General features: G+C 41.8%; 7 protein-coding genes and 2 pseudogenes across 12 annotated transcripts; 4 read left to right on the forward strand and 5 right to left on the reverse strand.

Moving 5' to 3' along the window:
• Positions 1–12,857: 12,857 nt before the first annotated feature.
• LOC311104235 (phospholipase A2-like) lies at positions 12,858–18,121 on the reverse strand. Its single transcript, XM_084145980.1, has 4 exons — positions 18,034–18,121; positions 16,538–16,706; positions 15,719–15,825; positions 12,858–15,008 (listed from the first exon to the last, which is right to left on the reverse strand). The coding sequence occupies exons 1-4, from the start codon at positions 18,068–18,070 to the stop codon at positions 14,860–14,862; spliced, it is 462 nt and encodes a 153-aa protein (XP_084002106.1). The 5' UTR covers positions 18,071–18,121; the 3' UTR covers positions 12,858–14,859.
• Positions 18,122–19,588: 1,467 nt separating this feature from the next.
• On the forward strand, positions 19,589–29,243 carry LOC311104234 (zinc finger CCCH domain-containing protein 7A-like). Of its 4 annotated transcripts, none has more exons than XM_084145976.1 (23): positions 19,589–19,742; positions 20,635–20,724; positions 21,089–21,128; positions 21,234–21,437; positions 21,548–21,706; positions 21,812–21,892; positions 21,975–22,028; positions 22,152–22,188; positions 23,723–24,126; positions 24,253–24,532; positions 24,898–24,923; positions 25,049–25,190; positions 25,528–25,686; positions 25,795–26,000; positions 26,791–26,891; positions 27,273–27,454; positions 27,630–27,703; positions 27,832–27,968; positions 28,060–28,165; positions 28,279–28,387; positions 28,515–28,648; positions 28,763–28,926; positions 29,039–29,243. In XM_084145976.1, exons 2-23 carry the CDS (start codon positions 20,657–20,659, stop codon positions 29,226–29,228), a joined length of 3,057 nt encoding a protein of 1,018 aa, XP_084002102.1. In that variant the 5' UTR covers positions 19,589–19,742; positions 20,635–20,656; the 3' UTR covers positions 29,229–29,243. The 4 variants fall into 4 exon arrangements, with proteins under 4 accessions (XP_084002102.1, XP_084002103.1, XP_084002104.1 ...); XM_084145977.1 differs by having other exon boundaries at positions 24,253–24,499; XM_084145978.1 differs by having other exon boundaries at positions 19,653–19,742; positions 23,723–24,099; positions 24,253–24,499.
• A 9,618-nt stretch (positions 29,244–38,861) lies between these two features.
• LOC311103530 (stannin-like) lies at positions 38,862–39,291 on the reverse strand. The gene has a single exon (XM_084145105.1). It carries the CDS (start codon positions 39,201–39,203, stop codon positions 38,940–38,942), a length of 264 nt encoding a protein of 87 aa, XP_084001231.1. The 5' UTR covers positions 39,204–39,291; the 3' UTR covers positions 38,862–38,939.
• Positions 39,292–40,280: 989 nt separating this feature from the next.
• On the forward strand, positions 40,281–43,023 carry LOC311103529 (lipopolysaccharide-induced tumor necrosis factor-alpha factor homolog). Its single transcript, XM_084145104.1, has 4 exons — positions 40,281–40,387; positions 41,156–41,372; positions 41,705–41,861; positions 41,970–43,023. The coding sequence occupies exons 2-4, from the start codon at positions 41,174–41,176 to the stop codon at positions 42,076–42,078; spliced, it is 465 nt and encodes a 154-aa protein (XP_084001230.1). The 5' UTR covers positions 40,281–40,387; positions 41,156–41,173; the 3' UTR covers positions 42,079–43,023.
• A 32,741-nt stretch (positions 43,024–75,764) lies between these two features.
• Positions 75,765–80,954, reverse strand: LOC311103451 (ubiquitin domain-containing protein UBFD1-like). The gene is made up of 7 exons (XM_084145020.1): positions 80,916–80,954; positions 79,854–80,141; positions 79,539–79,747; positions 79,341–79,406; positions 76,462–76,567; positions 76,291–76,373; positions 75,765–76,131 (listed from the first exon to the last, which is right to left on the reverse strand). The coding sequence occupies exons 1-7, from the start codon at positions 80,929–80,931 to the stop codon at positions 76,021–76,023; spliced, it is 879 nt and encodes a 292-aa protein (XP_084001146.1). The 5' UTR covers positions 80,932–80,954; the 3' UTR covers positions 75,765–76,020.
• A 102-nt stretch (positions 80,955–81,056) lies between these two features.
• On the forward strand, positions 81,057–88,131 carry LOC311103412 (UNC93-like protein MFSD11). Its single transcript, XM_084144981.1, has 13 exons — positions 81,057–81,568; positions 82,549–82,604; positions 82,763–82,870; positions 83,008–83,087; positions 85,003–85,099; positions 85,211–85,269; positions 85,455–85,602; positions 85,801–85,850; positions 86,014–86,079; positions 86,163–86,288; positions 86,390–86,564; positions 86,680–86,815; positions 87,218–88,131. The coding sequence occupies exons 1-13, from the start codon at positions 81,479–81,481 to the stop codon at positions 87,371–87,373; spliced, it is 1,347 nt and encodes a 448-aa protein (XP_084001107.1). The 5' UTR covers positions 81,057–81,478; the 3' UTR covers positions 87,374–88,131.
• A 2,196-nt stretch (positions 88,132–90,327) lies between these two features.
• On the reverse strand, positions 90,328–95,750 carry LOC311103411 (uncharacterized protein). The gene is made up of 10 exons (XM_084144980.1): positions 95,299–95,750; positions 94,989–95,086; positions 94,749–94,875; positions 94,490–94,656; positions 94,210–94,361; positions 93,960–94,104; positions 93,771–93,864; positions 91,968–92,046; positions 91,780–91,856; positions 90,328–91,638 (listed from the first exon to the last, which is right to left on the reverse strand). The coding sequence occupies exons 2-10, from the start codon at positions 95,041–95,043 to the stop codon at positions 90,537–90,539; spliced, it is 1,998 nt and encodes a 665-aa protein (XP_084001106.1). The 5' UTR covers positions 95,044–95,086; positions 95,299–95,750; the 3' UTR covers positions 90,328–90,536.
• A 53-nt stretch (positions 95,751–95,803) lies between these two features.
• Positions 95,804–109,622, forward strand: LOC311103413 (non-structural maintenance of chromosomes element 1 homolog; annotated as a pseudogene). Its single transcript, XR_014615795.1, has 8 exons — positions 95,804–95,930; positions 107,322–107,454; positions 107,680–107,798; positions 107,900–107,977; positions 108,078–108,218; positions 108,326–108,442; positions 108,828–108,954; positions 109,148–109,622. The product of XR_014615795.1 is annotated as a non-structural maintenance of chromosomes element 1 homolog (transcript).
• A 662-nt stretch (positions 109,623–110,284) lies between these two features.
• LOC311103889 (lysine-specific demethylase 8-like) lies at positions 110,285–206,766 on the reverse strand (annotated as a pseudogene). Its single transcript has 7 exons — positions 206,635–206,766; positions 112,474–112,642; positions 112,242–112,372; positions 112,108–112,155; positions 110,815–110,962; positions 110,601–110,699; positions 110,285–110,443 (listed from the first exon to the last, which is right to left on the reverse strand). The product of its transcript is annotated as a lysine-specific demethylase 8-like (transcript).
• Between the last annotated feature and the right edge of the window lie 81,592 nt (positions 206,767–288,358).

Raw genomic sequence — 288,358 nt, forward strand, 5'->3', positions numbered from 1 at the left:
TATATTTAGAGCTTCAGTAGAACATGGTGAACAGAGGACTTCATGATGCATTTGAAGCTAAATGGGAAAGAAGTTAGATGATTCTCTGGATGCTTATGCTCGAATCAGACACCAAACATGAATAACACAGTAATACTAATGAATGTAGGCCGTGCTCTCTTGGTATGACAATGTAATAATGACAATACAAATGTGTCCAGCCAAATATTACCAACTTGTCGCTCTCACTTAAACAATATTCATATATGTTATGATATTGGGGGGAAGGTAAATGTTAGGACATAGACAAACACACTATCCAGGTTACACTTCCACAATCCATTCCCCCAGGGGGCAGCAGCAACCTTGTCCAGATGCTGAACCTGGTTGATAAGCACATCAGGCTGTCCCAGCTGGCGAACTGTAAGGCTGCTGGGTTTGTTTGGTGTCTATGAGGCCTTTCGTTTGGTTTTGAGTCTTTAGTTTGTGCATGCCTTTGGTATTTTTCCTTTTTGTACATATTCATGTTTCGTCAACATCTGAACAAATAACAATCTGCTTGGAATGGCCGTCCAAGGGGTCAAGACGGAGCTGGCCCTGAACTCAGTAAGTTACTGTCACGACTTCCGCCGAGGCTGCCTCCCCTCCTTGTTCGGGCAGGTTTCGGCATTCGGCGTCACCGACTTACTAGCCACTGCCGATCCAGTTATCATCACTCCATTTGTCTTGTCTTCAATCACACACACCTGGTCCTTATTTCCTCATTAGTCATTGTATAAGTGTTCACTCTGCTTCCTTGTCTGTGTGGGTGATTGTTTATTGTGGAGGTTAGTGAAGCTCGGTGGAGCTCGTGTATTTTGTATTGACTGGAGTATTTTCCTGTGTGCCTTGTATTTTCCAGTGCGCCTGTTTTGTGCCCTGGAGTGTGTTTGACGCATTTCTGCGTAAACCTGTATTTTGCGGATTAAAGCCTGTTATTCTTTGAATTACCCTCCTGCGCCTGACTCCTTCAACACCACCTTATCACAGTTGCTGTCTCCTGGGCACATGTGCATCCAACACGGTCATCAAACGCTGATTTCTCACATAAATGCACACATTGATTCAGGTTACAGACCATGTAACTAGGCCTAGGACCCCTAGACAAAGTGAGTGAAACAATATTAGTAGGCTAGTTTTTGGGTTTATAACAATACACAGTTGTGTAACTACCGTGCAGAGGTCCCATTTGAATCATGATAAATTGTAATATGCCTTTGGGAGGTGGGGATCATATGACTAATCTCACATGTCTCGTTTTTTGAGACTGCTTTGTAAAGGCAAAATGTGTTTAGCATTGAGCATATTTGGACAATATTCATTGTAGTAATCACATCTATAGACCATACTTGAACACTCAGGAGGGTCATCAAAAGTGGACCAATTACTAGACATATGGGGATGTGGACTGCTTTATTTCACTGTCATGCTGCTAAGCACGGTTTTTAACCAGACTCAAGTGCATAGACAAACCACACAATTGGACAAGGTTATTGAAAATCTAAGTGCATGTACAATTCCCAAACGAAACTGGGGGAAAAAACTGTTTAAAAGTTCAAATTCACAGCATAGCACATTTTCTTCACTGAGCAATAAGTAGGATTTCCATTAACTGAATCTATTATTCTTGTTAAATCCAGAATTCTTGACAGGCATCCCTGGAGACCAGCTCTGTGCAGTAGAGCACAGCTCCCTCATATGACTGCCAGGCCTTGGAGAGAAGCCCCCAAATGAATCAGTATCAGGCCCTGCTGACTGCAGTCTGGCCCAGTGCTCTCTACCATGAAGACCCAGGAGTGACAGCCTAATTAACAACCACAATAGACATGTACTGTACCTAAAGAGATATCTACATTAGGCAAAGCTGACAGAAAATAAATGCAGGTAGTGTTGTTATTGTCTTCATATAGGCAGGTAAAAACACAAACACTAAATAAGATCCTCCTGTTGATTCAGCGGTTAAGAAATCACTCAGAGATACTTTGGCTGGTTGGGTTATGACTTTGGGATGCAGCCATGTTGTTGTGGGTCAATGACAAGCTGCACTGCCAGCTATTATGAGTCCACCATAGTCTGAACATTGTGGAAAAGAGGCAGGTAATATGTCTCTGTGCTTCGGCCCTCTGGCAGACTGTAAACAAACCCATTGACAGTGTTTCAAGGATGCTGTATTGACAGGGTTCTGAAAAATGAGGATCTTCACCAGCATCTGCACAATGGTGCTTATTTTACCCTTTTTTTTTTTCTTTTTTTTTTTACATGGTGAAAAATAGTATGAAAGACTCCCTTTGTTCAATCCATCATTGCAAATGATCATGTTTCTTACCTTTGTGAGGCCATTTGTTTAAGGGAAATGTTACTGTAAGTTGAATATAAAACCATATGGAGAGCATTCTATCCTCCCAGTTGAAAAGATCAAATAGGATTTAAAATGCTGACTGGCACAACTGACACAGAATATCGTGCAAGACCTACCCCACTGGGCGGGCACACACTGGTTGAATCAACGTTGTTTCCACGTCATTTCAATTAAATAACTTTGAATCAACGTGGAATAGACGTTGAATTGACATCTGTGTCCAGTGGGACATTTCATGAACCATGGCCAAGGTTTTTTTTCTCTCTCTCCCTCTCTTTCTCTTATGGGATAATTGCGTGGCGACCTAGTAGTCTGCATGTTTTGTTTTAGTATTGCCTGACTGGGAGAAGATCATTGGTAGTCCACACAGAACCATACTCCTCATTTTCATGAGTCATGGGGTCAAGGAAGAGGGAGGGGGGATATAGGTTGGGCTGAGCTGAACCACGCCTCCTCTGCTGATTAATGCAGTGCAGCACAGCCTCTAACCAGAAGCACATGCAGGCCTTTTGCAGCCAAACCAAATGAATTAATGTCTATTATGAGACGAGTAGAGGACGGAGAGAAAATGTTTTAGACAAACAACTTTGTTGCATGGCCTCTTGTTTAGCAGCATCTGTTTGGGCCATCTATGTTTGCCTCTATAGTGTCTCTTGTTAAAAGTGCAATAAAATAGAGCCAAAAGGCATTCTCATGGTGAACACATGAGAAAGAAACGATGCTATATCCACACAGAGGAATCATGCCCATAGGGGTCACAAGGGCACCTCATATTTGTCCTGTTTTTGTTCAATTAATTACTAAACATTTTATTATTATGCATTCATTATTTCTAAAAAAATATCTGTCAGCGGTATTTTGCAGAGCATGCACACTAACTGGACCAGGCAAAGAGTACCCCCACGTCCTCCCTAGTAAGTGGTTCCTTCCAAGGTCCACCATGAGCAAAGATATGCTAGGCAGGATGCTAGATACTCTAGTGTGTGCAGACTGTATCGCCAGTGAAGGAGGAGAGAGAGCGTTGATTGACACACAGCATTTGATTTGATTTTAGCTGCTGGTGATGGGCAATGTTTTGTTGTTTCTCTGTAATACTAGCTATAGCTCTGCTTTAGCTAGCCAGCTAGATAGGGTCCCAATCTCCCAACCTCATAACTAGCTACCAAGCCATTTCAGGCTATCAATCAAGTTAGAGTAGCTTATCTAACTATCTTAGCTGGCCTGCCTGCTGGCAAGGTTGCTATACTTTAGAAAATATTACAATTGCTTTAATTATTGGGTTATGATACTATATACCAGTGGGGCAGTTGTACTAAACCTTACATTTCTCTCCTATTTAGCTGAAGTCATATACCACAAGACAGGTTAAGACATGGTTCACTGCACATAGCAAAACCCTCAGTTGTTCCAAAGCGTTTTCACCTTCTTCTGCTGCAAGTCAGGACACTTTCCTTGTGCATCATCACACATTCCCTTTTCTGTTTTCTCACCAAAGAAGTGAAGATAAAAGTCCTTCATATCCCTCAATTGGTTTGACCCACTGCGAATCAGAAATACAGTTCACTGAATGATTTTCATAATCATTGTATAGGTATCTATACAGGGTGGCAAGTAGCTTAGTGGTTAAGAGCGTTGTGCCAGTAACCGAAAGGTCGCTGGTTCTAATCCCCGAGCCATCTAGGTGAAAAATCTGTTGATGTGCCCTTGAGCAAGAGGCTTAACCCTAATTGCTCCTGTAAGCCGCTCTGGATAAGAGTGTCTGCTAAATGACTAAAATGTATCTAAAGGAGAGCTACTTCATCCTCAAGGCATGAAAGAAAGGAGACAGATCCCTCTAACTTCATTATCAGATTACACACACTCCAGTCATTGGTTGATTGTAGGCCTGTAAATTGCCATGAATGATGGTCAACATTGTGACTCAGCAGGTTGTTGTAGTGACCCGAGTGGTAGGTTTGTTGGGTGATGGTATCATTAATGATCACAACTGCTCCTCATCATGTCTACATCAGTGGAGTCTCCTCAGGGGAGGACCATCCTCCTCAGTGAATTTCATAAAAATAGTGAAACTATACTAAATATATTCACGTCACCAAATAATTGATTAAAACACACTGTTTTGCAATGAAGGTCTACAGTAGCCTCTACAGCACTCTGTACGGTAGCACCATGGTGTAGCCGGAGGACATCGAGTTTCTGTCCTCCCATGCTAGCTAGCTGGCTATCCAACATTCGACTCTTCCAAGGTAAGCTTTTTAAAAAAAAAAAATTTAATTGCCTGGTCACAGACAGCTGCTTTGTTGTGCACTGAAGTCTACAAGTGAGGGGAAAAGGTGAGAGAAGGTGAGCGCATAGATGCAAGAAGGAATTTTTGTGATCATGCTGTTTGTATGTGGCTGCTATGAAAGTGAACTGTGTTTGCGTGTGATCATTATGTTGAAAAACATTTCTCAAACTGAAGCAAACGGGGATAAACATACCTGAATTTGACCAATAGAAACTCTTGATTGCAACTGTTGGACTAATGATTACACCCTAGATCACCTAGATGCAGGCAAGAGTGTGCAAGGCGGTATTGACTGCCACCTTGATTACTAACATTTTTCTCTCAACCTGTGCACATATATTGTAAACTTTCATTCATATAGTAGCCTAAACCTATCGATGTTACATTGAGCTTGGTGAATGGAATATGAATGACAGTCATCCAATATGCTGTAATAGAAATAAGGCCATGCTCATAAAATAAAATAAAATCCTCCTCCCTCATCTTAAACGGCAGCGACTGCCACTGGTCTACATAGTAGTATGTTACGTGTACAGTTCACAAAACAAAACAAAATTTGAGCCAAAAGCTTGACAATGTATGACAGGGAGCAATTCAGTCACTGAGGTAACTGAGACAGTTTGAAAATGTCAGATGTAAACAGCTTTTCAAGATGGTGAAACCTTGTTGTGTTCGCTTTTATGAGAAACAGCAGAGCCTGCCAAACAGCCACAGTAATATTCAAAACATGGAAGCATGTGACAACAGGTGTGGTGACGCAACACAAAGGGCTGCTCCACTCCAAGAAATGAACTCCTTGGCAGTCAGAGGCTCTTTTCTTGGCATGGCCTGTGAGGTGGGAAATGGTAGAACAGGAGGCCCACATGCCAGCAGTCCTCTCTCAGAAAATCTAGTAGATTTTAACTGTGGTTCCTCAGACTTGCTCCTGTCTTGTTAAAATGTTTTACGAACCAGTTTGACCTTGAATTACAGGTAAGAGAGATCTTATAGCTAATAATGTTATTTGACATATTGTATGTAATAGGAATATACATATTGTAAAATGTAATGGAGAAATTGTAGCAGTAGAGTATTGCGGTTGAGCTCAGCAACAATATTGAAAACTCAACATTTGGGTAGTTAAGCAAAAGGATAGAGGAGTTAAATTATGTAAATGCAACACCACATTGTGTACTCTTAGTCAAATAAAAGTGAGCAGCTTCTAAAAGGAAGTTAACAGGCCAACATGAAAATTAGGAATTAAAAGCGCCCTCTCGCCTCCTGCATGCCATGTGACGACCACAGCATATGACTTCCATAATTTAATCGCTCATTACCCAGTGAAGGGCTGGACACAATTGAGTGAGTGTTTTGTGGGCCATGCCCTAGATACTTGTTTCTCCCAGTCCTCAGCTCTATCTGGCCACTGTGCAGAAACATCCTCTCCCATTTCAGGCCAACTCACCACTGGCCACACTGTCTGCAGGCTGCAAGGGGCTTCACATGATGACCCATACGGGAAAAAAAACAATTTCAATATATTGAATGTCACGCAAAATGTACGTATTTCAAATACATATAGATACATTTGCATCTTCGCTAAAATGCATGTAATGACTTAAATTGTATTCCAGAGATGCATGTACATACATTTGCATTTTTGCTCAAATGCATGTAATTAATGCCTGACAATATTCCAGAAATGCATGGCTATGACATCTAGTGTACAGGGTGGCCAAAGTGGTTCCTAATTCGGCTTCTTAAATGACGCTTTACTTAATGGTCAATGGAGACATTTTTTTGGGCCACCAAGCCAAAACTTTGGCAGTGATATAATTTAAATTGGGATGGTGAGTAAAAATAAATGTTGGATTTCACCAAAAAAAAGGACTATATTAAGTGCCTTAATTAAATAATGAAAGAAATATAGTTGTTTTTGTATAGTTTTTGTTTGAATTTTTATTGATTTTAACAAAAAACATACATTGTACAACGCTCCACAATATGTCAAAATGTAGATCTATGTCTTGTGCCTTGTTTTGTGTCTTGTGAGCAGTCCTCCATAGGAATTAATGTAATTGTACAGTATTTCGATTAAATGTTTTAAGGACAAAATAGCATGTATTTAAGTATGTGTGTTGTTGTAGTGGGGACAGTAACATTAGTGATCTATAAAAATGATACTTTAAGGAAAATGTTTTTATATTTTTTATATTTTTATGTTTAGCTCACATAGTATACTTTAAAAGTATGCATCAAGCTGTCTGTCATATAATAAATGCGACAAAACCGAATGTAGACATTAATAAATGCATTTCTATAGCTTCCAAAATATTTTCTACAATGGTAGGGGTGGTAAGATTGAGACACAGTGGCTTCAACACAGCTCCCCCTGTCAGTCACCTAGTTTATACAGTGCCTTCAGAAAGTATTCACATCCCTTGACTTTTTCCACATTTTGTTGTGTAACAAAGTGGGATTAAAATTGATTTAATTGTAGTTTTTTGTCACTGATCTACACAAAATATTATTTAATGTCAAAGTGGAAGAAAAATTCTAACATTGAATTTTTTAAATGAAGAATAAAACACTAATATATCTTGATTAGATAAGTATTAGATAAGAGTCAACATGTTAGAATCACCTTTTGCAGCGAATACAGCAGTGAGTCTTTCTGGGTAACTCTAAGAGCTTTCCACACCAGGATTTTGCAACATTTGCCCATTAATCTTTTCAAAATTCTTCAAGCTCTGTCAAATTGGTTGTTGAGCATTGCTAGACAACCATTTACAGGTCTTGCTATAGATTTTCAAGCAGATTTATGTCAAAACTGTAACTCAGAACATTCACTGTCTTCTTGGTAAGCAACTCCAGTGTAGATTTGGTTATTGTCCTGCTGAAAGGTGAATTAATCTCCCAGTGTCTGGTGGAAAGCAGACTGAATCAGGTTGTCCTCTAGGATTTTGCCAGTGTTTAGCTCCATTCAGTTAATTATTTTTATCCTGAAAAACTCATCAGTCCTTAACGATTACAAGCATACCCATAACATGATGCAGTCACCATGCTTGAAAATCACTATGCTTGAAAATATGGAGAGTGGTACTCAGTAATGTGTTGTATTGGATTTGCCCCAACCATAACACTGTATTCAGGACAAAAAGTTAGTTTTTTTTGCAGTATTAGTTTAATGCTTTGTTGCAAACTGGATGCATGTTTTGGAATATTTTTTATTTTGTACAGGCTTCCTTCTTTTCACTCTATCAATTAGTTTAGTATTGTGGAGTAACTACAGTGTTGTTGATCCATCCTCAGTTTTCTCCTATCACAGCCATTAAACTCTGTAACTGTTTTAAAGTCACCATTGGCCTCATGGTGAAATCCCTGAGCGGTTTTCTTCCTCTCCGGCAACTGAGTTAGGAAGGACACCTGTACCTTTGTAGTGACTGGGTGTACTGATACACCCTCCACAGTGTAATTAATAACTTCAGCACGCTCAAAGGGATATTCAATGTCTGCTTTATTTTTTGTACCCATCTACCAATAGGTCCCTGGTCTTTGTGGTTGAATCTGTATTTGAAATTCACTGCTCGACTGAGAGACCTTAGAGATAATTGTATGTGTGGGGTACAGAGAGGAGGTAGTCATTAAAAAATCATATTAAACACTATTATTGTACACAGAGGGAGTCCATGCAAATTATTATGTGAGGTGTTAAGCACATTTTTACTCCTGAACTTATTTAGGCTTGGAGTTGAATACTTATTGACTGAAGACATTTCAGCTTTTCAGCTTTAATTAATTTGTAAAAATTTCGAAAAACATAATTCCACTTTGACATTATGGGGTATTGTGTGTAAGCCAATGACAAAACATCTCAATTTAATAGATTTAAAATTATGTCTGTAACACAACAAAATGTGGAATAAGTCAAGGGGTGCGAATACTTTCTGAAGGCTCTGAATATAAATGTTGGTAATTACTAGTTAAATCAGCCATGAATCCCCATTGTGACATGGGGAATGGAAGCTTGTTGTGTGCAACAGGGAGGTCCAATTGAATGCAAAAATTCACAAAAATGTTTTAATTGTTAAAACATTTCTAGCCTGTCTATCTATGGGTAGAGCAGGGTGGACGTGTTATGCTCGACCCGCTCAGTTTTTCATGATAAAACACCATAAAATGGCCAAAAAGAGTAGAACCAGCTCACCAGCTCACCTGCTTTTACATTATGACTTTACTTTTGATTTTGAAAGAAATATTTGAAAAATAAATAGTTTCACTGTATTAACAGTTCAGTTCAGTTCACATAACAGGGTTAACCTTAAAATGAGGGGACATGTAAATGAATCACTAATCCCATGAAATACATAATAATCTTCAGATATAACTTTGTCTTAGCAACAGAATAACTAGGGCTTTACAATGATGGTAAAAACTTTTGAGTATTTTCTGGAGTTAGTGGGTTAAAATCTTACTAGAAGTCACAGAGGGTGCACAGGGGAATATGTCAAAATGCTGAATATTGGCACTTTAGCAAGTCTTTATTCATACTGAAAATCAGATTTATTGAGTTCACCATGTGGTCTATATTAAAGGGCACTTCATAAAATGCAATATTGGGGCATCATTTCTACTTAACATATCAAATGCATTTAAAAGGTACTAATTTCGTGGAATGATCCAGTACACATTAAGTTCTGCCATTTGGAAGTTGATTGCAATGCACTTCTCAAAATGTTTTACAACGGCGCCAAGATGGAGACACGGTGGCTTCAACACAGCACCCCCTATTAGTCATTTAGTGCATATATAAATAATTGGTCATTACTATTTAAATCAGCCATGAATCCGCTTGTGACAGGGGGAAGGTAAGCTTGTTGTGTGCAACTGGGTGGTCCAATTGAATGCAAGAACGGCCCAGTACGCGTTAAGTTCTCCCCGTTGGACGTTGGTTGCAATGCTCTCGTTTAGTTTGTCGCACACTGAATGTATCATGTGTGTAGTCATTTAAATGCATCTTAGTGCTTTTGGTATGTGTCAAGTACAATTGTTTTTTTGTTGTATTTTACCCCCTTTTTCGTGGTATCCAATTGGTAGTTACAGTCTTGTCCCATCGCTGCAACTCCCATACGGACACAGGAGAGGCCAAGGTCGAGAGTCGTGCACTGTGCGCCCGGCCCGCCACAGGAGTCGCTAGTGCGCGATGGGACAAGAACATTCCTGCCGGCCAAACCCTCCCCTACCCAGGACGGCGCTGGGCCAATTGTGCGCCGCCCCATTGGTCTCCCAGAGCTCTCTAGTGGCACAGCTAGCACTGATGTGCAGTGCCTTAGACAACAGCGCCACTCGTGGTCTCCCATGAGACGGATTGTCATGCCAGTTAATGTGTTATGTTGTGTTCTGTAAAGGTTAAGCTGCTGGGGAGTCACAAGATGGTGGGTATGCCTGAATGGTTGTCGGACTTTGGGATGGAGTCAGGGGAACCCATTGAGGTGGATAGGGAAAAAAGGAAGAAAGTGGAACATATTAAAAAACATATTAGTAAATATAGAGTGCTGGAGAAGGAACTTGAACATGACAAGAGTGAGGATGAATTAACTGAGGTGGCAGGTGCGAGTTTGAGCCTCGTCGCGATGGTGATAAATATGTTTTTTGCCAAGTGGGAGTGAGATTTTTGGATAGAATGGATCCTTGCCTTCTGGTTGATCCATATGTGCTGTCAGGTTGGGTGGAGAAGAGGCTGGAGAATGTTGGGTCATGTTGATTTTTTGCGTTTCTGCCATCCAGAAGGACAAGAACTGTGACTTGCTTTCCTCTCCGGTGCAGGGCGCAGTTAAAATGAGTGATAACTGGAGTGGCGTTAAGTGTTGAGGAGGGCCAACTGAAGTTGAAGATATCCGGTGTCTGTGAAGCCCGCCGTTTGGTGCAACGCAGACCCGGTGGAGAGTGTGGTGAAACAAAGACAATGTCTGTACTACTGAGTTTTGATGCAGAGTTTTTACCAGATAAAGTCAAGTTATGGTCATGTAGCAGCAGTGTGTAGGAGGGAGATTCCTAGATGTGAGAAGTGTGCTGGAGGAATGTTTAGTGTCGTTGGAAAAAGTTGTGTGTGTAAACTGTAGGGGTACCCATGGTAGGGGTACTCATTGCTTTGTCTCAGAGGTGTCATTCAAGGGTTTTTATTCATTTTTACAATTTTCTACATTGTAGAATAATAGTGAAGATATCAAAACTATGAAATAACACATATGGAATCATGTAGTAACCAAAAACGTGTTAAACAAATCAAAATATATTTCATATTCTTCAAATAGATGACAGCTTTGCACACTCTTGGCATTCTCTCAACCACCTTCACCTGGAATGCTTTTCCAACAGTCTTGAAGGAGTTCCCACATATGCTGAGCACTTGTTGGCTGCTTTTCCTTCACTCTGCGGTCTGACTCATCCCAAACCATCTCAATTGGGTTGAGGTCGGGGGATTGTGGAGGCCAGGTCATCTGATGCATCACTTACACAGCCCTTACACAGCCTGGAGGTGTGTTGGGTCATTGTCCTGTTGAAAAACAAATGACAGTCCCACTAAGCCCAAACCAGATGGGATGGCGTATCGCTGCAGAATGTTGTGGTAACCATGCTGGTTAAGTGTGCCTTGAATTCTAAATAAATCACAGACAGTGTCACCAGTAATGCACCCCCACACCATAACACCTCCTCCTCCGTGCTTTATGGTGGGAAATACACATGCGGAGATCATCCGTTCACCCACACCGCGTCTCACAAAGACACGGCGGTTGGAACCAAAAATCTCAAATTTGGACTCCAGACCAAAGGACACATTTCCACCGGTCTAATGTCCATTGCTTGTTTTTCTTGGCCCAAGCAAGTCTCTTCTTCTTATTGGTGTCCTTTAGTAGTGGTTTCTTTGCAGCAATTCAACCATGAAGGCCTGATTCACACAGTCTCCTCTGAACAGTTGATGTTGAGATGTGTCTGTTACTTGAACTCTGTGAAGGATTTATTTGGGCCGCAATTTCTGAGGCTGGTAACTCTAATGAACTTATCCTCTGCAGTAGAGGTAACTCTGGGTATTCCATTCCTGTGGCGGTCCTCATCAAAGCCAGTTTCATGATAGCGCTTGATGGTTTTTGCGACTGCACTTGAAGAAACTTTCAAAGTTCTTGAAATGTTCTGTATTGACTGACCTTCATGTCTTAAAGTAATGATGGACTGTCGTTTCTCTTTGCTTATTTGAGCTGTTCTTGCCATATTATGGACTTGGTCTTTTACCAAATAGGGCTTTCTTCTGTATACCCCCCGTACCTTGTCACAACACAACTGATTGGCTCAAACGCATTAAGGAAATAAATTCCACAAATTAACTTTTAAGAAGGCACATCTGTTAATTGAAATGCATTCCAGGTGACTACCTCATGAAGCTGGTTGAGAGAATGCCAATAGTGTGCAAAGCTGTCATCAAGGCAAAGGGTGGCTATTTGAAGAATCTCAATTATAAAATATATTTTGATTTGTTTAACACTTTTTGGTTACTACATGATTCTATATGTGTTATTTCATAGTTTTGATGTCTTCACTATTATTCTACAATGTAGAAAATAGTAAAAATAAAGAAAAACCCTTGAATGAGTAGATGTTCTAAAACTTTTGACCGGTAGTATATATATTATTATTTTTAATACTTTCCGTAATACATGTTGGAATGTATTTAAAAGTAATAAAAAATAGTTTGGGGCCAATTTCAAATATTTCACATATATCCCCAAAAATGTATCTAAAAATATATTTTTAAATGTATATATTTTTTCGTGTGGGGGAGTGTCCCGTGTGAGCTAGAAAATGAGACACGCAGGCTTAGCTACCTCACTGTGCTCTGTGACAAGTGGATGCACTTACTGAAGTAATCAGGTTACACTAATATAGTTGTTGACATTGGTTCACATGATGAAGACTGTTGTACTTCTGAGTTTACTGGTCAGTAGTGTCGTACAGTATATAGCAAAAGGTCCCAACATTCTTTCTCAGAGGTCATCATCGGGTCATATAAGTGGGAAGGAATGTATGTGCAAAATAGGAGTCAGACATCATAATTATCTATTGACCCTACTGCTCACACTTACAGTCTCTATGGAAAACTATTTGAATTCATTTTTGGTCCTTATGCTTTACATGAGGTACAACAGTAGACACAATGTTCAGCCAAACTAAGCTATTTATTTCTTATCAATTCAACTGAAATATGATTCAGACACAATAAACATTTGTATTGTCTTGTTCCTTGTCTATCTAGTCTTAGGTCTAGTTAACTATGTGTATGACACCACCTACTGGTGGTGAGTACTTGCTTACACTACCTACAGCAGATTACGAAACCAGAAAACCATTCAGCTGGGGGAACATCCTCCACCACCACACCATTAGCACACAAACAGATGTACTTCCTAACCTTATGTCCTCAAGCGCAGGTCTGGAAACTGAGGCCATCTCTGCAGGGATTTCACTGCTGGGCCATGTGGGAGTGACGTGGGGAAAAGCATAATACCAATGACTGTATTGAAGGAGGAGGGCCTTCTTCAAGCAGCCTGTGTTTCCTGTGCCCAAAGGGGGAGCCAGATTCCTTTCATGAGCATCTGTGAGCTGCATCTGCACTGCCAAAGGAGAATGCCCAACATTCCCAGAATATGAACACAGACCACTGTAGATTAGATTAAAGCAGGACTTCTATACAGACTACTTATAGTCATAGCATCTGTATGATGTATTCAGATTATTACAGGAGTTTGGGGTTCTGATGAAATGTATCTCTTTAAGGCTATTGATGTCATTAATAATTTCAAAGAGCCATGACCAAAAACAGAAATAGCAAAACATTCCAAACATCTCAATCATTTGAAGTTAGGAATTCATTTGAGAGGCACTGTGGTGGGACAAAACATGGCCAAATAAAGTATAAGACAGACTTCAGTTGCCTCAAATTTGACATTCCCTATGCTGTTCATATGTCACCTGCCACAAAGGTAGACAAGAAATGGATCTACCTCAGAGCAGACCTGGGTTCAAATACATATTTCTGTGTATTTGAGTATTTTCAAATGATTTTTGCCAAATCAGCTACTTTAATTTTAAGTATTTGAAAGTGTTTTTGAATAATTATCTATAAATAGCCGAAACTATTTAAAATACTTATTTCCAAATACGTTATTTCAAATACCCCTAGGACCAAACAGACCTGGGGACAAATGCAAGGAGTATTTTAATATTTGTATTTGAAAATATACTGGTCTGTGTATTTAAGCCTTTTCAAAGACATGCCAATACTTTTCAAGTGTATTTCCAAATACATTCCAATATTCAACTACTTGTATTTTCAAATAAAAAATATCAAAATACTTACTTCAAGTGTTTTTGTAAGAAATTGAAATACCCTAAATAGTATTTGCACACAGGTCTGCCTTAGATAGAAATTCATTAGGCTAGATGTAAGTATACAGTATGCTACTAATAGTGTATGCATGTGTTTGCATCTTTGCTGTAAACTGTAACATGAACATGCATCTTAGCTTTGTAGTAAACATTCAACATTGCCATCTGTTGGTCACATGCTGTACATTATACTTTACGGCTACCTAGCTCCAGCAAAGTAAACATTAAGTTGAAAACATAAATCAGGTGAAAACCTCAGGATGCTTTAAGAATCCTTTTCAGAGGTGAAATATCATGCTGGGTTAGTTGGAGAGGATTGGAGCAGTGGAAAAGAGGCCTCGGCAGAACAGAACCTCAGGGAGTATAAGGTAAGGCACAACACACCCGGGTATAAGCACACTATTGTAAGGACTTAGGCGGCTACCTGATCTCTCCTTGGCTGCAACATTCCACCCCCTTTGAATAAGCCCTGGGATTTTATGTAGCCACTACTGAGCTCTCTGTTTTGTACACTAGTTTGTTACCTGTGCTTATAATTCCTGGTCATTATCCTCAATTTGGAGAGCCTCATCGTACAGTTTGTTTATCTAATGACATAGTCACACTGTTATAGTGGTTTAAGCATATTTGTCCTTTTCATGTAAATAGAAAAAAGGAGATACCCATACAAAATGTCATGAAGTATTACTGCTGTTACATGTCATTATAATGTTGTGAAGGGGATCCTTCTGATATTCTATTAACATAAATAGACACACAGCAAATTGAAATTGAATCAGTAGATATTACATGTTGGCAGTGTACACCCACAGAGAAAGTCTGGCCACATAGCATATTTCCGTATGAAAGGTGCCTTTCTCAAGCATTTGGCTGCCTCCCTGTCACATTTGCAGAGAATCTTCTCACATTTGTCCTTGAGATCATCTGGAATGAAAAGAGGGTTAAGTGGGTGAGTAGGTTCCTTCAATGACAGCTGATGTGAAAGGAGTGGTCTGTGGAGGATATGAAGGGGCGGCAGGTAGCTTAGTGGTTAAGAGCGTTGTGCCAGTAACCGAAAGGTCGCTGGTTCTAATCCCCGAGCCGACTAGGTGAAAAATCTGTCGATGTGCCCTTGAGCAAGGCACTTAACCCTAATTGCTCCTGTAAGTCGCTCTGGATAAGAGCGTCTGCTAAATGACATTAAAAAAAAAAAAAAAAAAAAAATGAAGGAAACACTCAGAGGTTTAGAAATGTTAGAAAATGTCTGATGCACAAATAAACACTGTAAAAATCCTGAATGGTGTTGCTTTTCCCATGTGCTTTTGCGATTAGCAATTATGGTGAGAGCTTAAAATAACCGAAAATGAGGGTGAGAAATGATTCCTTTCTGCCCATTCCCTCCTAACCCTCCCATCCCCTATAATGTCTGCAGTGTTTGTAAACTATACAGATGTTTGTTGATCACACATCTGTTAATTTCCATGCACTGAAAATCCCATTCATTTTTAACAGCAAAGCTATACAAAAATGACAGTCACGGCATGTAGTATTTTCTTTCTCTAAATGTCCACACCTGTGTAAGGGGAGGGATAGACTTATTCAGCTTGATTGAATCATTATGTCTCATTCATGTGCATAAAAAGGAGATGGTGTACCACATTCTGCAGTCTTGTCCTCACATGTCCATTGATACTTTCTTGTCTTGGTTTGGCAACCAGCAATTTCTGCATCTCCATAGCAGCAGTCATGTTTGTGACAACACCTTAAAGAAGGCAAAACACACTACTGTAACACTTAAAACAGGACATTATAAGAACTATTTGCTGTCTCAGTGATGCACTACATAAGTAATACAGGCCCTTTTTCTAGTTTGAAAAATACCCAATTAAAACTATAATTGGATTAATAATGTTTGAGAAACTATTAACTGAAAAGGCAGAGACTGGGCGTTTTTACATATTATTGTAGCTTGGACCAACAGCAGCTCTATTTAAAACAACAGGAAATGAAAGAGGATGGGCTCAACTATTGTTAGTGGGCAGGCCTGTGAGAGATAGGCTGGAGGTTCTGTAGTTTAATGGTTTTGTGGGAGTTCATGTCTGTGATTAGTGGACAGAAGGATGTTATGGTAAGGATTTTGGGCGCTCCGCTGGTTGTGCATATCTATTTTCAAATATCCAATTGGCAGGAGGGCAAAACCTAAAAAGAACACCCAAAATGATACACTTTGCAGTTTGAACTGCATCACATAACGCAGGTTGTTATTGTGGCCAACCAGACTGAACAGTTGATTGAGGGGTTTTTCATTCAGTGGTACACTAAATGATCTGAGTTTGTTATGAAATGGCACCCCCCAAAAAACAAAACAACATGTTTTTAACATGTTTATACATCATTACAACTATATAGCTCAGTAATACATAATCAGCTTCACAGAACATGCCAGACTTGTACATAATGTCCTACTGCCTCACCAGTCTGCTTTATCCCTGGGCCAGCCCTGACCCCCCAGTCCACAGTAGCAGCCATACATCATATAAGCCAGGGCTGATCTGCCCGTGCTGCACTTGATGACTCCTGCCAGCTCCAGTAGGCCTCTCTTAGTCCGTGGGGGCCTCTGCAGTGCCATAGAGGCCATTACCACTGCAAAAACAACAACAACAACAACAACAACAGAAGAACATGAAACTCAGCTCTTCACATGTACACCAATCACGTGTACACACATCTTGTTCAAAATGTGCACTTGCATATACTTGTCTGTATGTAGCAGCCTTGCTTAATATGTGCCATTTGCTTCATACTATCTCTTTAGTCATTTGTCCTGTCATCAAGTGAATATTGATAAGTGGAGATCTGTGATTAGTCTCTCATATAAAAATGATTTTGAATGTCTAAGTTTCCAAAGTGTCTGAATGGAAATGCTGTATTATTACAACGTGATGACCTAATATTGCAATTGCAAGCCTGGAGAAGTCCCTCACATTTTCCAAGAAAGATGCTCTTTGTATTTGGGAATATTACAGATGAATAAAGTTCATATTCAGTAAAGAGTGATAAACACAATGCTTAGCAAATGTCTATGTTTTCCCTTTCTGTCAGACACATGATTTCCAGTGTTCTATTTGTGACACTCATTTGTGTACGGGTTGATGGTCACTAGACTTGTTACTGAATGTTATGAATTGTTCTCATATCGTTTGATAGTGATTGACACCAGAGTTAATGAAGGTATAAGGACTGAGGACACAATGACATTATGAACACTTTGATTCTGTAGCAGCTGGCAAGGTCACTGTCTTGTTTTGACTTTACAAGCCTCTCGGGCTGATGTTCAGAGAACATTTGGTACTGTCTGATTAATATGTAAGTACCTTCTCAGAGAAGGCCCGTTCAACGTTTTCTATGCTTCTATGCTGGGGTGTCTCCTTGTTGCAACTTGTAATAAACCAAATGTATTAATGATTGACTATAATTTCTCTGACACTGATATTTTTAGACAACCATAGCTTATGAAATTAACCCCCTTTCCCACAATACAAAACAATTTCACACTTTGTATGGGACTTCTTTACTTTTTGTTCAGCTGGAAATTATTTTCACGCTCTTATACTCTGGTCTAGTTCTATAACCTATTTTCACAGATCTAATTAACATGAAATTGTCATGTGCATATTAGTTGTCATCATACAAGACATGACAATTGACATTGGTACAGATGAGCTCTATATAAAGATCACAAGATTATTGAAATGAAAATGAAAGATTAAACCATTTCAAGATCATACAGTTGTATTCTTGTGTGAAATTAAGGAGTTGAATCATCAGAATATAACAGATCTAATTTCCTTTCATGTTAGATCCCTGAAGGCACATTGTCCTTTAACATTACTTCACTCCCTCTCAATCCCTCTTAATTATTCCCTGCAAAATGTGTTAAAAAGTTAAAGAAATTCAAGCAGCAATTTACCAGAGAACAGCAGAAGTATCCGATAAAGCGCAGGCATGGTGTGCAAGAGGGAGTCTGCATGCACTGCTGCTTATTTACACTCTGGTGTGGAGAGTTTTTTTAGAGTCTGGCTTGAATAATCTCCTAAGGATCACTCCCTCCTCCTCTCATGACGCTCTGCTGTAGCCTAATCCTTGAACACTGATCTGAACTTGGTTTGAGTTCCCTCTCTGTTAGAATCACCCCAGAGTCCATATTTTAGTATTATTTAAAGCCAATTGCTCAATGACTTTTGTTCAGATTCTGGAAGACCAAGGACTTCAGTTCAGGACTAATGCCATGTAGAATACTAGAAGTAGGTCTACTTTATCAATAAATTAATGTCTGTGGTCATTGTTTTATCATGTCAACAGCCTTATAGCATGCAATTCCTCACAGAAACCATGTTCATAAAGGCCCAGCAAGTCAACTGTGTCAAAATGTTGTATATCAAATCAAATCAAATTTTCTTGGTCACATACACGTGTTTAGCAGATGTTATTGCGGGTGTAGCGAAATGCTTGTGCTTCTAGCTCCGACAGCGCAGTAATATCTAACAAGTAATATCTAACTTCCTTTCATGTTAGATCCCTGAAGGCACATTGTCCTTTAACATTACTTCACTCCCTCTCAATCCCTCTTAATTATTCACAACATATACCCAATACACACAAATCTAAGTAAGGAATGGAATTTAAGAATATATATATGGACAAGCAATGACAGAGCGGCATGGACTAGATACAGTAGAGTATTATAGAATACAGTATATACATATGAGATGAGTAATGCTAGATATGTAAAGATTATTAAAGTGACTAGTGTTCCATTTCTTAAAGTGGCCAGTGATTTCAATAGGCAGCAGCAGCTTCTAATGTGCTAGTGATGGCTATTTAACAGTCTGATGGCCTTGAGATAGAAGCTGTTTTTCATTCTCTCGGTCCCAGCTTTGATGCACCTGTACTGACCTCAAAAAAGGCAGTGGCTCGGGTGGTTGATGTCCTTGATGATCTTTTTAGCCTTCCTGTGACATCGGGTGCTGTAGGTGTCCTGGAGGGCGGGTAGTTTGTCCCCAGTAATGCGTTCGGCAGACTGCACCACCCTCTGGAGAGCCCTGCGATTGCGGGTGGTGCAGTTGCCATACATTTTAGTCATTTAGCAGACGCTTTTATCCACAGCGACTTACAGTTAGTGAGTGCATACATTTTTCATATTGGCCCCGCGTGGGAATCGAACCCACAACCCTGGCGTTGCAAGCGCCGTGCTCTACCAACTGAGCTACAGGAGGCGCCATACCAGGCGGTGATACAGCCCGACAGGATGCTCTCAATTGTTCATCTGTAAAAGTTTGTGAGGGTTTTAGGTGCTATATTTCCGTTCATAATTCATATGAATTATAATATTTATTTGTTGACATTTCAAGATCTCATCATGTACATTGTACTGTAATTTCATAGCTTACTAAAGTAAAAAGTCAGATCACACAGTTTGTGGTCAACAGGGGGCCCTGTTTCCTCGAATAAGAATGGAATTTAGCGAACATGAAAAACGTCAGGCCAGAGACCAGGCCACATCATGATTCGTGTCCCCAACACTCAAGAAAGCAGTGATGCTGGCCGGGGAACAAATCATACATCTTAAGCTGTACTAATTTAGGTGTGGACTTTTTGACATCTAAATATTTCTTAAGGGTGAGCATATTTTAAATGTCATTTTTTGTAAGATATCTAACTAGCTAGATAGCTAACATTAGCTACACCGCTAACAATGTAACGTTAGCCATGTAGCTAGCTCACTTGCATATCCTGCCCGACACACGTTACTGTAGAAAAATGTACAGGTACTAGTGAACGTCATCTTTAGCAAGCAAGTAACTGTACACTTTATAGCAATGGCTAGCTAGCAATCACATTGCATACTGTTGTGTTTAGAATATCAATATATTTATCATGCCCGACCGGTTAGTCTAATTTAGTTAATTTAGCATACCTTGGTTGAGGTATGTTTTCGACCTAGACGCTAGCTAACTAGCTAGGTAGTTACATATGTCCATGCGTATCGAACATTTCCTCTGACGTTATTGTGTTAACTTGTGATAATGTACACTTTATAACGTTCGTCCAGGACCAGCTCTTCCAACTACTGTACTGTATTGTTGATTTTTATAGCCAGACTAGTTGTCAATTGTAAGCAGACTCACTTTAGCTAGTTAGCTTTATATCTTCTCGAAATATTGACAGATTACGTTTAACTAACGTTAACTAGTGAAGTCGACAGACAGGAAGTTCAAGGCATGACGAAGTTTAAAGCCATGGGTTTTCGAGGCTCCCGTATGCTTTGTTGAATTAGGAGCACGTTAAGCCACAAAAGTAATTTCACCTGTCTAACGTTATACACATTCATGATGTGAATTGTAGTTAATGAGTGAGTAACTTAATGAAAATTAATGTTTGGATGTATTCGTACTGTATGCCAGGCCTAAGATAAAAAGGTTTTGACAATGATACACTTTAGCTCTGAGTAGGCCTAAAACATGTCAACTAGCAAGCTGACTAACTTTTAAATTACATATTGTGTTGACAGAGACTTAAAGAAACAGGTGAACATGTCAATCCTGTGTCAGGACCGAAGCAGTCGCTGGCAGGATATTCAGAATGGGCTGCAGTTCATCCAGTGAGTATGATCAGGGATCCCCAGTCCAAGTCAGTGTACCCAGGGAATGCTGATTGGTTGAGTGCATAGGGAAATCATGCTACAGAGCTGTTGTCAGCCACCAAAGGATGGTCTTGGGGGAAGAGAATTACAATTCATTTTCACAGGAGACAGCCTAAGTGTTTGCATAGTGGTAACTGCCTGGAACTACAACAAGTCAGATGTTGTTTAGCAATTTCTCGATCTTGTGCCTCAATGTGAGTAATATTGAAATTGTATTATTTGGGGAAAGATTACTCCATGATGTCCTTGAATGGTGTAATACTTGAAAATGCTCATGTTTTCAACGTCAAGGAGATCGAAGTTTAAACTTGTTTGTTTCTAGGTCAACTCTGCCCTATCCTGGAACTCAGGAACAATATGAGGTGATTATGCAATCAACCCAAAGGGCAGCACCTACATTAATGACATATGAAGCTCAGAATGCACCTCCATATTTTGGTATTTAGAAGTTCAATTTGTTTTTTCAGGTGTTCATTCAGGACCTTGTGAGGAATCTGTTTGGTGAAGGAAATGATGTATTCAATGAAGGGGAATGGATGCGATCTATAGAAATGTACACTGAGGCCTTGAGCATAGCAGAATATGCAGACTCGGAGGACATCAGTGTATCTACTGGAACGTTGGAAAAGCTGTATGCCAACCGAGCTGCTGCTTACTTGAACATTGTACCGGTAAGCCAGGTTTAAGAAAGTGGTGTGTTTTGTCTTACATTTATGAATTTACTATTATTTCTATTTATTTTCTGTTCAAATAGTGGTATAATTTGTGAAATTTTTTTCAGGGTCTGCATGATGAAGCACTAGTAGACTGTGAGAAAGCTCTTCAATTGAATGAGGGAAACCATAGAGCTCTTTATAGGAAAGCCCGAGCCTTGAAAGAGATGGGCAGGCATAAGGAGGCCTATGAGGCTGTAGCGAAGTGCTCCCTTGCAGTGCCTCAGGTGAGACGGCAGAGAAAATATACCATGTGAAAAGGCTCTGTAGATTGTTAGTTTTACTGTCTTAAGTTCATAATCCTTATTGTCAATATGTGATTGTTCTTTCAGGATCCTAATGTTATACGATTGACTCAGGACCTTGCCAAAATGTTGGGATTGAAAATCCGTAAAGCCTATGTCAGGAGTAAGGTGAGAGTGCACTGTGTTGAGTATGAATGGGCTACTTCAGTATGTGGCTTAGTATCTAACCTTGTGACATTTCTTTCAACAGCCTGCCTTAAATGTTTTGCCTGGATCAAGTTATTCAGGTGCATCCAATGACAAGGTAAAGGGAAGGGAATTCAATTTCTTTGTGGCAATCTGGACACAATACAGATTACTTGCATCAAGTGAACGTGGTATACCAGCAAGTAAAGATTTTAAGAGCTTTCTTTTTTATTTGTTTCAGTGTCATGGATCTACATCTGTGGAAGATATAGAAATGGGTAAGACATTCTGTGATTTAGTTTGAGTAATTTACTTAAAGGACCAGTGCAGTCAAATGTGATTTTCCTGTGTTTTGTATACACTGAGTATACAAAACATTAAGAACACCTTCGTTCCATGACAGACTGACCAGGTGAATCCAGGTGAAAGCTATGATCGCTTATTGATGTCACTTGTTAAATCCACTTCAATCAGTGTAGATGAAGGGGAGGAGAACGGTTAATGAAGGATTTTCAAACGCAGGAGGTTGGTGGCACCTTAATTGGGGAGGACGGGCTCGTGGTAATGGCTGGAGTGGAATGGTAGAAACCATGTGTTTGATGCCATTCCATTAGCGTCGTTCCAGCCATTATGAGCTGTCCTCCCCTCAGCAGCCTCCACTGTTTTTAAGCCTTGAGACGATTGAGTATGTGTGCCATTCAGAGGTTGAATAGGAAAGACAAAAGTTTTAAGTCCCTTTGAAAGGGGTATGGTAGTAGGTGCCAGGTGCACCGGTTTGTGTGAAGAACTGCAACGCTGCTGGGTCTTTCATGCTCAACAGTTTCCCGTGTGTATCAAGAATGGTCCACCACTCAAAGGACATCTAGCCAACTTGACACAACTGTGGGAAGCCTTGGAGTCAACATGAGCCAGCATCCCTGTGGAACGCTTTCGACACCTTGTAGAGTCCATGGGCTGACGAATTGAGGCTGTTCTAAGGGCAAAGAGGGGGGTTCCTACTGTTTGGTATACTCAGTGTATATTTCTACACTGAGGTTGGAATAATACTGTGAAATTATGAAAATTATAATGCCCTTTTTAGTGTAAGAGCTGTTTTGGTGGGATGGACTTTTGGCCTGCCTGGCTAAATTGGTTAATAGACCAATCGATAGGTTGGCTGACATCACGTAAATGATGCACGCACATCGACGTGGCTGGAAGGCGTGCGTTGTTATGATTCTGAATGGTCAGATGGCTAGTAACAATGGCAAGAAGCTGCCATGTGTGGAATTGTAGTAAGCTCGCTTATTATTGTTATTGATACCATGTCTTTTTTTGAGGTGTTTTGACTGTCATGTCTATGCTAATATGGCAAAAAAATTGCTAGCTAGCTAACCAACAAATGTAACAATGTATACTGAACAAAAATATAAACGCAATATGCAACAATTTCAAAGATTTTACGGAGTTACCGTTCATATAAGGAAATCAGTCAATTTAAATAAATAAATTAGGCCCTAATCTATGGATTTCACGACTGGGCAGGGGTGCAGCCATGGGTGGGCCTTGGAGGGCATAGGCCCACCCACTTGGCAGCTAGGCCCACCCACTGAGGAGCCAGGCCCAGCCAATGAGAATGAGTTTTCCCCCACAAAAGGGCTTTATTACAGACAGAAATATCCTCAGCAAACAATCACAGTAAGGTACTTAGTTGTTACCCAGAAATGATTTGATAATGAGATAAAAACGGCTGCATTGGACCTTTAAAGGGGGAAGGTCTTGTTGCAAAAAAATAATCTGTTTGCACTTTCCACATTCCCACCTGTGTTGTAGAAGTGAATCAGCCCCCTCAGGAAACTGGCGGTCCAGACGCGGCCCCCCCAAGCCTAGACCCAGTGGCAGCCATGAAGGTGCACCCCCCTCGGAATGAGAGAATGGAAGCTGAATCCCCCCCTGTCAGCATCATCCCTTCAGTCTCACCTGTTGAGGTTCACACCCCAGAGCCCATTCATGTTCCGGTGCCCCTGCCTATGCCCATTTCCAAGCCCATGCCCTTGCCTACGTTGGTCAATGGTGCCAGAGCCAGCCCTACCCAGTCCTACCATTTGCCAATGCAAAAGTCTCGTCCGGACTTCGATGCGGAAATCATTGGAGATGACCTGGATGATCTGCTGGACCAAGCTGGCCCCGGCTCCACAGAATCTCCCATGGTACGTTCATGGGAGATTGCTGCTAATGTAGGAAAACATTTTTTTATTTTTTTTTGCACATTAAATTATAGTTCTTTATCTGTTTTTGTTTTAATTCTGAATATCATGTTAAAACAATATCTTATGATGATTGTGTTGTTCTCTCTCCTCTAGGTCATTCCCACCATGAAGGGGCCTATCCCTTTTCCAACCAGTGCCCCCTCGAATTCCATGTCTAGTCCTTTCCTTATGCCATCTCATATGAACCCCTTTATGCATGTGGCATCACAGTGCACAGTGACTCTGCCTCCTCCCTACCACAAGCCACAAGCCAGCGGGTACTCTTTAGGTCTAGACACCTTCGGGGTCTCCTCTCCATTGGATTCACTGGATAGTCTCTCCATGTCAGAGCCTCAGACAGGTATGCAAGGAGTTGCATACAGCCAGTTTAACGGTAATACCTCTCGAATGTGTTGAACATTTGTTATTATCCTTATATCTTATATCTGGGGTGGCAGGTAGCCTAGCTCTTGAGAGCCAGTAACCAGTAAGCTGGTTCGAATCCCGAGACGACTAGGTGAAAAATCAGTCCATATGCCCTTGAGCAAGGTACTTAACCTTAATTGCTCCCGTAAGTTGCTTTGGATAAGAGCGTCTGCTAAATTACTAAAATGTAAATAACTTCTTATTGAATAGTGAAATCTCATTGGCTAACAAATGTGGATTTTGACAAAACAATCAACTGAAATTTGATTTTACTTTTCATAAACTTTTTGTCAATGTCTGATGTCTTTTTATTTTCCCCCCTCCAAAATCTAGGATATAGTCAGCATCCGTTCATGCAGGTGAGTCTAGCTAGTCTAGTCTTCATGTCCAACTGATATTTACACAACAGTACCTTTTGTTCATATGTCTTTTTAGTTTTTAATGTCTGTTTTAAATAAATCATGATCTTTTTTTCCCCCTCCAGTTGACCAACCATGATAAGCCGATGGGAATGGCCCTGGGGATGCCAGATGTAACCCCCCATCCTGTTGTGGATTTGGCCAAAAATCCCCTGGCTGATACTCATGAATTCAAACAGGCATGCTCAAACTGCTATGTCAAAACTGGTAAGAACATGCTTCATGTAAATAACTGCATTCAATATATACTGAACAAAAATATAAACGCAACAATTTCAAAGATTTTACTGAGTTACAGTTCATATAAGGAAATCAGTCAATTGAAATAAATAAATTAGGCCCTAATCTATGGATTTCACATGACTGGGCAGGGGTTTATTTCAGCTTGTGAAACATGGGACCAACACTTTACATGTTGCGTTTATATTTTTGTTCAGTGTAGTTGAATAAGGCTATTTTGCTTATTGTGAGATATCTAAGAGTATGAAACTGGGTTGATAAATGGGAATGGATGTGAAAGCTCATGTTGATATCCTATCACTAGGGCTTGGAGTGTTGGATTTCACATTCTATACCGAAGAGCACAAATGCAAGAAGGACATATTACTTGGAAGGATAAAAAATCACCTAGACAAATCATGGAAGCTGATCAGACCCAGACCGACAAAATCCCAGTATGTCGGGCCTTACTACATCTGCAAAGGTAAGCCTCTCAAATATTGCTACTAACTCCTCCAATGTGCTTCATGGTCCGTCTGTGCCAGTGTTCAGCTGCCTATGGAGATTATTAACCAAAACAATGACCTTGTAGATGTCGCCATTGGAGAGGGGTGCAGGTACCCTGGTCACTGCACGTTTGCCTACTGCCAAGAGGAGATTGATGTTTGGTCCCTGGAGCGCAAAGGCTTCATCTGCAGAGACTTTCTCTTTGATCCATTTGGGCCCACCAGTAAGATCAATCTGACTGTCCCGAAGATCCTACAGGAGCATCACGGGATATTCATGTTCCTCTGTGGGGTAAGTTGGGCTTTTTAATGTAAAACAATGTGATGTTCCTCCTGTAATGGGGTGTCTTCATTGATAAGTTGCTGAGTCTGACTTATTTGTATTGCCATTGTTGTGCTAGAGCAGCCGGGGTGCACAACTCTGGTTCTTGAGTGCTGCAGTGGATGCTTGGTTTTGCCTTTTAATTAGCCCAGAGTAATAGTGTGTGCTCTAGACAATCAATTATATTAAGTGTCAGGGAGAAATGAAAACCAGCAGGAGCACTCCTGTGTTATAGAGGGAAATTTTGACTTGGAGTTTCCCTGATCTAACCTCTAGCTGATAACATGACTGTAACCACATCCTTTACTGTAACCACATCCTGAATCCTCATTATTCTCATGAGCAATATAATTCCATGGTAACAATGATGCTGAGACTGATTTTTTTCTGTTTTAAAAGTATGCCAAACTAATGATTGCAAAGTTAAACAAACCATACACATCTATGCACTAGGACAACTTTTAACAATTTCCACTGATAATAAATCTAATTAAAAACATTTACTAGTGCAGATGCAAAGTTTGGTAACAGAATTACGGTTTGTTGTTTTTGCCGTCATTCTGTTACCATGGAATTGCCCTAATACAACACTAATGTTGACTGTCATATTACTGCATCTGGCATATAACCTTCAGTGTCAGCGTTATGAATGGGAGCTGTGCCCTTCAGTAAAACACTTGACCTTAGTAAAACCTCTACTCTGTGTACAGTGTCCTGTAAGAGTTGTCCATCTCTCTAATGTATCTGATCTGATCTCCAGGTGTGTTTTGATCACAAACCCAGAATAATCAGCAAAACCAATAAGGACAACCCATCTCTTTGCTCTCACCCCGTGACAGAGCATGCCTTTGAAGATCATAAGTAAGCCATTTCACTTGTTTAAACATGCTGAGAGAGATGCAGAAGTTTTAAAGTGAATTAAGCAGCGGTCTACCTTGTAAGTGATGGTTTGTGGCTGACTGCTCCGGTTCCTTTAGTAATTAAAAACATTCTTATACTGTAAGACTGTTCATTTGGACACACAAACTCAACTAAACATTGTGTATAGTTTGTAGCATAACTGCATGTGAATTCAAACAGGCTTTTTCTTTTAATCTTAATTTTGTGAAGAATGTAGGAGTGTTTTTTTAGTTTGGCCAACTACAGTTTTTTGTTGAGTAAGCCCACTAGTGTATATTGGAACATGATTCTATGCTCTGCACAGTGGGGTTGTGAACTTTATACGAGTTGTTGTGCTTTCAGGTGCCTGGTCCACATTCTGAGGGAGAACACTGTGCGCTACTCCAAAATCCGTCCGTACAGTCCGCAGAACCAGATGGACATCTGTCGGCATGAGGTGCGCTACGGCTGCGTGCGGGAAGATGAGTGCTTCTATGCCCACAGCCTGATCGAGCTGAAGGTGTGGATGATGCAGCACCAGCTAGGTAAGCTGTTACCACCTATTAAAGGTGCCTTCAAATAGCATCTAATCAAATAATGTTATTGGTAATTCAACAAGATTGCTTTTCTGAGTATTTAAGGAGCTTCTGGTAACTTTTGTGGGTTTTCTACGTGAACATCCCTCTTAAAACTCTTTGCAATCTGTTTATGATCATATAGGCATCACTCCTGAAAATATTGTCCAGGAGGCCAATAGGTTTTGGAACATGGAGGCGGGCTCCCAAGGATCCCTGGTAAACAGTCATTGTACACAACACTATATTCAGAAAATGCTTTGTTTCCTAAACATATTTCTAATGTTCATTTGACTGCAGATTTTCCACATTACCTAACACAAACCATTTATTTTGTGTCATTCCAGCAATTCACCATACCATTGAAGAGGTTTGGACCCCCAAATCTGAAGATGCAGTTTGTGTGTGGGCAGTGTTGGAGAAACGGCCAACTTAGTGAGGCAGACAAGAACAAGAAGTACTGCACTGCCAAAGCCAGGCATTCGTGAGTAGTTCTCTCCCCTGAAACCATTTGAGGATCAATTTGAATAATGAGCCTTGTCAGCATAGTAATTTGCATCTGACCTGTGTTGCAGTTGGTCAAAAGACAAACGAGTGGTGCTGGTGAGTTCCATCGAACGCAAGAAGTGGACAACGATCCGCCCTCTCCCAACAAAAAAGCCCATCCCATCTCAGTTTGAGGTAGGCCTAGCAGGGCTGCAGTATGTCTGACCACATACTTTGCTGACTTGAATGGGAATCTCCCAGAGAGGATCATGTTTTGTCCTCATGTTTTGTGTGTGTTTTACTTACAGATTTGCATGCACGTGTCTACTGGCAAAAAGTGCCAGTACATCGGGAACTGCACATTTGCACACAGCACAGAGGAAAGGGACCTGTGGACATACATGAAAGAGAACAACAGTGAGTTCATGTTACAGATGGACTGTAGTATTTGTACAGCAGTTCGTGCCTGTGTGATGTACAATACATGTAATTATGATGAGTAATACAAACTTAATCAGATACTATACTGTGTGTGTCCATTTAGTTCCAGACATGGAACAGCTGTATGAGCGCTGGCTGCAGTCTCAGAAGCCTGGCTGGAGCGAGGAGGCCTCCAACAGCGCCATCAAGGAGAATGGGAAGCAGATCCACATGCCCACAGACTATGCTGAGGAGGTGGTAAGCAAGCTCTGTTTTAATCACGTCCCGATGATTATATAACTTTCAACATGCTTTAAGTGACCACAAACCTTCAACATGCTAATATCATCTTGATGATTTATGTTATGCTAGGCTGGCAACCATTGTTGGCTTTGTGGTAAGAACTGCAACAGTGACAGGCAGTGGCAACAGCACATCACCTCAGAAAAACACAGAGAGAAAGTGTTCAACTCTGAAGACGATCAGAACTGCTGGCAGTATCGCTTCCCCACTGGCACCTTCAGAGTTTGCGAGAGGTAAGGTTTCTATGCTAATTCAATGTTTATTTAGGTCACTGGTGCCTAATTTGATTACTGGAAATTGTGTTATTGGTGACTGACATTTCTGATACTGCATCCATTTCCACAGATACCTTAAAGGCACTTGCACAGAGGAGGAGTTGTGTAAGCTGGCTCATGGAAACGAGGAACTAAAGGAATGGACGGAGCGCAGGGAGTTCCTTTTGATGAAACTGGCCAAAGCAAGAAAAGACCATCTTATAGCCCCAAATGACAATGACTTTGGCAAATATAGTTTTCTGCTTAAAGACATAAAGTAATGATTTGATGACAATGATTATGTTGGGATGCAATATCTTTTGCAGTAGTAAGTAAGAGGTACAGGGTCAGGTGACCTTGGAGAGGCTCTAGTCTACCATTAAGAGGAGAGATTCAGTGCACAGCCTGATTTTAATGGAAAGTACAAAGATTGCCATGTGCTCCAAATGATCATGGCTGTGTTCCTTTTATCACAGATAAAGAGATGCACCATTGCCTTTTACGCAACGTAGCGATCATTGACGCATCACAAAGATTGCTTGTCATAAAATGGAGTGATGACCTACTCAGAGAAGCCAAAGCAGGGGTAGACACTATATCAGAACAGCTCTTCTGTCGTGGGTGACTTAAAAGGCTTGTTATGTATTTGTGTTTTTAAGAAGGGTTCTTATGGGGTCTCCTTTCTGTTTTATACGATTCATAAGTTTGAAGATTGGAATGTTTGAAATGGAATTCTGCATCCTTTCACAAATTCTGTTCATGTAGGTCTTTTTCATTATTTCCATAATTCGTTGCATTTATGCCTGTTGGTTTCGGAAGATATGGACCAACCAAAATAAAATCTTGATTTCTTATTACAAGTATTGATTTGGTACTTGTTAATTGGTATAGCAGCCTAAAGAATTTAGGTTGACATTCTATGCAATGTGCTTAGTTGTCATGACCAATCTAAAATGGAAGAACTTTTGCAAAGCTTGATCAGTGGTTGAATGTGTTAGGAAGGATAACATGGTTTGTGGGATGACAATGGTCGAGTTCCTGCCTGACTACATTCCAGATGCATTCCAGATCTTACAACTCCTGAATAGGTGTCAGCTAAACACAAAATTAGCGCATTCCTCTGCCCAGGCGTTGCTGATGCCGGCCAGATCTTACAATGCCAGGATAGGTATTTTAAATATCAGCTAACCACAATGACTATACAGTTGAAGTCGGAAGTTTACATACACTTAGGTTGGAGTCATTAAAACTCCACAAATGTCTTGTTAACAAACTATACTTTGTACATGACACAAGTCATTTTTCCAACAATTGTTTACAGACAGATTATTTCACTTATAATTCACTGTATCACAATTCCAGTGGGTCAGAAGATTACATACACTAAATTAACTGTGCCTTTAAACAGCTTTGAAAATTCCAGAAAATGATGTCATGGCTTTAGAAGCTTCTGATAGGCTAATTGACATAATTTCAGTCAATTGGAGATGTACCTGTTGATGTATTTCAAGGCCTACCTTCAAACTCAGTGCCTCTTTGCTTGACATCATGGGAAAATCTAAAGAAATCAGCCAAGACCTCAGAAAAAAAATTGTTGACCTCCACAAGTCTGGTGCATCCTTGGGAGCAATTTCCAAACGCCTGAAGGTACCACGTTCATCTGTACAAACAATAGTACGCAAGTATAAACACCATGGGACCACGCAGCCGTCATACCGCTCAGGAAGGAGACGCGTTCTGTCTCCTAGAGATGAACGTACTTTGGTGCGAAAAGTGCAAATAAATCCCAGAGCAACAGCAAAGGACCTTGTAAAGATGCTGGAGGAAACAGGTACAAAAGTATCTATATCCACAGTAAAACGAGTCCTATATCAACATAACCTGAAAGGCCGCTCAGCAAGGAAGAAGCCACTGCTCCAAAACCGTCATAAAAAAGCCAGACTACGGTTTGCAACTGCACATGGGGACAAAGATCATACTTTTTGGAGAAATGTCCTCTGGTCTGATGAAACAAAAATAGAACTGTTTGGCCATAATTACCATTGTTATGTTTGGAGGAAAAAGGTGGTTGCTTGCAAGCCGAAGAACACCATCCCAACCGTGAAGCACGGGGGTGGCAGCATCATGCTGTGGGGGTGCTTTGCTGCAGGAGGGACTGGTGCACTTCACAAAATAGATGGCATCATGAGGAAGGAAATGTATGTGGATATATTGAAGCAACATCTCAAGACATCAGTCAGGAAGTTAAAGCTTGGTCACAAATGGGTCTTCCAAATGGACAATGACCCCAAGCATACTTCCAAAGTTGTGGCAAAATGGCTTAAGGACAACAAAGTCAAGGATTTGGAGTGGCCGTCACAAAGCCCTGACCTCAATCCTATAGAACATTTGTGGGCGGAACTGAAAAAGCGTGTGCGAGCAAGGAGGCCTACAAACCTGACTCAGTTACACCAGCTCTGTCAGGAGGAATGGGCCAAAATTCACCCAACCTATTGTGGGAAGCTTCTGGAAGGCTACCTGAAACGTTTGACCCAAGTTAAACAATTTAAAGGCAATGCTACCAAATACTAATTGAGTGTATGTAAACTTCTGACCCACTGGGAATGTGATGAAAGAAATAAAAGCTGAAATAAATCATTCTCTCTACTATTATTCTGACATTTCACATTCTTAAAATAAAGTGGTGATCCTAACTGACCTAAGACAGGGAATTTTTACTAGGATTAAATGTCAGGAATTGTGAAAAACTGAGTTTAAATGTATTTGGCTAAGGTGTATGTAAACTTCCGTATTCAACTGTATATACAGAAGTATGTGCAAACCCATTCAAATGAGCTATTTCAGCCACACCCATTGCTGACAGGTGTATAAAATCGAGCACACAGCCATGCAATCTCCATAGACAAACATTGGTAGTAGAATGGCCTTACTGAAGAGCTCAATGACTTTCAACGTGGCACCGTCATAGGATGCCACCTTTCCAACAAGTGAATTTGTCAACTTTCTGCCCTGCTAGAGCTGCCCCTCAACTGTAAGTGCTGTTATTGTGAAGTGGAAACATCTAGGAGCAACAACGGCTCAGCTGTGAAGTGGTAGGTCACACAAGCTCACAGAACGGGATGCAGACTGCTGAAGTGCATAAAAAATCGTCTGTCCTCGGTTGCAACACTCACTACCGAGTTCCAAACTGTCTCTGGAAGCAATGTCACCAGAATAACTGTTCGTCGGGAGCTTCATGAAATGGGTTTTCATGGCCGAGCAGCCGCAAACAAGCCTAAGATCACCATGCGCAAAGCCAAGCGTCGGCTGGGTTGGTGTAAAGCTCGCCGCCATTGGACTCTGAAGCAGTGGAAACGCGTTCTCTGGAGTGATGAATCATGCTTCACCATCTGGCAGTCCGACAGAAGAAATCTGGGTTTGACGGATGCCAGGAGAACGCTACCTGCCCAAATGCATAGTGCCAACTGTAGAGTTTGGTGGAGGAGGAACAATGGTCTGGGGCTGTTTTTAATGGTTTGGGTTAGGCCCCTTAGTTCCAGTGAAGGGAAATCTTAACACTACAGCATACAATGACATTCTAGATGATTCTGTGCTTCCAACTTCGTGGCAACAGTTTGGGGAAGGCCCCTTCCTGTTTCAGCATGACAATGCCCCCATGCACAAAGCAAGGTCCATGGTTTGTCGAGGTTGGTGTGGAAGGACTTGACTGGCCTGCACAGAGCCCTGACCTCAACCCCATCAAACACCTTTGGGATGAATTGGAATGCCGATTGCGAGCCATGCCTAATCACCCAACATCAGTGCCCGACCTCACTAATGCTCTTGTGGATGAATGGAAGCAAGTCCCCACAGCAATGTTCCAACATCTAGTGGAATGCCTTCCCAGAAGAGTGGAGGCTGTTATCGCAGCAAAAGGGGACCAACTCTATATTAATGGCCATGATTTTGGAATGAGATGTTTGACGAGCAGGTGTCAACATACTTTTGGTCATGTAGTGTATGTTATAGCAATCTGTCAGTCGACACCATTGGTTGATGCATGTCATGTCTAAGCAGGGGAACGTGACCCATATGATATACAGTGCCTATAGAAAGTCTACACCCTCCTTGGATTTCTTCACATTTTATTGTATTACAAAGTGGGATTCAAATGGATTGAATTCTTATTTTTTTGCGATCTCCATAAAATACTCAGTCAAAGTGGAAGAAAAATTCTACCATTTTTAAAGATGAATGAAAAATAAAAAACAAATCTACATTTTAGATAGGTATTCACCACCCTTAGTCTTTGGCAGCGATTACAGTTTTGAGTCTTGGTTAAGTCTCATAAGAGCTTTGCACACATGTATTGTGCAATATTTTCCCATTATATTTGCCCAAACTCTGTCAAGGTGTTGGGGATCATGGCTAGATTATCAAGCAGATTTTAAATCAACTGTAACTTGGCCACTCAGGAACATTCACCATCTTCTTGGTAAGCAACTCCAGTGTAAATCTGGCTTTGTGTTGTAGGTTATTGTCCTGCTGAACGGTGAATTCCTCTCCTAGTGTCTGGTGTAAAGCAGACTGAAGCAGCTTCCCCTCTAGGATTTTGCCTGTGCTTAGTTCCACCCCATTTATTTTCATCCTGAAAAACTATTTTGTATGATTTGTTACGAATTACAATTTGTATGATATTTGACGAATTGCAGTTCGTCACTATGTTACGAATTTGCTAAATGGATATGTTATGAATTGTTGTGGCTAATGTTAGCTAGGTGGCTAACAGCTAGGCTAGGGTTTAAGGTTAGGTTAAATGGTTAATGTTAGGGGAAGGTTTAGATAACATGCTAAGTAATTGCAAAGTAGCTCAAAAGTAGTTGCTAATTAGCTAAAATGGCCCGTGATGAGATTCAAATGTGCAAAGGTTGCTAGCCGTTCGCGTTACACAACCACCCTCCTTTCGTGTTCGCCGTAACCTATTTTATGTAACCTTACCAAACGTAACATATCGTACTAATTTGAGTGTCCCGGATTTACATTTACTATGTTAGTCTGAGACCAGTATGCTGTAGCTGTTTTAAAAATCACAAATGGCCTCATGGTGACATCCCTAAGCAGTTTCCTTCCTGTCCTGCAGCTCAATTCAGAAGGACAACTGCATCTTTGATGTGTCTGGGTGATTTAATACATAATCCACAGCATAATTATTAATTTGACCATGCTTAAAGATATATGAAATGTCTGATTTGTTATTGTTACCCATCTACAGTTTACTGCCCTTCTTTATGAGGCTTTCGAAAAGCTCCCTGGTCTTTTTCGTTGAATTTGTGCTTGAAATTCAATACTTGCCTGAATGACCTTACAGATGTACTGTCATGATTTAACTGGATATGAACCCAAATGCAGACAACTACACCGAGCCAGAGAAGGTTTAACAGGTTTATTTACAAGGTTCAATTGTCCAGGTTTCCAAAAATAGGGGAAGAGCAAGTCCAGGTTTACAGGGAGGGTAACAGATCCAGGTTCTGAGCAGGAGTGGTACCGTAACGTCCTAGTGTCCGTGGTGAGTCCAAAAGGGAGGTCCGGTAGTGGAAAGCAGGATGGTGGTGGCAGGAGTGAAGCGGAGGCAGGAGTCAGGTTCCAATAATCTGTGGCACAGGAGAAAAGTAAATAGAACAGGCCAAAAAACACAAAGCGCGAAAACAAGCAGGTTGAGTCAACAGCGAGACTAACATGGTCGTCTTGACTATGATCTGACGATGAGTGGCAAGTTTGACCGGGTCTTAAAGGCTGAGGTGATTATGGTGAATGAGCTGCAGCTGGAACCCTGACTCCCGCACACCAGACTTCACTCCTGCAATCAAGAACAGACAGAGGGGAGGGGGAGAGCAGAGAGAGAGCTACCTAGCAGCAGTAGGCCTAACATGTACAGTGGGGGAAAAAAGTATTTAGTCAGCCACCAATTGTGCAAGTTCTCCCACTTAAAAAGATGAGAGAGGCCTGTAATTTTCATCATAGGCACACGTCAACTATGACAGACAAATTAAGATTTTTTTTCCAGAAAATCACATTGTAGGATTTTTAATGAATTTATTTGCAAATTATGGTGGAAAATAAGTATTTGGTCACCTACAAACAAGCAAGATTTCTGGCTCTCACAGACCTGTAACTTCTTCTTTAAGAGGCTCCTCTGTCCTCCACTCGTTACCTGTATTAATGGCACCTGTTTGAACTTGTTATCAGTATAAAAGACACCTGTCCACAACCTCAAACAGTCACACTCCAAACTCCACTATGGCCAAGACCAAAGAGCTGTCAAAGGACACCAAAAACAAAATTGTAGACCTGCACCAGGCTGGGAAGACTGAATCTGCAATAGGTAAGCAGCTTGGTTTGAAGAAATCAACTGTGGGAGCAATTATTAGGAAATGGAAGACATACAAGACTACTGATAATCTCCCTCGATCTGGGGCTCCACGCAAGATCTCACCCCGTGGGGTCAAAATGATCACAAGCTGACCTGCAGAGAGCTGGGACCAAAGTAACAAAGCCTACCATCAGTAACACACTACGCCGCCAGGGACTCAAATCCTGCAGTGCCAGATGTGTCCCCCTGCTTAAGCCAGTACATGTCCAGGCCCGTCTGAAGTTTGCTAGAGTGCATTTGGATGATCCAGAAGAGGATTGGGAGAATGTCATATGGTCAGATGAAACCAAAATATAACTTTTTGGTAAAAACTCAACTCGTCGTGTTTGGAGGACAAAGAATGCTGAGTTGCATCCAAAGAACACCATACCTACTGTGAAGCATGGGGGTGGAAACATCATGCTTTGGGGCTGTTTTTCTGCAAAGGGACCAGGACGACTGATCCGTGTAAAGGAAAGAATGAATGGGGCCATGTATCGTGAGATATTGAGTGAAAACCTCCTTCCATCAGCAAGGGCATTGAAGATGAAACGTGGCTGGGTCTTTCAGCATGACAATGATCCCAAACATACCGCCCGGGCAACGGAGGAGTGGCTTCGTAAGAAGCATTTCAAGGTCCTGGAGTGGCCTAGCCAGTCTCCAGATCTCAACCCCATAGAAAATCTTTGGAGGGAGTTGAAAGTCTGTGTTGCCCAGCGACAGCCCCAAAACATCACTGCTCTAGAGATCTGCATGGAGGAATGGGCCAAAATACCAGCAACAGTGTGTGAAAACCTTGTGAAGACTTACAGAAAACGTTTGACCGGTGTCATTGCCAACAAAGGGTATATAACAAAGTATTGAGAAACTTTTGTTATTGACCAAATACTTATTTTCCACCATAATTTGCAAATAAATTCATTAAAAATCCTACAATGTGATTTTCTGGAGAGAAAAAATCTCATTTTGTCTGTCATAGTTGACGTGTACCTATGATGAAAATTACAGGCCTCTCATCTTTTTAAGTGGGAGAACTTGCACAATTGGTGGCTGACTAAATACTTTTTTCCCCACTGTATGTATGGGAGACAGAGGAAGGGGTAGTCATTCAAAAATAATGTCAACCCCTGTTATTTCACACAGAGTGTGGGTCCATATAGGTTTTGATTTTTTAAGCCACATTTTACTTTAAACTAATTTAGGCTTGCCTATACAAAGGGGGTGAATACTTATGCAAGTACTATATTTTAGTTATTTCATTTTGTAACAATTTGTAGAATTTTATTTTCACTGACATTATGGAGTATTTTGTGTAGTTAAATGACAAATAATTACAATTAAATAAATGTCAATCCCACTTTGGCATAAGCAGGTCGCGTTCCCCTGCTCAGACGTTGCATGCACCAACCAATGGTTTCGTGCCACATCATCGACTGTGTCATCGACTGACAGATTGCTATAACATATGATGTGGTTAGCTGATATGTAAAATACCTATTCAGGCGTTGTAAAATTTGGCATGTGTCAGCAATGCCTGGGCTGAGGAATGCGCTCTGTGTTTTGGGTTTGTCCTAACTCTAACTGCTGTCAGGCTTTGTGGGAGATGCTGAATCATCCCTCTGCACTGGTATGGCATTTGTTTATTTATTTATGTTCACAAATGTGATGGTCACAAATCTGACAAATGAGAGGAACAGGCTCATGATGTACATAGACTGAATTATTGCAAAAATATTAATTCTCACTTCCTGAATCAAGCTTCAAAAGCAAATCAACCCACTTCTTTTGCAAATCTGATTCTAAACTTCAGATATTTTTGAGCCTTCCAATGAAGTCTATGCAGACTGCAAATTACTTATACAGGTGGTCATAAACGTGTTATAGGTAGTACTTTTAAATGTATACTGTATCTCACAAGCTGCCAAACTCTCAAAACAGAAGTGGGGTAACAGTCATCTCAAGTTTGAAAGCAAAACTTATTTGAACCTATACTATTACTATTTGTATAATCATATAAAAATCTACAAATGTTCACATTATTTTGATCTTTCTCCATCTTGTAAACAGCAATAAGAATAACTATCAACAATACATACATGTTAGGAATTCATCTAAAAGTAATCATAAGGCATATGGACCGATATAACATTTAAAGTGGATTTGGAAATGATACAATGGTACATCAAATGACAAAGAGAACAATAGTCTTTGTGATGTTATTTACATTTCATAATACTTTATAACATTGTTTCATCAAATATCAACCTGCTCAGCTACCATAGAATCTGGCCATCAGGATTTCCAATGTTGCAACTGAATATAGAAAATATGTCATTGGCTCTTGGTAGCTTCTTGACAGGACTTCTCAACCCATGTCAGTTGTAGCAGCTACTAAGGGTTGTAGCAGCTACTAAGGGTTGTAGCTGCTACTAAGGGTTGTAGCTGCTACTAAGGGTTGTAGCTGCTACTAAGGGTTGTAGCTGCTACTAAGGGTTGTAGCTGCTACTAAGGGTTGTAGCTGCTAGTAAAGGTTGTAGCTGCTACTAAGGGTTGTAGCTGCTACTAAGGGTTGTAGCTGCTACTAAGGGTTGTAGCTACATATGAGGACACCGAGGTACAGACCTCGCCTACATTTTTTTAGGAACAGTCGGGGTCTCAAATTACTGTTGAGAGTTAGAATAGTAGAATACACAAGGTGCAATTTCGAACTTGGTTGTGCATCAGCAGTTTCCCTCTTGTTATATGTCACTCACTGACGGTAACTCAATTAGCCCATGTCAGTTACATTTTTTTTGAAGATTGGTAAATTAGTCTAGCCAGCTATCTAAACATGTAGTAATCATGGCCAAATTTTTGTTGTTCTCCAAATAGTATTATAGAGTGTGGACCTCACTAAAACTCAGACCCTGGACCCTGTTGTGCTTGTGAAACGTGATGTTTTATCAATGTCTGGTTTTAGTTGAGGCCCGTGCAACCACAGGAGAAAAGAAACAGTATTTTGTACAACAGATTATATAGTAAGTAGCAGCAACAACAGACACAAATTAGGAAGTGAATCACACTTTGTCTCTTTGGGCAAATTTGGCATTTAGCAAATTATTTAAATGGTTATTAACTCACATTTGAATACTGAAGTTAAACAAAACCAAGTTCAACTATGCAAAATAAACAAACAAATTAAGCTAATTTCTAATAATTTCTGAGTAACTTGACATAAAGTAAATTGTTTTATTCATCAATTTGTCATACATTATTCCAACAAGCTCTGAAGAAGGTTATGTCCACTCATTTGCTCAGAGCGCTGTCTAGTGTTTACCGTCACAATTCAGTAGTGGATTTCTGAGTTAACAAAAAGTACCAACATCAATCAGATTTACATTTTTGTGTACAAAATATGTACACCTAAGAAACATAACAATGAAGTTTTCACAACCTCACATCCTGACTGGGATCCACACAGTGGAATGACAAACAAAAATATCACATTTCCTCATGACACTGAGCCGTTTATCATCCTTGTTGATGATGATGATCAGCAGGAAATGTGAATGAGGGGCTCCTCTTGGTTAATATTAGGTGATGACACGGTTTCTTGATGGCTCAGTTAAGTGTGATTCTCAGTGCCATTGTGGGCGAGCTTGGTTTTGTGCTCAACGTGAGGGCCCCTGGTGGAGTACTGTAACATCAGGAAGGGCTCCTTGGTCTCACCCTCTCCCACAATGCTCTCCTCATCTTCAGACTGGCCAATCCGCTGCAGGAGCAGGTAGCACCAACATCCGCAGATGAGAACACTGAGGGCAGCAACAGCAATGAGGATCACTACGATTGTCACCACCCCAGTAGTGGGGCTGTGGTCTGTGATGTACATGTTGCGACAGGAAGGTGACTCAGAGCATTGTCACAGAACAGGAGACTTGACAAGGACAGCGTTGTATCATCCCTTGCTGACTCAGGTGTCTTACAGTTCTGCTTGGAATACCTGGGGGTCACAAAAAGCAAAGAATGTTGAATATTTAACATTTAAAAAAATAACGAAATAAACCCTGTTGTCAGTGCTTGTATCTGCACATCTGAATCTGTTTACTTTGTGTTTACAATTAATCTGCTGACTCAACCATAGACATATGTAATAGGACTGAACACAGAATCCTCTAACCTCCAAATCCATCAAAGAAGCAAAAGGCTTGAAATAATTTATTGATACAAAATTAAGTTGATAGCCTACCACCCTGTGGTAGGTAATCATATATTATCTATTGGCTATATTCTGCATAATAGCGTATGGAAATTGCCTGGAAATATACTGCAGGTAGCAATAATGAACTATGAACGGAACGCCTTTATGCCATCAATGCCAACGCATGTGATAACTGTGCACGCTGAATCATTGCACATTAATACGCATTTATGTATGTTCATACATGATACATCGGGTCCTAACGAGAATCAAGACGCACTAGCTGAGATTCCTTACCATTCCATTGAAACAGACGACGGGATCGCGTGTCTTCTTCATCAATGCGCTATGCAGCAACAGCCCTGCCTGTATCAATACATAAAATGCATGGCTCTTCCGAATGGAACCGATTTCATTCGTAAAAATGTCCAATACAGTGTAAGAACGCAATAACCGAATTTCAAGGCCCCTGTTTCAGTGCAGAAAATGAGATCATGTGACGCACAATATATCGAATCAAATTTTATTTGTGCTGTCAATCTCTATTTTAAAGCAAAAGTAGTAGCTAGATTATCTTCATTGACAACAAAAAGTAAATGTTTAAAATATATAAATATCACTTAATTTTTGTCTATGGACATCATTTTGAAAAGTTATAGTTATAGGAGCTCATAGATGTGCTACTGTGTTACCTTCTTGGTCTCATATCAGTCCTAGCTCAATGTCATGGAAATACCCGTAGACCCTCCAGACCCCAAAATATCACGTGATACATACAGGACGCTTGTTCCTGGAAGTTGCCTCGAGCTACTGTAAAGCAGCATTTTGTTTGGACTTCAAGAAGCAGGTTAATTAGCCAACTTTGCTATCGCTAGGTAAGGAAAAGCTAGTTAGCTTAAGTGTTTTTTTTCTTCTAAAAAGTATGTAGCTACAGTACACTGATGCCTTGAGCTCTTGTAAATATTAGTATTAGCTAGCAAGCCGTCATATTTTTGACAGCCATCGATGACGCCTCTCTCACTCAGTCTCGTCTTGACTAGTTAGCTAACCGAGTTGTAGCTATTTGCCTAGCTAGCAAGCCAGCTTGCTTGCTGATTAATTGTAGTAACCCGTGGGTCTATAGTCAGTAACCCGTGGGTCTATGGGCCCGTGGGTCTATAGTCAGCCTTTCACAGGTGCCACTGGCCACATATGTTTTGGCTAGCTTTCGAAGTTAGGGCTTGTTCTGACAAGTTTGTTTTGCTTTGTAGCTTAGCTAAATTAGTTTCCTAGCATAGTAGCTAGCTAGCTAAATTAGCTAGCAATAATCTAGCCAGACGCGAGTCTTGAGTTACATAACTAACTGTACCCTTTAATCCAACTACCTGACTAGCATAGTAATTATTAATAATGTTATCATGTTTCATGACTCTTGTATACCTGTTGTATAACGTTGGATTTAATAGAGCTATGTAATAGGATTAAGGTATTATTAGCAAACGTTACAGCCTGTAGTTACAGCTGTGACTGTAGCCATGTAGACCTGGCTATCTGATTGTAGTTTATTTACAAAATGTGCTAAGAAATTATGAATCTGTCGACTCCCAGTCATTGCAATATAAAGTTAAGTTATGATTTTCTCTTGGACCTTTTTTTTTTTTTAGCTGATTGATAACAAAGACATGGCAAGTGCACCTCCAGTGGAGACAGTTGGATTTGTGGGGCTCCCTCAGCCACCTTCCTATGAAGAATCAGTGGGTCCTCAGTACCAGGGGCCGGTGCTTCCTCCTGCCTACACCAAATCTGCACAGTATCCATACCCAACACAGCCGTATAGTCAAATATATCAACCAACGGCTCATGGTACTAGCAGTCCAATAGGTAAATAAAATCTTCATCACATTGCTTTCACTTTTCACTATGCTGTTCCCTCTTAGGTCGAACTCTCTAGACACACTTGGCTTGAGACAGCTCAAACTGGGCCATCCAAAATGTACTCTTTTGGTTTCAAATCATCTCAAGTAGCCTAATCCCTATTTTAAACTATTGGTTTGCTTTGCACTTTTAACACAATAGTCTTGGAATCTGATAGGTCTTGATGGATGTTAATAAACAGTGTCCTGTGCAAGGGACCAAGCTTATCTCTAGGAGGCTACGTAATTAACGTTAACTTTCAATTTCCTGTTTGGTGTTTAACATTCTTTGTTCCTCAGTGTCAGTTCAGACCATTTACGTCCAGCCGGGTGTGGTGTTTGGGGATCTTCCAGTGCAGACGCATTGCCCTGCATGTGCCCAAATGGTAATCACTCGGCTGGAGCACACCTCTGGAACAATGGCCTGGTTAACATGTGCTGGCCTGTTCATTTTCGGGTAAGATTCATTTATCAAGAGTCCCCCTGTATGGTTGTTCATAGTCCTGAAAAGTCCCATTTTGTATGGGCTGCATAATGCGTAATCTGATATTTTGTTTTTTTCTAGTTGCATCTATGGCTGTTGCCTGCTTCCTTTCTGTGTGGATGGTTTGAAGGATGTGACACATCGATGTCCCAACTGCAACAACGTCCTTGGAGAACACAAACGGCTTTGATTTTGCCGTTTGAAAAGAGTAGTCTCTCTATTGAGCATGCAACCTTGCAGCCTGTCTCTATCTTGAATTGTCTAATTACAAATACTGTCAGAGGCTAAATAATCATGTTAAACATGCATATTTTGATGATGGTCATCATGTAGTCTACATCAGAGGTACTCAATTCTTATGCTATGAGGTCCGGAGCTGCTGGTTCTGTTCTACCTGATAATTAATTGCACACCTGGTGTCCCAGGTCTAAATCAGTCCCTGATTAGAGGGGAACAATAAAAAAAATGCAGTGGAACTGGCTTTGAGGTCCAGAGTTGAGTTTGAGTGGTCTATATATTACCTTTATTAAGAGCTTTGTCCACTAGATAACTATCTAGATAATGTGTCAATATTGCACTTTCAAATGAAGGATTCTATTATATAATTGTATATATGCAGTCAGTTTGAATAGTAATGTGCACCCCATGTTGGTAGGGTAAGACTGGTTGATATTGTAACTACATTTTTATAGGATCTATATGTATCTTTTATAATCAAACTGCAACATGACTACCTGTTAAGACTACCTTTTTATAGTCTTATTGTGATGGTTACTGGTAAGTGGTAAGCAAGCTCATCGTACAAACTGCCCTAAGTAGATCCACTTGTTGTCTTAGGCCTAAATGCCTTTAGGTTGAACGAATGAATGGCTTTGTTGTAAGTTATGCAGTGGAAGAAGTATTATTTTAGGATGTTTTGATTGATTGAAATCCAGGCACCTTTGAGCAGTCCTTCAAAATAATATATTTTTTTAAGTCCATTGATTCACAAGGGTGTCATTGATTGTATAGGCCCTATTTGTTTATTTTCATTCATCACATACAATTGTGTGCTTCTGTAGAATTCACTTAATGGCATTTTTTCAAATGTGTATGTATGACATAAGCACAAATAAATGATCATTTTACCACACTGTTCATTCTTTATAATGTAAATTCTTTGTATTTTGTTTGAGTTTGTGCTTTTTTGCCCAGACTAGCACTTCTGACAGGTTTTTAGTGCATTATATGCATATATTATAGCCTAATAAACAGTGTTAGGCTATTATATATGCATATAAAGCACTTTCTATCATAAATGGTGTTGGGCACGTACTTCTATGCTGTGGTCCATTACCTTTGGCAATTAAATATCAGGCAGGCCAGAAATCACCCAGAACCAGCAGCAGTCTTTACATTTTGCAAAAGAAAAGAATGAATGAAAACACAAACAGGCATTGACAAGGATAACTACCACCCGAGCCACTGTCTGTTCACCCCGCTATCATCCAGAAGGCAAGGACAGTACAGGTGCATCAAAGCTGGGACCGAGAAACTGAAAAACAGCTTCTATCTCAAGGGCATCAGACTGTTAAACAGCCATCACTAGCACAGAGAGGCTGCTGCCTACATACAGACTTGAAAATCACTGGCCACTTTAATAAATGGAACACCAGTCACTTTAATAATGCCACTTTAATGTTTACATATCTTGCATTACCCATCTCATATGTATATACTGTATTCTATACTATCTATTGCATCTTAGACTATGCCACTCCCTTTAATGATAATGACATTGCTCATCCATATATTTATATATTCTTATTCCATTCCTTTACTTAGATTTGTGTGTTTTAGGTTTTTGTTGTAGAACTGTTAAGATATTACTTGCTAGATATTGATGTACTGTCGGAACTAGAAGCACAAGCATTTCACTACGCTCGCAATAACATCTGATAACCATGTGTATGTGACCAATACATTTGATTTGATTTTGATTTGATAGCAACATACTGCTGATGCTTCTACGTGAGCGTTTGCTGAAGGTCTTCCACCTCAAACTTCCACATTCTTCTGTGAATCGCAGCGCGTTCAGAGAGGTCTGCCATCTTCACCGCGCGCAGGACAGGTTCTGGAGAGAGGGCCTGGATCATCCCCATCACCATGACATAGTTACCTGGGTAAAATCAGGAAGTAACAAATCAAGTGTTTTGTGCAATTTTGTACATATTTTAGCTGCAGCTAAAAGGAAAATAAAGGTGCATCTCACCCTGAAGTAGGCATGGGTTGCCCTTAGGAATGTTGTTGACACCATTGACAACAAATGTCCCTGTCTCGTCCAAAAGAAGCACTGTGTTGTGATCCGACCGAACTTCCAGTATTGTCCCTTGCATCCAAACCACAGAGACTACAAGTGCAGTGTTTTTCCATTGTCCCAGTCTTTTTATATTACATTCGAGCTTGCCATTCAATCGATTCTCTTTTCCCTCTCGGAGTTGGCTGGAAATAACTTTGATAGGAGGACTTTTCTTATTTTCTCCTGAAATTAGCCCAGTGGAGTCCATGCCATCTGTGAGTGAAAACTTTCAAACGAGTTAGTTATAAAAAATATTTCGTGTTACCCTTAGACGTTATTGTGACCAATAACCCGGATGTTGATTTGAACGTTTTAAAATAAAATCCCCTCGGATTGGTTGCATACGTGGTGCTAACAATGGGTAGTATCGTGGTTTGTCAAGCTCCCGCCTATCCTTTCTTTGGATTGGTGGATACATTTAATTATTGTAATCCTGTTTTGAATATTCGATGAGGGTTGTTGACGTCAACCGCCTGTATTTATTGGAGAGAGACACTTTGCTAATAGCCTCATGCAATGAATATGCATAGCCATCTCGAGAAAACTCCCAATATAAAGTTTTTTTTCTCAAAGTTGCCGGGATGTCACGTGTCCTACTTATATCAGTACACTCGTAACAATTTAAGAAAGTCATATTCGATCAAATAAACCTCACGTAGCAAATAAACCATTATATTTTGTTGTTGAACAAATTCGACACTCATTGACCACCATGGGCGAAACAACGCCACCTGCTAGAGGGAGAATGAGTGTCCGCCGAGTTGAGCACCTCCTATTTTTTCCATGGTATTTTGACTTGTGTGACGGTGAACACAAGCTTTGTCGAACCCATTAGATTTCTTGATCCTGATTTACCCATGCAGTTTCTTAGGCCTATCACTATTTTGAACCATCAAATGAACAAAATAAAACCATGGTCCGTAAATAATAATGACATTGATGAGCAAATACTCATTAATAAATATTTACTCAGCAAATTGGATGTAGTCTATCACAGTGCCATCCGTTTTGTCACCAAAGCCCCATATACTACCCACCATTGTGACCTGTACGCTCTCGTTGGCTGGCCCTCACTACATATTCGTCGCCAAACCCACTGGCTCCAGGCCATCTATAAATCACTGCTAGGCAAAAACCCGCCTTATCTTAGCTCATTGGTCACCATAGCAACACCCACCCGTAGTATGCGCTCCAGCAGGTATACAGTGGGGAGAACAAGTATTTGATACACTGCCGATTTTGCAGGTTTTCCTACTTACAAAGCATGTAGAGGTCTGTAATTTTTATCAGAGGTACACTTCAACTGTGAGAGACGGAATCTAAAACAAAAATCCAGAAAATCACATTGTATGATTTTTAAGTAATTAATTAGCATTTTATTGCATGACATAAGTATTTGATCACCTACCAACCAGTAAGAATTCCGGCTCTCACAGACCTGTTAGTTTTTCTTTAAGAAGCCCTCCTGTTCTCCACTCATTACCTGTATTAACTGCACCTGTTTGAACTCGTTACCTGTATAAAAGACACCTGTCCACACACTCAATCAAACAGACTCCAACCTCTCCACAATGGCCAAGACCAGAGAGCTGTGTAAGGACATCAGGGATAAAATTGTAGACCTGCACAAGGCTGGGATGGGCTACAGGACAATAGGCAAGCAGCTTGGTGAGAAGGCAACAACTGTTGGCGCAATTATTAGAAAATGGAAGAAGTTCAAGATGACGGTCAATCACCCTCGGTCTGGGGCTCCATGCAAGATCTCACCTCGTGGGGCATCAATGATCATGAGGAAGGTGAAGGATCAGCCCAGAACTACACGGCAGGACCTGGTCAATGACCTGAAGAGAGCTGGGACCACAGTCTCAAAGAAAACCATTAGTAACACACTACGCTGTCATGGATTAAAATCCAGCAGTGCACGCAAGGTCCCCCTGCTCAAGCCAGCGCATGTCCAGGCCCGTCTGAAGTTTGCCAATGACCATCTGGATGATCCAGAGGAGGAATGGGAGAAGGTCATGTGGTCTGATGAGACAAAAATATAGATTTTTGGTCTAAACTCCACTCGCCGTGTTTGGAGGAAGAAGAAGGATGAGTACAACCCCAAGAACACCATCCCAACCGTGACGCATGGAGGTGGAAACATCATTCTTTGGGGATGCTTTTCTGCAAAGGGGACAGGACGACTGCACCGTGTTGAGGGGAGGATGGATGGGGCCTTGTATCGCGAGATCTTGGCCAACAACCTCCTTCCCTCAGTAAGAGCATTGAAGATGGGTCGTGGCTTGGTCTTCCAGCATGACAATGACCCGAAACACACAGCCAGGGCAACTAAGGAGTGGCTCCGTAAGAAGCATCTCAAGGTCCTGGAGTGGCCTAGCCAGTCTCCAGACCTGAACCCAATAGAACATCTTTGGAGGGAGCTGAAAGTCCGTATTGCCCAGCGACAGCCCCGAAACCTGAAGGATCTCGAGAAGGTCTGTATGGAGGAGTGGGCCAAAATCCCTGCTGCAGTGTGTGCAAATCTGGTCAAGACCTACAGGAAATGTATGATCTCTGTAATTGCAAACAAAGGTTTCTGTACCAAATATTAAGTTCTGCTTTTCTGATGTATCAAATACTTATGTCATGCAATAAAATGCAAATTAATTACTTAAAAATCATACAATGTGATTTTCTGGATTTTTTTTTTTTTTAGATTCCGTCTCTCACAGTTGAAGTGTACCTATGATAAAAATTACAGACCTCTACATGCTTTGTAAGTAGGAAAACCTGCAAAATCGGCAGTGTATCAAATACTTGTTCCCCCCACTGTATCTTACTGGTCATCCCCAAAGCCAACACCTCCTTTGGCTGCCATTCCTTCCAGTTCTCTGCTGCTAATGACTGGAACGAACTGCAAAAATCTCTGAAGCTGGAGACTCTTATCTCCCTCACTAACTTTAAGCGTCAGTTGTCAGAGCGCCTTACCGATCACTGCACCTGTACACAGCCCATCTGTAATTAGCCCACCCAACTACCTCATCCCCATATTGTTATTTATTTTGCTCATTTGCACCCCAGTATCTCTATTTGCATATCTTCTTCTGCACATCTATCACTCCAGTGTTAATACTAAAGTATAACCTATTTATTGCCTTACCTCCATAACTTACTACATTTGCACACACTGTATATATATTTTCTATTGTGTTATTGACTGTATGTTTTGTTTTATCCCATGTATAACTCTGTGTTGTTGTTGTTTTTATCGCACTGCTTTGCTTTATCTTGGCCAGGTCGCAGTTGTAAATGAGAACTTGTTCTCAACTGGCTTACCTGGTTAAATAAAGGTTAAATAAAAATAAAAATAAAAATAAACATAAAACTAGAAAATCAAATTGGACACTTTTTCATTTGATTTGAAGTCACACCTTTCTCCCTTTCTTTGAGAAAAGCATTTCTGCCAAGTTAAAGTGAAATGTGGCTGTTTTTCCAACCAGAGGCTCTTCTTAGTAAAACACACAACAGAACACCCTCATATTAATTTGTATTTCTTTCCCATCCCCAATATACAAAATGAAATAAACAAAAATCATTATAAACAAAAATGATTAAGTAGTTGATAAATAACCAAAAGTAGTGATATGAATATTAATGATTAACCAATAGAACATACAATTGGAGCAATGGAGTTGATAAAACATTGCATATTATATGGCATATTTATTGCATATTGCACTCATTTCAAATCAAATCAAATCAAATTTTATTGGTCACATGCGCCGAATACAACAGGTGCAGACATTACAGTGAAATGCTTACTTACAGCCCTTAACCATCAGTGCATTTATTTTTAACTAAAAAATAAAAAGTAAAACAACAACAAAAAAAGTGTTGAGAAAAAAAAGAGCAGAAGTAAAATAAAGTGACAGTAGGGAGGCTATATATACAGGGGGGTACCGTTGCAGAGTCAATGTGCGGGGGCACCGGCTAGTCAAAGATAATGGCTGTCAAAGATAATGTCAGCTTTAATGTCTTCTTTAAAAATAGATTACAAAAATAGATAGAATATTATGACGTGATATGTTAATTATGTAACCTGGTCTAAATTATAATGCTTCTATTGCAATGTTAGAATCTACATTTGCACTGCAATGAACAAGAGACCAAACAGGAAAAGCAGAGGAGCTGGATATGTGCCTCTGCTCTGGCCTAAAAGACATGGAGAGAGAGAACAGAAAAACAAGGTTAAGATTTGCATGTCTTCTGTCATTACTGTTACTATCTGTTCCCAAACACATTCCTATAAATTATAAGTAAAATTATGTTTACGGTACATTACAAAGCAGATAACTAATTTCCACTCTTTCCAACCAAATTACACTTTCTAAGCTAATCACATTTTTAAATGGATTTAGCACAGGCGAAGCATGCTAACCATTAATGCAACGTTTGACACCTTACCGGAAGTTGTTTTGATGATGGTGGTGGCAGTAGTTGTTGTCATCGTCACTGCTGGTGTGATGGTGGTGGTGTTTGAATCTGTTCCATTCGTTGGTACCACCCTTCCTCCGGTCACACCAATACCCAGCTTGTCAAGCTCAGACTGTAACTGCTTTGAGACCCAGTTCTTCACTACAGTGTTATTCTCAAAGGTTTTCAGGTCATTTCGGTTGGAGCCGAGGAGTCCAGACACTTCACTCACAGTAAGATTCTATTTAGAGGCAGAGAATTACAGAAAAAATGATAGATGACAATGAATATGAGTCACTGCCATCACAGGTCAATGATTAATGGTATGGTTACAGGAATGAGCACATACCTGGAAGACAGTTGAATCCAAACCAACAAAAGTGGAGATGTCCATGCTAACATTGAGCCCAGACAGACTCTGTATGTAGCTGGTACTGGCACCTCCTAAAGAAGGGCAACGAACATGGTGAGAATGGCACAAGGGTTCTTTAAGGTCACCACGCAAGCAAACTAAATATTTGAAATAACTTTTATTACAGGATATCCAAGAAAGCATCGCTTTTCTGTATGTATCCAGAAAAGGGAACCCTTACCCAGGTATGGCTGAATGAGCTGGTAGGATGTTAGCTGATCTGCAGTGGTGCGGGTTTGGACAAAGTTGATAGGGAAGGCGATCTCAGCTACTGCAAAGAATGCCTTCTTATGCGCTGAGGAACAGTTAGTGATTTCCAGAGCATCTGCATCTCTGTTGTGTTCAAAAGGCACAAGAAAAACACAAACTATGAACATGCAAACAAAAAAGCATATGAAAATGTTCCAACATCATTTAAGGGTGTTTAGGCCTGGATCCTCTGTTGAGGTCAAACTGCCAGAGCACAACAAAGATAAATGTGAAGTGGAGTGACTTGCATGACTCAACCACAGGGTGTCTCTCTCACACAGCAAGATCTGTAGATGATCTTACCTGAGACTGTCATTTCTGATGCCTTGCAACACACTGGGGTCCAGTGCACATAGGTTAGGCCCTCCAATTGAATTCAGTTTAGAGGCACCAAGAGAATTGCCAGCACTTAAGAACTTGGTGACAATAACTTTGGCCTGAAATTGAAAAGGAAGAAGAAAGATACCTTTAAATCAAAAAGCCACTCATACACATCTTTTAGAAGCAAAATGTTTATCATGTTTTTTTAAACACCATTTAAAGACATTGTTGGTGTAAAGTTAAATATCCCTACTTTGCCAGAGTCCCATTCTCCATTGTCATTGTCCATCAGTGCTGCCAGTGTGTCCACTGTAGTGATGTTCCACTTGTTGATCTGCTCTATGGAGGCCACACGAGACACCGACCCAAGCACCTGAACCTGCTGGTCTGAGAGACCTTCGGGGTACGCCTGGTGGACAAGACCACACCATAAAGAGCTGTTACCGAATGACCACCCCCTGGCAGACTGTGAGTTTGAAATCTGTTGTAATTTCCCATTTTGTGTCAGTCAAGTTTTATACCTGGTGTAGCTTCTCCAAAATGACCTGTTGCATGCCATCATCATCTATCTTCTCAGTCAGGCTGGCCAGATTGTCCATTACTACTTGGGTGCTCAGACAGTGGTTGAACGTGGTGGTCTCGTACCCAAAGGGGAACGCGTCATCGCTTATGGTCACTTGAGTAATGTTGCCAAGGGAGTCTGGACATGCATTTACTAAAAAGACAAGTATCGAAAATAAATGTGATCATTCATGTCATAGAGGAGCCTCCACTATTAAACCACAGAACAGCTATATTGACCTGATATTATTTAAACCTACCAGTGCTTCGTTTGGATCTCAAAGACACGGTGCATGCTTTGAACAGCTTCTTCAGTTTCCTCTTCTCTGTCTTGTTTGTACGCAGTCTTTTCATGAATTTCTTCAGGAACATGCTTTTATTTTGCTATTTCAGTCAAAACAGAACACATTAAGAAATAAGAAATGCATAAAAGGTAAATGAGAGCTTTTCAAATTGAGATGGGTAACAAACTCAAATTCACATTTACATTTTTACATTTTAGTCATTTAGCAGATGCTCGTATCCAGAGCGACTTACAGTTAGTGAGTGCATACATTTTTTATACAAATGATGTGAGGTCATTCAAAAGATAGGAGTGAATACAAAATAATAATGTTTACATACTGCTTTACTCATCTCATATGTATATACTGTATTCTATTCTACTGTATTTTAGTCAATGCCACTCCGACATTGCTTGTCCTAATATTTATATATTTCTTAATTCCATTATTTTACTTTTAGATTTGTGTGTATTGCTGTGAATTGTTAGATACTACTGCACTGTTAGAGCTAGAAACACAAGCATTTCGCTACACCCACAATAACATCTGCTAAATATGTGTATGTGACCAATACAATTTGATTTGATTTGAAAATAATGTCAAAGTGCTACGCAATTGTCATGTATAGTATACCGTGCTGATGTGTCTCCAGAAGTTTTCTCTTAAGTACAGTGGAAGAATGTCAAGCTGTTCTAGAGTGGTCACATTCCATGTACTTGGGTTTCTGAACAGATAAGAATAAAGACTGATTAAGACAAAATCAATCGACAAAAATGCATTCATTTTTCATTTCATGCGTATCTACAGTGGGGGAAAAAGTATTTAGTCAGCCACCAATTGTGCAAGTTCTCCCACTTAAAAAGATGAGAGAGGCCTGTCATTTTCATCATAGGTACACGTCAACTATGACAGACAAAATGAGAATTTTTTTCTCCAGAAAATCACATTGTAGGATTTTTAATGAATTTATTTGCAAATTATGGTGGAAAATAAGTATTTGGTCACCTACAAACAAGCAAGATTTCTGGCTCTCACAGACCTGTAACTTCTTCTTTAAGAGGCTCCTCTGTCCTCCACTCGTTACCTGTATTAATGGCACCTGTTTGAACTTGTTATCAGTATAAAAGACACCTGTCCACAACCTCAAACAGTCACACTCCAAACTCCACTATGGCCAAGACCAAAGAGCTGTCAAAGGACACCAAAAACAAAATTGTAGACCTGCACCAGGCTGGGAAGACTGCATCTGCAATAGGTAAGCAGCTTGGTTTGAAGAAATCAACTGTGGGAGCAATTATTAGGAAATGGAAGACATACAAGACCACTGATAATCTCCCTCGATCTGGGGCTCCACGCAAGATCTCACCCCGTGGGGTCAAAATGATCACAAGAACGGTGAGCAAAAATACCAGAACCACACGGGGGGATCTAGTGAATGACCTGCAGAGAGCTGGGACCAAAGTAACAAAGCCTACCATCAGTAACACACTATGCCGCCAGGGACTCAAATTCTGCAGTGCCAGACGTGTCCCCCTGCTTAAGCCAGTACATGTCCAGGCCCGTCTGAAGTTTGCTAGAGTGCATTTGGATGATCCAGAAGAGGATTGGGAGAATGTCATATGGTCAGATGAAACCAAAATATAACTTTTTGGTAAAAACTCAACTCGTCGTGTTTGGAGGACAAAGAATGCTGAGTTGCATCCAAAGAACACCATACCTACTGTGAAGCATGGGGGTGGAAACATCATGCTTTGGGGTTGTTTTTCTGCAAAGGGACCAGGACGACTGATCTGTGTAAAGGAAAGAATGAATGGGGCCATGTATCGTGAGATTTTGAGTGAAAACCTCCTTCCATCAGCAAGGGCATTGAAGATTAAATGTGGCTGGGTCTTTCAGCATGACAATGATCCCAAACACACCGCCCGGGCAACGAAGGAGTGGCTTCGTAAGAAGCATTTCAAGGTCCTGGAGTGGCCTAGCCAGTCTCCAGATCTCAACCCCATAGAAAATATTTGGAGGGAGTTGAAAGTCCGTGTTGCCCAGTGACAGCCCCAAAACATCACTGCTCTAGAGGAGATCTGCATGGAGGAATGGGCCAAAATACCAGCAACAGTGTGTGAAAACCTTGTGAAGACTTACAGAAAACGTTTGACCTGTGTCATTGCCAACAAAGGGTATATAACAAAGTATTGAGAAACTTTTGTTATTGACCAAATACTTATTTTCCACCATAAGTTGCAAATAAATTCATTAAAAATCCTACAATGTGATTTTCTGGAATTTTTTTCCTCATTTTGTCTGTCATAGTTGACGTGTACCTATGATGAAAATTACAGGCCTCTCTCATCTTTTTAAGTGGGAGAACTTGCACAATTGGTGGCTGACTAAATACTTTTTTTCCCCACTGTACATGAACACAAATCAGCACAGCTCCAATCGCAACAATGTGACATACCCATATGTGGTGTTGCCACTGCAGATAACATTCTCCATAGCTGTAATCTGCTCATCTGAGAAGTCATTGCATTTCTTTAGTTTCTCCAGGATGTAAAAGTCAGAATTCTGAATGTAGTTCTCATCCAGAGTACAGGCCATGTTGCCCAGGACCTCGACATGATCTCGACTGAGCTGTGTCCCTTGGATGTTCTGGAATAAATCAAATGTCATCATAATCACTGCTTTTAAACATTCAGTCATATACTTGTGTCTTTCATTTTGAATACATAACTCACCAGGCACTTTTTGGCATTGTTCAGTAGCTCAACCTTTCTTCCATCCAACGTGCTGGACAGGACGGAGAAGTCTGCTCTTCCTGTTTCAGTGAAGTAGGATCTGCAGTTGGTCTGTTGTATGTTGGTGTAGCTGGAGAAAGATACAAACAGTTTACATTGTCTTTATGCTTCATTTATATGGCATTTTCATTTGGTTATGTCAGCGTAATAAACTAACAGTAATTAGTTACCCTCATTTACAATGTATTTTATAATGTCAGTGACATGACCAACTTACCTGTAATACAGCAACATATCTGATGGATAGTTGATAAAATCTTGAGGACTTTCATCTTCAACGTTGTTCCACATGCAAGTTAGCTGTAAAACAAAATGTTACTTTCTCATATGTCTGTAAAATAAGCTCCTTGAAAACAGAGAAACATATTCAATCAATACTTGTTACTGGGTTTCCAGTAAGTATTGTCATTCTTGTGCTGAGAAAATACATGCTTGGATTCATGTAGCCATGAAAAATAAATTAAAAACATTTGCATTATAATTCATACAGGCACATTAACAATGTAATCTGGAGGCCTGGCTACCGGTTTTGATTGAGTAGGGCCCTTTAGTTGATGTAGAGAAAGTTTATTTTTAATATTCACCTGTGTCTCCTTGAGAACCACCTTTCTTCGACCGACCCTATGTCTGCAAGCTCTGATGAGACGTTTAATTTTTGTTTTGGCGAAAGTCTGGACACGAGAGCAAGTGAATCCTTGAAGCACATACTCAGAAAGGCTATAGAGAAATCAATGGAGTACATTCATTAGAGTTAATACATTAACTATAAATGTCATCATAACCACTTTCTGTTCAAGTACATAATAAAAATGTATCCCCATGGGAAAATATACATTTGTATGATTTCTGCTCAGCTATTGGTCAGGACCGACATTCTCTAAACACTGTTACACTTACTCATCAGGCTCATCCAATCCATTTGATACTGTATCAAAGAACAGCACTGCCTATAAATGAAACAGAGAGAAACAGACACATTTATAGATGTATAATACACATGTTCACCATTGTATAATCGTGTAAATGTTGAAGGTCTACACAGCTTTTGAATACTACAAACCCCTCAATACCTGCTGAGGTTTCCAGTTTTTCTTGTTGATGTTCAGAGCAATGAGTGTTTGATTTCCAGTTGTTGGGAAATTCAGTAGATTCCTGGGAATTTCGGTTGCCATTTCATCTGGGACATTGACTATCAGTTGCGTTGGTGCTGTGTCGACTGAGATGATCTGAATAAGTAATACAAAAACATGTCAACATTTCTAAATGAATACTGTTATTATGATTGATTACCCTTGATTTTTTCATAACACATTTAAATCAGGCATGTAGAACCAATAAAAAGCTATTACCATTACATTAGATACACTATTATACTCATACTGAAAAACATTGGGAGGGAAATTTATAACGCCTACTTCACATCAGTTAGTCTAGCTACTGTTAGCTAGCCAAGTACATACCTTATTAACATAGATCTGTTGCACAATTTTTGGAGCAGTCAGCATGTTGGTAACAAATGTTGGGTTGGCGGATGTTGTTAGAACCTGCTTTGCGGGTATTGCGGTGAGTGTTTGGGTAGGAATACCTCCCACTAAAGAGCCCAGGTTTATTAGACTGTTGGAATTGTTTATCTGAAGAAAGAGAACATAGAATTATTAAATATCCTCTACAGTGGAGGTAGAGAGGATGGAATGGTTTAAAGCAGGAATCATGGTTGTGAATGATGCTCACAACCAATACGCCACCAGCAATACACCTATTAAGAAATGAATCACCTGGAAGTTTTGGGTGATGAGTATCTGTATGATGGACAAGGACTGTCCCAAGTTCCATCCAGAAACACTGCTCAGAGTACTCAAGGATTGTAAAATCACCCTGGGGGGGGCTGTAGTGATCTGTCCAGTGGTCAGACTTGTGACCTGCGGGCCCAGGGCCGTGATTGATCCCAGACTGACAGTTTGGATAATCGATGCCAGTGCAGAATAAATCTGGAAGGAAATTACATCAGCGAAGATTAGGTAACAGTATCACTCAACCAATCAATGGATTGTGATAACATGAAAATAATGTCTCATACTGTAACATTTAATTTACTTGTGTTCAAAACACAGGTCTAAGGTTAAGATGTAACAAAAATGGAGACAGATCAAGATGGTGCTCACCTCTGAGTCCACGTTAGTACAGGATTGGTTCAGGTTGCCCAAGACAACCACACTCTCTGACTCATTGAGCTTAGAGTAAGCGGAGGCTGGGACATAACATTGTAAGTGTGGTGGAAGCCTAACGATATGGGAATAAAACAAAAATATGAAATACTGAGTAACACTTTCTTGGATTAGAATGCCAAGCCTAATTTCCCCATAGCGTCACTCTGATTCAATGTAGACTGTTGTCTGTTATCATACCCTTGACATAAACTCAATAAATAAAGTTATAACATAAAACCAATGATTTTAGTGGCTACTGTTCAAAACTCACTTCAGTGGGAGGAAGTTGGAGTTCTGCAGGAAGATAAGCTCAGTAAAGCGTTTAGTCAGATTTTGAGGAGCTCCAGCGAAATTGAACAACTCAATGTTGACAGGGTTCACGGCAAATAGTTGTAGCTGTAAAAAACAAACAAAAAGACAAACCTTTGGTTATGTATTTCTGGTAATGTATGATGTCCCTTCATCAAAACAGGCAGGTGCATAGGCTTACCGTTGACTCTGAGCCAAACATGTTGAAGTCTTCAATGGTCACAAAGGTGATGAACACACCAATGTAGTTAAGAAACCAGGCGGTGGAGTTGAGCTTTGGGTCAGTGGGACTATAACACTTGGGTGCTGCTGAACCTAGAAGTCACAAATCAATAAATATGTGTTTAATGTATTTGATGTGAGAAATCATTTTAGCACAAGTTACACCAAATCATTTTTATTAAAACGGCATACATCCTTGAGGAATATCTGTCATGAAGCAGAATTTATGCATATTCTTTGGTAACAGCCTTTATGTTGAAAAATATCCATTCATGCAATTTGTAAAGTACAATAATAAATACAGTGAGTGTTTTTTGGTTCTGTACTCTAGCACTTTGAGTTTGAAAGGATACAATGACAATGAGGGCGAAGTGCAGACTGTCAGCTTTAATTTGAGGGTATTTTCATACATATCGGATGAACCGTTTAGAAATTATAGAAGCTTTTGTACATGGTCCCCCCCATTTTCGGGCATTGGACAGTTTAACATAATGTAGAATAAAGTAATCATTGTTAATATTTGGTTGCATATCCTTTGCATGCAATGACTGCTTGAAGTCTGCGAAGCATCGACATCACCAGACGCTGGGTATCTTCCCTGGTGATGCTCTGCCAGGCCTGTACTGCAGCCATCTTCAGTTCCTGCTTGTTTCGGGGACTTATTGCCTTCAGTCATGTTCAATTCGATTCAGATCCGGTGATTGACACGGCCAGTCAAGGATTTTCCACTTTTTGGCCATCAAAAACCCCTTCGTTGCTCTAGCAGTATGTTTGGGGTTATTGTCTTGTTGCCTGATGAAGTGCCGTCCAATGAGTTTGGAGGCATTTGGTTTTATCTGAGCAGATAAAATATTCCTGTAGACTTCAGAATTCATTGTTCTACTTCACATCATTGATGAAGACAAGTGAGCCTGTTCCACTGGCAGCCATATAGGCCCAAGCCATAACACCCCCTCCACCATGTTTCACGGATGAGGTGGTATGCTTTGGATCATGGGCATTTCTTTTTTTTCTCCACACTTTTCCAGAACTCTTGGGGCTCTTTTAGGTGCTTTTTAGCAAACTGTAATCTCGCCTTTCTGTTCTTCAGGCTTATTAGTGGTTTGCATCTTGTAGTGTACCCTCTGTAGTCCTGCTGGTGTAGTCTCCTACGTATGGTATACTTTGACACATCTACACCTGCATCCAGGAGAGTGTTTTTGATCTGTTGGGCTGTTGTCAGGGGGGTTTTCTTCACCATAGAGAGTATTCTCCGGTCATCCACTACAGTGGTCTTCCTCAGTCTACCGGGTCTTTTGACATAATTGAGTTCACCGGTAGTTTTTTTCTTGTTAATGATGAACCAAACTGTTGACTTGGGCATGGCCAGGGTTTTCGCAATGTTCCTGATTAATTGATTTTCATTTCTGAGCCTTATGACGGCCAGCTTCATTTGCATCGACACTGCTGTCTTCCTCATGTTGTCACACCCCAACAACAACCTCCAAAGGCAATAGCAAAGTCTAGAATCAATACTATTCATCAACAGCTCTCCTGTATTCACTAACGACACAAATGAATACACCTGCCTAACGACACACATCTGTGAAGCCAATTTAACAAATACTTGTAGTACCTTAAAATGGGGGGACCATGTACAAAAGGTTCTGTCATTTCTAAACGGTTCATCCGATATGTATGAAAATACCCTCAAATTAAAGCTGACAGTCTGCACTTCACCCTCATTGTCATTGTATCCTTTCAAACTCAAAGTGCTAGAGTACAAAACCAAAATAACAAAAATATTGTCACTGTCCAATGAATTATGGTGCTCACTGTATATGTATAATGTAAACTGGAGTAATCAGTAGTCAGTACTAAAACACTCACTTCCTGTGTTGAGGTAGGTCTTTATGGTGTAGTATGCATCATCTTGAGTTATGGCTGAGCTGTTGAAAGTGTGGTTGCTTCCCAGTACAGATACACTGTCAAAACCACAGCAGACAGTCATCAAACTTTTCTTCCTTTTATTCACATTCAATTATGTAGATATTTCTGTGTAATAGCATCAGCAAATGTAATGTATTTCCAGTGTGGTTGCTTACAGTCTCCTGAAGGGTAAGCAGGAGGCGTTGAGTGTGTCAGAGGACTGGAGCAGGTCTCTGTTGAGGAACTTCAGGTAGTTCCTCAGCCTGTTGTCAAACCAGCGGTCAACCTCAGCCTTGTCATCAGTGGACAGAGCCAAAGGCCAGACGCAGGGCAGGACTGGACGCATCACATCATCCGGAAGAGTCTCCTACAGACAGATAATGTTCAAAGTCAAAGGATTGAGAGAACGCACCATTTAACAGAGGTTGTTCTTTCAGTAAATCCTAAGAAATAGATACTCAGGGAGAGGGAGTGAGTGCTTGAAAATGGTGGCCACAATCAGCAGTGTGTGTCCTTACGGTTTCCAAGAACTCAGGAGTTTTTTTGTATTTTCGGAAGATTGTGCATAGCTTAGTCTTGTTGTCCACCACCTGTGGCTTCCTGAGGAAGGTACCGAGCTCTGAGGGATGCATGGTGTTGAGCAGCTGGAAACACAGATAGCATAGGATACACAGTGACTTTCTAGGCCAGAACACACTTTCCAAAAGTTGAAGTGTAGCTGAAACACGTTAAATGTACTGTACCTCAGATTCCCGCTGTGGTGGAATAAGGGAGAGGAATTTGGTCAACTTTGGGAATGGAAAGTTGAGGAAGGATTGTCTCAGGAACACGAAGAAGCTGTTGTTCCTATAGCAACGTAGTGGAGTTGATTCTGCGAACAATGAGATACTGTAAATTAACCCATCCCTCATTTGGTCCAGCACTAAGTCCAAAACTGCGGTCCTCAGACCATGGTATATAAAACACATTATTGTATATTATCATGCATTTAGGGAGAATTATAGGATCATGAGAAGCTACTACTGCTACTGGTAACTAGTACTTTGTTGAGGGTAAATGTACTTGCTACGATTGTAATATGTTGTTGATTCACCTAGCTGTCTGGAAAGATTCACCCATTTTGAACGTTATATCATTTTTGTGCATCTCTGAGCGTTGTCTATTTATTCCTGGGGTTATTTCGTGTTTTCATGTGTATCTGAGCGATTGCCGTTCAAGCAGGCAGAAATACAGCCGATATGACGAGTTTTGCATGATATGATGACATAAAACATTTTAAATACTGTAGGTCAGTTAATGGTATGACAAGACAATTCTACAGGTTAACCTATGAGATGATGACTAGGTGAATACCTCTGAGAGACATGAGGATTTGATGCTGGACAGCAGCCTGTGTGCCATTGGACAGCGATGGTAGGATAGAGTTCAGCAACTTCACTCTGTAGATGGCAGAAACCAGAAAGAGCACCCTTTGATATGCATTATCAAGCACAACTAAGAGCAGTAATGTACTGTTCACGAAGGTCAGTTGCAAACATGCATCACATTATTCAAAATTATTAGTGTTTCTATAATACACTGTGCTGATCTTACGGTTCTTGGCTGGTGTTGCAGTCTCTGTGTCTGACGATGTTGAAGAGGGGGGCCACATGCTCCTCTGTCAAGTTGGGTAACAGGGGGCGGAGTCTCTGGCCCAACCACACCAGCACCTCAGGGTCTTTGATGGAGGGATCTGATAGGTTGGCATTGTTAAACACCTGCTGGAGCAGCACCTGGCGCACATTCACCGGAAGGTGAAGACCCTGAAGGACAGAAGCACATGAGAAGATTGTACTAAGCAATGGTATATAGGAAATAAGGCAGTGGTATAAGAATTGACCATAGACATCACTCATCCATACCTCAACAGCTGGAGAAACGATGTCAAAGAACTCGCCCAGATCTCTGGTAAGCACATGGATCAGTATGATGTCGACATCTCCAGGGTTTCTGAGCTGACCAGGGGTGGAGGCCACCTCCGCCAGCTGCCTGGGGCTCAGCATAGGCAGGACATCCACCTACACAGTGAAATAAGAACATGGATTCAGACTGGTAACAAATGGCTCTTGGATGAATCAGTAAGTTCAAAAGGTCAAAATCATGAACTAGTACCAACCACTGAGAAGTTTCCATGCAGTCGTTTGAGTTCTTCTAGGGGGGCAAAACCAGCAAACAGCCCAAAGTACGTTTTAAGCCAGTCAGTGCTGTTGGTTGAGTTGTTGACACAGTTGGGGTCTGAAATAATAAAACATATTTTCAAAGACTGGAGAAAAATAGCAGTCTTTCTATCCTAATTAATTACAATTCCTTTGTCTTCACCATGCTTAGTAAAATTACATTTACAGGTATCATTGACGTTACAGAATAATTTAAATGTACCTTCAGTGTCATTGCGCTTCAAGAAGGGCCCAATTAATTCAGTGTAGATCAAAAGCTTTCTTTGTCTGTCCATAGCTGAGTTAGCTGGGTTAGGGTTAGCTGGTTGATGACCTAGAGCTTCCACTCTGCGAAGGCAAAGACACCACATTGAAGTACTAGATCAAGTGAGGGCAAATAGTCAACCACACTGAAATAAAATGGATGTTTTCACATACAAAATCTGGTAGGTCCCACAGGTGAAGTTCTTGGTGCTGAGACGGGACAGGAACTCTCTGGAGGCTTGTGGGAGGAAGGGTCGGAGATTCCCCAGGAACCACTTGCGGGTGTGGTTTGGACTTCTCAGGTCATGCTGACTAAACTGGTCAACTACTACCTCCCCAAGTACATCTAGCACCAGAGAGATGGATGGGCCGCTGGGCTGGTAAGACTGAACACAAAGACAACACAAAGACAACTCAGAAGATGTTCTCTTGGATAAAGACTTTTACCCACAATCTTCTGACTTTCCATTTTTTTTAAAGAGTATAAATTCAAGAAACTCTTTAAGAATATGTTTCAAAAGAAGCTGTTCAAAAGAGGACATTGTATTATCATATCCTTGTACTCCCCGACCAAGGCCATACAGCCGAAATGCGTCAGAGTTTTAAAACTTTGTTTCCATTGAACATGGATACAAGTAAAGGCATTTTAATTAATTATATGAAGAGTGCCTTGGTCCTCCTTTCTTTTGGATGTTTTTTACCGTGTTTGAAAACCTGTGAAGAGCCTCGTCAAGAAATGCAGAAGTTTTGGTGAAGAACAACTTCCACATTTCTTTGGGATAGGTCATATTGCCTGACAGTTTGCATTGCAGGATCTCAGAGAGTTGCTCTGGTTTTAGCTGGGTACGCTGAGAGGGCACAAAGAAACACATACATTAGGACATTTATTTTTGGAAATCAATTCAATACTGTAAATGTAATCAATCAAATCAAACATGTTGCATGTAGAATGTGGGTTTCATAAATACACACAATGCAGAGTGTCAAACCTGAGGTAGGCAAGCATAATGTCGGATGGTAAAGTTGCAGAGCATATGGGTCATATTCATGCCAGCCATGCAGTGTTCCACATCAGTGCTGTGAGAAGGGAAATCATATCAGAAACAAGACATGCATGAATAAACATAATTTATTTAATGTACTATAGACTATTATAAAGATGTGCTGTGTCTTTACATTTGTTATGACTGTTGTATAGGGTAAGGGGTAGCACTCACGTATTCACTCCAGCACAGATGTGGCTCTCTGCAAGAGGAGATTAATATTAATTACTATCAAAGTTCTAAGTTCTAAGTTAATATAAATAAATCTGATATGGTGTTCAAAACACTGCCTCACCATTGACTGGGGGGGTTACAGAGAACTGGTGTAAAAAAAAGGCATAATGTAAATCTCATAGAATTCAATTCAGTATATTTAATTCGGACCATATTACATTTATTGTTGAAGAATACAAATTATTTTATTGAAACATAATGATAATATAATAATATCGTTGAGATTTTTCTCACCCCAAACTTAAAGGGAACGACGTTGCAATCTGATGTAAGACAAAACCAACAACAGATGTCAGGACATGGAACAATACTACATTGAGTCACAGCTCACAATCACATAATCATATCTAAATCCTGACTCACCCGGAGGAGCAGCATCCATTATGGAGTCCTGTATGTCTCTGATGACTGGTCCCAAATCAGATGGGCCAGATGTAGCAGCCCTGTCCAGCCTGTTGAATCTTTGATGAGAAATAAAAACTGATGTAATTAACTCTGCTAACATACAAAGTTGTACAGTGTGGGTGTTCTTTTTTTCAAAAACATTTCTGATACTTACATGCTTCTGAAAGACTCACACTCAAGGTTAGCCTGTGAGAGAGAAAAAAAATCAAAATGAGTTTAGCAAAACTTCAATATGCCCAACAAATATATCATTTTAAGTGTGCTTAAGGTAGAGACAGTACCCCTCTTATTAGCATCTGCAGGTCATGGAGGAAATCTCTGAGTCTGGTGTCATTGTGGAGGTGGTCAAAGACTCTGTTGATAATGTTATCTCTCTGTGGAGGTGGAGTGTGGGGCATCAGCACCAGTTCTGCTATCTGCTTTGGAGAGAGAGCTGGCAGGGCATCCAGCTGAACGAGAGATGAGACACACACATCACACTGATTAATATTGTGCTACAAAGACATAATCACGTAGCCTGATCCCTTAAAGACATCCAGTTATAGAAATATTCTGAGTTGGTAGAATGTAATGTAAATGCTTACTGCAGAAAAGTTTCTGTGCAAATCAAAGAAGTGCTGTAGAGGTGGGAAAATTGAAAATCTCCCAAAATATCTCTTAATTGAATCCAAATTCCCATTCGAAGGACATCCCATCATATCTGAAAGAAAAGTATGCAATGTATCGTATTAGCTTGTTCACTCAGTTCAATACATTATTTGAAAAAATACATACAAAATCAGTCCTAAATGAAACAAATCGCCATATCAAAATAAATACCTGAATGTCGGTGTTTTGAGAGGAATGGGTGAATGAAGCATGTGTAGACCAGTTTCTGTCTCATCTCATCCATTGATGAGATGTGATCACTCAGCCCCATGACACTGTAAGTAATGAGAAAATCAGGATTCAGAATACACACTTTTGGTATTATCAATAGGATATGTAACATTTCTATTGAAGGAGATCATGAAACAAATATGTTGATGAACTGAAAAATGTATTTGTAGTTGTCTTTGGGTTGTACATACAGGGCTTGGTAGGCTTGACAGCTGAAGTCTCTAGTGCTGAGGCAGGATAGGTACTCCTCTGACACTGAAGGTAGGAGGGGCCGCAGTCTGATCAGGAACCAGAAGTGGATGAAGTTCTCATCACCAAGGTTCTCAGCACTGAAGCTGTCTGTCGGAAGCTGGCCAAACAAGTCTGTGAGGTTGGGCCACAGACCCAAACTGCCATTCTAAAAGGGAAGGATTTCACAATATGAGTCATATTCCACAGTGGCATGACATTTGTCTTGACTTTAATTGAATCTCTGATGATTGAAAATAAAGTATTCTTACCATTTGGTGTGGTCCTGTCAATGGGTTATCCAGTGTCTTGGATAGCTCTGTGACCAATAGTTTCATATTTTCTCCAGCGAGGCTCAGGTTAGAATGGGGCACACATCTCAGGACCACAGCCAAGTTTTCTGCTGCATGGGATACCTGTGACAGGGGAAGACGTGTCATCATGAAGTCAATAAAGATTTAAAAGGATTTTGGAATTGGAAGCCACGAGCAGCACTGCAGATGATGAGCGAGATGCAAGACTTCGCTCCCACACAGTCACATACAGTATCTGTGCATGTACATGGGTTTGCTTCACGCTGTTAGAGCCCCGTAGGTACGGGACCAAAACAGTGGGGGAGTTGAGCTTTGCACTTCAACACTCTTAGTTGTTACAGAAATTGACCCACTACACTCTTAGAAAAAAGGGTTCCAAAAGGGTTCTTCGGCTGTCCCCATAGGATAGCTAGTTTTGGCTCCAGGTAGAAGTATTTTGGGTTCTGTGGAAAGGGTTCTACATTGAACCCAAAGGGGTTCTACCTGGAACCAAAAGCATTCTACCTGGAACCAAAAAGGGTTCCTCAAAGGGTTCTCCTATGGGGACAGCAGAATAACCCTTTTAGGTTCTAAGAGTTTGTGCTGTTTAATTTGTGCACCTACGTCATATCGCTGAGTCTACCTTTAAGATAATAATGAAGAATGAAAGAACAAACACCCATAATAGTAGCATTAGGAAAAATGATGCCTATCAACTAGGAGTGGCCTACTTGATGTCAATGTATTTGCTTGAAATGTTTTTGTTGGAACAGTCTAGATTGTTGAAATACTTTGGCTAAGAATCACAAAGCTTCCTCTATATAGTGATCCCATATTGAATGAGAGATAATGAGGGCTTAACCAAGGTGAACATAGTGACAGATAAAACTCACCGAGCACATATCATCATTGTTGCCAATGTGACAGACATCCATGGCACCAACCATTGAATACATTGAAGAATTAGAACCCATTGGAGGATTTAATGAGCTGAAAAATAATATAGAGGCATAATATTTAGTGCAAAATACTACTAATGATCATATTCAAATGATCAGAATCAACTAGACAAAGTCCACAAAGTCCATAAGGCTAATAACATAACATATGTATTTAACTCACAAGACATGGTCGAAGACAGCAGGAAGGTCGTGTGGGATCTGAGTCTGGATGTTGGGCTGGAAGCGTCTCAGGGCAGGGAGGACCACATGCTGGAACCAGTCCTCAAGGCTGGTGATGCTGAAGTTGCTGAGAGAGGGAGTCTGGCTGGGGGTGGTCTCATTCGTCAGTGTGAAGTTGGGGGAGAAGTGTCCAGCTAGCTCTGCCAGGATCCACTTCACTACAGCCTGGGCCAGAACATGCCGTCTCTCCGAGCTCACATTCCTCTGTGGGGACACAGTACATAGTGCATAGTACATCGTTTCAGATTGGACCTACATTCAACACTAGGGAAAGGAAATAATTTGTGAGATTGTAAAAGACAACACATACCGCTTGAATGCTGCCCACCAAGGTCTTGATGAAACTACCCAAGGGCCTCAGGAATGACAGGAAGTTGTTTAGAGTCTGCAACCATAGATTTATAATCATTAGTTGGCTCATACTGTACATGGAGTTGATGACAGCAAAATATACAGCCTTATTCGATGTTAACATTTTAGTCATTTAGCAGACGCTCTTATACAGAGCAATAAGGGTTAAGTGCCTTGCTCAAAGGCACATCGACAGATTTTTCAACATATTTTAGTTGTATTGCTTGTATATCCTTGTATTTGAAATTTGTTTGACTGTCCTTGTCTATCAGTGTTTTGTTACTTGTCATGTTTTGTGTTTTTTTGGACCCCAGGAAGAGTAGCTGATGCTTCTGCAAAAGCTAATGGGGATCCAAATAAATTAAAAAGAAAGAAATAAACACATAACCCACTCTATCAAGTTCATGTGGTCCTGTGACATTGCCTGCAGTCATGTTGGACATCATGGTTGAATTGTACATTGACTGATTCAGGTGATAATTGTTAATTAGAGGTCCAAGCAGACTCTGGAAGACCAGGCTGATGGTGCCATTGTCCAGGCCTCCATTTCCGGGGTGAAGAACCAACTCAGCCTTCTGTTCCGGGCTCAGCAGTGCCAGGACTGATAGCTGTGGGAGAGAGAACTTTGATCTCGATTGGTCATGAACTTCCTGTACCATCCTATAACATCTTAATGACATCCTGTATCTTCCTGACATTACAGTCCCTGCTTTATTAAGAGCCCCTATAAAGTTCTACACTTACACCACTGAAATTCATGTTCAGTGCAAAGAAGTCTTCAAAGTCAACCAAGGTAGAGAAGGATCCAAAGTTCCGCATCAGCCACTGCTCACTGCTGTTCCCATGGATGAGGCATCCTTTTTTAGAACACAAATAGAACTCTCAATCACATCCTACAGATTACCGCATTCACCAGCCAAGTACAAATATATTGAGTGACAATATCCATCAATAATGAAATAAATAGGCTACCTGCTGTATCATTTCTCTCCAGAAACCTGCGCATGAAGGACGTGTAGACCATCCTTTGGCGTTGAGGGTCCATACTCAGGATATTCACATCCAATTCATGTACACTAAAAATTATCAAAACAACAACAAATCAAGTATCGGAAACACACAAAAAATCACAGGGAAAATGGGAAACTCACAGAGCCTGGTAGGTCTCGCAGGTGAGGTCGCTTGTGCTGAGACAGGAGAGGAGGCTTTCTGAGACATAGGCAAGGCGTGGCCTGAGCTTGAGCTGGAACCACACTCTGGTGAAGTTGACGTCGTGGAACCTGGGCTTTGAGGTGTTGAAGCTGAGCCCATTGATCAGCTCTAGGATGGGCTGCAGATCCCTGCTGAACCTCTGTATGGGAAATAACAGTGATGTCAACATAAAGCACATTACGTCCACTTCATGCTGTTATAACATGTGATGGAAATGTTAATGTTGGTGCTTTCCTATTCTATACATTTCTATATTCTATTAATGTGCTGATCTAATAACCATTTTCTGTGTATATGCAAGTGACTGATCGGACAAATCCTCACTTATCAGTATCTGCAATTTGGCAGTATGCCCAGACCTTGTTTTGAGAACATGAGGAGAAAGATATCTCAGTTTCAAGGTATCTGCTTAGAGAGAAGAAGCCTCGTGAGGTATTGGTCTGTCACATGTTATTTACCAGTATTGGTCGGTCACATGGATGAAACAAAACGGTAATGATTAATTAATTATGCTAAATCATGCAAATATAACTTGTCTGTGTATAGCCGTATATAAGATAACTGCTGGGACGGCCCCGGGGCTTCTGACAGACGTGTACTATGGTGCATTGAGTTGGTTGGAACCTCTCCAGCGCACTGACAAATAAACTATGATTAATCTAAGATTGACTTCGAGTGTCCCTGTGTAAGAATTTCCACAACGGTATTTTGTCATTTTCCCTCTGAAACTGTTGATCAAATGTGTCTCTCTTGTTGTACTGTACCATGAAGGAGTCTGAGTAGAAGTGAAAGGCCTCTTCCATAACTCCTTTGAGTCTGTCGATGTGCTCCTGTGTGTCATTGATCCTCCTCAGCCCAGCACAGCTTAGGAAGCTGTCAAATGTGACATTTGAAAACTAAAAAATATAGTGATATAGAGATAAAAAGATGAATCTCTTGTTAAGGAATTTTCTGTGAGGTATTTGGGGATTTATATTGAAGTGTAACATGTAGGGGTGGAAACTCACAGGAGCACATGCACCCTCAGTCCTGTTACACATTCCACCGGTGGAGTTTCCATGGGTGCTAGTGATTACATAGATCGCAAGTTAAGTCAATCTCTTAGCCCCCTGTCTAATCAGTTTAACATGACCACAGTGGCAATGAAACAAGAAACATACCCAATTTTATTTAACTTACCTATTTCCTCCATCGCACAGTGTAATACACTTGAGTAAAAAGAAAGACATTGTGATATCAGCATAGCTTGAAACACATTGACATATGCTGCATTATCATATGGATTTAATCAAATTGTCACAATCAAACTGGTTTTCGATGACTAAACACACCACAATAGGTACATCCTATACAACTGATACCATCATTCATCAGTTGAAAGGCTCTTAGCAAACCTGTTTTTCTTTTTAGGAACAAGAGCTACTGTATTTTTCCGTTACCAAGTGTTTAGGATCTTGAAAACCCTGTTGTTGTGTATAGACAATAATGTATGTTACCTTGGCTGACCCAACGGTGAAAATACCTAAAATAAACAGAACATTAAAATGGAAGCATGAAACAGTAGGCAACTTGGCTCTGTTTTATGTGTAACATTGAGTGCCAGCCTTTTATTCTCATATGCATGTCTTTAGATCAATTAAGAACAAAGTTAACAATGGAGGAGAAGAACATTTACCCACCTGATCCCAGGACAGCTAAGGTGAGGGCAAGACAATACCCATGATGTCTCATTTTGGCACCACAAGTCATTGGCTCATCCAACAACTACATTTATGTAAAAAGACAGACTTGATAAAGTCACAACAGATTCACACCTAACCCACCTTGTTTCTTCCCCTACTATACCACCACCAATGATAGTGGGGCAGAGAGATTCTAAAAGCCGTAATAAAATGGACATCTTATAGATATCATATTCATGTTAAATTGTTGTACTGATGCTCAGTATTAACATAGATCTTACATGAAGATCTCTTGATTTGTGCAAGTCATTGAAAAGGTGGTTTGTTAGCTATTTCCATTTATTCTGTCTTTTTCCTTTTTTACTTTGTCACCCACATACCGATAGGTTGGTCACCAGTACAATGCCACCCATGCAGCCTCTAAAACAGTAAGCTGTTTTCAAGGGCATCTTGTGTGTGCTCGAAAACAAATAAGTACCCAAAACTTTGTCTAAAAGTTATGTTATAATTCAAATATATCTAGACAGTTTCCTGAGACCAATTTTTTTTTAAAGTATGCCTATACCAAGATGACAGTAATAAGATTTCACCGTAAAGACAGGGTAACTCCATCTATCCCCAGGCATGTATTCTCATTAATCATATACAAGGAAAAACTTTTGACTGTTTTGGTTTCAGCTAATATGAAACTCTATTATAGGTATGGAAAATCTGTACAAAAATAAATGACATACAATAATTTGGCAAAACTAGAAGAATAAATTATTATGTTCATCCATCTATTCATAATTTGCAAAGTGAAAATGGAATCCTTTATGTTTTTAATAAACATTTTATCATATTCATAATAGTTAAAGGACAATGAAGGGCTCACCTGACCTGACTGGCTGACGATGTGAGGTACCACTGAGCGAGAATGGATAAGTGAGTGACATATGAGACACCCATAGGAAACATTTCTCAAAAAGGGTGGGGAAGGGTGTGCACAACAAGCAACCCAACATAAAAGACAGATTAAGATGAGATTTCACTTGGATTTAAGGACAACCAAAGTTGAAAAACAAGCTACACCAATGTAAAGTTATACAAATCTGGATAAATAAACTGACAAAAGGATTCAAAAAGTAATTCCTCCAGTACATGTTTTTGCATACATGTACACTGAGTGCACAAAACATTAGGAACACCTGTTTTTTCCATGACAGACTGACCAGGTGAATCCAGGTGAAAGCTAGGATCTCTTATTGATGTCACTTGTTAAATCCACTTCAATCAGTGTAGATGAAGGGGAGGAGACACGTTAAATAAGTATTTTTAAGCCTTGAGACAATTGAGACATGGATTGTGTATGTGTGCCATTCAGAGGGTGAATGGGCAAGACAAAATATTTAAGTGCCTTAGAACAGGGTATGGTAGTAGGTATCAGATGTACCAGTTTGAGTGTGTCAAGAACTGCAACGCTGCTGGGTTTTTCATGCTCAACAGTTTCCGGTGTGTATTAAGAATGGTCCACCACCGAAAGGACATCCAGCTAACTTGACACAACTGTGGGAAGCATTGGAGTCAACATGGGCCAGCAACCCTGTGGAATGCTTTCAACACCTTGTAGAGTCCATGCCCCGACAAATTGAGGCTGTTCTGAGGGCAAAAGCAGTGCAACTCAATATTAGGAAGGTGTTCTTAATTATGTAAATATTTATCCAACAATACAGTATCTGTTTGCTCTCTAGGCTAGGGTATATTTATACGAAACAAACAAAAGGCCAAAAATAAAGAAATGTGCACACTCTATTATATTGTATGACTGAACCTTCGTAACACAGATGAAGGCACTCTGTGCCGAAACATTGGTTCAGTCATGTAATAGACAGAACATCAAGGAATATTATAGATTGTGTGACTGTTAATATGTACATCATTAACATTTGCTGAGGGTTTGTCTTCAGCTTCAACACTACATAATAAATAGAGAGCCAACATGACTTTGAATTGACACTGCTTTGCTGCTCTTCATTGACATGTAATTTCCCCCCATCTTCTTTGCCTTCTTTTGCCAAAGGCGGTTTAGTGGGTTAACTTTGGGGGTTTCAAGGGGCATTCTGTGACAAATATGCTTGTAAAAAGCTTTGTAAAAATGAAATGGGAACTTATATGTAAATAGAAAACTATGTCAATCTAAAGTAATGTGTAGGTAATGTATACAGTACACTAAGTTCCAGTAGGTTTTTGAAATGAAAACAATGTGATCGTGGATGACAATTCTAGGTATAAACTTCAACAAACTCGATCAAGAAACACAATCTAACTTTGCATTCTCCTTTTATGAGAGAAAACAATGCATTGCAAGACACTATTGTTTGAGGGTTGTGAAGTATGTGATTACAGGTTACCAAGTTCTTGTACTTTATAAAACACTATGAACAACACCATGCAAGTTGTGAACGTCACACAATAATGTGACACTAAATCTCAAGTTACAGTCCTAGAGAACATTATATAAAGGACCCAGCTTGAATAGGACATACACACTAAGACCATTATTGGGATGAAAGATTCCACTATTGTATAGTGATATGTTTATTGCAAAATGATTTAGGCTAGATAGTCATTAATGTCACCACTTTGGTTACACAATATTGTGCTTCAAACATCTTCCAATGCTCTAACTGCTGGAATTTCAAGTTATGTGCAACACTTCAGTCTAGGGATCTAGACATTAGTAAAGGTGTATTCTGTCAAGGTGGCAGTTCCAAAAGCTACAAGGATATTCATTAACATAGTTGACATAGATTTAAATGGTTGACAATATCCACAAAATACAATAGGCTACGTCTGTATGTTTGTGGGTTCAGAAGGATTACCTCCTTAGACAAAAGTGGCTTAGGTTAGGTAAGGTGTCTCTGATGAAGCTATCGCAAAATGTGCATCTAGGAGGAGAGGTCATGCCGGACCCCAGGAAGATTAGCTGCTGCGTTGGCAGAAACTATTATTAAACACAAAAAAACATTTACTAATTGTAATGAGGCTGGTGAACGTGATGATTAAGTAAGAATCTGAATTAACCACAACCATGCAAGTTTGTTAAAAAACAACACATTTTCAATAATTTCTAGGTTGAGTATGTGATGGGTGATTTGAAGGAGTCAGGCGCAGGAGCGTAAATCACAGAATACAGAGTTTATTCCGTAGTACAGCGTTACGCAGAACAGCGTCAACCAGTCCAGTGCGCAAAACAGGCGCACTGGAACAAAACAGGCACACAGGGAAAATATACCCCGGCAATACAAAATACACTGAGCTCAACCAAGCTACTCTCTCCTCACATTAAACAATCACAATGTGTAATAGACAAGACAAAACAAATGGAATGATGAGATGTGATGCGGCAGTGGCTAGAAGGCCGGTGACGACGATTGCCGAAACCTGCCCGAACAAGGAGAGGAGGCAGCTTCGGAGGAAGTCGTGACAGTACCCCTCCCTTGACGCGCACCTCCAGCAGCGCGCCGACACCGGCCTCAGGGAGGGCCAGGAGGACGCCGAGCAGGGCGTGCCGGATGGCGACAGTGGAAATCCCGCAACAGGGAGGGATCGAGGATATCCCTCACCGGGAACCAGCACCGTTCCTCCGGACCGTACCCCTCCCACTCCACGAGGTACTGAAGGCCCCCCACCCGACCCCTCGAATCCAGGATGGAACGGACGGAGTACGCCGGGGCCCCCTCGATGTCCAGAGGAGGCGGAGGGACCTCCCGCACCTCAGACTCCTGGAGCAGACCAGCCACCACCGGCCTGAGGAGAGACACATGAAATGAGGGGTTAATACGATAATCATGGGGGAGTAATAACCTATAGGTAACCTCGTTGATCCTCCTCAGGACTTTGAATGGCCCCACAAACCGCGGGCTCAGTTTCTGGCAGGGCAGGCGGAGAGGCAGATTCCGGGTCGAGAGCCAGACCTGATCACCCGGAACGAAGACCGGGGCCTCACTGAGGTGGCGGTCAGCGTTGGCCTTCTGACGACGCATGGCGCGTTGGAGGTGGACGTGAGCAGCGTTCCACGTCTCCTCTGTGCGCCAAAACCAGTCATCCACCGCTGGAGCCTTGGTCTGGCTCTGGTGCCACAGTGCTAGAACCGGTTGCTAACCTAAAACACATTGGAATGGCGTTAGGTTAGTGGAGGAGTGACGGAGAGAGTTCTGGGCATATTCGGCCCATGGCAAGAACACTGACCACTCCCCCGGCCGGTTCTGATTTACCCGTTCCACCTGCCCATTAGACTCGGGGTGGAAACCAGAGGTCAGGCTGACCGAGACCCCCAGACGTTCCATGAATGCCTTCCAGACCTTGGACGTGACCTGGGGACCCCGGTCAGACACTATGTCCTCTGGTACCCCGTAGTGCTGGAAGACGTGTGTAAACAGGGCCTACGCAGACTGCAGGGCCGTGGGGAGACCGGGCAGAGGAAGGAGGCGGCAGGTCTTGGAATAAAGGTCATTTTCCAACCGTCAGGCCAGCACTTTGCAAACCAGGGACACATGCTCGGCACGCGTAGCGGAATACACATAATTAAATCAATTTGTGTGGTATGATCAGTAAGACTCGGGTTCGTGCAGACTTAAAGAGCCTACGACTTTCTGAATGAGACTAATATGAGGTAAATGACTAATAAATGACTGTTAAACGACAAGAGATATCTAGATATCTTTAGAGTTAATTCGGGAAACGGTAACTCGTTAAACAACTTTTCCTGTGGTGCCCCAAATTCCTAATGAGTTAATTGTTACATGATTAATTTAATCTAGTGACAATTAAACATAGTAGGTAATTATTCGATAAATAATAGTCATCACAATAATGAGAGTCACGTCACGACACAATGCATTGCACAATCATTCTGGCTATGGATATGGAGAACATCAACACATTACCATCAACACGCCAGAGGATATACCCATTATACTTGGGGCTCTGCTGGGAGTTTACCTCATATTTTGATTTCTTTACTCTGCTTTGCCACTAAAATCATAATAAACTAAAATAGTGTGTTTTTGTTGTTATGCGTATTATTAATAATAATAATAATAATAATAGGCGAGGGGGGTGTAGTTAAAAAATGTACCCGACAAGGTTCTTCAAAAGGTTAATCAAGGATCCATTAAAAGGGGTTAATTGAAGAGCCCTAAAAGGTTTCTTCAAATAACTTATAGGGGTTCCCCCACAGTTTCAATTTGAAGAACCCCTAAAGGATACTCCAGGAACCTTTTATTTTTAGAGTGTAGTTAGGCAAACATTGATTGTCGAATAAGTGCTGCTAACACTGCTGCCTGTAGTGGTTTGGGGACATTTCTTAACTACACTGAAAAAATATATAAACACAACATGTGAAGTGTTGGTCCCATGTTTCATGAGCTGAAATAAAAGATCTCAGAAATTTCCATACACACAAGAAGCTTATTTCTCTCAAATTTTGTGCACAAATTTGTTTACATCCCTGTTAGTAAGCATTTCTCCTTTGCCAAGATAATCCATCCACCTGATAGGTGTGGCATATCAAGAAGCTGATTAAACAGTATGATCATTACACAGGTGCACCTTGTGCTGGGGACATTAAAAGGCCACTCTAAAATGTGCAGTTTTGTCACACAACACAATGCCACAGATGTCTAATGTTTTGAGGGAGCTGACTGCAGAAATGTCCACCAGAGCTGTTGCCAGAGAATGTTATGTTTATTTTTCTGCCATAAACCGCCTCCAACAGACCCATGGGGTGGCGCACAATTCGTCCAGTGTAGGGGAGGGAATGGCCGGCAGGGATGTAGCTCAGTTGGTATGGCATTTGCAACGCCAGGGTTGTGGGTTCGATTCCCACGGGGGGCCAGTATGAAAAATAAAAAATAAATAAAAAAGAATGTTTGCACTCACTAATTGTAAGTCGCTCTGGATAAGAGTGTCTGCTAAATGACTAAAAATTTGAATTTTTACATTAATAAGGTCTGAAGAGATACAACCAAGGATTAATAATAACCCATTGAGCGGCCAGCAAAATGTCACTAAAGTAACAGAGTATACCAAAGGGTGATGATCTTTACTGGACACTTGGAGCCATCTGGCTCAAAGGTCAGGTCTTTCTCTAGCCATGTCAATGTCAGTACAAATTACTTTATATTTATAGACTGGAAGCTGAGGTATTATTATAACAACTGTAATCATTGTAATATTATCATTATAACCATCATAATTGTAAGTATGTCAAGTACACTGTTTAAATTGATGGTTCTCTGACAATTCCAAGAAATGGTTCCAAAAGTATCTTTTTTTTTTAAAGCCAGACAACACTGACATGTTCTTATAAGCTGGTTGCTTAATTGACGTTTAGTTCAGTATCGACCTCAGTTGATGACCTTATTACTGGCAAAGCTATAACCATTCAATATCAGTACATCAGTCCCGAACAACTTATTTCAGTTCTTTGCTTTTAAAGTGTCTGTATTTCTTTTGCAGATTTGGAAAATAAATACATTGTTAGGCTATGGAAATGTGTTTGTATATTTATTAAATACTTTCAATTAAATAAAACAATGTATATGAATGTTGCAGTTACTGGTTCTTATCTGTATATAAATACATTAAGGCCTATTTCTTTGTGTTACTAAATACATTTCAGAAAATGCATTTCTGAAAAATTATACCCACGCCAGTTGATATTGCTATGAACAAGAAATGTAAAAGTGTGACATTGTGGCCCTCTGCTGTAGGAACAGCAGAGTGCATCTTAACCAGGGATGGGCCCTCGGATCAAATTTATTTTTAATTTTTAACTCAATGGGTGTCTCAACTTACTGTTGCAAGTTAGAATAGTAGAATACACAAGGTGCAATTTCAAAACGTGGTTGTGCATAAGCAGTTTTTCTCTTATGTCAGTCACTGATAGTCACTCAAATAGCCCATGTCAGCTTAAATTTTTTAGATTGGTAAATTAAGTATTGCGGCCAGCTACAGTATCTAAATTTAGTAATCATGGTCGAATTACCGTCCAGGGGGCCCCCATTGATTTTGTTAGTCAGTCTCACTCAGATATATTAAAAACTGCAAACTTTTCTCTCTGTCCACCTTATGGCAAAAAGTGTAGAATTACAGGATTTTCCTCTATACCCCATGGCAAAATGTGTAGAATTGCACGAAATTAAATCTATAGCAACAAAAAAACATTATATCCGCTGTCAAGAGGGAGGCTGCTAATGTGATTAATGTGATGGGGGGGGGGGGGTTCGCAAGCAACTGCGGCCCCTCATGATGAGTTCAGATTTGTTATGGCCCCCATCAGTTGCCCATCGCTAATCTAAACCATGTGATTATACTAACCAAATCCCTTTGCATGTGACAGAGGTCTCATGACACCATGACACTGGATTGCCGCAATGCTCAATGTCTGGCCTGATGCTGAATAGAAACATGCTCTGAATCATCTGTGAGACTATTCCACACAATACCACAGCGCCCATCCCCAAACACCCACCCTTCTTTTTAAATAATCAACAGAAATACTCTAAATAATGATTGTAAATAGCAAAACTTACACGAGTAAGTTGCTTACTACTACTGCTGAAGGAATCACCATAAATTCCATTAGATCTTTCAATTTTTTCTGTTACCATGAACATTTATCATGACTACAGGTAAACCAATATCTTGAGACCATTAGAAACCGGATTCAACTTTGGCAAGTTTGCTTGTGTTGATCCATAGAATAAATACAACATAGGCTACCACATTCAAATGTCCTAGTGCAGCTTTCTTTTCCTTAAATACATTTTATTACTTTAAGAATAACTGTGAGAAATGCATCCGCAATCTCTGTACATTTAGTTTTATTGTTTTCCCTTGGGTTTGCTCAAAAAAATGAATGATGAACTGGGCTGAGGAATATGATGCTGCCTCATAGTGCACTTGAAACCCAAAATAATATGATTAGTCCATAGGCATCCTTCAGTTTGCTTCTCTAATATGCTTCAATGTTAAGTTCCTTAGGACTCCTTGTCTCCAGATCCCCATTTTCATTTGTTCCTGTTCTAGATCGCAGTTCTTCAATGTCAATAATAGAGGCACATTAGAAATACTGCCACTTTCCAAGGACTGTGTCTTTGATTGCATCAACAAACTGAATTGGCACCCAGTAGACCCAATACTGAGAGGCTTCTGTTGGACCCAACTGAAATGCCTAGGAAAGTGAATGAGAAAAATTATTGCACCATAAATGATATTAAGATAGCTACTTTTGACAAAATACACAAAGTAATGTATGTGTTTATGGGAAAAAACATACATTACATCAACTGTCAATCTGGTTTGTGCAGTTTGTAGTAAGGAAACATGTTACCATCATGTGATAATCCTCATGGCCTTCAATGGGTTCAGTCACCACATGTTTGATGGAGCCCATAGGGATTTTCTCTGTCCTCTCTGTAGGAGAGAATATACACAGATAAGGGTGAGCGCCATAACGCTTGTTCCTTACACACGATCCAACCAAACCAGGGGGTCATCTCACCCTTAGTTCCAATCCACAGTTGATCTTGTTCCAGTTTGAAGGTGAGCCGAACTTTTCCACCAGATTTGTTGTACATTCCGGCTAAAGGCACTGTTGGTAAGCGTTCCTGTGTAACAAATGAGAGATCACTTGCTGGTCATTAGCGGAAGAACAAGAAAGTCATTCACAACAACCCATCTCCAAGCTCCTGACAGCGATACAGTGTTCCAGTTGAAATATCTGTGAGAAAAATGCTCTTTCAAAACATGCTCTTCCCATGACATAGATTGACCAGGTGAACGCTATGATCCCTTATTGATGTCACTTGTTAAATCCACTTCAAATCAGTGTAGATGAAGGGGAATAGACAGGTTAAAGAAGGATTTTGAAGCCTTGAGACAATTGAGAAATGGATAGTGTATGTGTGCCATTCAGAGGGTGAATGGGCAAGACAAAATATTTAAGTGCCTTTGAACAGGGTCTGGTAGTAGGTGCCAGGCGCACCGGTTTGTGTAAAGAACTGCAACACAGCTGGGGTTTTCACGCTCAGTTTCCTGTGTGTATCAAGAATGTTCCACTACCCAAAGGACATCCAGCCAACTTGACACAACTGTGGGAATCATTGGAGTCAACATGGGCCAGCATCCCTGTGAACACCTCAGAGTCCATGCCCCAAGGATTTTTTATTTTATTTTATTTCACCTTAATTTAACCAGGTAAGCCAGTTGAGAACAAGTTCTCATTTACAACTGCGATAAAAACAACACAGAGTTACATATGGGGTAAAACAAAACATAAAAGTAAAAAATACCACAGAAAATCTATATATAGTGTGTGCAAATGTAGCAAGTTATGGAGGTAAGGCAATAAATAGGCCATAGTGCAAAATAGTTACAATTTCGTATTAACACTGGAATGATAGATGTGCAAAAGATTATGTGCAAATAGAGATACTGGGGTGCAAATTAGCAAAATAAATAACAATATGGGGATGAGGTAGTTGGGTGGGCTAATTTCAGAATGGCTGTGTACAGGTGCAGTGATCGGTAAGCTGCACTGACAACTGACGCTTAAAGTTAGTGAGGGAGATAAGTCTCCAGCTTCAGAGATTTTTGCAGTTCGTTCCAGTCATTGGCAGCAGAGAACTGGAAGGAATGGCAGCCAAAGGTGTTGGCTTTGGGGATGACCAGTGAGATATACCTGCTGGAGCTAAGATAAGATGGGGATTTGCCTAGCAGTGATTTATAGATGACCTGGAGCCAGTGGGTTTGGCGACGAATATGTAGTGAGGGCCAGCCAACAAGACCGTACAGGTCACAATGGTGGGTAGTATATGGGCCTTTGGTGACAAAACGGATGGCACTGTGATAGACTACATCCAATTTGCTGAGTAGAGTGTTGGAGGCTATTTTGTAAATGACATCGCCGAAGTCAAGGATCGGTAGGATAGTCAGTTTTACGAGGGCATGTTTGGCAGCATGAGTGAAGGAGGCTTTGTTGCGAAATAGGAAGCCGATTCTAGATCTAACTTTTGATTGGAGATGCTTAATGTGAGTCTGGAAGGAGAGTTTACAGTGTAACCAGACACCTAGGTATTTGTAGTTGTTCACATACTCTAGGTCAGACCCGCCGAGAGTAGTGATTCTAGTCGGGTGGGCGGGTGCAAGCAGCGTTTGGTTGAAGAGCATGCATTTAGTTTTACTAGTGTTTAAGAGCAGTTGGAGGCTACGGAAGGAGTGTTGTATGGCGTTGAAGCTCGTTTGGAGGTTTGTTAACACAGTGTCCAATGAAGGGCCAGATGTATACAAAATGGTGTATTCCGCATAGAGGTGGATGCGAGCGTCACCAGCAGCAAGAGCGACATCATTGATATACACAGAGAATAGTCGGCCCGAGACTTGAACCCTGTGGCAGCCCCATAGAGACGGCCAGAGGTCCAGACAACAGGCCCTCCGATTTGACACATTGAACTCTATCTGAGAAGTAGTTGGTGAACCAGGCGAGGCAGTCATTTGAGAAACCAAGGCTATTTAGTCTGCCAATAAGAATGCAGTGGTTGACAGAGTCGAAAGCCTTGGCCAGGTCGATGAAGACGGCTGCGCAGTACTGTCTTTTATCGATCGCGGTTATAATATCATTTAGGACCTAGAGCGTGGCTGAGGTGCACCCATGACCAGCTCGGAAACCGGATTGCATAACGGAGAAGGTACGGTGGGATTCGAAATGGTCGGTGATCTGTTTGTTAACTTGGCTTTCAAATACTTTCGAAAGGCAGGGTAGGATGGATATAGGTCGGTAACAGTTTCGATCTAGAGTGTCACCCCTTTGATGAGGGGGATGACCGCGGCAGCTTTCCAATCTCTGGGGATCTCAGAAGTTACGAAGGCTAGTAATAGGGGTTGCGACAATTTCGTCGGCTAATTTTAGAAAGAAAGGGTCCAGATTGTCTAGCCCAGCTGATTTGTAGGGGTCCAGATTTTTCAGCTCTTTCAGAACATCAGCTATCTACATTTGGGTGAAGGAGAAGCGGTGGGGGCATGGGCAAGTTGCAGCGGAGGGTGCAGAGCTGGTGGCCGGGGTAGTGGTAGCCAGGTGGAAAGCATGGCCAGCCGTAGCAAAATGCTTGTTGAAATTCTCGATTATTGTAGATTTATCGGTGGTGACCGTGTTTCCTAGCCAACTGCAGTGGGCAGTTGGGAGGAGGTGCTCTTATTTTCCATGGACTTTACAGTGTCCCAAAACTTTTTGGAGTTAGTGCTACAGGATGCACATTTCTGTTTGAAAAAGCTAGCCTTTGCTTTCCTAACTGATTGTGTATATTGGTTCCTGACTTCCCTGAAGAATTGAGGCTGTTCTGAGGGCAAGGGGAGGGGGGGGGGAGGGGGGTTGAAAATACTCACCTTTGTTCCTTTAACAGATGGCATTATGTCCTCTGGTTTGCCTTTGTCCAACACCTTTCTGTGTTGCTGAAATTCAATATATTATTATTTTAAGTTCACAGTTGAATAAAAAATATAATAACCTGTGACCATACCTTGGGCAAAAAAGCTGTTGTTTATTTACAAATATGGAAATCAAAAGACGTTGAAAAGTCCTACTTTTTGCCGACACAAAGGTTCCTTTTTGTTTTCTTCAGCTTTAACTTCCTGCTGAATAACCTCTTTTGGAGTATTTACAGCTAGTACATCATTTATTGTAGATCCCACCACCATTATTTTTGCACCATTTGTAACTTTAATTTCACGTAGCGTCTTATCTTCTGGTAGCAGTCCCTTGTACATCACTTTCTGCATAGCAGGTGGAAGACCTATTAACATATGAGAGAGAAAAGGAGAGAGTGGGAGAGATTAATAAACATTGTGACTGTTATATGTATCCAAGTAGTTAGTAAGCAAGCCTAAACAACTACTTACCAGTGAGTGAATGGATCCGCTCTTTCAGTTTGGCTCCAGTGCCATCTAAAGGAATTTTGAGATCATACTTATTCTTGTTCCAAATAATCTTTAGATCCACCATCTCCTTTCCTTCATCACTGTCATCTCCATTGCTGACAGTAGGGTCCTGAGTTGAAGAGCTTTCTCCGGCATCATCTGTCCGAGACACAGTTTCCGATACTTCAGTATTCCCTTTGCCAACATTTTCACACAGTGGTTTTGGCTCTTTCAACGTGGCTTCAGTTTCCATTACGACTTCTTCACTTCCTACGAAAGGATTAAGAAAGGCACATTTTAGCTGAGAATTCTCAAATCCACAAGAATTCTCAGCCAGGCACAGCTATGTCAAAACTCAATGTCTGGGAAAAGTTTGTCACATTAGGTCTTCTCAGCCAAGTAACAGCTAGCAAGTATGGCTTCATGCAGTTCGTTGTTTGTTATGACAAAGCAGCTGCAAGCAACTGGCTGGTTGACCTATTTGGTATTCTGTGGGTCGTTTAGCCACGTTAGCCAAGTCTGACATCTCACGTGGCTGTTAGCGAGTTACTGTAGCTTATTTGCAAACAGCGCTAACTTGCTAGCTACATAGTCATGCTAGCTAAGTTAGCTGACACATCCAAGCTACATCTGCAGTCAGATAGAGTTGGCTAGCTAGTTAACATAACTTACTAGCTTATAAATACCTAATATAGCTAATGATAGCTACATGAGAACATAGAGATAGCTACACTTATTACATTTGTCATAGGTTTTTAGAATCAAATTATGTAACCATAGCTCTAGTTATTTTGGCTCTGTAACAAAATCGAAAGTGCTAACGTTAGCTAGCTAAATATGGTTGGCTAGCAGCTAGCCAGTGACCAGGATAACCGGGCGAACATTGGATTATGAAGAAAATATGATTTCAAATCCCATTGACATGTTCAATTTGCACTAACACCAGAAAGACGATTAAATGCCTAAGATAATTAATTGAAAATTGATCAATTGCACCGCATAGACATTTGGGAAAGCATAACATTATATTTTGTCAATACCCACCATCCTGGGTCGCCATGATGATTGTGTACAATATGAAGTGAGACTGCTGGGAAACGTACGCGCTGACGTGTATTGGCCCTACGGGGCTTCCATAGCCTGTAAAGCGTTTGATAAATCTCAACTGTTGGCTTGGTTTCTAATGAAAGTCATTTGGCATTTGTCGTCCCAACAACAACGACATACAGCTTGGTTGTATTGTGTGCAATCACGAGAAACTTCGCTAGCTAGCTAGCGATTAGATACATAGCCTACTACAACAATCTACCAAATGTGCTAATGGTAGGGTTATGCTAAATTGGCTCGTGCTTAGAATTTATTGACAGAGAGAGCGTGCGGAAGAAAAGTTACCATATGGACTTTTGAAGAAGAGTAGCCGAAAAGTGCATGTCCAGCAGAGGCGTGGGGTCTCCTAGATTCTATGCTTTTTGTATTTGCTTAGCCATCTCAGAAATGTCTGGTCGACGCAAGAAGTGTAACTGTTGGAAAAATCTTATCTCATTGCATTGAGTGCTGTGTAGCGACCTGGGACATCTACCAAGAGGTGGTGCACGAATAATATAATCATGGCAGACCTTAGGATTTACAACGTTGTCATTCTGGGACTAGGATTTCTGTTCATTTTCACTGCCTTCACCACGTGTGGAAACATTGAAGTAAGTCAAAGGACACACTTTCACTTGTGTAACCTCAGCTGAAGTCGTTACCTAGGCAAACTATATTGACTGGTAATATGTTTTGTTTGCTAGAGTCATTATCACTGGAGAAAATTCACACCTACCCATTAATATTTCAGATATTAGCAACTTCCTAGCTAGCTAATTTATCTGAAGTTGACAGCTGTTTGACCTCTCCCCTTCAAATTACATGTCATGTAGGCTACATACTCTAATTAATCAGAAATATAATATATGTTGTCATTTGACATGTTTGTAATCTATTGACTGATCAGTTGTTTTGTTTGCTAAATATTCAACTTCACTTGAGACAATGGACAGTTACCCATTGATAACTGCTATCTGAAGTTGGTAGCTGTTTGTCATCTTTAAAAATTGTTACGTTAGACATGTCATCATTGTTTATCATTCATGGTACATCAATATTTATATATTTCTTAATTCTATTCTTTTACTTTTAGATCTGTGTGTATTGTTGTGAATTGTTAGATATTACTGCATTGCTGGAACTATGAACACAAGCATTTTGCTACACCCGCAATAACATTAGCTAAATATGTGAATGCGACCAATAAAATGTGATTTTATTTGAATTGTTGTCATTTTGCAGTCATACTTTGCTTTTTTCAAGTCCATTGCCTTTGACTCTCAAGTTTAAGAACTTTTACTCCATGATAAATTGCATCAGTTTATTTTCCAGTGCATCTTCCAGCTCACATGATGTCCTCAGCTGCCTTGTCAGTGGTGCATTGTTGGAGGAGTCCTGGTTCAGGCACATCTTGTGTTTCCAATTTCTTCATTGGTCAATAGATTGTCATGTCAAAGGAATTACTCAAATTAATACATGTAAAGGTCAATATCCACAGAGCACATTGGTAGTGGTGGCAACAATATTTGAGAACATATTTTCTATGTTCTTATGCTTCACATTAATATCCCATTTCTCCTCTATTTTAAAGCAAACCATAGTTAAAAGCCTGGACAATGACACCTTCACTGGAAGTGGTTATCACAGGTGAGTTGGATGGTGTTACCATAGGCTAAATATTGGAAAACCACATTATCCCAGCCAAATAAGTGTGGGAGAAAATGTGCATCTTTCAGAATCATTGACCCTTATACCAGACACTAAACTTGTCTCTGTACTGTTTTCTTTCTGTCCTTGTACAACAGCCTTGGAATCATCTATGGAATGTTTTCCTTTTCAAATTTGTTAGCTCCAACTGTTGTTGCAATAATTGGACCACAGTTTACAATGTTTTTCAGTGGAATTCTTTACAGGTGAGTATCAAGAATTCTAAAGGAATTACCCCCCCCATTAATTTTCTATTTGTAGTTGATTGATATTTCTGAAGTAGTTGTCTAGTTAGAACAAGGTCATGTGCTGTTGTTTGTTATGGTTCCATTATTTTCCATAGTGGTTACGTAGCTGTATTCATCACCCCATCAACATGGTCCTTTTACTTCACCTCAGTACTAATCGGTATAGGAGCAGCCAGTAAGTCCGGTTTCTTGGGATCTCTCCTATGTTCCCTCTGCTATGTGGTTAACATTCCCCGACTACAGAATCACTCACATCATTACATATTGGTACAAATATGTTTTTACATTGAACTGTCATGATTTACATGACAATTTGGTATAAAGTTATATACACTATATATACAAAAGTATGTGGCCACCCCTTCAAATTAGTGGATTCAGCTATTTCATCCACACCTGTTGCTGACAGGTGTATAAAATCGAGCACACAGCCATGCAGTCTCCATAGACAAACATTGGCAGTAGAATGGCCTTACTGAAGAGCTCAGTGACTTTCAACGTGGCACCGTCATAGGATGCCACCTTTCCAACAAGTCAGTTCGTCAAATTTCTGCTCTGCTAGAGTTACCCATGTCAACTGTAAGTGCTGTTATTGTGAAGTGGAAACGTCTAGGAGCAACAACGGCTCAGCCGCGAAGTGGTAGGACACACAAGCTCACAGAATGGGACCGCCAAGTGCTGAAGCACGTAGCGCGTAAAAATAATCTGTCCTCGGTTGCAACTCTCACTATGAGTTCCAAACTCTGGTAGCAACGTCAGCACAATAACTGTTCGTCGGGAGCTTCATGAAAAGCTCACCGCCATTTGACTCTGGAGCAGTGGAAACGCGTTCTCTGGAGTGATTAATCACGCTTCACAATCTGGCAGTCTGACGGACAAATCTGGGTTTGGCGGATGCCGGGAGAACACTACCTGCCCGAATGCATCGTGCCAAATGTAAAGTTAGGTGGAGGAGGAATAATGGTCTGGGGCTGTTTTTCATGGTTCGGGCTAGACCCTTTAGTTGAAGGGAAATATTAATGCTACAGCATACAATGACATTCTAGACAAATCTGTGCTTCCAACTTTGTGGCAACAGTTTGGGGAAGGTCCTTTCCTGTTTCAGCATGACAATGCCCCTGGGCACAAAGTGAGGTCCATATAGAAATGGTTTGATGAGATCGGTGTGGAAGAACTTGACTGGCCTGCACAGAGCCCTGACCTCAACCCCAACGAACACCTTTGGGATGAATTGGCACACTGACTGCGAGCCAGGCCTAATCGCGCCCAACATCAGTGCCCGACCTCACTAATGCTCTTGTGGCTGAATGGAAGCAAGTCCCCGCAGCAATGTTCCAACATCTAGTGGAAAGCCTTCCCAGAAGAGTGGAGGCTGTTATAGCAGCAAAGGGGGGACCAACTCCATGATTTTGGAATGAGAGGTTCGACAAGCAGGTGTCCACATACTTTTGGTCATGTAGTGTATGTTTCACCTCTTTGTGCATATGCCTAATCCAATCCAAAATTCTCTACGTGGCTCTGGAGTCTACTATTCTCTTACGCATGCCATTCATTCCTAACACATTTGTAAACTGAATTGTACCCATTTTTTGCTGTCGGAATAATGATTTGTAAATTGTAAGTAGATCAAATGCCATAGTAATTACACAGTATTATAAAGAGTTATCAATATGGGTACGGCAGATCAAATCCAGAAGGAGCACATGACCTGCATGCATGGTAAAGCGTATTGAGTGTCTTGTCAGTTGCTGAGCATTGGACAAAGGTTATGATGTCTGAAATGGAGCTTGTTAATGACTTGCATCAAAGGGAAATGCTGGGGTTATGTTCATTGTCTCCGATCGCAAGCAAAGCAAACATTTTACAAATGGGAGACCAAAATGAGAATTCTTAGGGCACAAATTCAGATGAACCGAGTTGTTTGATAATGTTAGTTTGTGACAAATAAGAGACCCATATTTACCCTGAATAGTTCCCCGATACTGCATTTTGATAAATTCAAATGTCATTAAATAGCAACCATCTCTATTCATTACATCTGCAGTTCCTAACCAGCCTCTCTCACTCACTCTTTTTATCCCTTTCATCAGTGCTTTGGACAGCTCAAGGACACTTCCTTGTGGAGAACTCTGATGCTTCCACCATCAATAGGAACACAGGGATGTTTTGGGCCCTTTTACAGTGCAGGTATATTAATAGTATATATTAACGGTAGACTACATAATAATGGCAGTCATTTCCATTATTTGGTGGCCTAGAGCAGAAGGTGTAATCGTAACACGTTGTTTTCTTTTTCAGCATGTTATTTGGCAATCTTTACATTTATTTCGATTGGAATGGAAGTACAGAAATCTCAGGTATGTGCATGTGAAGATCATCCAATGGGAAAATATGGATAAAATAGAGCTAACATTAATGAAAACTTGCAATTGCATCTTTGTTTTCATTTAGGATATGACTCATGCGTCCTTCCAATATTGTTGCCCTACTTAGTGTGTTCTCTGTTTGATACTTTATTCTTTGTTATTGATGTCCCTCTCAGATAGGAGCAGAAAGACTATCTTTATAGGTCTGCTGGTCACCTCAGTGCTGGGAACACTCAGCTTCCTGGCTCTGAGAAAGACTCTTCCACCAGAGGAGGAGATGCTCAACGATGAGGAGGGCCAGCCTTTGCTCTCAACTCACATGATGTTAGTTAATTTCCTAATTTATTGACAGTACTCTCTCACTGTACCCTTATTCCAATGGGAAGCGATGGCACTGCGTTGGTGTCTCTGTTTTAAATGGTGTTTATTCATTCTGCTAAGAATTTGAGTATCACAATATCGAAAATAATGTGTCTAATTTGTCTTGCTAATTTGATCATTTTCCCTCTTAATGTTTTGCAGGTATAAGCAAAGAGCCAACTTTGCAGTACAAGATGCAAAGTCAGAATTCAGTAAGTTAATGTAGCTTCACAGGCTCATGTGTTATTATACAATCAATCATTGATCTATTCCTTAGGGTTAAAGGACACATCTGTTACCTCATTTATGTTGTTTCACTGTTTACTATCCTGTTAGTCATCCAAAGCAATTCCTTGTGTGTTTCCTTCTCTTCAGAGACAATCCTGCAACTGCTCAAAACCAAAACCATATTGCTCCTGAGCTGTTGCATGGCATACAGTGGTAAGTAGATTGTACTGCACAACCAAAAGTCCATCCATTTATGTCAGGGGAATAGTGTTTTTAGCAGTGTGTTGTCATCGTAGGTTTGGAGCTGTCTTTCTATAGTGGTGTGTATGGGACATGTATCGGGGCAACAACAGAGTTTGGAGCGGCAGCTAAAGGCTTGATTGGGATCTCTGGAATCGTGGTGGGGATTGGAGAGATAGTTGGTAGGTTTATGTTGCCCAGTGTAACTTTTACCCATCACTCTATGTTGGTGTTACTATCTAACAAGGAACTAGTTTGACAGTAATCTGATGTTATTTGTCAGGTGGAGGCATCTTTGGACTAGTATGTAAGAACAACCGCTTCAGACGGACATCTGTGGTCTTCCTGGGGATGGTCGTCCATTTTATCGCCTTCTACTTGATCTACCTCAACATCCCAGATGATGCCCCTGTGGTTTTAAAAACTAGCACACTGAACAAGCCATATCTGACACCAAGGTATTGTTTTAATAGAAAACAAAATAATAAAAACAGGGCTGTATATTGTTCATGTCAGTTGAAAACGACCTGTTGTAACCCCCTCACAGTTGAGCGTGTCCTATCTGTTTCCTAGTATCTCCATCGCACTGCTGTGTAGTTTCCTGCTTGGACTCGGTGACAGCTGTTTCAACACTCAACTGTACAGCATCTTGGGGCGTGTATATGCTGAGCAAAGCACGCCTGCTTTTGCCATCTTCAAATTCATCCAGGTAACCCTCGAGAGAGCTTGATACAGCTGATAATTTACTAAAACATATGTACCAGCAACTGATACTGTGGTGCGCTGGGTGTAGTTCATTGCAGTGTAGTTGATTAATAATGAATGGCTGTTGTTTAGGTATATGTAGGCCGATGTATCCCTTGTGTGGTTATACTGTAAGAATAACTAGAGGGAAGGACGATTGAAAGCCATATTGTGTCTGTCTATTTAGCCACACAAACATGCATTATTATTATATAGCTGTATGTACCAATTAGTTTATCACAGTAGTATTCTGTAAGAACTCACAATCTAAGATACAATTAATACATTACTATAACATAGTAGTAACACAAAGTCAACTCTTTGTATTACTTTCAACATGTTTCTGTTTCCTTCATTCCTTTGCCAGTCCATTTTTGCAGCAGTGGCCTTTTTCTACAGTGGCTACCTGCTGTTGACATGGCAACTGCTCCTTATGGCCATCCTGGGCTTCATTGGAACACTCTGCTTCTTCATGGTGGAAAGAATACAGAACTTCTCTGTAGACCTACAACAAGAATATTAGGACCCGTCATTTCAACACTGGCAGCCATGTGTGTCAGACTTACATTTCTAGGTTTTTTTAACAGGAAAGATACTTTGCACCTTCACTGTCTTAGCTTTAACTTATCTTGCACAACACACTAATAATATTATGAGTAAATGTAATTTTTTTACTACAGAGAGGTTCCTATAGGATTGTGTATGTGTAATATAAGTTGTAACCACTCACCTGATGTATTAGCTGTCTTTATGCATTGCTCTCAGGGTTGTTATTTAATTGTCATTGTTGCATATTCTGTTGTAGTGTGATTATACGTCATACATTTCGTATCTTGATGGAATTGTTTTTAGATGTTTATTAGAATGTAAGATCCATACGAAACACAAGACATGTAAATATTGAGGCTTATTGAATGATTTTACAGTTTGAGAAAATATGTAATTCTCAACATCCACCATGCCAAAGCTTGCAAGTGCTAGCCAGTGATGTTTAGGAAATAATTTAGCCCTGTAATAATACAATTACTGTACAACTTATTTTCAGTGAGCATAGCATGTAGTAGTAGTAGTAGTAGTAGAGTAGTTAACAAATACATCCATATGCATGAACATTTATGGCATCCTTTTACTTACATTTTACATATCAATGTGTTTTCAGTCATACATCTAACTGTAAGTCGCTCTGGATAAGAGCGTCTGCTAAATGACTAAAAAAAAAAAAAAAAATACTAAGTGCCTGTTAATGTATCTGTTATAAATAAAGCGAATGTCTACTATTGTAAACTTCTAAACTTTTTGGATTAGGTATAAGTAACCTAGTATTAAGGTGCAATATGAGTTCCTTTCCTCGGTGGCAACAAGAAAGCACAAACACAATCAGATTTTTTTATTTACACCAACTAGTGCGTTTGCTTGTACCTCTTCTTCGGTTTGTGTTGGTAGACATCACGGGGCACGCGCTACACTTTCTTTTCTTTTTTTTTACTGGGAATTGAAGTTCTAGACTGCACATTCAAAATCAGAGGTTATTGTGTGGGACAACGACATGCAATACAAATTATGCTCAGAAGATGGTGCTAAGATACCACTGTAGGCCTCAATTTAGATTAGAGTGGAGGAAACAGTAACGTTGATCATTCAATCAAAAGCACTCTAATTCAACTCCTATTGCAACTACTCCTTTTTAAAGACTGTCAGGTAGCACCTATACTGTTGCGGATCTCCTTTTTTTAGATACAGGAAACGGATATGTTAACTCAGTCCAAGTGTAGACACATTTACATCCTCATGATAATGCACTTCTCTTTTTTCCTCCCATGCAATAGGTTGTGTGTGCTGTTTTCTATTGCAAGTCCTTTCTGGTACTGTACGTCATTGTAAATGTGTGGTACATATTGCTAAAGGTGATGCAGACTTTCAGCCAAAAAATATTTTCCATTACAAATGCCCACCTTAAAATGCATCTATGTGAAACATTTTATTACACTTGCAACAATTTAGATAGAAAGCTAAAAAGAACTGGATAAAAGTGATTTAACTGTTAGTACTCCCTATAAGTGATGTATATTTTCTCCCTCTAACAAGGACATTTTAATGTTGATCACTGGCAGGAAGATGTGATATCACTTCAGTTCATTTGTTTTCCAAGCAAGGTTTAAGAGCAGGGCCCATAAATCATAGAGGTGGACGCTGAGCCTTAGAGAAGCACTGAAGCAGTAAGGGCACCAGAGGTCCCACAGTACTTCACAGGTAATTGAGTATTGATTGCATTATAATCAGAATCCTAAAGTGTTCTTCCTTCGTGCCATTTTCTAGTCAATTGCGCAACTTGATCCTTTGCATACAAACATAAAGAAGGACGTGTGGTATAAGACCTGAAATGTACATTACCCATTGGAATCTACAAGTGCTCACTTGGTATTTCTAACACTAACTGGACTGAAGTTTAACATACCTTTAACACAGAGAAGTACCTAGGTATTTGAGCTATTAAATGGCAATGACAGAAAGTGGTGCCCATGACAGAACAAGTCAATAAATTCACATTTTCAAGACCTTTGACCTTTATCCTCAACAAAATTCAATTTTGCAATGAAGGCTGTGAAAAGTAATTTCCATCACTTGCATTGCCTGTCCAAAGTATTCAAAGTATGACATAGCTGTGAATGCCACAATGCTTTCCTGCATGCTTGCTCAATACAAGCATGACAAGCATAGCAGACCTGTGGCTCTGTGAAAATGGCCTTTCACAATCCCCTCCGGTGTCACCACACTTCTATCTTGGACTTTGTTCAAAAACAGCCTGTCACAAAACCGCCACAAACTGTGAAAGAAATTATGCTGAATGCCTCAGTCATTACAACCGTATACTATTATTGATGGTTAAACTGTGGCAAATGCCTCACAATTTTCTGCATGATAAACCATCACTGTGTGTCACTAGTCAGGTAATCTTTATTCAAGCTTCACCAGTTAAGCGAAGAACACTACAATAAACACTATAAAACATGAACTTCATCCTCAGAAAATAACCCTAAACAAACCCTATTTTTGATTGCTCAACACATCTATGACATCATGGGGCTGGCTCTACTTTGTGGGTGTGTATTTCCATGGAAGCTGCAACGTACGTGTTTGAAGGAACAGCGCAATGAGGAAGTAGGCCTACCACTTTTTTCTTCAGAAATTCAACCTCCATGTTTGCATGAGGGTTGTACTGCTAACACTATTTAGCCTATCAAACATCAGATGCAATGAAACTGTCTGACTATTTTGAGAAGCCATTAGAAGATAAGTAACGTTTAGAGGCTGGAGACTAGTTTGACGACCTTGATGTGTAATCTAGATGTTATTCCTCAGTATTTCAACTGACGTACACATCCCTTTTTTTTTCATCCCAGATGATGAACAACATGTCTCAGACAGACGAGGCAAAGACAAGACATGTTATGTATCCACACAATGTCTCTTCAACAATTAACTGTTGCAGTTTCCCACACACAAATGTTTATTTAGAGTAGCTGTACATGCAACATGTGGACCATTTCTGGACTTGAGGCTACAGCATTTTCATGGCAGAATGGTATTCAAACCGTTTGTATGATATTGAAAAAACACATCTATGAGCTCAATTCCTCAAGATAAAAAAAATAGCAAAGTGAAATGCAAAAGCGTCTACCGTATCATCACACACAATGATAAGAGCTGTCATTGTCTAATTGCATGGCTTGGTCTGAACAGAAAGTAGTAAGAAAGGGACTTCCAAGTATCGGACATTGTCCTCCCTGTGAGTTGGGTATGAAATTTAGAGGCATGTTCCCCATGGAGTTTTGAGGGATCTCAGTCTCCAGACACTTGTTCAACAGTTTGTCTTGTTCAGCACTCTGCCCTGAAACCCACTGATCTGGGCTATTTTGTCCCAGGCTCTGTAAAGCCTGATAATCGCCGTCACTCGGGGGGAGGCTGCATCCAGGGTCTGGCAGGCTGTGGTAACATGGATTCACATCCTTGAAACCCTTAAGTGGCAGTGGCACGTCCATGAAGGCATCAGTCCCTCGCTCATTGTACTTACCGACCGCCTCACTGAAGCTCTGATATCCAGCAACGACACTGGTAACATTGCTGTCATTAGAGCCGTAGATCAGACTGGTGTCCTCTGCTGACGTGGTAGTCTCTGAATCATCACTGGCGCCATCACATGGGTGATATGAAAAGTCGGTTTGCAAGAGGGGTGCACAGTTAGTGGACAAGTTAAGGTCTTGTTGACCAGTACCAAGAAACAGCTGTGGATGGCAATTTTTCAACACTTCAGCCTCACCAGTATGGTAGAAGGAGTTACAAAAGAGCAGAGGCTGTGTAGGAAATGAGGATGTCTCGCTTGTTGTTAACTCTTGAAGGAAGTTGAGGGGCACTGAGTGGGAGTAGGTAATATTGTTGTAACAAGACGACCCACGAGAGCCTCCAAACTCACTCATTAAATGAAGACGATTGAAGTCAGATGAACACACACCACTGTCTCTATTTGACTCAGGGCAGTTCATTTGTGTACAAGCATCTGTCATAGGAGGGGCCAAGAGCAATAACTGAGGATTCCCGTCCAAAGGAACAAGGCTGGGAAAGACTTTGCTCAGGGCCTCTTGAAGATGGCTAATGATCTGCACATTACTAGTCTCCGGGCTCATGGAACATGTGTGGGCATAGCCCAGGGAAGATGATGAGTCAAGCTCTGAGCCATTGCCTTGCTGCTGGCCTCTTCCACTGCTCCCATCCCCTATCGAGAGGTTTGTCCTGTAGTGAAAAGACAAGCGGGCAATTTACAGTGAATTAAAGCTTATTTTCATTGCAAGGACTTGACTGCCCACGCGAATAGGACTGAACATGAAGACACCTTTACATTTTGCTATGTTTATATTGCATCAATATGCTCACCATGTTTTTCCTTCAATGTCCATTTTTGAAGAATCAACATAGATGGGGGACAAAAGTATTTTGGGAGGAGACAATATCTGTGGTGGAGAACAAACATAACTAAATGCAAATACACAAATGGAAGGAATTACAGTAGGAAAGTAATGAAGGTTTATTTAAACAAATAATATTTGGAGATAGAGCCTCACCTTATGTATTCCTGGAACCATATACAAAAGTTCTGAGTTTGAACATTTAGGAATATTATCCCACAACTTGGTTTTGAGTCTGCAGAGGGGGAAAACAGGAGGATTTGAAAGCCTATAGGGCCAATATGAAGCTGTATGATAACAAATGTTTGTGGAAACAGACATACAGTGGGGGAAAAAAGTATTTAGTCAGCCACCAATTGTGCATGTTCTCCCACTTAAAAAGATGAGAGAGGCCTGTAATTTTCATCATAGGTACACGTCAACTATGACAGACAAATTGAGAAAAACATTTCCAGAAAATCACATTGTAGGATTTTTAATGAATTTCTTTGCGAATTATGGTGGAAATAAGTATTTGGTCACCTACAAACAAGCAAGATTTCTGGCTCTCACAGACCTGTAACTTCTTCTTTAAGAGGCTCCTCTGTCCTCCACTCGTTACCTGTATTAATGGCACCTGTTTGAACTTGTTATCAGTATAAAAGACACCTGTCCACAACCTCAAACAGTCACACTCCAAACTCCACTATGGCCAAGACCAAAGAGCTGTCAAAGGACACCAGAAACAAAATTGTAGACCTGCACCAGGCTGGGAAGACTGCATCTGCAATAGGTAAGCAGCTTGGTTTGAAGAAATCAACTGTGGGAGCAATTATTAGGAAATGGAAGACATACAAGACCACTGATAATCTCCCTCGATCTGGGGCTCCACACAAGATCTCACCCCGTGGGGTCAAAATGATCACAAGAACGGTGAGCAAAAATCCCAGAACCACACGGGGGGACCTAGTGAATGACCTGCAGAGAGCTGGGACCAAAGTACCAAAGCCTACCATCAGTAACACACTACGCCGCCAGGGACTCAAGTCCTGCAGTGCCAGACGTGTCCCCCTGCTTAAGCCAGTACATGTCCAGGCCCATCTGAAGTTTGCTAGAGTGCATTTGGATGATCCAGAAGAGGATTGGGAGAATGTCATATGGTCAGATGAAACCAAAATATAACTTTTTGGGAAAAACTCAACTCGTCGTGTTTGGAGGACAAAGAATGCTGAGTTGCATCCAAAGAACACCATACCTACTGTGAAGCATGGGGGTGGAAACATCATGCTTTGGGGCTGTTTTTCTGCAAAGGGACCAGGACGACTGATCCGTGTAAAGGAAAGAATGAATGGGGCCATGTATCGTGAGATTTTGAGTGAAAACCTCCTTCCATCAGCAAGGGCATTGAATATGAAACGTGGCTGGGTCTTTCAGCATGACAATGATCCCAAACACACCGCCCGGGCAACGAAGGAGTGGCTTCGTAAGAAGCATTTCAAGGTCCTGGAGTGGCCTAGCCAGTCTCCAGATCTCAACCCCATAGAAAATCTTTGGAGGAAGTTGAAAGTCTGTGTTGCCCAGCGACAGCCCCAAAACATCACTGCTCTAGAGGAGATCTGCATGAAGGAATGGGCCAAAATACAAGCAACAGTGTGTGAAAACCTTGTGAAGACTTACAGAAAACGTTTGACCTGTGTCATTGCCAACAAAGGGTATATAACAAAGTATTGAGAAACTTTTGTTATTGACCAAATACTTATTTTCCACCATAATTTGCAAATAAATTCATTAAAAATCCTACAATGTGATTTTCTGGAGAAAAAAAATCTCATTTTGTCTGTCATAGTTGACGTGTACCTATGATGAAAATTACAGGCCTCTCTCATCTTTTTAAGTGGGAGAACTTGCACAATTGGTGGCTAACTAAATAATTTTTTTCCCCACTGTACTATCACCTAAAGACAAGTCAGGACAACTTACCTAACACTGCACCAAAACAAAGCACTTGTGATGATGATAATGGTAATGCAACTTAAAACAATGACAATCTGGAGCACTTTCTGAGATGATGCAGCTGTGGAGCAGAGAAGAGTATACAATGAGCTACAAGGTGAAAGTGAAATTAAGGTTTGAAAACCCATTGATGATAAATCTCCTTTAATCACTTACGGTTAGTGAATTCCAACTCTTCACTCCAGTCACTGAAACGGCCGCTAAAGTCAGTATAGGTTCTGACCTTCAGAGCATAAATGGTGTTTGGCTCCAAGTCTCTGCCAAGTATTTCATGGGAAGTTGTTGAGTCATTTTTGGACACCTGTAGGAACAAAGGAAAGGGGTAGAGGGAAAGTTGTCTTTGTGATGTGATAGCAAATGGGGGAATGCTGTAATATGAGGGCTTTATCATATCACCCTCCTTTACCTCATCTGTTTCTCCTTTCTTTCTGTAGCTCAATTCGGCAATCAAGTACTTAGGAAACAGTGCATCATCAGGGTAGTTTGTCTTCCATTTGACCAGGAAATTCCCATTTTCTGTTGGTTTCACCTCTTGGACAGTGGGGGTTTTGGGTTTTACTGTATAGGGCAACGATAGGGATCGTTTGACATATCAATCAATGAAAGCATGTTTTAATTTCATGCAATATTCTTTATAACAGTAATTAATTTGCAAATAGAAATCTGCATATGTAGATGCAACTCACTGCTGCTTTTGATACTGATTACTTTGGAATTTAGGCGCTTCCCAGAATTCCAAAGTGTTGCATTAAACTCCTCCCCAATAACAAGTACCATTGGATGAATATAACATCCACATTTGGAAACACCATTGGACCTCTCCTTTTCCTTGAAAGTACAATCATTCCAGACCCTGGGAAATAAGTATGCAATTTTGAAATGGAATATGACTTCCTGGTGAGATTAACATCAACAATAGAAAACCTTAAACAATCATAAACGTACTTTTTTTGTGGGTCCAATAATTTCAATGTCATGTTGTATTCAGCACACTTAGACTTGTCAGTTGTAAAATGACAAACCATACTTTTGTCTTTGTCGTTGAAGCATTGAAGATTTTCATCACTCATTACTACAAGTAATAAAAAATAAAATAAACTTGTCAAATGTTAATCATGATCAGGCAAAATACTGAGGTTAAATCTACTCACATGTTTATAGGCTATATAAAAAAAGACTGCTTACCATCATCAGCTATCAAAGTCCCAAGGTTTGTGAATATAATAAGCAATAGAAACATTGTTGCTGAGTACTCGAGAGTAAACCACACAGTATAATTCAATCTGAAATCAGAAAGCGAAAATGATTCCTGTTAGTGTTTAAATTCCTGTACATTACAATAGGCTACATGTTAGCCTAAATATGAAGAAGTAAGTGATTATCAATACAGTATGGTTTTTATGGGTCTACAGTTGTTGCTTTTGTTTACAGACCTAACTTTCCCACTAGATTCCCTTTTATTACATACAGATATAGCAAATAGAAAGTCACTCACCCTCACAATGATAGATCATCATTTTGAGGAAGTAGCCATTCGTTCTTTTAAAGAACAAACTAAATAAAAAGTGTTAACAATACTTTGTCACTTTACACAAATAGAAAAAGCTGTGGTGTTGACAACTCCGCATTGCTTACTGGAAATTACAGTTCCAACAGGACACACCTTTTATGGGAAGTTCGTCCCCGTTCCTTGTATGACCATATCACACGTACGCTTTTTAAACACATTTTATGGTTGATTACCAACTTCAAATTCCAACAACGACATCTTGATAATATTTCGAAAAGGCTATCTTTTCGCAACTTGATCTATTGTCGGGAAGTCCGTTTGCAGATAAAGACATGGAACCCTGAGCCACAGAGTTTCCAATCTAAACCATTGCTACTGTACTATCGTTCCCTGAGCGCTATTTTAGCTTGATTCGCTTTTGGTCTACCAGTCCGCTTGGTGGCGGTAGCACCTTGGCTTCAAGGTTTTTTTTCAGAACCACCGTTAACGTCACTACAGCGAAAGAGGGAGGCCCGCGCAAGTCTCAAGCACACCTGCGTAAACAAAGCTAGCTAGCTAACTTTTGACAGAAGTAGAAGAACCAGCATAACAAAACAGAGCAAGGACTGACTTGCCTGGTGAGTGGGGATGCTGTTGTTTAAATCTTTTTTGTTGTTGTTGCTATACCCTGGTGCTGGTCTATTTTTCCTGGAACATTTGTTGACATGTTGTTACTACTGCTGGTTAGCTGTCGTTGGCTAGTTGGCTAACGTTAACTGGCTAGCCAAATTAAAGTTTATTGGTCGCGTTGCCGTACACATTAGCAGCTAGTATAGTGGATGCAGCGAAATGCTTGTGTTACTAGTTCCTAACAGTGCACAAAAAATGTCAAACAACTACACAAATAATACAAATAACATCTCCAGACAGTTAGCTAACAACCCCAAATAACACTGACCACGTTTACATGGGCACAGTATTCTGGATAGTAGCTCATATCACGGTCTTATTCTGGATAAGCAGTTTTCATGCACCTTTGATATCCCGCTCAAGAGTATCCCTGTAACCATGAATAAACAGAATATTCCTCCTTTAAATTCATAAGGATTACATGGAATAGTAACTGATATATGGACACTGACTGTAGGCATATAACCTTTCACATGTAACTTAATATAATATGAACTCTTGCAGAATTATGCATTTCTTAAAATGGTACAACAAATGTTAATTTTGACTCGGGAACAGGAGTGGAGAAAATATTTCTTTAAGCATCTCTTGAGAAAATGTAATTTGTTTGACAATCAGATTAAAACATCACACAACACCCATGATATGTGAAACTGAGCCTACGCAGACTGCAAAAACAACAGTAAACGGGATAAGATGTTTACATGCCACAGTATCCCGTCTAAAATCAGCATACCCAGGCACCTTATCCGGGTTTGTCATAACTGCAATACAAGCTTTCTGAGGTAATTGTAAACAGGATATGATGTTTAAATGCGTCAACTCAAAAACAGAATACTTGAGTATCCCGTATAATAACGGGATATAGGTGTGTATGTAAACGTGGTCATCGTAATCAAAATGCAATCTATGCGTATTTAAACCAAAAATATATTTCCAAATAATGATATGTAACTTACAGCATTAGATATATTACAGTGCGCCATGACGAGAATCGAGTGTATAAACAGTGTAGCTAACAAAATGCAATGTACAGTAGTAGATGTACTCCTGAGTAGTAGTGTACTCCTGAGTGGCACAGTGGTCTAAGGCACTGCATCGCAGAGGTAACTGTGCCACTAGAGATCTGTTGCAGCCGGCCGCGACTGGGAGACTCATGGGCGGCGCACAATTGGCCCAGCGTCGTCCAGGGTAGGGGAGGGAATGGCCGGCAGGGATGTAGCTCAGTTGATAGAGCATGGCGTTTGCAACGCCAGGGTTGTGGGTTCGATTCCCACGGGGGGCCAGTATAAAAAAAATTATTCACTAACTGTAAGTCGCTCTGGATAAGAGCGTCTGCTAAATGACTAAAATGTAAATGTATATTAGAATGAGCTATGTGAAGAATACAGTATATGAATACACAGTGTGAAAAACAGTAAAGAAACAGTCCAGTGTTTAATGTCTTTATATACATGGGACAGCAGCGTTCAAGTATGGGACACACTCTTTTCAGCCCACTTTGATACAAAGTGATTTTCATAGCAGGTTAGGAGAGCATTTCCCCTAACTCTTTTCCTAACCTTAACCTCAGTCTCCTAACCTACTACGTTAATTCTCCTAACCTGCTACGAAAAAGTCACTTCGGTATTGAAGTGGCATGAAAAGAGTGTTTCCCGCTCAAGTATGGGTAGCTGCAGTCAAATATGGCAACTGGAGTATGGGCGAGTGGGTGTGTCGAAAGGAGTGAGTGTATGGAAAGCGAATCGGCTAATTGGGCAGATGTGTTGCCACTCAAGACCGTTTCGCGTGGCGTTGTATCGACGTGCCTGCCGAACACTGCTGCCGACCTGAGGTGCTTCCTACTGAGTATCACAGTCGTGTCGCAGGCGGTAGGTAACATGGCCATTTTTTATTTCAAGTAAAATAGCAGCACAGACAGAAGGGGGAATCCAGACACGTCACAGCAGCTTTAAAGCTGAAGCGTCAAAAAGCTGAAGCATTTTCTCACCACCACATATGGTAGTGAGAGGATGGAACTAGGTGAAACTGGGCCGACATTCTGCAAATTTCTCATCGATGAAACATCTTATCTCAATACATTTTTCTGTTCCCAAAACTAGAATCCGTTACGAACACAGTATATAAAGTTTCATAGACTTGACGCTTTGCCAAAGTAAAAAAAAGCGTTGTTTAGAAGGAGTGCACGGTCGAATTGAGTTTGTGCACAAGCGCACTTCAGAGGAGGCGTTCCCTAACGGAAATATGCAAATACATGCTATAACATGCCAATAGGATCTCACTAGCTTGTGCATGGCTTTGCCCACCTCCTTGCTTAACCTGCCCACTATCCTTAATTTGCTCCCACTGTAAAATACACAGATGAACTATCTTGGGTTAGTTATAAATATCTTTGATAGCAGCCTACACAATAAATAATAATATTAAGAACCATCTAGATGTCACCTTGATACATACAGTGCATTCGGAAAGTATTCAGACCCCTTGACGTTTTCCACGTTTTGTAACGTTACAGCCTTATTCTAAAATGGATTAAATTGTTTCCCCCCCTCATCAATCTACACACACTACCCCATAATGACAAGCAAAAACAGGTGTTTTAGAAATGTTTGCACATTTATAAAATACAAAAACATTTACATAAGTATTCAGACCCTTTACTCAGTACTTTGTTGAAGCACCTTTGGCAGCGATTACAGCCTCGATTCTTTTTGGGTATGACGCTACAAGCTTGGCACACCTGTATTTGTGGAGTTTCTCCCATTCTTCTCTGCAGATCCTCTCAAGCTCTGTCATTTTGTATGGGGAGCGTCGCTGCACAGCTATTTTCAGGTCTCTCCAGAGATGTTCGATCGGGTTCAAGTCCGGGCTCTGGCTGGGCCACTCAAGGACATTCAGAGACTTGTCCCGAAGCCACTCCTGCGTTGTCTTGGCTGTGTGCTTAGGGTCGTTGTCCTGTTGGAAGGTGCACCTTGGCCCCAGTCTGAGGTTCTGAGCGCTCTGGAGCAGGTTTTCATCAAGGATCTCTCTGTACTTTGCTCCGTTCATCTTTCCCTCGAGCCTGACTAGTCTCCCAGTCCCTGCCGCTGAAAAACATCCCCACAGCATGATCCTACCACCACCATGCTTCACCGTAGGGATGGTGGCAGGTTTCCTCCAGGCGTGACACTTGGCATTCAGGCCAAAGAGTTCAATCTTGGTTTCATCAGACCAGAGAATCTTGTTTCTCATGGTCTGTGAGTCCTTTAGGTGCCTTTTGGGAAACAAAAGCGGGCTGTCATGTGCCTTTTACTGAGGAGTAAACACAGCCACAACACCGGGACACAGTGCCCTTCGCTCCCACTTGACAAGTACTGCTGTCCGGCAACGGCTTTGGAAGTAGCTAGCTAGTAGCCAATATCAGGGTGACAGTCACAGTAAGCACACACATACAACGCATGAAGCAACAGTACACCCATCATCAATACTTTTAATAAAAAATAAACAATCTTCAGTTTTATAACTGAAAATGTAAAATTATTTGTTTAAAACAGTGAAATACGACTCAAGACTCTCACGTTTTATTTGTTTAAAACAGTTAAATAAGTCCAAACTCTCACGTTCGGTAGCTCAAATGTACAGTAGTGGCGTGATAATCAACGAAAGAAAAAAACACAGCTCAATCAAAACCATCTAACCTATAGCAGAGTGCTTTCGTCACACCCACTCCTTTCTTTTCGACACACCCACTCGCCCATACTCTGGTCGCCATATTGAGTTGCAGCTAACCCCTTCTCGCAACGTTGGCTGTGTTTGAGAGTCTGGTAGTGTCTGTATATGGCAAGAGTGTGCAAAACTGTCGTCAAGGAAAAGGGTGGCTATTTGAAGAATCTGAAATTTGTTTAACACTTTCTTTGGTTACTACATGATTCCATATGTGTTATTTCATAGTTTTGATGTCTTCACTATTATTCTACAATTTGGGGGGGGGGGGGCGCAACTCAATATTAGCAAGGTGTTCCTAATTTTATGTACAATCAGTGTGAGTACAGGAGTATGTGTGTGTATGAGATGTTTGTGTGTGAGTCACCTTGTCTATTACTACAGGAGAGCTACACGCCCACCCAGAGCGAGCTAGCTAACTAACATTACTGTTTGACAGCTAGAGATAACCAAAGATTGATAACTATACTGAACAAAAATATAAACGCAACATGCAACAATTTCAAAGATTTTACTGAGTTAAAGTTCATATAAGGAAATCAGTCAATTGAAATGAATTCATTAGGCCCTAATCTATGGATTTCACATGACTGGGAATACAGATATGCATCTGTTGGTCACAGATACCTTTAAAAAAAAAAGGTAGCGGCGTGGATCATTAAACCAGTCAGTATCTGGTGTGACCATCATTTTCCTCATGCAGCGTGACACATCTCCTTCGCATTTTTTATCCAAGATGGCGTAGCAGTGCAGTCGTGTATTCTGTAGTGTGCTCGTGTAAATAGCCTGTTTTTTTTGTTTGTTTTTTTCTTATATATTTCTCAATCTCACTTTTCATCCTTCAACTAAATATACTTTCCTGCAACCCGCCTCACCCAATGTGGAACGGATTCTATTATTTCTTATACCTTTTTATCTAGAACCGGCTGAAGCTGGCTAGTTAACTAGCTACTTGCTATTAGCCACTGTTAGCGGTTTTCACCATTGTCCGTGGCCTGCACTACCTACCAGCCAGCTCTAGCCTGGACAATTATCGGCCAGTCTGCACAGCGTGCTATCGACCCAGAACATATCGGATTTTCTGCCTGAATCACTGGACCTTTAACACCGGATCATCGCAACTAGCTAGCTGCAACCGAATGGATGTTGTTGTTGGCTAATGTTGGCTAATCACCACTGTCCCGAAGCTAGCACCAGTTAGCCTTGAGCTAGCCTCGAGCCAGGCCCAACTCCCGGCTATCTACCTCTCTGTCAACCGGACGGGACCTCCTAGTGTCGACACGGAGCCCCGCCAATCCATCACGACTGGTATGCTGACGTAATCGTCTGATGTGGTTTCAACAGGCTTCCCGTTGCGACGACCACGAAGATCCATCTGCTAGCCCCGGCCCGCTAGCACACGCAATCAAAAGCCGTGCCTCCTGCTCGCCTGTGCCGTAGCAGCCATCAAACTGCTCCCGGACTCACCTAATGCTGTTCACTGGACCTTATGATCACTCAGCTACACAGCTGATGCCTGCTAGACTGTTCCTTTACACGGTACCCGATCCTGTTTATCTGTCCTGTTTAGCCTCAGCCCAAACTTTCGTAGCCATCACCAGTTGTTGTCTTAGCTCTCTCGAATAACACCTGTGATTGCTTTAAGCCTCTCTGCCATGTCAATATGCCTCACTGTAGAGCCCCAGTCCCGCTCAACCTGCCTCAGATAGCTCCTTTGTCCCACCACCCACACACGCGGAGACCGGCTCAATCGGTGCCTCCAGTGATGCTATCTATTTCATTGTTACCCAACGCTTAGGTTTACCTCCACTGTACTCATATCCTTCCATATCCTTGTCTGTACATAATGCCCTGAATCTATTCTACAACGCCCGGAAATCTGCCCCTTTTATTCTCTGTACCCAACGCACTAGAAGACCAGTTCTTAAAGCCTTTAGCCGTATCCTTATTCTACTCCTCCTCTGTTCCTCTGGTGATGTAGAGATTAACCCAGACCCTGTAGCCCCCAGTATCACTCCTAGTCCCCAGGCGCTATCATTTATTGACTTCTGTAACCGTAAAAGCCTTGGTTTCTTGCATGTTAACATCAGAAGCCTCCTCCCTAAGTTTGAGTTATTCACTGCGTTAGCACACTCCGCCAACCCTTATGTTCTAGCAGTGTCTGAATCCTGGCGTAGGAAGGCCACCAAAAACTCTGAAATTTCCATCCCCAACTACAACATTTTCCGTCTAGATAGAACTGCCAAAGGGGGCGGAGTTGCAATCTACTGTAGAGATAGCCTGCAGAGCTCTATCATACTATCCAGGTCTGTGCCCAAACAGTTTGAGCTTCTACTTCTAAAAATCCTCCTTTCCAGAAATAAGTCTCTCACTGTTGCCGCTTGCTACAGACCCCCCTCAGCCCCCAGCTGTGCCCTGGACACCATATGTGAATTGATTATCCCCAATCTATCTCACACAAATTATCAAGGAGCCTACCAGGTACAACCCTAAATCCATAAACATGGGCACCCTCATAAATATAATCCTGACTAATTTACCCTCTAAATACACCTCCGCTGTCTTCAACCAGGATCTCAACGATCACTGCCTCATTGCCTGCGTCCGTAATGGGTCCGCGGTCAAATGACCACCCCTCATCACTGTCAAACGCTCCCTAAAACATTTCAGCGAGCATGCCTTTCTAATTGACCTGGCTCGGGTATCCTGGATGGATATTGACCTCATTCTGTCAGTAGAGGATGCCTGGTTGTTCTTTAAAAGTGCTTTTCTCTCCATCTTAAATAAGCATGCCCCGTTCAAAAAAATCAGAACTAAGAACAGATATAGCCCCTGGTTCACCCCAGACTTGACTGCCCTTGACCAGCACAAAACATCCTGTGGCGTACTGCATTAGCATCGAACAGCCCCCGTGATATGCAACTTTTCAGGGAAGTCAGGAACAAATATACACAATCAGTTAGGAAAGCAAAGGCTAGCTTTTTCAAACAGAAATTTGCATCCTGTAGCACTAACTCCAAAAAGTTTTGGGACACTGTAAAGTCCATGGAGAATAAGAGCACCTCCTCCCAGCTGCCCACTGCACTGAGGCTAGGAAACACTGTCACCACCGATACATCTACGATAATCGAGAATTTCAATAAGCATTTTGCTACGGCTGGCCATGCTTTCCACCTGGTCACCAGCTCTGCACCCTCCGCTGCAACTTGCCCATGCCCCCCCCCCGCTTCTCCTTCACCCAAATTCAGATAGCTGATGTTCTGAAAGAGCTGCAAAATCTGGACCCCTACAAATCAGCTGGGCTACACAATCTGGACCTTTTCTTTCCAAAATTAGCCGCCGAAATTGTAGCAACCCCTGTTACTAGCCTGTTCAACCTCTCTTTCGTATCATCTGAGATCCCCAGAGATTGGAAAGCTGCCGCAGTTATCCACCGCAGACACTCTAGATCCAAACTGTTACAGACCTATATCCATCCTGCCCTGCCTTTCGAAAGTATTTGAAAGCCAAGTTAACAAACAGATCACCGACCATTTCGAATCCCACCGTACCTTCTCCGCTATGCAATCTGGTGTCCGAGCTGGTCATGAGTGCACCTCAGCCAAGCTCAAGGTCCTAAACGTTATTATAACCGCGATCGATAAAAGACCGTACTGTGCAGCCGTCTTCATCGACCTGACCAAGGCTTTCGACTCTGTCAATCACCGCATTCTTATTGGCAGACTAAATAGCCTTGGTTTCTCAAATGACTGCCTCGCCTGGTTCACCAACTACTTCTCAGATAGAGTTCAATGTGTCAAATCGGAAGGCCTGTTGTCTGGACCTCAATTCTCGGGCCGATTCTCTGTGTATATCAATGTGGTCCTCTGTAGCTCAGCTGGTAGAGCACGGCGCCTGTAACGCCAAGGTAGTGGGTTCGATCCCCGGGACCACACGTACACAAAAAAAAATTATGCACGCATGACTGTAAGTCGCTTTGGATAAAAGCGTCTGCTAAATGGCATATTATATATTATATAATATTATTATTATATATTATATTATATATATATATATGTCGCTCTTGCTGCTGGTGACTCTCAGATCCACCTCTACACAGACGACACCATTTTGTATACATCTGGCCCTTCATTGGACACTGTGTTAACAAACCTCCAAATGACCTTCAATGCCATACAACACTCCTTACCGTAGCCTCCAACTGCTCTTAAACTAAATGCATGCTCTTCAATCGAACGCTGCTTGCACCCGCCCGCCCGACTAGAATCACTACTCTTGGCGGTTCTGACTTAGAATATGTGGACAACTACAAATACCTAGATGTCTGGTTAGACCGTAAACTCTCTTTCCAGACTCACATTAAGCATCTCCAATCCAAGGTTAAATCTAGAATCGGCTTCCTATTTTGCAACAAAGCCTCCTTCACTCATGCTGCCAAACATGCCCTCGTAAAACTGACTATCCTACCGATCCTTGACTTCGGCGATTTTACAAAATAGCCTCCAACACTCTACTCAGAAAATTGGATGTAGTCTATCACAGTGCCATCCGTTTTGTCACCAAAGCCCCATATACTACCCACCATTGTGACCTGTACGCTCTCGTTGGCTGGCTCTCACTACATATTCGTCGCCAATCCCACTGGCTCCAGGTCATCTATAAATCTCTGCTAGGCAAATCCCTGCCTTATCTTAGCTCATTGGTCACCATAGCACAGTGCTTCTCAATTATTTTCTGTTACGCCCCCCCTAGGAAGAAGTAAACATTTCGCGCCCCCCAACTCTCCGCCGCGACTGTAAATAGTATAATTTGTCTATAAAATTGTTACATGTACACCTCTGCATAACATTGTATCCTTATTAACATTAAAGAAAATAAAAAAGAAAGAAATATAGATCAACTTACAACAAAGAATAACTTTATTAACATTGTAACAGAAAATACTTAAAGTGCATCAATTTGCCTGAAATTTTAAAAAAAATGCAACCCTTATATAAACTGTAAACATTTTTTGACCATTTGATACTGAAAAATTAAATTAAATATAATCAATAAATAATAATACATTCAAATTGATCAGCAACATTAACTCAGGAGCACAATATATGAAACACTTTGACCTATAAAACAAAAATGAATAAAACAATTTGTGCAGATTTATTTTTATTTTTATAAAAATGAGGAAGTCAGGATTAATGGCTACAATGAGCACGTTTTGCAGTGCACAGCTTTTCGAAGCGGGGTTTGAAGCATGATACTGCAACTCTGTGTCATTGGCGACGGTGTCATTGGACAGAGGGATAGTTTTTATTTTTGCAGCACTTGCATCATCCAGCATGACAGAGACCATGTCTAATGCTGCAGGCAGTATCAGCTCCTCTGCTATGGAGTGGGGTTTTCTGCACTGAGCAATTTGGTACGCCACCTTATATGATGCTAACAGTGCTCGCTGGTTTACTGAAGTAGCATTCACAAAGCGGGACGATTGTTGGCAATATTCGGCACGTTTTCGCTGAAAAAACTCAAGCGGCTTATCAGCGTGATTGGGGTGTAATGTCTTTAAGTGACGCCTTAATTTATTTGGCTTCATGCTGTCCGCTGCCAACATTTTTAGACACAGTGAACATACCGGTCTTTCCTCGTCTCCCACCATAGTCACAGTGAAGCCAAGCGCTACATACGCTTCATCATATTTCCTCGTCTTCGCTTTCGGGAGACTTTGTCTCATTATCTCCGTCTCTCTCCGCCTTTCTTTTCATCCCTGTTAGATATGTTTCCATGGTGTCTCTTAAGGGTTTGTTATCTGCACTTCATATCTCCTGCTCTGTGCTCTTGTTCGGTGCAAAAAAAAAAACTACTCCCTGCGGCTAAAAAAAGCATGTTCCCCGGGGTCACACGCGCCCCCCCTGGCATCGCTCCGAGCCCCCCCAGGGGGGCGCGCCCCACTATTTGAGAAGGACTGCCATAGCAACACCCACCCATAGTATGCGTTCCAGCAGGTATATCTCACTTGTCATCCCCAAAGCCAACACCTCCTTTGGCCGCCATTCCTTCCAGTTCTCTGCTGCTAATGACTGGAACGAACTGCAAAAATCTCTGAAGCTGGAGACTCTCATCTCCCTCTCTAACTTTAAGCATCAGCTGTCAGAGCATCTTACCAATCACTGCACCTGTACACAGCCCATTCTGTAATTAGCCCACCCAACTACCTCATCCCCATATTGTTATTTATTTTGCTCATTTGCACCGCAGTATCTCTATTTGCACATCATCTTCTGCACATCTATCACTCAAGTGTTAATACTAAATTGTAATTATTTTGCACTATGGCCTATTTACTGCCTTACCTCCATAACTTACTACATTTGCACAGACTGTATATACATTTTCTATTGTGTTATTGACTGTATGTTTTGTTTTATCCCATGTGTAACTCTGTTGTTGTTGTTTTTATTGCACTGATTTGCTTTATCTGGGCCAGGTCGCAGTTGTAAATGAGAACTTGTTCTCAACTGGACTACCTGGTTAAATAAAGATGAAATAAAATAAATAAATAAATAGAGTTGATCAGGCTGTTGATTGTGGCCTGTGGAATTTTGTCCCACTCCTCTTTAATGGCTGTGCGAAGTTGGTGGATATTGGCGGGAACTGTAACACGCGGTTGTAGACGTCGATCCAGAGCATCCCAAACATGCTCAATGGGTGACATGTCTGGTGAATATGCAGGCCATGGAAGAACTGGGACATTTCCAGCTTCCAGGAATTGTGTACAGATCCTTGTGACATGGGACCGTGCATTATTACGCTGAAACATGAGGTGATGGATAAATGGCACGACAATGGGCCTCAGGATCCCGTCATGGTATCTCTGTGCATTCAAATTGCCATCGATAAAATGCAATTGTGTTTGTTGTCAGTAGCTTATGCCTGCCCATACCATAACCCACCATGGAGCACTCTGTTCACAACGTTGACCGCTCGCCCCCATACAACGCCATACAAGTGGTCTGCGATTGTGAGGCAGGTTGGACGTACTGCCAAAATTATCTAAAACAACGTTGGAGCCGGCTTATAGTACAGAAATGAACATTCAATTCTCTGGCAACAGCTCAGGTGGACATTCCGTCAGTCAGCATGCCAATTGCACGCTCCCTCAAAACATTAGACATCTGTGGCATTGTGTTGTGACAAAAATGTACATTTTAGTGTGGTCTTTTATTGTCCACAGCACAAGGTACACCTGTGTAATGATCATGCTGTTTAATCAGCTTCTTGATATGCCACACTTGTCAGTTGGATGGATTGTCTTTGCAAAGGAGAAATGCTCACTAACAGGGATGTAAACAAATTTCGGCACAAAATTTGAGAGAAATAAGCTTTGTGCGTATGGAACATTTCTGGGCTCTTATTTCAACTCATGAAACATGGGACCGACACTTTACATGTTGCGTTTATATTTTTGTTCAGTGTAGCTAACCACTTTAATCTGTCAGTTTATAGTGCAAAGAGGCAAATTGGCTTGTCGATGTGTGTGCCCAGGCACTAGCAATTCTTGGTCAACCACATCGTGTGGGGTCCAATGGAATCTCATCCCCTCAAATGCTGCTTATTCAAAATCGTTGTTGACTATTTTCTAGGGCTTTCCTTGCACTATGGCTCGACCACTGGGAGAAAGCCATAAAAGGTTCATGCAAACCATGATGGTCAATGGGATCATTGATGGTGCCAAGGCAAGGGCTCTCCATCAGCATTGCTGTGAGACACACGGTGGTAAGAACAGCATAGCTGCATACTTCAAACTACTGTTTAATCTTTGTCAGCAAAGTGTCTGTATGGTAAAACCTTAAACTCAAAGGTCTGGTTTTCCAGACACAATAGAGATTCTTTATTGAAAGTGCCTTTCAGTCCAGCACTAGGCTTACTCTACGTCTGAAAAACTGGCCCAAAATGTATTTGTTGAGGGCCACCCGCTCACATTTACTTCTTTTAATACAGCACACTATGCTCATGATAAACTGGATGAATTCGAGGTGATCAATGCCCAGCTGCAGCCTATGTTCATGCAGATCTGAAAAGGGATGTCTGAGGAGGATGGTCTTCAGTTCCATGCTTTGGTCAGTGACACTAATCAAGTTCATTCACAAAGCTCTTTTAGGACTACTGGAACCATCATGAACTGCTCTTATTTTTCCTGTTGACATCTACTCCTGTCCAGGTGAACATGGCTGAAACTGATGTGACCAGGATGTCAACTGATTATGCAGACAACGAGTTGGAATTATTCAGAAAAACTGTGAGTATGCTGTTTTCACTAAATGGTAAATGACTGACAATAAGACTTAAGAATTAAATAACATTTGAAAATCTCAGTAATAACTGGCATATTCTTTTAGATGGTTGTGGACTCTGACAATGGAACCGCCTCTTCCACGGACATTCTCAACTGTGCCGACAGCCTCCAGACGAAGAAGCTAAAGAAAAGAGAAACAGAAGATGTACTTAACAGGCTTGTTCAGGAGAAGTGGCTGAATGAGGTGCAGTCTCTGAAGACACATTCTATGCATGCAGTTATTACTACTTGTGCGCACTCACTTTCTTGTGTCACTGATCGACTTGCAATCTGTGTTCTTCTTTTCTTCAGAAAAATGGTGACTACTCGCTCTCCACTCGATGTATAATGGAGATGGAGCCATACATTCGGATGTTGTACCAAGATCAGGTCAAGGTCTGCCATATCTGTCACAATGTGGCCTTGCAGGTAAAGTGATACAACTTCAATTTAAATGACAGTAAATGAGTTGCATCTAATATATTCTTCCTGTTAGCTAAATCAGACCCGTGTCGAATCTAAATTGAAATTGGTGTAACATCTGCTTTTTGCTAGATTCCCAAACTCACTTTCCTCAATCCTCTGCTCTCTTTTCAAACTTGCTAGAAGGTAGACATAAATGTTTAATGTTGCATGTACAATGTTTTGTTGGATATGCTTCTCATGACATTTTCATGAATGGTGTAGTTGCTACTCAAAATATGTTGACTGAATTTAAAATGGGATTGACACCACTGATATAGCCTGGCTTTTATAGGCAACCATTTGGTTTCATGCTTCAGTTTTATAATAATCTGGTATATTTACCTCTCAGTGCCAGATGTGTGAAAATCCTACATGTGGCATCAAAATCCACACCCCTTGTGTCGCCAGATACTTCAAAGGAAGGACTAATCCACGATGCCCTGCCTGTGAGGACTTCTGGCCACATGAGATCCCAGGTAATAATGTTACACTGCTCAAAGAATTGCAACACAAGTGGTACCATGATAGTCTGTCTATACAATTTATCATAGTTTGTATAAAGGTCTGTGTATACATATCACGTTCATCTGTTTTGACTCAGACGAAACAAATATTTACCTACCTTATCTAGTCATTCATGTTTTAATTTTCCACTTCTCTTCCCTATAGAGCCTCCGTCCTCTCAGAGCGAGAGTCAGTCAGCAGCCAAAGAGAACACGGACCCCACCCCCACTCCTCGGTCTACAGCTCAGACCCGGAGGACCAGGAGGTCATAATCTCACGGATACATGTATAGTTGTCAGAACTTTCAGTACAATGTTTTGCCTTCATTAAAATGTACAGTTAACGCAATGTAATATTTTTCATAATTGTATATCAAATGTTAGTTAGATTATTTCTGGAGAACATCTTTCATTGAATCGGCAGTGGTCTCCCATGAGCTCCACTCTTAACTTGATTATCTTAATTTTATTAAGTTCCTTTCTAGGGGAGCAATTTTGGGAAATGTGGCAACTACTTCAATCATTCTTTCAGGCAGTTTAAATGGAAAGCTGTGTTTACATAATTTGTACCTGTGGTTCATTAGGTTGTTAAATTAGAATAGTACTGCCTTATTTGAATATATTATGGAAATTACCTCTCATCTGAGTATCTGCAGAAATAATTTGGGAACAATTAAATATGCTAATTTGAAAACGCATACCCTATTAAATTAAATGGGTAACAACTCCATATTTTATATGCAGGAGGAAATAAGTATACATCAACTGCGCCTTCATTTAATTTTGTAATGAGTGAAAGCCAGTGCAAATCATGCAGGTAGCTTGGCATTCAATGTGTGCCACAATCACGTTCAAGTGTTGACAGAATGAACACAACTGGCTTTCCTTTATCATGGACATGAGGAAGGGATACTTTTAATTATGTAAAACAGCCGTAGTATTAGGCCATTTTCCTCTACTCAAGTTAATTGAGTTGAGCAGATTTCCCATAATTCTTGAATGTGAATCGCCTTTGTGTAAGTTATGAACTATGTAAATTGAGACTTGTTTCCAACCTTATTCCTTTCTAAATTATTTTGATCTCTATTTGAATTACCATTGACACTTAAGCATTAATTTGTTTATAGAATGAAGTGTTTTTAAAGCCATTTGGTGGGGGAGGCTCAGAGGGCTGAAGCAATGAAAGGAGAGACATGTTAATGTTTGTTTTAAAAAAGAACAACATTCAGACCTAAGTCACAACATACGTGAGCACAGGACTTTTTACAAGACCACTGCAACAATCTGGATCCCTCATCATGAGTCATGACCACCAGAAGCTCACAGAAAAGCTGAGCTCCAAAGAACGCACGTAATGCCAGTGCTTGACTGGGATGAACAAGACCTCCCCAGGCTGCAACACACACTCTAGGTAGGGAGCCTTCACAAACTCTGGGAATTGCACCACGTCTGGACTCTCCACCTGCATTGAAGAAAGCTTTGTGTTTAAATGGAAAACACTTTACTCATTTCTCCCATTCAAAGTATGCAGCACTAACAGTTTAGGGATTATGTAGATCAGTTACATGCTAGATTGTTAAAATTATAGACCTGATGCATGTGGAGATTTAAAATGGAATCCTAACCTGACTTGTGTTGTGTAGGAGCTGCGATTGGTGAGGGTAGAGTTTCTCAGTGTCCTTGGGGGAGTACAGACGAATGTACTTTCTCCCAACCACCTGTTACACAATAGGGAAACCATGCAATCACCAAATTATGATTGGCAAAAATACAGTTTCACACATATCTCTGGACAGAGTCTGATCCTACTCACTGGATGTGTGTTGGACTCACCTGAGCCAGGAAGTTCTGTTGAGGATCCTGATGAAGGGGGGACACTACCTCCTGGCCCAAACCAAGCGTTGATCGTGATGTAATCTTCATCTCCCTCACCAAGACAACAGTAGTCAGGGATACGGATGTCGTCTTTCAGCTCGGGGACCTTGGAGAAGAGTACATTGAACAAAATACTGTTTTTGTAACTGAAAAACTTGTACAAATCACATTTAAAGCATACAATACACAAATGGAGGCAAGGATTATAGAAGCCAATATCCTACATTTCCAAAAATACATTGGACAGTAAAATATACATTTGGAACGTCAATCTGAAATGTATATGTTATATTTTAGTTTTATACTGAACAAAAATATAAAACACAACAATTTCAACGATTTTACTGAGTTACAGTTCATATAAGGAAATCAGTCAATTGAAATAAATTGATTAGGCCCTACTCTATGGATTTCACATGACTGGGCAAGGGCCCACCCACTCAGAATGAGTTTTTCCCCAGAAAAGGGCTTTATTACAGACAGAAATACTCCTCAGTTTCATCAGCTGTCCGAGTGGCTGGTCTCAGACGATCTCGCAGGTGAAGAAGCCGGATGTGGAGGTCCTGGGCTGGTGTGGTTACACGTGATCTGCGGTTGTGAGGCCAGTTGGACATACTGCCAAATTCTCTAAAACAACATTGGAGGTGGCTTCTTTTATTTTTAATCCCAGCCCCTGTCCCCGCAGGAGGCCTTTTAGTAGGCTGCCATTGTAAATAAGAATTTGTTCTTAACTGACTTGCATAGTTAAATAAAGGTTTATATATATATATATATATATATATATATATATATATTTAGTACATTAATGAAAATTCAATTAACTGTCAACAGCTCTGGTGGACATTCCTGCTGTCAGCATGCCAATTGCACGCTCCCTCAAAACTTGAGACACCTGTGGCATTGTGTTGTGTGACAAAACGGCACATTTTAGAGTGGCCCTTTATTGTCCCCAGCACAAGGTGCACCTGTGTAATGATCATGTTGTTTAATCAGCTTCTTGATATGCCACAGGTGGATGGATTATCTTGGCAAAGGAAAAATCCTCACTAACAGGGATGTAAACATATTTCTTCACAGAATTTGAGAGAAATAAGATTTCTGTGCATATGAAACATTTCTGGGATCTTTTACTTCAGCTCATGAATCATGGGACCTTTACATGTTGCTTTTATATTTTTGTTCAGTATATATCAACACTGACATCCTCACCCAAATTTGTTATGTAAAAAACAGGACAGGGCAATGACCAACCTGATCAAATAGCTGGTGCTGAGCAAGATATCCCAAACTTGATGTGTCCTAATGTGAGTGAGAGAGAGCGGGATTAGACATTGAGTGTAAGGCGTCTATCCTTGGGGCAATATTTTTCAAGAGGAAGTACTTACTTTCACAACAATATAGCGATCAATGAATTAATTGACCGTAAGGAGTGTCTGACCATTCCTCATCGGTATATCTAGAGCCCACTTCAACAGGTACAGTCCGACAACCAGCAACAGTTTGCAGGTATTCTATGCTTTGCAAAGGAAGAAAACAAAATCAACAGAGGTGTCTAAGGGATTATGAGAAGGTAAGGGCAAGGGACTAGAAAAGGACACAAAATAAAGAAAAAGGTACCTCCAAGGGTGGTTTTTGAAGGCTGGCCAGTGATCTATGATACCCTCTAATATGACTGGCTTTTGGGGATGTAATCTGTCTTGAAGCTCTCCAATGACAGACAGTGTATCCTTGGTACTGCCAGAGCCTGCTTGACCACAGCCACTGACACACAGTCAACCTTAATTTTCTGTTGAGAAGAAAGGAGAATTTAACCATTTTAGCACAAACTAACAACACAGTTTGACTTGAAGAATAAGCAATATGCAAAGGAAGATATCAACATATAAAAGTATCCTAGACCTTAACAAAATTATGAGAAAGAACAAAAGGGATATGACACAGGCTCACAGACTGGTTAGAAAGTAATAGGCCACAACATCATTTACATTTTAGCCATTTAGCAGATGCTGTTATCCAGAGTGACTTACAGTTAGTGAGTGCATACATTATTTTTTTCATACTGGCCCCCCGTGGGAATCGAACCCACAACCCTGGCGTTGCAAACGCCATGCTCTACCAACTGAGCTACATCCCTGCCGGCCATTCCCTCCCCTACCCTGGGCCAATTGTGCGCCGCCCCATGGGTCTCCCGGTCGCGGCCGGCTACGACAGAGCCTGGATTCAAACCAGGATCTCTAGTGGCACAGCTAGCACTGCGATGCAGTGCCTTAGACCACTGCGCCACTCGGGAGACTTGTGGAACATATTTTTACATTTACATTTTAGTCATTTAGATAAACAAATCCACAGACAGTCCATAAAAGCTTCTAGCCTGCCCCATCCTAATTGGCTTTGGCGCGGAGCTGTGCCCTCTTGCCCGTGACGGCCTGGAAACCGGCCTTGATGCTGGCGACGGAGCAGCGGGAGTGGCATGTCTCGCACTATATGTGTACTTATCTAGTGCAAGCATTAAAATTTGTTCCGGTTAAGAATTATTGGTTAAAGGGCTATGTAATTCGTAAAGTGACGCTTATAATGGAAGATTTGAAGTCTGTTGAAGTTTCCACAGTCACCAAAGGAGGTCAGGAGAAGTATATTATTACAGTAGCCACTCCAACAGTAAATAATACACATAGGATATCGGTAGCTTTCCCACTAGAAATAATTAAGGTTAATACATCAACTAAATCAACTACTTTAATGGTAACTTTGGAAAGGGATTAATGATACGATGGCAATAGCAAATGTAGGAAGTATGACACAGACACAAACAACAACTTAGTAAGGATAGGGTTAAAAAAGGAGAGCAGATAGTGGTAGAGACAATATAGATTCATCTGAAATAGTGAAGGATACTATCATGGAGGTACAGGATGAGGTCTTTGATTTTAATGACAGACAAGGAGAGGTATCTGATCAGTACCGCTCGTTAGGGAAGAGAGAAACTAAATGGATGGGTTTGATTCTTCTGTTGTGAAAATTAGAGATAGATGGGCAGGTAGGAATCTTTGGTTCCAGCAGCTCATTCTGTAAGATCAGTGAGGAATCTTGAGGGTCCATGTCTGTTGAGAATTCCAGCACCAGAGACGTGGGGTTCGACCTCTATCAAGTATGTGTCAATCTTATGCTTTGTCATGACTGTTGTATCAGCAACAACAATCAGTAACAGATAAAATAATGTCGTTGTCAAAACATTTGTTTAAGCCTAGGGTTAGGTGTTATTGGGTTAAGTGAATTAACTTGTGTGCATTTGTTAGATGGGAAGGAAACTCAGGTAACAGCAAACCCTGAAGCATTGGAGGTGAAAGCAGTGAGGGCTAAAAGTTGTTTTTGTTCTAATAAAACATATGATGGAAAGGGTATGTTTATGGGAATATCAGATTGTGATGATTATATGATAACTTTGGGTATGCATGACCTTAAGGGTAGTAATGAGAAATATGTTACTTTTTATGTTCCAGTTAGTAAGAAGAGCAGGACTTTGAGGGTTAAAAGATTAGCTTTTGCCTGACAATGTGACTATTGGGAATTTTAGAGATATTTTGAGGGTTTGTGGTGATAAAGCATATATATTCTTACCCTATGGATGGATAGGATGTTGTTACTTGTCAACGTTGAAGCTTCCATATGAGGTTTCTACCATTAAAAGAGGGGTACCACCGGACACAGATAAATCTAGGGTTGGAAATAGGATGAAAAAGACATGGAGACATGTCATAGTCTTCAAGCCTATCATTGAAGGATGAGTCCAAGAGAGAAGGGGGGACTTTTTCCATGGTATGGTGTAACATTTGGGAAGGTCATATTGATAATGTTAGTTATACTTTGAGTCCAGATAGTTCAGATATTATCACTAGGGTTATATATGCATTGAAGAATATAAGGGATGCATTTGGTAGATCTGAAGGAGCTGGATGGTCAGCGAAGTCTTGGTTGCAAGATCAGTTAGGCCCAATAGGAGCAGTGATGGTTCAGATTTTAGTTGCAGCGCTGATAGCGTTGTGTGTGATGTTTTGCTTTTGTACTTTGTTACTGACCTTTGCGAAAGCTATGATTTTAAGATGGGTTGGTGTTGTGATGCCTGGAGACAACACTCAGATGCCGTTGTTGACTGTTCCTGATCTGGATGAAGATGGACAAGGGGGTCTGGATGGAGTACTAATGGATAAATATCCTTTTTGATTATTTGATCATTTTTCAAATTTTTTTTTTTCAATATTAGTGTGATTTTTAGTATGATTTTATGAATCAAAGGGGGGAATAGGATAATGTGATTCATACATCATTTATATATCATTTTTATATTCTTAGTTGATATCATTTATATATCGATATCATTTATATATCATTTTTATATTCTTAGTTGATATTGATGTTCAATTTGAAAGTGTTGTTTTGCAAAAGATACTGTTTGGTCTTTTCTTTTCTTCCAGAAGCATTTGGGGGAATATGTGGAGATTGAAATACTCAAACAAGGACAATATGAAAGGACAATGACTGGAGGAGATGAAACAAGGAGGGTGTGGAAAGGTTCCCATTCCATCATCAACAATCCATTGGAAGTCGAGACTACGGGGAGATGAAGTGTAGTGGACTACATTCCAGTGTCTGCAATGAAATATAGACATATTTGCATGTGTAATACATAATTTGTGTCATATTCTTAGGTATTAATTTTTGTAGAATGATATTTGATGTTATTGGATACATGTGGGGATATGTGGGGAAATGTCGTGTATTGGGATTATGGAATGTTGTTTATCTTAGTTCAAATGTAGCAGTTGGAGGGTGATGCCACAGGGGGGATAGGTGATTGGACGAAAAAGGGAGCAACCCATTTATTGCCATTGTTTATAAGTAGGACCTAGACAAAGAGCGGGCAGAAGCATTCAGATTAATTTGGGACGGTGCTTCTCCAGACACCGCGGGTCTGTAACTTATGCTGTAAACTTGTGATATTAATAAAAGCTTCTAATCACGGTGCAGCCTAAGCGGACTCTTGATTGACAGCAATAGCCACCAACATCCGACGGGACACGATAGGAGCTTGGGCAGAAATAGTTAACGTTCAGCCACCGAGGCAAAAATGACAATATCGGAGTTTAATTCAATAAGTGAAAAGCTGCAAAATGGAGAGTTGAAAATAAAGAGACGGGCGGGCCAGAACAGTAGCCTAATGTTTGGCAAATGTTAAGTGTGATGATTGTGAGGCACTTTACAAATTCAACAGTCAAAAGCAACCTGGTCTCAGAGCATTTCGTATTATTATGTACGTAAATCCGACACACTCCATATAGTATGATATGTTACGTTTCGTATGGTATATATTAATTTGTGAATGTCCATCATCCATTTCGTCTGATATTTTATGAATTAAAATTCGTATTTTATGTTACAAATTTGCAATGTAGCTAAAAAGTAGTAATTAGGTGCAAAGTTTCTAAAATGCTAAAGTGTCATTGATGAGATTCGAACTCACAACCTTTTAGTTGCTAGACGTTCACATTAGGGGAAGGTTTAGCTAACATGCTAAGTAGTAAGTAGTTGCAATTTAGCTAAAGTTGTCCGTGTTGAGATTGGAACTTGAAACCTTTGGGTTGCTAGACGTTCGCATCGATGAGATTTGAACTCGAAACCTTTAGGTTGCTAGACGTTCACGTTGATGAGATTCGAACTTGAAACCTTTGGGTTGCTAGACTTTGGTGTTATATGCCCACCCGTTCATTCTTTCGATGTAGGCTAGGCTATTTAAGTGATAATGCCAGAGAAGCCGGTGTTTGGAGGATATATTGGCACGGGTATTGTTAGACCCGAGACGAAGTTGAGGGGTGGCAAACCGGCCCTCGACTTCATTATCACTTTTACACAACGGGTTACCAACATATTCAAATAATGATTGACATATTTTCATTAAAAAAGTTATTTAGATGAATTTATTCACTGTTTCATCCTTCCACAAGATATAGTCCCGAAACAAATCTAGGGTTGCTACCCAAGACGGCTGGTCGTTCGTTCTATTGGTTCGGTTGCCAGAGACGCGACCCAGTCGTTCAGTCTTTTTGTTCTGTATCTATGGACGCGACCCAGTCGTTCGTACTAAATGTTCCATTGCCATACTGGCTGGCAACGTTCTTATCCCTTGCTTGCTAGCTAGCCAACTACGGCTAATTTACGGTCACGTCAAACAGTGCAGACAGAATAACAACAGTAGCTGCATTTGTTTAAGCTGTTTTCTAGTGACATTTATTTGGATACATCCATAACAATGAGCTAATGAGGCACGATTTCGCCTGGCATAGAAAATGTGCTCTCTCGTTAGGACACTGTTGTTCAGAGGAGCTAACCAACAACATAGCTAACAATTTCACTTCAAACTGAAGCTGGAAAGACTGCAAACTAGCTGCATTTTGTTTGGCCTTTTTTAAATTAACATTTCTTTGTATATGCCCATAGAAATGATGCCAGCTGATTCATGATTTCGACTAACTGAGAAATGCTGCCTGACACTCTCTCTCGTCCTGACTCCCGACCCCTACACGTTCATTACAGTTGGAGATCGAATTTGAATATTGAAACAATGTTGCAAATGTCGTAGAGACAGACAGGAAGGTCTGTTGAAAACTACATGTTAGTCTAAAAGAAATGTGAGATCATGTCTAGATGCTTTTTATAGTGGAGATCAAGTTTATAACTTCCCTGCCTGAGCTGATGAGACAGTGGATTACGCAGTCAGATGGAACAGAGTAAATAGGCATTTTAATGTCATAGATTTAGCCGGTGGTAACTTGTGGAATAGACACCGTCTGGAATGCGCTTTTAACCAATCAGCATTCAGAATTAGACCCACCCGTTGTATAAAACATAGTATCTGATGATCAAAGGTTTATTTAGTCTTCTAGGGCAACATATAATGACAGAAGAGAAGCTGCATCTAATTATAGACAAGTTGACTAACAAATAGTCTACCAAAATGTCAGAAATTATAAGCAGAAACATAGGCCTATCTATACTGAACAAAAATATAAACGCAACATGCAACAATTTCAATGATTTTACTGAGTTGCAGTTCATATGAGGAAATCAGTCAATTGAAATAAATAAATGAGGCCCTAATCTATGGATTTCACATGACTGAGAATACAGATATGCATCTGTTGGTCACAGATACCTTAAAAAATAATGGGCCTCACAGTGGGCCTCAGGATCTCGTCACAGTATTTTTGTGCATTCAAATTGCCATCGATAAAATCCAATTGTGTTCGTTGTCCGTAGCTTATGCCTGCCTATTCCATAACCCCACCGCCACCATGGGGCACTCTATTCACAACGTTGACATCAGTAAACCACTCGCCCACACGACGCCATACACGTGGTCTACGGTCGTGAGGCCGGTTGGACGTACTGCCAAAACGACGTTGGAGCCGGATTATGGTAGAGAAATTAACATTAAATTCTCTGGCAACAGCTCTGGTGGACATTCCTGCAGTCAGCATGCCAATTGCACACTACCTCAAAACGTGAGAAATCTGTGGCATTGTGTTTTGTGACAAAACTGCACATTTTAGAGTGGCATTTTAATGTCCCCAGCACAAGGTGCACCTGTGTAATGATCATTCTGTTTAATCAGCTTCTTAATATGCCACACCTCAGGTGGATGGATTATCTTGGCAAAGGAGAAATGCTCACTAACAGGGATGTAAACACATTTGTGCACAAAATTTGAGAGAAATAAGCTTTTTGTGCGTATGTAAAATTTCTGGGATCTTTTATTTCAGCTCATGAAACATGCAACCAACACTTTACATGTTGCATTAATTTTTTTGTTCAGTATAAATGAGTAAAAAATATATATATATTTATCCCACGCCCCCCCCTTGTCAAAAAATCATTCTGAAATCTCTGACTACAGAGCATTTTTTATATTTGCGGGTTAGGGTCGGGTGCGGGCTTCAGATTTTCTCTTTATCACATATAGTCAGGCAGTTGCGGGTGACAAACAGCTGACCCGCGCATCTCTAATTCCTTAAACCCGGAAACGAGACTATTGCAGCTCTGTGAGTGTAACATTTATTGACAATAATTGTGTGTGTGTGGGGGGGGGGGGGGGGGGGGGGGTCGGGGGGGGTCAAGTGCAAGTGCTAGTTAAGTCTTATTTTATTATCATTATTTTATTTTAGGGCGGAGGGGTCGAGGTGAGGAGGAGGATTATTTAAGATACTGTTTGAAGAGGTAGGGTTTCAGGACAGAGAAGAGCTTGGCCTGGGCTGAGCGGGAGCTGCCCTCCAGTAGGGGTGGGAGGTGGCGGAACGCAGTCCTCGGGTTGTCACCCCATCCAACAGCATCAGCATCTCTGAATATTTAATGAGTATTAATACTCTGAATATTTAGGCAATTTCATTGATGACTATATGATATAGGTTGAAATCATTATTTTTAACTCTATTCTTATTCTGAAGCAAAGGATACCTGACAATGAACTGTGGAGAAGGAGATGAAGGACTGTGGTGTGTCATGGAAAACCATCCCCAAAAAGGCAGATAGGCTCTCATGGAAGCCTTATATTCTACATAGGAACGAAGATGATTACGTTTTAAAAAAGTAAGAATGGTCGTTCCACGAAAAGAGTGCCTTTTGTGTCACTTTGATATTTTAAGTAGACATTTCATTGATGGTTAAATTCATAAACCCTGTGTACGTTCTCACTATAATTTACTCAAATTCCATTAATAGTCCAGGTAGCCATGATTAGCTGTTCAGGAGTCTTATGGCTTGGGGGTAGGGTGGCTGGAGTCTTTGACAATGTTTAAGGCCTTCCTCTGACACCGCCTGGTATAGAGGTTCTGGATGGCAGGAAGCTTGGCCCTAGTGATGTACTGGGCCGTACGCACTACCCTCTGTAGTGCCTTGCGGTCGGAGGCCGAGCAGTTGGCATACCAGGCGGTGATGCAACTAGTCAGGATGCTCTCGATGGTGCAGCTGTATAACTTTTTGAGGATCTGGGGACCCATGCCAAATCTTTTCAGTCTGCTGAGGGGGAATAGGCTTTGTCGTGCCCTCTTCACGACTGTCTTGGTGTGTTTGGACCATGATGGTTTGTTGAATTCCATTCAATAGTCATATAATTGAATATTAATAATCCTAAATTTCAAGGTTCATAGTTTGCAAATAAAAGCATGGATGACAGTGAAAAATTGAAGGTTTTCCCTTTACAAAAACTGAACTTCATGAAAGAAATGTGCTGTTGGTGACATCTTGTCACAGTACACCCACACTGTGTAAACCCAGCCAACCCGTGGCTCTCTTACCCAGTCACATCTGCTCACGACCTCCCAGAGCTCTAGCCTCACAAGATCAATCTATCAATGTCGCATCGATTTCATTTGGACCGTTGCAGCCAGGCTTGATTTGGCTGGATAGCCTGCACAAACTGTAACATGCTCAGTGGACTGAAGCAAATTGAAAATAGTTTAACACAGTTAACACTTTTGTTAGATAATTGATTATACATTGTCTGGTTTTTCCAGACTGTTTAGGAAATGAAGAGCCCAACATTGCATGGGTGACTGGTTTAGGGGAAACGCCAGTCATGGCATTGCCCAAGTTCACAGCAGGCTGCTGAAGGGAGGACGGCTCATAATAATGGCTGGAACGGAGCGAATTAAATGGCATCAAACACATGGAAAACATGTATTTGATACCATTCCACTTCTTCTGCTCCAGCCAATGCCACGAGCCCGTCCTCCCCAATTAAGGTGCCACCAACCTCCTGTGCCCAGGTTATATGACCTGCTACTAAAATAGAACCATTGTCAGTGTTTAGTTAATACATTCTTTACTTTACTACACCCTGAAATTACTGTACAATTTCCAAAAATTAAATTAATAGAACCTTTGTGTGGTTCATGTCTTCATTGTTTGTGATGGCTAATGATCTGCAGATTAGATACATGTTGATGTCATACTCAGTTCACAAAGGAAGTTTGAGACAAATACAAAATATTGTTTTGATCTAATGATGTGCATAAATGTACAAAGTACATGATAAGACGGCACAGAACAATATGATGCATATTAGATAAATTCCCTTCTACCCCACTGATATTATTTTCCAATTAACATCAGAGACTGAGTCAACAGACCCATGCTTAAAGACGTCCTCCAGCGATTTTTGAACATTTCCTGTTGAAAAGTGATATCCCAAGTATACAGTAAAGTACACACATTAAATGTTTTTTAGACACAACTGCAAAGTTCAGGGAGTAGGGCATTCAAAGAGTTGGGTGAGGCTGATGTGATGTCATCTGCCTCACCCTTGCTTGAGGAACAATAGAGGAGCAATAGAGAACAAAAGAGTAAAGGCCCACCCCCCAGTAGTGTCAACTTGGACCACCTTTTGTTAAGTAAATCAGGTTTTAAATGAGGTGAAAAATAGAATGGAGGAGGACTTTAAGCACAGTGTATTTCCTCAGAATATGCTTTTTCATCATACTCCCTCGATCAATGCCCATAAAGTCACATTTAAGTGATATGGAGCAGCAAAATATTCAACAAATATTGACAATGCAACAGGGAGGATGGCTCCAGTTTGGCTCATCCATTTACAGCCTTCTATGAATTAGAACATTTGTTTAGTCCTTCATTTAGTGGTAATTCCTCCCTTGGCGATTAGTCTGACTATTAGATGGAAATGGGCCAGCTGCCTGAGACTGGCGATGTGAATGCAGTTAGATGATCTGTGAAGGATTGTGTGTGTGAGGAGGCCAGGAGGATAGTTTCATTAGCTCTATTGAATAAACATTCTAAATGAGAGTGGGGTCTCATTATGGTGGAAAGGGCACCAGATGACAAGAAAATCAAACAATCTAATATTAGTAGAGCAAAAGCTCTAATGTAGTGATGCACATTGTAGAGAAGAAGTGTACGAGAGAGCCTCCCCCCTCCCTCTGTATCCTCAAGCTGAACTTCAACACACCTGCTGAGACGACTTTGATCTATATATGTGCCAAAGTCATACAGCTCTATCCCGACAACTCTATAGGGCTTGTAGCTGTAGGTACAATCCCTGTGGAGTGTTAAAAGTCCTTCTCCGTGGCTTTGAAAGAGAAAGCTTGTGCTTCAGTGTGTGTGTTGCACAGCGTGATTTCATCCACAGAATCATCTCGTTGGTTTGACATGCTGGATACAAGTCTCAGCCATGGGAATTGATGGTGAAGTCATTAGCATGTGAAATGCTGAGCAATTTGTTTTCTCTTCCCTCTATCACTCTTTCATTACAATTGCTTACTAAACATAGGCTGAAGATAAAGACAACAATACCTATTTGGATGCAATAGCAATGCATGTTTTTGCATCAATTTCCTTCAGACATGATTTCTTTCATGCTCTGATTATTATAATATGTATAATATAATTCATAGTTGAGAACAACACAAGGTATTCTACCAAATGGTGGATCATCCCAGCAGGTGCTCCAACATTAAATACACACTATATATACAAAGGTATGTGGACACCCCTTAAAATTAGTGAATTTGGTGTATAAATTCAAGCACACAGCCATGCAATTTCTGTAGACAAACATTGCAGTAGAATGGCCTTGCTGAAGAGCTCAGTGACTTTCAACGTGGCACCGTCATAGGATGCCACCTTTCCAACAAGTCAGTTCGTAAAATATCTGCCCTGCTAGAGCTGCCACGGTCAACTGTAAGTGCTGTTATTGTGAAGTGGAAATGTCTAGGAGCAACAACAGCTCAGCCACAAAGAGGTAGGCCACACAAACTCACACAACATGACCGTTGAGTGCTGAAGGACGTAGCGAGTAAAAATCGTCTGTCCTCGGTTGCAACACTCACTACCAAGTTCCATGGATTTCTATGGCCGAGCAGCTGCCACACAAGCCTAAGATCACCATGCGCAATGCCAAGCTTCAGCTGGAGAGGTGTAAAGTTCACCACCATTGGAGGGATGAATCTGGATTTATCGGATGCCAGGAGAACGCTACCTGCCCGAATGCATAGTGCCAACTATAACGTTTGGTGGAGGAGGAATAATGGACTGGGGCTGTTTTTCATGGTTCGGGCTAGGTCCCTTAGTTCCAGTGAAGGGAAATCTTAACGCTACTGCATACATTGACATTCTAGACGATTCTGTGCTTCCAACTTTGTGGCAACAGTTTGGGGAAAGCCCGTTCCTGTTTCAGCATGATAATGCCCCCGTGCACAAAGCGAGTTCCATACAGAAATGGTTTGTCGAGATCGGAGTGGAAGAACTTGACTAGCCTGCAAAGAGCCCTGACCTCAACCCCATCGAACACCTTTGGGATGAATTGGAACACCAACTGCGAGCCAGGCCTAATTGCCCAACATCAGCGCCCGACCTCACTAATGCTAGTGGAAAGCCTTCCCAGAAGAGTGGATGCTGTTATAGCAGCAAAGGGGTGACTAACTCCAAATTAATAACCATGATTTTGGAATGAGATGTTCGACAAGCAGGTGTCCACATACATTTGGTCATGTAGTGTAGCTGAGTCAGATCGATATTTGATTGGTATCTCTGTATGTGTTTGGCTAATGAAAAAAGCTACAAAATAATTATAGGCTTGTGTCTTTGATCTAATCCGAGGAGATTTGTGTTCTCATATCCCATTATATTACGGTTTTGGGGAAACCTGAAGAAACACAAGAGGAAATCTCCTGTCACAGACCCCAAAATAATCTATAGACACAACACTGTTGTCAACTGTCAGAAACCCCATGAAATTCAAATAATCTCAGAGCAAACCGTGGAGATGTTCCTGTATGTAAAGTAGATGGAAAACAAGGCAGCCAGTTCTTCTAAGAATCACAAGGGACTGTAAAATGTTTCATGCATTTCTATTCACTAGCTCGCTACAGTTGAAGTCGGAAGTTTACATACACTTAGGTTGGAGTCATTAAAACTCATTTTTCAACCACTCCACAAATGTCTTGTTAACAAACTATAGTCTTGGCAAGTCGGTTAGGACATCTACGTTGTGCATGACACAAGTAATTTTTCCAACAATTGTTTACAGACAGATTATTTCACTTATAATTCACTGTATCACAATTCCAGTGGGTCAGAAGTTGAGATACACTAAGTTGACTGTGCCTTTAAACAGCTTGGAAAATACCAGAAAATGATGTCATGGCTTTAGAAGCTTCTGATAGGCTAATTGACATTATTTGAGTCAATTGGAGGTGTACATGTGGTTGTATTTCAAGGCCTACCTTCAAACTCAGTGCCTCTTTGCTTGACATCATGGGAAAATCAAAAGAAATCAGCCAAGTCTGGTTCATCCTTGGGAGCAATTTACAAACGCCTGAAGGTACCACGTTAATCTCTACAAACAATAGTACGCAAGTATAAACACCATGGGACCACGCAGCCGTCATACTGCTCAGGAAGGAGACGCATTCTTTCTCCTAGAGATGAACGTACTTTGGTGCGAAAAGTGCAAATCAATCCCAGAACAACAGCAAAGGACCTTGTGAAGATGCTGGAGGAAACAGGTACAAAAGTATCTATATCCACAGTAAAACAAGTCCTATATCGACATAACCTGAAAAGCCGCTCAGCAAGGAAGAAGCCACTGCTCCATAACCGCCATAAAAAAGCCAGACCACGGTTTGCAACTGCACATGGGGACAAAGATCTTACTTTTTGGAGAAATGTCCTCTGGTCTGATGAAACAGAAATAGAACTGTTTGGCCATAATGAACATCGTTATGTTTGGAGGAAAAAGGGGGTGCTTACAAGCCAAAGAACACCATCCCAGCTGTGAAGCACGAGGGTGGCAGCATCATGCTGTGGGGGTGCGTTGCTGCAGGAGGAACTGGTGCTCTTCACAAAATATATGGCATCATGAGGAAGGAAAATTATGTGGATATTTTGATGCAACATCTCAAGACATCAGTCAGGAAATTAAAGCTTGGTCGCAAATGGGTTTTCCAAATGGACAGTGACCCCAAGCATACTTCCAAAGTTGTGGCAAAATGGCTTAAAGACAACAAAGTCAAGGTATTGGAGTGGCCATCACAAATCCCTGACCTCAATCCTATAGATCATTTGTGGGCAGAACTGAAAAAGTATTTGCCTATAAACCTGACTCAGTTACACCAGCTCTGTCAGGAGGAATGGGCCAAAATTCACCCAACTTATTGTGGGAAGCTTGTGGAAGGCTACCTGAAACGTTTGACCCAAGTTAAACAATTTAAAGGCAATGCTACCAAATACTAATTGAGTGTATGTGAATTCTGACCCACTGGGAATGTGATGAAATAAATAAAAGCTGAAATAAATCATTCTCTCTACTATTATTCTGACATTTCACATTCTTAAAATAAAGTGGTGATCCTAACTGACCTAAGACAGGGAATTTGTACTAGGATTAAATGTCAGGAATTGTGAAAAACCGAGTTTAAATGTATTTGGCTAAGGTGTATGTAAACTTCCAACTTCAACTGTATGTAAACAGCCTGAATGCTTGGAGCTCACTCCATTGTTTACCTACTGGAGTGGAAGCAGGATTTTAGTACCCCATAAATGCTTTCTGCTCTCTGCGTTTCCTCACTTGTTTGGAAATGACTCCATGAAATAATGACTTCTTCTGAGTTATAGGCTACATTCTATTCTCAACAAATCAAGGATAGCATATTTCCCATACCCTATTCCACATTTCCCACCTTTTATTTCCAAAGATGTGAATGTCTGATCTCAGCTATCAGCTGCTATCAGCTTCTGGCTAGCCAACATGATATCATAGGAAAACATCCTCCTGGCACGGTTTTGCAAAAAGGTAATATGTTACAGTAGGTGACGTTTTTTCTCAGTACATTGCAGTCAATGGAAAATGATGAGTGTCACAGGGCTGATGCTGGGCTTGTTTATCTCGTCTCTCTCTCTCTCTCTCTCTCTCTCTCTCTCTCTCTCTCTCTCTCTCTCTCTCTCTCTCTCTCTCTACCACCTCTTTATCTCCCGTCATGCTCTTCTCTCTCCCTCCGCCCTCTCCCCCCTCTCTCACCCTCTCTGTCTCTCTCCCCTCTCTCTCTCTCCCTCACTCTCCCCCTTCTCTTTGTGTTTTCCTGGGGCAAAAGTTCAGGATATCACCAGGTTGCTTCCAGAGGCTGTGAGTCAGTCACCATGGCTGATACTGTCATGGTTCATGTGGGGTCAAATTACATTATGAAGGGCAGCTCAGAACAGCTGAAGATGGATTTTAAAGAACTGATTGGGTCTCTACTTGACACCAACAAACGCCCCATAATATCTGGCTGTCTGCCCTCCCTAAATCGTGGCATTGAATGGTTCAGCAGACTTTTAGCCCTCCATAACTGGCTACGAGACTATTGCAGCTATGTAGGTGTAACATTTATTGACAATTTTGATACCTTCTGGAAACAAAGCTCGTATTATAAGGAGGATAGGATCCACCCAAATAATTTGGGTTTCCTGGATCCTTTCACAGCATTATAAGGCTGCGTTGAGACAATGACTTATCAATGTCCCAAGTCCAGCTCATTTAATCCCTACCATTGTGTCGCTGAGTTGTCATAATGCTTCAGCAAATGTACATGATCCTAGAGACATTGGAAGACACAATGTAAGTAACTTAATTTATGTCCCGCTTACTGCCCAGAATGCCTCTGCTGATCCTACAGCTATTGTATGCAGTAATCATATGCCTATGAACCAGAGTAAAACTGTTAGCACTGAGGTGGTGTGCCCTACTAGTAAGTCCACTGTGTGTAGCTCACGCTACACTAATAAAAATAACTCGAGCACGTCTACCTCTGCTAAGCTTCCCAATAAAGCAAGAAAAAAACTATACGTTTTGTAGTGATTCCTATGTTGTTGATGTGGAGAATATTTGTGGGTCTGACAACTTAGATGGAAAATTACTGAGGATAATAGCGGACGATATTGCCACTCCTATTTGCCATATTAGAAAGTGTGTGCCCTCAGGCCTGGAGGGAAGCAAATGTTATTCCCCTACCTAAGAATAGTAAAGCCCCCTTAACTGGCTCAAATAGCCGAACAATCAGCCTGTTACTAACCCATAGTAAACTTTTGGAAATCATTGTGTTTGACCAGATACAATGCTATTTTACAGTAAACAAATTGACAACAAACTTATAGGGAAGGACATTCAATAAGCACAGCGCACTTACACAAATGACTGATGATTGGCTGAGAGAAATTGATTATTTTATTTATTTATTTTAGTCATTTAGCAGACGCTCTTATCCAGAGCGACTTACATTATTATTATTAATTTTTTTCATCGTTGATGATACAAAGATTGTGGGGGCTGTTTTGTTAGACTTCAGTGCGGCTTTCGTTCACAGTCTGTTGCTGGAATAATGTACAGTGAGGGAAAAAAAGTGTTTGATCCCCTGCTGATTTTGTACGTTTGCCCACTGTCAAAGACATAATCAGTCTATAATTTTAATGGTAGGTTTATTTGAACCGTGAGAGACAGAATAACAACAACAAAAAAACAGAAAAACGCATGTCAAAAATGTTATAAATTGATTTTCATTTTAATGAGGGAAATAAGTATTTGACCCCTCTGCAAAACATGACTTAGTACTTGGTGGCAAAACCCTTGTTGGCAATCACAGAGGTCAGACGTTTCTTGTAGTTGGCCACCAGGTTTGCACACATCTCAGGAGGGATTTTGTTCCACTCCTCTTTGCAGATCTTCTCCAAGTCATTAAGGTTTCGAGGCTGACGTTTGGCAACTCGAACCTTCAGCTCCCTCCACAGATTTTCTATGGGATTAAGGTCTGGAGACTGGCTAGGCCACTCCAGGACCTTAATGTGCTTCTTCTTGAGCCACTCCTTTGTTGCCTTGGCCGTGTGCTTTGGGTCATTGTCATGCTGGAATACCCATCCACGACCCATTTTCAATGCCCTGGCTGAGGAAAGGAGGTTCTCACCCAAGATTTGACGGTACATGGCCCCATCCATCGTACCTTTGATGCGGTGAAGTTGTCCTGTCCCCTTAGCAGAAAAACACCCCCAAAGCATAATGTTTCCACCTCCATGTTTGACGGTGGGGATGGTGTTCTTGGGGTCATAGGCAGCATTCCTACTCCTCCAAACACAGCGAGTTGAGTTGATGCCAAAGAGCTCGATTTTGGTCTCATCTGACCACAACACTTTCACCCAGTTCTCCTCTGAATCATTCAGATGTTCATTGGCAAACTTCAGACGGCCCTGTATATGGGCTTTCTTGAGCAGGGGGACCTTGCGGGCGCTGCAGGATTTCAGTCCTTCACGGCGTAGTGTCAATTGTTTTCTTGGTGACTATGGTCCCAGCTGCCTTGAGATCATTGACAAGATCCTCCCGTGTAGTTCTGGGCTGATTCCTCACCGTTCTCATGATCATTGCAACTCCACGAGGTGAGATCTTGCATGGAGCCCCAGGCCGAGGGAGATTGACAGTATTTTGTGTTTCTTCCATTTGCGAATAATCGCACCAACTGTTGTCACCTTCTCACCAAGCTGCTTGGCGATGGTCTTTTAGCCCATTCCAGCCTTGTGTAGGTCTACAATCTTGTCCCTGACATCCTTGGAGAGCTCTTTGGTCTTGGCCATGATGGGGAGTTTGGAATCTGATTGATTGATTGCTTCTGTGGACAGGTGTCTTTTATAAAGGTAACAAACTGAGATTAGGAGCACTCCCTTTAAGAGTGGGCTCCTAATCTCAGCTCGTTACCTGTATAAAAGACACCTGGGAGCCAGAAATCTTTCTGATTGAGAGGGGGTCAAATACTTATTTCCCTCATTAAAATGCAAATCAATTTATAACATTTTTGACATGCGTTTTTTTGGATTTTTTTGTTGTTATTCTGTCTCTCACTGTTCAAATAAACCTAGCATTAAAATTACAGACTGATCATTTCTTTGTCAGTGGGCAAACTTACAAAATCATCAGGGGATCAAATACTTTTTCCCCTCACTGTATGTGAAATGGCTTTACACTCCCTGCTATATTTTGGATAAAGAGTTACCTTTCTAACAGAACACAGAGGGTGTTCTTTAATAGAAACCTCTCCAACAAAATCCAGGTAGAATCAGGAATTCCCCAGAGCAGCTGTCTAGGCCCCTTACTTTTTTTCAATCTTTACTAATGACCTGCCACTGGCTTTGAGTAAAGCCAGTGTATCTATGTATGCGGATGACTCAATACTATACACGTCAGCTACCACAGCGACTGAAATGACAGCAACACTTAACAAAGAGCTGCAGTTAGTTTCAGAATGGGTGGCAAGGAATAAGTTAGTCCTAAATATTTCAAAAACTAAAAGCATTGTATTTGGGACAAATCATTTACTAAACCCTAAACCTCAACTAAATCTTGTAATGAATAATGTGGCATTTGAGCAAGTTGAGGAGACTAAACTGCTTGGAGTAACCCTGGATTGTAAACTGTCATGGTCCAAACATATTGATACAACAGTAGCTAGGATCGCACGGCAAGCGGTACCGGAGTGCCAAGTCTAGGTCCAAAAGACTTCTCAACAGCTTCTACCCCCAAGCCATAAGACTCCTGAACAGCTAATCATGGCTACCCGGACTATTTGCACTGCCCCCCCACCCCATCCTTTTTACGCTGCTGCTACTCTGTTAAGTATTTATGCATAGTCACTTTAACTCTACCCACATGTACATATTACCTCAACTAGCCGGTGCCCCCGCACATTGACTATGCAACGGTACCCCCCTGTATATATAGCCTCCCTACTGTCACTTTATTCTATTGTATATATAGCCTCCCTACTGTCACTTTATTTTTTACTTCTGCTCTTTTTTTTCTCAACACTTTTTTGTTGTTGTTTTATTCTTACTTTTTTGTTTAAAATAAATGCACTGTTGGTTAAGGGCTGTAAGTAAGCATTTCACTGTAATGTCTGCACCTGTTGTATTCGGCGCATGTGACCAATAAAATTTGATTTGATTTGAGGATGGGGAGAAGTCTGTCTATAATACTGCGCTGCTCTGCTTTCTTAACAGCACTATCAACAAGGCAGGTCCTACAGGCCCTAGTTTTGTCGCACCTGGACTACTGTTCAGTCGTGTGGTCAGGTGCCACAAAGAGGGACTTAAGAAAATTGCAATTTGTTCAGAGCAGGGCAGCATGGCTGGCCCTTGGATGTACACAGAGAGCTAACATTAATTATATGCATGTCAATCTCTCCTGGCTCAAAGTGGAGGAGAGATTGACTTCATCACTACTTGTATTTGTGAGAGGTATTGACATGTTGAATGCACCGAGCTGTCTGTTTGAACTACTGGCACACAGCTCGGACACCCATGCATACCCCACAAGACATGCCACCAGAGGTCTCTTCACAGTCCCCAAGTCCAGAACAGACTATGGGAGGCGCACAGTACTACATAGAGCCATGACTACATGGAACTCTATTCAACATCAAGTAACTCATGCCAGCAGCAAAATTGTATTTAAAAAACAGATACAAATATTCCTTATGGAACAGCGGGGACTGTGAAGCAACACAAACATAGACACATGCAACACATGGCAGCAGCTAATGGGGATCCATAATAAATACAAATACAAATTATCATCTCCCTCCTCTCTCCCACCTCTCTGTCTGTTGACTCTCTTCCCTTCCTCCTTCTTTCACTCCCTCCCCCTTCACCCTCTCCTTCTCTCTCTCTCTCCTTCCCCTCCCTTCTCTCACTCTCCCCTTTTCTTTCTCTCCTCCCCCCTCCATTCTCTGTCCCTCCTTTTTTCCCTGCCTCCCCCCCTTCTCATCTTTCTCTCTCTCCCTCTCCCTCCTCTCTCCTATAGACAGGCCGACAAGACAGACAGGCAGACACAGACAGACAAACAAACACAGACAGACAGACAGGCAGGCAGTCAGGCAGTTAGGCAAGCAGACAGGAAGACACACAGACAGGCAAGCAGACACAGACAGTTTCAACATTTGACGTAAATCAAAAAGAAAATGTGACCAATATTCTCTTTAGAATTCATTCAATAATTCATAACATGGCTCTTAGTTTATATAACTGAAATACCATTGTGTCCAATGGAGGTCAAAAATGCTTTTGGGTCGATTTACTTCAAAATTTATATGCCGGATCATGACAGTCCCCCGGTCACAAATATGTAAAATGTTGGAAGATTAAACCTTTTTTACACTTTGAAACCGCCCATATGACCCCCAATTAAGTCACTTCCTGTAAACAGACAGACAGACAGACAGACAGACAGACAGACAGACAGACAGAAAGGCAGGCAGACACAGACAGGCAGGCAGGCAGGCAGTTAGGCAGGCATACAGGCAGACAGACAGTTTCAAGTTTCAAGTCCAGACATTTTTTTGGGACCAATATCCTCTTCAGAATTAATTCAAGAATTCATAACAAGGCTCTTAGTTTCTGTGAAGGAGGGAGGGAGGTGAAGGAGGGAGGGGGAAAGAGAGAGCGAGAGGAGGGAGAAAGAGAAAGAGAGAGGAGGGTGTCATCTCTGTGATGCATTTCTTTATGGGTCCATATTGTGATACTAATCTTGCCCCATTGAATGCAATGTATTGACATAAGCATCAACCCTGTGACACTCATCTTTTCCCATTGAACCCAATGTATTGAAATAAACGTCAACCCTCTGACACTCATTTTTTTCCAGTTGACTGCAATTTATTGAGAAAAATGTCAGCTACGGTGACATTTAAAGTTTTTGTAAAAACGTGCCATGACGTTTTCAGGCTAATAATGGGCTGGGGTAGCACGGTCAAAGTCCCTGTGAGTCCCTGCATCATTGGAACATGATGAGGAAACATACATTTGGCCTCAGCTGGGCATGCAGTTAGAGTGTGTGTGTGTTGCATGAGGTGCAGAATGAAAATGTATGCACTCACTAACTGTATGTCGCTCTGGATAAGAGCGTCTGCTAAATGACTAAAATGTAAATGTAAAATGTGCTGTAGAAGAGACATGGCTCACACTGTGATGTAGATGCCATGTTTGTTTATCTCTGGGTCTGTCCGAGGTGGGGGTGTTCCTGCAGGAGAGAGCGATGTATTATTCAGATGTGTTTCACTCTGTGGGGGTGAGGGGTGTGTGTGTGTGGGAGGGAGGGTGTGAGTGCAGTGAAGGCCAGAGGCCCAACAACGCTGTTCCTCCCTGGGCTGTCAACACTGACATCACCTGCCGGCCGTTTTGCCAGGTCCTTTTCGGCAGGGGTTTCTGAGCTTTTCCTGGTTCGTGCAGTAGAGAGAGGGCTGAGAGATCTCAACGTGTCTGTTATGCCCAGGGACTCGTTAGCTGGTGTCACTCAACAACATACACTGCTTATCTATTCTGGATCAACACATTTTGATAAAGAACCTCCAATCGCTAATGCAATATTTGTTTGAACCCTGACCAATAGCACTGACACTGACAGTAAATTAAAGTGGCAATGCGTTTCAGGGTGTCCTTTTGTTGTGGTGATTTTTCTTTGAATCTATTGGTGGGATTTACTTTTTTGTCTTGAATATCAGAAAAAAAACATCAGGCATGGCTCTCTTTGACTGACTTGGGTTGGTACAGAATATTGCTCAAACTTTTAGCGGCAGTTAGGACACTCCGTAGTAGTGTAGAACCATAACTTATAGTTACCTCTAGTGTCTCTCTACCAGCTGTGGAAAACAACATGGGGTAGAAAAAGAACCCCCAGAAAAGCCAAACTGTAATTACATTTACATAATCTTGTCATAGATTATTATCATCATAATCCTCAAGATTACAGTCAACCGAGTAACCTTGCTACTAGCACTATAGCACCCCATTTCAAATCCCATACATTGACTTTGTAATGAACAGTCCCTTTAGCGTGTTATCTGCCACCATAGAGCCAGAAAGTATTACGGACGGTTGCTGGACTCACTGTGGGTTAATCCCTGCAACACTAGGCTTGTCTCTCCATTGCAGCAGCAGAAGCAGCATTAGCAGCATAAGCGCTGCTGGTGACATTATGAGGGATGCCAGGGCCCCAGCCAGCCAGGGCATCAGGGCAGCGTGGAGCGTGACTGTCAACAGAACATTCCCAGGGCCCTGCAACACTAAACCACCAAGGCCCCATCGCAGGGATGTAATCACTCCACTACGCTCCTGGTTCTCTGAAAAAAAAAGAAGGGAATGAAAAAAGCCTGCGGTGGTGTTGCCGTGGATCAGAATCCAATTAAACACTGTTTAGCTCTACACAAGCTGCCAGTCTTAGCCTGTTGACTCATGAAATGAATGTATTGTTTTGCTAAAAAGAAGCAGGTACAACAGAAAACACATTGTTACCTCAGGCAGCACCCAATCAAACTGACATGGGAGCATACCTGGATGATGTAAATGTCAAATTGTCAAAGAGACAGCACAATATAGCATTGATAAGTCTGTTCCTGGCCATATTGAAAACTGTGGGCTAGTTTGTAGTTTAAAATTATTTAGCCTCGTATAATGCACACGCAGTACAGAAATGTATTGGCTCAGTGAAGCAACTCCCCAGGGGGCTGTGTTCTACTTCCTAGCTGCCGTGTCAATATAACTACTGACCACTGCAGTATCTCTGAGCATCACAAAGACAATTTATGCATGCATGAAGCCGTTTGAGGTTAAGGGTTCCTCCTACGCTTCATGGATACTATTAAATGGACATTTGTAAATGCCCTGAAGATGTATCAAATGAGAGGTATAAAGTTAAATGTATTTCAGCCTCAGGGCGCTTTCCGAACACAAGGCAATTATCTTGGGTAGAGCCAGCCCTTATCTCAAAGCGACCACAGGTCCGCATCAAAAGCTTGTTCGTTTACAGATGTTGCCACTTCTCAGCTGAGGTGGCAGAAATGACTGAACCGTCCCTGGGGTCATTGAGAAGACACACTTCTGCCAGTTTGGCATGCCTCCACACTGTAGAGCAGAGCTGTAGTGATGTTGCTCAGCTCAATCCAAGCAGGTGCTCAGTTCCCGTGGCCTAATGTGAGACGCCACAGTGTAGGCAGTCCGTCTGAACCACTTTGGATCAAATTAATGCAACCAGGTGTGGTCCCACAGTAGGGGCTCAGGTGACACCTGCTACTTCCCTTTAATTACAGCTAAAACAGCTGTTTCAGGGTAGACAGAGGGGGCAATCGTCCCATGTCTCTCTACAGCCTGAATCACCGGTTTGAATCATAAAATATCTGTATGTTGCTGATGGTGTTAGAGAGGCAAAAAGCCAATGAGCCAATGACACGAAAGCCAATTGGGCAGTATTGCAGGTTAGTCCTTGTCAATAGGATTATTCAACAGAGTATTCAATCTTTTTGCCAAAGATATATTTACAGTTGAAGTCGGAAGTTTACATACACCTTAGTCAAATACATTTAAACTCAGTTTTTCACAATTCCTGACATTTAATCCTAGTACAAATTCCCTGTCTTAGGTCAGCTAGGATCACCACTTTATTTTAAGAATGTGAAATGTCAGAATAATAATAGAGAGACTTATTTATTTAAGCTTTTCTTTCTTTCATCACATTCCCAGTGGGTCAGAAGTTTACATACACTCAATTAGTATTTGGTAGCATTGCCTTTAAATTGCTTAACTTGGGTCAAACGTTTCAGGTAGCCTTCCACAAGCTTCCCACAATAAGTTGGGTGAATTTTGGCCCATTCCTCCTGACAGAGCTGAGTCAGGTTTGTAGGCCTCCTTGCTCGCACACGCTTTTTCAGTTCTGCCCACAAATGTTCTATAGGATTGAGGTCAGGGCTTTGTGATGGCCACTCCAATACCTTGACTTTGTTGTCCTTAAGCCATTTTGCCACAACTGGAATTATGCTTGGGGTCATTGTCCATTTGGAAGACCACATTTGCGACCAAGCTTTAACTTCCTGACTGATGTCTTGAGATGTTGCTTCAATATATCCACATAATTTTCCTTCCTCATGATGCAATCTATTTTGTGATGTGCACCAGTCCCTCCTGTAGCAAAGCACCCCCACAGCATGATGCTGCCACCCCTGTGCTTCACGGTTGGGATGGTGTTCTTTGGCTTGCAAGCGCCCCCTTTTTCCTCCAAACAAAACAATGGTTATTATGGCCAAACAGTTCTATTTTTGTTTCATCAGACCAGAGGACATTTCTCCAAAAAGTATGATCTTTGTCCCCATGTGCGGTTGCAAACCTTAGTCTGGCTTTTGTATGGTGTTTTTGGAGCAGTGGCTTCTTCCTTGCTGAGCGGCATTTCAGGTTATGTTGATATAGGACTCGTTTTACTGTGGATATAGATACTTTTGTAAAGTTAATTCAAGGAGAGGGGGTAGAAAAATTGTCAGATTAATACTGCCATTGAGAAAATTCAAAACAAATCGAGACTTGACCTCTTTCAGAGACAGTCGCAAAAATAAGCATTCTTGTGTTCTAACTACAAGCTATTCAAGGTGCTCTGAACAAATTAAGGGAATCGTTCACAAACATTGGCACATTCTAAAATCCGATGACAGTATTGGTCATGTGTTTTCGGACCCTCCCTTGGTTGTATTCTCGCGGGGCAGAAACCTCAGAGATCAATTGGTAAACTCGGATTTACCAACCATCAATATCCCTGCACAACGTCTATTTGCGCCTCTACCGGATGGAAACTACAAGTGTAACGGCTGCGCTCAATGCAATGGCACTTACAAATGTAGATCCTTTAAACACCCCCAAACAGGGAAACAGATCCCAATCAAAGGTGTTATTACGTGCTCCACTAAGGCAGTTATTTATCTTATAACTTGTCCTTGTGGTAAACATTATGTGGGTAAAACAAAGGCCGAATTAAAAGTACGAATCTCGGAACATCGTAGCACCATTAGGTGCAAAAACTCAACATACCCAGTCGCTGCCCACTTTTTGGAAGCGAACCACTCGATTTCGTCCCAACGTTACATCGGCATCGAACATCGACAACTTATTGTTAAAACGAGAGGCTGCCTGGATCTTTAATTTAAAGACCCTTGCTCCCTTCGGTCTCAACGTAGACTTTGATTTGAAGCCATTCTTGTGATTATTGTGATTTTGCTATTCATTGTAAATGTTTGTGGGCCTATGTAGCCAAGTTGTATCTATGATCGTATGCTATCCATGTTTTTTTGTATGTTCTGTTTATCTGTGAATTAACCAATGCTATTAGGCCACACCCGGCCATGATTACAGACACCTGCGTGTGTCCTTTGACACTATATAAACTAGTGACCCGCAGTGTTTGGTTATTAGGTTATTAAATTATTGTATCTGAGCTCCTAGAGTGTGCGGCTTTCCTTTTTTTCAAGTGTTCTACTCCGTTAGTTAGCACCTCGCCTAAATATGTGTGTGTTTCTTTCGCCTCTATGTAGATACTTTTGTACCCGTTTCCTCCAGCATCTTCACAAGGTCCTTTGCTGTTGTTCTGCGATTGATTTGCACTTTTAGCACCAAAGTATGTTCATCTCTAGGAGACAGAACATGTCTCCTTCCTGAGCGGTATGATGGCTGCGTGGTCCCATGGTGTTTATACTCGCGTACTATTGTTTGTACAGATGAACGTGGTACCTTCAGGCGTTTGGAAATTGCTCCCAAGGATGAACCAGACTTGTGGAGGTCTACAATTTTGGCTGATTTCTTTTGATTTTCCCATGATGTCAAGCAAAGAGGCACTGAGTTTGAAGGTAGGCCTTGAAATACATCCACAGGTACACCTCCAATTGACTCAAATTATGTCAATTAGCCTATCAGAAGCTTCTAAAGCCATGACATCATTTTCTGGATTTTCCCAAGCTGTTTAAAGGCACAGTCAACTTAGTGTATGTAAACTTCTGACCCACTGGAATTGTGATACAGTGAATTATAAGTGAAATAATCTGTCTGTAAACAATTGTTGGAAAAATGACTTGTGTCATGCACAAAGTAGATGTCCTAACCGACTTATAGTTTGTTAACAAGACATTTGTGGAGTGGTTGAAAAACAAGTTTTAATGACTCAAACCTAAGTGTATGTAAACTTCCGACTTCAACTGTATATATTTTTCTAACAAGGACATATAGAGAGATATAACATTATGTTTTTGTGGCTGCTTGTCTCACTGGATATGATGACTGTTTTTAGACAGCTGTCCGTGGGGGGAAAAGTGGGCATGGCCCTCCTGGCAATTGGCTAGCTTGGCCTGAAGGGAGGGAAATGGAAGTAGTGGCAGGATTCACCTACTCATTCTAACAACAGGACATATCCTCAAGGGACAGTGGTGAGTGGTAGGGGAAGTTTAAGCTGGCTTTGACATTACTCATATAATAGACATAGTATATATAAAGAGTGGGCTCCATTCTGATTTTCTTTGGTTTTTAGACAGAGAGAAAAAAGAGAATGTGACATCTGTGTGCAAACTAAAACATTTTGTAACGTGGACTCCACAGAATTTTTTTTCTTCTGTTTTTGCAAATACAAAGTGGGTCACCAGTGCACTCTTAAGCCATCGTTCCTCTGGAAAGAGACAACCAAAACCCTAAAATCGAAACAAAAGGACAATGAAACCGAGACCTAGATCCAGTCGACAGTAAAAATTCTAATAAAGTTGATGACATTGATGAGATGGTCTCTCTCTCATCATATATCAGAATAATGGACTGTGGATAGCAGTTACAATTAGATATTCTTTATTATATCTTAATTAATGAAGTAATGATTCGATTATGGAATGTGCACTCAACCAGGGATACAAATTCACTCCTGTTCGTGGAGAGACACTTTCATTGAAATGAGGAGCCTCTTCCTGTATTATAGACCTCAGAATGCTAGAGACCTCCTGTGTGAGGATTATGTCGACACATGTTCAGATTCCCTCCCTACCCTTGTGTTGGTGTGTTGGGATGATAAGGCATTTGAATAGCTGATTGTGGGGATATAGAATACCCCCTACACAAGATGGAATAAGGTAGACTGTGCATTACATCTTGTGTGTTATTCTTTCAGTATGTTTCAAAGGAACCTCAAGGTTTTATCTCAAAATTCACAGTACCAGCATTTTTTAAACAGATAATTTCAATTAATTTCCCACAATTTCCAAATGGTTTTTCATACTGTAACAGGCTTCTTCTCCAGTAGAGGGCAGTAGTGTGGCAGCAAACTGCTAGTCATCCCATGTGTGTCTACTGTATTATTAGTGCTAACGGATTAGTAAGCAAAAACCAAAGAAAGCTTTTAAAATCATGTTTAGATCGCTTTTTGTGTTTATTGACTATGTCTGGAGACAACATTGTTGTGACCATACTTGGTATCAAAAGGATACTGATCTTGGTTCCTTGAAGGACTCCGAGCAGCTGGAAACAGCTATTTTGAAAGCAACACAAAGTGAATGTTTACATTGATAAGAGGGTTTATTCCATTTTGAATACGAGGTCGGAAAGCTAATTGTCCTGGGGTCCATTCAGAATTGAACTGATTATTTAAGGTGATACGATATCAGCACAGACAAATAGAAGCTCCTTTTTAAATTCTGAGAGCTTCTTTTGACTGCAGTACATTCTTCTCAGCATGACTACCACAACAGAAACCCAAAGTAGTCGGTAGGTGTTGTTGTTATCTATTTAGAATGATCGTAGAGTGTATATAAAAACACACTTCCTTGTGTTCACCTGAGTATAAGAATGGCTTTGGGCAGCTTGTGAACAAACAAAACCGTCAGGATGTGTGGGAGGAAGTGTGACCTTGAGACTTGGGCCCAGTCTCAAACTAGGTCAGCAGTCACCTTTGCTTGTGAAGAGGAGTCTATTCTTCACTCCAGTACCAGTACAAGCGAATGTCCTCTCTACGCTCGTGGGAGGGTAAACGTTCACACTTGTTTTCTGTGGGAGCAGGAGATTGATAATTTCTCTGGCACCTGTGACCTGCCTCTGTTTCTGCCACCACCAACTGCCAGGTCATTTCACAGGGAAAGAGGAGGATACATAGTTGCAGAAGAGAGTCTAGCTTTCAGTTGGAACCATGTGTGGTACTGTAGGTGCTGCACTTCCATCGTTCAGGGCTGTGCAGAACCCTGCCAAGTGTATGCCATCGCTTGCTATTGATTTAAGAGATCTAAGGAGTAGCTTGATGATTTCTACTCTATCCTCGCTAGCAATGAGCCTCCCCCTCATTGCCACTCCGCTCACTTAAGCCTGTTTGACAGTGACGCTTCCCGACTTTAAGGACATAATTTGCATCCATTTTATTGCCATTAGAATAAATCATTACCATACACCTGTCATGCCACTAGATCATTATTGAAACCATTTGCATAAAGGCACCTTTTGTTATTTTTCTTTGGCAGAGAGAGGTGCTTTAACGTGCATTGGACAAAACAGAGTAGTCATTTATTTCAAATTTCTTGAATCTCTCTCCCCCACACTTCCTTGATCAGTGAGTGCTCATATTGGACTGAAATGGCATTGAACATAAAATATTTTGCTCAGGCCCTCTGACTTCATGAGACCTTTGATCTTCATATTACAGTCAGATGTTTGCGTAAGGATGCTTTGATTATCCTCTGTTTTCACTTGTTCTCTGAATATTGTGTTCTGGAAGCCTCCATCTCAACATGATACAAACAAATGACAATGCAAATAATGTTTTTAAAGTAAAGACCAAAATGTAAAAAGGCACAAATTCTCTTACACCATATGTGTGGATTTTCCTCTGTAAAACAAATGGTGTCCCCACAGGACTCTAAATAATAGAGCTGCCTCTGTGGTAACCTTGGAAACTGAAGGTGTTATGAAAATTGTTTTAAATCTAGTCTTCCATATTGTAGATTATGATCATTTCCTGTTATGAAAAATGGCATTTGGACTGTAATAATGAATCAGTCAGACTAAGAACTTCCTGCTTTTGCTTTCCTTCCCCCGTTTGATAAAAAATGACAAAACATTGGATGTTCCTCTCCCTCCTAGATCTATCTGCAAGACCATATGTTTTGCCAGTCCATATAAACAACCCGTCCATTATAAAAAAGCGGAGATGAAAGCACATGCTTTGTCATATTAGCCTACATGTCTAATTCGGCAACAAATCTTGTGCAAATCTTAGACAGTCTCTGGAAAAAGAGGCATAGTCATACATGATGGTGAAGACACGTAATTGAACTGGCTGAAGAACTGCAGTTGCCCATAAGCTTCTTACACTTCCTCTGAAATCAAAGCCCAAACCATTTAATTATTTTCTTCTGTCTACTTTAGTGGAGAGTAGCCTCGGGCAGTCACATGGTAAGGCTGTCTATCCATTGAAACATTTAGTTGAGATTGTATTTTGACATTGGTGATGTAACTGGTTCACCAATGGAGACAGCTTTATTCTCACACAAAGGGTTCTATAAAGCAGTAGGCGTTATTATGTAACACTATACTGATTTACAGAACAGTATTAATGTCATTCATTAAACATTACTTGTATCCTAAGTGTATCCATGCCACATGCCTAAGAATACTTGAAACACCTTTATTTGATTGACACTTAAGATAACAACCAATAATATGTTTTCATGGAAGAGGACCTGACATTCTAGGTTACTCTGTTGTGTATACTGGTAACCCAGAGGATTTTGTCTTCCAAAGGAGTTAAAATGCAGGTGGGAAAACCTTGTGACTCACTCTGTCTGGCCTTGAAAGACATCTCTAAAACCCATAATAATTTTCCATCCCTGAAACTTTAAGATGAATCCTTTATTGGGAAAAGGAGTTAAAGAGACAGCAGCAGTTCACTGATACTCCATGCTGAAGTTGGCCAGACTTCATAGTTTGTAATTCGGTTTAGAGAGTTGACTCTAATAGTTGACTATATTTTTATAGAGATGGTCCACGGATGTAGATGCTAATGTTATGGAAAACATAGACGCAGTGTAATTCATTCAAGATAATAAACTAGCAGAAAGCAGCGGCGACTGCTGATTGGCTGAATACCCAGGGCGCGAGGATGTTGGAACTACCAGTAGTTTCTTTGAGAAGAGATATAAAGCTATCTGTGCATTTTAACTAAAGCATAAATACACCTTTTTCACTTTTGCATGTCAAAAACCGAATTACCACTGCTGCACATGCTGCCACTGTTTTGAACAGATTAGATTATACTATTTAGAACGAGCAGCCAGGTCATGAACGAACGAGTGCACCAGGGAGAATGGTCGTCACTAGCTACCACAGCTACAAAGTCATAAAGCCCACCTATTTCTACAATTTATCTTCTTAAATATGATTTTAACCCTAACCTTAACCTTAACCACACTGCTAACCTTATGCCTAACCTTAAATTAAGATCAAAAAGCTATTTGCAGTTTTCATGAATTGTCACGATATAGCCAATTCTGACTGTGGCTGTGGTAACTAGTAGAAACCAGGGAGGTCACAACAAGCATGCAGATGCAGTAAGTGAAAACATTATCTAACTGGAGATAGCTAGCTACCATAATGTCACAAAGCATGATGCACTAGCCAGGTAACTTTCATTCTGAAATATTTCTGAGTTAGTCAGATATTAGTTTAGAAAGACTTGAAATTGGCATGGGAGCTAACTAGCTAGCAAGCTACCAGCTAGCTATCTGCTTATCAAAGGTAGATATCTAGTTAATATGACCCCCAAATCGACCAACCTTTTCCCAATGTTTCTCAAAATTACTGTAGCTGGCTAATTAATTTGATCATGCTTTGTGATACACCCAGTTTTATGCTGTTTTAGTCCACACAACATGTCTCCCTGTTACCAGTAGAACCTGATGAACAACATGGGGGCAAACAAAATTGGCCATGCTTTTTGTCCTACCAGATACGTGATGAGAAGGTTCTAGCTAGTGTATCCCTCTGTCCTTCAACTCTTGTTGGATGTAGCTGTCCAATTTATCAGGTGCCAGGCTTCCATGACTGTTATGATTATGTATTTACAAGTTAACTACAATTAGCTTTTTGCTTTAGCGCCATCTGTACCTGATAGAGCAGATCTAGTCTCACGTGGAAGTTAGCTGTCTGACGTGATCGAGAGACTCATTGGGGGAGGGAGACTAAAGCAGACCCAGAAATTTGGACCGGACACACATTTCAGTGCCCCAGGACTGTCCATTTACTTTGTGCTGTTATAATTTATGCTGCAGTTCCCCCTCATAGAAAATAGCTGGCAAAACAATCCAAGCATTGTTCGCATGGCCTATGCTTCCATGCCTGCTGGCAGTCACTGAGGAGAAAAGTAGTAAGTAACTGATCAGCATGTTTTGAACAATATATTTTTGAAACAGGAAAATGTACACATTTCCTGTACTTTTATGAGCATTTAAAACATAATCATATTTTTTTTTTTTACAATCACAAGTCAGGTGCCGCCCTTAATGCCCAATAGGGCGGACCGCCGCTGGTAGAAAGGAGCCCGTGTGAAATCACAAAAATTATTCAAGTCATACCCCTCAAGCTATTTTTCAATGCAGTCAATGTATTTTCTTCCAGACATAGGCAAGAAGGGGAAAAAAACAACAATTAGATTTACAGTGCATGACTTGAACAGTTTCCTATCTGAAGAATTTGCAGTGGCCATCTCAGTATGTGCCACAGACCACTGTCTTAAACCACTGTGACAGCACATCTCAACAAGAAACAAGACTCCATTCTGTCTCCAACATGCCATATAATCTTATCAAAGGCAACGTCACTCTTTGAAAGGCAGTGAAAATTACGGAGCAGGCATTGAGACTAGTAGAATTAAAATAATTAATGTTGGACAAAATTGAAAGATGAAAGACTCCATCGCCAAGCTTACCAGTAAAAGCTACTACTAATAATTACCATTACTACTGCTACTTACACAGTTAATGATACTTAATAGGGCTGTTCAACTGCTCAACCTTTATGTAACACAGTCTTAAGCATAACTCACAGTCTTCTTCACCTTATTCTAATACGACTAATAAAGAGATCCCTGGAGCCAAATGTTCCCGTTCAGTAGTCCCATTGTGACAGTGCTACTAGTTGAGTTGGTTGATGTAGCTCACAGCACCATGCAGCAGCAATAGCAGTCTCCCCCAGCCTCTCCTCCCTACCCTCCACAACCTCCTCAGGCCTCACAATGTTGTCACATTTTTCATTTGCTATCACATACACAGGGCATGATTACTGCGCTACCTGTGTGATAGAGACATTTCCTCCGTGGTGTAGGTTCCCTTCATGCCTTCATTAAAGCACAGCCATACATCTTCCCTGTGTTGTGGTGGTGTACAGGGAGTACAGCCAGCCTCCATCCAGGGGAGCACACAGACATACACACTGTATCATTTGTGGCAACCTATTAACACTGGGCTCACCTTTTTAATTCTGATTTAGAGGGAGAAATGAGGATTTGGGCGGAGGTGCTGATGATACAACCCTTCACACCAGGCCCGCTGAACAAAAGAGCCGACGGAGACAGGCTCTCCTCCAAGAGACACATGAATCGTCAATGACAAGGCTCCTCCCTTCTGGCGTTGCCGCCATGAATTATCTACCTCTGTAAAGGCCTTGGTCAATTAGTCAATCTTTCAACTGCGGTCCGCAAGTAACGCATGCGATTCCCAATGCTGCTAGTTCCTAATATTTTGTGCATTACTTGATGCTGCCGATTAAAGGATCAGGCAGCCACTAAGACTCGATCCGATATAGGGTTGCTTTGCCAAGGGATTAATCTGAAACGATGCAGCGGCTGTGAAGGTGGTGGTGGGGAAAGAATCTCTCTCAGATTGATGTGCTCAGGGATGCTGTTGAAGAATTGATTTTGTTATAAATTCAGAGAGTGGGTGCCAATAACCTGAATTGGTGGCTATAGACACCAGGTTTCTGAACAGAATTTGAAACGCAAGCGGAGGGGGCTAAAAGGAGATGTTTCCGGGTTCAAACTGAATACTGATTGGTATAGGGCTCAGTGTTGGCCCCCAGTGCTCCGCAGCAGCATGCAGCTTCCCAGAGCCCACTCCAAGCACACCGATACATGCGTCAAGGGGGACTCCAGTGCGTGAGGCTTGCTGTAATTGGAGCAATCTGTTCTCTCAGCCTGGAACTGCTGGGGCTCCCAGGGCTGTTTATGTGTTCAGAGTCCTAACCCCTGCAAGATGTCCTCTTCCCCCAGATCCATTAGTGGACCGTGTGGTGCCAGACCTGTTGTCCGAGGAGGCTCTAACCTCTGCTCCGGCACCACATGCTACCTGCTGTACCTGGTTGGTCGCACATTGACATCTTCACTTACCAACACTTCCAGAAGATTGTCTGCTTCTCTTATCGAGAGATCTTTGAGCTGACACTATCTCTGTGCTCTCTCACCTCCTAGTTTTAATGTGATTTACAGTGAGGACCTAGCATTTACATGTACCTGTGTATCAGTGTTATTGATGGCCTCACATTACTTTCAGATATGCTTTTGTAATGTGGACTTGATATTGGTCAATGATTTGGGATGTTGTTGACAGCCTTTTCTTTTAGACAACAAGTGCAGGGGAGAAGGTGTTAATCATTCCCCAAATAAGACTTACAGTATATGGCAATACCATCTATCATCTAGCAGGACTCAGGAGGACAGCGTGTGTGAAACATCTAACTTGACACAATTTCAAGTAAACTGTAGAATTGCATTTTTTCTCTGCTACAATTACATTAGTCTTTTTATAAAAAGCCCAGTAAGGTTAAATTACGTCCATATTGTGCTGACATGTTATACAATTAATATCCTGGTTTTACTGACCATAGAACTCACTGAACTCACTTTTGAATAGCTGTCACATTATTATGCTATGTTGAAAAATGTCCCAAAAATTCTATTGCACATTTAATCTAATGGGTAAGAGAAATAAAGTCCAAATTGTTGGTCTGGTCTTTATTATCTAGAGTAAAGTCTTAAGAGGGAGATGTCTTAAGAGTATAATGAGTCATAACCTACATCAGCCATTTCCAAGCCTGGGTGATTTACATTAGTCTTATATATTTGATTTTACTGTCACATGCTTGACAGGCACTCAGTCCAGCAGTAGAGTGACAACGTGTGAGAGAGAAAGAGGAGGGGGGGGAGTCTGAAACAGGTCTCAGGTGATCTCTACAGGAGTTTTAACCCATGTAATAGAGCAGGGCCATGCTCTCTCAATTGGAAAGCAGCATACATAAATAGCCAAATAAATCCTCACATTAATATCAAAGTCGATGGACTTCCATTAAAGCGGCAAGGGCAGATGCATGACATTTTCTGGCTAAATTAAACCCTTTTTTCTTCCTTTTTCTTCTCCAAATTAGACATGCTTTGTTGGAGGAGTCACGTCCTCAGAGGGAGGGATTAGTGTTGTGGGTCTCGTCTGAAGTGGACCGCTGAAAAGAGGTGAGCTCATGTTGCGTGAAAATCCATCCGTCTATTTAACGTCTCTGATTGTTACTTGTCTCTCTGAAGGGACTTCACTGCAATTTGTGGTAAATGCTATTTATCCAGACTTTACTACCTCAAAGACAAGGCCATCATAATATTCACCTAGAATTACCATGAGCAATGAATGAATAGAAATCTATGCCCTATATCCCGCCAACAATGACAGCTGGAGGACAGCGCCTCATCAAATCCATTTAATTGGATCAAATGACATAGTCAGTAATTATTTAGATATTTTTCATATCTTGTAATAGGACCTCCAGAGCTACTGAGCAGTTGTGATGCAGTGGTACAGTACGATAATATCGATTACAGACATGCGACATCTGAGCAAATGTAGAGAGTGCTATGAATGGCTATGTGCCACCAAGACAATGTGGCACTGTGTGCAAAAAAAACAACATCATTTGAAGTAGGGCACCAGCTCCCTGTGCCAGGCAGCACTAAGCAGCATTAAGGACAGTGGCAGGGGTGAAGGAGATGCACCAAGGAGATGTGCTTCATTGGTCATCACTCACACTTACCCCCATGACAAGAAGCTATGGCAAGGCTACTTATCTAGTGCACCCCATAGAGATACCTCCCCCTAATGTCCTGGAGAATTACCAAGCCAGAGAGTAGGATAAACACCTTTGTCTCCATAGAGGGCTTTGAGAGTTTGGGTTTTATGCCAAGCTATTGTTGTATTCTCGTTTGAATTCATTATGCGGTATTGCCTGTTTCTTAGACCAATTCTGGAGAGTAATACAGGAAATATAACCTTTTTATTAGAGCAGTACATTGTAAGGATGTGAGATGTCTGAGATGCCTCTAATTCTTTGTTGTCTACTTTTTGCAAAACTATTCAAACTTAAATGTGAGAATTGGAAGTTATAGTCTTCCTCGTCAGGTTACAGGAGTCAAGGATTCCTTATTTTGTGTCGTTCAATATTTGAATTTATCCTCAGATCAGTCAAAGAGCAATCACATTAATGTAATGTGCTGAAATATTCATCCCGCACATGTATGGTGAATGACAATGGCTGTAAAAAGAAAGGACAAAGAGACAGATTTGAATCTCAGCTGTCTATTGTAGTCTTAAACCATGACTACTGGCAGAGATATCTGGAGACAACAGTGGAGAAGTGGAGTAGGCAGATTGACTCCTTTGTGATATTAATGAAATTCCCTCATCCATAGAGGGCTGAGCTGTCATCAATTATGATACATGAAGGAGGAAGGAAGCGGCAGTGGTGAAGAGATGAGGATGAAGGATTTGTGTTTTATAATCCAGCTCATCTGAGAACATAAGTGCCAGATTTATCAGAATGTATGTAGTGTACACTACCAGTCAAACGTTTTAGAACACCTACTATTTCAAGCGTTTTTCTTTATTTTTTAAAACTATTTTCTACATTGTAGAATAATAGTGAAGACATCAAAACTATGAAATAACACATATGGAATCATGTAGTAACCAAAAAATATATTTTATATTTAAGATTCTTTAAATAGCCACCATTTGCCTTGATGACAGCTTTGCACACTCTTGACATTCTCTCAACCAACATCACCTGGAATGCTTTTCCAACAGTCTTGAAGGAGTTCCATCATATGCTGAGCACTTATTGGCTGCTTTTTCTTCACTCTGCAGTCCAACTCATCCAAACCATCTCAATTTGGTTGAGGTCGGGGGATTGTGGAGGCCAGGTCATGTGATGCAACACTCCATCACTCTCCTTCTTGGTAAAATAGCCCTTACACAGCTTGGAGGTGTGTTAAGTCATTGTCCTGTTGAAAAACAAATGATAGTCCCACTAAGCCCAAACCAGATGGGATGGCGTACCGCTGCAGAATGCTGTGGTATCCATGCTGGTTAAGTGTGCCTTGAATTCTAAACATATCACAGACAGTGTCACAAGCAAAGCACCCCCACACCATAACATCTCCTCCTCCATGCTTTACGGTGGGAAATACACATGCAGAGATCATCCGTTCACCCACACCGCGTCTCACAAAGACACAGCGGTTGGAACCAAAAATCTCCAATTTGGACTCCAGACCAAAGGACACATTTCCACTGGTCTAATGTTAATTGCTTGTGTTTCTTGGCCCAAGCAAGTCTCTTCTTTGTATTGGTGTCCTGTAGTAGTGGTTTCTTTGCAGCAATTCGACCATGAAGGCCTGATTCACACAGTCTCCTCTGAAAAGTTGATGTTGAGATGTGTCTGTTACATGAACTCTGTGAAGCATTTATTTGGGCTGCAATTTCTGAGGTTGGTAACGCTAATGAACTTATCCTCTGCAGCAGAGGTAACTCAGGGTCTTCCATTCCAGTGGTGGTCCTCATGAGAGCCAGTTTAATCATAGTGCTTGATGGTTTTTGCGACTGCACCTGAAGAAACTTTCAAAGTTCTTGACATTTTCCGAATTGACTGACCTTCATGTCTTAAAGTAATGATGGACTGTCGTTTCGCTTTGCTTATTTGAGCTGTTCTTGCCATAATATGGACTTGGTCTTTTACCAAATAGGGTTATCTTCTGTATACCCCCCCCCTACGTTGTCACAACACAACTGATTGGCTCAAACACATTAAGAAGGAAAGAAATTCCACAAATTAACTTTTAAGAAGGCACACCTGTTAATTGAAATGCATTCCAGGTGACTACCTCATGAAGCTGGTTAAGAGAATGCCAAGAGTGTGCAAAGCTGTTATCAAGGCAAAGGGTGGCTATTTAAAGAATCTTAAATATAAAATATATTTTTATTTGTTTAACACTTTTTTGGTTACTACATGATTCCAAATGTGTTATTTCATAGTTTTGATGTCTTCACTATCATTCTACAATGTAGAAAATAGTAAAAAATAAAGAAAAACCCTTGAATGAGTAGGTGTTCTAAAACTTTGGACTTTTCACTGTCAATCACTTTTCAAATCATAGAGCCTGTTTCACCCAGCTGTGTCAAACATAGTCCTGTCTCTAAAATACAATAATATCCCCATTCAACAAAAGGGTCATGAATACTGTGTTATAATGTATATGTTTCAAAACAATTTACTAATGCATCAGTATCACTCATTATCTGATAGCAGTAAAAGGCTAACAGTAGCTAGCCCATCATCAGAAATGTGCCGGAGTTCATTCAATGTTTTAGAGAACATGAATATCTCTTCCCTAAATTCTTTGTTCAACTGAAACCCTCATATTTTCTGCCCTTCACACAGTTTTATGTCAAGCTAAATTTCACTCAGCAAAATCACCTTCTGCCAGAATAACCAACTAAATGAAATTGGATATTTAACTTTTCCCGCGGATAACTTCTGAAAAGGGAAAAGGTATTACTCATCGGCTTTGGCCAAGGTATAACCATTTCCAGTTATCATAAGACAATGGTTGATGCAGCACAATAAGTTATGACATTCCCTTATAAAAGGTGACACATTGCAGCAGAGTGGAGGGAATTGGTTCACCCAATGTGACCCTCCAGATCACCGTTTCATTAGCGTTAACAAAATGTTCCCAGCACCCAGCCAGCACATTTGGTTCCTTGGAAGTTGCGGGAATGCATGTTTTTGGTTTCACATTGGTTGTCGGAAAGAAGCCATACGTTTCCTGCCCTGTAAAACAGAAGTACACATTTTGCCTGTTCTGGGAACGTATATTTTTAGGTTCCAAGCAGGTCTGAGAACGTTTTACTCTGGTTCCTTGAAAGCTTTCCCTGGAGGTTTTATTAACGCTTTGAGAACGGAAATTATAGCTTATTTTCTGGTTTTTGAATAACTTCCTTAAAACTTCCCCTGACTGTTTCAATAAGTCTTTTAATAACACTTCTAGATTATTTTTGGGTAAACTTTTTTTAAACTCCAAGCACAGATAATGTAGGACATTGAAATTAATTTCCTCAGGCATTAATCATGCAAACACTTATTTTTTTTTTTATTGTGACAGGGCATCCGTGAGATTCAAACCTATAATCTTTTCTCTATCCATGGAATTAGTCCACTGCCACCAGTTTGGAGGTAGCATGCCATGTTTTTTTATCGCATACAAAGCTGTTCATTTTAGTCCATAACAAATACCCCATTTCAAGCACTCATTAAGATCAGGTGTGGCCAACACATCTGAACAGACTTAACAAGATAGAAGATATAGAGAGACTTTTGTTGAAGATGAGAACAGAATGTATATGTTTTTAAATAACATTTTTAGAATGTTCTCTGAACGTTAATAACGTTTTCTTGTGTTTTTTATGTAATGTTTAACGTTCTCGGAACAATTTGAGAACATGGCTTTAAATAGAACCATGAGGAAACCTGTAATAAACGTTCTGCTGAAGTACTGACATTTCCACAGAAGAATGTTTTTTTTTTAATGTTCTATTAACTATTTGAGAACATTCCCAATGTCAAACCAGTTGTAGAACCTTCCTAGAACATTACCAAAATTAAAATGAAATGTAACCATGTTTGAACTTTTAGGAAATGTTCTGTTAAATTAATGAAATACCAAGAAAAAACTTTTACTAAAATGTGCTGAGAATGTTCCAAAGCCAAGCAACTATCCTGCACCATTCCCAGAAAGTTGTGGGAAGGTTGTATGCAAATAACCATAGGACAACCACACTCTCAGCAAGCTCTAAGAAACAAAAGGTTCTCAGAACGTTATGGGTTAGCTGGGCAGAGATTAAGGGATTGGCCCTCACTGTCACCTTCACTTTACTGTGTGTGTGTGGGTATGTGTGCGTGTATGAGTGTGTATTTGTGTGCTGTTTGGAGTTTCCACCAATGAGGGGTTGATTTTCCCTAGTCAATGTGTGTCAGTGAAAATGGAATTTATTCTGTGTCAGACCTCTATAAGCAGGGCTTGCCAGTGTCACAATTGCTAGGGGAAAGCTATTATGCCTCGGACTGGAGCTGAGAAACTATTCAAAACAATAGGAACAGCATGTGGACGGCAGATAAACCACAGTCAGAAGCAATAAGAAATGTCCCTTTAAATTGGAAGAATTTTCCAAGGGAGGCTGCAGCTGGATTTATGTCTTCAAGTATGGTCCTTGACCCAATGGTGTCTTCTTCTTACAGCTGCAGGGCCTACCCAGAGTGCATTAGGAGGGTTGGACTCAGGAGAGTCCCCAAAGTGCATCAGAGCACTTTCTAATTACTGCAGTATAAAACCCGTAACAGAACCACCATGACTTAAACCTCCCCGGAACAGTCTGTCGTTTATGCTACCGTAGTTTCACAAGGACAAAGGAACAATAATATCGATGTTTCACGTTTTAATATAAATGTATTCCAGGCAGATATTATCGGTATTGTTGTAAAGCAAAAGTATAACAACCCCAAATACAAACATATACCATGCTTGTACCTTTGGTGTCATGTTTATATTAAAGTGAGAGGCAGGGAAATTAAAGTTCATTATTTTGGGAGGGGGTGTCAGTCAGCTTTGTGTTCTGAAACTGTGAGACCCTTTGAAGTTTCAAAAGCAGTGATGCCCACATGTTCATCATTGTTGACATTCAGCCCAGCCCAGGTTGGAGCATTAGCTACAGGTCACGGAGCCCTAACAGTCAACATGAATAATGACACAGAACACCATCTGGGGGACTTCAAAGCTTCACATTAGTCTGTGCTTAACACAGTTATGACGAGGGTCACTAAGCAAATCCAAATTACAGTACACAACTGTACGTGCATTCATTAGATACACATGTATTCAAAATGTGCAATATAAAAAGCTGTCACTCACTCGGCCGTATGTAAATCATTTTAACACAACAGCATATACTCCCTGACTACACCTATAATGTACATCAATTACCATAAATATGTACTGTATATGCATATTACAGGTATTACCAATAATCCCATCGCATTAATGGGATTTTTACGAACATAATGAATGCATCGCGAAGCTCACGTATTACTGTCAAATGATATTGACATGCCACCTTTGTGTCTAATGGAGAGGCAGACATAGCAGAGCATTGCATTAGTATGTTCTGGGCACTGAGTCCCTCTACTCTTCAGCTGCACAGCTCTGCTCTGCTCTACCTGAGGCTGTCATCTCCCTGTGATTGGTAAGCCTCTCCAGCCTGAGTCCCTGTGTCTTCAGAATGTAAGAGCACAGAATACTCTCTCCAATCTCTGTAAACAGCTGCTTGGGGGGAGGAGGAGAGACCTTGGAGATGCCTGATGTAATGAAGCCCGCAGACTGGTGCTGCTTCTCAGAAATCCAATGTCCTTGAGAACATGATGCACTGCTTTCGTTTTAAGTGATTCGGGATGGGAGAGAACAGTCATAGCAACATTACCAGGAAAAACACACAGAGAATGGAACATGATGAAAAAAGCAAATTAAAGTTGATAATGCCATGTGTGTTTGTGATTGCAATGTTTTCCCCATGTTTTCATGCAATTTTATATACTTATTTGAAAACATGTGAAGCAAACTACCAAACTGCTGTAGTTTCACATATTCCAATATGCTGTATGTTATTTGTAGGTTGGGACGTTAACCATGCACATCAAAGCTCTTATTTCCCACATAGTACCAGGATGAACTATGTACACAATCATGTACACACATCACATGTCATTTGATTGATGAAACTAATTTGTTCACCACGCATCACTCTAGCCTGCCCTGCGTTGCAACATAGTTTGGCATGTCACAGGACTATGTGCAGGATGTGAACTTAAATTAACCTTTTCATATTCTTCACCACCTTAAACTTGAACATTTCTTAGAATTTTTCAGTTGAAGTTCGTTTTTTTTTCCTCATCATCGTTCTTCATTGCCTGCTTCTAAATCATAATCTCATTCAGACCCTCCTCTCTGACACATTGTTCCTCATCATATCCCAGGAAGAAAAGGGTCAGCTCCTGTGTATCTCTGGCAGCCAGAGTAGTTTACACCCTGTCTGCAATGACAGAGGACAGAGGAAGCCATATTGGTGTCGGGAGAGAATAATGCAAACGTAATTACCGTTAGCTAATAACTAAAGCCCAACTCAGCTCTGTCTCCTTCTAATTGTCATGACAGCTAAAACTCTTTTGTCTTCCGTTTAGTGTGAAGCATAGCAGGACCCCCAGCTCTGTAGCTGTAACTGGTGTGAATAGGGTGATGTGGGCGTCTTTGATGACTGTGGCATGGTGGCTTAAGTTTCTCCCCTGTCTGTTCAACGTGAGTAATTGTGGTGGAATTTGAGCATGCTGAAGATGAAATATGTAAGGCTAATCCAATCATTTCCAGTAAAGGGTGTAGAAATTGGGGATCTGAGAAAGACACTAAACCCGAAAAGGACTTCACATGTTGTGGAAAAATAGCTAAAGGAAAATGTTTGATGTCTTTAATTTAATCATATGTCACCCTTGTATGAAATTGTTAAAAGTTTGTCATAATTTGCTCAAAAACATTTGCATACATTTCTAACTTCTTTCATTGGAATTACATATTATATTTGCCCTCTCAGTCAATGTGACAACATTAATTTGATAAATGAGGATGGAAAATGCTCATGTCTCATGTACAGCATAGTCTCTAAAGTTTTCTCACGAGGTAGAGTACACAATCCAAGTTGTTGTATTCATTGTGTTACTCAGATAGTATGACCCCATCAGTCCAAGGACTAGTGTGGCGTAGGAGTGGCACCACCTGTCACAAGACAAAGAGACAATGTCTTACTTCTAATAAGTTCTTTGAAGCAGTGTGACAATTCTCTGTCTTTATTGTGATTCAGCAAGAGGAAGTAGTCTATTTATTGCTGTCTAGTGAGTAGAGGTGTATCTAGTTGTCATAAAAAGGTCACCATATTCACTAGACTCTGCGGTCTATGCCGATTAAGAAGATCACATCTTTGATTTGTTTCTCAAAAGAAGTGAAGAAAGAGGATTAAAGAGTAATTTCTCAACTTTGGAGTCTGTTCTCTTCACAACAAGGTTTTTTTACAGAATTAATCAGCATTCTGCCAAAACACATAGAAGATTCTTTGTAAAGGGAGAGACCATTTTCCCCTGAAAAAATACCAACTCTTATCACCTTGTCTATTTCATTCAAATGTGAAATGTTTTCCATTGCCTTTGTTAAGTATTCATTACTTTCCAAACACATGGATATGAGCCTGGCATGGGTTATTATTATTGCCTCGTGTAGCTCAGTTGGTAGAGCATGGCGTTTGCAATGCCAGGGTTGTGGGTTCGTTTCCCACGGGGGGCCAGTATGAAAAATGTATGCACTCACTAACTGTAAGTCGCTCTGGATAAGAGCGTCTGCTTAATGACAAAAATTTAAAATTATGTATTTTCATTGAGTTGAATTACAATAGAATAGCCATATTTAGATTTTCCTATTCGGTAAACCCAAATGACATCATTGTGGCGTTTCAACTTTTCATCCATCATTAAGGAAACAGATGAAGCTGAAGTCCACTTCATCCAGCAAAGAGTTCAAAGTATCTGACAATTTGACAGAAAGGCAGTGAGACACATTCAAGATCTAAGACAAATGAGGCTCTAAGTATAGGTTCAGACCCAGATCTTAGAATAAACTTTTTTTCCAAAGTATAAACATTTATAAATTGAATGAAGCTATGGTAACTGACTGTCAAACATCAGTTGCCATAGCAAACATCATTTGAAGTATGCATATTAAAACATGTAAGGTCAAGATGCCATCCACTGACCCTATTTAGTGATGATCAGGAAAACGTTTTGCTACTTCAAAAATACATCAGTACGTTTGCCAAATTCAGTTGAGATTTAATTTCCATTGAAAAATTAACTCTCTGTTAATTTCATATTCTAATCTGGTTAATCAGATTAGATGTGGTATGGAGGATAATTAGATTTGTAGTTATTGGCATGCATATATGTAATTACATAATCATATGGATAAGAACTTGCCATTGTATTGGGAGGTGTGAGAGAGGATATTGAGAAACTATGTCCCATATACCACATGTATTAATATAATGCAGACTGGTGTTGAAGGTTTTTTTCTTCATTCCCATTTAGTTGGCTGAATAAACCAGTCCTGGATTAGACAAGCAGGTCAGCAACCAGGCGATGATGGACCTGGTATTTTGTTGTGGAAGATTTCTCTCTTACAAAGCACTGTCAAAATTGAACAGAATACAGCATTAACATACTACGATTTGTTTTCAGCAGTATTTTAGTCCCTACACTTCATTGGAATACACAGATAGTATGAACATTCATCCAATTCAAGACCAATGACCATATTTGCATTGACCAGTTTGATTAATGACACATTACTATTGCTTTAATTCATTTCCTGACCAATATCCCTCAACGTCAGCTGACGACCACTCGACCCCAATATCCCTCAACATCAGCTGACGACCACTCGACCCCAATATCCCTCAACATCAGCTGACGACCACTCGACCCCAATATCCCTCAACATCAGCTGACGACCACTCGACCCCAATATCCCTCAACATCAGCTGACGACCACTCGACCCCAATATCCCTCAACATCAGCTGACGACCACTCGACCCCAATATCCCTCAACATCAGCTGACGACCACTCGACCCCAATATCCCTCAACATCAGCTGACGACCACTCGACCCCAATATCCCTCAACATCAGCTGACGACCACTCGACCCCAATATCCCTCAACATCAGCTGACGACCACTCGACCCCAATATCCCTCAACATCAGCTGACGACCACTCGACCCCAATATCCCTCAACATCAGCTGACGACCACTCGACCCCAATATCCCTCAACATCAGCTGACGACCACTCGACCCCAATATCCCTCAACATCAGCTGACGACCACTCGACCCCAATATCCCTCAACATCAGCTGACGACCACTCGACCCCAATATCCCTCAACATCAGCTGACGACCACTCGACCCCAATATCCCTCAACATCAGCTGACGACCACTCGACCCCAATATCCCTCAACATCAGCTGACGACCACTCGACCCCAATATCCCTCAACATCAGCTGACGACCACTCGACCCCAATATCCCTCAACATCAGCTGACGACCACTCGACCCCAATATCCCTCAACATCAGCTGACGACCACTCGACCCCAATATCCCTCAACATCAGCTGACGACCACTCGACCCCAATATCCCTCAACATCAGCTGACGACCACTCGACCCCAATATCCCTCAACATCAGCTGACGACCACTCGACCCCAATATCCCTCAACATCAGCTGACGACCACTCGACCCCAATATCCCTCAACATCAGCTGACGACCACTCGACCCCAATATCCCTCAACATCAGCTGACGACCACTCGACCCCAATATCCCTCAACATCAGCTGACGACCACTCGACCAGTCGGAAAAATGAGTGAATTAATCAATAAGGAAATAACAGCACAATTAACAGGATCACACGACTAAACGCAAATGAATTTCTCCATCTAGATTACTATCACTCTATTTTCAGGGCACACAACGATTCCAACACCGTGATTGGAGGTCATTGCGCTCCACTATAACTGCACTCAGGAGAACTTACACAGCAGAGGAGGAAAAAATATATAGCGCAGCCATTCATTTGCCATCTTCAAAAAAGGGCATCAGCGATCTGTGAAATCACTTTGTTCGTTTGAGATGGTTGCACATTCTGTCCATTTATGTCTGATAATGACTTAGATTATGTGCCTCTCCCTCTCTGCCTGCCTACTTTTGGCACTTGCAGTAAGTCAGACTGGAGCATCCCCAAACCCCCACTTCCTGACAAAAACCATTAACAGCCTCAGCCTCATACTAATCAAAAGAACATATTAAAGAATGGGAAGTTCCAGTCATTCCAGGCTCTGAGTAAGCGAGCCACAGTTTGTATGCTGCGATCCATTAAGTAATATGTCAATAGGATTGCAGAAAACATGTGAAGTCCCTCCCATCTACTCATTTTTCATCATCAGTCTTCAGTTCTGCCCATGTAGTTTTATTGCTCCATGGGAAGTCTCTGGCACTGCCACTCCATTCTCTATTCTGCCACTGATGTTTCATGAGGAATGCTGTAAATTCCTGTAATTAGCAAGCCTTTGAATGGAATCCATCATTTCTGCTGTGTAGATGTAGCTTATAACAGCTCCAGTTCCATTAAATGTATTATTCCACAGATATTGATTGAAGGCAGATGCTGAGAGGGGGATGGAGGTTGAATAGACTTGCATGGGGGGATTTCTGTTTGAACATTAGTGTGAGTCCCATTTACCAGTATAATAGCCTCTATCATGCGCTGCATATAGCAATTTAAAACCAATGCAGCCCCCATCAACTGAAGTCCACAGCAAGCTGATCCCCCTATTTAACAGAGGATCTCTTGTGAGAGGTTTACTGATTTCCCCATTGTGAAGTACTTCTTTTAAATAGACATATTCCCATTCCACCATCCTGGATATTAACACATTACATCATGCAGCTGAACATTTATAGTTTGAAAGCTACCTCAGTGGATGCTCCTCAACATGACCCTATCCTTTATGGTTGAACCAGACTCACAGAACATCCTGCTCATTTTGGTGTGTAACTTCAAGTTCAATAGTGCAGTCAGTTCAATATTCACATTTACATTTTGGCCATGGAAGTCATTACATTACAGTGCGTGAAATGATTAAAGCGACTGTATAACTAAAATAATTTCACTATGATCCACTTAAATGAGCATCCATTTAATTACTAAGATAAATGAATACTGTCAGCACAGGGAAAGTAATGAATTGTCTTTCTGAATGTTTGTATACGTACATACAGTGCCTTCAGAAAGTATTCACACCCCTTTACTTTTTCCACTTTTTGTTGTGTTACAGATTGAATTTAAAGTTGATTAAATTTAGATTTGTTTTTCACTGGCCTACACTCAATACCCATAATGTCAAAGTGGAATTATGTTTTTCAAAATGTTTACAAATTAATTAAAATAAAAAGCTGCAATGTCTTGAGTCAATAAGTTTTCAACCCCTTTGTTATGGCAAGCCTAAATAAGTCCATGAGTAAATATTTGCTTAACAATTCACATAATAAGTTGCATGGACTCATTCTGTGTGCAATAATAGTTTTTAACATGATTTTTGAATGACTACCTCATCTCTGTACCCGACACATACAATTTGTCACGACTTCCTCCGAAGCTGCCTCCTCTCCTTGTTAGGGCAGGCTTCGTCGTTCGTCGTCACCGGCCTTCTAGCTACTGCCGCTCCTCATCTCATCATTCCATTTGTTTTGTCTTGTTTTTACACACACCTGGTTCATATCCCCTCATCAGTACCTGCATAAGTATTCCCTCTGCCCCCCATGTCTTTGTGTGTGATTGTTTATTGTGGAGGTGATGATAGCTCGGTGGAGCTTTATATATTTGTATCGCCGGGATATTCACCCGTGTGCTTTGTTTTCTCCAGTGCGCCGTTATACCGCACTGTAGTGTTTTACGCATTGCTGCGTACCGCTGTATTTGCCGAATAAACCATTTATTCTGTGATTTACCCTCCTGCGCCTGACTCCGTCCAAATCACCTGCTACACAATTATCTGTAAGGTCCCTGTTGAGCAGTGAATTTCAAACATAGATTCAACCACAAAGACCAGGGAAGTTTTCCAATGCCTCGCAAAGAAGGGCACCTATTGGTAGATGGGTAAAACAAAAAAGCAGACATTGACTATCCCTTTGATCATGGTGAAGTTGTTAATTACACTTTGGATGGTGTATCAATACACCCAGTCACTACAAAGATACAGGCGTCCTTCCTAACTCAGTTGCAAGAGAGGAAGGAAATCGCTCAAGGATTTCATGAGGCCAATGGTGACTTTAAAACAGTTACAGAGTTGAATGGCTGTGATAGGAGAAAACTGAGGATGGATCAACACATTGTAGGTACTCTACAATACTAACCTAAATGACAGAGTGTAAAGAAGAAAGCCTGTACAGAATAAAAATATTCCAAAACATACATCCTGTTTGCAACAATGCACTAAAGTAATACTGCAAAAAATGTGGCAAAGCAATTACCATTTTGTTCTGAATACAAAGTGTTATTGTTGGGGCAAATCAAATACAACACATTACTGAGTACCACTCTCCATATTTTCAGGCATAGTGGTGGCTGCATCATGTTATGGGTATGCTTGTAATCGTTAAGGACTGGGGAGTTTTTCAGGATAAAAAAAGAGCTAAGCACAGGCAAAATCCTAGAGGAAAACCTGGTTCAGTCTGCTTTCCACCAGACACTGGGAGATGAATTCACCTTTCAGCAGGACAATATCCTAAAACAGAAGGCCAAATATACACTTGAGTTGCATACCAAGAAGACAGTGAATGTTCTTGAGTGGCTGAGTTACAGTTTGGGCTTAAATCTGCTTGAAAATGGTTGTCTAACAATGATCAATAACCAATTTGACAGAGCTTGAAGAATTTAGAAAATAATTATGGGCAAATGTTGCACAATCCAGATGTGTAAAGCTCTTAGATTCTTACCCAGAAGGACTCACAGCTGTAATCACTGGCAAAGGTGATTCTAACATTGGTGAATAACATAAGGGGGTTGAATACTTATCTAATCAAGATATATTATTGTTTTATTTTATATGACTTTTTTAAACAAATGTTCGAATTTTTCTTCCACTTTGACATTACAGAGTATTTTGTGTAGATAGTTGAAAAATGTTTACAATTAAATACATTTTAATCTCACTTTGTAACACAACAAAATGTGGAAAAAGTCAAGGTGTGTGAATACTTTCTGAAGGCACTGTATAAACAAAATTGAACATGAAGGCAACATAATATTGAATTAATATGAATGGAATAGTCTGTCATTTGATACTTTTGTCAAACGTTTCCTGATTGTCGGTTATGTTGTTAAAGCATTCCACTTTTTGGCACTGGAACTATGATGATGATAAATTAAAATTGTCATATGCTTGACTGAACTTGAATGTGATTTACATCAGAGGGGAAATAGGAAAGGTTTTCCCTACATTGTTAATCACCTGGACTGCCTGTGCTATGCAGTCCGAGAAACATCACTGTAGTTGTAGATCAGTTGGGGATACACTTCTCTACACGTACTTACAGGACATCTCTGTAGTATTGTCTTGTAGACAGTAGAGGTTCTCGGGAGTGGGATAGATGATTGACATATCGATGTGTCCAGGCCCTCTGAAGTTATGTTATTCACCAATAGTTTCCTTGAAATACAGGAGAACAGCCCTATTCATCTCATTGTAGCAACTTTTAGAAATGCTTTCCTTTCCTTGGTTACAAAACTTCAACAAACTCCCAAGGGATATTTGCATGGCTTAGCAGTCTATCCTGTGTACATACACAGAGAAATAATGAAGTCAGAAGAGGTCAGAGAGCTCTTCAAAAGCCCTGCTCCTTTCCCCCGAGTTAAGTATGTGACACTATTTCCAACGTTTGTGGAATATTAGAGGCTTGTATCCTGAACTGACAGACTATACATTTGAATTCCACACTTGGCTAACAATTCCAACCCACAATAAGAGGATTCTTCCTTTTCCTCTGTGCTCTTTTTGGCTAAAGCTGAAAGGATGCCAATTAGTTAGAGGCAGAGCAACACTTCTAGCAATACCCTTGCACAACACTCAGGAGATCAGTCTCTACTATTAAAGTGAATACACTGCGATGCTTCAGACTTTTCTAATTGAAACCTTTGGGACTGACTTTTTGAGCTTCGAGAAAAGCATGTAAATGTTAGGAAAGAGCTCAAAAGATCAGAGGCCATCTTCCTGGTTGAAAACAATCTAGTAGAGGAGGCCAAGAGACAACCTCTCCCCTCCCCTGTCAGGAATATACCAAATATAAGAAACAATACTTTACAACCTCTCCCCTTCCTCTGTCAGGAATATACCAACTATCAGAAACAATACTTTTCACTTCTTATTGGATATGGCTGGACTCTGTCTTTCGTTCACTACTGAGAGGTATATGTAAGAGTATCTTTAGTACTGTTCAACATGTTTTAATCTTTATTATGTGTTATTGATTTTTTACATTACATAACACAACATCACTAATTATTCAATGTTTAATATGTTAAATATTATCTTCCATGAATGTCATCATTTGGAAAACATGATATGGATTCCCAATTATATTTGGGAATACTGCATCCACTTCAGTTACTCTCAGCATAACAGTTCTCTCAATGAAGTTCTGAAGCTAAAATGTGTTCATCCAATGCAATAAGGAACTTTGAAGCAACAGCCAGGACTTAGCAAATGGCAGGCGTTAACAAATGGCAGAGTGCCTCACACAGGGGCACAGTGCAGTACGCTGAATTATTCCTCTTGCAAAGGAAATTATGCTACCCATACCACCCTCTCTTTTGAGGGAGTACACAATAGGAGGGGTCAGCAGTTAGGTCTTGTACACAAAATAAGCCACAGCAACCAAAAAAGGTAATTTGGGGAATTTTGGCCTGTTACATTGATGGCCTAAGTCATTAAAAGCATGGAACACTTTAAAAAAGCACACATTCAAACTCTCACAAATCCTATAAGTCACCAAGGGATTAAGAGAAAGAACATTTGTCAAATTAAGTGAAACCTGTGGTATTGATTTCTTCTAACCAAGGTAAATGAAAGATCATTAATTACAGGGGATTAATGGATAAATGAGGGCACGGCGGAGGCATTTCCTAGGGCGCTTTTAATGACCCACAGGGCAGATGAAAGGGTGCTTCTGCTCTCCACTTGCTTTTGTTACCACTGGATAATAGTCAACATTGCACTGTCTCACTGCGTGGCCCTCTAATGTGCGTTGTTTGGCCTGGCTTATGAGAGCAGTCATAGTGAAGCATAGGGAGTCACAGAAGCACTGCAGAAACATTCAATTACAGTCAACAATGTAAAAATTATGTGGCGTCATATGTAATTGCACCTCTCCACAGTCATGGCCATTTGTCCAGGGCCAGTTGATTGCTGGGTCTTGTGGCAACGTGATTAGAGTCTACAGAAAACCTTTGTGTCTCTTTCCCACCCAACACACTGAGGTCTGTGGCTTGTTGCTCAGGCTTCCATAGAGGAAACAGCTGTTCGCTCCTTCTGGCTTTATGAGGAAGATTGATGAGCACCTCAACATGTTTATTCTGTCATTTTAGGTTCCAGAAATTATATTCCAAGCTAAGCAACCCCAGATGTTGAATGATACTTAGAGTAACATCCCACTGGGCACACACTGGTTAAATCAACGTCATTTGTCAACCTATTGTGACACGGAATCTACGTGAAAAACACATCTGGATTAGCAAAAAGTCATCAACCAATACTGCTTTCATCTAATTTCAACCAGCGTTGTACACATTGAAATTAGGGTAAAACTTCAACTTAAATGCAATGACTTAACCTGACTAAAAGGTTGTTACATCAATCTAATTTCAACATAATCACCAGAGCTATGTATCCATTGAAAATGCATAAAGATTATACTAAGAAACGTTAACATCTTTTTCATCCTATACTCAATATGCTGTATATTGGTGGTTGAAATTATGCTGGATTTCGTATTTGAATAGACATTTTATTTGACTTGTTTTAATGCTGAGTCCCCAGAGCCAGGGCGTGACAGTACCCCCCCCCCCCCAAAGGTGCGGACTGCGACCGCGCCAACCAAACACAACAGGGGAGGGGCCGGGTGGGCATTCCGCCTCGGAGGCGGATCCGGCTCCGGGCGTGACCACCACTCTCCCTCTACCCCCCCGTAGCGCCCCTGGTCTGGTCCCGCTGGCCGGAGCTGGACTGGACACCGGTGGAGCGGATTGCTCTGGCTCCGGAGTGGAGCAGCTGACGGACTGTGCCGGACTGACGACGCGCACCACTGGCTTGGTGCGGGGAGCAGGAACAGGCCGGACCGGGCTGACGACGCGCACCACAGGCTTGGTGTGAGGGACAGGAACAGGCCGGACCGGGCTGGCGACGCGCACCACAGGCTTGGTGCGGGGAGCAGAAATGGGCCGGACCGGGCTGACGACGCACATCACTGGCTTGGTGCGGGGAGCAGGAACGGGCCGGACCGGGCTGACGACACGCACCACAGGCTTGGTGCGAGGGACAGGAACAGGCCGGACCGGGCTGGCGACGCGCATCACAGGCTTGGTGCGAGGGACAGGAACAGGCCGGACCGGGCTGGCGACGCGCACCACAGGCTTGGTGCGAGGGACAGGAACAGGCCGGACCGGGCTGACAACGCGCACCACAGGCTTGGTGCGAGGGACAGGAACAGGCCGGACCGGGCTGTGGAGGCGGACTGGAGGTCTGGAGCGGAGAGCTGACACAACCCGTCCTGGCTGAATGCCTATCTCCACACCCTGTGTGTGAGGCATCAGCACAGGACGTACAGGGCTGTGCACTCGTACTGGCGCTACAGCACGTGGCACTGGCGCAGGATATCCGGGACCGAGGAGGGGTACTGGAGGCCACGAGGGTTGAGCCGGCACACTCCGTCCTGGCTGCATGCCCACCTTAGCACGACACGTGCGTGGTGCTAGCACAGGACGTACAGGACTGTGCCGGAACACTCGCGTCACAGTACGTGGCTCCGCATAACCCAGAACCTGCCCAGTCTCACGCTGCCTAGCCTGAGTACGGGGAGTTGGCTCTGCTCTACCTCTAGGCTCCGCCAACCAGCCTTCCAGACCCCCAAACCTGGTGGCCTCCTCTCCTAGATCGCCGATGTGCCCTGTAGCTACCTCCAGCAGCCCCGTCGTCCACGCCGTATGCCCCCCCCAAAAAAATTACTTGGGGTTGCCTCTCGCGTGTCCGTCGTCGGCACGGTTGGCGCCGTTTCTCCTCTCCTGCCTGGGCATTTATTTTTGCCCATGGCCCTCTGCCCGCGAATATGTCCTCCCAAGACCACCATTCGCCCACCTGGGACATCGCCAACTTCTCCTGTTTGGCACGCTGCTTGGTCCTCTCTTGGTGGGATCTTCTGTCACGATCGTTATGAGAAGCGGACCAAGGCGCAGCGTGATAGCCGTACATACTTTTATTAAGTGTACACAACACGAACAAAAACAACAAAACGATACGTGAAGTCCTAGGTAATACAACAAACCATACGGAACAAGATCCCACAATAAACTAGTGAACACAGGCTGCCTAAGTATGGTCCCCAATCAGAGACAACAAGCTACAGCTGTCTCTGATTGGGAACCACCCTGGCCAACATAGAAATAAACGATCTAGAACAAAACCCATAGAAAACTAAACGTAACAAGTCCACACCCTGGCTCAACATTTAAGAGTCCCCAGAGCCAGGGCGTGACAAAAATGATATGTTTGAATCAACATCATGCCATGAACCTAAATAAAGCCACAGCCAAGCTACTCTGAAAATATAGTTTATCAAGCTACCAAATCCACACTGGAAGAAGTTAAGCTACCCTAATATAGTTTATTTAACTAAAGTTAATTTGAAAAAGTAATTCACTACATCCAAACTACTTCATGAAAAATGATCACATGTAAATCTACAAATGGCAAAACAGATCACATTGGGGTCATATGTTAACATAATGTATCATTTAGCCTATTAAAATCTAAACAATGTTTCATGTGAGAATGAGGCAGGTCTGACTTCACCCATATTATTTTCTTTTTGCAAAGAAGTAGTGTGTAGTTCCAGTAGTTAGCTGCTACATGGCAAAACAGTAATTAACTACTGAAAACACAACCTAGAGTTCAACTACCACCAAGGTACTGCAAAATGTAGTTAAATTACTAGTTGAACTACATGTAGTTCACTACTCCCCAACACTGATGGAAGCTGATCAATGACTAAATGTGTTGACATGATAGCTCACATACACACACCCACCCACCCTTTAAATCCCCTATGCTCATTTGGAACCCCTCTTTCAATGTCCCTGCGATCTTTTCCTTTGGCCTGATAACCAAATTAATGGGCAACTGGGCATTTTGATGCATGACCCTAAGCATTATGGGATGTTAATTGATTAATTAATTCAACAACCACACCTGTGTGGAAGCACCTGCTTTCAATATACAGTACTTTGTATCCCGTATCTACTCAAGCGTTTCCTTTATTTTGGCAGTTACCTGTATATTAAATCTAGGATGAAAAAGATAAACATTTCTATGTGGAATTTGCAATGCAATTAGCTTTCAATGCAATCGTTTTGAAGGGTATGTTGAAATTAAATTAATGTAAGAACCAGTTAGTCAGGTTAAGTAATTGAATTTAAGTTGAAGTTTTACCCTAATTTCAATGTTTCCAACGTTGGTTGAAATTAGATGAAAATAGTACTGATTAATGACTTTTTGCAAATCCAAATGGGTTTTCCATATAGATTTCACTTCACAATAGGTTGACAAACGAGTGGTATATGTCTGCAGTGGTGGAAAAAGTACTCAATTGTCATACTTGAGTAAAAGTAAAGATACTTTAATAGAAAATTACTCAAGTAAAAGTCACCCAATAAAATACCACTTGAGTAAAAGTCTAAAAGTATTTAGTGTTGCATCCCTGGTTAAAGGAAACGGGTTCTTTTTAGTTATTGCAAAGAGAAACTCTACAGTATAAAGCATTAACATCATGAAGACGGTTTATTTCCAACATGACAGCGGATACAACATAGCCGGGTCTATTTGCACCTGCTCAAAGGTAGCACACTTGAATACCCTGGCCAACAACCAATGAGGGCCTGCCAATAAAGCTATGCGCATCCAATCAGATACATATTTCCAATATCACGCACTGAACACATGCACACCATTTTAATCATGTGTGCATAATAACGTGCTGCTTATCTCTCAAACATTACATTTAGTTTTAAATGTACTTAAGTACAGTGGTATAAAAAGTACTCAATTGTCATACTTGAGTAAAAGCAAAGATACCTTAAAATAAAATTACTCAAGTAAAAGTAAAAGTCACCCAATAAAATACTACTTGAGTAAAAGTCTAAAAGTATCTAGTTTTAAATGTACTTTAGTACAGTGTTTGAAAAAGTACTCAATTGTCATACTTGAGTAAAAGTAAAAGTTAATGCTATACATCAAATTCCTTATATTAAGCAAATCAGACGGCATGATTTCCTTGTTTGTTCATTTTTTTTTACAGACAGGGGCACACTCCAACACTCAGACATAATTTACAAATGCAGTATTTGTGTTTAGTGAGTCCGCCAGATCAGAGGCAGTAGGGATGACAACGCGTTATATTAATAGATGCATGAATTGGACCATTATTCTGTCCTGCCTGAGCAATCGAAATGTAACTTTGTTCTTTTTGGTGTCAGGGAAAATGTATGGGAGTAAAAAGTACATATTTTCTTTAGGAATGTAGTGGAGTAAAGTGAACGTTGTCAAAAATATAAATAGTAAAGTACAGATAGAACTTTAAAGTATTTTTACTTAAGTACTTTACAGCATTGTATGAATTTCTTGACCCTAATGGAGGAGTAGTGTTTAGTAAATCACGTGGATTGCTAAGGCCAGTTCAGAGCCAGCTGCAGTGTGTCATGTTTGCAACTGACAGGCAAAACTATGTTTTATTACAGGAGCAGTACCTACCTGGCAGAACACATATTGTGCAAACCAGCACAGGAGATTTTTGCGTAAAATACCACTATGACCCAATAAACCTGTCAGCTGCAGAAACATGGCTGCAACTCCTTGAAGAACAATATCTGACCCACTTTTAAAAGGGATGGAAGCCCCCACAAATCATTTTGCAACGTGCGAAAGGAGGGAGAAAATAAAATCAATGTAGTTCTGCAAATTGAGTTTGCAGCCCGGTTGACAAACATCAAGCTCAGGATCCATTGCACCAACTAAGCTATCACTGGTTCTCAAGAGCAGCAAATATGCTGATCTTGGAGTTTTGCAGTAAATGCAGTCTAATCACCACAAATACACACCAGACTATGTAGGAGGAGGAGGAGGAGGAGGAAGCGGAAATCTACTCATAGTTACTCTGCATGATGTAGAGGTCGTTATCTCTCTATTTAGTCTTGCTCACAGCCAGGACTATGATATTCAGGCATTTATGTAACAGAGAAAATATCCCCTCTTTCATACCCATTCCTTTCCTTGCCTGAGGACTGGAAGTTACCAGCCTGCAGAGGATTAGCAAATAAAGTTCTGTCATATTTGCTACCATCAATGAACTCCAAATGAAACTCAGAAACGGAGGTAGGTGGGAGAAGAAAGGAGGGAGAGAGAGGGAGAGAAGTGGCCGGCATTTCAGTGAGAATTAAGCGACCCAGGACTCAGTAGAGATTAACTGTCTCACTTGGCAGTGAGGCAGACGGTTCCTGGGCATTCCTCCTCTTCAATTTGTCACCCAAAACGCAGAACGTTCCTCCTGAGCTTGTTGCATTTCCATAAATTTGCAGTTCATTTGCGCTTGCCGATTTTGACGGAAGCATTTGGACAGCGGCACTTTAACTCGTCATTATTTATTTGATCTCATTGGTGTGATTTAAGACACAGACTGGCTGGTAATTAAGCTGTGTCAGCGGGCAGGCATGCAGATGGTATAGGGGCCTATTGATTTACAGTAGATTACCATCTTTAGGGGAGAAACAAGTGTCAGTGCGTGATGATTTACTCCAATACTCCCTTCCATCAAGGCCTCATGCTACTGAATGTCATTCAAGCGCAACAAGCCTGTAGAAATTGACCCATCTATTTGTCACTGGTGCTTTATTGCTTCAACTGTAGTGCCCCCATATAAAATATGTGGTCATCTCTCATTTGCATAACTTACTTTCTGACAAGCGGTCTTCTCGGACATCAATTGACAAAACACCAATATGAAAGTAAGGCAACCACAGTTTAAAAATGTAGAGAAAACGAAACACATAGCAGATGACGGCTTTGATAGAGCAGCAGAAGTCAAGTGTCAGGCAGAAATTAACAATTACAATTTCTCTCTTGCTCTGTTCGTCTTGGTTTGTGTTTGTGGATTATAAATGTTTTCTTTCTGAATGCATTCCTTCACCAGGTTAGGAAGGTGACTCATTGAAAACTAATTCAGTCAGGCATATTCATTCATTTCCAAAATAACTGGTACATTCTTATTAATATTTCCCTGTGTTTTCTGTTAAAATTAATTAATTACAACAATGATAGCTGGGGATTTTGGCAATTAAATCTACTTCCCCAGAGTCAGATGAACTTGTGTATACCTTCCTTCATACTGGACACAGAGACATACAAATGGTATCCACAAGTTCATCTGACTCTAGGGAAGTAGATAAAGGGCTTCATTGCCAAAATCCCAAACTATCCATTTAAGGTGAATTTCAAGTGCAAAGTGGATACCTAGTCAGTTGCACAACTGAATGCATTCAACCGAAATGTGTCTGTTCCACATTTAACCCAACCCCTCTGAGTCATAGAGGTGCGGGGGGAGCAGTTGTTGTTTAACTGCCTTGCTCAAGGGCAGAACAGAAGATGTTTCAACCTTGCCAGCTCAGGGATTCAAACCAGTGTCCTTTCGGTTACTGGCCCAATGCTCTTAACCGCTAGGCTACCTGCCGCCCCAGCCAAAGCGTTATCCCAAAACTGCTTAGAGGACTGAGGGCAGGCACGGCACCAGAAGAAAATCTATGGAAGGTATATGGTTCTAAACAGTGGTGAAAAGTACTTAAGTAAAAAATACTTAAGTCGTTTTTTTGGGTATCTGTACTTTACTTTACTTTTTATACTTTTGACAACTTTTACTTTTACTTCACTACATTCCTAAAGAAAATTATGTACTTTTTACTCCAGACATTTTCCCTGACACCCAAAAGTACTTTGAATGCTTAGCAGGACAGGAAAATGGTCTAATTCACACACTTATCAAGAGAACATCCCTGGTCATCCATACTGCCTCTGATCTGGTGTACTCACTAAACACATGCTTCGTTTGTAAATTATTTCTGAGTGTTTGAGCATGCCCCTGCCTATAAGTAAATTTTAAAAAGAAAAGAAAATGGTGCCGTCTGGTTTGCTTAATATAAGGAATTAGAAATTATTTATACTTTTACTTTTGATACTTAAGTATATTTCAGCAATTACATTTACTTTTGATACTTAGGTATATTTAAAAACAAATACTTTTAGACTTTTACTCAAGTAGTATTTTACTGGGTGAGTTTCACTTTTACTTGTGTCATTTTCTATTAAGGTATCTTTACTAAAGTATGATAATTGGGTACTTTTTCCACCACTGGTTCTAAAGGGACAGTTCTATGACAAGATAGCTGAATTCTTTCCTAATAAATAACAATTCTAATACAGCAATCTAATAATTCATATATGACATACAGTGAGGGAAAAAAGTATTTGATCCCCTGCTGATTTTGTACGTTTGCCCACTGACAAAGACATGATCAGTCTATAATTTTAATGGTAGGTTTATTTGAACAGTGAGAGACCGAATAACAACAAAAAAATCCAGAAAAACGCATGTCAAAAATGTTATAAATTGATTCGCATTTTAATGAGGGAAATAAGTATTTGACCCCTCTGCAAAACATGACTTAGTACTTGGTGGCAAAACCCTTGTTGGCAATCACAGAGGTCAGACGTTTCTTGTAGTTGGCCACCAGGTTTGCACACATCTCAGGAGAGATTTTGTCCCACTCCAGATCTTCTCCAAGTCATTAAGGTTTCGAGCCTGACGTTTGTCAACTCGAACCTTCAGCTCCCTCCACAGATTTTTTTATGGGATTAAGGTCTGGAGACTGGCTAGGCCACTCCAGGACCTTAATGTGCTTCTTCTTGAGCCACTCCTTTGTTGCCTTGGCCGTGTGTTGTGGGTCATTGTCATGCTGGAATACCCATCCACGACCCATTTTCAATGCCCTGGCTGAGGGAAGGAGGTTCTCACCCAAGATTTGACGGTGCATGGCCCCGTCCATCGTCCCTTTGATGCGGTGAAGTTGTCCTGTCCCCTTAGTAGAAAAACACCCCCAAAGCATAATGTTTCCACCTCCATGTTTGACGGTGGGGATGGTGTTCTTGGGGTCATAGGCAGCATTCCTCCTCCTCCAAACACGGCGAGTTGAGTTGATGCCAAAGAGCTCGATTTTGGTCTCATCTAACCACAACACATTCACCCAGTTCTCCTCTGAATCATTCAGATGTTCATTGGCAAACTTCAGATGGGCCTGTATATGTGCTTTCTTTAGCAGGGGGACTTTGCGGGCACTGCAGGATTTCAGTCCTTCACGTCGTAGTGTGTTACCAATTGTTTTCTTGGTGACTATGGTCCCAGCTGCCTTGAGATCATTGACAAGATCCTCCCGTGTAGTTCTGGGCTGATTCCTCACCATTCTCATGATCATTGCAACTCCACGAGGTGAGATCTTGCATGGAGCCCCAGGCCGAGGGAGATTGACAGGTCTTTTGTGTTTCTTCCATTTGCGAATAATCGCACCAACTGTTGTCACCTTCTCACCAAGCTGCTTGGCGATGGTCTTGTAGCCCATTCCAGCCTTGTGTAGGTCTACAATCTTGTCCCTGACATCCTTGGAGAGCTCTTTGGTCTTGGCCATGGTGGAGAGTTTGGAATCTGATTGATTGATTGCTTCTGTGGACAGGTGTCTTTTAAACAGGTAACACGTTGAGATTAGGAGCACTCACTTTAAGAGTGTGCTCCTAATCTCAGCTCGTTACCTGTATAAAAGACACCTGGGAGCCAGAAATCTTTCTGATTGAGAGGGGGTCAAATACTTATTTCCCTCATTAAAATGCAAATCAATTTATAACATTTTTGACATGCGTTTTTCTGGATTTTTTTGTTGTTATTCTGTCTCGCACTGTTCAAATAAACCTACCATTAAAATTATAGACTGATCATTTCTTTGTCAGTGGGCAAACGTGCAAAATCAGCATGGGATCAAATACTTTTTTCCCTCACTGTAAGTGATATACCATAATTTGCTTGTCCCACTTGGTCACTGATACTCAGTGTTGGGGGAGGAGACTTTCTCCTTTCCAGAGCTGTTAATAGATTGTGTAATAGATGTTGTGTACAACCTATTGGTTTAAACGGTACACAGCCTGGATGGTGAAACCATCGCCGGAGAAGATGGCTGCCGTTTTACAGCCCTCTAACCTATTGTACTATTATGTGTGTTTTTCCGCGTTATTTGTAATTTATTTTGTACATAATGTTTCTGCCATCGTCTCTTATAACCAAAAGGAGCTTCTGGATATCAGGACAGCGATTACTCACCTCGTACTGGACGAAGATTTTTTTCTTCAACGAGGCAGCCGCTAAGGATATCATACAGACACCCGACAAGGCCCAAATCCCCGTCATTCGCGTGAGGAAGAGACGGAGATATCGTGGACGTAGATCGGGGTGCCTTGTAAGGATCCGACGGCGAGCGAGTAAACTGCCTCTTCCATCAATCCTATTAGCCAATCTTCAATCATTGGATAACAAATTGGATGACCTAAGATTACGGTTATCCTACCAACGGGACATTAAAAACTGTAATATCTTATGTTTCACCAAGTTGTGGCTGAACGACGACATGGATAACATACAGCTAGCGGGCTATACGCTACATCGGCAGGATAGAACGGCTGACTCCGGTAAGACAAGGGGTGGCGGTCTGTGTATATTTGTAAACAACAGATGGTGCACAAAATCAAATACTAAGGAAGTCTCGAGGTTTTGCTCGCCTGAGGTAGAGTATCTTATGATAAGATGTAGACCACACTATTTACCAAGAGAGTTTTCATCTATATTTTTCATAGCTGTCTATTTACCACCACAAACCAATGCTGGCATTAAGATTGCACTGAATGAGTTGTATAAGGCCATAAATCAACAGGAAAACGCTCATCCAGATGCAGCGCTCCTAGTGGCCGGGGACTTTAATGCAGGGAAACTTAAATCCGTTCTACCTAATTTCTACCAGCATGTTAAATGTGCAACCAGAGGAAAAAAAACTCTAGACCACCTTTACTCCACACACAGAGACGCATACAAAGCTCTCCCTCGCCCTCCATTTGGCAAATCTGACCATAACTCTATCCTCCTGATTCCTGCTTATAAGCAAAAACTAAAGCAGGAAGCACCAGTGACTCGGTTAATAAAAAAGTGGTCAGATGACACAGATTCTAAGCTACAGGACTGTTTTGCTAGCACAGACTGGAACATGTTACGGGATTCTTCCGACAGCATTGAGGAGTACACCACATCAGTCACTGGCTTCATCAATAAGTGAATCGATGATGTCGTCCCCACAGTGACCGTACGTACATACCCCAACCAGAAGCCATGGATTACAGGAAACATCCGCACTAAGCTAAAGGGTAGAGCTGCCGCTTTCAAGGAACGGGACTCTAACCCGGACGCTTATAAGAAATCCCGCTATGCCCTCCGACGAACCATCAAACAGGCAAAGAGTCAATACAGGACTAAGATTGAATCGTACTACACTGGCTCTGACGCTCGTCGGATGTGGCAGGGCTTGAAAACTATTACATGCTACAAAGGGAAGCACAGCCGCGAGCTGCCCAGTGACACAAGCCTACCAGACGAGCTAAACCACTTCTATGCTCGCTTCGAGGCAAGCAACACTGAAGCATGCATGAGAGCACCAGCTGTTCCGGATGACTATGTGATCACGCTCTCCGTAGCCAATGTGAGTAAGACTTTTAAGCAGGTCAACATTCACAAGGCCGCAGGGCCAGACGGATTACCAGGACGTGTACTCCGAGCATGTGCTGACCAACTGGCAAGTGTCTTCACTGACATTTTCAACATGTCCCTGACTGAGTCTGTAATACCAACATGTTTCAAGCAGACCACCATAGTCCCCGTGCCCAAGGACTCTAAGATAACCTGCCTAAATGACTACCGACCCGTAGCACTGACGTCTGTAGCCATGAAGTGCTTTGAAAGGCTGGTCATGGCTCACATCAACAGCATTATCCCAGAAACCCTAGACCCACTCCAATTTGCATACCGCCCCAACAGATCCACAGATGATGCAATCTCTATTGCACTCCACACTGCCCTTTCCCACCTGGACAAGAGGAACACCTACGTGAGAATGCTATTCATTGACTACAGCTCAGCATTCAACACCATAGTGCCCTCTAAGCTCATCACTAAGCTAAGGATCCTGGGACTAAACACCTCCCTCTGCAACTGGATCCTGGACTTCCTGACGGGCCGCCCCCAGGTGGTAAGGGTAGGTAACAACACATCTGCCACACTGATCCTCAACACGGGGGCCCCTCAGGGGTGCGTGCTCAGTCCCCTCCTGTACTCTCTGTTCACCCATGACTGCATGGCCAGGCACAACTCCAACACCATCATTAAGTTTGCCGACGACACAACAGTGGTAGGCCTGATCACCGACAACGATGAGACAGCCTATAGGGAGGAGGTCAGAGACCTGGCCGTGTGGTGCCAGGACAACAACCTCTCCCTCAACGTGACCAAGACAAAGGAGATGATTGTGGACTACAGGAAAAAAAAGAGGACTGAGCACGCCCCCATTCTCATCGACGGGGCTGTAGTGGAACAGGTTGAGAGCTTCAAGTTCCTTGGTGTCCACATCACCAACGAACTATCATGGTCCAAACACACCAAGACAGTCGTGAAGAGGGCACGACAAAGCCTATTCACCCTCAGGAGACTGAAAAGATTTGGCATGGGTCCTCAGATCCTCAAAAAATTCTACAGCTGCACCATCGAGAGCATCCTGACTGGTTGCATCACCGCCTGGTATGGCAACTGCTTGGCCTCCGACCGCAAGGCACTACAGAGGGTAGTGCGTACGGCCCAGTACATCACTGGGGCCAAGCTTCCTGCCATCCAGGACCTCTATACCAGGCGGTGTCAGAGGAAGGCCCTCAAAATTGTCAAAGACTCCAGCCACCCTAGTCATAGACTGTTCTCTCTGCTACCGCACGGCAAGCGGTACCGGAGCGCCAAGTCTAGGTCCAAAAGACTTCTCAACAGCTTCTACCCCCAAGCCATAAGACTCCTGAACAGCTAATCATGGCTACCCTCCAAGGTATTTTGCATAGAGTCCAGCAATGCTCCCAGTGTAACCTTTCCTGCCAAATGCTCTCTGTTTTCACCAAGTTTCATGCACATGGTCTGTTGCTCTCCATGCAGTGCTGAAAGCTCCAGGGTAGCTCACCCTCTTTCTGTGCCCAGTATCTACCCCCTCCATCCCCTTATTGTGGTCGCCATCCAAGATATTTCTGTTCCCTCTCACTGAGTCTTGGAGACGTTGAGGCAGTCATTGGCGTATCTGGAGGGAGGGGCAGCCCATGGCCTCGCTTCTCTGAAGGCTGTTCTCAATGCTGCTATGTTTCTGTCTCTGTTAATCTTGGTTTGTGCCTATTCTTCTCTTGTCATTTTTTTTGCTGAATTTGAGTGGTTGGATTTGTCATTTCAGGGTCTACTTAATGTCTCTATTGACATTTTTCTGCTTTGCACACAGAACTATTTCGATTTTTTTTTATGCAACCCAAAATCCTCTTTCCTCCCCTGAAACATAGTAATGACTGCATTTTGAAGGCTAAAGCAGTGTCTCCTAGTTCTGTACAGTGATATTGGGATATACAGTATTTGTACAAGAGGCTCCCCCATTGGCACACAAGCAACTTGAATTTCCCTGGCTAAAATTCTCCATCCATGTGGCCAAGCATAAATACTGTGTGTCTCAACTGTGTAGAAAAATATTTGACAGAATCCCGGAAGTTTGACAGCCATTGTTTTGGTGTTCAGATGGATTATATCATATTACAATATATTTATTCTAACTCTCAACCCATTTTAGCATAGTGAAACACTAGAGCCTGGATAGTAAACAAAGTAAGCATAGTAAATACACAGGTCCAATACATTTGCATTAGAAAACTCCTACATGGCTGGTTGCTTTGCACGCTTGGCAGCAGCAATGATTTATTCAGCTAATAATACAAAGGGTAGACTTTCTTCATGGACTCAGATACCGCCTATGTGGAATGGGATTATTAATGATCACAACGCATCAGGACATTTTCTTTAACATCTCATCAGATAGGGATCCTTTCTTACAAGACACCTGTCCTGTAAGTACAATAATATGGTTCCTTTTACCTAAGAGAGAGAGACATCTATACAATTTGTTGAGAGAGGGTCTATGTTGAATCTTTAGAGGTCACCTGCCCCTACACTAACTACACCCAGAGCTGCTAGACAAGACCATGAGATTGTGTGTCTGTATGTTACTTGCCTAGACAGGTTTCTTATTTGGCCGTATGACTCTGCAGTCAATCTTAGGCCTTTAATTGTAATGACTACTGCCCCCTTTCTGAATGTAACAGACAGTATTTCAACAGGTTGCTCCTAGGGAATCCTCTCGAGATATGTCAATCACAGTACTGTCTGAGTGAGCTTGCCATTTACTCCTGAAGCATGACTTTGAGACCATCGTTTGAGTCCCTCCTTTCACCAACTTGTCATTGTCATTCCTTAGTTTTGGTATTTGGTATTTTAGTGGCAAAAAAGAATTAGACAGAGAACTCACTGACATTCTGTGGGATCTGTCATACTGTATTTTCACACCTTGAAATGCCTGACAAATGTGTACTAATTCATTACGTTTTGCAACAAATCAATAGCTAATGGCCAGGATATTGTCTTGTTAGGACTCTTAATTTTAAGTAATTTAGATACATTAGTATTATGTCCTATTCTTAAAGTCAAAGAACTGCTATATATATATATATATATATATATATATATATATATATATATATATATATATATATATATATATATATATATATATATATACAGTGAGGGGAAAAAAAGTATTTGATCCCCTGCTGATTTTGTAAGTTTGCCCACTGACAAAGAAATGATCAGTCTATAATTTTAATGGTAGGTTTATTTGAACAGTGAGAGACAGAATAACAACAAAAAAATCCAGCAAAACGCATGTCAAAAATGTTATAAATTGATTTGCATTTTAATGAGGGAAATAAGTATTTGACCCCCTCTCAATCAGAAAGATTTCTGGCTCCCAGGTGTCTTTTATACAGGTAACGAGCTGAGATTTGGAGCACACTCTTAAAGGGAGTGCTCCTAATCTCAGCTTGTTACCTGTATAAAAGACACCTGTCCACAGAAGCAATCAATCAATCAGATTCCAAACTCTCCACCATGGCCAAGACCAAAGAGCTCTCCAAGGATGTCAGGGACAAGATTGTAGACCTACACAAGGCTGGAATGGGCTACAAGACCATCGCCAAGCAGCTTGCTGAGAAGGTGACAACAGTTAGTGCGATTATTCCCAAATGGAAGGAACACAAAAGAACTGTCAATCTCCCTTGGCCTGGGGCTCCATGCAAGATCTCACCTCGTGGAGTTGCAATGATCATGAGAACGGTGAGGAATCAGCCCAGAACTACACGGGAGGATCTTGTGTACAATTGGTAACAAACTACGCCGTGAAGGACTGAAATCCTGCAGCGCCCGCAAGGTCCCCCTGCTCAAGAAAGCACATATACAAGGCCGTCTGAAGTTTGCCAGTGAACATCTGAATGATTCAGAGGAGAACTGGGTGCAAGTGTTGTGGTCAGATGAGACCAAAATGGAGCTCTTTGGCATCAACTCAACTCGCCGTGTTTGGAGGAGGAGGAATGCTGCCTATGACCCCAAGAACACCATCCCCACCGTCAAACATGGAGGTGGAAACATTGTGCTTTGGGGGTGTTTTTCTGCTAAGGGGACAGGACAACTTCACTGCATCAAAGGGACGATGGACGGGGCCATGTACCGTCAAATCTTGGGTGAGAACCTCCTTCCCTCAGCCAGGGCATTGAAAATGGGTCGTGGATGGGTATTCCAGTATGACAATGACCCAAAACACACGGCCAAGGCAACAAAGGAGTGGCTCAAGAAGAAGCACATTAAGGTCCTGGAGTGGAGGGAGCTGAAGGTTTGAGTTGCCAAACGTCAGCCTCGAAACCTTAATGACTTGGAGAAGATCTGCAAAGAGGAGTGGGACAAAATCCCTCCTGAGATGTGTGCAAACCTGGTGGCCAACTACAAGAAACGTCTGACCTCTGTGATTGCCAACAAGGGTTTTGCCACCAAGTACTAAGTAATGTTTTGCAGAGGGGTCAAATACTTATTTCCCTCATTAAAATGCAAATCAATTCATCACATTTTTACATGTGTTTTTTCTGGATTTTTTTGTTGTTATTCTGTCTCACACTGTTCAAATAAACATACCATTAAAATTATAGACTGATCATGTCTTTGTCAGTGGGCAAACGTACAAAATCAGCAGGGGATCAAATACTTTTTTCCCTCACTGTATATATATATATATATATATACATATTTGTTTTGTTTTTGTGTTGTAATGTTTGATTCAGCAAAATACAATTATAGTATCCGTTATAGTATACAGTTGAAGTCGGAAGTTTACATATACTTAGGTAGGAGTCATTAAAACTTGTTTTTCAACCACTCCACACATTTCTTGCTAACAAACTATAGTTTTGGCAAGTCGGTTAGGACATCTACTTTGTGCATGACACAAGTACTTTTTCCAAAAATTGTTTACAGACAGAATATTTCACTTATAATTCACTGTATCACAATTCCAGTGGTTCAGAAGTTTACATACACTAAGTTGACTGTGCCTTTAAACATCATGGAACATTCCAGAAAATGATGTCATGGCTGTAGAAGCTTCTGATAGGCTAATTGACATCATTTGAGTCAATTGAAGGTGTACCTGTGGATGTATTTCAAGGCCTACCTTCAAACTCAATGCCTTTGCGTGACATCATGGGAGAATCAAAATAAATCAGCCAATACCTAATTGTAGCCCTCCACAAGTCTGCTTCATCCTTGGGAGCAATTTCCAAATGCCTGAAGGTACCACGTTCATCTGTACAAACAATAGTACGCAAGTATAAACACCATGGGACCACGCAGCCGTCATACCGCTCAGGAAGGAGACGCGTTCTGTCTCCTAGAGATGAACGTATTTTGGTGCGAAAATTGCAAATCAATCCCAGAACAACAGCAAAGGACCTTGTGAAGATGCTGGAGGAAACAAGTCTTATATCGACATAACCTGAAAGGCCGCTCAGCAAGGAAGAAGCCACTGCTCCAAAACCGCCACAAAAAAGACAGACTACGTGTCACGCCCTGGCTCTGGGGACTCTTATATGTTGAGCCAGGGTGTTAGTTTCTATGTTTAGTGTTCTATGTTCATGTGCTAGTTCATGCGTTTCTATGTTGGCCGGGGTGGTTCCCAATCAGAGGCAGCTGTGGCTTGTTGTCTCTGATTGGGGACCATACTTAGGCAGCCTGTTTTGCACTTGTCATTTGTGGGATCTTGTTCTGTTTAGGTTTGTGTTGTATGACCGAGGACTTCACGTTTCGTTTTGTTGTTATGTTATATTGTGCAAAGTACGCATTAAAAGATGTAGGCATATCACGCTGCGCCTTGGTCCACTTATTACGACGATCGTGACAGAAGATCCCACCAAATAAGGACCAAGCAGTGTGTCCAGGAGCAAACGCCGGAGGTAACGCTAGTGGATGTCCTCCTCGGTTGGGGGAAGATCACCGAGGAGGAGGCCGTCCGCTACCGGAGGGCGATGAGGGAGGATGCCCAGGCAGGAGAGGAGAAGCGGCGCCAACCGGGCCCTCGTCGGACAGGCGAGAGGCAACCCCAATAATTTTTTTTTGGGGGGGGGGGCACACGGCATGGACGACGGGGCTGCTGGAGGCAGCTACAGGGCGAGTTTGTGGACTAGGAGAGGAGGCCACCAGCTTACGGGGGCCATTGGTCAGGAGGAAGAAGGAGAGTGTGGAGGCACGGCGAGAGGAACTGAGTAGGCAGCAGAGGGAGCGGAGGTTAATGAGGAAACCCAGTCCCGCTCCTCGCACCAAGCAAGTGGTGTGTGTCACCAGTCCGGTCCGGCCCGTTCCTGATTCCCGCACAAGGCCAGTGGTGTGTGTTCCCAGTACGGTCAGGCCCGTTCCTGCTCCCCGCACTAAGTTAGTGTTGCGTGTTCCCAGTACGGCCCAACCCGTTCCTGCTCCCCGCACTATGTTAGTGGTGCGTGTTCCCAGTACGGCCCAACCCGTTCCTGCTCCCCGCACTAAGTTAGTGGTGCGTGTTCCCAGTCCGGCCCGACCCGTTCCTGCCCCTCGCACCAAGCCAGTGGTGCGCGTCGCCAGCCCGTCCCGGCCTGTTCCTGCCCCTCGCACCAAGACTGTGGTGCGCGTCGCCAGCCCGGCCCGGCCTGTTCCTGCCCCTCGCACCAAGCCTGTGGTGCGCGTCGCCAGCCCGGCCCGGCCTGTTCCTGCCCCTCGCACCAAGCCTGTGGTGCGCGTCGCCAGCCCGGCCCGGCCTGTTCCTGTTCCCCGCACCAAGCCAGTGGTGCGCGTCGCCAGCCCGGTCCGGCCTGTTCCTGCTCCCCGCACCAAGCCAGTGATGCGCGTCGCCAGCCCGGTCCGGCCTGTTCCTGCTCCCCGCACCAAGCCAGGGGTGCGCGTCGTCAGCCCGGTCCGGCCCGTTCCTGCTCCCCGCACCAAGCCTGTGGTGCGCGTCGTCAGTCCGGCACAGCCCGTGCCTGTTCCACCGGTGCCTGGACCGGTCAGCTGCTCCACACCGGAGCCTGAGCAATCCGCTCCACCGGTGTCTAGTCTAGCTCCAGCCAGCGGGACCAGACCAGGGGCGCTACGGGGGGGGGGTAGCTAGAGAGTGGTGGTCACGCCCGGAGCCGGATCCGCCTCCGAGGTGGAATGCCCACCCGGCCCCTCCCCTGTTGGGTTTAGTTGGCGCGGTCACAGTCCGCGCCTTTGGGGGGGGGGGGGGGGGGGGGGGGGTACTGTCACGCCCTGGCTCTGGGGACTCTTATATGTTGAGCCAGGGTGTTAGTTTCTATGTTTAGTGTTCTATGTTCATGTGCTAGTTCATGCGTTTCTATGTTGGCCGGGGTGGTTCCCAATCAGAGGCAGCTGTGGCTTGTTGTCTCTGATTGGGGACCATACTTAGGCAGCCTGTCTTGCACTTGTCATTTGTGGGATCTTGTTCCGTTTAGGTTTGTGTTGTATGACCGAGGACTTCACGTTTCATTTGTTGTTTTGTTGTATTGTGCAAAGTACGCATTAAAAGATGTACGCATATCACGCTGCGCCTTGGTCCACTTATTACGACGATCGTGACACTACGGTTTGCATCTGCACATCGATCTTACTTTTTGGAGAAATGTCCTCTGGTCTAATGAAACAAAAATAGAACTGTTAGGCCATAATGACCATCGTTATGTTTGGAGGAAAAAGGGGGTGCTTGCAAGCCGAAGAACACCATCACAACCATAAAGCATGGGGGTGGCAGCATCATGCTGTGGGGATGCTTTGCTGCAGGAGGGACTGGTGCACTTCACAAAATAGATGGCATCATGAGGAAGGAAAATTATGTGGATATATTGAAGCAACATCTCAAGACATCAGTCAGGAAGTTAAAGCTTGGTCGCAAATGAGTCTTCCAAATGGACAATGACCCCAAGCATACTCCTAAAAATGTGGCAAAATGGCTTAAGGACAACAAAGTCTGACCTCAAGCCTATAGAAAATTTGTGGGCAGAACTAAAAAAGCGTGTGCGAGCAAGGAGGCCTCAAACCTGACTCAGTTACACCAGCTCTGTCAGGAGGAATGGGCCACAATTCACCGAACTTATTGTGGGAAGCTTGTGGAAGGCTACCCGAAACGTTTGACCCAAGTTAAACAATTTAAAGGCAATGCTACCAAATACTAATTGAGTGTATGTAAACTTCTGACCCACTGGGAATGTGATGAAATAAATAAAAGCTGAAATAAATAATTCTCTCTACTATTATTCTGACATTTCACATTCTTAAAATAAAGTGGTGATCCTAACTGACCTAAGACAGGGAATTTTTACTAGGATTAAATGTCAGGAATTGTAAAAAACTGTGTTTAAATGTATTTGGCTAAGGTGTATGTAAACTTCCGACTTCAACTGTATCTGGTCTGCTCTTTGAAAGGTTAATATAGAGGCATCCTCCTCCTGTAACTGAAACTTGATATTGTAACCAGTATAAATATTTCAATTACTTAATTTGTGAAGAATGTCGGCCTCTGAGCACAGGCACTCTTAATAACGTTTCCCATAACCTAGACAATTACTGTCTGTCATTGCTGAAGTTACTGTTTTTTATACTACTACTTTTATGTTTTCATATGTTGTTCCACATGGTAACTACTGCTACCTCTTCTGGAATAACACCTTATCTAACCAATTATACCATTCATATCCAAGCATTCATTCTCAATCCTGTGCCCCCACCTCCTCTTGCATTGTAACATTAATATTTCCCACATTATTTACAATACTTACAATTGTTTTTATAGCTTTTTCCTGAAGTTTATTCACATTGTCTGTACAACTGCGTGGTAAATATTGATTTATCAGTAGTTGAACAATTTTATACAAATGAAACATTCATGATACACTTATGCAGAATGGATATTTAAAACACATTTTCATGATCAGCTGTTACCAATTTTAGATTGCTCATTAAATGTGAGACGATGTCAGAGAGTGATTCATTATGCCAGAATGCAAGACTTCTGTTTGTGTCAAGTTGATATATATTCTGTTTTTCTTCCCTAATGAACAGAGGAATCACAAGCTTTGCACTCCCACCAAGAACTGCAATTACCTACTCCAGTATGTTATCTAGGCTGGCTTCAGTCCTGTAGCCAAGGCATACTGTGCACTGATCATACTAACATGTTGATCAGTGCACAGTAGTGTACTTTAACTCGCACCCCTTATTTGCATATTTTCATTGAAAACTACTGCATATGTAAAATTCGATAACAAAATCGTACAATTTATATTGCAGAAGAGAGCTTATACTTCCACCTGTGCCTGAGATACAAGTAACAAATAATATGTGATGAAAAGGCACACGTGTGCCTCTTAAATCAGCTTTTCACCCCTCTCACTCTCTGTAGTACTATTTGTCTCACATATGCACGCACACACAGGGCAACCGACCCACTGACCACATTTACAACCACAGTTTGAAGTAAATAAAAGCAATGACTTTGAAAATGTATTCTGTGAACCCTGTGAAATGGAACTGGTAGTCTGTGAGGTATACACAGCTCTATTAGGTTCCACTACCCAGCTACCAAGCTGTCACTGGAGAAACTCTGGTATGACGACTTAACTGTAGCTGTTTGTAAGTCCATTCACTCAATTAGGCCTACTGTTTACAGCAGGGCTACTGAAATACTATTTGAGAATGTCCGGTCACTTGAGTCACATGGGATGGATATTCTCCACCCATGTGACCCCCCCTCCCCCACACACACACACACACACACACACACACACACACACACACAGACACACACACACACACACACACACACACACACACACACACACACACACACACACACACACACTGTCCATGACACAAACTGTTCACACTCCTTTTGTTGGCGGAGAGAACATTTGGCAGTTTTAAAGCTTATTTCCTGAAATTCTATATTTTGCCATGGGGTGGAGAGAAAATGTTGCAGTTTTAAAGCTAGAAATCTAAAGTGAAGTACGGTATATATCAACCTAATTACTGCTCCTACCCACTGGGCACACACATTGTTGTTTCCACGTCATTTCAATGAAATTAGATTGAACCAACATGGAATAGACGTTGAATTGACGTCTGTGCCCAGTGGGTAACATGCAAAGAGAATACAACATTTAATTTAAAGAGAATACAACATATTATTGCAAAAACATCAGGGCAGAAAACAAACCTTTGATCTAAGCATTTATTATTTCTTAGTTTGCTCTCAGACGCAGATACATTTTTCTTCATGTATAATATATAACCGAAACCAAGGGAAAGCACATTTCATATTCACTACAACTTTTTATAGTGGCAGAGAAATATGTAAGTAACCTTGGAAGATTAAAATGTCAAGAACATAAACACAATGATAAACAACTAAATGGTTATTTATTCCTACATAACCGTGGAAACAACACAACTAATGGAGAGCCACTTCAAATATGGCCACTCCCACTGTTGGCCCTTGTCTTGAGGTCAAGGCCAATAAAGGAAAGCATGATAATGGTAGAAACATTGCAATTGATGTGTTCCTATTAGATGTTACACAAACCCCTTATCACATGCATTTGGGGACTCATTTTTGTGATAATGACTGTTGTTGAAAGAAACACAGTTTGAACCCAGACAAAGTTCACTATTGCTCAAGGGGATGGGTCCTTATTTACATCCTTAATTGTTTAGATGAACATGTCCTTCCTTAATTGAACAGCGACCTTGTCCAGTTCTGTTAGCACTAGGATAAATAACTAGACACAGTGCTAGTAATTACAGTTAATTAAAACATTGCCATAATTACATCTTATAGATTAGTTTCAGCTAACAGACCCAATTTATTCATGTTTTACAATGGAAGAATAAGGAGAATTGCCACGGCACATCGGAAAAACAGCCCTAGACCTTCTCTTATCTGTGGCAACATCTACACATCTCAACAATAATCTGCACTGCATCAGTGAATACAAAAAAAATGTTAGGCGACAGAAGGTCAAGCTTTGACAATTCCATTCTATGGTTTACAGGTGTATCCACAACAAGTCACCGGGGCAACAATAACAACACAATATATTCTTATGACAGTCAGTCGCTGCACATTTCCTACTATGGATACGGTTGTGGAGGGGAGACACACAAATGCATTTATACCAACATCCAATATATACCTAAATCTAATTTATCATTGCCATTGCCTTGTCTATACAGAGGAACGAGACAGATTCTGTGCCTCTTGTGCAGAACAGACAAAGATCCGACCAAGCGTTCAGAAGGGTATTGACAAGAAGAGAAATGAGGGAGTGACTGTGGACGAGGAGCATCATTTAACAGAGCCTGGGGCACAGAGTTTCTCTCCTCTTCCAGTGAAATGCCTCTGCTGCAAGTCTGACTGCTTGCTGTTTCATTATGATGAGGCTATGGGCTAAACGTAGCCAAGCATATCAAATATCCTGGAAGCATGTAGTAAATAAATCATTTTATTCATTCCATTACTGGTGGGATGTGCTTCCCTGTAAACCATCTTGAGACCATACTAACCAACAGAAAGCTTTTGTGCCTCCCCCTGCCATCTCGGCTACGGCAGGGACACAAACACTTAGCCCGGCTCCTCAAACCGACAGTGGCCTCTCCATCAGCTAGAGGTTTCATGTCCTTACCCTCCATGTGATTCAGAGGCTCAGAAGTGGAGGGAGGCATGTCTCCTGTGTGTCTTTCTACTTTACGTGGCACTATTCCGGTCTGTATGTTGTCACACTGTTCAAGGAGTCCAAAACAGAACACTTGGAATGATGGTGGAAATACAGTGGGGAAAAAAAGTATTTGGTCAGCCACCAATTGTGCAAGTTCTCCCACTTAAAAAGATGAGAGAAGCCTGTAATTTTCATCATAGGTACACGTCAACTATGATAGACAAAATGAGAATTTTTTTTCCTGAAAATCACATTGTAGGATTTTTAATGAATTAATTTGCAAATTATGGTGGAAAATAAGTATTTGGTCACCTAGAAACAAGCAAGATTTCTGGCTCTCACAGAACTGTAACTTCTTATTTAAGAGGCTCATCTGTCCTCCACTCGTTACCTGTATTAATGGCACCTGTTTGAACTTGTTATCAGTATAAAAGACACCTGTCCACAACCTCAAACAGTCACACTCCAAACTCCACTATGGCCAAGACCAAAGAGCTGTCAAAGGACACCAGAAACAAAATTGTAGACCTGCACCAGGCTGGGAAGACTGAATCTGCAATAGGTAAGCAGCTTGGTTTGAAGAAATCAACTGTGGGAGCAATTATTAGGAAATGGAAGACATACAAGACCACTGATAATCTCCCTCGATCTGGGGCTCCACGCAAGATCTCACCCCGTGGGGTCAAAATGATCACAAGAACGGTGAGCAAAAATCCCAGAACCACACGGGGGGACCTAGTGAATGACCTGCAGATAGATGGGACCAAAGTAACAAAGCCTACCATCAGTAACACACTATGCCACCAGGGACTCAAATCCTGCAGTGCCAGACGTGTCCCCCTGCTTAAGCCAGTACATGTCCAGGCCCGTCTGAAGTTTGCTAGAGTGCATTTGGATGATCCAGAAGAGGATTGGGAGAATGTCATATGGTCAGATGAAACCAAAATAGAACTTTTTGGTAAAAACTAAACTCGTCGTGTTTGGAGGACAAAGAATGCTGAGTTGCATCCAAAGAACATCATACCTACTGTGAAGCATGGGGGTGGAAACATCATGCTTTGGGGCTGTTTTTCTGCAAAGGGACCAGGACGACTGATCCGTGTAAAGGAAAGAATGAATGGGGCCATGTATCGTGAGATTTTGAGTGAAAACCTCCTTCCATCAGCAAGGGCATTGAAGATGAAACGTGGCTGGGTCTTTCAGCATGACAATGATCCCAAACACACCGCCTGGGCAACGAAGGAGTGTCTTCGTAAGAAGCATTTCAAGGTCCTGGAGTGGCCTAGCCAGTCTCCAGATCTCAACCCCATAGAAAATCTTTGGAGGGAGTTGAAAGTCCGTGTTGCCCATCGACAGCCCCAAAACATCACTGCTCTAGAGGAGATCTGCATGGAGGAATGGGCCAAAATACCAGCAACAGTGTGTGAAAACCTTGTGAAGACTTACAGAAAACGTTTGACCTGTGTCATTGCCAACAAAGTGTATATAACAAAGTATTGAGAAACTTTTGTTATTGACCAAATACTTATTTTCCACCATAATTTGCAAATAAATTCATTAAAAATCCTACAATGTGATTTTCTGGATTTTTTTCCCTCATTTTGTCTGTCATAGTTGACGTGTACCTATGATGAAAATTACAGGCCTCTCTCATCTTTTTAAGTGGGAGAACTTGCACAATTGGTGGCTGACTAAATACTTTTTTTCCCCACTGTAAATGAACTCTTCAGTGAATAAATGACAATCTCAAATATATCTTTGCTGATTGATTCCTCATCTTATTGCAAATGCAGGGTTGGTATGACATTGCTAAATGCAGCAACGAATTAAAAGTGCATTCATTCTGGGAATGTTGCCAGAAGATGGTTAGGTATGGAGAAAACCTAATGTCAAGTCAGAAGTGAGTCATAGGAAAACCAAGAGTGTCTTCATATCTGAGATATGACAAGACAAATCAGCCAATGTTACGGAAAAATATAAAGGCGCTATACTTTCTTTAGAAGATTGTTTGCTTTTGTTGAGGAGCAAAATCTGGCCCGTCCACCCTTGTGTACTCAAGTTTTATTTCTCCTGCGAGTGGAGAACAGACAGAACTCCACAAGGGCCGCTGAGGACACGGGAAGGCAATTCTACTCACAGTTTAAGACATGTTTTCTGTAGCTCCTCTGGAGACTATCAACGGAGCTCCTCTTAAGTCAAAATCCTCTTTATTTTTGTCTGGGTGGGGTTGGGGGAATGGGATGGGATGGGAGGTTGTGTCACGACTTCGGCCGAGGCTGCCTCCCCTCCTTGTTCGGGCAGAATTCGGTGTTCGTCGTCACCGGAGTACTAACCACTGCCGCCCAAATCATCATCACAATTGTCTTGTCAATCACACACACCTGGTTCTAATCCCCTAATTAGTCCATGTATAAGTGTTCCCTCTGCCCCCGTGTCCTTGTGGGTGATTGTTTATTGTGGAGGTTAGTGAAGCTCGGTGGAGCTCGTGTATTTTGTTTGACGGGAGTATTTTCCTGTGTGCCTTGTATTTTCCAGTGCACCTGTTTTGTGCCCTGGAGTGTGTTTGACGCAGTTCTGCGTAAACCTGTATTTTGTGGATTAAAGCCTGTTATTCTGTGATTTACCCTCCTGCGCCTGACTCCTTTAACACCACCTCATCACAGGTTGGGGCTGGAGGCCCACTTCTTTTTTGTTTTCTTTTCCTGTTTATATTGAATTTATTATTACTTCAACTCTGTATGCATTTCCCCCCTACAAAAAATAACAAAACAAATAAAACATTTGTAAAAAAAAAATACCCTATTTTTCACTGGAAATACTTATACTTATGCTACATTTTCTCGCAGGAAATCAATGAGAAGAATCATAGTAGAATGGTAAGTCATTTTCTCTGAATCAATTTACATTCAGCAAATTAGAAATCAAACTGTGAGAGGAAATGAGAGGAACATTGTCAGGTCAATGCTGCCTCTATTAGAGTAATGATAAGATTAGCCAAAAGCTATGCTGTTTTCTGTAAAACCACAGCAATTATGAATATGATAGTCTGTTTCTTGATCAAAGCTGAAGAGTTGATGCATGCTGTTCATGTGCATATGATCAAACTTAATGATCTTGCTTTTCAAAATGATGACAAGGTAAAACTTATTATTATGCATTTATGTTCCTCCCCTCATTGAGTTGATAGATGATAAGGCTAATCTTGTGTGCATATTGCTGTAATGTGGTCTGAACATGATACAAGATGGAATGTAACGAGAGGCAAATTGTGAGACATAGCAAAGCTTGGAGTTATTGAACTGTCAAAATGGTCCCTAAATCCATATTTCCTTTGTGGTACCACCCTCTCATTATGGACAAACTGCCCCTCTATCAGAATTCTGACCTCCTACACTTGTTTCGGACAACATTCTGGAGATAACTGTAATAATGGAAGCATAGCCAGGATGTCCAGGGTTCTCCCTAGTGTCTAATGTCTAGATGACTTCATACTGCACAGAATCGTTTTATGACCCAGAGGGTTCAAATGTTAATGTTCACATTAAGATGCTCTCGTGAATCCAAGCACAGGGATAAAAATATGCATCATGAGAGTAGTATTTTCCCAGAGCTTCTCATTTGATTTCATGCTATTATTATGCTCAGATCTTTGCTGACTTACAGCCAAAAGGTTGCATTTTAAATATATTGACTCTGACTCCCTAGAGAGGACAGAATGTGATTATTTTTTTCTCCTCACCCTGTCTTCTTAACAGATCAGATAACAGGTGGTGTCTTGATGGGAAGCTGTTAGCTAATTCAGAGTTCAAAAGGAACGTCATACAAAAGAATTATCAGTGCTATGTTGTCGTTAAAGACCACATCTGTCATGATCAATGAGTAAAAATATGTTTTGCGACAGCATTTCACCTGATGGTATCAATAAATATTTTCTGATATCCTCAGGTCTCTTTCTCAGGATTTGCTGATACACAAGGCACATAGAGCAGTGCTGGTTAGAGAGGCAGAGCTGAACTGGAAACCATGGCAACTCAGTGCTTCACTTTCTCCATTCCCCCGGCGCTGCCAGAGAGGAGACAAATACCTGCGCAGGCCTAATCCCATTCAACACCTGCATACAAAGAAGGCCTCCATTTCAGCATGATATGAAAATACACAGGGGATTGACAAGATACATTTTTGATGGACTGCTGTTTTCCTGCAATATCTCCATATCACACGGAGTACACACCAACGCTGACAAACCGCTCTGGCTATTGTTTTGGCCCCCTCTCCCTAATTCCACTGGTGAAACATTTACTGTGGGGAAACAAATTAATCGCCTCCTCTTCTACATCTAATGAAAGGATGCTAAATCTTATTTGTGTCCCAAGCCATTGATTAAAGCTATCAGCACTTGTCATTTTATTTTCTTCTCTGCTATAGAGGCCATGATGCACATTGACATAAAGGAATATTGGCTCCCCAGCTAGCACATAACATTCTGAGAACCATATGTTTCTTAGCGCTTGGTGAGAGCATGGTTGGCTTCTGGTTATTTTGCATTTAACCATCCCACAGCATTCTGGGAATGGTGCAGAATAGTTGCTTGGCTTTGGAACATTCTCAGCAAATTTAAGGAACTTGACAAAAATAATATTTTCTTGGTATTTCATTACTTTAACAGAACGTTTCCTAAAAGGTCAAACATGGTTACACGATTTAATAAAAATGTTGGTAATGTTCTAGGAATGTTCTCCAACTGGTTTGATATTGGGAATGTTCTCAAATAGTTCAGAGAACGTTAAGAAACAAAGTTCTTCTGTGGGAATTTCAGTACTTCAGCATAACGTTTCTTACAAGTTTCCTCATGGTGCTATTTAAAGTAATGTTCTCAACTTGATCCGAGACCGTTAAGAAACATTTCCATAAAAAACACAAGAAAACTTTAGTAATGTTCAGAGAATTTTTTAAGAATGTTATTTAAAAACATACTGTATACATTCGGTTCTCAGATTTGAAAAAACTGTTATCTTTTTAAGTGTGTTCAGGTGTGTTGGCCGTGCCCACTAATTGGCCACACCTGATGTTAATGAGTGCTTGTTTCCTTTGAAATGGGGTCTGTTTGAATAGACTAACATCAGCAGCATTGTATGAGTAAAATAACATGGCATGCTAGCTCCATTCTGGTGATGCAGTGGACTAATTCCATGGATAGATAACAGAATTTTACAGGTAAAAATCTCTGTTACAATAAAAAAGAAATGTTTTTGCATGATTCATGGAGTTCACAAAAGTATAATAAAGTAATATACCCAAAATAAGCTAGCAGTGTTAAAAGTCTAATTGAGGAAGTTATTCAAAAACCTCCAAATAACCTACTGTAAAATTTTATAAAACCTCCCAGGAAAACTTTAAAGGAACCACAGTAAAACGTTCTCAGAACCTGTACATTCCCAGAGCAGGCTACATTTTCACTTCCGTTCTCAGAAAGCTTAAAAAACGGTCAGGAAACGTATGGCTCAATTCCCAGAACTAATGACAAACCTTACGTTCCCACAATTTCCAAGGATCCAAATGTGCTAGCTGGGTCCGGCCAGTCCATGTAATGTAAATGTTTTATTCCACAATGTACAATACAATATTTCTTTGTTTATTTATTTTACAATACTTCCTCAGTCATGTGGCAAAGGAGATGATTGTGGACTACAGGAAACAAGAGGATTGAGCACGCCCCCATTCTCATCGACGGGGCTGTAGTTGAACAGGTTGAGAGCTTCAAGTTCCTTGGTGTCTACATCACCAACAAACTATCATGGTCCAAACACACCAAGACAGTCGTGAAGAGGGCACGACAAAGCCTATTCCCCCTCTGGAGACTGAAAAGATTTGGCATGGGTCCTCAGATCCTCAAAAAGTTCTACAGCTGCACCATCGAGAGCATCCTGACTGGTTGCATCACACCATGGTATGGCAACTGCTCGGCCTCCGACCGCAAGGCACTACAGAGGGTAGTGCGTATGGCCCAGTACATCACTGGGGCCAAGCTTCCTGCCATCCAGGACCTCTATACCAGGCGGTGTGTCAGAGGAAGGCCCTAAAAAGACTCCAGCCACCCTAGTCATAGACTGTTCTCTCTGCTACCGCATGGCAAGCGGTACCGGAGTGCCAAGTCTAGGTCCAAAAGGCTTCTTAACAGCTTCTACCCCCAAGCCATAAGACTCCTGAACAGCTAATCATGGCTACCCAGACTATTTGCATTGTCCCCCCACCCCACCCCAACCCCTCTTTTTGTCATGCCTGCTCCCGCTCCCCCTCCCTGGCGCTCGAGGGCGCCAGGCTGCCCATCATTACGCACACCTGTCACATCGTTACGCGCATCTGCGCTCATTGGACTCACCTGGACTCCTTCACATTGTTGATTGTCCCTTCTATATCTGTCTGTTCCCCAGTTTGATCCCTGTGTCTGCATTGATGTTGTTTCGTTTCCCCTGTCCAGAGACTGTCCGTGTTTTGTTCCATGTATTTTATTTATATTAAATGTTCGCTCCCTGTACTTGGTTCTCGTCTCCCAGCGTCTGTCCTCACACTTTTACGCTGCTGCTACTCTCTGTTTATTATCTATGCATAGTCACTTTAACTCTACCCACATGTACATATTACCTCGACTAACCTGTACCCCCGCACATTAACTCTGTACCGGTACCCCATGTATATAGCCTCCCTACTGTTATTTTATTTTACTGCTGCTCTTTAATTGTTTTTTTGTTCTCTTTTTTTTTTACTTAACACTTATTTTTCTTAAAACTGCATTGTTGGTTAAGGGCTTATAAGTAAGCATTTCACTGTAAGGTCTACACCTGTTGTATTCGGCGCATGTGGCAAATAAAATTTGATTTGATTTGATGTACTGCAACAATGCACATGAAATTAGATTCTGAACTCGCCAATACAGTAACACGCTTCCACTGCTGTTTTGTGTTGTGTTTTACATGTGTGGTTTATCGAAATAGAGGACTCAAGACCAATACATGTCCTGTAATCTAGTGTATGTTGAGAATTGTGCAATCATTGCTTGGATGACATTCACTTTGCTCCAAGCACTGAATTGCTGTGCTGCTTGTAAAGAATTCAGTGTTCAGATTCCACCTATGGCAACCAAAAACAGCATCCGCTTCCAAATTGTCTCATACCGCCGTTACCCCCCAGAGGTAAAGTGTCTGAGAATGGCATTTGAAAATACATTTTTTATACCAAAGGTGTGGGTGTGGGAAGCATAATGATTTAGTTCTATGATTAAACAGTGCAATTTTAAAATAGATTCCTGTCGTCAATATCATATGATTGACATAGTATGTACTGAAAACAAAGGTTTCACAATGTGAAACACCTACTTGACTCAGGGTATAACATTGTTTCCATTGATATTGTATCTACTGAAAGGTCGTTGTAGGCCTTTATTACACTGTCTGAAGCCTCTCTCCACCACATTGTTACATATGTACAGTATGTATACAAGTGTGACAAAGAAACCAACATGGCAACCCTTTTATCACCTACCGTCAAGGTAACATGTATGTGAGTGAACCTCTTTATTGAATTCCATTGTACAACAGTGTAGAAAAAAACAATGGGTGCTATTTGTCAAATGATTACCCATTTTGGTTTCATGGTTCTTGAGAGCGGTTATACTACCGTAGCAACAAGAAGACAAATTCACAGAGTGAGGTTCATGAATGTTATATGTGGTATTATGGATGTGTAGTGTAAATTGAGGTCCACTGCACATTAGGTATGATAAGATGCATAAAAAGAAATGTCTATTAGAAATTTTATTTTGATAATAGGACCATTTTGCAGTAATTACTGATCACACATCATTTTACAGTTTGTCAGGTTATCCACTAACACGTCTTGAATAATGTAAGATACGATACTTTAAAATCAAGGACACAAGAATCCACCTTTTCTTCTTTGGTACTATAAGGATATCTGGTTCACTGAACACATCACTATGTGGAACATATGCAAATAATAGCTCTGGCATAATACTAGCATGTGCTTTTATCTAACTTGAATGTTTATTGAAGATGAGCATTTGCGACAAGTGAAAAATATGTATTTTTTTCCCAACATAGAAAAAAGTGTTAAATAAAGGTCAATGACAATAGTTAAAGCTATATTTATCCCCAACTGAAAAATAAAATGTTGTAAACACTTACACTGTACATCTGGCCTTTGGGGTATTGACCAGAGTGAGCTGCCACTTAAAATGAATCACCAAATGGTATGTTGGGAGAATGCAAGAGATGGTGGAGGAAAAAAGTGCCAATTAAAATAACATGTATTAAATATAAGCAAATAGGTTGTGAGTGATGGCAATGCAGCGTTTATTGGCCAAATCTACATAAAGATCTACTGTCTCTTTCCAGGAATGACATTGTAGGGGTCTCTCAGGGGCTTTAGTTTGGCATATTGCATTAGTTACCCATGTTCTTGTTTGAACTTCAGCGTTGTGGCAGAAACAGTGGCCCTCAATAAATTACCAAGGAACCAGTAAGAAAGAACATCAGTGGATAACCATAAAAACATTAGCGATGCTAAGTGTGACATTTGTTGCTGGGGCACAAATGCAAATCATCAAGATTGTGGTATGGGGAGCACTGCTTTGTCTAGTCCGGGTGCAGATCACATCTGCATAGCTTTTAATCGGCCCTTTCCAAAGAGGTCTGCTAAGGCTACGGCAGATACAACCTAGGACAAATACAGTTGATGCATGGGATGTATTATGCAAAACTCTATCAGATATCAGCAACTCTTGACCAAGCAATGGACCTATATGGTAAGTGCGTAGGGGGACAACATTTTCTTTTCTGAGAATAATATAGAATATTTTTTATTGTAAACTACTTCCTTCCTATGAATGTCATATTGTGCACTCAAATAATTGACTCCTGACAGTATGTAAATAGTTTTTATTGTATGTTAGTGTTAATATTTGCAACGTGATCCTGCTTTGTGTGTTGATGTTGATCACCCCCCAAAAATTGTAGCCTACAGTACACTGTCTCTTTCTTCCCTCTCTTGGTTCTGGATCAAATCAATACTGTTGATTATTTATGGATGTCTACGGAATACTGCTGAAGATTATTTCATATGAAGTGGTTTCCTGAAATGTGTGGTCAATAATTTAGTGCTATGTTATCCCGGGCGGTCCGCTCCGACATCAATGAGACTATACAAACAGAGGTTATGCGTTGGATCTCTGTTGTGTTCGTTAGGGCTTTTCTGCTTGTCGAAACCCAAACAAATGTACCTGTAAAGAATATAGCTTAGCTGAGAAACTGAACCCTGGGCCCGATTTCCCAAAAGCATCTTAAGGCTAAGTTCATCTTTAGAATCATAGTATCCAATGAACTTAGCCTTAAGATGCTTTTGGGAAACCGGGCCCTGCTCTCTTATATTCTCCTTGGGTTAAACTGCACTCATGGATGCATAAGGAATAGTGTATGTTGGTTTGATATATACTGGAATGTGCTATTATACCTGTATCTCTGCTGAAGTGTTCAGTTTGGCTTTTAAAAATGACTAGTCATACTGAACAGGTTTGACAGAATGGTTTAAGTCTGACAAATGATAGTAGTAACAGCGTACTGATCTTATTTTCAAGTAATTAGAAATAGAAATTTAACAAGATTGTGTAAATGTAAAGTGATATTATCTTTGGGGAAATTAATACAGCTAGTTTTAATGATCTTATATTTCTAATTTGTTCTTTTAACTAACCAATTAATACATGTAATGATTCTTGTAAAGTATCCCATTAAAAAGCTTTCACAGCATACTCCTGGAGAGTACACAGGAGAGTACTTGGCATCAGCTACAATTATAGCCTCCTCATTTCCTCAAGTATGGCACCCCTTCTCAGTGATCCCATGGAATATTGCTATACATCCTAATTCCCTCCTAGTAAAAATTCACAGGAAAAACAAGACAGACTTAAACATGCGGTAGATGACATCCTGAAATCTTGCATACGTACATCTTTAACAGTATATTGTTCTACAACCTTGCCTATCTTTGGCCAATCAATTTATTTTCAATAACCTTGAAGAGAAAGGGCTTGCCATACTGTATGGATTTTAATAGCCATTACTTAGAACCTTGTGAAGACAATACAACAGCACAGGAGCAATGTCCCCCATAACCTGTCCCTCTCCTCTCTTTCCTCTCTCTCGTCCAGGTCCCATCAATCAAAAGCCTGATAGATAGGGGTGTGACTCAAACTTAAATCAACCAGGCTCCTTATCGCTCTTGCTAGGCTAGCTATATGCAAATGAAACAGTATTCACACACAATATCCCCCCATGAGACATTTGCTGCGCTTCCTGTTTGAGTCCATAGTTTGGCCATGTCTTGGCAGCAGGTGTTGGAAAATAGGCTAGAGTAGATAGGCTAGAAAGAAGATGAGTTCTGACAGGTATACATTAACTCACAATATCCCAAGCTCATCCAATGACTGTACGCTCAGATGTGAGTGTAAAATGAACATACTGGGATTGATCCATTTCAACGTGAAAGTTACGGTCTGATCAAATCTCCAGTACACTCTTGAGTAGACACATGCTACTTTCAGTGAAGACTTATGACGTTTATAAAAGTTTGACCAAGAACGTATGTATAGCCAGTCTTAGTCTTGGCCTTCATTGCTACAAAGGTTTTATAAATAATATGTTCATTTTCATGAAGTGGGCATAACGAATCAATTTGAATCTGACAGTTTGAACAATAGCAGTAGGCAGTGACCTTAAAATAGCTCATGTTCTGCTCCTCTATTGATTCCAGGTTATCTGCACGGAATGTTTAATTGGCTTAACACATTCTATACACAGTCTTTGTTGTATCAAGTACTGAGAAATATACAATTTACTAGTACCACTATATAGCTACAACTTTAGTAGGTTTGCATATTTTGTATCTGTGGAGGAAGCATCATGTTGACAGCTGTTTGATTGACAGTTTAGTATGTTTGTCATTGTGTGCTGCTTTCTACTGTAACTGACACTATTTTTTTCCCAGAGGAAGATTTCTAGTTCCAATATTCAAATCTTAGGTAGTGCAAATAAGCATCAAGTTTAAACCCCCTGGTAAGATGGTTATTCATATATTTATTATACTGTATACAGTAGCTATAACTATGTTGATTCTTCAATGCTCTGCTCCACTCACAAACACACTGTTGTTGTGACTATCAAGTGGCTATCAATCTGGCGATTCTGTTCAGTGTACAGGCAACCATCTTGCCGACATTAAAAAGCTGATATTGCTTAGATTTTCTGGACTTGAAGCAGACAGAATTTGTAGGCTAATGTTTTAATATATTTGAGTTAATTACACAATCAAGTGTTTATTTAGGGATAATTCAAACAAGCATCTCTGGGGAGGCTGAGTTAAGAAGATTTCAGAGAGAGATTAAGCTTATTTTGCTCATGGCAATGACACACACTTTATAACGGCAGCCAAAGGATCTGGACTTTGCAGAAGGGTCATACTTAAGCAATAAGGCCCGAGGAGGTGTGGTATACTGCCCTTAGCCATGGTATATTGGCCATACATCACAAATCCCAGAGGTGCCTTATTGCTATTATAAACTGGTTACCAATGTAATTAGAGCAGTAAAAATACATGTTTTGTCATACCCGTGGTATACCACGGCTGTCAGCCAATCAGCATTCAGGGCTCAACCCACCCAGTTTATAATAGTCAATATACAAGTAAACATATGGAATTGTTTTAGGATGGTCATGCCATGGATCATTTAGCTATTTTATTTAGAATTTTAGGACCCCTGTAGGTATTTTTTTGATAAAATATTGCATTTGGCCTTTACTGCTATAGCCCGTAGAAAAGCATATATATAAAAAGACACATATTTGGGGGGGCACAAAACTACTTACATACATCCATTTATTTTTTAGAACCGGTACCGGGTTACCTTCAGACGAGTCCCGTGACACGAAAACTATTTTCTACATTGTAGAATAATAGTGAAGACATCAAAACTATGAAATAACACACATGGAATCATGTGGTAACCAAAAAATTGTTAAACAAATCAAAATGTATTTTATATTAAAGATTCTTTAAATTGCCTTGATGACAGCTTTGCACACTCTTGGCATTCTCTCAACCAGCTTCACCTGGAATGATTTTCCAACAGTCTTGTGGTCCTCTGTAGCTCAGCTGGTAGTGCACGGCGCTTGTAACGCCAAGGTAGTGGGTTCGATCCCCGGGACCACCCATACACAACAACAAAAAAATTTATGCACGCATGACTGCAAGTCGCTTTGGATAAAAGCGTCTGCTAAATGGCATAAAAAAAAGAAAAAAAAAAGAAGTTCCCACATATGCTGAGCACTTGTTGGCTGCTTTTCCTTCACTCTCCGGGCCAACTCATCCCAAACCATCTAAATTGGGTTGAGGTCAGGTGATTGTGGAGGCCAGGTCATCTGATGCAGCACTTCATCACTCTCCTTCTTGGTCAAATAGCCCACACAGCCTGGAGGTGTGTTGGGTCATTGTCCTTTTGAAAAACAAATGATAAGCACAAACCAGATGAGATGGCGTATCGCTGCAGAATGCTGTGGTAGCCATGTTGGTTAAGTGTGCCTTGAATTCTAAATAAATCACAGACAGTGTCACCAGCAAAGCATCCCCACACCATCACACCTCCTCCTCCATGCTTCACGGTGGGAACCACACATGCGGAGATCATCTGTTCACCTACTCTGCGTCTCACAAAGACATGGCGGTTGGAACCAAAAATCTCAAATTTGGACTCATCTGACCAAAGGACATATTTCCACGCTCTAATGTCCATTGCTCGTGTTTCTTGGCTCAAGCAAGTCTCTTATTATTATTGGTGTCCTTTAATAGTGGTTTCTTTGCAGCAATTCAACCATGAAGGCCTGATTCACGCAGTCTCCTCTGAACAGTTGATGTTGAGATGTGTCTGTTAATTGAACTCTGTGAAGCATTTATTTGGGCTGCAATTTCTGAGGCTGGTAACTCTAATGAACTTATCTTCTGCAGCAGAGGTAACTCTGGGTCTTCCTTTCCTGTGGCGGTCCTCATGAGATCCAGTTTCATCATAGCGCTTGATGGTGTTTGCGACTGCAATTGAAGAAATGTTAAAAGTTCTTGAAATTTTCCGAATTGACTGACCTTCATGTCTTAAAGTGATGATGGACTGTCGTTTCTCTTTGCTTATTTGAGCTGTTCTTGCTGTAATATGGACTTGGTCTTTTACCAAACAGGGCTATCTTCTGTATACCACCCCTACCTTGTCACAACACAACTGATTGGCTCAAATGCATTAAGAAGGAAATAAATTCCACAAATTAACTATTAATAAGGCACACCTGTTAATTGAAATGCATTCCAGGTGACTACCTCATGAAGCTGGTTGAGAGAATGCCAAGAGTGTGCAAAGCTGTCATCAAGGCAAAGGGTGGCTATTTGAAAAATCTCAAATATAACATATATTTTGATTTGTTTAACACTTTTTTGGTTACTACATGATTCCATATGTGTTATTTCATAGTTTTGATGTCTTCACTATTATTCTACAATTTAGAAAATAGTAAAAATAATAAAAAACCTGGAATTAACTTTTTGACTGGTACTGTATATTAGCCCCTGCTTTATCTAGTCCTTTCAGACAACTAGAATGGGAAAAGTAGTAGGTATGTTTAAGGAGTAGGACTATGTCATGAACTAAACATTGATTGCAAGATTGTTGATCATGAATAATTAGTGCAGTAAAAGACTGTATGGTACAATTATTGGTGAGTGGGTTTAAATTGACTAAATATACATTGTGACTATGTTACAATAAGAATATATAGTAAGACTTTTGTAATTGGAGCTGCAAAATTGATGTTTTCATTTTCATAAAAAAAAACTGTGTGTCAGGTATTTACATAAAACAGACATTCACAGTGTATTTTTCTCCCAGGCGTATAAAACTGAAACCGTTCACATGCCTAAGCACCTTTTAACTACCTTTCCAAAGGAAATGCTTTAGTTTACGTACTTTCTGATGAAACGTGACTACATTTCTCAGAACCTGGACAACAACTTTGGTACAGCTGTTTAGTGGTGGCAGTGGCTAATTCTGTGTCAACATAGATATCATGTGTTTAAGCACAGTACTGCCTACATACGAAAAGCATTTCTTAAACAGCATCAGGCTTTGGGTCACAAGGACAACACTTTTAGTGAAACCAGAGCCATAAAATACAGGGAAAAATACAAATGAAAAAAGTCCTTGTGCCTCTCTCTCCCAGAGGATACTGGAGCCATCAGCTGTAAAGACATCGCCTGCGCTGAGGCGAACTCTGGGAATATTCAATCTGAAGGCCATAAAAGAGTATTGTCAACTCTGTTAACAGCCGGCCCCTAAAAGCAATGTCTGGTTACATGTTAGGAGTTAGAAGGTGGAAGTGCTTGCTCTACGCACTCCATCTACCCCAAGGAGATTTAGTGTGAAGATAATGTGCCAAGAAAGATGTCATAAATAGTCACAACTTCAGCCTCTCCTCCCTGTATACTCAATGTAGTCTTCCTCTTGAGGCATCTACAAGGTGTAGAGACAAGCTAGAGTTAAGTGTAACACATAAAGACTCAGAGCTGACATTGTGTTTGGACAAAATGTTTTTTGAAAACATTTATCAGACTGATGATTAAATATAGTTGGACACATACAACAGTTGGTTTAAACAAACAATATTTGACAGCACAAACAATCTGTTATCTAGAATACAAAGGTATAGTTAGATTTATGAAATGTATCACAATTGTACAATTGTCATTTCATAGCACTCTAATACCATAGCAGTTTAGACTTATAAAGTTCTCGCCAACGTTCCATGTACCGTATACGTTCATGTTCTGAGGTGCGTTTAACAAGGGAAATAGTTTGCGAATGTTAGCTAACGTTAGCTAACATATTCCATTTGTTTTGTGTTAGCCGGAAACATTTGCTAACGTTAGCTAACAGTCTGAGAAGGTAGTGTGCGGTGAACGTAAGTGTCTGTTTCTATCAAACGCCATTTGGGTCAGTACTCATTTGACGTGTCAAATAAGATTGATTGACGTGTCAAAGAAGCTTATTAACCAATCAGGGCTTGAATATGACTGCACTTCACTTAATGGGCAACTCTGCCTCTTATTCATTATCTCCAGCACCAAACCAGTGTCTACATACTGTACGTGAAAACGGCGCATTTCTACATTTTGTAGAACAAACATAATGTTAGAAAGTTCTACTAGATGACATCATCAAAAGGTAAAACATTTTAGCAAGAAAATACCCTCCCTCTGGCTAGAAACTCGTTGCAGGTTTTGAAAATCACAGTTTTTCTTACTTTTAATCCTACCGTGTGATGTCACAGATAATTGTTTGGGGGACTTTTCTTCTTATCTTTTAAACCACAGATCATATAATCGTGCTGTTTTCACATATGTAGACACTGGTTTGGTGCTGGAGATTATGAATATGAGGTTAAAAAGTTGCCCTTTAATAATTTAACACATACAGTACATAAATGTTTTTTATGTAGTGATTACACTATCACTCGTAATTCATGTGTCACAGTGATTCACTGGTACTTATGCTATGATGCTGGTAAAGTTTTGTCTCGTGCACCTGCCGCACGAAGCAGACACACTTCCCCAAGCTCTCGGATTCCTAGTCAGAAACAAAGGAAAGCTAACTATTGATGGATGCAAACAATGGTCTCCCGCAGAAATCGTCAAAAACATAGCAAAACGACATGATCTGTTTCAGTATAGCCTAGCTAGTTTGTTTGTTAACTATCTAGGTGTCTGAATACCCCGATTTTATTAAAAAAAAATTGTGTTTGGTTGATGGTCAGACCCAGTACTCAGGGCAACCTGGTCTCAATTGGGCTACCCTGAATAAATAAAAGTTAAAAATAATATGTGGTCAGAGTATGAAGCTAGCTAGCTAGCTGATAGCTTGGGGCAGTAGGGCTATATAGCTAGCTGCCTAGGTTGCTTCACATTAGTTCACTATCTAGCTACAGTAAGGGAACAAAAGTATTTGATCCCCTGCTGATTTTGTATGTTTGCCCACTGACAAACACATGATCAGTCTATAATTTGAATGGTAGGTTTATTTGAACAGTGAGAGACAGATAACAACAACAAAATCCAGAAAAACGCATGTCAAAAATGTTACAAATTGATTTGCATTTTAATGAGGAAATACGTATTTGACCCCTCTGCAAAACATGACTTAGTACTTGGTGGCAGAACCCTTGTTGGCAATCACAGAGGTCAGACGTTTCTTGTAGTTGGCCACCAGGTTTGCACACATCTCAGGGGGGATTTTGTTCCACTCCTCTTTGCAGATCTTCTCCAAATCATTAAGGTTTCGAGGCTGACGTTTGGCAACTCGAACCTTCAGCTCCCTCCACAGATTTTTTATGGGATTAAGGTCTGAAGACTGGCTAGGCCACTCCAGGACCTTAATGTGCTTCTTCTTGAGCCACTCCTTTGTTGCCTTGGCCGTGTGTTTTGGGTCATTGTCATGCTGGAATAGCCATCCACAACCCATTTTTGATGCCCTGGCTGAGGGAAGGAGGTTCTCACCCAAGATTTGACGGATTTTACAGATTCTCTTCTGTCAAAGAATCTGTCCATCATCCCTTTGATGCGGTGAAGTTGTCCTTTCCCCTTAGCAGAAAAACACCTCCAAAGCACAATGTTTCCACCTCCATGTTTGACGGTGGGGATGGTGTTCTTTGGGTCATAGGCAGCATTCCTCCTCCTCCAAACACGGCGAGTTGAGTTGATGCCAAAGAAATCGATTTTGGTCTCATCTGACCACAACACTTTCACCCAGTTCTCCTCTGAATCATTCAGATGTTCATTGGCAAATTTCAGACGGCCCTGTATATGTGATTTCTTGAGCAGGGGGACATTGCGGGCGCTGCAGGATTTCAGTCCTTCATGGCGTAGTGATTTACCAATTGTTTTCTTGGTGACTATGGTCCCAGCTGCCTTGAGATCATTGACAAGATCCTCCCGTGTAGTTCTGGGCTGATTCCTCATTGCAACTCCACAAGGTGAGATCTTGCATGGAGCCCCAGGCCGAGGGAGATTGACAGTTCTTTTGTGTTTCTTCCATTTGCGAATAATCGCACCAACTGTTGTCACCTTCTCAGCAAGCTGCTTGGTGATGGTATTTTAGCCCATTCCAGCCTTGTGTAGGTCTACAATCTTGTCCCTGACATCCTTGGAGAGCTCTTTGGTCTTGGCCATGGTGGAGAGTTTGGAATCTGATTGATTGATTGCTTCTGTGGACAGGTGTCTTTTATACAGGTAACAAACTGAGATTAGGAGCACTCCCTTTAAGAGTGTGCTCCTAATCTCAGCTCGTTACCTGTATAAAAGACACCTGGGAGCCATAAATCTTTCTGATTGAGAGGGGGTCAAATACTTATTTCCCTCATTAAAATGCAAATCAATTTATAACATTTTTGACATGCGTTTCTCTGGATTATTTTTGTTGTTATTCTGTCTCTCACTGTTCAAATAAACCTACCATTAAAATTATAGACTGATAATTTCTTTGTCAGTGGGCAAACGTACAAAATCAGCAGGGGATCAAATACTTTTTTCCCTCGCTGTAGCTAGCTAGTTATTTTCATGAACTGATGTTTGATTTCATTAGGACAGCAACAAATGGCTGCCTATAATAGTCACATGGAATCCTAAATCATTGCAAAGAATATTGAGAATGACTGCAGTTTCTGGTCATTATTTTCAGGCTGGATGCAATGGTTAGCTAGCTGGGTACCAAGCTAGCTACCCCAGAAGTTGCTAATAACATCTGTATCAAAGATATTTGTGAGTGACTTTGCCATACTGCAAACCGGAGTCAACGTAGTAGGGAGACAGCCTACCTCCACTTTCCAAAACTGTCATTGATGTTGACAAAATTGCTTTTTATTCTGTATTTTGACAAGGATAAATCAGGTGCAACAACTTGGTTTGTGGCTGGCTGGCTGGCTGGCTGGCTGGTGGCAGCAGCAACAGGACCACCATACTTTCTCCCCTGCCTCTGGGATGGTTGCATGTCGGGGAAAATGTTGGACTACCTAGCTAACATTTTTAATCCTGCTCGTTTGATCCTGATCTTATTTCAAATGCTTACACAGCCGTTTTCCCATTCGGTCAAACACTTTTTGGCTTATTACCAATGCGGTAGCAATTGTTAACACATCAAGAGGGGCTGGCACCAGTGGCGTGTATTCATGGATGCCAAGGGAATGCCAGGCTTCCCCAGAAATGTGACCAATAAAAAATATATAATTAATATTTTGTCTCTCTGTGTTTCATAATTTCCCCTCAATTCACAAATGGCTGAATCTATCTCACCGGAGAAAGCATCCGAACGAGCGAAAAGGCACCCCTCTGTCTCAGTATGTGAAGCCCATGTATCTGATGATGTCTGGACAAAAATAGTATGACATTGTTGCCAACAGCAGCATTGAATTCAATAGCAAGTGAAGCCAGCGAGCATTTGGCATCAATCATATTTTTTTAAATACAATAATAGCCAATCCGCATTGAACTAAACTGAGTGAGCTCAACTGTGAATGGTCCTGGCGCACCAAAAGAAAGTGTCAAGGGAAGCCAGTTTGGGTTTGGATTCGCAGTAATCACGTCACATCAACAGCAACATTTTATTGACAGAGAAAATGTGTTTTGTCGTTGTCCTCCTGTGGCTAGCTAGCTAAAATCGTCCCTTTCTTAAATTAGCCATGGATGGAGATGGGTATTTGGACTTTGCTGGATTTATATGATTATAACAGCGATTCTGAGGCAACCATAAATTCATACATTGTGCCCCTGGCCTGAGAGGTTGGAAGTTCAATATAGATGTTGTAGGCTTAAGGCTAACGTTAACTAGCTGGTTAACTAGGTAGCCGAGGACAACAAAAACTAAAAGTGTGTACAGTATGACAGAGTCAGACCGTTTTGGCAATATGAAAGAGAGGATGGCATTGGCGTTCCTCTACAAGTAGGATGAGTCAACATGCTTTTTCTACTTGCGTGCACACACACACACAGTAGCATGGGCAGCCACATTATACTTAGCTTTCGTTGATTGGACTAAATCATTTTTGGTATCTTAATAGTTTTTTTTTATCGCTTTGGTACTATTTTCACAAGTATGTGGTACATTGTCACAACTCTTACTACAAAACTCCAAATTGGTCACACTTGTAGAGCAGCCAGTCTTTCATTCTAAACCTGTCATTGTGCATTCATTTGGATTGTAAACATCGCTCACCACACAACCATAAAAGTTTATTGTGAAATGTAATGAGAACATTGGTTTAATCACATAAACACGAAATAATGATATATTTTCTATTTAACGGTAGCTAACTCCGTTCCGTACATATGTGGGAAACCGCGGCATTGAAACGAGGCTGCAATGAAAACTAATGGGACTGTAGCAACTGTGTTGGCATCAAAATCCGGGGTGTGAACTAAGTTTCCATTCAGCGTTGATTGACATGGTAATAGACCAATAGTATTGGAGAAAAGTTGAAAAAACGGACCCCGCTGACGCTGCACGTTAAAGTGTGACATGTCACGATGTAACGTATGGCATGCATTATTCAACTTATTATTTGCCGTACAGCCTCTTTCCACCAGGTGTAGCACTTCTCGCGCAGATTAAAAACAAGAAATTATCAATGGTGAGTGTAAAGTTAATTGCTCGTGAGTTCATCAATAGTTAATTCAATCAATTGTTAATTTTTCGCGTAATCACTGCGAGCCATCATGACTCTCAAAAACCGTGACACCCACAGTTTAATTGTGAAGATAAATGTGTCATAGTGAAAGGCGGAGATATGTGGTATGGGGAAACGTCTTTTTTCACCCGATTTGTCCAATTTATCAGCTCTAAAATGTAAATAAACACTATAGAGAGTTTATATACAGTGGGGGAAAAAAGTATTTAGTCAGCCACCAATTGTGCAAGTTCTCCCACTTAAAAAGATGAGAGAGGCCTGTAATTTTCATCATAGGTACACGTCAACTATGACAGACAAATTGAGGAAAAAAAATTCCAGAAAATCACATTGTAGGATATTTTATGAATTTATTTGCAAATTATGGTGGAAAATAAGTATTTGGTCAATAACAAAAGTTTCTCAATACTTTGTTATATACCCTTTGTTGGCAATGACACAGGTCAAACGTTTTCTGTAAGTCTTCACAAGGTTTTCACATACTGTTGCTGGTATTTTGGCCCATTCCTCCATGCAGATCTCCTCTAGAGCAGTGATGTTCTGGGGCTGTCGCTGGGCAACACGGACTTTCAACTCCCTCCAAATATTGTCTATGGGGTTGAGATCTGGAGACTGGCTAGGCCACTCCAGGACCTTGAAATGCTTCTTACGAAGCCACTCCTTCGTTGCCCGGGCGGTGTGTTTGGGATCATTGTCATGCTGAAAGACCCAGCCACGTTTCATCTTCAATGCCCTTGCTGATGGAAGGAGGTTTTCACTCAAAATCTCACGATACATGGCCCCATTCATTGTTTCCTTTACACGGATCAGTCGTCCTGGTCCCTTTGCAGAAAAACAGCCACAAAGCATGATGTTTCCACCCCCATGCTTCACAGTAGGTATGGTGTTCTTTGAATGCAACTCAGCATTCTTTGTCCTCCAAACACGACGAGTTGAGTTTTTAACAAAAAGTTTTATTTTGGTTTCATCTGACCATATGACATTCTTCCAATCCTCTTCTGGATCATCCAAATGCACTCTAGCAAACTTCAGACGGGCCTGGACATGTACTGGCTTAAGCATGGGGACACGTCTGGCACTGCAGGATTTGAGTCCCTGGCGGCGTAGTGTGTTACTGATGGTAGGCTTTGTTACTTTGGTCCCAGCTCTCTGCAGGTCATTCACTAGGTCCCCCCATGTGGTTCTGCTCACCGTTCTTGTGATCATTTTGACCCCACAGGGTGAGATCTTGCGTGGAGCCCCAGATCGAGGGAGATTATCAGTGGTCTTGTATGTCTTCCATTTCCTAATAATTGCTCCCACAGTTGATTTCTTCAAACCAAGCTGCTTACCTATTGCAGATTCAGTCTTCCCAGCCTGGTGCAGGTCTACAATTTTGTTTCTGGTGTCCTTTGACAGCTCTTTTGTCTTGGCCATAGTGGAGTTTGGAGTGTGACTGTTTGAGGTTGTGGACAGGTGTCTTTTATACTGATAACAAGTTCAAACAGGTGCCATTAATACAGGTAACGAGTGGAGGACAGAGGAGCCTCTTAAAGAAGAAGTTACAGGTCTGTGAGAGCCAGAAATCTTGCTTGTTTGTAGGTGACCAAATACTTATTTTCCACCATAATTTGCAAATAAATTCATTAAAAATCCTACAATGTGATTTTCTGGAAAATTTTTTCCTCAATTTGTCTGTCATAGTTGACGTGTACCTAAGATGAAAATTACAGGCCTCTCTCATCTTTTTAAGTGGGAGAACTTGCACAATTGGTGGCTGACTAAATACTTTTTTCCCCCACTGTATATAAACTCTCTATAGTGTTTATTTACATTTTAGAGCTGATAAATTGGACAAATCGGGTGAAAAAAGACGTTTCCCCATACCACATATCTCCGCCTTTCACTATGACACATTAGCTTTCGCTTCCCCACCCGCCATTTTTAAAAAGACCCGTTGGAGCTATTGATTTCTTCAGTCATGCAGAGATGGTCAGCATGAAGGTCTTGTAATTGATTTTGCTGGAAAGGGGAGAAATTGTGCTTTACAATGGCATTCATATTACAGTTGACCTGGAAGTATTACATTTTGGGGACGCTAAAATAAGGTCAAATGTACGGAACAGCGCTATGTACAAAAGTGCGTTAGCTATCGTTAGTCATTTTAACTACCAGTTAATCCAATAGCAAACAATGCAAGATACATTTTTCAAATCACCCTTAGAAGTGCTGAAAGTAATATGCTACAGTACTGTACATTACAGTAGATTACACCGTTTTCACATTAGGCAATACACTTACATTACCCAACATTGACAGAAAATCTATAATTTCCATTATATCTATCAAATGTGTAATCAAAGGTGTGATCATTGAAGACATCCTCTACAATCATTCATGCACAAAATGCATTTTATTTTTCAAATATAATTGCAATGTACTGTAGGTGTACTGTCTGAATCAAATTAAAGGAATGAAAATAAAACATAACGTTTAGCCCGCATTAATTTGCATCAAGCCTGTCTTGAGCATTTGGCAATAAATTGTCATCCACATCACAGTGAATGTCTTTATTGTTCATGCACCGCGGGAAAAACATTTTGGCATGGCGAATCCAAGCTTGACAGTGGTCTGCATTGATGTCGTCGCATGCCTCTTCCATGGCCAGAAGGAGGGTGGCACGCTCAACCTCCATGCTGAAAAACAATCCTTAAGGTTAGGGTTGAGGAAAGGAGAGTATGGGGGCAGATATAGGGTCACGAATCGGGAATGGGCCCGAAACCATGCCTGAACCACCTCTGCATGGTGGAACCTGACATTGTCCCACACAATGACATATGTGACCCCTTCACCTTGACAGGCCTGCTCAATTTAATTGAGAAACACAATGAGGTGTGCAGCGTTGTAGGATCCAAGTAATGGGCAATGTCCTACCACACCATCTTCAGAGATAGCTGCACACATGGAGATGTTTCCCCCACGTTGTCCAGACACTTGGTCGGTCGCCCGTTGGCCGATGAGGATCTGCCCACGATGCCGAGTTTTGGCCAGGTTGAAGCATGCTTCAAAGCAGCATCAAGCACCATCACCCTCAAAAACATATATTTTGGTTAGTTATTTTACAGTATAGTTCCAATATGATATTGTGAAGTAGAATGTGCATCAAATAGTAACAGTAATACAGTATATAGTGCTGTACCTGAACATACTCGGGTTGCAGTTGTTTCACCCAGTCGTTGTTTCTCTCAAAAGGCACCAGGTAAATGTGTTTCATAGATACCTGGTTCCTCTTCAAAAGGCGGGCGATTGTTGTTGGGCTGATGAATGCCATATTGGCAAAGGTGTCATCGTTCTCCTCAATGGTCTGCTTTATTTCAGACAGCCGTATGTCATTCCTGGCCCTCACCATTTCCACCACTGCCCACTCCTGCTGGTCGGTCAGCACACGGCCATAGCCACCACTGTGGGGTCTTTTTTAAATTTTTAACCACTCAATGGCCTTTGGGTAAATTGAGATATATAACAACACCTATACCTCTGCTTGAACAAGTCCTTTCAGAGTACTTGAATGGGAAAATACTAAAGGTGCTATATTGGAACTCTGTCATGAACTAAAAAACATTGATAGAGCATATCACAGAACTGTAACACACCCTGCAGTCTAATTCAGTCAACCACAGATTAAACTGCAAGATTGTTGGATCATGAATAATAAGTGCAGTAAAATCCTTTATGGTAGAACTAATGCTAAACTAAACATTGTGATGATGTTACATTAAGAATCTACACCGAGTGTATAAAACATTAGGAACACCTTCCTAATATTGAGCTGCATCCCCAATTCATCGGGGCATGGTCTCTACAAGGTGTCAAAAGCATTCCACAGGGATGCTGGCCCATGTTGACTCCAATGATTCCCACAGTTGTGTCAAGTTGGCTGGATGTCCTTTGGGTGGTGGACCATTCTTGATACACACGGAAAACTGTTGAGTGTGTTGCAGTTCTTGACACATTCAAACCGGTACACCTGGCACCTACTACCATACCCTGTTCAAAGGCACTTAAATATTTTGTCTTGTCCATTCACCCTCTGAATTTCACACATACACAATCCATGTCTCAATTGTTAACCAATATTAACAATTCACCCTCTGGATTTCACACATACACAATCCATGTCTCAATTGTTAACAATATATTATTATTATATTATTATTAACCTGTTTCCTAACCTTAATCTACACTGATTGAAGTGGATTTAATAGGTGATCAGTAAGGGATGACAGCGTTCAGCTAGATTCACCTGGTCAGTCTGTCATGGAAAGAAAACATTATTTACATAGAAAAAACATTCACAAAGCTACACACTACAGGGAAAAATACAAAAGAAAAAAGTCCTTGTGCCTCTCTCTCCCAGAGGATACTGGAGCCATCAGCTGTAAAGACATCGCCTGCGCTGAGGCGAACTCTGGGAATATTCAATCTGAAGGCCATAAAAGAGTATTGTCAACTCTGTTAACAGCCGGCCCCTAAAAGCAATGTCTGGTTACATGCTAGGAGTTAGAAGGTGGAAGTGCTTGCTCTACGCACTCCATCTACCCCAAGGAGATTTAGTGTGAAGATAACGCGCAAAGAAATATTTAATAAATAATCACCGCTTCAGCCTCTCCTCCCTGTAAACCCAATGCAGTCTTCCTCTTGAGGCATCTACAAGGTGTGGAGACAAGCTAGTGTTAAGTGTAATACATAGAGACTCAGAGCTGACATTGTCTTTGGACAAAATGGCTGATGATTAAATATAGTTAGACGCATACAACAGTTGGTTTAAACAAACTATATTTGACAGCACAAACAATCTGTTATCTAGAATACAAAGGTATAGTTAGATTTATGAAATGTATCACAATTGTGCAATTGTTATTTCATAGCACTCTACCGCCATAGCAATTTAGACTTATTTGTTCTTGCCAACGTTCCATGTTTCGTATACGTTCATGTTCAGGTCTTGATCACAAAACACATCAAAAGTCCTGCTTGAATAGCAAATAATGAATGGTACCTAAATCCTGTTTTGAAGTATGTGACTGAGAATGTATCGCATGACTTTGTCATTGTGTAAGTCACCTCAATTTCTTTGTTAAACTGAGGGCAGTAAAACGCCATAAGTATGGATTTAAATGTATTTTTCTTGACAGGGTTATTTCATGTGGTCACTGGAGAAATGGGGATGTCAGCACACTGTTGTCAACCCAACATGTAAACAGATATTTTACATGCTGTCAGACTGGGGCTAATGCCAGGAGACCGCTGGAGAGCAGTGGCAGCTGCCTCAGGATCACACAACACTTCTAATATTAGCTTTAGAACAAATACATCAATCCGTTTTATTCACTGTTGCACCTTCACAAAAGCACAGGTACAGAAATGGTGCCTTGCTCTTCACAGAAATGGGATTGCAAATTGACAACAGGTAATTTAGATCTGGAACCTGGAGATAACTGATATTTATTATGCAATAAAACAATGTCAAAGAGTGACAACGAGGTGTCTGTGGTGAGAAAGTGCACTGGAGTTTTAGATACACTGACTCATGTAAACAACCATAGCTTTCCTTTCAGACTGGAAATTCTCTTGCCTGAGTGCTTTCTCAGTCTGGAAGCTGTCTTTGAAACAGTTTGTCATCGTACTATTCATTTTGGGCTTTTATATGAAATATCGGGCGGGGGTTGCAAATGACCTTCTCCTGAGGAGGGCAAGAAAATATTGTCTGCTAAAGAAGGCTTTCAGTGTTTGAAACGATGATATGCAGTACAATGCAGTGAAACATATGTCCTTGCAGCCTCAAAACTGCTCTGCTTGCTGGCTATTGAGCAACGGTAGTAGGCGTGCCAATCTGGCCTGATTTAAAACTCAGAAGACATTACATGACATCCTTCAGCTACATAAACCTCCTATTTAGGTGGTTTTCTGATGTTTTATTTCCCCTAACTAGGCTGACAGGACACATACAGTATAAGAGGAATATGTTGTCCTTGGCTATAGTAAGTCAACTGCTGTGTGTCCCCACAAATAAACTAGGCAACTGGCATGGGAAGACACTGATCATGAGAAAATACATGCACACAGCTCTGTACATATCCTTGGTGTTTTGATTTTAATTCCCATGCACAACTTGGATTTTCAAGGTTTGGAGTCGTTTTTGAATGTAAGCTCGGATTCTGGTTCCGGGGGTTAACAGGGGAGTTCCACACTCTGTTCAACATTTCAGGCCATGCTTCCCCCACGTGAGTGAGCATGCAATAGTGCCTGCACTTGTTTCTATCTGTGGATGAAGCATCCCACTGGCCACAAATTAAGCATTCAGGCTCGGCTGCCCTGTTGTGCTCCAGGATGACGTGTTGAGAGTACTAAACTGACTCTACACCCTAGGTGCACCACAAGCTTGTTGCTGAGCGCCATACCGTCACACTGTTTAAAATGATTTCAATGCATGGTTTTCTCATTTCATCAAAGAATGCATTTGGTGTACTTATTTTTTTTTTTGATGGAGAGATGTATTGGTTTGAATTGTTTACAAATAAGGGATGCAGACCTGTGACACGTCGGGATATTTTATATTGGTCAAAGTGGCACTATATCACAGTTTATCTGTATCACACAAGCATATAGGGAGAGCAAACACACGGTACAAAACAAATACATGGTTACTAAATCATTGACCTGTGAAACGTCATTATTATTAAAAACATTGCCCCATACAATGCATTCGGAAAGTATTGAGACCCATTGACTTTTTCCACATTTCGTTAGGCTACAGACTTATTCTACAATTGATTAAATTGTTTTTTCCTTCTTCATCAATCTACCCGCAATAACCTATAATGACAAAGCAAAAACAGGTTTTTAGAAATTTCAGCAAAAAACTGAAATATAATATTTACATAAGTATTCAGACCCTATACTCAGTATTTTGTTGAAGCACCTTTGGCAGCGGTTACAGCCTTGAGTCTTCTTGGGTATGAGGCTACAAGCTTGGCACACCTGTATTTCGGGAGTTTCTCCCATTCTTCTCTGCAGATCCTCTCAAGCTCTGTCAGTTTGGATGGGGAGCGTCGCTGCACAGCTATTTTCAGGTCTCTCCAGAGATGTTAGATCGGGTTCAAGTCCAGGCTCTGGCTGGGCCACTCAAGGACATTCAGAGACTCGTCCCGAAGCCACTCCTTCATTGTCTTGGCTATGTGCTTAGGGTTGTTGTCCTGTTGGTGATAGTACCCCCCCTCTAGGGACGCGCCTGATGGGCCGGCCGAGGCATGGAAGCCGGACGAGCCTGGCAGAGGCTCGGGAACCTGTCGAGCCTGACGGGCCGGCCGAGGCATGGGAGCCGGACGAGTCTGGCCGAGGCTCGGGAACCTGTCGAGCCTGATGGGCCGGCCGAGGCATGGGAGCCAGACGAGCCTGGCCGAGGCTCGGGAACCTGTCGAGCCTGATGGGCCGGCCGAGGCATGAGAGCCGTACGAGCATGGCCGAGGCTCGGGAACCTGTCGAGCCTGACGGGCCGGCCGAGGCGTGGAAGCCTGACGAGCCGGCCGAGGCGTGGAAGCCTGATGAGCCGGCAGAGGCGTGGAAGCCTGACAAGACTGCCGAAGCGTGGAAGCCTGACGAGCCGGCTGAGGCGTGATGTGGGATGGGAGCCTGCCGAGCCAACCGAGGCAAGAAAACCTCTCGAGCCAGCTAAGGCATGGAAGCCTGACGAGCCAGCTGAGGCTTCCCCGGTTCCTTCGGCAGCGACACCCGGACCCGACGTCACCAACCCAAACGAAAAACCAAAACTTCCTGATGCTTCTGATATTGGTGTCTGCATTCTGTAAGGACATATGCTGGGAGACGAGAAGCAAGTACAGGGAGTGAACATTTAATGGAAAAACAGACAGCAACAAAACACCGACAGTGTCTGGACAACGGAAACGAAACAACATAATTAATGCAGACACGGGGATCAAACTGGGGAACAGACAGACATAGAAGGGGCAATCAACAAAGGGAAGGAGTCCAATGAGCGCTGATGCGCGTAACGATGGTGACAGGTGTGCGTAATGATGGGCAGCCTGGCGCCCTTGAGCGCCAGGGAGCGGGAGCGGGAGCAGGTATGACAGTTGGAAGGTGAACCTTCGCCCCAGTTTGAGGTCCTGAGCGCTCTGGAGCAGGTTTTCATCATGGATCTCTCTGTACTTTGCTTCGTTCATCTTTCCCTCAATCCTGACTAGTCTCCCAGTCCCTGCCGCTGAAAAACATCCCCACAGCATGATGCTGCCACTACCATGCTTCACCGTAGGGATGGTGCCAGGTTTCCTACAGAAATTACGCTTGGCATTCAGGCCAAAGAGTTCAATCTTGGTTTCATCAGACCAGAGAATATTGTTTTTATGGTCTGAGAGTCCTTTAGGTGCCTTTTGGCAAACTCCAAGCGGGCTGTCATGTGCCTTTTACTTAGGAGTGGCTTCCATCTGACCACTGTACCATAAAGGCCTGATTGGTGGAGGGCTGCAGAGATGGTTGTCCTTCTGGAAGGTTCTACCATCTCCACAGAGGAACTCCGGAGCTCTGTCAGAGTGACCATTGGGTTCTTGGTCACCTCCCTGACCAAGGCCCTACTCACCCGATTGCTCAGTTTGGCTGGGTGGCCAGCTCTAGGAAGAGTCTTGGTGGTGCCAAACTTCTTCCATTTAAGAATGATGGAGGCCACTGTGTTCTTGGGGACCTTCAATGCTGCAGACATTTTTTAGTACCCTTCCCCAGAGGTGTGTGCATTTCCAAATCATGTCCAATCAATTGCATTTACCACAGGTGGACTCCAATCAAGTTGTAGAAACATATCACGGATGATCAATGGAAACAGGATGCACCTGAGCTCAATTTCGCGTCTCATAGCAAAGGGTTTGAATACTTATGTAAATAAGGTATTTCATTATATTTTATTTGATCAATTTACTAAAATTTCTAAAAACCTGTTTTCGCTTTGTCATTATGGGGTATTTTGTGTAGATTGATGAGATATATATATATTTTTAATCAATTTTAGAATACAGCTGAAACGTAACAAAATGTGGAAAAAGTCAATGGGTCTGAATACTTTCCGAATGCACTTTATGTTTGTATAATCACTTAACACTAAATTGAGATTAAACCTTTCGACATTTAATTGTTATTTTGAAAGAAAACTCTGCGGTTTGTACACTTAAGTTTTTTCTCAGTTCGCTTTTAACTTTTTTCCTGAAAGTGTATTGGATAAAAATATTAACGATGAGCATGCATTTCCCCTCAACTCTGAGCCACTTAAGGTTAATGGACTCTATTATAATGTTTCCAAGGTAATGCAAAAAGCATGGTGACTTTGATGAATGAAAAAGTAAGCACAATAAAATCAATCAAAATGAAATTTGCATTAGAGTAAGGATCTGAAACCATTCATTTACAGATAGTGAGGCTGAGAAATTCACCTGCTAAGACAGAAATGTCAGTGGAGAAATGAAGATCAATGTAGTGGAAATCCATATCAACTCTAATTCTCCACACACATCCTCAAAAGCACCCTCTATGGGCTAATTCATCATCCATCACCTCCATCTTAAAGTATGACAACAAGACATCTCTTTATCAAGCTTTTTAGCCTCCTCCAAGCAAATGTTTTCTAATATCAGTTTGCATTGGTATTTAGTTATACTCTCTGCCAATGAGACGCATTTTCTTGCTATTGTCAGATGAATCTAGTCTGAATGTATCTGTCTTGTAGTTTTCAAACTGGTAATTCCAGGAAGGTTTTCATAAAGTGAAAGTCATTATTTTACACTAATCTGAGAATACACCTTTAAACTATAATTTAGCAATGCAGGCATGGGGAGCAGGACAAAATCGTCATCATCAAGTTCCAGACAAATCCTCATCATCAAGTTCCAGAGAAAATCCTCATCATGAAGTTCCAGACAAATCCTTATGACAACCTATTATATGTATAATTAAGTCCAAGTCCATAGTGGAGCAGGCAGGTTAAGCCCAAGGGATACTATGATACTCAAAATGAAACGCATGGAACTTCTTATTGAAGCTGTTAACAGTGCTTTAATAGGCATTTGTGTTCTTTATGCTTTGACACAGCAGGTCTATGTGGGTGAGGACAGTGGCTTTACCCTTGTGTAACTTGATTCCCCCTCTTGTTATGACACTTTTCTGCAATTAGGGCTCTAGCATTGTACACCAATCAATGCAGAGGACTCCCCATAAAAATGTCAATACCTGAAGCACAGACTCCTCTAAACAGCTACAGAGAACCTGAAGATGATACTGCATCTCCCACGTGTGGCCGGCTAACACGTTTCTCCTTTGAACTTATCAATGCTAGTCTTCCTTTGTGAGATAACCAAAGCATTGATTCATCCATCTGATTTGAATTTTGTCGAAGTTGTGCTGCACCCGGTCTTTGAACAGGAAAGCAGAGCGTTTGGTATTACCCAGTACGTAGACCTCTGCTCTGTAAGAGGCAAGCTAAGTAAGAGGCTGCATACTAATTAAGTCTTAGGCAAAGCATGAGTAAAAAACTGATGAAACCACTCTTGCATAATCATGCTTTATAAAAAACAACAAGTCACTCATTACTCAGTCCATCTAGACTGCTTGAGAGCTTAATTAACGAGTAAATTAATTAAAACACACTGTTTCTGAAATGAAATAAGACCAGAACGTAACATCAATAAATAGATTCCTGGTCTTGTATGTATGGTGTTTGAAGGAGGGGTCACCCGGTGTTAGTTATTAGCAACTGCATTATAATTTAGTAAGTTAAATGGAACTGAATTTAATGTCATCGAACAACTCATTACATGCACTCTGAGACGCGTACAAATGTTGTACAGCTATAAAACAATATACAATAGGTTGGTCCTGGTTGCACAGAAGAATTACACATACATGTGGTTTACAGTGACTACACTCTTTGAAAAAAAAGGTGCTATCTAGAACCTATAAGGGTTATTTGGCTGTCCCCATAGGATAACCCTTTGAATAATCCTTTTTGGTTCCAGGTAGAACTCTTTTGGTTCCAAGTAGAACCGTTTGGGTTCCATGTAGAACCCTTTCCACAGAGGTTTTATCTGGAAGCAAAAAGGGTTTTCCTACGGGGACAGCCGAAGAACCCTTTTGGAGTGTATAGTGGATTGGGATACTTGTTTATTTTGTCACAAAGATGGAGTTTAAGGCCCAAGTCAGGTGCCACTATTATTTTGACTGTTCCAATTAATTGATTGATTGGACTGTGAAATCAACTAATGTTTCAGTTGACAAATAATTTCCATAATGCTGTCGTCATTATGCATTCCACAGATTAAGAGGTCTTGCCAGGCATTTATTTTGTGCTTCTGTACAGCTTGACCCCTCTATGTTCAATGTTGGGTGCTATAGGTTATTCAGCACAGTGCCAGTGTGGTTGTGACTGTTTGCAAGGATTCTTACTTAATATGAATATATTCATAAATGCAGATCAAATTTACTTTGTAATTTATCAAAATGTATAAACATTGAATCAGCAATTCCTGTAGGTGCATTCAATCATGTAAAGTGTATGCTTCCAGGGGCATCATACACAACAAAAATCTGAGGGGGCACAAAGTACGTGAGGATGGCTGGGGGACAGTGGTGTAAAGTACTTAAGTAAAATAATTCTTTAAAGTACTACTTTGGACAAGTTCTACTTTTATTTAACTACATTCCTGAAGAAAATAATTTACTTTTTACTTCATACATTATCCCTGACATCCAAAAGTATTAGTTACATTTTGAATGCTTAGCAGGACAGCAAAATGGTCCAATTCACATGCTTATCAAGAGAACATCCCTACTGCCTCTGATCTGGTGGACTCACTAAACACACATGCTTCGTTTGTAAATGATGTCTGAATGTTGGGGTGTGCCCCTGGCTATCCATAAATTTAAAAAACAAGAAAATTATGCCTTCTGGTTTGCTTAGTATAAGGAATTTGAAATTATTTATACTTTTACTTTTACTTTTGATACTGAAATATATTTTAGCAATTACATTTACTTTTGATACTTAAGTATATTTAAAACCAAGTACTTTTTAGACTTTTACTGAAGTAGTATATTACTGGGTGACTCACTTTTACTTGAGTCATTTTCTATTAAGGTATATTTACATTTACTCAAGTATGATACTTGGGTACTTTTTCCACCACTGCTGGGGGGTGGTACGGAGTGGGGCTAAGTCCCCCATCCATAAGTAGAATTATTTTGCATTTTTCAAACATCTGAAACAGCTTTTTCCTGCAATCTAAAGCCATAATCATTATGCTTAATTCTATGTCAAAATTATGTAACATTTTCTGCATATCTAAGCATACCTCTTGAGCGGCAGGTAGCCTAGCGGTTAAGAGCATTGGGCCAGTAACCGAAAGGTCACTGGTTCGAACAACAACTGCCCCCCCGCAACTCTCTGATTCAAATGGGTTGGGTTAAATGCAGAAGACACATTTAGGTTGAATGCGTTCAGTTGTGCAACTGACTAGGTATCCCTCTTGAGCGATCTCTATCCTCCTGACTGGTGTTTATTTAACCTTTATTTTATTAGGGAGTCATACTGACACCAAGGTCTCTTTTACAGATGAGCCCTGAATTACAGAATTTACAGAAAATACACACATCAAAATATAAATATAAAATGCAAGCAGAAAGAAAAACATGGTCATAAAAAACAAACACATTCATCAGTAATAAATGTATGTGTTAATTTTAAAGTGTTAATGTAAAAATTAATTTAGTAAAAAAAATATATTTCTCTGCATCTCTGCTAAAATCAGGGTATAAGATTGAAAGGAATGTGAGTCTTATTCAGTACATTTAGTTACTGCTTGCTTTTCTGAAGTCTACCAACCTTGAATAATTTTTTACATTTAACATTATATTTATTTTTGACAAATCTGAGGGGGCATGTGCCCCTGTGCCCCCCTTGGGCATGACGACTCTGTGTGATCTGAAACCATTGTTGTTTGAACTACCTGAACAACGGTTGGCAATGTGCATGTTAATCAATGTGTCATTATGTAACTTTGTTAATTTTATGGATTTGCAGGAAAACCTGCCACAATAAAATCACTTCATCTTGAGTAACCTATAAACATAAGTACATTGAAGAGCTTAAGTACATTTACACATAATAAAATATATTCAAGGAATTTCATATTACAAACCAGTCAAAAAATGTATTGAGCTCACTCATGACCCCAGCCTTGAGGTTTGAAGATAGTCCTTGTTGTCACGACTTCCTCCGAAGCTGCCTCCTCTCCTTGTTTGGGCAGGCTTCGGCGTTCGTCATCACTGGCCTTCTAGCCACTGCCACGCCTCATCTCATCATTCCATTTGTTGTATCTTGTTTATTACACACACCTGGTTCATATCCCCTCATCAGTACCTGTATAAGTGTTCCCTCTGCCCCCTTGTCTTTGTGTGTGATTGTTTATTGTGGAGGCGAGAGAAGCTCGGTGGAGCTCTGTGTATTTGTATCACCGGGAATATTCCCAGTGTGCCTTGTAATTTCCAGTGCGCACTGGAGTATTTTTACGCATTACTGCGTAACTCTGTGGTTCAGAATAAATCCTGTTACTCTGTGATTTATCCTCCTGCGCCTGACTCCTTCAAAATCACCTCATCACAGAATCACACACCCGAACATGGAGTCAACAGGAGAGGAGCACCTGCCTGGAGTCGTGGCACGGGTCCGGGAGCATTCGACTATGCTACCCAGCTTGGGAGAAGCGATGGATCAGGTTCTCCAGGTCGTCCAACGCCTGGAGAGGAGATGACCTGATCTTTCGGGACCAGCTGAGTGACCGGATCCAGCCACCTACACCCCAGCACCCAGAGGGATTCATATATCTCGACCACAGGATTTTGACGGGACAGCTGCCCTCTGCCAGGGATTCCTCCGACAAATGGATTTATACTTCTCGACCATCAGCCCGGCTCCATCGGAGCGGGAGAAGGTGTCCGCCCTCGTCTCCTGCCTCTCGGGGAAAGCCCTGGAGTGGGCCAACACGGTCTGGAGTGAAGGAGGAGCCGCGTTGGACAACTTCGGGCGAGCGGCTGGACCACCTGAGGCAGGGGACGAGGACCGCGCAGGACTTCGCCCTGGAGTTTCGTACTCTAGCGGCTGGGTCCGGGTGGAACGAATGGGCCCTCATCGACCACTTCCGGTGCCATCTACAAGAGGCCGTCCGAAGGGAGCTAGCCTGCCGGGACACCACATTGTCGTTCGATCAACTGGTGGACATGGCCATCTGGTTGGACAACCTCACTGGCTTCTAGAGGACGTCCTAGGAGGGGCCTGCCCATTCTACCCCCCCCCCCCCCCCCCCCCCCCCCCTCCCCAACCCGGATCATGAGATGATGGAGCTGGGTGGAGCGGCGAACCGGGAGAGTGGAGGACGACAGCGCCAGTGTCACTCTTGTGGCACGGGAGGACATTCTGCTGCACGCTGTCGTCAGCGTTCTTTTGGGTCTGGAGGCGGCAGGCAGGGCACTCTCGCGTCACCCCAGGTAACGAACACCCACACTCGTTCAGAGCCCTCTGCTGTGCACTGTACCCTACACATCCACTTTCCTGATTACACAGTAGTTCCCCAGTGTAAGGCGCTGTTCGATTCAGGTGCAGCTGGGAACTTTATGGACAGGTCATTTGCACATAGTCTAGGCTTTACATTGGTTCCCCTATCCATTCCACTCCCCATCAGAGCACTTGACAGTCGACCATTAGGGTCCGGGTTCGTTAGGGAAGTTACAGCACCAGTCACTATGGTTACGCACGAAACTCAACGAGAGCAAGTCACTTTTGTTATTATTGAGTCTCTGGATTTCCCTGTTGTGTTAGGTCTTCCCTGGGTAGCACTACACAACCCCATCTTTTCATAGCCGCAGAGGGTTCTCATGGGGTGTCAGGGTAGGTGTCTAGGTGTTTCCATTGGTGCAACCTCGGTGGAAAGTCCAGACACTACCTCCACCGTGCGCATTCCCACCGAAAACCTCGATTTGGCGCATGCGTTTTCCAAAACGCAGGCTACCAAATTACCACCTCATCGGGCGGGGGATTGCGCGATAAACCTCCGGTTAGACGCTGTGCCTCCCAGGAGTCATGTGTATCCCCTGTCGCAGGCTGAAACGGAGGCTATGGAGGTATACATCTCTGAGTCCCTTCACCAGGGGTTCATACGTCCCTCCACTTCGCCCGCCTCCTCAAGTTTATTTTTTGTGAAGAAGATAGATGGAGGTCTGCGCCCTTGCATTGATTACCGAGCACTGAACAAGGGGACAATGCATTATAGTTATCCTCTACCCCTCAATCCATCTGTGATAGAGTCAATACATGGGGTGCGCTTCTTCACAAAATTAGATCTCCGGAGTGCGTACAACCTGGTGCGTGTCCGAGAGGGGGACGAGTGGAAGACAGCATTCAGCACAACCACGGGGCATTACGAATACCTGGTTATGCCTTACGGTTTGATGAATGCTCCATCCGTCTTCCAGTCCTTTGTGAACAAGGTGTTTCGGGACATGCTTGTATTGGTCTACATCAATGACATTCTGGTGTATTCTGCTACGCACGCCGAGCATGTGTCCCTGGTTCTCAAAGTGCTGGCCCGACTGTTGGAACATGACCTTTATGCCAAGGCAGAAAAGTGTCTGTTTTTCCAGCCGTCCGTCTCCTTCCTTGGATACCGCATTACCACCTCAGGTGTGGAGATGGAGGGAGATCGCATTTCAGCCGTGCGTAATTGGCCGACTCCATCCACGGTAAAGGAGGTGCGGTGCTTTATTGGCTTTGCCAACTACTATCGGAGGTTTATCCGGGGCTTTGGCAAGGTCGCAGCTCCCATCACATTTCTGTTGAAGAATGGCCGTCCCGGCTCCGCTGGTCTGCTGAGGCTGACAGGGCCTCAGTAACCTGAGAGTTCTGTTCACCTCAGCCCCGGTACTGGCCCATCCCAATCCATCACTACCGTTCGTAGTGGAGATGGATGCGTCCGAAGTAGGGATAGGCGCGGTCCTATATTAACGCTCGGGCACGCCACCCAAGCTCCGCCCCGTGCCTTCTTCTCCAAGAAGCTCAGCCCGGCGTAGCAGAACTACGACGTTGGTGATCGGGAGCAGTTGGCTGTTGTCCGAGCCCTGACCATGTGGAGGCACTGCCTCGAGGGGGCGAAACACCCTTTCCTCGTCTGGACAGACCACCGTAACCTGGAGCACATCCGGTTAGCGAGGAGGCTGAACCTTCGACAGGCCAGGTGCGTCCTATTCTTCACCCGGTTTGATTTTACACTATCTTACATCCCGGGTACGAAGAACGTGAAGGCAGAAGCACTGTCACGGCTGTACGACACAGAGGAGATGCCCATAGACAACACCCCCATACTCCCGGCCTCCTGCATTGTGGTTATAGTATGGTAGTATGGGCGATGGACGCGGACATAGAGCGGGTGTTACGCACAGAGCCATCTCCACCTCAGTGTCCAGCCATCTGATCTATTGGGCACACACGTCCCCCTCCTCTGGTCACCCAGGTATCGGTCGTACAGTGCGCTGCCTGACTGGAAAGTACTGGTGGCCTACCTTGGCTAAGGACGTGAGGTTGTATGTCTCCTCCTGCTCGGTGTGCGCCCAGAGTAAGGCACCTAGGCACCTCCCAGTGGGTAAGTTACAGCCCTTACCAGTTCCACAACGGCCATGGTCCCACTTGTGTATTGACTTCCTTACTTATCTTCCCCTCTCTCAAGGGTACACCACCATCCTGGTCATTGTGGACCACTTTTCCAAAGCCTGCCACCTCCTTCCTCTGCCCGGTCTCCCCACATCCCTGCAGACTGCGGATACCCTGTTTACACACGTCTTCCGGCACTACGGGGTGCCAGTGGACATAGTGTCTGACCAGGGTCCCCAGTTTATGTCCAGGGTCTGGAAGGCGTTCATGGAACGTCTGGGGGTCTTGGTCAGCCTGACCTCTAGTTTTCACCCTGAGTCAAATGGGCAGGTGGAACGGGTGAATCAGGATGTGGGTAGGTTCCTGCGGTCCTACTGCCAGGACCGGCCGGGGGAGTGGTCGGTGTTCTTGCCATGGGCCGAATATGCCCAGAATTCTCTCTGTCACTCCTCCACTAACCTAATGCCATTTCAATGTGTTTTAGGTTATCAACCGGTTCTGGCACCATGGCATCAGAGCCAGACCGAGGATCCTGCGGTGGATGACGGGTTTCGGCGCGCGGAGGAGACATGGAACGCTGCTCACGTCCTCCTCCAACGCATCATGCGTCGCCAGAAGGCCAACGCTGACCGCCACCGCAGTGAGGCCCCGGTCTTTGTACCGGGGGATTGGGTCTGGCTCTCGACCCGGAATCTGCCCCTCCACCTGCCCTGCCGGAAGCTGAGCCCGTGGTGGGGGGGGGGGGGGGGGGTACTGTCATAACTTCCTCCGAAGCTGCCTCCTCTCCTTGTTCAGGCAGGCTTCGGCGTTCGTCATCACCAGCCTTGTAGCCACTGCCGCTCCTCATCTCATCATTCCATTTGTTTTGTCTTGTTTATTACCCACACCTGGTTCATATCCCCTCATCAGTACCTGTATAAGTGTTCCCTCTGCCGAGAGAAGCTCGGTGGAGCTCTGTGTATTTGTATCACCGGGAATATTCCCTGTGTGCCTTGTATTTTCCAGTGCACCTGTTTTGCGCACTGGAGTGTTTTTACGCATTATTGCATAACTCTGTGGTTCAGAATAAATCCTGTTACTCTGTGATTTACCCTCCTGCGCCTGACTCCTTCAAAATCACTTCATCACACTTGTAGAAAAATCATGTTAGCACAAATTAGAAGTGGGCTTTGTTGTAACAAAACATTTGTGTATTTAGTATGCTTGTTTTGAGGCACAACAAGGATGAGCTAAAGAAAGAAACATAATAAGTGTTATGTGGGCAGCTTGTCTCTCCCTTTTCTGTTTCCCTTCCTCCTTGTTTTGTCCCCTCTGTGTCTGTTGTATCTGTATGTGTGTTTGTCCCCTTTATGTGGGTGTGTCTGGAGTGGATCAGGGGGCGTGCTCAGGATCTGCCTCTCCTGTGCAGCTGCGGGTTGTTTCCAGTGATTCCTGCCTACGCAGCTGCATCCTATTCTCTAATCAACCTGCACTACATATTCCGGGGCATGGCTCTCCACCGGCGCCAGATCGTTGTTCTTACCAGAGCGGTAACTTGGCTCACCAGTAAAGTTATTTTGTCTTTGTCTTCAGCCTGGCTCTCCACTCTCCTTAACCTGTCGTTTGTTTTGTCTTTAGTTTCGGACATACCTCCCAACCTGCCTGCCTTCCTGCCTGTCGGTCTGCCTGCCTGCCTGCCTGCCTGCCTGCCTGCCTGCCTCAGCCTCTCCTTCCTCCGGAGCCGACTAGCCCACTCTGTTCCTTTACTTCAGTTGTTTTTTTTGGACTAAGACAATTTTAACTTTTATTAAATATTTTTGTTTCTTCCACTCCCTTTGTCGTGTTTGTTTCTCTGAGTGCTGGGTTGAACCATAGCCTAACAGAACGATCTGGCCATGGACCCAACAGAGAGACAGCACGGGGCAAACGAAGACAGCTTCCAACAAGCTATCCAGGCTCAAGGAACGTTGCTAGGACAGCATGACCAACGGATTCGGACTCTTTTGGAAAATAATCATCAACTGCTGAACCAGGTGACTCAGTTAACTACACAAGTCTCTAAATTGTCTGTTATCAGTTCTCCATCTCTCTCTGACCCCCAGTTTGATGCACCCCAAGTTGGTTCCTCGGACATGATGCAGGCTTCGTTCCATCGGGAACCCCCTGTCACGTCGCCTGAACCGTTCAATGGAGAATTGGACAAGTGCCGGGGATTTTTGCTTCAGTGTGACTTGATTTTTCGGCAGAGACCACTGTCATTTTCTACTGATTCCTCTAAGGTACATTATGTTCTGGGGCTGTTAAGAGGGAGAGCTCTGGTTTGGGCTGAGGCGGTGTGCTCAAATCAAACTTTGACTGGATTGACTTTCGCTGATTTTTCTGCTAAATTGAAGACTGTTTTTGACCATCCTGACCATGTGGGTAATTCCTCCAAGATACTTTTTAATTTGAGGCAGGGTTCTAACAGTGTGGCTGAGTACTCTATTGAGTTCTGGACTTTGGCAGCGGACTCCAAGTGGAACAATGTGGCACTTCAAGGAGCATTTCTAAACGGTTTGAATGAAGCCATTAAGGATGAACTGGCTGCTCGTGACGAGCCACATGATTTACATTCTCTCGTTTCCCTGTCCATTAAGCTAGACAACCGGTTGCGGGAGAGGCGTCGGGAGAGAGGCGGTCGGCCGCATCTAGGAGGACGAGTTCCCCAGCCTTCAACCACTCGAGTCTCGCCTCCCCGGAGCCGGCAGCTTCTTGTTCCTGATTCCATCCCGAGCACAGAGGAGGAACCTATGCAAGTGGGTCGAGCTCGACTACCTCCAGCAGAGCGGCAACGGCGCCTCCAGGCGGGTGAGTGCCTGTACTGTGGAGACGCCACACACATTCTGGCTACATGCCCTAAGCGGCCAAAAGACAAGGCTCGCTCGTAACGGTGGGTCTACTTGCGAGCCCAGAGTTAGATCCTGAACCCATCATTCCCCGATTACAAGTACCTGTAACCTTACGTTTCCAGAGTCATTCCCTGCCACTCTCAGCTCTCATAGACTCAGGTGCAGAAGATAACTTTATTAGCCACCAGTTCGTTACACAAGCTCGTATCCCCATGGAGCCACTACCTACCCCCATTCGGGTCACAGCCCTTGATGGGCGCCTCCTCGCGGAGATAACTCATCAAACCACCCCCGTTTCCCTAGTGATTTCTGGCAATCATTGTGAAAGCATTCAGCTAAGAGTTATGTCTGGCTCAGCTACCTCACTAATCCTTGGCTTCCCCTGGTTGGCTCTTCACAACCCACAAATTGATTGGACACGTCACACCATTCTCAGTTGGAGCACTAACTGCCATTCAGAGTGCCTTAGGTCAGCGGTTCCCCCCACTAAGTGTAACCCAACTCATCCCTCAGCTCCTCTTGATCTGTCATCTGTCCCCAAAGAATACCATGACTTAGCGGAGGTTTTCAGTAAGGACAAGGCTCTGTCTCTACCACCACATAGGCCTTATGATTGCCCTATTGAACTGCTTCCTGGTGCTCCCTTGCCCTCTAGTCGCTTATACAATCTGTCCCGACCGGAAAGAGAGGCAATGGAGCAGTACATTGGTGATTCTCTGGTCTCGGGCATAATCCGTCCCTCTTCGTCTCCTTTGGGTGCAGGTTTCTTTTTCGTGGAAAAGAAGGACAAGTCGTTACGCCCCTGTATCGATTTCAGGGGTTTAAACAACATAACTGTTAAAAACAAGTATCCCCTTCCACTCATCAACTCTGCTTTTGAACCTCTGCATGGCGCCACAGTTTTCTCCAAGCTCGACCTCAGGAACGCTTATCACCTTGTCCGGATCCGTAAGGGAGATGAGTGGAAAACCGCTTTCAACACTCCACTGGGACATTTTGAGTATTTGGTCATGCCCTTTGGGCTCTCAAACGCCCCTGCTGTTTTCCAAGCCATGGTGAACGATGTTCTTAGGGATTTTTTGAACCGTTTTGTCTTTGTATACCTGGATGATATTCTTGTTTTTTCCAAGTCACCCGAGGAGCATGAGTCACACGTCCGTCAAGTCCTTCAACGGCTCTTGGAAAACAAGCTGTACGTCAAAGCAGAGAAGTGTGAGTTCCACAAACAGTCTACATCGTTCCTTGGTTTCATCATTGAGAGCGGGCAGGTGAAGGCGGACCCCGAGAAGATCCGGGCAGTGACGGAATGGCCCATACCCACCACCCGTAAGCAACTTCAACGATTTTTGGGCTTTGCTAACTTCTACCGTAGGTTCATTAAGGGTTTTAGTAAAGTGGTGGCACCCCTTACTAGACTCACATCCCCAAAGGTCCCTTTTTTGTGGTCCCCTGAGGCGGAGCAGGCGGTAGGGGTTTTGAAGGAACTGTTTTCCACCTCCCCTGTGTTGATACACCCCAATACCTCTCTGCAGTTTGTTGTGGAGGTGGACGCGTCGGACTCAGGTGTGGGAGCCGTCCTCTCCCAGCGCTCCCCCACTGACCAAAAGCTTCACCCCTGTGCTTTTTTCTCCAAAAAATTGTCACCCACAGAACGGAATTACGACGTTGGAAACCGAGAGCTGCTGGCGGTCAAGCTAGCACTGGAAGAATGGCGGCACTGGCTGGATGGAGCTGAACTGCCGTTTGTGGTCTGGACTGACCACAAGAACTTGGCTTACATCCAAGCCACTAAGAGACTCAACTCACGCCAAGCCAGATGGGCCCTGTTTTTTAGTAGGTTTAACTTTATTCTTACATACAGACCGGGGTCAAGAAATGTTAAACCAGATGCTTTGTCCCGCCAGTTTGCTGACCCTTCGGAGACCAGCGAGCCTGAGGCAGTCCTGCCTTCCTCATGCGTCGTGGCGGCTGTTCAGTGGGAGATCGAGTCTCTTGTGAAGACTGCACTTGCCACGGACCCGGGACCGGGTGATGGACCTCCCAACCTACTCTTTGTTCCCGAGACGGTCCGGTCTCAGGTGTTGCAGTGGATTCACACCTCCCGTTTTGCTGGTCACCCTGGGATGAGACGCACGTTGACGCTGCTTAGGAGACATTTTTGGTGGCCTTCAATGGAAACTGACGTTCGGGCTTTTGTGGCAGCCTGTTCAACCTGTGCTCGGGGCAAAGCCTCCCATCAGTCCCCTTCGGGGCTGCTGCTACCCCTCCCAGTTCCCAGCCGTCCCTGGTCCCACATAGCCATGGATTTTGTCACCGGCCTACCCAAGTCTGAAGGTAATGATACTATACTTACCATTGTGGACAGATTCTCTAAATCTGTTCACTATATAGCATTACCAAAATTACCGTCTGCCAGTGAGACAGCGGACCTCCTAGTCCAACATGTATTCCGTCCCCATGGAATACCTGTGGACATCGTATCTGATAGAGGCCCACAGTTTACTTCCCGTGTTTGGAAGGTGTTCTGTTCTGCTTTGGGTGCTTCCGTTAGTCTGTCCTCAGGGTTTCATACCCAGACCAACGGTCAAACAGAAAGAGCCAATCAAGACCTCGAAGCAACCCTTCGTTGTGTGGCTGCTCAACATCCATCATCCTGGGCCAAACATCTGCCTTGGATAGAGTACGCCCACAACTCCCTCACCACCTCTGCCACTGGTCTTTCACCCTTCGAAGTGACCATGGGTTATCAACCCCCTCTGTTTCCTGCTCAGGAGAAGGAATTGGCTGTTCCTTCGGTTCAGGAGAACCTCCGCCGCTGCCAGAGAGTGTGGCGCGATGCTCGGGAAGCGTTGCTTCGGACCACCGACAGGAACAAGATGACAGCGGATAGGAGCAGGACTCCCGCACCTGTGTTTCATCCTGGTCAAGAGGTTTGGCTGTCGTCTAAGAACGTACCTCTTCGTACCAAATCACGCAAGCTGTCTCCTCGGTACCTGGGTCCGTTTGTGGTGGAGTCCATCATTAACCCCGCTGCGGTTCGTTTGAAGTTGCCTTCAGCCATGAAGATACACCCTACTTTCCACGTCTCCCAACTGAAACCTGTGTCCTCCAGCCTTTTGTGTCCGCCGGCTGTTCCACCTCCACCTGTTCGTCTCATTGACGACCATCCGGCCTACACCGTCAGTAGGCTACTGGACTCTCGGAGGCGGGGTAGGGGTCTCCAATACCTAGTCGATTGGGAAGGTTATGGACCAGAGGAGAGGTCTTGGGTCCCAAAGCGTTTTGTGTTGGATCCTCAGTTGATCACGGACTTCCATCACGACAACCCGGACAGGCCTGGTGGGTCGCCAGGTGGCGACCATTGAGGGGGGGGTACTGTTATGTGGGCAGCTTGTCTCTCCCTTTTCTGTTTCCCTTCCTCCTTGTTTTGTCCCCTCTGTGTCTGTTGTATCTGTATGTGTGTTTGTCCCCTTTATGTGGGTGTGTCTGGAGTGGATCAGGGGGCGTGCTCAGGATCTGCCTCTCCTGTGCAGCTGCGGGTTGTTTCCAGTGATTCCTGCCTACGCAGCTGCATCCTATTCTCTAATCAACCTGCACTACATATTCCGGGGCATGGCTCTCCACCGGCGCCAGATCGTTGTTCTTACCAGAGCGGTAACTTGGCTCACCAGTAAAGTTATTTTGTCTTTGTCTTCAGCCTGGCTCTCCACTCTCCTTAACCTGTCGTTTGTTTTGTCTTTAGTTTCGGACATACCTCCCAACCTGCCTGCCTTCCTGCCTGTCGGTCTGCCTGCCTGCCTGCCTGCCTGCCTGCCTGCCTCAGCCTCTCCTTCCTCCGGAGCCGACTAGCCCACTCTGTTCCTTTACTTCAGTTGTTTTTTTTGGACTAAGACAATTTTAACTTTTATTAAATATTTTTGTTTCTTCCACTCCCTTTGTCGTGTTTGTTTCTCTGAGTGCTGGGTTGAACCATAGCCTAACAATAAGCATATCAATTAAAGCTCTGTCTCAGTAACTGCGGTAGAGTGTGGTGGTAAAATGTGTCTAGTCACTTCCCTTCAGACAGCAGCTCTGGGTTAGCTCTATGACAACAGCCATGCATCTAATTGATATAATCAGATGCTCTCCTGTAGAGAATTTTACAGAAGTGCACAACATATCAATCATATGCAGTGTGGTGTCTACATACATACAACAATCAAATAACGCCATATCAGGTGACACACATCATGGGAATTTAATAAATATGCTAATAAGCATTGAGCTTGTCTTTAATTAGTCATATCTAAGAATACAGTACATTATTCGTTTTGAGAAAAAAAATTATGGGTAAATATTTAATGACCAAATAATTCCCCAAGGTGGTCCAGTCCAGTCCTCAATGGAGTATAATATCATATTTAAAGAAGAACATTAATGGAGTCAAACAGTTACCTTCATTGCAAAGACATTAGGGTGGAATTAGGATTACTTACAAGACAGAAAAAAACAAGTAAAACATGTCAAATAAAGCAAAACATAACATGAAGAATTGAAGCAGTTGAAAAAGAATACTGTATGTATCTAGATGCAACGTGGAATTTGCAGAGTAGACAGTCTTGATATTAGACCAAAGCGGGATTGTGGAACTGAGGTTTATAGAGGAGGCCATGACTGCTGGGCCTGATTGTCACGCCCTGACATAGAGATCTCTAGTTGGTTTGGTTAGGGTGTGAATATCTATGTGTAGATCTATGTTATCTATTTCTATGTTGGCCGGGTGTGGTTCCCAATCAGAGGCAGCTGTCGATCGTTGTCTCTGATTGGGGATCATACTTAGGTAGCCATTTTGCCTACCTATGTTGTGGGACCTTGTTTCAGTTTGGTTTGTTGGATGTTTAGCCTTTTGAACTTCACGTTACGTTGCTTTTGTTGTTTTGTCAGTGTTTAATATAATAAACGACTATGTACGCATACCACGCTGCACCTTGGTCCAATCCTTTAATCATCAATCAACAACACCTGATGCAAAGCAATCAAAAACAAAATGGAACACTGTCTGTGTGTATTTTCATCAATTTGAATCAGCAGGTTCCCCTTCCATTTGTTGAACATGTGTGATTGAAAGGCAGGGCAGCTCTCCCTCTTCAACCGTAAGATGGTAAATAGATTCCGAGACAGAGGAGGGCATGGCACCCTTTTTGCTTTCTACTTGATTAGCAGCCAAATGCTCTGTCTTCAGTCAGACTTGCCAGTGTGGCTGCTCTCATAGCTGAAGTGGTCTCGCTGTGGGCCAAGGTGGCCTCAACCTTACTCTCCAAACTCTTAAAGCGCAAATGGAGCCAGACCTTCCATGGAAATAGAGAGTAGGATCATGCAATCATTTCCTATTTGACCTTTTTGTCTGGTGTTTTGATTGAATAATATATACACAACGCGGCTCACCTGTGGTAATGGAAAAGCTGTCAGTTATGTTATGTCATCATAACCACTCACACTATTTCTATATTCCCCCTCTTCCATTTCTTGACATGGAACTAATGTATCAAATAGCAGTCTACAAAATGGAATGCTTTCAAAATGACTTCTCTCCATAGGAATTGGAATTGAAACTAATTTACACTACATTACCAAAGGTATGTGGACACCTGCTCGTCGAACTTCTCATTCCAAAATCATGGGCATTAATATGGAGTTGGTCCCCTCTTTGCTGCTATAACAGCCTCCACTCTTCTAGGAAGGCTTTGCATTAGATGTTGGAACATTGCTGCGGGGACTTGGTCCATTCAGCCACAAGAGCATTAGTGAGGAAGGGCACTGATGTTGGGCGATTGGGCCTGGCTCCCAATCGGCGTTCCAATTCATCCCAAAGATGTTCAATGGGGTTGAGGTTAGGACTCTGTGCAGGCCAGTCATGTTCTTCCAAGCCAATCTCGACAAACCATTTCTGTATGGACCTCGCTTCGTGCACTTGGGCATTGCCATGCTGAAACAGGAAAGGGCCTTCCCAAAAGGTTGGAAGCATAGAATCATCTAGAATGTAATTGTATGCTGTAGCGTTAAGATTTCCCTTTACTGGAACTAAGGGGCCTAGCCTGAACCATGAAAAACAGCCCCATACCACTATTCCTCCTCCACCAAACTTTACAGTTGGCACTATGCATTCGGGCAGGTAGTGTTCTCCTGGCATCCGCCAAATCCAGATTGTGAAGTGTGATTCATCACTCCAGAGAACGTGTTTCCATTGCTCCGGAGTCCAATGGCGGTGAGCTTTACACCACTCCAGCCGACACTTGGCATTGCGCATGGTGATCTTAGGCTTATGTACGGCTGCTCGGCCATGGAAACCCATTTCATGAAGCTCCCGATGAACAGTTCCTGTGCTGACGTTGCTTCCAGTGGCAGTTTGGAACTTGGTAGTGTTTCAGCACTTGGCTGTCCCGTTCTGTGAGCTTGTGTGGTCTACCACTTCGTGGCTGAGCCATTGTTACTCCTAGACGTTTCCACTTCACAATAACAGCAGTTTTTTGGGGGACCGGGGCAGCTCTAGCAGGGCAGAACCTTTACAAACTGACTTGTTGGAAAGGTGGCATCCTATGACGGTGCCAGGTTGAAAGTCACTGAGCTCTTCAGTAAGTCCGTTCTACTGCCAATGTTTGTCTATGGAAATTGCATGGCTGTGTGATCGATTTTATACACCTGTCAGCAACGGTGTGGCTGAAATAGCCGAATCCACTAATTTGAAGGGGTGTCCACATACCTTTGTATATATAGTGTATATCCAGTATATATAAATACTCTTGGAAAGACTGTATGCCATATATTTTCAGTTCATATGTCTCTATCAAGACACAGCTTCGCACATACAAACATGTTAACTTATTCAATGAAAAGATCACACCATCTGCACTTTGACAAGAGGAAGGTCAGAGAAGTTGTGGTGTTGAACAATGTGTGAATGCAACAAAGACAAGGTCCCAGTTTTATGTCCCTGATCTCTTTCCATTGGACTGAAATTGCAAAACGCCTATTAAGCACTTTGCAAGGATCAGGAAAACAACTGTTGTCTTGAACTCAGGGTTATGCATCAGTCTCCTTGAGGACAAGCAGTGAGCAGATATTTATTTAAATGGCAATAACAGAGCAGCTCATTTTATTCCGGTTAAGATCTTTCAACCACAATCAATTTGGCGTGTCACCATAAATAATGGGGCTTACTGAGTCCTGTAAGGACTGCTATGTACACGGTTGACAGTACCAGATAGGCTCTGTTGAGGGTGTAGTCACTTTGCATTATGTGAGGGTGTGCTGTGCATTCAATATTGCCTGAAAACATCTCTGTCTCAGCCTTAGATTGGAGATTATTAGAGAATGGTCTGTAGCTTATTTAGAATCCTGTCCTTGAAGGTCTCAGTTGAAACAGATTGGATCAATTGGATCTGTGGCTAGCGTCAGATTTGTTATGCTGTAGGATGATTTCACCTCTGGAAAGAGGCCATGTAACAGGGTAACAGGTCCTTTGCTGTTTCTTGGAAATATTCAGGGCTCAAGCCGGCCGGGGCTCAGGTCTCAAGCCTGCAAACAAACACATAGAATCTTCTTGATGCAGCATACAACTTGACAAACAATGATGACCCTTGCTACAAACTGCAGAATATGTACTACTGACTGAGTCAGGCATAACAGCGGGACACAGAACTTCAATCCCAATGACCAGTAAATGGAGCTTGACCTTTAGTGATGAAACTGGACAACGTGGGGCTACAATCTGCAGACAAGCTAGCTAGACCACAAACTGGCCAGGAAAAGGTTGGCTATTCAAGCTACATCGACAAGCCAATGCATTTGGTAGCTGTCCATGTGGCTAGCTATCTTTGCAACAAGCAAAGCATGTGTTCCTGCTAGCTAACTCATCAGTTATGAATACAGCTCATCCTAGGACATTATGCCTACAGCTTTTCAATATTAGGCATTTGATTTGATCAGCATAACCAATAGCTAAAACCCCAAAATGAACTAGTTAATCAGTGTGAGGTATTCTTTGGGGTTGGTGTTTTGTCGTACAGCTTTCATTCTGAAATATGGCATTAGTCCAACTAAACTACCAGCTTTACAGTAAGAATCATGATGAGGCCAGCTGATTACAGTATAGGCTAGCCTCAGGGAAATGAATCACATGTAAAATGTTGACTTTTCAAACGAGCCTAAAGCGCACTTCAAACCTGTAACAACAGACTGCACAACGTAGGGTTAAAACAATAATACATTTAGAAATGGGAGCATTCAAGATGTTTGATTTTAGCAGTACATCTTGTTGCTGTTCAATAATAAATGCAGTGGTATCTTGGAATTAAAGGATGTGAGTAGAACAGTATTACTTTTAATGTTACATTATATTTCGTTGGACTTATTCTGTAAATGAATGAAATTTCACTGCTCACGAGGCATCTCTCTTTGGTGAAATGCCACTGTTGGAATGCTTATTACTCTCATCCTTTTCCTGCAATTCTTAGGCAGGTTGTAGCAACTATGTTATGCATGGCAACTTATTTATGTGGCAATTCTGGCAAGGCTGCAATGTAGACAATCAATGGCCAGACAATCTTTCAACATAGGGCGGTTAATGGCTTCTTGTCAGCCAGCATAATTATAAGGCAAGGTTAAGGGATTGCATCGGGTGCTGTACCACTGAATAACCTAATAGGGCTGTGCTTACCTCTAAGGCACTAACTCAATTACAGACATAAGAGGTGGATTTCAATTGGTGCTATGAATGCCACTCATAACATCAATTGAAATCCAACTCCTCTGTCTGGGGTGTGGGGTAACCCTATTTACCCCTCAAACTCAACTCTGGACCTCGAAGCCAGTTTCACTTCATTTTTTCATTGTTCCCCTCTAATCAGAGACTGATTTAATTATCAAGTAGAACAGAAAACCAACAGGCTCCGGACCTCATAGGGTAAGAGTTGAGTACCCCTGCGATATACCACAGAGTTTTAATGATCAAAAAACAAAGGTTGATTCATCCATTTTAATGTTGCGCGTAGCTTACAAACAACTTCATTCATAAGATAATTCCCTACTACAGTATCCATACTGTATACGATTAAACATTGTTAAGATTTAATTGCCATTTCTGTGGAATTGATAAGGAACATAATTTTCATTATAATCTGTGCTACAAGCTAACAAAAGGATGGCAATCAAGAGGGAGTTATTTGCTTGTTGTGTACATTTCAAGATTTAATCCAGATACTAATGACTGAAATCTCAAGATGTCTGCAACAGAAGATTGCCTCTAGATTATGGTCTGTGTCTCAGGTTGAAGAAGGAGTAGCACAGGAGTGCTCAGTTTGACCAAAAATGGGATATTGCAGTGGACAAGAGTGAAGTGAAAATACTCCAAATTAAAATCATAAGAGTCCATGAAACATTCGCCGTTGTCTGAAGCACGTCAACCCAAAACTGGGTTTATGACATAGTGGAGTTGTGAATTAATGGCAGATTATTCTCTATAGTGTGTTAAATCAGTCCTTTTATCAGTGAACATACTTTAGTCATTTAGCAGACACTCTTATCCAGAGCAACTTACAGTTAGTGAATACATATTATTATTCATACTGGCCCCCCCGTGGGAATCGAACCCACAACCCTGGCGTTGCAAACACCATGCTCTATCAACTGAGCTACATCCCTGCCAGCCATTCCCTCCCCTACCCTGGACGATGCTGGGCCAATTGTGCACCGCCCATGAGTCTCCCGGTCGCGGCCGGCTGCGACAGAGCCTGGATTCGAACCAGGATCTCTAGTGGCACAGCTAGCACTGCAATGCAGTGCCTTAGACCACTGCGCCACTCAGGAGACATGAGTCATACTTCCATTTTAAACTTTGGGATAAGCTAATTCCATGTCGATACCTGTTTTACGCTAAGAGACAATATACCATCCCTATCAAATTGCGAAGCTGAAATACCACCTGAAGATTTAGGGATATGCTAAATGAACATATTGTATATATTTATGTAAAGACATATCATCACTCTTACAATTTTCAATATGACCCTGATAGCAATGTGCCCTCCTGATCTTACTGTCTCAGTGTCAAGTTCATCTGAAGACTTTTCAGCTCCTCATGAAGCTCTCCTCCTCATATTTTCTGGCATTAGAGGGCTGTGTGTCCAACAGTGTCCAGATATCTGTAGTCATCCTTGAAGGCCAGAGTCACACATATAGAATGATTGTGGATAGTGCTACCGTCTCCATCCATCTAGAACTCGGGGGAAATCACAGTGTGTTCTATCAATCAGAGTGAGGAACCGTTTCGACTTGTTCTGAGCCTCAGTGGTATCTGAGGTCAGCTTTTTCACCAACTTGCCATAAAAACTATGAGGCTTGTAGGAGGGAAAGTTTGATGAGGTTTGAACTGTATTCAACTGATGGCTGGCCGTACTATGACTTTATTAATTAACATCTTTAGTCAGAAATATTGCCACTTAATGTTGAGCTCCATAATCGTAAATTATTCATATTCTTGTTCAACCATGTAATAGTGTAACACTGATGGTTCAAGAATAGAATTCAACAATTTACTTTAATTTCAGTGTATTGTAGGTGAGACAACGTTTCTTCAAAAACATTCAAACAGTTCAGAACTTTGGTAAAATACAGTAGATCCAAGAAAATAGATAAAATATCAGCTAACCATCACTTCTCCTTTGCTGCATGCATTAAGGGAAATTACAATCCAAGGTTCTCAGTGTTCAAATTACTTGGCTGACATTTTTTCTTGTCATGGCTAAAATCCAGTTTAATGACAGGAACTAACTCGGTAGGTTTTTCTGAACATGCTCTTTGATGCACAAACACATTGTAACAATGGCAGGGTGATTACAGAGCAATGCATCACAATAGGCTCTGGGAATAGAAATACAAAACTGCAGAGAACAGATGACTAATGCCGTGAAACAAATTCCTGGCTTCTACTGTAATATAGATGACTATCATTTAAATGTTTCAGTATTGTGCTCAGTTGTATCTTACAGAGCTGCATGGTAGGTTCACAGTTGATGAACTGTCCAGAAACCTGTTGAGAGATTATGACTCTTTAAGATGGTAACATGGAGTGGAAAGTGATGCTCACAATTTCACTTGTAGTTTGTAAAATAATGAACATTGACGTAAGGGATGTTTATTTTAAAATGTATTCATTAAATATTACCATGACTGACTGAAACTTGAAGGGTGGGAGATAAAATATTCCTGTCACTAGTTCCTTTAGAATGGTATTTTGAGTCATGTTATGCAAGAAAGTGTTTGGAGTCTGCATGACTCAATATCACTAAACAATAGGTAACACAGTGTACAGTTGTAGCCTTTTTGGTGTCTGAAAATTACTCATGTTCATTCATGTGTATCCACTCTTTTAAATGGAAAGAAACCGAGAAACCGAGATGAGTCATTGCACTACAAAAAGGCTATTGGGGTGAGTCTTTAATTATGCCATGAGCATACCTCCCCTCTCCCAGAAAACCATATTTTTTAGTTATTCTTTCTTGATGTCAGGGCACTCCTAACAGCAGTTCCTCAGACATAGGGTTCAGGCTAAGGTGACAGATCTGTGAAAGGATCTGTTCTCTCTCCTATACTAAATCCATTAGACAAATGTTGTTTCTCTGGATTTTGTCCTTTGTCAATTCAGCTCTCCAGAGTCTCATTTTAAATGTTCTACAAAAAGCCATTCAAGTTGATTAGAGGATCACTTTTAGCTGTATGTTGTTGCTTATTGTTGACACAGTTATTCCACAGTTCACAGTAAGTCCCCCATAAGACATCTCTGTTTTGCTGTACTTCTTGACTATCTCACTATTTGCAACCTCAGTCTACAGTACATATTTCCTTTCATAATCACTTCTATAAATCAGGTTACAAAAAATAGATTATGGTTTGTTTAAGGGTGTAATGCATTAATTTCCTATCTACATCACTTAATTACCCCGGGCAGGCTATCTGACTGTACGCTAAGGGAAGTGTAACTTGGACACAGATGATTGGTTCCTTTGTGGACTGAATTAATCATAATGAAAAGGATCGATGCAAGCTCTAAACATGTTATTGAATACTATTAGCCCCGCAAAATTGCTTCCAGGACATTGAGTAGTGAGCTTTCCCAGATTGCACCATGGCAGCGTCTCTCTAGCCATAAGTGTGAGTTATAGTGTACTTTGTTCGTCCTGACCATACAGAGAGAGGTTGTCCTTACCTGACATGTATGGCTCACACAGAGCTCTGTGGATTTCCTGTGGTTACCGCATCACGTAATCCAATGCTCTTGCACAGCACTGTGCAAAGTCAGGTCATTTGGTTACAATTGCCTCTGTAATTTGGCTTTGCTTGATTTGCGAACAGGTAACATTAATGGTCTTAGCTGACTTCTTCAACAGGTTGAAATTCAGACCACCTTACTCTTCCCATTTAAAGCTGATTCCTTTAACTCTCACTGAAGATTCCCTTTTATGTGCTTCCCCAATCCTTTTATAGTCCATCCCTCCTTCTCCTTCTCGCTAGATGGCTTGGAATTAAATAGTTCATTAGCATTTCATACATTAACACTGCTGCCCCTTGAGGATCTTAAGGTAGTGAAGGATAATTATTAGTACATGGGCCGTTATTCATTATAAAACCTAATTACATATTTTAATTAGAGTCCTTGGATTCTGAATTCTTGTTTGTTATCAGTATAACCATCCTGTCCTCTAATAGCCTTCACACTTTGCTTTTCTCAACTTTGGTAACATGCCGATATTAGTGGCCACAGGGACTATAATGATAATCACTTTGTGGATTAGCCAGTGGCACTAAACATAGCTTTCAGTTTGATGGTGTTGTGGCAAAAATATGCCACAGTGCAGGTTTATGGAATGTGATGTGTGTTTAAACAGGCACACTTAACAATAGCTAATACACCTTTTTGTGTGTTGGCTTTATGTTTGTTGCCAGAAGTTTCTTTTATATTCCATGCACTGTATCATAAACCATGCAGTATTACATTGTCTATTCTATTTAGTTCAAATTTGATGTGGAAATGTTTTTGTGTAGGTAGGGAACCATATGTACCTGAATGAATATATTCTGAGTGTGAGCAGCTGAAGGTGGAACAAGAATGCATTTGTTATCTGATTATTATTTACATTGGGAGCACTGCAGAGTGCCAACAACACGTCATTAGTCCTAGTGTTTAATTAACAGGTTCTGGTGAAGAACTTTAGCCTCCCAGGTTTGAATGTGATTTGTATTTTCATAGTGCTAATAGGCTATGTTTTTAATTACCATATGATTCAGTTGTTGAGCAGCATGTTTGTCTCTAGAAGGATTATTATTTGATTAACTGAGCAACAATAAGAGGCAAGAGATTATATGTCAACCTCTATATGCTTATAGTTTCCATAGGCAGTGGTGCCAACTGTTTTTGTTAGGCAGTGATGCCAACTAATTTGGCGCTAGCCTCTTTTACCAATCAAAGTCGATGGAGGGGTCTGAAAATTCACAAAATATAGCGACAAAGTCACTAAATTGGTAACACGTCCATAGGGGTTGTGAATTCTAAATTGCTCTTATTTGTTTGCAGAAAATACAAAAATGACAGTTACACAAAATCATAATGACATGATATCAGATTATTATTAATCAGATGGTATAGTTCAAATCAAATCAAATCATCCTTTATTTATACAGCACATTTCAGACATGGAATGCAACACAATGTGCTTACAGGAAAAAAACCGAATTAAAACAATGAAAATAAAAACTGAAATATTTACTACACAACAAACATAAGAGGGTAACAAACAAAAGAATAACAATCAAAACTGAACGACTAAAAAGCACCCTAAGGAAAAACAAAGCTAAAAAGGTGTGTTTTAAGATCTCTTTTAAATATGTCCACAGTTTCAGCCCCCCTCAGGTTCTATGGCAGGCTATTCAAGAGGCTGGGGGCATGATAACTAAAGGCTGCCTCTCCATACCTCTTGGTCCTAGGCTTTGGGATAGTTAAAAGGCCAGTGCCAGAGGACCTGAGGGACCTACTGGGTACATACGGTAACTTAAAAGCATGTCTGACATTTATTGGGTGCACAATCGTGGATTGATTTAAAAACCAATGGAAGAATCTTAAAATTAATTCTAAAACTCACAGGCAGCCAGTGCAGAGACCTTAAAACAGGTGTAATGTGTGCTCTCTGTCTAGTCTTGGTCAGTACCCATGCTGCAGCATTCTGTATGTTTTGCAGTTGACCAATGGCTTTCTTGGGTAGACCAGACAAGAGAGAATTACAGTAGTCAAGCATGCTTGTAATAAAAGCATGGATGAGACTCTCTGTATCAGCCTGAGAAAGAAACAACCACACCTGAACAATGTTCCTCATGTGGTAAAAAGCTATTTTGGTCACATTACTAATGTGTGATTCAAAATTGAGTTCAGAATCTAAAATAACACGTAGATTTTTTACCTGGTGTTTTATCTTTATTGCCCGTGAATTAAAATGTGCGGCTAGATTCTCTCTGTGCTTCGGCTCCAACAATATTTGTTTATTTAACTAGGCAAGTCAGTTAAGAACAAATTCTTATTTATGATGATGGCCTACTGTAAAGCCGCCAAACCCTCCCCTAACCTGGACAATTGTGCGCCGCCCTATGGGACTTCCAATCACAGCCGGTTGTGATACAGCCCGGGATCGAACCCGGGTCTGTTGTGACACCTACTAGCACTGTGATGCAGTGCATTTAGACCCCTGCGCCACTCGGGAGCCCGGGCTTGTCTTTATTTAGCTGGAGGAAGTTGTGATCCATCCAAGTATTTAAATCACTAATACAGTCTAATAATTTATCCGTGGCGCTAAAATCCTCTGGTGACACAGAAATGTAAAGTTGTGTATCGTCTGCGTAGCAGTGAAAACCAATTCTGTGCTTTCTGATAATGCTGCCAAGGGGTAATATATATCAACTGAACTGTACCGAAACCAAAATCAAACCTTGTGGAATGCCACATGTGATATTTATTTTCTCTGAGTTATGTTCACCAAAGGTAACAAAAAACTCTCGGCCGGTTAAATAGGTCCTAAACCAATTTAGAACTGGACCGGAGAGGCCAATCCACCTCTCCAGTGTCCAGAAGGACCTCATGGTACAGTTCCAATGCAGGTTTCAGAATCTGCATTGTTGGAAAGCTGCAGGAGTATGTTGCAAAGAAATGTAACATCAACAGTTACTGTTACTTAGCTCCTTGTTAGCACCTTGTTGAGCCCAGCAAGACCCTACTATTATTTTCAATGTGTATGACATACTGTGAAAGCATAGCTCTATGACACTGAATATCTACAGCCATATACATATTTTCATTGACGTTGTACTTTATATTGGTTGGGGTGTCTTTCCAATTTGTTTCTTAGTAATCATATTTTTTTCTCCAGAATAACCACCTTGTTGATGTAAATTAAAATAGCAGTTTTTAGACAATCTATTTGTGAAATCACCAGTGCTTTGTAATAACACTATTTGCGCTGTATAGTTCACAATGTTCATCTCCAATGAGAAAACCCTATTGTCACTCCGGAAATGTACTCTGAAAGGAATAAAAGATAAAAGGTGGAATTAATGGTTTCTTTCACAGGAAAAAAAAACAGAGACAGTTATATAAATGCACCATGATAAAAAGGCACCCAAAGCCTTCAGACCTTCAAAACACCACAGCCTGTAAGTCATTGCTGAATACGTCAGATTGACATGACACAAAGACACATACAGCACATGCATGGCATGTATATGTATTTAAATGGACCTTATTTGCGTAACAAAAATGCTCAACCAAGAGCTGAATGCCAATGTCCTGTCCTATGTTTAGTAGGCGATATGATATCTTGTCCAATAAACTACGGTATTTAATGTATTTGTCTCTTCAATTGGATGGAAATTAGTTGGAGATGTATTATCATTCCAGTGTGGTTATGGCTCATATGCCTCATGTTTTTGATACTCATATGCGCCGCTTTCTTTCGCTCTATTAAAGTATGTAGACTTGTTTGTATACTGTAAAACAATGAAATATTTATTTGATAAGATCAAATTCGACATGTCCTGATGAAATAAATATAAGTGTTCCAAATAACAAAGGCAGACTGAGTAATTAGTCCTTGCAAGTGCCTTAGTATCAAATTAGTAACACTGTCCACTTTCTCAGAAAGAAAGCCCACATTTCTTATTAGATAAGGATTAAGATTTAAAGATGAAATATCCAGTTGTCATATCAAGGGTAATGGCAATGATAAGCAAAAACCATAGCATTTTACTTCTCATTAAAATATATCCTCGTTTTGCAGAGGAATGTTGCTGCGAGATGGCTGACAGCCCTGGGACTATATTTCTACAGCACAAGCTGATGAGAAATATTTAATTGAACACCCCTTCCTGCTTCACTGATCACAGCTACAGCTCAAATTTAACTTGTCCTTATCAAGCCTCTCCCACCACCCACCCACTCTGACACTATGTGAAGGCTTCTATTTGGAAGCTGTCTGGATCTCGTCTTTACTCTCTCGTTTGTGTGTGTGGCTGGCAAGATGGGAATAAAGATAGTTACTCTCTGACTGCTGGGCATTCAAATTGGAGCTCCTGTCCTGGCACGGGTCAAAAGGATTCATGTTGAAAAGTGTGCTTACATGGTTTGTTGTGCCATCGTGTTACTTTTCTATGCTAATGGTAAATGTGAGGCCAAACAATTATGTCACGATCGTCGGGAACAGAGGACCAAGGCGCAGCGTTGAAGGCAAACATACTTCTTTATTAGTGATTACACGAACAAAAACCAACAAACGATAACGTGACGTCCACGGTCTAACACAAACCACACTGGAACAAGATCCCACAAACACTGTGGGAAAACTGGCTGCTTAAGTATGGTTCCCAATCAGAGACAACAAGCAACAGCTGATACACGTTGCCTCTGATTGAGAACCACACTGGCCAACCTAGAACTACAAAACAAGAACGGACACAACGAGCACAAAACATAAAGAACACTCACACCCTGGCTCAACATACAAGCGTCCCCAGAGCCAGGGTGTGACAAATTACTGGAGAATAATGGGGTAGTTAGAAAATCAGACCCCTATCAGAGTTAGAGAAAACTTAGTTAAGTGTGAACAATTAATTGTGGTTTCCCGTACAGTAATCAAGGGTTAAAAATCAAAGCCATTTCAGTATTATCACAATGTAGAGAATACTTAGCGAGACGGCAGGTAGCCTAGCGGTTAAAGAGTGTTGTGATGGTAAACGGGCTGGTAAACGAAAGGTCGCTGGTTTGAATCCCCGAGCCGACTAGGTGAATAATCTGTTGATGTGCCCTTGAGCAAGGCACTTAACCCTAATTGCTCCTGTAAGTTGCTCTGGATAAGAGTGTCTGCTAAATGACTAAAATGTAAAAAGGTACATTTTCATATAAAGAGTAGAATGGATGAGTTTCCACTGAGTGCCCTTGCTACATAAGTTAGGCAGACATAGGTTGCATGACACAAACTGAGAGTGAGAAAGAGACATAGAGAGATTGTTTGAAATTCGGACTGGTTATGCTTTCAAACTAATAGATGGAGGGTAGGTGTCCCCTCACAGAGGTTTGTTCTACATCAATAACATAATGCTTTCAGCCAGATTCAGCACCATACATCTGGCGGACAGCTCCCCTACAACCATACTATAAACCTTGACAGTCTTGGGGGCTTGGGTGGCTTCTTAACACAAAACAATGTTGATTCGAGTGTGTGATATTATATCATCTTCATATGCAAAACCAGGGATCCAAATGAACTGGTATCGCAAAGAGTTGTGATCTGATGAATTTAACATACTGTATTTTCTTGATTGTAAAGGTCCTTTAGTCATATCCAATTACATTGACTAGAAATGACCGGATACAATTTAAACAATTTACAGCCATGTATTACATTATCCCTGAGAAGATTCATAGAATCCAAGGGTGAAGTCATCCTGTAATTTTTGCTGATGCATGTGCTTAAAGATAATACATTTGCTATAAATGAGTGTCACTTAGCCAAATGATGCTATAAATATGTCATAGTTGTTCAAATCCTGAGCAAGTGGCCAGAGATATTAAAATCATATTTCATCTATTCAACTTTCAGAGTAAAAAACATTAACTCTTATAGGCACTCAATTGAAGGTAGGTGAAATCACACCTTATAATGCATCTGCTGTAAACAAACAGGAAATCTTCATCCAGTCATTTCCATTCCCTTTTATTATGTGAAATTTCATTAAAATCGTACCATGAATTTATACCATAAATGTTTTATGTTGTATTGGACTATATTCCCTCTTCACTGTACAGTATGGTTAGGCGTATTCCCCTGGGGATGAACACAACCCAAGGCAGGTGTCTCCTCAATGTGGGAGGCATACAGTGGAAAATCCATGCATGCAATCTGATAGAGTAGCAATCCTTTACTTGTCTCAACTTATACTATAAAAGGGGAAGGTTCTTGACAAAAGGCCTTGTAACTCTGACATTGTCTTGCATTAGAGTAGACAGCAGTCATTTGACATGTCACTGACTGTCAACCAATGACCCAGAGCAAGAAGAAAAGAGTGAGGAGTGACGCAAATAAGGCATCAATACCATGTGGGCAAAAGGAAGTGTGTCACTGAGTAACACAATGTTAGAATTACGTATAAATGTAAGTCTCTAGTAAGGACTGCTGACAGTTCTTGACAGGATTATTACAACAATGTAATCCATTGGTTCCTCGAAAATAATAACGCAAATTCATTTAAATTGCAGTTATTACAATAACAATCTGAATCAGACACCATTTGTGCTTCAAAGAGCTGTCATTCTACAAGAATATGATATCCATAACATGTGCAAGGTACCTGAAGTATGCATACAGTGGGGAGAACAAGTATTTGATACACTGCCGATTTTGCAGGTTTTCCTACTTACAAAGCATGTAGAGGTCTGTAATTTTTATCATAGGTACACTTCAACTGTGAGAGACGGAATCTAAAACAAAAATCCAGAAAATCACATTGTATGATTTTTAAGTAATGAATTTGCATTTTATTGCATGACATAAGTATTTGATACATCAGAAAAGCAGAATTTAATATTTGGTACAGAAACCTTTGCTTGCAATTACAGAGATCATACGTTTCCTGTAGGTCTTGACCAGGTTTGCACACACTGCAGCAGGGATTTTGGCCCACTCCTCCATACAGACCTTCTCCAGATCCTTCAGGTTTCGGGGCTGTCGCTGGGCAATACGGACTTTCAGCTCCCTCCAAAGATTTTCCATTGGGTTCAGGTCTGGAGACTGGCTAGGCCACTCCAGGACCTTGAGATGCTTCTTACGGAGCCACTCCTTAGTTGCCCTGGCTGTGTGTTTCGGGTCGTTGTCATGCTGGAAGACCCAGCCACGACCCATCTTCAATGCTCTTACTGAGAGAAGGAGGTTGTTGGCCAAGATCTCATGATACATGGCCCCATCCATTCTCCCCTCAATACGGTGCAGTCGTCCTGTCCCCTTTGCAGAAAAGCATCCCCAAAGAATGATGTTTCCACCTCCATGCTTCACGGTTGGGATGGTGTTCTTGGGGTTGTACTCATCCTTCTTCTTCCTCCAAACACGGCGAGTGGAGTTTAGACCAAAAAGCTCTATTTTTGTCTCATCAGACCACATGACCTTCTCCCATTCCTCCTCTGGATCATCCAGATGGTCATTGGCAAACTTCAGACGGGCCTGGACATGCGCTGGCTTGAGCAGGGGGACCTTGCGTGCGCTGCAGGATTTTAATCCATGACGGTGTAGTGTGTTACTAATGGTTTTCTTTGAGACTGTGGTCCCAGCTCTCTTCAGGTCATTGACCAGGTCCTGCTGTGTAGTTCTGGGCTGATCCCTTACCTTCCTCATGATCATTGATGCCCCACGAGGTGAGATCTTGCATGGAGCCCCAGACCGAGGGTGATTGACCGTCATCTTGAACTTCTTCCATTTTCTAATAATTGCGCCAACAGTTGTTGCCGTCTCACCAAGCTGCTTGCCTATTGTCCTGTAGCCCATCCCAGCCTTGTGCAGGTCTACAATTTTATCCCTGATGTCCTTACACAGCTCTCTGGTCTTGGCCATTGTGGAGAGGTTGGAGTCTGTTTGATTGAGTGTGTGGACAGGTGTCTTTTATACAGGTAACGAGTTCAAACAGGTGCAGTTAATACAGGTAATGAGTGGAGAACAGGAGGGCTTCTTAAAGAAAAACTAACAGGTCTGTGAGAGCTGGAATTCTTAATGGTTGGTAGGTGATCAAATACTTATGTCATGCAATAAAATGCAAATTAATTACATATAAATCATACAATGTGATTTTCTGGATTTTTAAAAAAATGACAGACCTCTACATGCTTTGTAAGTAGGAAAACCTGCAAAATCGGCAGTGTATCAAATACTTGTTCTCCCCACTGTATATGGATACATAGTCTTGCTGCAGATATACATTATTCAAGGCATATCTTTATTTTACAGTACACCTTCTTTATACAAGGGAAAGTACTTCATGAATCCAAAAACCTCAGTACCTTGGCAAGTCCTAACACAATGAAGGGATATTGAAAAAAATTGAGCTTGTTCCAACACTACTATTGCCACTCAACATTCTGTAGACCAAAGACTCCCAGGAATTTCAAGATCTACCATGGATCATGACCTTGCATCTGAAAGGCCTTTGACAGTGCAAAAAGGCAGGACCTATCAAGGCTATAATGCTCACATATGGTTTCATTTTCCCCCTTCCTTCAAATCCCCTAGGCCTCTCCCAGGGAATCTGCTGCCCTGAGGCAATTAGAGTAGCTGTCAATGCAACAAACCGAGAGGCTGATGCCATTCATTGAGAAAGGGGGTAGCAGGAGAGAGGGAAGGAGCTGTAGAAGGGAGGAATACAGAACCTCCTCTACACCAACACTTTTAAAGCATCAGCAGCAGGACCTTGCTTGCAATATACCGTTTTTGTGTGTGCAGTGGATCCACAAATGAAGCATATAAGCGAGAAGTCCCTTTCTTAATTTGTATAGATAAGGTTGAAAGAAAACATACTCTCCCTAAAGACGCAACGTTTTTACTACTCATTACCTCTGCGTTGAATATTAACGAGCTGTTTGGATGTGATTATACTGTATGATGTGGAGATTAGAAAATTCTGAGCAATTTTATTCTCTCTCTTCCCTCCCTTTGAGTTGTCAGTGGGTTTTATTTAGCATTTTCAGGAAATCATGTGCAGATGACCCACGAAGAGGGTTGTGAATTGTGTTGATACAGTTGAAGTCAGAAGTTTACATAAACCTTAGCCAAATACATTTAAACTCAGTTTTTCACAATTCCTGACATTTAATCCTAGTACGAATTCCCTGTCTTAGGTCAGTTAGGATCACCACTTTATTTTAAGAATGTGAAATGTCAGAATAATAATTTATTTCAGCTTTTATTTCTTTCATCACATTCCCAGTGGGACAGAAGTTTACATACACTCAATTAGTATTTGGTAGCATTGCCTTTAAATTGTTTAACTTGGGTCAAATGTTTCGGGTAGCGTTCCACAAGCTTCCCACAATAAGTTGGGTGAATTTTGCCCCATTCCTCCTGACAGAGCTGGTGTAAATGAGTCAGGTTTGTAGGCCTCCTTGCTCGCACACGCTTTTTCAGTTCTGCCCACACATTTTCTATAGGATTGAGGTCAGGGCTTTGTGATGGCCACTCCAATACCTTGACTTTGTTGTCCTTAAGCCATTTTGCCACAACTTTGGAAGTATGCTTGGGGTCATTGTCCATTTGGAAGACCCATTTGCGACCAAGCTTTAATTTCCTGACTGATGTCTTGAGATGTTGCTTCAATATATCCACATAATTTTCCTTCCTCATGATGCCATCTATTTAGTGAAGTGCACCAGTCCCTCCTGCAGCAAAGCACCCCCACAGCATGATGCTGCCTCCCCCGTGCTTCACGGTTGGGATGGTGTTCTTCGGCTTGCAAGCACCCCCTTTTTCCTCCAAACATAACGATGGTCGTTATGGCCAAACAGTTGTATTTTTGTTTCATCAGACCAGAGGACATTTCTCCAAAAAGTACGATCTTTGTCCCCATGTGCAGTTGCAAACTGTAGTCTGGCTTTTTTATGGCGGTTTTGGAGCAGTGGCTTCTTCCTTGCTGAGCGGCCTTTCAGGTTATGTGGATATAGATGCTTTTGTACCTGTTTCCTCCAGCATCTTCACAAGGTCCTTTGCTGTTGTTCTGGGATTGATTTGCACTTTTCGCACCAAAGTACGTTAATCTCTAGGAGACAGAACGCGTCTCCTTCCTGAGCGGTATGACGGCTGAGTGGTCCCATGGTGTTTATACTTGCATACTATTGTTTGTTAACAAGAGATTTGTGGAGTGGTTGAAAATCTAGTTTTAATGACTCCAACCTAAGTGTATGTAAACTTCCGACTTCAGCTGTAGATACAGTATATCAACAATATTTTATCCTTGCTAACTCGGAAACCCAAAAGCAATTATTGCATATGCACAGGTACAAACAGAGAACCAGGAATGTGAAACAGACAATCCGTAATCATCAAAGGTTACCCGGTGAGTGTTTATTCTACCAGGCTAATTATCCTCTTCTTGAGTCTTAATCAACAAACATGTCATTTCAAGTTGTTAGAGTAACACACTAGTGACTCGGGGAGGGCATATTTGTCTGACTCCTGCTCGCAAGATCAAGTTGGTTCGTACGAGGCTAGCTCAGATACAGCTTTTATGAGCAATTCCCATTGTCAGCTTCAATTATGCTGTTGTGGATGAACATTAAATACTAGCTAAGATTGTCTAAAATGAAGCTTGATTCCAGATTAGTGTCAGAAACTGCATTCCAGCACAGTAGCATAGCAACACCATGGATGCTTACATGTTTTCCCTATCTGTTCAATATGACACTCTTGGCTCTGGGACGTCACCTCTGCTCAGTCATTTCCAAGACCAGTGTTAGTACGCTGTATGCTGTTGATTACAAATGCCAACCAACACTTCACATCCTGGCAGGCAAACTATACATATTCACACCAGTAATCTCCACTGTATTTCACTGATCATAATTGTTTTTGTTGCTCCTTGCTTAGATTCCAACTTCAATGAATTGTAAAACATGTGTGATCAAGAGACTATTTAATTACTTTTAAAAGGGTAATAGCCTCCATCGTTCATTTTTCAGCCTCAGTAATTGCCTCCTGATTCTGTATACATCTATGGAGTCCCACAACCATCTCCTGTAACCATAACTCACTACAATATCATGCTCTCTGATCTTTTATTTAGTGCTGAACTTTTCCCCTAGAAATAGGAGAAGTAGCAATGACAGCAGATAGCACCTTGCACCAATGGGTGGAGGTAAACAGGTAGAAGAAGGAAAACAAAGGTTGTGTCGTGTCACGATCATCATATGAAGTGGACCAAGGCGCAGCGTGATATGCGTACATCTTTTAATGAGTACTTTAAACAATACAACAAAACGATACGTGAAGTCCTAAGGTTAACAAACACAAACCTCTCCGGAACAAGATCCCACAAATGACAAGTGCAAAACAGGCTGCCTAAGTATGGTTCCCAATCAGAGACAACAAGCCACAGCTGCCTCTGATTGGGAACCACCCCGGCCAACATAGAAACACATAAACTAGAACATAAACATAGAACACTGAACATAGAAACTAACACCCTGGCTCAACATATAAGAGTCCCCAGAGCCCGGGCGTGACATGTCGGCTGAGCAGTATCAGAAGAACCTTCTCCTCTCCTCGCATGTGAGGTGTCACAGTTAGGATGAGGCTCATTTGGTTTGACCACATATTAACACCCACATCTGGAGGGGTCAAGATCCAATCTCAGGTCACATAACACCAGGTGTAAACATGGTCTGTGTTTTGTGGTCATAGTTTGTTGCAACGTTTATTATTGTTATTAATTAGGTAGGCCAGTCTGTAAAGATCAGTCTTAAGGGCTGCTTTAAACGTTCCAACGGTTTGAGAAGCCCTGAAATGTTTAGGAAGGGTTTTCCAAAGGCCAGAAGTGAAAAAGGAAAAGGCCTCCTTCACGGTCTGAATACAACCCTTTCCACCTTGGGAGATGGTTTCACCAGATTACAATCTGTCCCAAAGTGTTCACACCTGGCCATTGTGATTGGATCTTTCTGGACATGAACACAGATCCTATCACTGGATGTGTTTTAATAACAGGTGTAAACAGGGTCCAACAGAGAAAAGGATCCTGATTACATATACGTTTACGGCAACTTGAAAAAAGAAAAACAGCATTAATCCCATAGAGATTTTGTCTCAAATCAAATTGTAACAACAAACATTAACAATGCAAACTTAGATTTTGGGTTATGATAGGTTAGGACAATTGTACTTGTAAATTGTGAGTGTAGGTACAATGAGTATAACCAAAAATGATCATTGAACAACAGGAAATACAGATTCTGCCTCTGAAATACAGATTGTGCTTCTAATCCAATGTATTCACAGTGTTGATGGAAGAGAACTATAATGGGTTCCATACCTTGTGATAAACTCAGGAAAATATTTTGAATCAGCATTTCTTTATGTATTCATAAAGTCTTGCATGCCTCATTGCTGGTGGAGAAATGATATTTGGCTTGTAATTTTATGAGCATGAATTATTTCTAGTCTAAAGATACATAGACCAATTTATCTTCGAAATAGGTAACGAATAAACAAGTCTAACAACCGTAATCAAACTACGTGCTACACCCACATGTACAAACACACACACACACACACACACACACACACACACACACAGTGTCCCGTACATCACTGTACCAAAGTATCCAAGGTCCCAGGAACCTACCTGAACTCAAGCCACAGTGAGAGTGAGTCCATCCTTTTCAAGGAGTTCAATATGAAGAGAATTTAGCCAATGATGTATCTTCCCTCATCCACCGGAACATTTCTCAGCTGTCATCACCATCCAGAGTCAATAACGTTGAGAGATTGTCCTGACCAAGGTCACACCTCTCAGTCACTGTGTCCCAGTCCCTTTCAACTTATCTTACGGCCATCACATGAAGCTGAAATTAACTAATGAGCATGAAATGATACAACACCTTCTCCAGCCACTTTCCATTTACCAACCCAACATTATCTTACTGTATCAAACAAACCAGTTCTCTGTGCGGAGCTCGCCGATAATCCTTTATACCTGTGGAAAGGGGGAACAAATAGCCCAATCGCTTGAGCATTTGTCTAGACTCATTGAAACCTTAATGTTTTAATTAACTCAACATTGAGAAATAGCTGTAATATCTAATCACTAAAAGGCTGAGGGGAAGGTGAAGTCACATTTAATAGGCTACATCATTATGAGTTATTAGGCCTGGCTCCATTAATGTCCTATGATGATAGTGGCCGTCACTTTCTATCCTTTAGTAACACAGCACAAATTGGCATGGTGTGTTGTGCTTTGTTTATAATGACCTCTGTATGACAGCTTTTCACAGGTAAAGCATAGGTGAGCTTTGTAAGACTTTAGTTGGCAAATGCTATTATTGAGGATTTACTGCATGTAACGTTCCCGGTAGATGAGCTTTATACAAGACAAACTCATGAAGGACAATCCCGCTCCTTATAAAGGACAGAACAAAGGACAGAATTGTATTAATTTTACTGAAGTGTAGTATGAAAAGTTGCCTCTCGTATGTTCAATAGCTGAATACGAAGAAAAGGATTGAGGAGGTTAGCCATATAGTGTCTTGGTAACTTGGAAGTGTTACCAATATATTGACTAAATTGTTATCAGTAATCAAAATGATAAAATTACATTAAGGTTCTGGCCAAAAAATTATATTTAAGTCTTTATTAGCTATCAGTCAAACACTTGTTAAGGAATGGTATACAGGTATGCATGGGCTCTAAGCAAGTTTTCATGCCCTCCTCCCATCCCGATGACCCTCACAGCAAACATATCTGCATAGAAGTGGTGCTGATGTGGTCAAAGTTCAGAACAGGGTTAACTGTCTGTAACTAAAATACCCTATCCTCAAGATATTTTAATGGTAGAAACGTTTAAGCTTGTTATCGTATTCTTGTTTCACATATTTGTGTATCAGTTGCTAGGAAACTAAAAGGATAGGGAATGAAAGAAACGGTACGTAAGATACATACAGTATTTGGTCGTAGAAATAATTTGTGGTATTATATGTGGTATTTTCTGTTCATATGGTTACAATATTATTACAATGTTATTTTGAAAATGAATAGTACGCTTGGGAAAGTCGGACATGCAAGGGTTAAAAAGTCATGTAAACAAGGTTCTATAGTGCTACTTTCCACATACTGTAGTTTTTCTCTTCACTCCTTGCCTCAAGCCTCCCTCTCTTCGTTGTATGGCTTCACTCCGGATGACACTGTCCATGGTGCTGAACCTACACTTTGACTTGCAGACTATGCCTAAAGCATTGTAGCCAGTTTCTAAAACGGTTTTCCTTCTTAAAAAATGGTGTCTAAGTGACACAATATATTTTGCCAGTGAAAGTATTTCCTGTATTTGCTGTAAATGATTTAAACAGTAATTTTGTAACACCTGTGGGAATCCAGTAAATACATTGGAGGAGATGGGGAATGAATGAGCCTAGTTGATTGCAACATTCATCCTGCCTCAATCAGTGTGTGTCTTCCCCTATCTCTCTAGTCTACATCCCTCGCTGCCATATTAACTCTTCTTGTACTTTAAACCCATTGGCACCAAGTCCAGTGATACATTGTCAAAAGCATTAACAGGCAACTTTTGCATGGCAAAGAGCATCTAAACAATATTTCAATATTTAAAAAATATTGATTATCTACCAATATGTTTTATTAATATTGACTACAAATAACCATGTGAAGGCAGTGATCAGTCCAGTACTTTGCACCAAAATTCACCAGGTTTACTATAAACGTAATCATCTAACATTATGTTTCACAATTATGGCAGTGGTACTGTAACACGTTGAAGTGGTTTGTTTTAACAGCTAACACTCCAGATGAATCTATAAAAACACTCCAGGCCTCTCTCTCTCTCCATTGCTGCTCTATACTGTACTGGCTTCTGTCAATGTTTTTTCGCCAGAGAGTGAGTGCGTTCTTGGGATGAGCAGCAGTGATTTTCAACATACTGCCAGTTTTTTTTGCTGACATTGTGGGCAAAACGCAGGTGCATTCATTACCCTGTAATTACCCTGCTGTTAGTCCTCTGGTCTATTATTCATTACATGCATTCTCCACACAGCCCAGTGACAGGGGGGGGAGAATGGATGAGCACCACAGATAGGGCTAACTATATCAGCCCCTGTACCACCATCATTAATACTGCACCAAAGGTGAGAGCTACATCATCACAGTTCAAGGCCACTCTGAAATGACCCTTGCGTACTTAAATTGACAGAGAAGAGAATGTCTGGCTGTGCTATCATTGTTTTTTGTTTAGTTAAAAGGCGGCGAAACAAAGTTTAAAGTACGGTCAGGAACCTTTTCTCTGTGATGCAAATTCTTTGCAAAACTCTTCTTGGCACCAGGAGCCAAAATAAAATGGAATTCACAAATAAATACAAATATTTCAAATTATTTATGGACACAAATGATACACAAGACTTGCACCTTTTTCATTATCATGTAGGAAATTGAGAATTGCTGGGAAATTTAATGTGCCACCATAAATGATGCTTTAATAAACCCCTTACAGTGAACATAGTGCTCAGAGGCTGATAATGTTTCAGGGGTTGAAAGCAGGCCAACTCAGCAGGCCTGGGAGGATGTAAGAAAGAGTGCACTGTATCACTCCAAGGGGATCATGGCACCAGAGGAGCGCTTACTCTCATAGCAGCAAGGAAAACAAGGGAAGCTAGATCTGTGCGACTAAGGGGAGAATAAATTGAGCCTGTATCGATCCTGTAGCAAACCCGGCAGAGAACAGAACTGGCACAGGGAAGGGGCTCATCAGCCCTGGAGATGCGACACACTTGTAAGAATAAGGGCTTGCTTGAAGGTAAGGATCAAATGCTGTCCTAAACAGAGCAAGATGCAAGCGGCTCAACATGGACACCAATTGACCTTTATAACATTAAAGTGGATCAAGGTGCTCTGTGATTGCTTTTGGCCATTTGGCCTTTGGTGTCAAAAATCCTTAAAAGTAGTTTTAGCTTCTGTGTTAAAGGCCAATAAGTATTTTACGATAAATTGAAGGGTATCTGTTCACTTTAGATAGAGAGTGCCAAAGCGGGCATACACGCTGCAGTGGTGTTTGATATATGCTTGGCGTGTCAGATACTGTCATTAAAAAGAAAGCTGGCCATCCCATCTAGGGCTGCCGTCACTTTGTACAGATCCAGTAACCACTTCAAAACACGTTGATACGCAATATCTCCCTACGTACTGGTGCAGCAGCCGTGTCCTAAAGATTAGTTACACAACCATTTGCATGATGTAGTCAGCGACAGCCTTTAGAGGGAATGGCAACAAGCCATTTTGGAGTTGGATTCCAAGTTTCACAAAATAGATTCATGGGAAGGCCCTGGAGCCATTTTTACTGAAGCAGAGAATAAGCCACTTATTGTGATTCAAAAATCTTACTTGTCATGTGCATCAGAGTTGAGTTAAACTGCATTTACCAGTAGGGGAGAGTGGGGTAAGTTGAGTCAAAGGTGTAAGTTGAGCCACCCTTGTTTCTAGAAAAGCATACACAAAATGTATCATTTTACCAAATCTTTAGGAAGAGGTCATAATTTAATGGAGTCTGTGAAGGAAGAAAACACTTGGAAAAAGTGGTAAGCAAGCTAGGTCCAAAAAACTGATTTTCAGCAAGTCAAATGAATGTATTTTGTTAGAGGTTTCATGATGCTTGTATCTAAACCAAAGTAGATAATTTAAAGATTGTTCTATACATCAGTTGGGGTCTCTATAAGCTTCAGTGTGAGGTCCTAAACCTAGCATGAAAGTGCATCCTTGTAGCTGTGTGGGCTAATACAGTCAAAATGTTTGCCTTGGGGTATATTGAGCCATTGGCCATGGGGTAAGTTGAGCCAATGGTAAGTTCAAAAATTATAAATTAAATAAAATTGTATTTGTCACATGCGCCGAATACAACGGGTGTAGACTTTACCGTGAAATGCTTGCTTATGAGCCCTTCCCAACAGTGCAGAGTAAAAAATAAATAAATAATAATAATAATAATAATAACACTAGAGGAATAAAATAAAATACACAAGAATGGAGCTATATACGGGGAGTACCAGTACCAGATCAATGTACAGAGGTATGAGATATTTGAGGTAGATATGTACATGAAGGCAGGATAAAGTGACTAGGCATCAGGATAGATAATAATACGCCCCCATTCTCATCGACGGGGCTGTAGTGGAACAGGTTGAGAGCTTCAAGTTCCTTGGTGTCCACATCACCAACGAACTATCATGGTCCAAACACACCAAGACAGTCGTGAAGAGGGCACGACAAAGCCTATTCCCCCTCTGGAGACTGAAAAGATTTGGCATGGGTCCTCAGATCCTCAAAAAATTATACAGCTGCACCATTGAGAGCATCCTGACTGGTTGCATCACCGCCTGGTATGGCAACTGCTTGGCCTCCGACCGCAAGGCACTACAGAGGGTAGTGCGTACGGCCCAGTACATCACTGGGGCCAAGCTTCCTGCCATCCAGGACCTCTATACCAGGCGGTGTCAGAGGAAGGCCCTCAAAATTGTCAAAGACTCCAGCCACCCTAGTCATAGACTGTTCTCTATGCTACCGCACGGCAAGCGGTACCGGAGTGCCAAGTCTAGGTCCAAAAGACTTCTCAACAGCTTCTACCCCCAAGCCATAAGACTCCTGAACAGCTAATCATGGCTACCCAGACTATTTGCACTGCCCCCCCCACCCCATCCTTTTTACGCTGCTGCTACTCTGTTAATTATTTATGCATAGTCACTTTAACTCTACCCACATGTACATATTACCTCAACTACCTCAACTAGCCGGTGCCCCCGCACATTGACTCTGCAACGGTACCCCCCTGTATATATAGCCTCCCTACTGTCACTTTATTTTACTTCTGCTCTTTTTTTTCTCAACACTTTTTTTGTTGTTGTTTTATTTTTAATGCACTGTTGGTTAAGGGCTGTAAGTAAGCATTTCACTGTAATGTCTGCACCTGTTGTATTCGGCACATGTGACCAATAAAATTTGATTTGATTTGATTAATAAGAGTAAAATAAAGAACAAAGTAGCAAAAGTGTAAAAGTGTGTGTGTATGTGTGTGTATGTGTGTTTGGGTTGTGTCGTATGCGTGTGTGTGTTATGTGTGTGTGTGCGTATGTAGTGTATGTGAATGTGTAAGAGTGAAATTGTAGTGTGTGAGTGTGTATATAGTGTGTATATACAGTGTAGTCTTGTGAGTGTGCGTAGAGTCAGTGCAGATAGTCCAGGTAACCATTTAATTAACTATTTCGCAATCTTATGGCTATTTAGCAGTCTTATGGCTTGGGGGTACAAGCTGTCTCGGAGCCTGTTGGTCGGAGCCTCTGATACCATTTGCCGGATGGCAGCAGAGTGAACAGTCTATGGCTTGGGTGGCTGGAGTCTTTGGCAATGTTTTGGGCCTTCCTCTGAAACTGCTTGATATAGAGGTCCTGGATGGCAGGGAGCTCGGCCGCAGTGATGTACTGGGCTGGCCACACCACATTCTGAAGCGCTTTGCGGTCGGGCGGTGCATTTACCATACCAAGCGGTGATGCAGCCAGTCAAGATGCTCTCGATGGTGCAGCTGTATAACTTTTTGAGGAGCCGAGGCCCATGCAAAATCTTTTCAGCCTCCTGAGGGGGAAGAGGCGCTGTCATGCCCTCTTCACGACTGTGTGGGTGTGTGTGGTCCATGTTAAGTCCTTAGTGATGTGGACGCCAAGAAACTTGAAGCTCTTGACCCGCTCCACGCAGTCATGGGTGAACGGGGAGTACAGGAGGGGACTAAGCACACAACCCTTAGGGGCTCCCGTGTTGAGGGTCAGCTTGGCAGAGGTGTTGTTACCTACCCTCACCACCTGGGGCCGGCCCAACAGGAAGTCCAGAATCCAGTTGCAGAGGGAGGTGTTCAGTCCCAGGGTCTCCAGGTTGGTGATGAGCTTAGAGGGGACTATGGTGTTGAACGCTGAGCTGTAGTCTATGAACAGCATTCTCAGATAGTTATTTCCCCTCTTGTCCAGGTTGGAGAGGGCAGTGTGAAGTATAGATTCCAAGCATCTGCCTCTAACCTTCTCCTCCCTGCTGAATCCTCATTCCGCTCCCCCCCCCTCCTCCCTCTCTGTGGATGACTTCGTCAACCATTTTGAAAAGAAGGTTGACGACATCCGATCCTCGTTTGTTAAGTCAAATGACACCGCTGGTCCTGCTCACACTGCCCTACCCTATGCTTTGACTTCTTTCTCCCCTCTCTCTCCAGATGAAATCTTGCGACTTGTGACGGCCGGCCGCCCAACAACCTGCCCGCTTGACCCTATCCCCTCCTCTCTTCTCCAGACCATTTCCGGAGACCTTCTCCCTTACCTCACCTTGCTCATCAACTCATCCTTGACTGCTGGCTATGTCCCTTCCATCTTCAAGAGAGCGAGAGTTGCACCCCTTCTCAAAAAACCTACACTCGATCCCTCCGATGTCAACAACTACAGACCAGTATCCCTTCTTTCTTTTCTCTCCAAAACTCTTGAGCGTGCCGTCTTTAGCCAACTCTCTTGCTATCTCTCTCAGAATGACCTTCTTGATCCAAACCAGTCAGGTTTCAAGACTGGTCATTCAACTGAGACTGCTCTACTCTGTGTCACGGAGGCTCTCCGCACTGCTAAAGCTAACTCTCTCTCCTCTGCTCTCGTCCTTCTAGACCTATCTGCTGCCTTTGATACTGTGAACCATCAGATCCTCCTCTCCACCCTCTCCGAGTTGGGCATCTCCGGCGCGGCTCACTCTTGGATTGCATCCTACTTGACAGGTCACTCCTACCAGGTGGCGTGGCGAGAATCTGTCTCCGTACCACATGCTCTCACCACTGGTGTCCCCCAGGGCTCAGTTCTAGGCCCTCTCCAATTCTCACTATACACCAAGTCACTTGGCTCTGTCATATCCTCACATGGCCTCTCCTATCATTGCTACGCAGACGACACACAATTAATCTTCTCATTTCCCCCTTCTGATAACCAGGTGGCGAATCGCATCTCTGCATGTCTGCCAGACATATCAGTGTGGATGACGGATCACCACCTCAAGCTGAACCTCGGCAAGACGGAGCTGCTCTTCCTCCCGGGGAAGGACTGCCCGTTCCATGATCTCGCCATCACGGTTGACAACTCTGTTGTGTCCTCCTCCCAGAGTGCAAAGAGCCTTGGCGTGACCCTGGACAACACCCTGTCGTTCTCCGCAAACATCAAGGCGGTGACCCGATCCTGCAGGTTCATGCTCTACAACATTCACAGAGTACGACCCTGCCTTACACAGGAAGCGGCACAGGTCCTAATCCAGGCACTTGTTATCTCCCGTCTGGATTACTGCAACTCGCTGTTGGCTGGGCTCCCTGCCTGTGCCATTAAACCCCTACAACTCATCCAGAACGCTGCAGCCCGTCTGGTGTTCAACCTTCCCCAGTTCTCTTACGTCACCCTGCTCCTCCGCACACTCCACTGGCTTCCAGTTGAAGCTCGCATCTGCTACAAGACCATGGTGCTTGCCTACGGAGCTGTGAGGGGAACGGCACCTCCATACCTTCAGGCTCTGATCAGTCCCTACACCCAAACGAGGGCATTGCGTTCATCCACCTCTGGCCTGCTGGCCCCCCTACCTCTGCGGAAGCACAGTTCCCGCTCAGCCCAGTCAAAACTGTTCGCTGCTCTGGCACCCCAATGGTGGAACAAGCTCCCTCACGACGCCAGGACAGCGGAGTCACTCACCACCTTCCGGAGACACTTGAAACCCCACCTCCTTAAGGAATACCTGGGATAGGATAAAGTAATCCTTCTACCCCCCCCCCCCCCCCCCCCCCCCCCAAAAAAAATAAAAATATATATATATATACAGTGGGGAGAACAAGTATTTGATACATTGCCAATTTTGCTGGTTTTCTTACTTACAAAGCATGTAGAGGTCTGTAATTTTTATCATAGGTACACTTCAACTGTGAGAAACGGAATCTAAAACAAAAATCCAGAAAATCACATTGTATGATTTTTAAGTAATTAATTTGCATTTTATTGCAGGACATAAGTATTTGATCACCTACCAACCAGTAAGAATTCCAGCTCTCACAAACCTGTTAGTTTTTCTTTAAGAAGCCCTCCTGTTCTCCACTCATTACCTGTATTAACTGCACCTGTTTGAACTCGTTACCTGTATAAAAGACACCTGTCCACACACTCAATCAAACAGACTCCAACCTCTCCACAATGGCCAAGATCAGAGAGCTGTGTAAGGACATCAGGGATAAAATTGTAGACCTGCACAAGGCTGGGATGGGCTACAGGACAATAGGCAAGCAGCTTGGTGAGAAGGCAACAACTGTTGGCGCAACTATTAGAAAATGGAAGAAGTTTAAGATGACGGTCAATCACCCTCGGTCTGGGGCTCCATGCAAGATCTCACCTCGTGGGGCATCAATGATCATGAGGAAGGTGAGGGATCAGCCCAGAACTACACGGCAGGACCTGGTCAATGACCTGAAGAGAGCTGGGACCACAGTCTCAAAGAAAACCCTTAGTAACACACTACGCCGTCATGGATTAAAATCCTGCAGCATATGCAAGGTCCCCCTGCTCAAGCCAGCGCATGTCCAGGCCCGTCTGAAGTTTGCCAATGACCATCTGGATGATCCAGAGGAGGAATGGGAGAAGGTCATGTGGTCTGATGAGACAAAAATATAGCTTTTTGGTCTAAACTCCACTCGCCGTGTTTGGAGGAAGAAGAAGGATGAGTACAACCCCAAGAACACCATCCCAACCGTGAAGCATGGAGGTGGAAACATCATTCTTTGGGGATGCTTTTCTGCAAAGGGGACAGGACGACTGCACCGTATTGAGGGGAGGATAGATGGGGCCATGTATCGCGAGATCTTGGCCAACAACCTCCTTCCCTCAGTAAGAGCATTGAAGATGGGTCGTGGCTGGGTCTTCCATCATGACAACGACCCGAAACACACAGCCAGGGCAACTAAGGAGTGGCTCCGTAAGAAGCATCTCAAGGTCCTGGAGTGGCCTAGCCAGTCTCCAGACCTGAACCCAATAGAAAATCTTTGGAGGGAGCTGAAAGTCCGTATTGCCCAGCGACAGCCCCGAAACCTGAAGGATCTGGAGAAGGTCTGTATGGAGGAGTGGGCCAAAATCCCTGCTGCAGTGTGTGCAAACCTGGTCAAGACCTACAGGAAACGTATGGTCTCTGTAATTGCAAACAAAGGTTTCTGTACCAAATATTAAGTTCTGCTTTTCTGATGTATCAAATACTTATGTCATGCAATAAAATGCAAATTCATTACTTAAAAATCATACAATGTGATTTTCTGGATTTTTGTTTTAGATTCCGTTTCTCACAGTTGAAGTGTACCTATGATAAAATTACAGACCTCTACATGCTTTGTAAGTAGGAAAACCTGCAAAATCAGTAGTGTATCAAATACTTGTTCTCCCCACTGTATATTGTAAAGTGGTTGTCCCACTGGCTATCATAAGGTGAATGCACCAATTTGTAAGTCGCTCTGGATAAGAGCATCTGCTAAATGACAAAAATGTAAATGTAAATTTATAGTTGAGATTGCGTCCTCTGTGGATCTGTTGGGGCAGTATACAAATTGGGTGTCTGGGATGATGGTGCTGATTTGTGTCATGACCAGCCTTAAAGCACTTCATAATTACAGATGTGAGTGCTACAGGGTGATAGTCACTTAGACAGGTTACCTTGGAGTTCTTGGGAACAGGGACAATGGTGGTCAGCTTGAAACATGTTGGGATTGCAGACTGGGACAAGGAGAGATTGAAAATGTCCGTGAAGACACTTGCCAGCTGGTCTGCACAAGCTTAGAGAACACGCCCTGGTATTCCGCCCGGTGACCGTGCTAGTGTTAACCTGTTTAAAAGTTTTACTTACATCGTCCACGGAGAGCGAGATCACACAGTCATCCGGGAACAACAGGGGCTTTCACTCAAGACTCAGTGTTGTATTCCTCAAAGCGAGCATAAAAATGCATTTAGCTCGTTTGGGAGTTCTGCATCACTGAGCATCTCACGGCTGGGTTTCCCTTTGTAATCCATTATCATCTGCAAGCCCTGCCACATTCGGCGGGTGCCGGAGCCAGTGCAATAGGATTCCACCTTCCTCCTATATTGTCCTTTTGCATGTTTGAGGTCGGAGTTGAGCAAATTGAAGTGTTTTCTTCCCAGGCAAGGCATTATCGCTGAGATATGAGGTAACAACAGGGTCTGGCCTATGTTAAAAGTGTTTGTTAGGTGTTAAGCATGTGTTAAAAGATACTTTAAATGATTTAAAGATCAAAAGTGATTGTAATTGTGTTTAATTGTTTTTTGGAAATAAAGATAGACATGGTTTAAAAAAGGTTGTGGTAATATTTAATTCAGTACAGAAATGTGTAGGTGGCTTAACTTACTCCATCCTGCAGCTCAACTAATCCCATACCCGGGGTAAATTGTGCCAAGAGAACAGTTTTTTTTGTTTTCAAAGCTGTAATGTTTACATGAATTCTGATTATTTCCAGGGATGCACAACATCCTGAAACATATGTAGATATATTTGTTAGAAAGAATGCTATATGTGACTAGTTTCAGGAAACTAGGCGCATGTCGCGGGTCACTACATCACAGGAGAGCCATTTGAACGTAAACTTATTTTTTTAAATGTGTTTTTTGGCAGAAATGCCTTTTGGAACATGTTAACTTTCATGTGCATTAATAATAAACTTGTATGCCATCTGTAAATACGAATAAAACTGTTAAATTACGAGCCTAGTTGGTTAAGCCACAGAAAAAGACAGCAACCTTCCCACTAGCCATGATTGGCTGAGATAATGAGTGGGCTGGACATGCCGAGCTGTTACCCCACTGGCCATTTTACTCGCACTAGCAGAGCTAGTTAGGATGTTTACATGTTATCCAGAGGTAAACAATGAACCATTATCCCAATTTTGTGTCTGGAAGTAGCTAGCAAGCTAGCCAATGTTAGCCAGTTAGCTTGGCAGCTTGACTGCCGTTGTGAGGTCAGACCGCTTGGATCAACCCTACTCATCGGCCAGAGTGTCAAGTGTGCGCTCGGAATGCTCCGAGAGCGAAACGAGATGGGTGGGGCTAAAGCTTAAGAGGGTGTGAACGATGCTGAATGGGTGTAGACAACGAAGAGCTCTTCAGTAGGTACCAAAACATTCAAAGGCCATTTTCTCAAAAGTGAGATTACAAGTAGATCAACTTTCAAAGCAGAATTACTTTCCCATTGTTCCCTTAAATACAGTGTATGATATACAGTGGGGAAAAAAGTATTTAGTCAGCCACCAATTGTGCAAGTTCTCCCACTTAAAAAGATGAGAGAGGCCTGTAATTTTCATCATAGGTACACGTCAACTATGACAGACAAAATGAGAAAACAAAATCCAGAAAATCACATTGTAGGATTTTTAACGAATTTATTTGCAAATTATGGTGGAAAATAAGTATTTGGTCACCTACAAACAAGCAAGATTTCTGGCTCTCACAGACCTGTAACTTCTTCTTTAAGAGGCTCCTCTGTCCTCTACTCGTTACCTGTATTAATGGCACCTGTTTGAACTTGTTATCAGTATAAAAGACACCTGTCCACAACCTCAAACAGTCACACTCCAAACTCCACTATGGCCAAGACCAAAGAGCTGTCAAAGGACACCAGAAACAAAATTGTAGACCTGCACCAGGCTGGGAAGACTGAATCTGCAATAGGTAAGCAGCTTGGTTTGAAGAAATCAACTGTGGGAGCAATTATTAGGAAATGGAAGACATACAAGACCACTGATAATCTCCCTCGATCTGGGGCTCCACGCAAGATCTCACCCCGTGGGGTCAAAATTATCACAAGAACGGTGAGCAAAAATCCCAGAACCACACGGGGGGACCTAGTGAATGACCTGCAGAGAGCTGGGACCAAAGTAACAAAGCCTACCATCAGTAACACACTACGCCGCCAGGGACTCAAATCCTGCAGTGCCAGACGTGTCCCCCTGCTTAAGCCAGTACATGTCCAGGCCAGTCTGAAGTTTGCTAGAGTGCATTTGGATGATCCAGAAGAGGATTGGGAGAATGTCATATGGTCAGATGAAACCAAAATAGAACTTTTTGGTAAAAACTCAACTCGTCGTGTTTGGAGGACAAAGAATGCTGAGTTGCATCCAAAGAACACCATACCTACTGTGAAGCATGGGGGTGGAAACATCATGCTTTGGGGCTGTTTTTCTGCGAAGGGACCAGGACGACTGATCCGTGTAAAGGAAAGAATGAATGGGGCCATGTATCGTGAGATTTTGAGTGAAAACCTCCTTCCATCAGTAAGGGCATTGAAGATGAAACGTGGCTGGGTCTTTCAGCATGACAATGATCCCAAACACACCACCCGGGCAACGAAGGAGTGGCTTCTTAAGAAGCATTTCAAGGTCCTGGAGTGGCCTAGCCAGTCTCCAGATCTCAACCCCATAGAAAATCTTTGGAGGGAGTTGAAAGTCCGTGTTACCCAGCGACAGCCCCAAAACATCACTGCTCTGGAGGAATGGGCCAAAATACCAGCAACAGTGTGTGAAAACCTTGTGAAGACTTACAGAAAACGTTTGACCTGTGTCATTGCCAACAAAGGGTATATAACAAAGTATTGAGAAACTTTTGTTATTGACCAAATACTTATTTTCCACCATAATTTGCAAATAAATTCATTAAAAATCCTACAATGAGATTTTCTGGATTTTTTTCTCCTCAATTTGTCTGTCATAGTTTACGTGTACCTATGATGAAAATTACAGGCCTCTCTCATCTTTTTAAGTGGGAGAACTTGCACAATTGGTGGCTGACTAAATACTTTTTTCCCCCACTGTACCATTTTGTAGCTCTGTGTCTCTGCTTTTATCCAATGTAAAAAACACAATTTCACATTTTGCTACACACAGTTGAAGTCGGAAGTTTACATACATTTAGGTTGGAGTCATTAAAACTTGTTTTTTAACCACTCCACACATTTCTATTTAACAAGCTATAGTTTTGGCAATTCCGTTAGGACTTCTACTTTGTGCATGACACAAGTAATTTTTCCAACAATTGTTTACAGACAGATTATTTCACTTATAATTCACTATATCACAATTTCAGTGGGTCAGAAGTTTACATACACTAAGTTGACTGTGCCTTTAAACAGCTTGGAAAATTCCAGAAAATGATGTCATGGCTTTAGAAGCTTCTGATAGGCTAATTTACATAATTTGAGTCAATTGGAGGTGTACCTGTTGATGTATTTCAAGGCCTACCTTCAAACTCAGTGCCTCTTTGAAAATCAAAAGAAATCAGCCAAGACCTCAGAAAATAAATTGTATACCTCCACAAGTTTTGTTCATCCTTGGGAGCAATTTTCAAACGCCTGAAGGTACCACGTTCATCTGTACAAACAATAGTATGCAAGTATAAACACCATGGGAACACGCAGCCGTCATACCGCTCAGGAAGGAGACACGTTCTGTCTCCTAGAGATTATGTACTTTGGTGCGAAAAGTGCAAATCAATCCCAGAACAACAGCAAAGGACCTTGTGAAGATGATGGAGGAAACAGGTACAAAAGTATCGATATCCACAGTAAAACAAGTCCTATATCGACATAACCTGAAAGGCCGCTCAGCAAGGAAGAAGCCACTGCTCCAAAACCGCCATAAAAAAGCCAGACTACGGTTTGCAACTGCACATGGGGAAAAATATCGTACTTTTTGGAGAAATGTACTCTGGTCTGATGAAACAAAAATAGAACTGTTTGGCTATAATGACCATCGTTATGTTTGGAGGAAAAAGGAGGTGCTTGCAAGCCGAAGAACACCATCCCAACCGTGAAGCATGGGGGTGGCAGTATCATGCTGTGGGGGTGCTTTGCTGCAGGAGGGACTGGTGCACTTCACAAAATAGATGGCATCATGAGGAAGGAAAATTATGTGGATATATTGAAGCAACATCTCAAGACATCAGCCAGAAAATGGCTTAAGGACAACAAAGTAAAGGTATTGGAGTGGCCATCACAAAGCCCTGACCTCAATCCTATAGATAATTTGTGCGAGCAAGGAGGCCTACAAACCTGACTCAGTTACACCAGCTCTGTCAGGAAGAATGGGCCAAAATTCACCCAACTTATTGTGGGAAGCTTGTGGAAGGCTACCCCAAACGTTTGACCCAAGTTAAACAATTTAAAGGCAATGCTACCAAATACTAATCGAGTGTATGTAAACTTCTGACCCACTGGGAATGTGATGAAAGAAATAAAAGCTGAAATTAATCATTCTCTCTATTATTATTCTGACATTTCACATTCTTAAAATAAAGTGGTGATCCTAACTGACCTAAGACAGGGAATCTTTACTAGGATTAAATATCAGGAATTGTGAAAAATTGAGTTTAAATGTATTTGGCTAAGATGTATGTAAACTTCCGACTTCAACTGTAAGACCGAATCAAGGCGGACGGTCACATATTTCCATTGATGGAGTGATGCTGAATGTAAAAGATTGCTCAACATACCCTACTCTCCCCTATTGTAATTATACAGGTGCACTAAAGTCTGGATGAAAATGATGAAAGATTCTACTATTTCCTCTATCTTTAAGAAGGATACAGCCACTAGAATAAATTTTTCCATCGATGAAGAGATGTCGAGTGATATTTAAAAATGAACAATTATAGCAACTGCCCTCAGGAAACAGATCAGTATGAAAAAGCCCTCCAGTTAAGCCACAGCAACATTACAACCGTCAAAGATTAATCTTATGGCTGTATTTGTTCCTAAGCTGTGTTATCCATATTTACCCAATCCTAGGCAGCTATTCAATTTGAATCCAGGTTCAGGTTGGTGCGGTCACCAGAGTAATTGTCAAATGTGGTCAAGTAAGCAGAGAGCCATGATCTGAATATTGGTGTCTACCGTGTTTGGGATTAAAACGAAATCTTCAGAGTGCTGGTTAGAATGTGAAGTAGGCCTACTGACTGGCTTGTCCAATCACACCATCACTACATTATTCAGTTCTCTGCCTCCTAAACTCAAGTCTTCGTTTATGTTACTTCCTTAAAAATACCTTTCAAAAATACAAACACAGCTCATATGGGCTGTTTCAATTCCTTAAAATTGTGGATGGAAAACACAAACAGTGCACTGACGTGAGATATGGTTTGTTATGATCTGCATGCTTTGCTTACAGCAATTAGCAGAGGAAAATATCGACCATAACGAGCAATTAGATTGACCATCGATCTTCTCCAAGTTCAGTTGGTATGTCAGGATAACATTCAAAATGGATTCACCTCGAGGCGTTCTAGAACTGTCCAAGGGGCTCCTCACTCCTGCCTTTTTCCTTGAACCTCAAGTGTCGCTGTCTTTCTGCAACACAGCAACATTTATATTTCAACGGGTTGAATATGAATTATGCACAATAACCAGTGAGAATAAATGTAATGATGCCTCCTTGGTACAGTCTGGCTGGGCGAATGAACGAAGACTGATTCCTCCCCCCATTTTAGCCTGGGGGAGGGAGGTGCTGATTTGAACAAATCTTGACCTCATCCCTCTTGTTACTCGTGTGAGTGAAGCTGATGCACAGGTTTGGAGCAGGAGATAGGGATGGGGGTGGTACTTCAACCTGTCAGCATATTGACTTGCTCTGACTCGTCATGTAATGATTCTTATTCAGTAATGAAATGACGGGGGCGGCTGGGCTGAATTTGGGGTGCATCATGACTGACTTTTAATTAAGAGCCCAGAAAATAACCATATCCCTTTGACCTCGTCATCCACACACCAACCAACAACCCATGAGTAGCCCATTATATCCACACAATTTGGAGGTTATTCTTGTCTCTTTCTGGCTAGGCAACCTGTTAAATATATGATAAATGTGAATTCGTAGATATTCAGACCCCAGGTTGAGAACCTCTGAAACATAACTGACTAGCAACTGCTGTCACATTCAACAAAGTCTCTACTGAAACTAAATTTTTGATCGAGAAAAAAAACTCCTATTAAATGTAAGTGCAGCGGCTCATATTTCCATAATTTTTTTAATGCTCAACAAATTCCTCTCTGTTGTATGGGGTGTTTGCATATCATTTAACATCAAAGACTGTTTGTGCTAAAAACAGGATAATTATTTCCTGCATAGTGGTTCTCCTCATCCTGAATCTGATCAATGACTTCACTGGAAGCTATGCATCTACATTATAATTGGGAGTAGCACACACACAGTGTCTTCCTGAAAGCAATCTGCCTATCCTTTGGTCAGCCTAGTGATTAATGGAGCTCCAGTAGAACACAGTGGAAGCTCCACACTCCCCTTCACACTCTTCCATCCTGCCTCCCATCACCAAACTTTCCATCAACCCCATGATGTATCGCAGATTGCACTGTCGTACAGTTTTGCATTATACTTTTGCCTTTTTTCCAATGCAGTTTTTAAATGGTTTATTTGGGGTCTTTGTCTCAGCATGCCTGTTCCAGACTATCTTTCGTGATTTCGTGTGCTGTCTGTTTTCTGTGCAATTAAATGATAAGCATTTTCTTCCCACCATTCAAATGATTGTATGAATCAATCAGAATTCATGAACAGAACATGGTTGTCTCTCACTGGCGAAATTGACCTGGACTCACTTGACTCAAAATTCATCAATTATTCTCAGAATTATTTTCCCAAAAGACAGTCAAAGTCACTCACTTCACATTTAGTCCAGTGTTCACATTCACTAATCAGTTAAATGGTTGTAATTTGTGACTAATTTCAGTTACTCCATTTTCAGTATGCATGTAGTGTGAAGATCATTATTTCATCCATATGAACACTTAAATCTAATGATAATCTTAGCATTGAATGTTTGAGAAATGGCCAATAGAAATAGAATAGAAAAAGAACAGACATGCAGACATGTATAGCATATAACTTTTCAAGGCCACCCTGCCACACACATTGAACTTGCTCAATACATTTTCAGAGATTACCAATACATTTAATTGAAACAAATAATTAATTCAAAATATGACATTCCTAAGCATAATTGGTATTACTACATTATGATAGGGATTACTGTACTGTAAGATTAACAATAAACTGGTAGTGTCGACAGTGTTTCAAATAATTGTTCAAGGACATCCATTAATTTATGATATTGTAACTGAATTTACAAGGTTATGATGTTGCCATCAAAGAGAATAATCATTCATCTACTTTAGAATTACTGGCTTGAATGGCTTTTCTTGAATATATTTTAGTTGTTATGAATAAGACTGAGGTTGGATGAATGGTTTGATTGTTATTGGAGGTGTTATTTCACATGTATGACACATACACAATGGCCATTTTAAAGGAAAGGGTTAATAACACATTTGATTTCCATAATAACATTATTTGTTAAAGGTCCAATGCAGCCGTTTTGATCTTCTCAATATCAAATAATTTATGCGTAACAATAAAGTACCTTACTGTGATTGTTTTCAATAAAAATGTCAAAAGAGACAAAAATATCTGCTTATTAAAAATACATTTCACAAGCGAAAATGTTACTAGGACTGTCTTGGAGTGGTCTGGGTGAGGGGCCTAATTGGAGTTGCCTAATGGGAGGCATACAGCATACAGCACCTTCTGAAAGTATTTACACCCTTTGACTTTTTGTTTTCTTCCAGCCTGCATTTAAAATGGATTAAATTGAGATTTTTGGTCACTGGCCTACACACTATACCCCATAATGTCAAAGTGGAATTATGTATTTCGAAATTTTTACAAATTAATAAAAAATGAAAAGCTGAAATGTCTTGAGTCAGTAAGTATTCAACCCCTTTGTTATGGCAAGCCTAAATAAGTTCAGGAGCAAAAATGTGCTTAACAAGTGACATAATAAGTTTAATGGACTCACTCTGTGTGCAATAATAGTGTTTAACATGATTTTTGAATTATTATTCCAAAACATGCATCATGTTTGCAACAAGGCACTAAAGTAACACTGCAAAAAAATTGGAAAAGCAATTAACTTTTTGTGCTGAATACAAAGTGTTATGTCTGGGGCAAATCCAATACAAAACATTACTGAGTAACACTCTCCATAGTTTCATGCATGGTGGTTGCTGCATCATGTTATGGAATGGAGCTAAGCACAGGCAAAATCCTAGAGGGAAAACCTTGTTCTGTCTACTTTCCATGAGACACTGGGAGATTAATTTACCTTTCAGCAAGACAATAACCTAAAACACAAGGCCAAATCTACACTGGAGTTGCTTACCAAGAAGACAGTGAATGTTCCTGAGTGGCCGCATTACAGTTTTTACTTACATCTGATTGAGAATCTATGACAAGGCCTGAAAGTGGTTGTCTAGCAATGATCAACAACCAATTTGACAAAGCTAGAAGAATTTTGAAAATAATAATGGGCAAATGTTGCACAATCCAGGTGTGGAAAGCTCTTAGAGACTTACCCAGAAAGACTCACAGCTGTAATCGCTGCCAAAGATGATTCTAACATTGACTCAGGGGGTTGAATACTTATCTAATCAAGATATATTGTGTTTTATTTTTCACAATTGTTTTACTAATGTTAGAATTGTTCTTCCACTTTGACATAACATAATATTCTGTGTAGATTGTTGACAAAAAATGACAATTAAATGCATTTTAATCCCACTTTGTAACGCAACAAAATATGGAAAAGGTCAAGGGGTGTGAATAATTTATGAAGGCACTGTTATTGGCAGAGATGTTTGAAACTCTATTATTATTGGTCTATTAATGCTGCAATATGTAACTTTTGGGCGACCAGACCAAATTCACATAGAAATGGGAGTTATAGATTTGTCATTTTCATTAAAGCAAGTCTAAGAAGCGGTAGATCTGTTCTATGGTGCACATCAACGGGGCCGCAGTGGAGAAGGTGGAAAGCTTCAAGTTCCTTGGCGCACACATCACTGACAAACTGAAATGGTCCACCCACGCAGACAGTGTGGTGAAGAAGGCGCAACAGAGCCTCTTCAACCTCAGGAGGCTGAAGAAATTTGGCTTGGCACCTAAAACCCTCACAAACAATTGAGAGCATCCTGTCGGGCTGTATCACCGCCTGATACGGCAACTGCACCACCCACAAACGCAGGGCTCTCCAGAGGGTGGTGCAGTCTGCCGAACGCATTACCGGGGGCAAACTACCCGCCCTCCAAGACACCTACAGCACCCGATGTCACAGGAAGGCCACCCGAGCCACTGCCTGTTCACCCTGCTATCATCCAGAAGGTGAGGTCAGTACAGGTGCATCAAAGCTGGGACCGAGAGAATGAAAAACAGCTTCTATCTCAAGGCCATCAGACTGTTAAATAGCCATCACTAGCACATTAGAGGCTGCTGCTGCCTATTGAAATCACTGGCCACTTTAAGAAATGGAACACTAGTCACTTTAATAATGTTTACATATCTTGCACTACTCATCTCATATGTACAGTGAGGGAAAAAAGTATTTGATCCCCTGCGGATTTTGTACGTTTGCCCACTGACAAAGACATGATCAGTCTATAATTTGAATGGTAGGTTTATTTGAACAGTGAGAGACAGAATAACAACAACAAAATCCAGAAAAACGCATGTACTTGGTACTTGGTGGCAAAATGCTTGTTGGCAATCACAGAGGTCAGACGTTTCTTGTAGTTGGCCACCAGGTTTGCACACATCTCAGGAGGGATTTTGTTCCACTCCTCTTTGCAGATCTTCTCCAAGTCATTAAGGTTTCGAGGCTGACGTTTGGCAACTCGAACCTTCAGCTCCCTCCACAGATTTTCTATGGGATTAAGGTCTGGAGACTGGCTAGGCCACTCCAGGACCTTAATGTCCTTCTTCTTGAGCCACTCCTTTGTTGCCTTGGCTGTGTGTTTTGGGTCATTGTCATGCTGGAATACCCATCCACGACCCATTTTCAATGCCCTGGCTGAGGGAAGGAGGTTCTCACCCAAGATTTGACGGTACATGGCCCCGTCCATCGTCCCTTTGATGCGGTGAAGTTGTCCTGTCCCCTTAGCAAAAAAACACCCCCAAAGCATAATGTTTCCACCTCCATTTTTGACGGTGGGGATGGTGTTCTTGGGGTCATAGGCAGCATTCCTCCTCCTCCAAACACGGCGAGTTGAGTTGATGCCAAAGAGCTCGACTTTGGTCTCATCTGACCACAACACTTTCACCCAATTCTCCTCTGAATCATTCAGATCTTCATTGGCAAACTTCAGACGGCCCTGTATATGTGCTTTCTTGAGCAGGGGGACCTTGCGGGCGCTGCAGGATTTCAGTCCTTCACGGCATAGTGTGTTACCAATTGTTTTCTTGGTAACTATGGTCCCAGCTGCCTTGAGATCATTGACAAGATCCTCCCGTGTAGTTCTGGGCTGATTCCTCACCGTTCTCATGATCATTGCAACTCCACGAGGTGAGATTTTGCATGGAGCCCCAGGCCGAGGGAGATTGACAGTTATTTTGTGTTTCTTCCATTTGCGAATAATCGCACCAACTGTTGTCACCTTCTCACCAAGCTGCTTGGCGATGGTCTTGTAGCCCATTCCAGCCTTGTGTAGGTCTACAATCTTGTCCCTGACATCCTTGAAGAGCTCTTTGGTCTTGGCCATGGTGGAGAGTTTGGAATCTGATTGATTGATTGCTTCTGTGGACAGGTGTCTTTTATACAGGTAACAAACTGAGATTAGGATCACTCCCTTTAAGAGTGTGCTCCTAATCTCAGCTCGTTACCTGTATAAAAGACATCTGGGAGCCAGAAATCTTTCTGATTGAGAGGGGGTCAAATACTTATTTCCCTCATTAAAATGCAAATCAATTTATAACATTTTTGACATGCGTTTTTATGGATTTTGTTGTTGTTATTCTGTCTCTCACTGTTAAAATAAACCTACCATTAAAATTATAGACTGATAATTTCTTTGTCAGTGGGCAAACATACAAAATCAGCAGGGGATCAAATACTTTTTTCCCTCACTGTATATACTGTATTCTATTCTATAATATTCTACTGTATCTTAGTCCAATGCCGCTCTGTCATTGCTTGTCCATATATGTATATATTCTTAAATTCCATTCCTTACTAGATTTGTTTGTATTGGGTATATGTTGTGAAATTGTTAGATATTACTTGTTAGACATTACTGCACTGTTGGAGGTAGAAGCACAAGCATTTCGCTACACCCACAATAACATCTGCTAAACACGTGTATGTGACAAATACAATTTGATTTGATGTGCACTCTTAAGGTGGTCCTCTGTAGCTCAGCTGGTAGAGCACGGCGCTTGTAACGCCAAGGTAGTGGGTTCGATCCCCGGGACCACCCATACACAAAAAAAATGTATGCACGCATGACTGTAAGTCGCTTTGGATAAAAGCGTCTGCGAAATGGCATATTATTATTATTATTAAGTTTCTTTTTTGCATCTTTTACTTTTGGTTTTGTATTCCAGTTTCAAACAGTTGAAAATACAATACTTTTGGATATGGAAAATATATTTCACAGCGGTTTAGATGGTACAATTATTCTCTACACTATACTTGTTTGTTTTGCCACATAAACTGCAAACTATTAGAATTTTAGCAACCACGAAATGGTGGAGCACACTGCACCTTTAACTTATACCGCCTGATGATATCAACAGGCAGTCCAAAACTCCACCCATGCAAAACAAGCTGAAATTTTAGGCAGTCTTTCCAAACAGCTCTTACACAAAAAGGGCATTATCATGATAGTGTGGAAATATTTTAAAAAACTGGGAAATCACGTTTTTGACTGCATTGCCCCTTTAAATTAATAAACCATTCATCTTATTCCCTATGGAGGGAGTCTCTTGAAATATTAAAACAATGTATTTCTCTGTTCTGACCTTTGCTTGATTAGAAAGTCAATCTTTGTCTTCAGACATCTGTTGCATAATGCACAAATTGGGCTATGGTAGAGCGTGGTAAGTCTTGTTTGTTGAAGGCATTAACATATTGGGGCTGTTTGACAGCATGGACAGGAGGCTGCGAATACCTGCAAACAGCACTATAATCCCCGGAAGGTTCATTACCCACAATTTACACAAGCTTTACTCCCCAGGGGAACTGGGCTGAGAAGCACCAACACTGCCTGCTTATTTCAGTTATGGTGTCTCCAGATTGTATGGGTTTGTCGGGAAGAGTGGCGTGTGCCAGACTACACAAGCGGCAATGAGTAAACACACAACAAAAGAGTTCACGTTTCAAATGCTTTTACTTTAGCTTTTAGTCTTACAGATTTTAATTACTAAGCTTTTTAGTGTCTCTGGAGTTTTAGTCCACAAAGCTGTTCAGGCAAAAGGGTGGTTAAAGATAGAAGCCACCTGTAGTCTCTTGCGTCAGTGGTTGTCAAGGGCTGAGGTGTATGAAGTGTGGAAGTCAGGCGCAGGACACCGAAGCTAGTCCAACAAAGTTTACTGAGAAAACCAATAGGCAAAATACAGTGAACGGCCTCAACAAAAAGACAGAGGCGAGCAATACGCAAACTATGCGTAAAACAAAATAAACAAGAAAACAGATACAAAACACGCAGCACTACGGACAGGCGAAAAACAACACACAATCTAACCAATGTAAAACAGGGAATTTATAGGACACGTAATCAGACACAAACGAACACAGGTGTAAAAGACAGACCAAAGCAATCACACCAAGAAACATTCAACGGTGGCAGCTAGTACTCCGGGGACGGCGAACGCCGAAGCCTGCCCGAACTAGGAGGAGGAGCAGTCTCTGCAGAATCCGTGACAGTGGTGGCATGGCTTCACTGGCAGAGTCTCTAACTCTCCTTCGGAGGAGTCTGTAGAAGGTAAGTCTTAACTGCTCCAGTTGAATGAGGTCCAGCCTGCACTCTTGTGCTGGTCAGTTGATTAGGGAATGCCTTACAGGTGTGCTGATTAGTAATCCAGCTGAACTGGGCATACATGTCTTTGAACAGAGGGAGGTTTGAAGGTCTTTGAACGCCTTCTCAGCTTCTGAACTCCATTTAACCTTTTCATCTGTGAGTTCCAAATATCTCTAATGGTCCCCCCAGCGTTAAGTCAGAATTCACACACTGTTCCAGAATTTGACTGTTACGCAACAGGACAGTTAACCCGCGCTGCCCTCAAACCATTGGCACGCTGCTTGCTAACTATCTATTGGCTATGTTTTAACTTGCCAATACATGATTTTCTAACAACAGTTTGAAATGAGGTACGTTCCACATCCTCATTAATTCACATAGAATTAGCCCATTTCACTGTGGTGGACAATTTACGTTTGAGGCATGCTATGCTAATGTAAGGCGAGAATTAGGTAGATGAGCCAGACAAACTTCTCTCTTCGATGAGAGCCCATGCACTCCACCAGTGTTTCCTCAGGTCAAATTTCTGCATCTCTAGTCAGAACCTGGCCACATTTTTTCCACTGGCGCATTTTCAGTCTGCCGCCTGCATTTCATTCATTGTTGTTTTTCTTACTAATAATTACTGTGTGCATTCCTATCAAAGTAAGTGTCTTATTACCATATCATAATACAGTTTCTTTATATCGTGTTATGTAATTTCTGCTGTAGCACACCGTATTTATACTGAACAAAAATAGAAACGCAACATGTAAAGTGTTGATCCCATGTTTCATGAGCTGAAATAAAAGATCCCAGAAATGTTCCATATGCACAAAAAGCTTATTTCTCTCAAATGTTGTGCACAAATTAGTTTACATCCCTGTTAGTGAGCATTTCTCATTTGCCAAGATAATCCATCCACCTGACTGGTGTGGCATATCAAGAAGCTGATTAAATAGGATGATCATTACACAGGTGAACCTTGTGCTGGGGACAATAAAAGGCCACTCTAAAATGTTCAGTTTTGTCACACACACAATGCCACAGATGTCTCAAGTTTTGAGGGAGTGTGCATGTAAGCGTTGGGGTGAGGTGTGACCCAGGTGCGGTGCAGGAGATACAGTAGGCAGTAGGCAGAGATGGTGAAACAAGGACCTTTACTGTTGGTCCCGAAGCCAGAATACAAAATAACGGACTTATCACAATAAAACAAAGGTGGAGCAAATAAGTCTTCAAAAACCGTCTGACAGCCAAAATACGGAAAACTACCTGAGACTGAAACAAATAACGAAACAGGGAGAACACTTCTCAAGTACCTGTACATAGATCTCCGATCAGACACTGAGTAGTACTGCTGGACATAGAAAAACTAGCAGAGAAAACTGAGCAAGGGAACACAGGGAAGTGAGGGCATAAATGCACAGGTGAACCGATAGACACAGGTGACACCAATAGGATGATGATTAGTCCCGACTGTGAGTGAGGAGGTTGTCGGAGGATGACACCTAGTGGGTTGCTCCGGAACTGCGACCCCCTCCTGCAACACGTGCAATTGGCATGCTGACTGCAGGAATGTTCACCTGAGTTGTTGCCAGATAATTTAATGTTCATTTCTCTACAATAAGCCGCCTCCAACATTGTTTTAGAGAATTTGTCAGTACGTCCAACCGACCTCACAACCGCAGACCACATGTAACCACGGCAGCCCAGGACCTCCACATCTGGCTTCTTCACCTGCAGGATCGTCTGAGACCAGCCACCCGGACAGCTGATGAAACTGTGGGCTTGCATAACTGAATTATTTCTGTACAAACAATCAGAAACCATATCAAGGAAGCTCATCTGCATGCTCGTTGTCCTCACCAGGGTCTTGACCTGACTGCAGTTTGGTGTCATAACCGACTTCAGTGGGCAAATGCTCACCTTCGATGGCCACTGGCATGCTGGAGAAGTGTGCTCTTCATGGATGAATCCCAGTTTCAACTGTACTGGGCAGATGGCAGATGGAGTGTATGGTGTCGTGTGGGCGAGCAGTTTGCTGATGCCAACATTGTAAACAGAGTGACCCATGGTGGCGGTGGGGTTATGGTATGGACAGTCATAAGCTACGGACAATGAACACAATTGCATTTTATCAATGGCAATTTAAATGCATAGAGATAACATGATGAGATCCTGAGGCCCACTGTCATGCCATTCATCCACCACCATCACCTTGTGTTTCAGCTTGGTAATGCACAGCCCCATGTCGCAAGGATCTTTACACAATTCCTGGATGCTGAAAATGTCCCAGTTCTTCCATGGCTTGCATACTCACCAGACATGTCAACCATTGAGCATGTTTGGGATGCTCTGGATCAATGTGTACGACAGTGTGTTCCAGTTCCCGCCAATATCCAGCAACAGCCTGATCAACTCTATGCGAAGGAGATGTGTCACACTGCATGAGACAAATTGTGGTCACACCAGATACTGACTGGTTTTCTGATCCACGCCCCTACCTTTTTTTAAGGTATCTGTGACCAACAGATGCATATCTATATTCCCAGTCATGTGAAATCCATAGATTAGGGCCTAATTCATTTTTTTCAATTGACTGATTTCCTTATATGAACTGTAACTTAGAAAAAATCTTTAAAATTGTTGTATGTTGCATTTATATTTTGTACAGTGTATGGAGCATAATGTATTATATGTGTATTCCTTTATAACTGCAGACACACAAAGTACTTATTTCATAAACTTTATGGTGTTATACTCAATTGTGCTTATGTAGTTAAATGTTTCTATTAGTTCTGTGATTCAATATTCAAAAAGGCACAAATCTGACATTAATTTGACAAAAGCTGGATTCCTTCTAGCCATGGGCTTATCATGACCATTGCATTGGCATGTGTATTCATTTGGCCTGCATAGCTATGCCCTGAGCTGCCCCGTTGTCAAGCCCTTGTGGAGCTCTTCAGTTAAGTTAAGTTAAGTTACTTGTAATATTGTTTTATTGCTATCCTGACATTTATTCTAATTACTAATAATTCCTTGGTGGGTGAGATATTGTCAATATAATTGCATAATGGAACTGTATTTGATTTGTATGTGAACTGTATGTCCAATTACAAAAAACCTTGTTCAGTCATTACATTTACGTCATTTAGCAGACGCTCTTATCCATAGCGACTTACATGAGCAATTAGGGTTAAGTGCCTTGCTCAAGGGCACATCGGCAGATTTTTCACCTAGTCGGCTCAGGGGATTAGAACCAGCGACCTTTCGGTTACTGGCACAACGCTCTTAAACACTAAGCTACCTGCCGCCCCAGTCATCTCACTTGTTAGCTGGCGGTGAACTATGTGGCCATTGAGGACAGCAGTGTCGATCAGATGGAAAAATATATTATTTTCCGAGTGCATGCCACAAAACTGTTTATCATGTCCGCCTTATCCACTGCCCCCATTTTGCGATTATAGTCAAGCACACAGTCTGGTTTGATCTTTCTCTCCTGTCAGGTGGTCCACCTTCCCTGTGCCTCTCTCTTCTCCTGTAGTTCCAAGGCATAGTGATTGGTCGTCTCCACTATGTCTTCCAACAGCTCCTCTGTCAGAAACAGCTTGAAGCACTCTGCCTCAGTGGGAGATGGCAAGGGGCTTTGCACTCCAGACTGGGACTCATCAAAGCCAACAGCAGTTCCAGGAGGGGTGAAATGGCTGGAGGCCTTCCAGCTACTGCAGACCACCTGTACTTCATCCACTGTTGGTGTGCCTCCATCACCACCAGCATCTTCAGAGGGACCTGGGACTTCATCGGTGGGCAAGGGGTCCTCAGAGTCAGGGTTTCTTAATGGCCACAAGGTTGGGGGGCAGCTCCTCACTGTCACTGTCAGAATCTGATTCCTCACTGTCATACTCAGAATCATTGTCAGAATTTTACAAACATCTCCAGAATTTCCACATTTGTGAGTCATCTCCTTTTGAAAGACATTGCTAATGCTACAGCTTAGCCCACTAGCTACATGCAGTACATACACAGCAACACTGAATGGCTTCAAGTGAGTGTCAGGGGTGACGTGATTGGCTGCCGGTGTGGTGTTACTTATGATCTGTCTCCACAGATGGTTTGTTTACACAGCAGGTTAGGATAATTAACGTGGCTGGTTAGGAGAACGAACGCAGCAGGTTAGGTGAATTAACATAGGAGGATAAGAGAATGAGGTTAAGGTTAGTAAAAGGTTTAGGGTTAGCTACAATACTACAGTTGTCAACAACTGTTGTCCCCGACACGACCACTAGACAGAGCTGTTGTACGCCAGCTACTCCATCGTGCTAGAAACGTAAACAAACCATCTGTGCCTACAAATTATACATATCATAACACGGGCACATGCCACTTGTATCAATAAATCACTATCAGAAAAGGGTTTGTTTTGTAATTATTTCTTTATGTACTGTTTTATTCACGTTTTCAAGTACTGGTAACAAAATCATGCATTCCGATTCTTGCATATATTGGACACATGATGTGTGTAAAATACTTTTTTGAAGGTTGTACTGATTATGATGAGCTAATGCTAACTTATTTGCCGGCTATGTGGGGCGCCATGTTTGTTGACATCATTCAATGCATTCTGGGTGTCACGTAAACGTTTGTCAGACCAAAGATGTTATAGCAAAACAAGTTAAAGGGATGGTTCACTCGTCTTTCAAGTAAACTTCCAGAAGTGAATGATGGGAAGTGAAAGATGGTAGATGACACACTCCCTTCGCCTTCAACATGCATACTGTAAACAGACCCAACTCATCTTGTCACCTCTTCTTATCTTTGGTTGACACAGAAAAACAAACATGGCGGCGTGCACAAACTCTACCCATCGTGGGATTTCTTTCAACTTTTAGAAAGTGTTTTACTCAATTATTTCGATCACTGGTGAGCTCACCCGTGATGTGATGAATTGTAAGTAGTAATTAATATTAGCTCATTCATATTATGGTTTCTATCAGCTGAGAGTTGGATAAATATGACTATGTGTGTTAGCTCACTCTTTACTCAGTTAGCGCTAGGACTAATGTAGCCTACATTTTGCGATTTGAATGGGAATTGTGTTATGCTGTTGCTACTTCTGCGAATGTCTGAACATTGCATCCAAAAATAAACTGCTCACATTGAGGACAAAGTTGTAAAGACTGTGGTTGTGCAAAATGTTTCTGTGAAATAACAGTGCTGCCAGCTCAAACGCTGAATGTTGCGTCAATAGTAACTAGACGTTCTAATGAAGTCTTCTAATCACACCAGTTTGAGCGTACGCTGTAGGGACCACTGTAGAATGATCACACCTGTGTGTTCATACGCGTCAAAGGGTTAACCTTCTCTGGCTTGGCCTTTCGTGTCATGTCTGTCAGCAAAGAGACCCGAGCAGAAAACCACAGAATAAACCGCTGGTAGTAACTGGCCAGCCTCAAGAAGACTCTCACCTGAGTCTTGATGGTTGGATAAGTTGTGGATTGTCTCAACATTCTGCTCCTGTGGTTTGATGAGTCCTCAACAAATGGTGTATCCAAAATATTGCACCTCACTCTGTGCAATGTAGCACTTTTTTGGGTTGGCTGTCAGGCCTGCCTGTCAGAGAGAACCCAAGACACAGCTTAACACCTCCAAGTAATCTTCCCAGGTCTCTAAACGGATTACCACATTGTCCAGGTAGGGCGTATCAAAGTCCCAATGTGGCCATAGGACAATGTCCATCAGCGGTTGAAAGGTGGCTGGGGCCCCGTGAAGGCCAAAGGAAGAACCTTAGAACCCATCAGGTGTGGAGAAGGCAGTTTGGTAAGGCCTAGTGTGGTGATGTAGCGAGCTCATCAGAGCCCTTGGCATGGGATAGGAGTCGAACTCTGACACCTCATTTAGTCATTGGAAGTCGATGCAGAATCGCAGTGTACCATCTGGCTTTGATACCAGGACAATGGAGTTGGCCCATGGACTTTTTGACTCCTATATAGCATCCAACTCCCACCTCCTTTTGACCTCAGCACGGATGGCTTTGCGATGAGCTTCAGGGACCCTATACGGCTTCACGTGTACAGTCTTCCCAGGTGGAGTACGTCTATCATGTCCTAGCACATCTGTCCGCCCAGGAAAAGAGGAAAATACATCTGTGTACTGATCAACAAAGTGTCTTACCTCTTGGAGTTGTTGGGGAGTAAAGTCTTCTGCCATGTTTATGACATCTAAGGGTATTTCCTGGGGAAGCTCTGTGGGGACAAAAGACAAAGTAACATCATCCTCCTCCCATTTCTTCAGAAGGTTGATGTGATACCGTTTACGGTGATCTGGCTGGTTTATCCTGTATGTCACTGGTCCTAGTTTCTCCATGACTTCATAGGGGGTCTGCCACTGGGCGAGGAACTTGCTTTCTGTGGTGGGGAGAAGGAGGATCACACAGTCACCAGGATTGAACTCATGTGCTTGTACAGGGTGGTTGTAAGTCCTCTGTTGTGCTCTTTGTGCCTCTTGCATATGCTTGCGCACAATGGGCATCACCTGGGCGATCCTGGTCTACATCCCCACCACATGTTCTACCAGGGTATGATGGGCAGATGGCGGGTCTTCTCAGGCTTCCCTGGCGACATTGAAGAGTACTCTTGGGCGGTGAGTGTAGAAGAGCTTGAATGTGGGAAACCCTGTGGAGGACTGGGGCACTTCACGAATGGCAAAGAGGACATAAGGCAGTAACTGATCCCAGTCCTTTCCTTCACACTCTTTTCAACAGCCTCTTGAGGGTCTGCTTGAAGCGCTCTAACAGTCCATCAGTTTGCAGATGGTTGACTGAGGTGCCTGGATGTTTGATCCTCAGAAGCTTACACATGTCCCACATGATTCTTGACATGAAGGGGATCCCTTGGTCCTTCAGGATTTCTCTAGGAAGGCCCACCCTGGTGATCATATGCACCAACTCCTTAGCTATGGCCTTGGTGGTAATGGTTTGCAGGGGAATCACCTCAGTTTACCTGGTGACATAGTCTACCACCACCAGGATATCTCAGTATCCTCACCCAGACTTTGGGAGCGGTCCAACAAGGTCAATCCCTATCCTATCAAATGGGGTCTCAATGATGGGTAGCGGAATGAGAGGAGGTCGGGTACGCCCTACTGGGGCAGTCCACTGACAGGTGGGACACCTCTGACAGTAGCGTGTGACAGCTGTGTAGATTCCATGCCAGTAAAACCTCTTTACGATTTGTTACCTCGTCTTTTCCTTGCCCAGATGAGCACCCAAGATGTGACAGTGGGCCAGCTGGAGAAGAACTGGAACATACACTTTGAGCACTAGGAGCTGTGATACACGGCTTTCACCTACTTCTGTAACCCGATAGAGTAGCCCTTGACGAAGGGCAAAGTAAGGAGTCACCAAAGGCCGTTCTCCCAGGGCTTTACCATCCACCTCCTGGACCCTTCTAGGGGACTTGACAAGGTTTTGGTCTCTCAGTTGGGCAGCGCCAAAATGGCCCTGCAACAGAACTGAGAAGTCATTGATAGGTAGGGGGGCTCACCTTCAACATCGGCGAGATCTCTGCTCCCGAGTGGCGCAGTGGTCTAAGGCACTGCATCGCAGTGCTAGCTGTGCCACTAGAGATCCTGGTTCGAATCCAGGCTCTGTCGTAGCCGGCCATGACCGGGAGACCCATGGGGCGTCACACAATTGGCCCAGCATCGTCCAGGGTAGGGGAGGGAATGGCCGGCAGGGATGTAGCTCAGTTGGTAGAGCATGGCGTTTGCAACGGCAGAGTTGTGGGTTTGATTCCCACGGGGGGCCAGTATGAAAAAAATTATAATGTATGCACTCACTAACTGTAAGTCGCTCTGGATAAGAGCGTCTGCTAAATGACGAAAATGTAAAATGTCATCAGGCTGGTCTGGTTGTAGGGCATCACCTTGCAGCACCTCCACTGACGAGAATGGGTTTTAGTATGTTGCCCCTTTTCAACAGGCAGCAAAGGCTTGTGTCTATGAGTGTGGCGAAGACCAGAGATAGTGCGAGAGGGATTTTTGCTTACCCCAGCAGCCTTAAAGACTGTCAAATCCCTGGCAGTTTCGACCCAGGAGCAGAGGGGTCATCAATTCTGGCATCACCGTTGCAATGACAGTCCATGCCGCACAATCAGCGTTGAGCTGGATGCAGGCTGTTGGGACGTGCCTGGTGTCCCCATGGATGCAGGAGAGGGGTAGGGAGTTGTGGTTTCGAAGAGACCATACAGGAATCCATTCTGGCTGTATTTGAGTCACGGCACTACCAGTGTCCAAGGAAGACAGTAGGTTATGGGAGTCCACCTGCACTGGATACTTGCGAGCTGCTACCTCACTTCCGTCATCTCTCAGGTATGACAGGTGGCAATGAGGGGTTGTCCAGCCACTCCTGGGTCTGTAAGCATTGGCTCATCTGTTAGTCAACATTTGTGAGTTGGGAGTATGGTGTCCCTTGGCCCCACATTTTCCGCACCAGACGACATTACGTCAATCCTCTCTCGCTGGGAAATAAGCGGCTGTTTTGGCAGGCTATTTTCTTGAGGAAAAAGCTTGTGTGTCGGCTTATTTCTTCAGAGGTGGAGTTTGTTCCTGTTTGTTTGACTTATGTGCATCTTTTGAGGCCTCCAACTTTTCCACCAGCTGAATCATGTCCTGGTGAGTCTGAGGGCATTGTTGGGTGGCTGCTTTGCGCAGATTGTAGGAAAGGCCTCTCATGAACCGGTCCAGGACTATTTTGTCAATCACCTCATCCACAGAGTTGACTTGAGGCTTCAGCCAATTTTTCCCAAGCCACCTTAGGTGGTATAATTGGGCCCGGGTTGCCTGGGCAGCTTGGTATTTCCAGGTTCTGAATCATTGGGCGCTGGAAAAGGGGTTGAGCCATGATCTGCTTAAGATCTCCTCCTTCAAATGGTCATAGTTATTGGCCTCTACTGTCTCCAGATCCTGATAGACTTGTTACACTTCTCCTGTGAGATAGGGGCTACAAGTAGGTGTCATCCGGTCCCATAATCCTCTCTCTGCCACTCTCTCAAATGTCAAGAGATAGGCCTCTGGGTCATCAGCATCAGTCATTTTAGTGAGGGTCTCTCTGGCCTTAATGGTGGGTGAGGGAAAAGGGACCAGGGACCGGTTGCATAAAACATCTTAAGTACATTTTCCCCTTATCTTTTCCCTTAAAGTTTCCTTAACTTTAAGTCAGTTACACAAAACATTTTAATGTGAATGTCCACCTTAAATTAAGTGAAAAAGTGAATGGTGCCCATGAAGGTCCCTTAAGTGCTTCATTCAGTATGTAAACAGCATTTGTGGAGATGAATGTTGCTTTCCTCTGCCCTGATTGCAAAAGGAAAACATCAACCAGCTAGCTAGGTGCATAGATAGCTAGCTACTTAGCTAAACAATGGAAGGTGCACAATCCATGGCTACAAAGATAGCTGACTAGCTAGCTACCCACTCTGTAAGTTAGCTTGACGTGCTAGAAAGTAATATAAGCAAGTTGAGAAAAAGGTAACTAAAATAAACGTGTTTTATTATCTTCTGAATCAATTTGTTTCTCCTGTCTTGAATGTAGAAGTTCTATTTTGCATCATACTGTATGTATTTCTGTATTTTGAAAGTTATATACACTACCAGTCAAAAGTTTGGACACACCTACTCATTCAAGGGTTTTTCTTTATTCTTGCTATTTTCTGCAATGTAGCGTTATAGTGAAGACATCAAAACTATGAAATAACACATACGGAATCATGTAGTGACAAAAATAGTGTTAAATAAATCAATATATATTTTATAATTGAGATTCTTCAAATAGCCACCCTTTGCCTTGATGATAGCTTTGCACACTCTTGTCATTCTCTCAACCAGCTTCATGATGTAGTCACCTGGAATGCATTTAAATTAACAGGTGTGCCTTCTTAAAAGTTAATTAGTGGAATTCATTTCTGTCTTAACGCGTTTGAGCCAATCAGTTGTGTTGTGACAAGGTAGGGGGGGTATACAGAAGATAGACCCTATTTGGTAAAAGAACAAGAACATATCATGTCAAGAACAGCTCAAATAGGCAAAGAGAAATGACAGTCCATCATTAATTTAAGACATGAAGGTCAGTCAATAGGGAACATTTCAGGAACTTTGAAAGTTTCTTCAAGTGCAGTCGCAAAAACCATCAAGCGCTATGATGAAACTGGCTCTCATGAGGACCGCCAAAGGAATGGAAGACCAAGCGTTACCTCTGCTGCAGAGGATAAGTTCATTAGAGTTACCAGCCTCAGAAATTGAAGCCCAAATAAATGCTTCGCAGAGTTCAAGTCACAGACACATCTCAACATCAACTGTTCAAAGGGGACAGTGTGAATCAGGCCTTCATGGTCAAATTGCTGCAAAGAAACCACTACTAAAGGACACCAATAAAAAGAAGAGACTTGCTTGGGCCAAGAAACACGAGCAATGGACATTAGACCGGTGGAAATGTGTCCTTTGGTCTGGAGTCCAAATTGGAGATTTTTGGTTCCAACTGCAGTGTCTTTGTGAGAGGCGGTGTGGGTGAATGGATGATGTCTGCATGTGTATTTCCCACCGTAAAGCATGGAGGAGGAGGTGTTATGGTGTGGGGGTGCTTTGCTGGTGACACTGTCTGTGATTTATTTAGAATTCAAGGCACATTTAACCAGCATGACTACCACAGCATTCTTCAGCGAAACGCCCTTCCATCTGGTTTGGGCTTAGTGGGACTATCATTTGTTTTTCATCAGGACAATGACCCAACACACCTCCAGGCTGTGTAAGGGCTATTTTACCAAGAAGGAGAGTGATGGAGTGCTGCATCAGATGACCTGGCCTCCACAATCCCCCGACCAAATTGAGATCGATTTGGATGAGTCGGACCGCAGAGTGAAGGAAAAGCAGCCAACAAGTGCTCAGCATATGTGGGAACTCCTTCAAGACTGTTGGAAAACCATTCCAGGTGAAGCTGGTTGAGAGAATGCCAAGAGTGTGCAAAGCTGTCATCAAGGCAAAGGGTGGCTATATGAAGAATCTCAAATATATTTTAATTTGTTTAACACTTTTTGGTTACTACATGATTCTATATGTGTTATTTCATAGTTTTGATGTCTTCACTATTATCCTACAATGTAGAAAATAGTAAAAATAAAGAGAAACCCTTGAATGAGTAGGTGTTCCAAAACTTTTGACCAGTAGTGTATCAAAAACTAAAAGTATTGTATTTGGTACAAATCATTCCCTAAGTTCTAGACCTCAGCTGAATCTGGTAATGAATGATATGGCTGTTGAGTAAGTTCAGGAGACTAAACTTATTGGTGTCACCTTAGAATGTAAATTGTCATGGTCAAGGCATATTGATTCAATTGTTGTAAAGATTGGGAGATGTATGTCTGTGATACAAAGATGCTCAGCAATTTTAACACCACAGTTGACCATGTCCTGCAGGCCCAAGTTTGATCTAATCTTGACTATTGCCCAGTGATATGGTCAAGTGCTGCAAAGAAGGACCTAGAAAAGCTGCAGATGGCCCAGAACAGATCAGCACGTCTTGCCCTTCATTGTACACAGAATGCTAATGCCAACAGTATGCATATCAGTCTCTCTTGGCTCAATTCTTGTTTTTGTGAGAAATATTAATGTGTTGAAAATTCCAAATTGTCTGTATAATCAACTTACATATAGCTCTTACATACTTACCCCACTAGACATGCCACAATGGATCTCTTCACAGTCCCCAGGTCCAGAACAAATTCAAGAAAATGTACAGTATTATATAGAGCCATGACTGCACGGAACTCCCTTCCATCTCATATAGTGCAAGTGAACAGCAAAAAACTAACAAAGCAACACCGAACGGCACAACGTCTCTCCCCATGTGACCTAATTTTTGTGTGTATGTACTAACATGTACACTATACAGTACCAGTCAAAGGTTTGGACACACCTAATCATTCAAGAGTTTTTCTTTATTTTTACTATTTTCTACTTTGTAGAATAATAGTGAAGACATCAAATCTATGAAATAACACATATGGAATCATGTAGTAACCAATAAAGTGTTAAACAAATCAAAATATATTTTACATTTGAGATTCTTCAAAGTAGCCACCCTTTGCCTTGATGACAGCTTTGCACACTCTTGGCATTGTCTCAACCAGCTTCATGAGGTAGTCACCTGGAATGCATTTCAATTAACAGGTGTGCCTTCTTAAAAGTTAATTAGTGGAATTTCTTTCCTTCTTAATGTGTTTGATCCAATCAGTTGTGTTGTGACAAGGTAGGGGTGGTATACAGAAGATAGCCCTATTTGGTAAAAGACCAAGTCCATATTATGGCAAGAACAGCTCAAATAAGCAAAGAGAAATGACAGTCCATCATTACTTGAAGACATGAAGGTCAGTCAATACGGAACATTTCAAGAACTTTGAACATTTCTTCAAGTGCAGTCGCAAAAACCATCAAGCGCTATGATGAAACTGGCTCTCATGAGGACTGCCACAGGAAAGGAAGACCCAGTTACCTCTGCTATGTTCATTAGAGTTAACTGCACCTCAGCTATATAATGAAAATATAATAATGACTGGCAAAATGTGGATCAACAAACATAGATGACAGCCACCAACGTTGAGATGGTAAGACGCGGTCACCAATTCTGTTGTTGCTCACTGACAACACTTCTCACCTTGTTTGTTTGTGCCAGGTGTCTGTGGTTTGTCAAGTATGCTTGCTTTAGGCACTCTTCCCTCAGAGAACTGACATCACTTTATTTTTGCATCATTTATGTAGTGTCAGGGTTAGGATGGAACAGAACGACAGTCCAATGTCGAAACATGAGAAAACCTGGTGCAACTTTTGGCGTCCTGCCTTCTGTCAGTGTATCTCTCTACGGGCTCTATTCAATCCGCATCACGGAAATTCAGCTTTACAGCGCGATTGAAATTTAAAGGCAATGTTCCCGCTTTAGTGGAGACTGCATTCACGGTAAAAGCTGCATATGTCGGCTCAATCGGAAATTACTTTAACATTTCTATTGCGGAATCTGTAACGCTTCAGTTTAACAGATTGAACAGAGCCCTAATACATTTAAACTTTGCCTGTGTACCTCAGCTTTTGTGTCAGCTCTTGTATTGCCTGTAGGTGTTCGAAATGAGGTTCTTGAACATGTTGTACCCTTCTCACTGTCACTTGCAAAAAACGTGAAATGCATATGCATTGGAAATGTCCAGAGTGACATGCCTTTTCTGCAAATGCTCTGAAATGCCAACCAGAGATTTCTAACCCTACTATTGTGGAAAATTGTGTGCATTTAACTGTCTTTCAATGCAGGTAACTAGCTAAGTCAATACATTTTGTATCACTGGTCATTTAAAATCATAACAATGTTAAACAAATATGTACGTGTTATGATTAACAACGGCATAAAACCTCCCAGAAAAGTTGTATAAATTATTCAAATAATACCTGGGGCAATTCTAAATAAATGTTAACCATCAGGGTAAGCATTTCCATTATCATCGTTCATTTCAAGTAACACTTTCAGAAATAGGACAGGAGGCTATTTAATAATGGAGGCTTTCCAAATAATTTAGTGCATGATCTACACTAAGAGGGGTAGCTTGGATGACAATCTTCATAAAGCAGATTATAGTTGCATTCTGGCAGATAATTCCTCCCAATACACAAGATCCATCCTACTGTGTTTACTTTACTGTGTACTATATGTTTAACATTACAAACCACATACCATCAACCTCAAACTCAATAAGCATTCGAATTAAAAGGCTATACAAAACAATATGTATATCTGATAAATGGAAATTGTCCAACCTTTGTCAAACGTTAATTCCTCAGACGTTTTTATGAATGGTGTTAGGCTGATTACATCTAAATGAAACTGTTGGGTGATTAGAAAAATCTAAAGAAAGCTGGTTTTTACATGTGACTTGAAGGAGGCTGATACTGTATGGTTACCTCCAAGGGAGACAGGTTGACTTAGTTTAGTGAGAACAGATAGGACTAATTAATCACCTACTTAGGGTTTATTGTTCATGCAAAATTACTGTACCTCACAGAATATGAAGATTATGTAGACAATTCTCCAGAGATGTATTTTCTTTTCATTGCATGCAAGAGGATCATAGAGAGGAAATTAAAAGGCTTCTGATAGTAATCATAATGCAAATGTATGCATCATAGATTGGTGAAAAAATACATTAGAGTCATAGGTCTATAGTCAAACAACATATACAAATAACATTTGATCTTTCATAAAAAATCGATGATTCAAGAAACAACGTGAAGTAGGTCTCTCATTAGTGACATTCCCCATGACACAAATGGGTCATAAACTCATTGAAATAATGCTGTTGGAATAGTGAATCCGTTTTAGGTCATTCATTGAAAAAGAAAAAGAGAGCCGCACACTCTAGGAGCTCAGATGCAATAATGAAGTCATTCATATAACACATCTGATAAAAGATGAATAACCTTGTACAACTCACCCAAATGTGTCCTTCCATGTCGTTGCAATGAAGTCGGAGTGAGTCTCTTGTAGCGAGCAAGATGTCTTTCTTTAAAAATCAACAAACATTGATAATTGTTACCCTCAATACCCTCATGAAAAACATACCTTCTAATTAGGCTAAGAATCTTTTACTTGGTTGACAAATGAGAGGGGAGACCAAACCCTCATAGGAGAATAGGAGTTATTGATGGATGGGCACTAAGCCTAATTAAGAAAAGAAAGAAGTGCTGCATTGTATGCGATATCTAGTGAGTGCATAATTGGTGAAGTTATTTTGAGAACATAAGTGGTTTATATTCCAGTTGCAGACTTTTAACATCCCAGGCGTCCTCAAACCCTTACATTGACCAATCGCTAGCATGCCTATACCTAACCTGACCTTATCCCCTTACATGAAGCAGTTATCAGATGCATCAGGCCAGGCATTTAGATCACATACCATGAGTTTTAGATTTTTCAGAGCATAATAATTGCCCCCGAAGGCATGCATCACTGAACAAAGCAACATGAGGGACCACTGTTGCCACTTTCAGGGCAAACCTACACGATTGTGTACAAATGAAAACAGAATATGAACAGGGAGAGAGTAGCGAGTATATAGGTATGGCAATTGTAATCAACAGACAGTAAATGCAGTGAACTGTAATATTTCCATTTGATGATATTTATGTAGAGGCGTTACATGAGAAGTCTTTTAAAGCGCAACTGAAGTGAAATTTATCTGATAGAAAATGGCCTATGTGACATCGATATTAGTCAGAAACATTTATTGACTACAAAGTGTAAATAGGATAATATCTTTCATAAAGTCACTCTCGTCCAAAACAGAGTTTTGTAAGTGAGTTCTTCATGACTTACTTGAGGGTTGGGTTTTGATTCAGACAATGCTCACTTGAATTTTTTCCATTAAAACTAGTCATCTCTCATAGAATGACAACAAACACTTCATTGAAGAATCCCATTAATCCTACTAGTAGTACTGTTGACCAATCATCGACGAAGTGGCGTAGACTTCGGCTACCGAACTTCGAGTTGCCTCAAGAAAGAAAATGGTGTGCTCGAACAGACAAAAAAAAATCGGCCAAACACCAAAACGAACAAAAACGTCACTAAATGTTGTCATAATATATGTGCTGTTTTGACTGGGAAGGATGCAACAGGCTTAATACGATACACAGCTGAAATGATTGAGCTCTCTCCATTCCTACCACAGAACACACAGACAGTGAGACAGACTTGCTCATCAGGACCTCGGATCTGACTTTGTTTGCATAAAACAATTCATTGCACATGACAAATACTGCAATACACACCTTAACTAGATGTAAAATTGCACGACCAAAACCTCCTCGGCAAAAAATGTCCAAATTCATTACAGATTTCTTGAGTTATATTAGATTCATTCTGACTATTTTGAGGCAGTAATACTGTCTTTGTTCCTATGGTGTCTCATGGGGGACAAACATCAGTAACAGCCACATCGAACCACACCCCCAAGACTGAAATCTCTTTTTTCTTAACGAGCAACAGAGAAACACATGCAGAATCAGTGTGTTCAGTCGCTCTTTTAGAGGTGTGTTTATTTGGCCTCCAAGAATCTAGTTCACAATACATACTGACCACACCTCTGACAAACATAATTAATGATTGCTGGCAAAAGGTTAATATCCACTCAGCAGAAAATGAATCAACAGTGTATTAATGAGCCCATTACCAACAATGATGGATCAAGAAATTAGTCTCCTTAAGGAGGAGGAGCATCTCGGATGCAGAGAGATATTGATTGGAAAAAATAATGCTTCTTATTTAGACAACACTTTGTCCTGGTGGCAACAGAAGGGTGATCCCAGACAATACGGGCCTCCATGCACTGTAAATAGTGTTGTAATTGATACTCAGAGACGGGGATGAAAAACAAGCTTACCCCTCCCCCTCCTCTACAACAACAGTTGACTTATTTAGGTCCCCCCACTCCTACAGTGATCGCTAGATCATAAATGTTCCATGACTCTAGACAAGATGAGTTAAGGTCATGTAAATGATATGCTGGATCCTGTTGAGATGCATTCTATTGTACTTTACAGTAATTGTTTGTTTCCATTCGAGATTACATTTTGCTTTTAGCCAGTCAGAGTAAGATTGGACTGCAATGTAGCTAACTAGAATGATTCTTTCTAGATATGGTAAACTACTCTCCTGTGTTAAAAAGGACCCTGTCTCCTAACATATTTTATGACAAATGATTGTTTTTAAAGGCCCAATCTTGAATTACAAAAAAACAAAATGATGTAACAATTTCACTAGAGAGAGAAAGTAAGGGATGGATTCAAACCGGAGTGCGAAAGATCCGCATTATAGCACGATTGAAATTTAAAGGCAATATTCCCGCGATCGCAGAGGGTGTTTCTCAATATGCATACTACCGCGCTCCACACTCTCATGCTACGAGTGCATTCTCAGAGTACGTTCTTGTGAGGACGAGAGTGTGGAGAATGTATAAAAAATTACATTTGAGAAGCACTCGCACTCCCCCTACT

The sequence above is a fragment of the Coregonus lavaretus genome (genome assembly GCF_964263955.1).
Source record: "Coregonus lavaretus genome assembly, chromosome: 28".
Lineage (NCBI taxonomy): Eukaryota > Metazoa > Chordata > Actinopteri > Salmoniformes > Salmonidae > Coregonus > Coregonus lavaretus.

What these genes read in the sequence shown, in the direction of transcription:
- LOC311103529 (XM_084145104.1), top strand. Translation starts at nt 41,174, where the DNA reads ATGGCAAGTGCACCTCCAGTGGAGACAGTTGGATTTGTGGGGCTCCCT. An exon ending in TGGTACTAGCAGTCCAATAG is followed by an intron (nt 41,373 to 41,704) that starts GTAAATAAAATC and finishes TTTGTTCCTCAG; the next exon opens with TGTCAGTTCAGACCATTTAC. An exon ending in GCTGGCCTGTTCATTTTCGG is followed by an intron (nt 41,862 to 41,969) that starts GTAAGATTCATT and finishes GTTTTTTTCTAG; the next exon opens with TTGCATCTATGGCTGTTGCC.
- LOC311103451 (XM_084145020.1), bottom strand. An exon ending in GCGGATCCATTCACTCACTG is followed by an intron (nt 79,748 to 79,853) that starts GTAAGTAGTTGT and finishes ATATGTTAATAG; the next exon opens with GTCTTCCACCTGCTATGCAG. An exon ending in ACTGTGGATTGGAACTAAGG is followed by an intron (nt 76,374 to 76,461) that starts GTGAGATGACCC and finishes TCTCTCCTACAG; the next exon opens with AGAGGACAGAGAAAATCCCT.
- LOC311103412 (XM_084144981.1), top strand. Translation starts at nt 81,479, where the DNA reads ATGGCAGACCTTAGGATTTACAACGTTGTCATTCTGGGACTAGGATTT. An exon ending in ACTGGAAGTGGTTATCACAG is followed by an intron (nt 82,605 to 82,762) that starts GTGAGTTGGATG and finishes CTTGTACAACAG; the next exon opens with CCTTGGAATCATCTATGGAA. An exon ending in TTGCTCTCAACTCACATGAT is followed by an intron (nt 85,603 to 85,800) that starts GTTAGTTAATTT and finishes AATGTTTTGCAG; the next exon opens with GTATAAGCAAAGAGCCAACT.
- LOC311103411 (XM_084144980.1), bottom strand. Translation starts at nt 95,043, where the DNA reads ATGTTTCTATTGCTTATTATATTCACAAACCTTGGGACTTTGATAGCT. An exon ending in AGAGTTGGAATTCACTAACC is followed by an intron (nt 93,865 to 93,959) that starts GTAAGTGATTAA and finishes TCTGCTCCACAG; the next exon opens with CTGCATCATCTCAGAAAGTG. An exon ending in TGGTTCCAGGAATACATAAG is followed by an intron (nt 91,857 to 91,967) that starts GTGAGGCTCTAT and finishes TCTCCACCACAG; the next exon opens with ATATTGTCTCCTCCCAAAAT.
- LOC311104235 (XM_084145980.1), bottom strand. Translation starts at nt 18,070, where the DNA reads ATGCCTGCGCTTTATCGGATACTTCTGCTGTTCTCTG. An exon ending in CCCAGGGATAAAGCAGACTG is followed by an intron (nt 15,826 to 16,537) that starts GTGAGGCAGTAG and finishes GCCTTCTTTAAG; the next exon opens with GTGTTGTCACAAACATGACT. An exon ending in GGACAAGACTGCAGAATGTG is followed by an intron (nt 15,009 to 15,718) that starts GTACACCATCTC and finishes TTTTCATTCCAG; the next exon opens with ATGATCTCAAGGACAAATGT.
- LOC311104234 (XM_084145976.1), top strand. Translation starts at nt 20,657, where the DNA reads ATGTCAATCCTGTGTCAGGACCGAAGCAGTCGCTGGCAGGATATTCAG. An exon ending in CTTACTTGAACATTGTACCG is followed by an intron (nt 21,438 to 21,547) that starts GTAAGCCAGGTT and finishes AATTTTTTTCAG; the next exon opens with GGTCTGCATGATGAAGCACT. An exon ending in CATGGGAGATTGCTGCTAAT is followed by an intron (nt 24,127 to 24,252) that starts GTAGGAAAACAT and finishes TCTCTCCTCTAG; the next exon opens with GTCATTCCCACCATGAAGGG.
- LOC311103530 (XM_084145105.1), bottom strand. Translation starts at nt 39,203, where the DNA reads ATGTACATCACAGACCACAGCCCCACTACTGGGGTGGTGACAATCGTA.